The sequence below is a fragment of the Dendrobates tinctorius genome, unplaced genomic scaffold (assembly GCF_039654945.1).
Source record: "Dendrobates tinctorius isolate UK_male_01 unplaced genomic scaffold, ASM3965494v1 ptg000192l, whole genome shotgun sequence".
NCBI lineage: Eukaryota > Metazoa > Chordata > Amphibia > Anura > Dendrobatidae > Dendrobates > Dendrobates tinctorius.
In genome coordinates, this window is record NW_027361859.1 from 2,621,770 (window position 1) to 2,910,127 (window position 288,358).

General features: G+C 44.9%; 3 protein-coding genes across 3 annotated transcripts; all 3 read left to right on the plus strand.

Moving 5' to 3' along the window:
* Positions 1-1,521: 1,521 nt before the first annotated feature.
* On the plus strand, positions 1,522-212,337 carry LOC141055825 (uncharacterized). Its single transcript, XM_073552543.1, has 8 exons — positions 1,522-1,542; positions 85,532-85,677; positions 85,807-85,986; positions 86,069-86,192; positions 86,276-86,373; positions 86,568-86,658; positions 126,125-128,032; positions 208,804-212,337. Exons 2-8 carry the CDS (start codon positions 85,606-85,608, stop codon positions 210,018-210,020), a joined length of 3,690 nt encoding a protein of 1,229 aa, XP_073408644.1. The 5' UTR covers positions 1,522-1,542; positions 85,532-85,605; the 3' UTR covers positions 210,021-212,337.
* LOC141055801 (uncharacterized) lies at positions 41,121-45,324 on the plus strand. Its single transcript, XM_073552514.1, has 6 exons — positions 41,121-41,258; positions 41,388-41,567; positions 41,641-41,764; positions 41,848-41,945; positions 42,144-42,234; positions 42,970-45,324. The coding sequence occupies exons 1-6, from the start codon at positions 41,181-41,183 to the stop codon at positions 44,898-44,900; spliced, it is 2,502 nt and encodes an 833-aa protein (XP_073408615.1). The 5' UTR covers positions 41,121-41,180; the 3' UTR covers positions 44,901-45,324.
* A 48,758-nt stretch (positions 212,338-261,095) lies between the features above and the next one.
* On the plus strand, positions 261,096-271,737 carry LOC141055816 (uncharacterized). Its single transcript, XM_073552530.1, has 2 exons — positions 261,096-264,085; positions 271,601-271,737. The coding sequence occupies exon 1, from the start codon at positions 261,418-261,420 to the stop codon at positions 262,621-262,623; it is 1,206 nt and encodes a 401-aa protein (XP_073408631.1). The 5' UTR covers positions 261,096-261,417; the 3' UTR covers positions 262,624-264,085; positions 271,601-271,737.
* The last annotated feature ends 16,621 nt before the right edge of the window (positions 271,738-288,358 follow it).

A 288,358-nucleotide genomic window follows, 5' to 3' on the forward strand; every position in this document is an offset into this window, starting at 1 on the left:
TTATTAATTGTATCAGAATTGTATATTTAGCAGAATTAAGTATGCTGACATCCTCCTATATATGGTTTGAACCCGAGCACAGCCCCTTCTGTATATCGTATGAGCCCCCCAACAGCCTCTTATAGCAAATCAGGTAAGACACGTCACTCCGATAAATATTCGGGAGGTGCACAAAAAAGGGGTACCAGTCCCAGTAATACACAGAAGAGAAAAAATTCCGGCACTCTCTTTCAAGAAAAAAAACACTTATTTATTCACAAGATAGGAATCCAGAAAGGTTTATAATAATGTGTAACGTTTCGGTCTCGATTAGGACCTTCTTCAGACTAAACAAACAGAATAGAATCCAAAACATATAGTCAATAGGTGTGAACTGGTTTACACATTTACATATGCATATATACAAATGTAATGCATCGAATGCTATAGTGGATGTGGCCCGCAGGCCGGCATTTGCCCACGGGTTGACCAGAAGAGGAGAAGGAGGAGAACCTTTTTTTCCCTCTGTGTTCAAGAAAAACTGATGCCACTCAGATCAGCATAACTGGAGCTTTTTTCTTGGATGTGGAGAAAATGGTTATATGACCCTACCCTGAGTCAGAGACCGGGAGAAATGTCTACAAGGTGCCCTAAATCTATAACACAGAGCGCGCTGGACACCCGGGACAGAGCTCAGGGCAGAGAAATGAGGCTGTTAAGCCAAAACTGGATGTGCCAAGATGGGGACACAATAATATACACACAGGCAGCTCCATTCCATTCACCTCATACACACGGCTCTGCTCCATACACCGTACACATGCGGCTCCACTCTGTACACCTCGTACACACAGCTCTGCTCTGTACACCTCGTACACACGCGGCTCTGCTCCGTACACCTCGTACACACACGGCTCCGCTCCGTACACCTCGCACACACGCGGATCTGCTCCGTACACCTCGTACACACACGGCTCTGCTCTGTACACCTCGTACACATGCGGCTCCGCTCCGTACACCTCGTACACACGGCTCTGCTCCGTACACCTCGTACACACGCGGATCTGCTCCATACGCCTTGTACACACATGGCTCCTCTCCGTGCACCTCGTACACACGCGGCTCCGCTCCTTACACCTCATACACACATGCTCCGCTCCGTACACCTCGTACACACACGGCTCCGCTCCGTACACCTCGTACACATGCGGCTCTGCTCTGTACACCTTGTACACACAGCTCTGCTCCATACACCTCGTACACACGCGGATCTGCTCCATACGCCTTGTACACACGCGGCTCCGCTCCTTACACCTCATACACACGCTCCGCTCCGTACACCTCGTGCACACGCGGCTCTGCTCCGTACACCCTGCAAACCCCTCCTGACCCCATACATAAACTTCCCCTCATCCAGCACCATGACAATCAGCACAGCAGAGTCCTGCATACACTGAGGCCCCCTGCTCATGTGACCCCTGACTCCTCCCCTCCTGTGACCTCATCCCAGGTCCTGTGCGCACAGAGCAGCCATATATGTGGAGTGCGGCTCTGCAGGTGGAGGTAGGTGCTGGGGATTCCCCATTACTGGGCGGGGGCAGTAACCTCTTCTGCACAGATACTGTATAAGTGTCTTTTGATGCTATTTTCTGAGAATCATAACTTTCGGTTTGCTTGTCATATGATAGATACATATGACCCAACTATGAAACACTGAAAGCACAGTTTAGGGCCCATATCTTGCCCACACACACTATATAAGGTTCCCCCAGTACCAACATTGCCCCCCACAATATGTCCCCCTCACCTCCTAATAAATAAATCCTCCCTTCCCCCACTCCTGGTGCAGATACAGATGATCACAGGACACAGCACCGACCTCCTGGATCAGTTTCCCAGGTCTGGAGATGTGGCCCCAGACCGGTGCTATAGATGTATGAGGGGCTGTTATCTGCGGGATGAGCTGTACTTGTAATAGAGACATTCTGGAGCAGATTTTAAGGGATTCAGAAAGAGAATTGAAGGGATCCAATGGCTGGATAACCTTAAGGACAAAAATGTCCAGGAAGGATGGGAAATCTTGAAAAATTAGATTCTCAAAGCACAATCATTAACAATTCCAAAAAGAGGGAAGAATACGAAGCATTTAAGGAAGTCAGGATGGATGAACACAGAAATTAAACACGTTTAAAAGAAAGAAATGTTTATCAAATGGAAAGAGGGAGGCATATCTAAAGAAGAATATAATGCTGTATGCAGAACCTGCAGGGCACGAATCAGATTACTAAAGCTGACATTGAAGATGCGTCATAAGCAATAAAAAAGAATTTTGGGAATATGTCAAAAGTAAAAGAAAAGTCAAAGATGCTATAGGATTTTTACAGGATGGAAATGATGAAATGGTAAGAAAGGATGTTGAGAAGGCCGAACTTTTAAATTCCTACTTTGCATCTGTTTTCTCTCAGAATGAAAATGTAACATCAACTGATCTTCACTGTCTTATTAAAGAAATATAATCCAGGATATCTATAAACAGAAAGATAGTGAGGAAACACTTAGCTAATCTAAATGAATTCAAGTCTCCAGGTCCAGATGAATTACACCCCAGAGTACTGAAGGAGATAGCAGAAGAAATTTTTGAACCACTCTCCATAAACTTTGAAAAGTCTTGGAGAACAGGAGAAGTCCCAGAAGACTGGAGAAGAGCAAATGTTGTTCCTATCTTCAAAAAGGGGAAGAAGGTGGACCCAGGCAACTATAGGCCGGTGAGTCTGACTTCTATACCAGGAAATATCTTTGAACAAATTATTAAACAACATGTAAGTAAGTACCTGGATAAGAATTAAGTGATTAAATCAAGTCAGCATGGGTTTGTAACTAATAAGGCTAGGTCCACATCGCGTTATGGCCCTGCGTTTAACACATCCTTTACACAGCGGCCCTAACGGATGCGATAACGCACGCATTGGCCACCATTCTTGTAACGCATCCTAACGCATGCCAAAATTGGCATGCGTTAGCGATGATGCGTTACTTCATGACGCACCCGAGAACACTGTCTGCAGCGTTCGAGGGTGCGTCGGGTCTAGTGCACAGCGAACGGACGCGTTCGCTGTGCATAGGCCTGTATGGCTAACGTATGGTAATGAAATGCTACCATGCGTTAGCGCTAGGGCACAAAAGATGTCAAAGCTTACATCAGCGTTAGCACATCCGTTTAACGGATCCCTTAAACAAATGCCCCTAATGTAATGTGAAGTTAGCCTCAGTCATGTCAGACTAATTTAATTTCCTTCTATGACAGAATCACTGACTGGGCCAATCAGGGAAATGCTGTAGATATAGTATATCTTATACGTATATATAGTATCTCATATAATCCTTATTAAAAAAAAATGAGTATGGATTGGACAAGGCAACTGTTAGGTGGATTCATAACTGGCTTAGTGATCGGACCCAAAGAGTGGTCGTAAATGGCTGCACATCCAGTTGGAAGAATATCTCAAGTGGGGTACCACAGGGCTCTGTCCTGGGCCCTGTATTGTTCAACATCTTTATCATTGATTTAGATGAAGGAATTGAAGGTAAACTGATTAAATTTGCTGATGACACAAAGTTAGGAGGGATAGCTAATACTAGAGAAGAGAGAGAGAGGATTCAAAAAGATATAAATAAACTGGAGCAGTGGGCAGCAACTAACAGAATGGTTTTTAACAGGTAAAAATGCAAAGTACTACATATGAGCAATAAAAATGAAAATAGCATATACAGAATGGGAGGAATAGGGCTAAGCAACAGCATATGTGAAAAATACTTGGGTTTACTAATAGATCACAGGCTGAATATGAGTCAACAGTGTGATGCAGCAGCAAAAAGGCAAATGCAATTCTAGGACGTATTAACAGAAGCATACAGTCTAGTTCACATGAAGTCATTATTGCCCTCTTCTCCTCTTTGGTCAGACCTCATCTGGAATATTGTGTCCAGTTTTGGGCACCACGTGTTAAAAATACATCAACAAACAGGAGCATGTTCAGAGAAGAGCGACCAGAATGGTGACCAGTCTGCAAACCATGTCCTATGAGGAACGGTTGCAGGATTTGGGAATGTTTAGCTTGCAAAAAAAGAAGACTGAGAGGAGACTTAATAGCTGTCTACAAATATCTCAAGGGCTGTCACATTGTAGAAGGATCATCTTTATTCTCATTTGCACAATGAAAGACTAGAAGCAATGGGATGAAACTGAATGGGAGGAGACACAGATTAGATATTAGAATTTTTTTTTTGACAGGGTAAGCAATGTTTGGAAAAGGCTGCCACAATAGGTGGTGAGTTCTCCTTCAATAGAAGTCTTCAAACAGATGCTGGACAGACATCTGTCTGGGATGATTTAGTGAATCCTGCTTTGAGTAGGGGGTTGGACCAGATGACCCAGGAGGTCCCTTCCAACTCTACCATTCTATGATTCTATGAAATGTAGAGCTATGAATTAAACCAGATTATCCAGAAGTATCTTTAGTGAATGTAGCTGGATTTTACCTTGTTTGTTTTCTCTTAATCATGTAATGACCTCGTTCTAGGACCCCATTGTTAGGCCCTGGCTGTCATGGTGATATATTGGGATGTGTCTAAGGGGAAGACAGGACTCCCCCTCTCTGTGTGCCCCAGATATACACACGTGGTCAAAATTGTTCGTACCCCTCATTTCATGACAGAAAAACCTACAATGGTCACAGAAATAACTTGAATATGACAAAAATAATAATAAAAATCTATGAAAATGAACAAATGAAAGTCAGACATTGTTTTTCAACCATGCTTCCACAGAATTTAAAAAAAAAAATAAACTCATGAAATAGGCCTGGACAGAAATGATTGTATCCCTGAAAATATTGTGACATGTTAGGGTCCCGTTTCACATAGTGACTCACCAGCGATCCTGACAACGATACGACCTGGTTAGGATCGCTGGTGCGTCGTTAGATGATCGCTAGTGAGCTGTCAAACAGGCAGATCTCTTCAGTGACGCAGCAACGATCCGGCGATCCGTATAAGGACCTCGGCGGTCGTTGGTACCTTGTCACACAGCAGTTTTTCTGATGATTCCTGCCTGCATCCCTGAGTTCTGTGTCACCAACGAGGTCGCTCGTCGGCGACAAACACAGCGATGCATGCTGGCCAGCGAGACACCGACGATGAAAAAATGGCCCAGGACATTCAAGCACGATCAGCGATATCCAGCGGGGGGGGCGGTTGCCGCTGCGTGTCACATGTAGCGAGATCGCTGGCGAGGTCACTGTTGCATCACAAAATCGGTGACGCTTCAGTGATCTCGCTAGCGATCTCGCTAAGTGAGACGGGCTTTAAAGCAAGGTGTGTCCACTAATTAGCATCACAGGTGTATACAATCTTGGAATCAGTGAGTGGGCCTGTATAGAAGACTACAGGTACTCACTGTGTTGTTAGGTGACATGGTGTGTATCACCCTCAACATGGACCAGAGGAAGCCAAGGAAAGAGTTGTCTCAGGAGTAGTGTTGAGCGATACCATCCGATATCGTGAAGTATTGGATCAGACCGATACCCAAAAAGTATCGGGTATCGCTGATACCGGAAACCCACGCAAGTCAATGGGGCAAAAATATCGGAATGAAAATAAACCCTTTCTTTACTTGCACATTCAGTTCGGGAGGGGGGAAGAGTGTGGGCAGTGCGTCGGCGGACACTGCGTGTCTGTGTGCGGGCGGGGTCTGTACGGGCCTCTCGGGGGTCTGTGCGGGCCTGCCGGGGGTCTGTGCGGGCCTGCCGGGGGGTCTGTGCGGGCCTGCCGGGGGTCTGTGCGGGCCTGCCTGGGGTCTGTGCGGGCTGCCGGGCGTCTGAACAGGGCTGCCGGGGGTCTTTGCGGGCTGCCAGGGGTCTGTGCGGGCCTGCTGGGGGGTCTTTACGGGCCTGCCGGGGGTCTTTACGGGCCTGCCGGGGGTCTGTGCGGGCTGCCGGGGGTCTGTGCGGGCTTGCCGAGGTCTGTGCGGGCTGCCGGGGGTCTGTGCGGGCCTGCCGGGGGTCTCTGCGGGCTGCCGGGGGTCTGTGCGGGCCTGCCGGGGGTTGTGTGTGTGCAGGCGGTGCCTGCGACAATGACAGTGATTGACACATTAGCCAATGATGGGACAATAATAGTAGTCCCATCATCCGGCTAATGTGTTGAATGTAAAAAAAAAAAAACATACATACCACATATAAACTACATTCATACAACATACATACTACATACATACTACATATATACTACATTCATACAACATACATACTACATATATACTACATTCATACAACATACATACATACTACATAATACATACATACTACATATATACTACATTCATACAACATACTACATATATACTACATTCATACAACATACATACTACATATATACTACATTCATACAACATACATAATACATACATACTACATATATACTACATTCATGCAAAATACATACTACATATATACAACATACATACTACATACATACTTCATATATACTACATTCATACATACTATATACATACTACATGTATACTACATTCATACAACATACATACTACATATATACTATATTCATACAACATACATGCATAGTGCATACTACATACATACTACAGACATACTACATACATACTACATACATACTACATACAATACATTCATACAATACATACATATAGACATACAGTACATATAACATAGAGAACATACTCACCATTACTTGTCACTTTGATCCCCGAAGCCAATGTCATCTGTAAAAAATATTAAAATAACAAACAAGCAATATACTCCCTGATCCGCAGAAATCAACGAGTGTCCCACGACGATTTCCCGTGGAGAACAGCAGCATCAGCTGATGCGACCGCTCTCTAGGGGCACCAGGAATACAATGACGGGAGGTAGGTATCCTCCCACACTGTATTCCTCCGCCACTGTAAAAAAATAGTACCTAGTCTCACTTTTGGCATTGCTGTGTGAGAAAGTTCCCACGCAGCTTTTGCCATAAAGTGAGACCAGTGAACTATAGTAACCTCTCAGTGATGCACTGCAGGAGATCGTCGTGGGACACTCGTGGATTTCTGCGGATCGGAGTATAATGGTTGTTTGTTTTTTCATATTTTTTACAGTGAGATGACACTGGCTTCGGGGATCAAAGTGACGGTGAGTATGTACTCTGTTATATGTACTGTATGTCTATATGTATGTATTGTATGAATGTATTGTATGTATGTTGCATGTTGTATGTATGTTGTATGTATGTAGTAAGTATGTATGTATGTTGTATGAATGTAGTATATATGTAGCATGCATGTAGTATGTATGTATGTTGTATGAATGTAGTATGTATGTAGTATGTATGTTGCGTGAATGTAGTATATACACTCACTGGCCACTTTATTAGGTACACCTGTCCAACTGTGTGTTAAGACTTAATTTCTAATCAGCCAATCACATGGCGGCAACTCAGTGCATTTAGGCATGTAGACATGGTCAAGACAATCTCCTGCAGTTCAAACCGAGCATCAGTATGGGGAAGAAAGGTGATTTGAGTGCCTTTGAACGTGGCATGATTGTTGGTGCCAGAAGGGCTGGTCTGAGAATTTCAGAAACTGCTGATCTACTGGGATTTTCACGCACAACCATCTCTAGGGTTTACAGAGAATGGTCCGAAAAAGAAAAAAAATCCAGTGAGCGGCAGTTCTGTGGCCGGAAATGCCATGTTGATGCCAGAGGTCAGAGGAGAATGGGCAGACTGGTTCGAGCTGATAGAAAGGCAACAGTGACTCAAATTGCCACCCGTTACAACCAAGGTAGGCAGAAGAGCATCTCTGAACGCACAGTGCGTCGAACTTTGAGGCAGATGGGCTACAGCAGCAGAAGACCACACTGGGTACCACTCCTCTCAGCTAAGAACAGGAAACTGAGGCTACAATTTGCACAAGCTCATCGAAATTGGACAGTAGAAGATTGGAAAAACGTTGCCTGGTCTGATGAGTCTCGATTTCTGCTGCGACATTCGGATGGTAGGGTCAGAATTTGGCGTAAACAACATGAAAGCATGGATCCATCCTGCCTTGTATCAACGGTTCAGGCTGGTGGTGGTGGTGTCATGGTGTGTGGAATTTTTTCTGGGCACTCTTTGGGCCCCTTGGTACCAATTGAGCATCGTTGCAACGCCACAGCCTACCTGAGTATTGTTGCTGACCATGTCCATCCCTTTATGACCACAATGTACCCAACATCTGATGGCTACTTTCAGCAGGATAATGCGCCATGTCATAAAGCTCGAATCATCTCAGATTGGTTTCTTGAACATGACAATGAGTTTACTGTACTCAAATGGCCTCCTCAGTCACCAGATCTCAATCCAATAGAGCATCTTTGGGATGTGGTGGAACGGGAGATTCGCATCAGGGATGTGCAGCCGACAAATCTGCACCAACTGTGTGATGCCATCATGTCAATATGGTCCAAAATCTCTGAGGAATGCTTCCAGCACCTTGTTGAATCTCTGCCACGAAGAATTGAGGCAGTTCTGAAGGCAAAAGGGGGTCCAACCCCTTACTAGCATGGTGTACCTAATAAAGTGGCCAGTGAGTGTATAGTATGTATGTATGTTGTATGAATGTAGTATATATGTAGTATGTATGTATGCTGTATGAATGTAGTATATATATGTAGCATGTATGTAGTATGTATGTTGTATGAATGTAGTATATATGTAGTATGTATGTATGTTGTATGAATGTATGTTTTTTGTTTATTTTGTTTTTTTATACATTCAACACATTAGCCGGATGATGGGACTACTACTGTCCCATCATTGGCTAATGTGTCAATCACTGTCATTGTAGCAGGCATCGCCCGATGGGACTTGTAGTCCCATTGGACGATGCCTGCACACACACACAACCCCCGGCAGGCCCGCACAAACCCCCGGCAGGCCCGCACAAACCCCTGGCAGGCCCGCACAGACCCCCGGCAGGCCCGCACAGACCCCCGGCAGGCCCGCACAGACCCCCGGCAGGCCCGCACAGACCCCCGGCAGCCCGCACAGACCCCCGGCAGGCCCGCACAGACCCCCGGCAGGCCCGCACAGACCCCCCGACAGGCCTGTACAGAACCCCGGCAGGCCCGCACAGACCCCCCCGGCAGGCCCGCACAGACCGCGCATCATGATGACATCATTTCAGCAGCCAATCACAGCCATGCCATTAGTTAACCTGGAAATCCTTTTGGATAAATTATTTAGGCTTACTTGTGCGCTGCTGAGACCAGGATAAAGTCACCACATGAGAAACTTTTTAACTCTTTATTCCCAACGCGTTTCGAAGTGGAAAATCACTTCTTCATCAGGGGATGACATAGAGTAGTTAACCTGGCTAACACAACTGGCTCATTGCATTATGGGAACTTCCGATTCCGGTATTCGATATTGTAAAAATATCGGTACTCGGTATTGGAATTCCGATACCGCGAATATCGGCCGATACCTGATATTTGCGTTATCGGAATGCTCAACACTACTCAGGAGATTAGAAAAAAATTATAGACAAACACCTTAAAGGGAACCTGTCACCTCGTTTTTCCGCTATAAGATGCTGCCACTGCCTTTCAGGGTTTATCTACAGCATTCTATAATGCTGTTGATAAGCCCTTTTCTGCCCTGAAAGAGAATAAAATCAAATTTTATTATACTCACGCTGGGGTGGTCTGGTCCGATGGGTGTTGCAGGTCCGGCGCCTCCCATCTTCATGTGATGTCATCCTGCTTGCTTCGTGTCATGCTCCTGCGCAGGCGTAATTCTCTTCCCTGTTGAGGGCAGAGCAAAAGTACTGCAGTGCGCAGGTGCCGGGAAAGGTCAGAGAAGCTCAGCGCCTGTGCACTGCAGTACTTTTCAAGAAAAGAACACTGTCCCTACTGTGAAACATGAAGGAGACTGTTATGTTCTGGGGCTGCTTTGCTGCATCTGGCACAGGGTATCTAGAATCAAGGGATTCTAGATAGAAATGTGCTGCCCAGTGTCAGAAAGCTTGGTCTCAGTTGCAGGTCATGGGTCTTACAACAGGATAATGAAGCAAAATACAAATCTAAAAACACCCAAGAATGGCTAAGAGGAAAAAATTGGCCAACCTGAAGTGGCCTTCTATGAGCTCTGACATAAATCCTATTGAGCATCTTTGGAAAGAGCTGAAACATGCCATCTGGAAAAGGCAACCTTCAAATGCGAGACAACTGGAGCAGTTTGCTCTTGAGGAGTGGGCCAAAGTACCTGTCGAGAGGTGCAGAAGTCTCATTGACAGGAATCGTTTGATTGCAGTGATTGCTTCAAAATGTTTTGCAACAAAATATTATGTTAAGGGTACCATCATTTCTCTCCAGGCCTATTTCATGAGTTTTATTTTTTTTTTTAAATTCAGTGGAAGCATGGTTGAAAAGCAATGTCTGACTTTCATTTGTTTATTTTCATAGATTTTTGATTTATTATTACTTTTGTCAGATTCTAGTTATTTCTGTCACTCTTGTGGGTTTTTCTGCCATTGAACGAGGGGTACCAACTATTTTGACCACGTTTGTAGTGGAGGAGGCTCTCTTCCTTTGTCTTTCTGCCTCAGATACAATAATGGATATTGTCTCTAGGTGACCTCAGATATATAGAAGATGTCTTCTCTCTGTCCTCATCAATAATGGAGAATGTTCTTTCTCTTTTGCTAAAACTGCGATATTATTTTTCAATTAAAAACTTTTTAAGTTTGTTTTCAGCAACCCTCATTATTGATATCATACAACATACAAGCCCCTGATTGCTCCGGTGAAGCCCAGTACTACTGTAGTGCGAGGTATTATCCCTGCCTGTCAGTGTGATACTAATGGCCCCATACACATGAGATAACTGTTGGCCCGACAATCATTAGGCTGATGTCTATTTCTCCCGTCTCCCCCACACACAACTGTTCTACTTGGCCGAGCTTTCCTGTGATCTCTATAAAATTGTTTAACAGTTGGCATAAAAGGTACGCCATGTATCTCACGCTTCTTGTATAGTGTTCTACAAGATTTTTTGGTGCTAATTGTATTTTGTAACACTTTAACACCTGCTTTTATTCTGGTGTTTTTGATGTAATATAGGGAAACATAAGGAGAATGTCCAAGAAAAATACATCATATCCAGAATATAAAAACATAAAACACTACATGTAGAATTTGGCATCAGCTATCTCCTGTCTTGGTTCTTACAAACAAGCTTTTCTAAAAGCCTCAGTCTTCTGTGTGTGAATCATACATGAGATCTAACATTATAGAAGACTACAGTGCGGGGAAGACGGGAAACATTCATATAGACGGCCCGTGGTTATGTAGTCAGTGATGGACTCTGGCCAGATATGTTTCTAGAGCCGTAGTAGAAGATGAATATGTCGTCCTCATCGTGAAGTAGTTATTCCTCATGTCACATGTAATGAATATCTCCTACAGTATTGCTAATGCCGATTCCAGTGTCGGTAAATGAGACGAGAATTAGCGTTATGGAAGATGAGTCTATGAGGAACGTATTCAGTTGCCGACTCCGAGGAAGAAACTGCTTGTTGTGTGTGGTCTAAAATGTACAGGATTTATTAGTATAAAACCTGCAAAACACAAAATGAGAAAAAACCCTGCTGTAAATAAATAAGTTAAAGCAAAAGTGCATCTAAATAATACAGAGTTTTTAGTAATACTGTTTTTGATCAAAAGTAGCATAAAAGCCATCCCACCACGACACGGTAACTCTGTTCGGGATAATCCTACACTGTCTAATATTAAAAACCTTGCTTTGTGTCAAAGTTGACCTCAATGTGTGAACAAGGGCAGACAAAAGGACTGGGTCCCAAACAGTAGACACCAGTCTGGGGAAGCCAGATGTAAAGAAGGATACTAAATACTGTAAAATAATAACTCCCCTCATATGTTTCCCTTATTATCTCCAATAATTTTTATTATTACATGGGATCCTTTATGATGTTACATAGGCTCATCTTCTCATTCAGGCCTCTACAATATTGCATCCTCTCAATGAAGATCTTTTATATGAGGGAAATTTCCTGATTTACCCAAAAAAAGAATAGGAAAGGACAGAGACAAGATGACAGAGAGGATATTACGCCTCACCCTAGAGATCCTCTTCCGGCTTACTGGAGAGGTGAGAGATTCTGATGACGTCACATTACATCATTCTTATCTATGGGAATAATATGGGATGGACAGAACTGGAGAGGTGAGGACTCTGGAAATGTCTGTAGTGAGATTTATTAATGTGTCTTTCCATAACCAGGATTACACAGTAGTGAAGAAGACCTCTAGTGAGCGCTGTCAGGACCCTGTGTCTGAGGAATGGGGAAGACCCCTGAGCCCAATCACAGGGCCTCCACCTCACCCCCTGATACATGAAGACATCAGTGACCAGAAGATCCTAAAACTCACCCACGAGATGATGGAGCTTCTGACTGGAGAGGTGACACTGGTGGGAATGCTGGGACATTATATAGTAACTATGAAGGGATCGGTGGATGACAGTATCATTGTATGTGTCAGGTTCCTATAAGGTGTCAGGATGTTGCTCTCTATTTTTCCTTGGATGAGTGGGATTATTTAGAAGGACACAAAGATCTGTACAAGGATGTCATGATGGAGGTTCCCCAGCCCCTCACATCACCAGGTAATAGACAGGACTAAATACACACAGCCTATAATTACCTGAATGTAAAGAATGAATTCAGTCCCTGTATGTGTTTCCTCCAGTTCTATCCAGTAAGAAGACAACACCAGGGAGATGTCTAAATCCTCTTCTTCCACAGGACTGTAAACAGGAAGATCCCAATGTTCCTCAGGATCATCAGGTAGATGAAGAGAAGGTGTCATGAGATCTCCCCTATGATGTGTAGACGGCTGTGAAGGTCTTGTGCTTAGTCTTGTTTTACTCTTCGACACGACAGCACCCACTTGAGAGAGGAGACCCGCCATAGGAACAGGAAACCTACAGAATAAAAGGGGCAGTCCTCCTCAGGTTTTCTTTTCCTATGGGAACCGGTGTGTGGGGAACCTATGGAAAGAAAGAAGAATACCTGGCCCAATGCATGCCAACTGTGCAGTGTCCGCGAGAACGGCAGGGGCTGCGGTGTCGGAAACCGCGTTGGGGGAGCCCTGTCTGACAGTCTCCCTCCTCGTCTGGTGGTGGATCAGTGAGGACCGGGTCCGGAGGTGGCCGCCCAATCTCACATGGGACGCGCGGCATGGTGGATCATGGAGGTGCGAGCGGTCGCGGGCCATTGTCTCCAGGGTACTTCCAGGTTGCTGCGATGCGTGCGCACAGGCACCAGCCGGCATTCTTTGAACCGGAAGTGCTGGGAGCACTTCCGGAGGTCCGGGGAGGCAGCTCATGGCTGGAGATATAAAAGCCAGCGGGGTCAGAACATCGGTGTGTGGATATGTCATCCCCAGGAGAACATGAGGTGCACCCACCAGTGGTGGAAACGCAGGCACACAGCATCAAGAGCAGCAGTGGGCACTCCAGGGACGAGGGCTCCACAGACAAGAGTCGGGCTGTGTCTCCGCCTCTGGAACCGGTACCTTTTTTGGCAAGCTTCACTGGGTGAGTGTGGAATTAACTTTACGTATTAAGCTGATTCCCCTTCTTTTTGTAAACCTCCCTTTCAGGCTAAGAAAACAAAGAAATCTAAGCATAAGGAATGTGCCTTGTGCAGGCAGCCCCATCCTGACTCCTACCCTAAAAGACTGTGCCAGGCTTCTGTTAGCGAGATGTTGCAGGGGGAGGCTGCGATTGCATCCACAAATATATGGATACTAGTAAGGGAAGAGCTCCAGGCTTTAGATCAGTCTAGCGGACCGAAGAAACATACTCCTAGAAGAAGGAACGTAGCTCCTATCTCTAGTTCTGAGTCTGATAGTGTCCAAATCAGGGCTTCAGATCTCTCGGATTTGTCATCATCATCAATTTCTTTTGATGAAGCGGGGCGTTCGTGTTTTCCTATTGACAGTATTGACAACTTAGTAAAGTCAGTCAGGAACACCATGGGGTGCACGGATGCGAAGGAAACACGATCCTCTCAGGACATAATGTTTGCGGGTCTCACACAGAAAGGGAGAAAATCCTTCCGGATTTTACCTGCAATAAAGGAATTAGATAAAAGGGAATGGGAGAAACAGGGCCAGCTAGAGTTCCTTCCTTCGCCCTCCAAGAGAAGGTATCCCTTCAGTGATGAGTTGTCAACAAGGTCCCTAAGGTGGATGCGGCGGTGGCGTACACATCTAAACAATTGGTCCTACTGGTAGAGAATGAGGGCGTCCTAGCTGACCCGCTAGACCGCAAGGTGGAGACTTTGCTTAAAAGGTCTTGGGAAGCAGGTACCGGAGCCTTTAAACCAGCCATATCCAGCACATGCACAGCAAGATCGATGCTTGTTTGGGTAGACCAGCTGGAGCAGCAGATCAAGGAAAAGGTGCCTGGGGAGAAGTTGTTATCTGCCATTCCATTAATCAGGGCAGCAGCAGTGTATCTAGCGGACACATCGGCAGATTCCCTGCGCCTAATGGCTAGGTCAGCTGGTTTGGTGAATGCTGCTTGATGCGCTCTGTGGCTGAAGAGCTGGAAGGGAGATATGCAGTTGAAAACAAAACTATATGCAATCTCGTGCCAGGGTAAGTTCCTGTTCGGGAAATTACTTGAAGAAATCCTTACTAAAGCGGAAGAGAGAAAAACGGGTTTTCCTAATCAGTCTCTTCCATCCTACAGGAGAGCGTTCAAAAAGCGTCCGTTTAATAAGAGAAAGCCGTTCAAGAGCCGAGACCGCTGGGACACAAAGGAGACCAAGCAAAGAGGTGCCTTGTTTAGGGGACCTTCTGCCAGGAAGGGTAATAGGTTCCAATAGTCTAAACCCCCCCCCCAGTAGGAGGCAGATTGAAGTTTTTTTCCCACAAATGGAAGGAGATAACGTCAAGCTCCTGGATCCTGAACTTGGTAACGTTTGGATTAAAGCTGGAATTCTGTCAAGTTCCTCAGGATTCATTTATGTTAACATCCCTTAAGTCACCTGCGCAGCAAGAAGTGCTTGAATTAGAAATTTTGAGTTTATTATCCAAAAAGGTCCTGATAGAGGTGCCTGAAGGTCAGGTGGTAGAGGATTTTATTCCCCTTTGTTCTTGATCTCTAAACCAGATGGTTCAATTAGAACTATTATTAATTTAAAAAAGTTAAATACGTTCCTTTGTAATCATACATTAAAATTGGAATCAATTAGATCAACTATTAAACTTTTGTTTCCCAGATGTGTGATGGCTGGATTGGACCTAAAGGATACGTATTATCATCGCCCCATACATGCCGAATACCAACAGTATCTCAGGGTGGCAGTTATTTTGGCAGGGCGAATCCGCCATTTCCAGTTCACAGCAATGCCGTTTGGTCTTTCCATGGCTCCTCGAGTATTCACAAAAGTGATGTTAGAGATGATGGCTTATGTACGTCAGCGGGATACGCTGATTGTTATGTATCTAGATGATTTCCTGTTGATAGGGAAGTCTGCCTACCAATGTAGAGATCGCCTTGCTGACACAATTTCGTCCTTACAGGCGTTGGGTTGGATTATCAACTTCGAAAAATCCAGGCTGGTCCCAGAAACCCTTCAGTCTTTCCTAGGTCTACACCTAGATTCAGTAAGAAGTGTCTTCTCCCAGAGTCAAAAAAAGTTGGTCATTCGGTCGAAAGTCAGAACAGCAATAGAGAATCCTCGGATGTCCTTAAGAGAGGCTATGTCCCTCCGGGGATCCCTTACCTCCTGCATTCCAGCGGTCCAATGGGCCCAGTATCACACCTGGTGTTTACAACAAAAGATCCTCTGAGAGGATGAACGGCTGCAGGGCCATCTGGGGGGTATAATAACCTTGTCGAGTGAAGTATTAAATTCACTGTCCTGGTGGTTGGAGGATGCTAATCTTTCCAGAGGAGTTCCATGGGTAGTAAAACCATCCAGAATAATCACCACTGATACCTCTAGTCCAGAGGGATGGGGCACCCACATGGGGTATAGCCTAGCTCAGGGACAGTGGGATATAGGGGAGAAGGAGGACTGTTCAAATTTGAAGGAATTGAAAGCGGTCAGTCATGCGTTGCATAACTTTCTCCCACAGCTTCGAGGGTGTCACATGAGGATCTTGTTGGACAATACCACGACAGTTGCATATTTAAATCGACAAGGCGGAACGTGATCAGAAAGGCTGATGTCTACCGCAGTAGAGATTTTTGAGTTAGTCGAGATCCATCTACTGTCTCTATCAGCCCTTCATATCAGAGGAAGTGAGACTATAAAGGCTGATTTTCTCAGTCGTCATATGTTATGTCAGGGAGAATGGGGTCTCAGTCGCCAGATATTCAAGAAAATAGTAGACTTATGGGGGCTTCTGCAAATAGACCTGTTTACTACCAGGGAGAACAGGCAGGTCCCGAGATTTGCCTCCCTGAATACAGCAGATCATCCAGAGATGGTGGACTCCCTTCAATCCCCTTGGCAGTTCAGCCTGGCATATGCTTTCCCACCAATGGTGTTGCTTCCACTGGTCATAAGGAAAATCAGAGAAGAGAAAGCGAGGGAGATCCTCATTGCACCCTTCTGGGCCAAGAGACCTTGGTTCTCTTGGCTCCGAGCCATGTCCGTATGCGACCCCTGGATCCTCCCGACTAGAGTTGAGCGACTTTAGTCGGATCGGGTTTCATGAAACAAAATTTGTTTCAGATGAAACTGGTCCGACTAGGGCAAAAAAAGTTGGCGTTTCGTCTGAAACCCGACCCCAATGCAAGTCAATGGGGAATAAAAGTCGGCATTGAGTGGATGAAATTCATTCTCTCAATGCCGACTTTTATTCCCCATTGACTTGCATTGGGGTCGGATTTCAGACGAAACGCCGACTTTTTTTACCCTAGTCAGACCAGTTTCATCTGAAACAAATTTTGTTTCATGAAACCCGATCCGACTAAAGTCGCTCAACTCTACTCCCGACAGTTCCGGACCTGCTCTCTCAGGGCCCATTCCTGCATCCTCAAGTGAAGGGTCTCCACTTGACGGCATGGAACTTAAGAGGCAGCTGTTAAAATTAAGAGGGTTCTCTGATGACCTAATTAACATGCTCCTGGAGAGTTGAAAAGAATCCACAACGAGGATATATAGGAAAGTGTGGAAAAAATTTCTAGACATCTATACGGGCACCTTCTCCAGAAAGGTTTCAATTACAGCTATTCGAGAATTTCTGCAGAAAGGTTGGGAGCTGAGTCTGTCAGTTAATACTCTAAAGGTCCAGGTGTCTGCCTTAGGAGCCCTGTATGGTTATAATGTGGGGGAGATAGATGAGTCTCACGATTTATTACAGCGTGTGAGCGTAGTAACCTGGTTCATGTTTCCCGGTTACCTTCCTGGGATCTGAATTTGGTCCTTGACGCCTTAACAGGTCCTCTGTTTGAAACATTAGAGTCTATTCCCTTGAAATACATATCACTGAAAACAGCTTTCTTGGTAGCATTAACTTCGGCTAGAAAGGTTGGTGACATCCAGGCTCTTTCCATAGATCCTTCCTTCCTGTTATTATTTCAGGATAGAATAGTACTAAAGCTGGTACCTTCCTAAAGTGGCAGCAAGATTTCATAGGACGCAGGAGATCTTTCTTCCCTCCTTTTTTGATAATCCTTCTAATCCTGAAGAAGAGAGGTTTCACACATTAGATGTGAGGAGGGTGGTCCTGAGTTACATAGATAGAACTTGTTCCTGGAGGCAGAGTAGGGCTCTATTTGTGTCCTTCCAGGGCCACAAGAAGGGGTGCGGAACCACGAAGGGTACCTTGTCCTGATGGATCAGAGATGCAATCTGTCTGGCCTACTCAGCGAAAGGTGAAAGTCCTCTGGATGGGATAAAGGCACATTCGGCAAGGGCTATAGCATCATCCTGGGCTGAGAGGGAGGACATTCTGATTGATCTCATATGTAAGGCTGCAACATGGTGTTCACCTTTTACAACCACTATAGGCTGGATCTCTCCTCCTCTTCTGACTTAGCTTTTGGGAGATCTGTCCTCAACACGGTAGTCCCTCCCAGGTGATAGTTCTTTGAAAGTCTCTCAAGTGGGTGCTGTCGTGGCGAAGAGTAAAAAGCCGGATTACTTACTGGTAATGCTCTTTTATAGAGTCCACGACAACACCCACTCACTTCCCTCCGTAAGTTAGTTATGAACAGATCACTTGGTGGTGGTTGTATAGTATATAAGTTTAGGTTTATATATTATTTGAATATAGTTAGAATTTTGTTAAAATTTGGTCTAATACCTTGGCGGTTCCTCTCGTACTCTGTAATCCAACTGAGGAGGAGAGGGGAATTTCGCCTTTTATTCTGTAGGTTTCCTGTTCCTATGGACGGGTCCTCTCTCTCTGGTGGGTGCTGTCGTGAACTCTATAAAAGAGCAATAACGGTAAGTAATCCAGCTTTTTATCCACCAGTATTATATGTTTTATACTTGTGTAATGAGAACGGTGGAAATGGCAGGATTAAAGCTGATCATAGATGTGACTTCTACATCTGTCAGTGACTTTTACAATATTTATTTCAGGGTGAAGATCTGACCCATATTAATACTACAGAGACATATGTGAGGGGTGATGAGAAGTGTAAAGAGGAGATTCCTACATGTGGCTACTCAGGTGGGTAGAAACCACTTAATGCAGATTCTTCTCAGTCATCATCTTTAATTGCTTTATCAGCGGTGTTGTCCATCCATGTCACAATCATGTGATCACCATTCTGCCGTTAGACCTCTATTCCTTCACTAAACAAATAGCACAAAAAGAGGATTTAGAGATCCTGTAAAAATTAAAAAAATACTAGCAAAAAGGCAGAGATGCTTACCTGTCCAGGCCTCCAAACAAATGCAGGATGCAGTGGACCCATTTAGTTAATATGGCGGCAACACAGGTGCAGAAATACCGATGAGGCAACCACTCAGAACCTACCAATCCCAAATGGAGGGGGTGGCAGCTTGGTATATTACTGCACAAAAAAGACTTGTATGTGGTGCTGTTCACACAATGGAATGTGTATGTGTTTTTTGCACTTTTTTTCAGGATGCAGTTGTACCCATTTGGTCTTGTAAACTGTGGTGTCCGTTCACATGGAATGCATTTGGATAGCGCTGGGCAGCCCGCCTGATCTAATAGAAGGACGTCTCTAATAGGTTGTTAACCTGGATGCTGTGCATTTCCATTGTGTGAATAGCGCCACATACAAGTCTTTTTTTGTGCAGTAATATACCAAGCAGCCACCCCCTCCATGGATTGGTAGGATGTGAGTGGTTGCCTCATCGGTATTTCTGCACCTGTGTTGCCGCCATCTTAACTACATGGGACCACTGCATCCTGATAGCTCTATTCCTTCACCCAAAACTTTCAAATTAATTTGGGCATTGCAATCCCTTTTCCATAGAGCTTGCAACCTTGAGAAGCTTCCTGAAGTTAAATGTTTACCCTTACCTGCTCAGATCTGTAAACTATTAAGCCAAATGACCGCATATGTAGAATGTGCTGACAAGTATGAAAATCACTTGAAGAAAATTATTATGGTGGGCCTCTAAAAGAAAGCGGAGGGTAATGATGCTGTTGCCTTCCCAGAACCCGGATATTTTATTGGATAAATCTACAGGTGCTTTTAACAAAGTTAAAATATCATCAAAAAATTAATTTATTTCAGTTCTTCAAAACAAAAATTGAAACTCATATATTAGAGTCATTACAGAGTGATCTATTTCAAGTGTTTATTTCTGTTAATGTTGATGATTATGGCTTACAGCCAATCAAAACCCAAAAGTCATTATCTCAGTAAATTAGAATACTTTATAACATTATAGCTTGAAAAATATTTATAGCCCATTCATGACCTAGCCTATTTTGACCTTAAAGGGAATCTGTCACCCATTTTTAGTGATATCATGTAAAGATATCACCCAATTGTGCGTCCCATAAGGATTCAATTAGGACTTTTAATTCCCCCCGACCCCGCATCTTTGATGCATAAATACCTTTTTTATCTTGGTAGAATTGTATGGAAATCGCCGTGGTCCGGTCTGATGGGGGGGCTTATTCGCCTTCTCCCCCCCCTCCTTGGCTTGCTGAATGTAATCTTCATCTGTGTATATCACAGATGCCGTAGTTTTCCGCGCTTGCGCATTGAAAAGGCCTCCGGCGCTCTAGCAGTATGCTTTGCCCAACTGTGGGCAAAGCATATAATCGGCACTGCGCATGCGCCAGTATTTTTCAGCGCGGTCTATGCCCCGGAAGTGTGTCCTGCATGTGAAGATACGTACCATATTGAGTTCCAGGGGTGCTGGGACGTGCTCCGTCCTCCTCTCCAAAAATCATGGCCTTTATCACCGCCTCCTGGAACTGAAGGAAGGTGTTGTTGGTCTGGCACTGGTATGCGTTATACTTGTTATATTTGTACGATGTGCCCAGCCAGTTTTTTATACCACATCTTCGCCTTCCGCATGGCACTATAGGGCTGGAGAACTTGATCAGAAAGATCAACTCCCCCCATGTGTTTGTTGTACCCCAATGCACAGTCCGGTTTGTGGACCTGTGCTGGGGTACCTCGAACGGTGGTGGCCGTGGTGCCGGGATCATGGATTGTTGTCAAGAAAAAGACATCTCTTTTGTCTTTGAACTTGACCACAAGCATGTTGCCGCTACCTTGGGCTCGGCGCTCACCCTTTCGGAGAGGCTGCTCAATTAGTGGCAAAGGGAAACACGGTACCACAAGCGACGGTAGCTCTGGCAGAGAGGGATTGAAATAGTGTGATGCTTGTATAAAAGTTATCAACGTACAGATGGTAACCTTTATCAAGCAGAGGGTGGACCAAATCCCACACTATTTTCCCACTCACCCCCAGAGCAGGTGGACATTCTGGGGGCTGGATCCTACTGTCCTTCCCTTGGTAAACTCTAAAGCTGAGAGTGTACCCTAAGGTACTCTCACACAGCTTATAGAGTTTTATCCCGTACCTCGCCTTTTTGCTCGGCAGGTACTGGAGGAACTGAAGCCTCCCTTTGAAGTGAATGAGGGATTCATCCACACAAATTTCCCTTTGGGGAATGTACACTTCAACAAACTTGTTGCTGAAGTGTTCGATGACCGGCCGAATTTTGAACAGTGTATCAAAATTCGGGTCATCGTGGGGAAGGCTATCGGTATTGTCCCTAAAGTGGAGAAACTTGTGAATCGCCTCAAAACGTTTCCGAATCATAACCATGCCAAATAATGGAGTTTGATATAAAATATCAGTACTCCAGTATTGGTGAATTTCTGGTTTCTTCACAATCCCCATGTGAAGGACCAGTCCCCAATATTTCATTATTTCTACAGAGTCAACGGGACTCCAAGCAGAAAATGATGAATTTGGGTTTTGGGCAAAAAATTGCTGGGTGTACAAGTTTGTTTGTTCCACCATGAGACTGACGATTAACTCTGAGAAATAGACTTTGAAAAAGTCTATTTCCCTGAAGTTGGCAGTCTCGAACTGGATTCCTGATTGGGGAAAGAAATCAGGAATCCGTGGAGCAAAATTTTCAGGGACGGGGGTCCAGGAGGGGGCACTAGTGCTAGGTTGGGCGTGACTAGCACTAGGTTGGGGGAAACTCACACTTGGCTGTGGGACTTCCTCCAAGGCCTCCGACTCTTTCTCCCTGGGCTCCGGATGATTTCTCGTCCTGCGACATCTTGGTGGTGGTAAGTCTGTGTCGCTGGAGGAGGAAGAGTGGGAGGAATAGAGAAAGGTGTGCTCCTTTCCCTCACTATCCGTTTCAGAGGCAATAATGTTATAGGCCTCCTCAACTGAGTAGACCCTTTGTGACTGGGATGAACGGTACATTGTGTGTGTTTTTTTGTGTGCGTGTGTAAAAAAAAGCTTTATTATAGTGTGCGTGTGTATGTGCGAGTGTTTGGTGAAACTTTTTACTGCAGGAGGAGGCTGTCAGGTGTGCAGGAGGCAGGAGGGGGCTGTCAGGTGCGTGGGGGCAGGAGGGGGCTGTCAGGCGCGCGGGGGGCAGGAGGGGGCTGTCAGGTGCACGGGTGGCAGGAGAGGGCTGTCAGATGCACGGGGGGCAGGTGGGGGCTGAGGAGATGCAGCAGCAGCAGCAGAGGGGTTATCAGGGGCGCAGGGGGTGATCACCGGGGGCAGAAGGGGGCTGTCAGGAGCAGGAGGGGCTGAGGAAATAGAAGTGGAGATGGAATTAGCGGCAGCAGCAGGGGGGGTGATCAGGGGGGCAGGGGGTGATCATGGGTGATCATTGGGGCTGGGGGATGATCACCAGGGGCAGAAAGGGGGCTGAGGAGGTGGAGCTGGAACCAGTGGCAGCAGTGGCAGGGGGGGTGATCAGGGGGGCAGGGAGTGATCAGGGGGGCAGGGGGTGATCACCGGGGGCAGAAGGAGGCTGTCAGGTGCAGGGGGTGCAGGAGGGGCTGAGGAGATGTAGGTGGAGATGGAACCAGGGACAGCAGCAGCAGCAGGGGGTGATCAGGGGGGCAGGGGGTGATCAGGGGGGCGGGGGTGATCACCAGGGGCAGAAGGGGGCTGTCAGGTGCAGGGGGAGGCAGTAGGGGGCTGAGGAGATGGAGGTGGATATGAAAACAGTGGCAGCAGCAGGGGTTGATCAGGGGGGTAGGGGGTGATCGGGGGGACAGGGGTGATCGGGGTGATCACTGGGGCTGAGGGGTGATCACGGGGGGCAGGAGGGGGCTGTCAGGCACAGGAGGCAGGAGGGAGCTGAGGAGGGGGGATGATCAGAGGTGCAGGGGGTATGATCAGGGGTGCAGGGGGATGATCAGGGGTGCAGGGGCACTAGGGGCAGAAGGGGGTTGTCAGGCGCGAGGGGGCTGAGGAGATGGAGGTGGATATAAAAACAGCAGCAGGGGTTGATCAGGGGGGCAGGGGTTGATCAGGGGGGGCAGGGGGTGATCATGGGGGGCATGAGGGAGCTGTCAGGCACAGGAGACAGGAGGGGGCTGAGGAGCTGGCAGCAGCAGGGGGATGATCAGGGGTGCTGGGGGATGATCAAGGGTGCTAGGGGATGATCAGGGGGCAGGGGAGAGTGAGCGGAGGTGGGGGTGCTGGAATCAGGAGGTGGGGGAGTACCATTTGTCAGTGGTGGCAGCGGTGATGACAGCGGCAGCGATCGCAGGTCAGGGCAGCTCGCTCCTCAGCTTCCACAGACGGGATGAAGCTGAAGAACGAGGCAGCCATCATTTTACTCTGCCCCTCCACATCTGATTGGAGGGCTAGCATCACATGGACGCTAGCTCCAATCAGATCTGGGGGGTGACAAAAAGGTCACCAGGCGTGATCGTAGCTCCGGGGGGCGAAGCCAACCCCTTGGGTCAAGTCTAGGTCCCCATGTAACTGCGGGTCGGGTGAACTTTCATTAAACCCGGTCACCTGACCCGTAGGAGGGCGATCTTCTCATGACGCCACATAGGCATCATGGGTCAGATTGGCACCGACTTTCATGATACCTACGTGGCGTCAAAGGTCGGGAAGGGGTTAAAATCCAAAATGTTGGCCTACTGAAATGTACAATATGTTCAGTAAATGCACTCAATACTTGGTTGGGGCTCCTTTGCATCAATTACTGCATCAATGCGGCATGGTGGCGGTCAGCCTGTGGTACTGCTGAGGTGTTGTGGAAGCCCAGGTTGTTTTGATAGAAGCCTTCAGCTTGTCTGCATTGTTGGGTCTGATGTCTCTCATCTTCCTCTTGACAATACCCCATAGATTCTCTATGGGGTTAAGGTCAGGTGAATTTGCTGGCCAATCAAGCACAGTGATACTGTTGTTTTTAAACCAGGTATTGGTACTTTTGGCAGTGTGGACAGGTGCCAAGTCCGGCTGGAGAATGAAATTTCCAAAAATCTTGTCAGCTGAGGGACGCATGAAGTGCTCTAAAATTTCCTGGTAGACGGCTACGGCTGCTCTAACTTTGGTCTTGATTAAAGGGAATCTGTCACCCTTTTTTTGGACTATCAGCTGCCGGCATTGACATTAGGGGCTTATCTACAGCACTCTGTAATGCTGTAGATAAGCCCCCGATGTAGCCTGAAAGATAAGAAAAACACGTTAGATTATACTCACCGGAGGGGGCGGTCCGGTCCGATGGGTGACGCGGTCCGGTCCGGCGCCTCCCATCTTAATACGATGCCGTCCTCTTCTTCCCTTCCTGTAGTGGCTCCGGTGCAGGTGCACTGCTCTGCCCTGTTGAGGGCCCTGTTGAAGGCAGAGCAGAGTCCTGCAGTGCGCAGGCGTCGGGAGAGGTCTGGCGCCTGTGCACTGCAGTAAAAAAAAATAAACAGGAAAAAAAATTGCGCTTTTTCATCATGCCGCAAATGGCTGTGGAGTCAAAAAATGGACCAACTCCTAAAATAAATAATAAATTGGTACAGTAGTTCAATGCAATATGTGATGTACATTTTTTCATAAGAATTTGGGAAAGTTATGAAATGTCCTATAAATGTCTGTTCTGTCTGTGATCTAAAAAAAATAGACTATAAGTTGAGATGAATCATGGTATACATGAGTTGTGTAGTGTAAGTCAGGTTGGCATACATGGCTTGTGTGGTGTACGTCAGGTTTGCTTATGTGAGCTGTGTAGTGTACGTCAGGTTAGCATAAGTGAGTTGTGTAGCGTACGTCAGGTTGGCATAAGTGAGTTGTGTAGCGTACGTCAGGTTGGCATATGTGAGTTGTTTGGTGTACGTCAGGTTGGCATACGTGAATTGTGCAAATCAGAAATTAATTTAGTAGTCCATGGATGTGTGGTTCAGTTTGAAGCATTCTTTTATACACAGGCCAGGTTTTTTGGGACAGGTGTTGCAGTGCCAAATGGTGTCGCATTGCCAAATGGTGTCCTTGCGTATCCCCCTTCTGTAACACACTTGGCACCTCTTTTGCGACCTTCCTTTCTTTGAAGTTTGAGTCACCTCGCCGGCGAAATGTTGGCCTGGTACAATACAAGTTCCAGACGTACTGGGGCCAACTCCTTCCTGACTGCCAAAGATTAGGGCCTTGATCTCTGAAGGTATGTACCAGTCTGGCCTGCGCATCGCGATAGCATGAAAGCGTTGTATGTTGCCATCTGTACAATGTGCACGGCCAATTTCTTTTACCACACCTTGTCTTTTCTCATGGCACTGTACGGCTGGAGGACTTGATCAGAGAGATCAACTTGCCCCATGTTCTTGTTGTATCCCAGTACACAGTTTTGTTTGTGGACCTGTGTAGAGGTACCTCATACAGTGGTGGGGGTGCTGCCATCGCCATGTATGGTGGTCAAGAAAAGGACATCCCTCTTGTACTTGGCCATCAGCATGTTGCTGCTACATTGGGCTCTGCTCTTTCCCTTTTAGAGCAGCTGCCCATGAGGCCTTTCTGATTGTTGCAGCCAGTACTGCAGGCTGTGGTAGCATGCGCAGAGAGGGACTTGAAGAATGGGATGCTGGTGTAAAAGTTTTCTTCATAGAGAGGATAACCTTGATCCAGCAGTCTCCGCTTGAAATGTAGTAAGGACTTATCCATGCACATGTCGATTTGGGGAACGTACACCTCAGCAAACATTTTGCTAAAGTGTTCAATGCCCGGCCGAACTTTGAAAATACTATCAAAGTTGGGGTAATCTTGACTGTGCATTATCGTAATGTTAAAATTTGTGAATGGCCTCAAAATATTTATTGGTCATTGCTATGCCAGACATCAACACAATTTCTATCCGCTCCTCATGTGTTAACCTCTGCAACATGTCAATGGCTGTAAACAAAGAGAAACGTGTAAATAACTCATGAAAGAATAACGTTACCTTAAATCCAAGCACACCATTGGGTTTTTTGTGAAATTCTCAATAAGCTTGATGTGTCACATGACCCTCTTCCCATTGGAAAGAATAAAGGTGGATCCAAAACGGCCGACTTCAAAATGGCCGTCATGCTCACCACCCATGAAAAGTTTTCCCCCTCCCATATACTAATGTGCCATAAACAGGAAGTTGATATCACCAACCATTCCCATTTTATTTAGGTGTATCCATATACATGGCCCACCCTGTACTTTACCTCTCTCACCAAGGATCTTCTCCCACGATTGCTCAGTTTGGCTGGACGGACAGGTCTAGGAAGACTTCTGGTGGTCCCGAACTTCTTCCATTTAAGGATTATGGAGGCCACTGTGCTCTTAGGAACCATGAGTACTGCAGAAATTCTTTTGTAACCTTGGCCAGATCTGTGCCTTGCCACAATTCTGTCTCTGAGCTCCTTGGCGAGTTCATTTGACCTCATTTGGTCTGGCATGCACTGTGAGCTGTGAGGTCTTATATAGACAGGTGTGTGCCTTTACAAGTCAAGTCCTATCAGTTTAATTAAACACAGCTGGACTCAAATGAAGGAGTAGAACCATCTCGGACAGCATGTGACTTAAATATGAGTGTCTGAGCAAAGGGTCTGAATACTTATGACCATGTGATATTTTGGTTTTTCTTTTTTAATAAATTTGCAAAAATTTCTACATTTCTATGTGTTTTCAGTCAACATGGGGTGCAGAGTGAGAAAAAAATGAACTTTTTTAAATTTACCAAATGGCTGCAATGAAACAAAGAGTGAAAAATTTAAAGGGGTCTGAATACTTTCCGTACCCACTGTAACTTTGTATCAGCCACAATGAGGTTTACAAAATCCTCAGAGAAAAAGACTTTGAAAAAAGTCTCTTTCTGTGAGGCCAGTTGTGTCAAATTGGATTCCGGATAGCCCCCAAAATCAGAAATCTGTGGCTCATAATCTTCAGGTGATGAGGTCCATACGGGGTCAGTAACAATGGACGCTGGTTCATTTTCTGTCCTGGGGCATCTGTGTGGCAGTTCGGTATCACTTGAGGAGGAGGATGAAAAATATAGGAAAGTGGAATCCTCTCCCTCACGATCGGTGTCGGAGGCAAAGAAAGCTGAATGGCATTGAATACCGCATTTGGGACAAGCGGGACATTTTTTTCTCATATGTAGTGTTTGTGTGTGTGTGTACCAAATTTTATTCAGGTGTGTGTGTGTTTTGGTGTAAACTTTTTCTATTTAGAAAAACACTATAAAAATTTGTTAAAATATAGAAAAAGTGCACAGACATGATCTAACCACACAGTGACTGTCATATACTTCTCATTCTAGCTATGGACGTGCACAGGGTGGTTACTGTGTCATTCTGTTACGCTGCATTGGGCCTTGGGGTGCAATAGACTTTTTCAAGCCTGTGCCATCACTTCTGCTGCTGCTGATGAAGAAAGAAGATGCTCATGATCCTTCCCTAATCTTTCCTAATCCACCTCAATCCCCCTCTCACCCCATTCCCCTCCTTTTAACCCTTTTTTCTTCTCTCCCCACTCCCATCCCTTTGCTGCCAAGCGCTGATTAGGACATGATGTCTCATTTTTTTCTTTTTCGTGTGCCCCTCAGCCGCTGAGCTTTGATCAGTGACACAAATTACTGATCGGCACTTGGGCTGGCTTTTTTACGGGACTTTTTTTTTGCCTCTGTCTATTTTCTCTTCCATTTACCCACTTTGCACCACTTCCATGTGTATGTCCTTCTACCTCCGAATCCCTGATCAGATGCACATCACTGATTATCTACCTTGCTTGTTTTTGGCAAGGACTATTTTTTTTGTCTTTTTTTTTTTATCCCCTTTTTGCACCACATCCATGCATGTGTCCTGCAGCCGTCAAGTGCTGACCACTGACACAAGTCAGTGATCAGCCTCTGCTGTTTTTTTTTTTTTCCCAAAATTTAGGTTAGTTGATAGGACTAGATTAAGGACAGTAAAAATATACTGTAGTAATTGGCATCTACTACAGTATTTTTTTCTGAATATAGTCAGGGTTAGATTCACATTGTCACAAAACCGCCCTTCATAATTTTTTTAAATGGAAACTTGTAGACGAAGTAGAAATTAAGACGACTTAGGGCATTGTCCTTCACATGGAGTTAGTGAAGAAGTCAGAACTTCAGCAATATTGGCGTGTCGATATTTTGCACAACACTCCAGTGTTCCGCATGACTATGACCCGTAAACGATTTGAGGGAATCTAGAAATTTTAGCATTACAACAATAATGCACAATGTCCTCCCCAAGATTACCCCAACTTTGACCGTCTTTTCAAAGTTCGGCCGTTCATTGCTCACTTAAGCAACAAGTTTGCTGATGTGTCATTTCACTAAAGGGATATCTTCGTGGATGACTCCCTATTACATTTCAAGGGGAGGCTCTAATACCGACAATACTTGCCTGGTAAGAGGAACAGATACGGAAATAAACTCTAAAAGCTGTGCGAGGGTACACCCACTGTTTTAAGGTTTATAACGGGAAAGACACCCGGATTGAACCCCCTGAATGCCCCCCTTTCCTGGCAGTGAGTGGGAAAATTGTGTGGGATTTGATGCACCCATTGCTGGATCTAGGTTATCTTCTCTATGAAGAAAACTTTTATAGCAGCATCCCATTCTTCAAGTCCATCTCTGCGCGTGCTATTGCAGCCTACTGTACTGTCCGCAAAAATCAGAGAGGACTCCCTAAGATGCTAATTGGGCAGCTGCTCTGAAATTGAGAAAGCAAAGATCAATGTATCAACAACATGCTGGTGGGTAAGTACAAGGACAAGAGGCATGTCCTTTTCTTGACCAAGATACATCGTGATGGCAGCACCCCCACCACTGTACGAGGCACCTCTACATAGGTCACCAAAGAAAACTGTGTTCTAGGGTACCACAAAAGCATGGGGAGAGCTAATCTCTCTGATCAAGTCCTCCAACTCTACAGTGACAAGAGAAAATATGCTACTGCGCAAGCTCTGCTGGTGGTGCCATTTTGTTGGAGGAAAAAAAAAATGTGCAGCAAAATGGATGTGGCATTTGTGCAGTAGCATCTATCAGCAAGAGATACATACTGTCACATCGCTGTCAGACTCAGGGCCTGCTGTTCCGGCTTCGGCCACTAGGAGGGGCCGGACTGGCACGTCGCCGCCAGACTCGGGGCCTACTGGTCCGGCTTCGGCCACTAGGAGGCGCCGGACTGACATGTCGCCGCCAGACTCGGGGCCTGCTGTTCCGGTCTCGGCCACTAGGAGGCTCCGGACCGTCGCGTCGCCGTCGGACTCGGGGACGGCTGTTCCTGCCTCGGCCACTGGGAGGCGCCGTGGTTCGCCCCTGGGAAGAGAAGAGGCTCCTGCGCAGGCATCTGGTGGGCGCAGGCTCCGCCCCTCTGTCAGTCATGTAGGGCTTGCTGCATCACCATCTGGCCTGGTCCTGGGGGCGGTCCTAATTACATCATCAGTCCGGGAACCTGTGAGGGATGACCCTGATCCCTCAAATACCTTGGGACTGGTCTTGCAAGCCGCTGGATATATTCTTGGTTCCCCTGTGTGCTACTGTGTGAATTGCTATAGTTAACTCTGACCTCAGCCTGGATTTCTGACCATTCTATTGCCTGCCGTTTTTGTACCTCTGCCTCTCCCGATTTTTTGACGCTGACCTTTCGCTTGGATTCCTGACCCTTCTGCTGCCTGCTGATTCTGTACCTTTGCTGCCCTTCTGGTTTTACTGACCTTGGCCCGGACTTTTGACACTTCTGCCTGCTGATTTTGCACCTCTGCTGCCCTCTGGCCTCCGACTCCTGCCTCCTGACCACGATTACGGGTTTTAGTTTTCACCCCTTGGCGGCCTTCCTGCTCTGGTCCACTGCTCCACCAGACAGCTACCCCCTGGGCCTTGCTACAATTCCAGATCCCTGTATAGGGGTTAAGGGTCTCGGGGTGCTGTTCCTACTGCAGCCCAGATTCGCAGACGGCCATCACATTATATCCGGTCCAAAAAACTGCTTTTTGTATATATGTCCATCATATATAAAAGCAGTCTCCTGAATTTTTTTTCCCTTCTCCTGCCTGAGCTGATTTCTTGACCTAACACCTGCTTCAGTGCACAGCCTGAAGGAACACCCCCATCTTCCTATACCAGCATGCTGCAGCCTGGAGACTTCAAGGGAAATGCTGAGCGTCAGAAATCCACATTCCTGGGACATCGGTCTCTGGGCAGCTCTGGTCGTGCTGGCCCAGAGGCTCAGGTATTGCCCACAAATGCGGCTAAACTTTTGTTACCCGTCTCTCTCTCGTTTTCTAAGAAAGCTCTGTGTGTGAAGGCTTATGTGGATTGTGGTTATGCAGGCAACTTCATGGATTTTTTGCTTTCAAAGAATCTTGGTGTACCTTTCCTAAGGCTTAATGCCCCTATTCAAACCACTGCGATTAATGGTACATCTATTGTCCAGGATGGAGTGGAATTTGTTACTACAGGAATTGCTATGTCAGTGGGGGCATTACACACAGAACATATATCATTTTTTGTTATTCACAATTTATCACATGCAGTTGTTTTAGGTATGCCATGGCTGTGCCAGCATAATCCTGTTATTGACTGGCACCTAGGGGATATCGTGCGCTGGAGTCCACGGTGTCAGAATCACTGTATGTCGCTGTCAGTGAACCAAATTAAAATTAAAACACCCTTTATACCATATGCATTCAGAGACTATGAGGATGTCTTTTCCATAGTGGAGTCTGAGAAATTACCTCCTCATAGAGAGTATGACTGTCCTATAGACTTAGTCCCAGGTGCCCGCCTCCCTAAGGGGAGAATATTTAATCTCTCTGAAAAATGAAGAGGAGCAGCATCCAATCCAGGTGAAAAAATATATAGAAATTTATTGAGCCATGAAAAGATGCGATGTTTCGACCATCAGATGGTCTTTTTCAAGCATACAAAACAGCAAATAAGGCGGTCTTATATAGATCACAATAGCCAATCAGCATTAAAGAACCGCCCATATTAAAATAAATCGCAATGAAATATAAAAAAAGCATACAAATGTACAAACAAATGAAAATCAATACAATGTGCACATAACCATTAAAATCTAATACAGAAATGGTGCAGATATATCAACATATAAAGAAAATAAACAAAGGTAAATCAACCCACATTCCTGTGGCAGCCAATCAGAGGTCAGCATCCCCATGTATCCCAGCAACCCTCTACCAATGGGCCACAAGCATATAAACAACCTCATATCAGATAAATCTGGCTAATTACTAAATCCCTTTGAAACTGGCGCCAAATCCGACAGCCTATTAGATTTATCAACACATTACCTCACATTCCCAGAAGTCTCAGCGTCACTGCTCAGTGTCTCACATCCGTCCGCTGGATTTACCAAAGAATGCCAGTCTGTTGTTAAACACAACAATCACCGCACAGAAGCAACATCTCGCGGTACAGCGTCACATATATCACGCGCAATAGCGCGCAGCGTAGTCCCTCAACTCTAGCAGGCAATCACGTGATCAGTCACCAGCCCCGACTCTCACAGTACAAAATCCCACATATCGCGCTTGCGCACTAGCGTAAAAAGTGGTAACCATTGAAGCCCTAGGTAAATAAACAACGATCACATGACCGGTCAGATGACTGCAACTATATTAACCCCTATTATCCAAAGCGCGGTCACATGATGAGGTCACATGACCGCAGCTTCAAAACAAAACCAGCAGCATTAATGTAATTTATATTGTTAGAACACCAACTCCATGGTAGTCACATATAGTCGTCATAATGACGATTGACCTACTGTACATGGGCAAATAAGATAATATAACCAGTACACTAATGGCTTCAAAACAGCCTATATCCACCAAAAGGGCAATTAAAAAACTAATCACGTGGGCCCAACTATAAGGTCCAAACAGGGGCAAAGGACTGACAATCTAAAAAGGCATCCCAGGAAATGTGACAATAGGCACTCTTTTCAGACCCAAATACACCTGACAGGAAAATAACTTTATTATCATACACAAGAAGGAGACAAGAGGGCATGGGGATTGAAAAATACAAATTCACATAAATAAACATAATCAACAAAATTTCAGGACCATTCAGTCCCCATGTCCTCCGGTCACTTCATAGCACCATATCTGCAAAAAAACAGAAAAAACATATAATTAAAACCAATCAAAAGGTATTAAATACTGAAAAAATGATGTTATCAAGACTAATGTGGGCTACTTGGTGCAAATCTGTAAATTATAATCAAGATTCAAACCCTGCGGTTGAAGAGTCCCTAAGGTCGAGATCCATCTCAATTGATTTCTTTTCAACAATGTAGTCCTATTGCCCCCGTGTCTCAACAATGGGACCCCATCAATCACCCTAAACCGTAACTGATTCACAGAATGTCTACTTTCAATAAAATGCTTCGGTATTGGAAGTTCCAAAAGTTGTGTTCTAATTGTACTCTTGTGTTAACTAATCCGTGCCCTAATTTCCATAGTAGTCTCACCTACATACATCAATCCACAAGGGCAGGTGATTACATAGATAACAAAACTGGAGGTGCATGTGAATCGTTTCTTAATCAAAAATTTCTGTCCAGTGTGTGGGTGAAAGAAACTATCGCACTTAATCATATTCCCACAGCAGGCACATCCAAGGCACGGAAAATTGCCAACACTCAAGGGGCCCAATGTTAGTTGTCGCAAAATTTTACAAGGCCCCACATCCGCTTTTACAAGTTTAACTTTTAAATTCCGTCCACGTCTGTATGAAGCAATAGGTCTGGTGGAATGCTCAGGGACCTCAGGTAGCCCCTTTCTTAGTAAATCCCAGTGTTTATTCAAAATTCCATTGATTTTATCACTAATAGGGCAAAAAGTAGATACAAATGGTACCCGTCTCTCAATCGCTCTATCCTGTTTCCGACAAATTTCACCAGACGTCAAAGTCATGGCCCTTTCTTTAAAACATTTAACCTGTCTCACTGGATAGCCCCTGACATGTGCTTGTCTGATTTTACTTCAGAGAGATTGTTTTTGGCTCTATCTGATAATGCATTTGGAATCTATGTTTTCTGGCCTGGCGGCCGCGACCAATCAGCGACAGGCGCAGCTTACCGTTACAAACAGCTGCGCCTGTCGCTGATTGGTTGCGGCCTGGCGGCCGCGACCACTCAGCAGCCCACGGTTTCGGTTACAGACAGACACGATAAGGCGTTTATATATATATATAATATAGATTGTTTTCCACCTGTAGTTTATAAGGGTCATTTAGGGCGAGTCTGGGACAGCCGCCGCGGAGTGGGGGCGCCAAATCTTATGTTTTAGGGTGCCAACCTCCACTGTCAGGAAGGGATAGCAGGCTAGTGTACGGCTATCGTAGGTTATTATTGTATAGAGTTTGTAATTGTGTTATTGCACTAGGGGGGTGTTTTTTACCTCAATTTATTAAAGTTTCATGTTTTTAAAGGGATTATATGATTGCACTTTTGATATTTCTTCCCTGGTCCTGTGGACATTTTTTTGAAGAACCTGCCTAATGTGAATCCTCTCTTAGGTTGAAACCTACATTTATATTTATAAGTAGGATTCTGCTGTAATTATAAATGCCTGAGGCTGAGGGTGGAGTGCTCAGTTAGAAATCCTATGTATACAAATATCAAAAGACTTATCGTCACTTCCTAAACAGAAAACAAACATGTACAGGTGAATACTAAGAGTATCCATATATAAACAACAAATAAAGAAGCACTCTAGTGCTATTTCGTGCAATCATCGCTTTAAGTCGGCAGCATTTATCCAATATCCTATTTTATTTTCCAACCTCCTTTTATTTTTTCGGATAATGGAAGGATTACAAGTTTAGTAACAAGTTTTTATGTGTTCAATTTAATTTACAAAACCTAGTTTTTGGCTAACAAATCAGTTTTGAAATGACTTTGAGGGGCCTAGATCTTAGAAAATTGCACTTTTCATACTATAAAAAACAGATTCAGGAAAACACAAAATGGAATTCAAGTGTAATAGGAAACAAACGGACCTTCAAACTATTTTCCAGCAACCCTTTATATAAGGTTGCACACTACAATTTGGGCTTATGGCAGGGCTTAGAAGGGAAGGAGCGTCATTTATCTATTGGAACGCAGAACTTACTGGAATAGTTTGCGGGCACACTTTGTGGTCAGAGTTCAAAAGATAGCACCAATCTGGTTTGTGGTAACTATCTACTTCATTTTCCAGATCCCAAGGATTTCCTTGCCCTTCACCATTTAATTTACACAGGAATCCCTAGGCTGAGGACACGGGGTTAACTGCTGTTCAGTTGTGCGAGATGGCAAAAAAAGAATAGTCAAGCTGGGTCACAACCAGGAGGGCAGAGAAAATACACAATCAGAAAAATCAAAAGTAGTTGGTAAACAGGCTGTGGGGTCACAACAGGAACCAAATGCACAAGCCAGGAGCTGAGCATAGAGGACTAAATCGGAGGAGAACAAGGCTGTATCTGGCATCTTCCAGCAATGTGATTCAAGATTTAGTAGGGTGTTGTGCTTTCAAATTGGCTTAAGCAGTGATCTTATTATTTCAGCTAGATAGCACACACAACCATCCTGCCAGACTGGATGGTACTACTGGTCCCAGGTACCCTAATCTTGGTGGCCTGTGCTGCCCAGAGCTTCTTGTTCTAATGTTTCCTCCATCACCAGTGCTGCTGCAGAATGAATAAGGTGGTGCCTGTTGACAGAAACAGACATCGCAGGAGCAAATCCCAGAGATGTGACCCATCATAATGCAGTAGCCATAATGTGACAGAATGGCATAAAACCAGAGCAGGGAAAAAAAGAAAAACAGAAAGTGACTGCATTTTGAAAACTATGATCTTCAGCAAATTCATCAGTAGTGACAATTTTGACTACTCAGGCACTTTCCGGAAATTAGCAGTGGATATTGGAGAGTGATAATTGTAAGAAAATGAATGTTCTTATCGGGAGAGTTGGAAGAGCCGGACAAAATTGCAGACAATTCTTCTCGAAGCTGAGGTTGAAGTTTATTGGAGATGCACGGCAAAACAGATACAGAATAACAGAGGAGTTGGAATATGCGAGCAAAAACAGGAATTCAGACAGGCAGAGATTTGCTAGGAGGTCTAGCAGTGATAAGGCTCTGTGCCCTGGCCATGGTGAGGCACAGTGGCATGATGGCGATGGAATGGCCACAAGCAACAGTAACAGGAGCTTCTTATACATTATGAGAACAAAGAAAGCTGCATTTTGCCGCAGAGGGCATTAAGATTATAATTTTAAGGCGTTTACATGGTAATTCTAGAGAAACGTGCTTTAGAACAGAGAATATAATGACATAATACAAAGATATTAATTAAAATTTCTCCAAGCAACACTAAAACCCATAAGTCATTGGTATCTATGGCTACTGTCCTAAAATCTTATCACTGCTTTCAGACTTGATCCATAAATTCATGCATTTGACATTTTAATGATTCTTCTCTATCTCCAACAATATCAGATAAACACACATTGACCATATATTTGGTGACCCTATTCCCCTATTGATCCAATCTTCCTCTATGCACATCTACTGAAGTTGGTAAGAGACGTGATCTCATTTTTCATCCTCCATTTAGTACATTTTATTAGCTCTTTTGTAAAAGTTGAATCTTCTCTAACTTTCAACAAAATGGCTGCTAGAGACAACATGGCTGCTCAGTATATTATGGCTGACCATTCTCTTACGATAATTGCAAATATGCCATTTTTATTGCCCAACACATAGGGCCCAGATTGTTCTCCAGGAGATACACAGAAATTTAAGTGGGTTCTTCTCACTACAGCAATGCAAAGTAAATGGATGCTAAATGTGGTTTGGGCACACTGCAAGGCTTAGAAGCAAGGGGGAGATTTGACTTTGACTTGCAGGATTGGTTTATGGAAGCCATGTTGCATTTCAAGAGCCTTTGAGCCACTAATAATCTGTTTTTCCGTTGAAAAAAAAATGATGGAACTGTGTGAGGGCTTGTTTTTTTGTGGGATGAGTAGAAGTATTCACTGGTATTATTTTCTCCTAGTAACATTGTTAGTGGCTTTTTATTCCATATTTGGGAGGCAGAATGAAAAACAAAAAACAATTGAACACCACACTTTACTTGTTTGTCCTATCAGGTTTTCTAGTAGACAGTGAGCTGTCATTGTGTTGGTGAGTAACTAAATGTTTCTACATAACTTGCCATTTTTATGGCAATTTTAAGTAGAAATTACAAGGATATTTTATTAAAAAATAATTGTTTTTATTCTTGGCAGATGATGATGACGGGAGATCAGAGGGACAGCTGACATCTTCAATTTTTAAATCAGAGGATCTTGAGATCCCACAGGATACAATTGAAGTGACTGCCATTTCTTCAGCTACACCATCATCCCTTCACAGCAAAGAGCTGTCATCTGAGCCTTTGAAACAGGTCCTAACTTCTGATTCATTACGGACTACTAAAAAGAAAAAAGTCACAAAACAGGCATTAAAAAATAAACTGCAAATAAAAAGCCCTTTTCACATTCAGAATACGGAAAAAGTTTTCCCCTCGAAACAAAAAAAAAAAATTTAAATTGACACAGGGGAGAATAGATATTGTTGTTTCAAGTGTGGGAAATATTTTAACTATAAATCAAATCTTATTAGGCATGAAAGAATTCATACTTTAGAGAAGCCACATTCATGTTTAGAATGTGGAAAATATTTTGTACAGAGATGGTGTCTTGTTAGATACCAGAGATATCACACAGGGGAGAAGCCATGTTCATGTTCAGAATGTGGGAAATGTTTTGGATGTAAATCACAATTTGTTAAACATCAAAGAATTCATAAAAGGGATAAGGAATATTCATGTTCAGAATGTGGGAAATATTTGAACTGGAAATCTATTCTTGTTTGTCGCCAGAGAATACACACAGGTGAGAAGACTTTTTTTAAAGCTCAGTATGTGGAAAATGTTTTTCACATAAATCATCTCTCGTTATACAGTTGTGGCCAAAAGTATTGACACCCCTGCAATTCTGTCAGATAATACTCAGTTTCTTCCTGAAAATGATTGCAAACACAAATTCTTTGGTATTATTATCTTCATTTAATTTGTCTTAAATGAAAAAACACAAAAGAGAATGAAGCAAAAAGCAAAACATTGATCATTTCACACAAAACTCCAAAAATGGGCCAGACAAAAGTATTGGCACCCTCAGCCTAATACTTGGTTGCACAACCTTTAGCCAAAATAACTGCGACCAACCGCTTCCGGTAACCATCAATGAGTTTCTTACAATGCTCTGCTGGAATTTTAGACCATTCTTCTTTGGCAAACTGCTCCAGGTCCCTGATAGGGTGCCTTTTCCAAACTGCCATTTTTAGATCTCTCCACAGGTGTTCTATGGGATTATGGGATTCAGGTCTGGACTCCTTGCTGGCCACCTTAGAAGTCTCCAGTGCTTTCTCTCAAACCATTTTCTAGTGCTTTTTGAAGTGTGTTTTAGGTCATTGTCCTGCTGGAAGACTCATGACCTCTGAGGGAGACCCAGCTTTCTCACACTGGGCCCTACATTATGCTGCAAAATGTGTTGGTAGTCTTCAGACTTCATAATGCCATGCACACGGTCAAGCAGTCCAGTGCCAGAGGCAGCAAAGCAACCCTAAAACATCAGGGAACCTCCGCCATGTTTGACTGTAGGGACCGTGTTCTTTTCTTTGAATGCCTCTTTTTTTTCTCCTGTAAACTCTACGTTGATGCCTTTGCCCAAAAAGTTCTACTTTTGTCTCATCTGACCAGAGAACATTCTTCCAAAACGTTTTATGCTTTTTCAGGTAAGTTTTGGCAAACTCCAGCCTGGCTTTTTTATGTCTCGGGGTAAGAAGTGGTGTCTTCCTGGGTCACCTACCATACAGTCCCTTTTCATTCAGACGCCGACGGATAGTACGGGATGACACTGTTGTACCATCGGACTGCAGGGCATCTTGAACTTGTTTGGATGTTAGTTGAGGTTCTTTATCCAACATCCGCACAATCTTGCGTTGAAATCTCTTGTCAATTTTTATTTTCCGTCCACATCTAGGGAGGTTAGCCACAGTGCCATGGGCTTTAAACTTCTTGATGACACTGCGCATGGTAGAGACAGGAAACATTCAGGTCTTTGGAGATGGACTTGTAGCCTTGAGATTGCTCATGCTTCCTCACAATTTGGTTTCTCAAGTCCTTAAACAGTTCTTTGGTCTTCTTTATTTTCTCCATTCTCAATGTGGTACACACAAGGACACAGGAAAGAGGTTGAGTAAACTTTAATCCATGTCAACTGGCTGCAAGTGTGATTTAGTTATTGCCAACACCTGTTAGGTGCCACAGGTAAGTTACAGGTGCTGTTAATTACACAAATTAGAGAAGCATCACATGATTTTTCGAACAGTGCCAATACTTTTGTCCACCCTCCTTTTTATGTTTGGTGTGGAACTATATCCAATTTGGCTTTAGGGCAATTCACTTTTGTGTTTTTTCATTTAAGACAAATTAAATGAAGATAATAATACCAAAGAATTTGTGTTTGCAATCATTTTCAGGAAGAAACTGAGTATTATCTGACAGAATTGCGGGGGTGTCAATACTTTTGGCCACAACTGTACATCAAAGAATTCAAACGGGAGAAGCCATTATCATACCTAGAATGTGAGAAATGATTTACTGGAAAATCATATTTTTTGACCATAAAAAATAGCTCTCATATGGAGAAACTAGATATTTTATTGGCAGCTAGTTAAAAAAAAAAAAAAAATAAACGAGAAAGGGAAAAAATCTTGCTAATAAGTAATTTCCTCGTATAGTCCAGAAGCAGCTTCCTGTGATGGAGAAAAACGCTGAGACAGTGTCTTTCCCGATCACTGAGAGAACTGCTCTCTCTCCTCCAGCTCCATACTGATCTATGTGATCGGTGCAAAGCAGGAGAGGAAGCTGCTGAAAAGAGAAAGGACGTCTTGAGAGAGAAGTTGAAGGACCTTCCACCCATCTATCTTCAGGACCGTTCACATCATTGGATCAATCACATAACCTGGAAGGAACTGCAAAATGGGCTAATGTACATACAATTTGTGTGTGTATGTAAACGTGCATATGTAGCAGGGCTGTGTGTATGTAAATGTGCTCATTAGTGCGATCATACAACATGCAAACCTCTGATTGCACAAGTGATACACTGTACTAAGGAACAAAAAAAGAGAGAAGCCAGCGCTGCTTGTGGTTAGAACGCATAACATGAGGTGCATATGCACATATTAACATCTTGTTGCATATTGGTTTGTGGTTGACCACCACTGTTGCCGTGCGCGCTGGGTTGTGTTCGCCATTTTTTGCTGTGTTCATTGTGATGGATCTAGGCTGCTGTGCACACACACAGCAGCCCCGCCCTGCCCCAGGCTTTATTTAATTTGTGCACCTGTGTCTGAGCCTGTATCGCCCTTCATCTGTGTTTGCTGGTCAGGCAATGTGTGGAGGTCAAACCTGAGATGTCTATGTTCAGACCTGGTTGGCCTTTATCTGCACTTGCTTCATCTGGCTGCACGGGAGTGATCCAGATATGCCTCAGGTACGGATTGCATTTGATATGGTCTTGCTTTTAAAATATCTAGAAGGCCGTAATGGCACAGTGAATAATAAAAATGTAGAGTAGGACCCCCCACATGAGATTGCCTTGGCGCGGTGGGGTGGCTCAATTTATTGATCAATATTTTGCCAAATGTCTCATTTTGAATACAGTTAGATGTTAATATGTGCATTGCACTTCATGTTATGCGTTCTAACCACAGCAGCGCTGGCTTCTCTCTTTTTTTGTTACTGTACTAAGGAAGTGCAATGTATCATCCCTGCTGGTTAATGTAATACTCTTGGCCCCATAAACCTGAGATAACTGTTGGTCGATTGATCATTCAGCTGTCTACCTCTCCCTACTCCCCCATAAACACTTTCCTGTGATCTCTAGAAAAATGTTTAACATTTAACATAAAAGATGCACCATGTGTCTCACACTTCTTGTATGGTGTTTCACAAGATTTGTTGGTGCCAATTGTCTTTTGCAATATTTTAACACTTGTTTTTTCTGGTATTTTTATCGTAATTTAGTGAAAATTAAGGAGGATTTCCTAGAAGAACAGGTCATATCCAGAATAAAAAAAAAAAACCATGAAACACTGCATGTAGAATTTGGCGTCAGATATCTCCTGTCCGCTTTGTTCATAGAAAGCAGCTTTTATAAAAGCCTCAGTCTTCTGTGTGTGAATCAGATTTGATATCTAACATTACAGAAGATTACAGACCAGGGAATTCGGGAATCATTCCTACAGGCGGACGGTGGTGATGTAGTCAGTGATGGACTCTGGCTAAATATGTTTATAGACAACTTTTAGAACATGAAGATGTCGTCCTCATCATGAAGTAGTTATTCCTCCTGTCACGTGTAATGAATATCTCCTGCAGTATTGCTAATGCCGATTCCAGTGTCAGTAAATGAGACGAGAATTAGCGTTATGGGAGATGAGTCTATGAGAAATGTATTCAGCTGCCGACTCCGAGGAAGAAACTGCTTGTTGTATGTGTGGTCTAAAATGTATAGGATTTATTAGTAGAGTTGAGCGACTTTAGTCGGATCGGGTTTCATGAAACAAAATTTGTTTCAGATGAAACTGGTCCGACTAGGGTAAAAAAAGTCGGAGTTTCATCCGAAACCCGACCCCAATGCAAGTCAATGGGAAATAAAAGTCGGCATTGAGCGGATGACATTCATCCACTCAATGCCGACTTTTATTTCCCATTGACTTGCATTGGGGTCGGGTTTCGGATGAAACTCCGACTTTTTTTACCCTAGTCGGACCAGTTTCATCTGAAACAAATTTTGTTTCATGAAACCCGATCCGACTAAAGTCGCTCAACTCTATTTATTAGTAGATGTAAAGAAAAAAAAGTAAATTCTGCAAAATGATAAATCTCCTCCATCGGTTTCCCTTATTTCCCTTAATTGTATTATTATGCAGAATTCTTAATGATGTTACGTTGTGTCATCTTCTTTCCATTTAGGTCCCTACAATATTGTGTCCTCTGAGTGGAGATTGTCTATGTAAGAGAATTTTCCTGATTTACCCGTCATGGATGAATATGGACAAAGACAAGATGGCGGAGAGGATATTACACCTCTCCCTAGAGATCCTCTTCCGGCTTACTGGAGAGGTGAGAGATTCTGCTGACGTCACATTACATCATTCTTATCTATGGGAATAACAGATGGACAGAACTGGAGAGGTGAGGACTCTGGAAACGTCTGTAGTGAGATTTATTAATGTGTCTCTCCATAACCAGGATTACACAGTAGTGAAGAAGACCTCTAGTGAGCGCTGTCAGGACCCTGTGTCTGAGGGATGGGGAAGACCCCTGAGCACAATCACAGGGCCTTCACCTCACCCCCTGATACATGAGGACATCAATGACCAGAAGATCCTAGAACTCGCCTACAAGATGATTGAGCTGCTGACTGGAGAGGTGACACTGCTGGGACATTATACAGTAGCGCTATGAAGGGATCGGGGGATGACGGTATCATTGTATGTGTCAGGTTCCTATAAGGTGTCAGGATGTCGCCGTTTATTTCTCCATGGAAGAGTGGGAGTATTTAGAAGGACACAAAGATCAGTACAAGGACGTCATGATAGAAGTTCCCCAACCCATCATATCAGCAGGTAATAGACAAGGCTAAATTCACATGGCCTATAATTATCTGTATGTAAAGAATGAATTCAGTTCCTGTATGTGTTTCCTCTAGTTTTATCCAGTAAGAGGACAACACCAGAGAGATGTCCCTGTCCTCTTCTTCCACAGGACTGTAAACAAGAAGATCCCAATGTTCCTCAGGATGATCAGGTAGATGGAGAGAAGGTGGCATGAGAACTCCCCTATGATGTGTAGACGGCTGTGAAGGTCTTGTGCTCAGTCTTGTTTTATCCTCCAGTATTATATGTTTTATACTTGTGTAATGAGAACAGTGGAGATGGCAGGATTAGAGCTGATCATAGATGTGACTTCTCCATCTGTCTGTGACTTGTACAGTATTTGTTTCAGGGTGAAGATCTGACCCATATTAATACTACAGAGATGTATGTGAAGGGTGATGAGCGGTGGAAAGAGGAGATTCCTACAGATAACCGCCCAGGTGAGTTATAACTACTAAATACAGATTCACAAATCCTTCTCTGTCTTCAGCTTTCACTGGATGTATCACAATCATGTGATCACCATTCTACTATTAGACCCCTGCATGTCCCCTTAGGCACTTTATGGAAATTAGCAGTCAGTGGAGGTTGGAGAGGGAAAATTGCAAATATGCAATTTTATTGCCCAACACATAGTGCTCAGATTGTGCGCCAGGAGACACACACACTGTAAGTGGGTTATTCTCTCTACAGCAATGCCAAATACTTGGATGCTAAATGTGGTTTGGGCACACTGCAAGGCTCAGAAGTGAGGAGAAGATTTGACTTTGGGAGAGCAAATATCGCTGGATTGGTTTATGGAAAACATGTTGCTTTTCAAGAGCCTTTCAGAAACTAATAATGTGGAAACCTGTTTTTCCATTGACAGATGATGAACCTGAGTGGGGGCTTGTGTTTGTGGGATGAGTAGAAGTGTTTATTGATATTTTCACCTGCATAACATTATTTGGCTGCTTTTTATTCCATATTTCGGAGGCAGAATAAACAAACAGTTGAACACCACGCTCCACTGGTTCATTATATGAGGTTTTCTATAAGACTTTGAACTGTCTTGGTGGATAATTCAATTTTTCTACATAACTTGCCATTTTTATAGAAATCTTAAGTAGAAATCTTAAAAGCCATACATTTCAATGATATGTTATTAAAAAAATAATTGGTTTTATTCTTGGCAGGTGATGGTGACAGGAGATCAGAGAGACAGCTGACATCTTCGATTTTTAAATCAGATGATCTTGAGATCCCACAGGATACAATTGAAGTGAATGCAATTTCTCCAGATATAACATCATCCATTCACAGCAAAGATTTTTCATCTGAGCCTTTGAAACAGGTCCTAACTTCCGATTCATTACTGACTACTAAAAAGAAAAAAAGTCACAAAAGCGGCATTAAAAAACAAACTGCTCCTATAGCAAAGAAGCCATTTTTACATTCAGAATATGGAAAAAGTTCTCCCCTCAAATCGTCTTTTGTTAAAAAATTTTGTTTAAAAATTGACGCAAGGGAGAATAGATATGGTTGTTACCAGTGTGGGAAATATTTTAACCATAAATCAAATCTTGTTAGGCATGAGAGAATTCATACCGGGGAGAAGCCATATTCATGTTCAGAATGTGGAAAATGTTTTGTACAGAGATCACATCTTGTTAGGCACCAGCGATATCACGCAGGGGAGAAGCCATATTCATGTTCAGAATGTGGGAAATGTTTTAACTGGAAATTGAGTCTTGTTCGCCACCAAAGAATACACACAGAGAGGAAGCCTTTTTCATGTTCAGAATGTGGAAAATGTTTTGTACGGAAATCACATCTTGTTCGTCACCAGAGAATACACACAGGGAAGAAGCCTTTTTCATGTTCAGAATGTGGAAAATGTTTTGTAGAGAAATCATCTCTTTTTATACACCAGAGAAGTCACACAGGTGAGAAGTCATATTTATGTTCTGAATGTGGGAAATGTTTTGCACATAAATCTTCTCTTGTTAGACATCAAAGTATTCACACAGTGGAGAAGCCGTATTCATGTCCAGAATGTGGAAAATGTTTTGTACAGAAAGCATCTCTTGATATACACCAGAGAAGTCACACAGGTGAGAAGTCATATTTATGTTCTGAATGTGGGAAATGTTTTGCACATAAATCATCCCTTGTTAGACATCAAAGCATTCACTCAGGGGAGAAGCCATATTCATGTCTAGAGTGTGGGAAATGTTTTTCACATATATCAGCTCTTGCTACGCATCAAAGAATTCATAAAAGGGATAAGGCATATTCATGTTCAGAATGCGGGAAATATTTTAACTGTAAATCAACTCTTGTCATTCACCAGAGAATACACACAGGGGAGAAGCCATATTCATGTTCAGAATGTGGAAAATGTTTTGCACATAAATCATCTCTTGTTACACACCAGAGAAGTCACCAAGGGGTAAAGTCATATGTATGTCTTCAGTGTGGAAAATGTTTTACACATAAATCATCTCTTGTTATACACCAAAGAAGTCACACAGGGGAGAGGCCATATTCATGTACAGAATGTGGAAAATGTTTTGTACATAAATCGCAACTTGTTGTACACCAGAGATATCACACAGGGGAGAAGCTTTATTCATGTTCAGAATGTGGGAAATGTTTTGTAAATAATTCGCTTCTTGTTTTACACCAGCAATACCACACAGGGAAGAAGCCTTTTTCTTGTTCAGAATGTGGAAAATGTTTTGTGTTCAAATCCGCTCTTGTTGCCCACCAGAGAACTCACACAGGGGAGAAGCCATATTCATGTTCAGAATGTGAAAAATGTTTTATACAGAAATCAAAGCTTACTAATCATCAGAGAACTCACACAGGAGAGAAATTATATTCATGTTCAGAATGTGGGAAATATTTTAACTGGAAATCTAATTTTGTTAGTCACCAGAGAATTCACACAGGGGAAAGGCCTTTTTCATGTTCAGAATGTGGGAAAAGTTTTACAAATAAAGCAAATCTTAGGTCACACCAGAGAACTCACACAAGGGAGAAGCGTTTTTCATGTTCAGAATGTGGGGCATGTTTTAACTGGAAATCACACCTTGTTAGACATTGCAGAATTCATACAGGGTAAAAGCATTTTTCATGTTCAGAATGTGTGAAATATTTTAGCCTAAAATGTTACCTTCTTAAAGGGAAGATGTTAGCAGAATTGTGCTGCGTATCCTATAGACATTGTCAGATTTAAATGATACCTGGGTTGATGAAATTTGTCTTGTGGCTGTTGTTTAATCGTTATTTGTAGTTTTCAGTTAACTCTGCTTACATATGCATCTGTATGGCTTATGACAGGTCACTGATCCCTCAGTGACCTGCCCCCTATTTTACAAACTGAATATAATATGTTTTGAAAAAAAAAAATCACATTCAGCAGGCAGGTGGCGGTAATGGCAGCGCCTGTGCTGCAGCTTGATTGCATCTATAATATGCATTTAATTATTTTATTTGCTGATTTATAAATTTATTCAGAAAAAAAAATCTCTCTCTTTCAAAATGGTGCTGGCCGCGACTGCGCGGTAGCATCAATCGGAGATCCAATAGATGCTACTGCACAGGAGCCGCTGGCGCCATCTTGGTGGAGACATTTTTTTTTCCTCTAGCAAAATGTCACCTAGGAGAAACTTTGATTTATTGACAATTAGTTAAAAAAATACAAATAGCAGACACTCGTATAATTAAATGAGAAAGGGAATAAATCGTGCTAATAAGCAAGTTCCTCTTATAGTGAGGACGCAACTGCCTGTGATGGAGGAGAATGCTGAAAGAGTATTCTTCCTGATCATTGAGAGAACTGCTCTCGCTCTCTCCTCCAGCCCCACACTGATCTATGTGATCAGTGCAGAGGAGAGGAAGCTGCTGAAAAGAGGTAGCACCTCTTGAGTGAGCAGTTCATAGTAAACCATAGTTTTGAGAGAGTTAAAGGACCTTCCACCCATCCAGCTCCGGGACTGGTCAGATCATGGGAACAATCACAAAACCTGGAAAGAACTGCAAAATGCGCTAATGTATAAACAATTTGTGGGTATGTAAATGTGCATATGTAGCAGAGCTGTGTTTATATAAATGTGCATAGGTAGCAGATGTCACTGGTTTACCATGACAGAGAGGAGAAGGAAGACCACATTGCATCTGATTTCTTTTACACCTGCACTAATTAGAAGCACTTCACCTTCGTATTAAATGGTGTAAATTTCTTTTAGCAGTAGAGGGGTTAATCTGCTCAGTTGAGAGCTCCTGGACAATTTCCTTCATTAAAGCTCTCAGCTGTGCATTGTTAGCCACTCCCATGTCCTACATAAACTGGACCCTGGCAAACACTCATTGTCAGAGTAGCTTTTGCTGCATGGCTGGAAGTTGTTGGTCGTTATTATTGGAGAAGGCTTTGGTGGATTAATCTGAGACTGTTTCTAGGTTTGGAGTGTATGATGATACCCTTTCTTCTCCTTCTTTAATTTAACCCCATCCTCCACTCCCCGGTGCATTCCTCTGTTGTCTGCGTGAGTATATTTGTATGGTTGGTATTTTCTGTTATCCCTGTTCATATTACCTTGTTAGTCTGGTTGGTGTATTACAGTACACTACTACTCCCCTCTTCCCTGGGTGGGGGAGGGGTACAGACTGAGGGCGGATTCAGGAGCTAAGGTAAGGTATGTGGCCCTGGCATCTTAACCATCAGTAGTAATACAGGGAACAGGGTGAGCTAAGGCGCCCCTACCAGTAGGAACAAGGAAGGAGTCCCTCTATCCCATAACTTCTGACAACATACTCATGACAGCAGAGCTGTGTGTTTGTGTACTGTCCAGCTTTGTTGTTTAGAATCATAGAATCATAGAATCGTAGAGTTGGAAGGGACCTCCTGGGCCATCTGGTCCAACCCCCTGCTCAAAGCAGGATTCGCTAAATCATCCCAGTCAGATGTCTGTCCAGCCTCTGTTTGAAGACTTCCATTGAAGGAGAAATCACCACTTCTCGTGGCAGCCTGTTCCACTCATTGATCACTCTAACTGTCAAAAAGTTTTTTCTAATATCTAATCTGTGTCTCTTCCCATTCAGTTTCATCCCATTGCTTCTAGTCTTTCCTTGTGCAAATGAGAATAAAGTTGATCCTTCTACAATGTGACAGCCCTTTAGATATTTGTAGACAGCTATTAAGTCTCCTCTCAGTCTTCTCTTTTGCAAACTAAACATTCCCAAATCCTGCAACCTTTCCTCATAAGACAGGGTTTGCAGACCGGTCACCATTCTGGTCGCTCTTTTCTGAACTTGCTCCAGTTTGTTGATGTCTTTTTTAAAATGTGGTGCCCAAAACTGGACACAATATTCTAGATGAGGTCTGACCAAAGAGGAGTAGAGGGAAATAATGACTTCACGTGATCTAGACTGTATGCTTCTGTTAATACATCCTAGAATTGCATTTGCCTTTTTTGCTGCTGCATCACACTGTTGACTCATATTCAGTCTGTGATCTATTAGTATACCCAAGTCTTTTTCACATGTGCTGTCACTTAGCCCTATTCCTCCCATTCTATATATGCTTTTTTCATTTTTATTGCCCAGATGTAGTACTTTGCATTTCTCCCTGTTAAAAACCATTCTGTTAGTTGCTGCCCATTTCTCCAGTTTATTTAAATCTTTTTGAATCCTCTCTCTCTCTTCTCTAGTATTAGCTATCCCTCCTAGCTTTGTGTCATCAGCAAATTTAATCAGTTTACCCTCAATTCCTTCATCTAAATCGTTGATAAAGATGTTGAACAATACAGGGCCCAGGACAGAGCCCTGTGGTACCCCACTTGAGACATTCTTCCAACTGGATGTGCAGCCATTTACGACCACTCTTTGGGTCCGATCACTAAGCCAGTTATGAATCCACCTAACAGTTGCCTTGTCCATTCCATACTTAGTCATTTTTTCAATAAGGATTGTATGAGAGACTTTGTCAAATGCTTTGCTGAAGTCAAGATATACTATATCTACAGCATTTCCTTGATCCACCCAATCAGTGATACCGTCATAGAAGGAAATTAAGTTAGTCTGACATGACTTATTAGTTAGAAACCCATGCTGACTGTTTAATCACTTCATTCTTATCCAGGTATTGACATACATGTTGTTTAATAATTTGTTCAAAGATCTTTCCTGGTATAGAAGTCAGACTCACCGGCCTATAGTTGCCTGGGTCCACCTTCTTCCCCTTTTTGAAGATAGGAACAACATTAGCTCTTCTCCAGTCTTCTGGCACTTCTCCTGTTCTCCAAGAATTTTCAAAGATTATGGAGAGGGGTTCAAAAATTTCTTCTGCTATCTCCTTCAGTACTCTGGGGTGTAATTCATCTGGACCTGGAGACTTGAATTCATTTAGGTTAGCTAAGTGTTTCCTCACTATCTTTCTGTTTATAGATATCCTGGATTCTTCTATTCCCTTAATAGGACAGTGAATAACAGTTGATGTTGCATTTCCTTTCTGAGAGAAAACAGATGCAAAATAGGAATTTAAAAGTTCAGCCTTCTCAACATCCTGTCTTACCATTTCATCATTTTCATCCTGTAAAAATCCTATAGCATCTTTGACTTTTCTTTTACTTTTGACATATCCCCAAAATCCTTTATTATTGCTTTTGACATCTCTTGCAAGCCTCAGTTCATTTTCAGCTTTAGATAATCTGATTTGTGCCCTGCAGGTTCTGCAGACAGCATTATATTCTTCTTTAGATATGCCTCCCTCTTTCCATTTTATAAACATTTTTTTCTTCCTTTTTAGCATGTGCTTAAGTTCTGTGTTCATCCATCCTGGTTTCCTTAAATGCTTCCTATTCTTCCCTCTTTTCGGAATTGTTAACAACTGTGCTTTGAGAATTTCATTTTTCAAGATTTCCCATCCTTCCTGGACATTTTTGTCTTTAAGGATATCCAGCCATTGGATCCCTCCAATTCTCTTTCTGAATCCCTTAAAATCTGCCTTTCTGAAATCTAACCTTGACGTCTGAGTCTTCACAGGTCTTCCACCTCTAGTTATCCAAAATTCTAAAATAGCATGGTCGCTACCTCCTAGGGTCCCAGCCACTTTTACCTCCTCAACCATTTCCTCCCTGTTTATAAGGATTAGATCCAAGGTAGCAGTTCCCCTTGTTTTCTCCCTTACCTTTTGGAAGATAAAGTTGTCAGCAAGAGAGGATAAGAATTTCCTTGACCTGTTAGTTTTGCCTGAGAGAGATTCCCAACAAATGTCTGGATAGTTGAAATCTCCCATGACAACTATGTCATATTTTTTGGAGAACTTGGCCATCTGATGCATAAAGAGTTCATCTATATCTTCGGCTTGCACAGGCGGCCTGTAGTAAATGCCTACAATGGTGTCCTTTCCATTGTTCTGTCCTTGTATTCTTACCCAAACAGTTTCCACAGAACTCCCAGTCTCTGAAGCTTCAATCTCTGTGCAGATATACGCGTTTCGAACATACAATGCGACACCCCCTCCTCGTTTATCAAGTCTGTTTCTTGCAAATAAGTTGTATACTTCTAGTCTTGTATTCCAATCATGTGTATTGTCCCACCAAGTTTCAGTGATTCCAATTACATCATATTTCTTTTCCTGTGTTAGTAGTTCCAATTCTCCTTGTTTGTTGCCCATGCTTTGTGCATTAGTATAGAAACATTTTAGTTTGTGATTGGTTTCTCTTTCTCCAATATTTTTATTAATTAGATTCTTTCGTCTTTGTTCTTCCTTTCCACTTCTAATAGCAGAGTTCTCAATAGCATTTGTCAGGTGTATGGCTTTTTCTGGTCTTTTGCTTCCCTTCCCATGTTGTTCTAGTTTAAAGCTCTCCTTACAAGTGTAGCAAGGCGACTTCCAAATACATGCTTTCCAGTCTTCGTAAGGTGCACCCCATCTCTAGCAAGTAGTCCATCGTATAAGTAGTTCACTCCGTGATCCAGAAATCCAAATCGTTGCTGACGGCACCATCGACGTAGCCAGTTGTTCACCTGCAGAATCTTATTCCACCTCCTTGTTCCATGGCCATCCACTGGGAGGATGGAAGAGAAGACCACCTGCGCTCCCAGTTCTTTCACTTTCTTGCCTAAGTCTTCAAAGTCTCTGCAGATGATTTCCAGGTCGTTTCTTGCGGTGTCATTTGTCCCCACATGTAGTAGCAGGAATGGGTAGTCATCTGTAGGTCTGAAGAGTCCTGATATCCTGTCAGACACATCTTTAATTTTTGCACCTGGAAGACAGCACGTTTGTATATCTGTGCACTGCAGAGTGCTGATTAACTTTTTAGTGACATCAAATTTTAATAGAAAAATATTCAGAATTGAGAGTCCTCAGTGGTTGATACCTTTTAATGGCTAACTGAAAAGATGGTAACACATTGCAAGCTTTCGAGACTACTCAGGTCTCTTCATCAGGCATATAGACTAATACAAAATCTGAAGAGTCACATATTTATGCACAATACAGCGCAGAAAAAATGCAATAGATGAGACAAGTGACGTGAAGCAGAATTATGATCGTGGGAGAGGGAGAAACATAAATTTTGGACCAGTTCATAGATATGGATGTCGCATGGATTTATGTCTTTTTACATCAATTAAGGAATTTGCTCCTAAGACCTTGTGGGGGCATCACAACACATTAGGAGACCCCAATCAGAGGACAATAAAACATCCGGACTCCTTATCTATGAACTGGTCCAATATTTATGTTTCTCCGTCTCCCATAATCATAATTCTGCTTCACGTCACTTGTCTCATCTATTGCATTTTTTCAGTGCTGTATTGTGCATAAATATGTGACTCTTCAGATTTTGTATTAGTCTATGCCTGATGAAGAGACCTGAGTAGTCTCTGAATATTTTTCTATCTACTGGCTAAGACGGTACAAAGATATACATCTTTCCTGCATCAAATTTTAATAGTAATGATCAAACCTTATTTTTCAAATCTGACCAGTAGCACTTTATGTGGTAATTCTTCTATGTGTTCCAGTGATTCTGAGATTGTGTTTTTCCCGTCTCCCATGACGGCACACACGAGAGAGGCGATCCGCCCAGTCAGGACAGGAACCCTACTGAAGATAAAAGGGCGGTACCTCTCCCTCGCTTCAGTTGGGTTTCCTGTCCTGACAGGGACACGTGCTGAAGACAGCAGGTCACACTTACCTGCCCCTCTCCCGTGCCGGCGTAGAAGATCAGGCTGGGCTCCTGAGCGCTGGGCGTCGGGATGGAGGAAGCGCTGTCCGCGGGTCCTCCGGGGCTCAGCGTCCGAGCGGGCGCAGGAACAGCACGGCCGGGGTCCTGGGGCTCTGCCGTGGCTGCCGCGCCGCCCTCTCCCCCTCTGCCGGTGATTCCCTACTCTGGAGCAGCTCAGGAGCGTTGAGTGAGCGGCCGCTTCCGGGTCGCGCTCCTCTGACGTCACGCGCAGGGCACGCTGGGGAAGGGGCGTGCCCGCGTGACGTCGGAGGCGGCGCCGACAATTCAAGATGGCGGCGCCCATGGTGAAGAACGCCGATCGGTGGAGAGAGATCCCGGCGGTATGGCAGGGGGGGGAGGGGCTGTGGGGGTAACCGGAGGAGGCGGAGAGTGCAGTGGATCCCCCTTACATAAGGGGGATGACCACAGAAGACGCACTCATGCCCAAGGCTTCAGAATGGAAGTGGGGCAAGATGAGCAGCGTCAGCAGCAGCGACAGCAGCAGCATCAGCAGCAAGACCTCTCGCCAGATGCCAGGCCGAGCCACCAACATACCAGGAGCAGTCGCTCAAGTGGTGGGAGCGGCAGTCATAAGCGCAATCGGCATGACTCTGGGACGTCCAGGAGAAACGTCACGAGTGCATCTGAGGAGCCTCCGAGATCGGTACCCCTGATTGACAGCGGTGGTGAGTGATCTACGTAAATGTCACCCTTATGGTAATGGGGTTCCATTTTCTCTGTTTGATCACTAGGGGGCGAGGAAGGCCAGCAGCAAAACCAAAAATAGAGAATGTGCCCTATGTAAAAACCCGCTGGCAGATCAGTGGCAGAAAGATCTCTGCGCTGACTGTATTAACAGGACTATACAGGAGGAGACCCCTGATTTGGTGACTAGTCTGAAGGAGTTAATACATCAGGAGGTGAAAGGTTCCCTAAAGGCAGCCCTTAAAAAGAAAAGAAACCGTAGAAGGAGCTCCGATTCAGAGGCCTCGCCAAAGCAGAAGGGGCGGGATAGATCTTTGTCCCCCTCCACCTCCTCTTCCTCTACGCAGTCCTCAGAATCCTCCTCGGACAGCGATATAGGCAGCCGTCCATGTTTCCCAACGGAGGACGTAGAAAAACTGGTCAAGGCCATTAGAGCTACAATGGGCCTTAAAGAAGAAAAAACTCCCAAATCATTAGAGGATGTAATGTTTGGAGGACTGGAGGAAAAGCGAAAGCGTACCTTCCCTGTAAATGATAAAATAAAAGCGCTAAGGCTGTGTGCACACGCTGCGAATTTTGCTGCGGTTCCGCAGCGGTTTTGGCCGCTGCGGACCCGCAGCAGTTTCTACTGCGGTGTACAGTACCATGATTCCCTATGGGAATCAAAAACCGCAATGCAGACGGTGCGGAATTTTCCGTGCGGATTATCTGCGGTTTTCAATCCGCAGAAAGAATTGACATGTCAATTCTTTCTGCGGATTCTCCTGCGGTTTGCCATCTCCTCCATTGAGGAGATGAAAAACCGCAGGGCAAAACCACAGAGCAATCCGCAGGTAAAACCGCAGGTATTTTGACCTGCGGTTTCACCTGCGGATTTTACAAAATCCGTGCGGATGAATCCGCACCTAATCCGCAGCGTGTGCACACAGCCTAATTGACAGGGAATGGAAAAAGACAGAGCGGTCAGGGGGCTTACCTTCCACATCAAAGAGGAGGTACCCCTTTGACCAGAAGGACTCAGAAACCTGGGAAAAAGTCCCAAAAATTGATGGGGCTGTAGCCAGATCCTCAAAAAAGGTATCCCTACCATTAGAAGATTCTGGCGTGTTGAAAGACCCGCTTGATAAGAAAGCAGATGGGTTTCTGAAGCACATCTGGGAAGCTTCAGCAGGGGGATTGAAGCCAGCAATAGCCGGTACCTGTACCGCTCGTGCCCTCATGGTCTGGATGCAACAAATAGAGGACCAGATCAAGGATAGAGTTCCTAGAGACGAAATTCTAGCTAATCTAACATTGGTGCACGGAGCAGCGGCTTTCCTGGCCGATTCCTCTGCAGACTCCGCAAGATTGACAGCTAGAGCAGCAAGCCTGTCAAATGCGGCAAGACGAGCCCTGTGGCTTAAAGGGTGTCCCGGAGATTTACCCTCTAAGCACAAGTTATGTTCCATTCCATGCGATGGCCAATTCCTCTTCGGGAAAAAACTAGAAGAGATTTTGGAGCATGCGGGGGATAGGAAGAAAAGCTTTCCCCAATTTCCGGGAGAACCTAAGAAGCAGCCCTTTCGGAGGAGGAGATTTAACAGGTGTCGTCCCCCGGGAGATAGAAAAGGCTGGGACTTTAAAGAAAAAAGAGGATCGGGCTATATGTTTAAAGGGCCCTCCACTTCCTCCAAAAAATCTCCCCAATGACATTGGGCCGGAGGTAGGGGGAAGGCTTTCTCTCTTCCTTTCCGCCTGGGCAAATATCTCCCCCAGTACATGGGTCCTAAATATAATCAAGGACGGCTTAAAAATAAAATTCATCCGTCCGCCCAGGCATACCTTCATAATAACACCCAGAAGGAAAGCCCAAGAGCAACAGCTGGCCCTGGAGACGGAAGTCTTGGGACTAGTGAAAAAACAAGTCCTACAGGAAGTCCCAGCGCAAGAAGAAGGAAGGGGGTTCTACTCCCCCCTCTTCTTAATACAAAAACCAGACGGCTCTTGGAGAACCATTGTCAACCTGAGGAGACTCAATCAGTGGATAGACAATTGCTCCTTCAAAATGGAGTCAATCAACACGGCCACAAAGATCCTGTTCCAGCATTGCCTCAAGATGCCTACTATCACATCCCAATCCATCGGGAGTATCAGAGATATTTGAGAGTAGCGCTCTATATCCAGGGGCAGGTGAGACACTACCAATACGCAGCCCTTCCGTTTGGCCTGTCTACAGCCCCCAGGGTATTCACCAAAGTGATGGCCGAAGTAATGTCTTTTCTGCGATCCAGGGACATAGTGATCGTCCCATACTTAGACGACTTTCTGGTAATAGGGAGGTCGGAATCCCACTGCACACTTCAAGTGAAGGAAGTAATAGCAACTCTAGTAGGACTAGGATGGATAGTAAACATCCCCAAGTCAAGGATAACCCCAGTAAAAGAGCAATCCTTCCTAGGGTTGATATTGGACTCCGAGCAACAACGCTGCCTCCTACCAGAGAGGAAAGTGACCAAGATAAGAGGCCTAGCTCGCACAGCAATACAAAGGCCAAATATGACACTGAGGAACGCAATGTCCCTTTTAGGCTCATTGACATCATGTATACCCGCAGTAACATGGGCGCAGTACCACTTAAGGCAACTACAGTGGGAAGTCCTGTCAGCGCAGAAACAATTAAAAGGGCATTTAGAAGACAAACTATGTCTCTCAGTGGCTGTAAGAGATTCCCTGCTCTGGTGGACTGTAGAAAAGAATCTAACAGCTGGTGTCCCGTGGCAAAAACCAGTCGAGGACATCATTACGACAGACGCGAGTGCCACAGGGGGGGGAGCACACCTGAGATCCCATACAATATAGGGGACCTGGTCCTTACTAGAAAGCGATCAGAATTCAAATGTAAAAGAACTATGGGCAGTGGAAAAAGCTGTGAAACATTTCCTTCCCTTACTTCAGGGCCGCCACACCCGGGTCATGACGGACAATCAGGCAGTAGTAGCCTACATCAATCATCAGGGGGGAACGAGATCTCGGGGCCTCATGCAAATATCAGATCTACTCTTCCAGCTAGCAGAACAACATCTGTTATCCATCACAGCATTGCACATAAAGGGGGCAGAAAATATACAAGCAGACTTCCTGAGTTGCAGGCATCTAAGACAAGGGGAATGGTCCCTAAACTCCCGAGTCTTCCAACAAATAGTTCAGGCCTGGGGCAGACCAGAAATAGACCTGTTCGCTACCGCACACAACCGGAAGGTCAGGAAGTTCTGCTCGCTAAATCCAAGGGAAAACCCCTTCGCAGTAGATGCCCTACAAATACCCTGGAAGTTCATCCTGGCCTATGCATTTCCCCCGATAACAATGATCCCAGTAGTAGTCAGGAAAATCAGGGAGGATCGGGCAAGAATAATTCTTATAGCTCCTTTTTGGCCGAGAAGGCCTTGGTTCTCCCTTCTGAGGCTCATGTCAGTGACAGATCCATGGATACTACCAGAGATTCCAGACCTGCTTTCCCAGGGACCAGTGGTCCACTTAGGTGAAGCGCTTCCATCTAGCAGCCTGGAATTTGAAAGGGCGCTACTGAGTCGCCAGGGATTCTCTCCAGGGTTAGTCTCCACCCTGTTGAAAAGTAGGAAACCAATAACATCCCAAATCTACGGTAGAACGTGGAAAAAGTTTCTAGACTTCCTGGGGGAACCTTTAGGGGATGTAGCTCCAGTGGGACCTATCCTAGAGTTCTTACAGTCGAGGCTGCAACTGGGGTTAGCCACTAACACACTCAAAGTTCAAGTCTCAGCTTTGGGGGCCCTATATAACTGCAATTTAGCAGCCAATAGGTGGGTGTCCCGGTTCATTAAGTCCTGTGGCAGGTCAAGGCCGGTCATTATCCCAAAGATACCACCCTGGGACCTGAACCTAGTTTTGGAGGCTTTAACCAAAGATCCCTTCGAACCACTACTAGAGCTGTCACCAAAGCTACTTACACTTAAAACGGTCTTACTGGTAGCCTTAACGTCAGCCCGAAGAGTCAGCGACCTACAAGCTCTGTCTATATGTCCTCCTTATACACAGATCTTGGATGACCGAGTGGTTCTAAGACCAGACCCGGCCTATCTCCCCAAGGTAGTCCAAAAGTTTCATAGGACTCAGGAGATCTCCTTGCCGTCGTTCTGTAACAATCCCAGAAACCCGGGGGAGCAAAAGTTCCATACATTAGATGTAAGAAGAGCCATAATACAATATATGTCAATAACTAGTCAGTGGAGGAAAGATCAGTCCCTTTTATTCGGACTCCCATGACAGCACCACGAGAGAGAGGGGATCCGCCCTATAGGAACAGGAAACCTACAGATACAAAAAGGGCGGCACCTCTCCCACGCATCAGTTTGGTTTCCTGTTCCTGAGGGGACGGGATCCTACAGAAGAGCCGGATCCCAGGCCGGCCAGCCGATACCGGTAGCGAGGGGGTCTCCTACCTCGGCCTGGTGCGGATCTCCTGGAGGACGCCACGGTGGCCCAGGATGGGTGTCACGGCGGTGGCGTGTGCAGCAGGGAGCGGCGTCAGGAGGATGTCTGCCTCCGGAATTAGGCCGCCGCCGGTGAGTATATTCCCCCCCGGGGGTTCCCGGCTCCGGCGGCGCAGGTACGACGGCAGCGCGGCTGCAGGGGGCTGCGACCGGGTGGCGCTGCTTCCGGGGCTCCCGGGCGTCCCACGTGACTTCCGGTCTTTCCCGGGGTAGCGGTGACGTCAGGGGGCGGGCGGAGGATGCGCTTCCGGGTCAGCGCGCCACTGCGCATGCGCAAAGAATCCAAGATGGCGGCGCCCATCGGAAACACCGATAACGTCGGCTTTCGGACCGGGTCCGGCGCCAGCTGGGGTAGGGAGCCCTGTTAAGGGGGGGAGGGGCACGGCATGGATACTGCTGACCGGAGGAGGGGTATTTAGGCAGGACCCCGGCAGGGTACCTTGCCTTGGCCACATTATTACAAGCAGCAGCGTACAGCAGCAGCAGTGGTAATGGAGAGTGATCGAGAGCAGCAGCGGCAGAAGCAAGGGCGACAGCAGCGGCAAACATCACTGCCGCCCCTGGATGACCTTCGGCAGGTCAAACAGAAAAAGAAAGTGTCCCGTGACAGTAATGAGCGGCCGGGACGAAGTGACCAGTCCACTCGTAAGAGCTCCTCCAGGCAGACAGGAGCATCGACTGAAAGAAATCCCCCTCGTTCTCCGGTACTTGATTGTGGCACTGGTAAGTGATCTTCGTGAAAGTTCACTCAGTGACGGGACCCCCCTTCTGTGTTTTTTTCTAGGGGAAAAAAGCTACAAGTAAGACTAAACATAGGGAATGCGCACTCTGTGCATGCCCATTACCGGACGCGTGCCTCAAAAAATTGTGCCCCCCCTGTATTCAGCAGACGGTGGCAGAAGAGTCGCCCGCGGTAGCGGCGAGTTTAAGGGACATTGTCAGGGCAGAAATGAGGGAAACCCTAAAGTCCTTGTCCCAGCCGGAAAGTCTAAGGGGCGAGGTCCCGGCGGAGTCCGATTCCTCGGTAGAGTGGAGAAAAAGCAGAGACTCCCAGGCTTCATCTCCCTTGTCCTCCTCAGGAGAAGAGGACTCGGGGCGATTTTGTCTGCCTCTTGACCGGGTAGACAAGCTGGTCAAAGCAGTCAGAGGGACAATGGAGGTAGAGGAGCCTAAGCCCCAATTGTCCATGCAGGATGTCATGTTCTGTGGGCTGGAACAGAGGAAGCGGAGAGTCTTCCCGTTAAATCAAAAGATCCAGGATCTGATCCACAGAGAGTGGAAAAAACCGGACGAAAGAGGGTCGCTACCACCAGCCCTCAAACGCAGATACCCCTTCGACGATCCGGCAGTGAATACTTGGGACAGAGCCCCCAAATTAGACGCAGCCATTGCATGGGATCCCTTAAAGATCCCCTAGACAGGAAGGCTGATACTTTCCTGAAAAACACCTGGGAAATGGCGGCCGGGTCCTTAAGTCCAGCAGTGGCTTCAACGTGCACGGCCAGGTCCATGATGGTCTGGTTGGACCAGTTGGAGTCACAACTAAAACAGGGTACATCAAGACAGACAATTCTTGGGGCCCTACCGACCATCCAGGAGGGAGCAGCCTTCCTAGCAGATGCCTCAGCGGATGCAGTGAGAATGGCCGCCAGAGCAGCAGGTCTCTCTAATGCAGCTCGCAGAGCCCTGTGGCTAAAGTGCTGGCAGGGAGACATTCAGTCCAGAGCAAAGCTCTGTGCGATTCCATGTGAGGGCGAATATTTGTTCGGAGCTGTCCTAGACGAGATGCTTGAGAAGGCGGGGGACGACAAGAAAAAATTCCCAAACCTTTCGTCTGCGTCCTACCGTCGTCCATTTGGTAGAAGGAGATTCGGCCAGGGGAGAAGGCGCAACTCTTCGCCTGTTAGAGATCGCCCCAGATGGGAAGACAGAAGGAGACGAGGTACGGGCTATATGTTCACACGCTCGTCGAGAGATCAAAAGAGACCAAATCAATGACTAGCAATTCCCGTGGGGGGTAGACTGTCATCCTTCTTCCCGGCATGGTCACAGATTACAAATAGTGACTGGGTGCGCAAGGTAATATCCACCGGGCTTAGATTGGAATTTACCCAGATCCCGCGGGATACCTTTAAACTAACCCCCTTAAGATCTTCTCATCTCAAACAAGCGGCTTTAGAAGCGGAAGTCTTGAGCCTATGCCAGAAAAATGTCCTGCTAGAGGTTCCAGAAGCTGAAAGAGGAAGAGGGTTTTACTCTCCCCTGTTTCTAATCCAGAAACCTGATAAGACATTCAGAACGATTATAAACCTTCGTTCCCTTAACGAGTTTTTGATTAATCGTACATTTAAAATGGAGTCCATTAATACAACAATAAAAATATTGTTTAAAGGTTGTTTTATGGCAGTCATAGATTTGAAAGATGCGTACTATCATGTACCTATCCATACAGACTTCCAGCAGTTCCTGAGGGTGGCAGTTTCAGTAGATGGCACAGTGCGTCATTATCAGTATAGAGCCCTTCCCTTTGGTCTCTCAGCAGCACCCAGGGTATTTACAAAGATAGTGGCCGAAGTTATGGCTCATTTACGGGAGGTTGACATCTTAATCATTCCATATTTAGACGATTTCTTGATTGTGGGAAAATCAGTGGGTCATTGTAGATCCCAGATAGAAAAAGCTAGATCCAGGTTAGAAAACCTCGGATGGATTTTAAACTACGAGAAATCCCGACTCCAGCCCTTAAAAATACAGAAGTTTCTAGGTTTATTACTAAATTCAGAGACTCAGCAGTGCCTGCTGCCACTAGATAAATTACAAAAGATACAGGAGCAGGTTCTTCGGGCAATTGATAATCCATCTATGATCCTCAGACAGGCCATGTCCCTGTTAGGCTCTCTAACTTCATGCATCCCAGCAGTCAGGTGGGCACAATTCCATACCAGACCCCTTCAAAACGACGTCTTGGTTAATAGCAGGGCCCTGGAAGGCTCCTTACAAGGTCGGATGTTGCTAAGCCCCTCAGCTGTTACATCACTGAGATGGTGGCTCGATAGCGAGAACCTAGCATCAGGGGTGCCCTGGATAACACAGATAACCCGTATTATAACCACAGACGCAAGTTCCTTCGGTTGGGGAGCCCATATGGGGGACATAGTGTTACAGGGACAGTGGGATTCTGATTCTGAAATCTCATCCAACCAGAGAGAGCTATTGGCGATAGAACGGGCAGTCAAGAAACTCATTATGTACCTACAGGGCCATCATGTGAGGATACACTCGGACAACCAGGTAGCGGTAGCATATGTCAACCACCAAGGTGGAACCCGCTCCAGCGCTCTGATGCAGATAACAGAACGGCTCCTCCAGATAGCAGAGAGAAATTTTCTATCTTTAACCGCGCTCCACATCAGCGGAAAGGACAACGTAAGAGCAGACTTTTTAAGCCGCAAGGCTCTAAGACAAGGAGAATGGGCTTTGAACAAAGATATTTACCACCAGATTGTCCGCAGATGGGGTCAGCCAGAGGTAGACCTCTTTGCCACCAGAGAAAACAGAAAAGAAAGATCGTTCTGCTCTCTGAACCCCAGGGAAAATCCCCTGGCGGTGGATGCCCTCCTGATAAGATGGGACTTTTCTCTGGCATACGCCTTCCCGCCATTGAATCTTCTTCCTCTGGTAGTCAGGAAGATCAGAGAGGATCGGGCAAAAGTCATACTAATTGCCCCCTTTTGGCCCAGGAGGACCTGGTTCGCATGGTTGAGGACCATGTCGGTATGCGATCCCTGGGTACTGCCGAATCTTCCGGATCTCCTCTACCAGGGGCCAGTCAGCCACCCACAAGTAGCGGGACTTCATTTGATGGCGTGGTGTTTGAAAGGTCACTATTAAAGGATAGAGGGTTCTCCAAGAACTTAATTGACACCCTCCTAAAGAGCAGAAAATTAACTACCACTAACATCTATGCTAGGACCTGGAAACGCTTCCTGTCCACCTTTCACTTTGACGTCAGAGACGGAATTCCCACAAAACATATTCTGTAATTTCTCCAGAAAGGTTTCGAATTGGGTCTCTCCACAAGTACGCTAAAAGTGCAAGTTTCAGCCTTAGGGGCCCTGTTTGCAGGTGATATTGCAAAAAATTATTGGGTAGCAAGGTTCATCAGAGCAGCGGCCAGATCGAGACCTATACACAAAGACAGATATGTGCCGTGGGACTTAAACTTAGTCCTTACAGCCATGACGGAAAGTCCGTTTGAACCTTTAGATTCTGCCTCACTAAAGGTTTTATCTCTTAAGACAGCATTTCTGGTAGCGATAACATCCGCACGTAGGGTGAGCGACATACAGGCACTTTCCAGATTGCCCCCTTACACAGAGTTCTTACAAGATAGAGTAATCCTAAGGCCAGATCCAGCATACCTTCCCAAGGTAGCAACACAATTCCACAGGACACAGGAGATAGTTCTGCCTTCCTTCCTCCCTAATCCAACCAACCCTAAAGAGCAGAAACTTCAGGCATTAGATATTAGGAGATGCTTACTTACGTATTTAGCAGCCACGGATCCTTGGAAGAAGGAGAACGCATTATTCCTATCCTTCCAAGGTCCCAGGAAAGGATACAGAGTATCAAAATGCACGTTAGCAAGGTGGATTAGGGAGGCTATCTCTCTTGCCTACACAGCAGGTGGCGTCCCAGCTCCACAGAATCTGAGGGCGCATTCCACTCGGGCCATGGCATCATCCTGGGCAGAAAGATCTGGAGTATCAATTGATCAAATATGTAAGGCGGCCACCTGGTCATCTCCTTCCACCTTTTTTAACCACTGTCGGTTAGACATGGGTGCCTCCTCAGACCTCACCTTCGGGCTAAGGGTGCTGCAGGCCGTAGTCCCTCCCTAAGTTAGTTTACATCTCTGTAATTCTCTCGTGGTGCTGTCATGGGAGTCCGAATAAAGTATTAAGTTACGTACCGGTAACGGTATTTTTCGGAAGCCCATGACTGCACCCTTAGTTCCCTCCCTTGTTCACATATAGGGGTGCACTCCTTTAGAAGATTGTTCATAAAATCACCTTATGTGGGAGATGGTATAAAATAATTCTGGTAAATAGGGTAGATAGGTTGTATATATTATATGTTGTGTACTAACCATGGTAGCCTCTCAAGCTCTGTAATCCAACTGATGCGTGGGAGAGGTGCCGCCCTTTTTGTATCTGTTGGTTTCCTTTTCCTATAGGGCGGATCCCCTTTCTCTCTCGTGGTGCTGTCATGGGCTTCCGAAAAATACCGTTACCGGTACGTAACTTGATACTTTTGTAGCCTTTCAGGGTAGTAGAAAGGGGCACGGGGTAGCTACAGTCATGGCCAAAAGTATTGACACCCCTGCAATTCTGTCAGATAATATTCAGTTTCTTCCTGAAAATGATTGCAAACACAAATTCTTTGGTATTATTATCTTCATTTAATTTGTCTTAAATGAAAAAACACAAAAGAGAATGAAGCAAAAAGCAAAACATTGATCATTTCACACAAAACTCCAAAAATGGGCCAGACAAAAGTATTGGCACCCACAGCCTAATACTTGGTTGCACAACCTTTAGCCAAAATAACTGCGACCAACCGCTTCCGGTAACCATCAATGAGTTTCTTACAATGCTGTGCTGGAATTTTAGACCAGTCTTCTTTGGCAAACTACTCCAGGTCCCTGATATTTGAAGGGTGCCTTCTCCAAACTGCCATTTTTAGATCTCTCCACAGGTGTTCTATGGGATTCAGGTCTGGACTCATTGCTGGCCACCTTAGATGTCTCCAGTGCTTTCTCTCAAACCATTTTCTAGTGCTTTTTGAAGTGTGTTTTGGGTCATTGTCCTGCTGGAAGACCCATGACCTCTGAGGGAGACCCAGCTTTCTCACACTGGGCCCTACATTATGCTGCAAAATTTGTTGGTAGTCTTCAGACTTCATAATGCCATGCACACGGTCAAGCAGTCCAGTGCCAGAGGCAGCAAAGCAACCCCAAAACATCAGGGAACCTCCGCCATGTTTGACTGTAGGGACCGTGTACTTTTCTTTGAATGCCTCTTTTTTCTCCTGTAAACTCTATGTTGATGCTTTTGCCCTAAAAGCTCTACTTTTGTCTCATCTGACCAGAGAACATTCTTTCAAAATGTTTTAGGCTTTTTCAGGTAAGTTTTGGCAAACTCCAGCCTGGCTTTTTTATGTCTCGGGGTAAGAAGTGGAGTCTTCCTGGGTCTCCTACCATACAGTCCCTTTTCATTCAGACGCCGACGGATTGTACGGGTTGACACCGTTGTACCCTTGGACTGCAGGGCAGCTTGAACTTGTTTGGATGTTAGTGGAGGTTCTTTATCCAACATCCGCACAATCTTGCGTTGAAATCTCTTGTCAATTTTTCTTTTCCGTCCACATCTAGGGAGGTTAGCCACAGTGCCATGGGCTTTAAACTTCTTGATGACACTGTGCACGGTAGACACAGGAACATTCAGGTCTTTGGAGATGGACTTGTAGCCTTGAAATTGCTCATGCTTCCTCACAATTTGGTTTCTCAAGTCCTCAGACAGTTCTTTGGTCTTCTTTCTTTTCTCCATGCTCAATGTGGTACACACAAGGACCCAGGACAGAGGTTGAGTCAACTTTAATCCATGTTAACTGGCTGCAAGTGTGATTTAGTTATTGCCAACACCTGTTAGGTGCCACAGGTAAGTTACAGGTGCTGTTAATTACATAAATTAGAGAAGCATCACATGATTTTTCAAACAGTGCCAATACTTTTGTCCACCCTCTTTGTTATGTTTGGTGTGGAATTATATCCAATTTGGCTTTAGGACAATTCTTTTTGTGTTTTTTCATTTAAGACAAATTAAATGAAGATAATAATACCAAAGAATTTGTGTTTGCAATAATTTTCAGGAAGAAACTGAGTATTATCTGACAGAATTGCAGGGGTGTCAATACTTTTGGCCATGACTGTAAAAGTACCATTGCCAGATGGATCAGGGAGGCCATTATGTTATCCTACTCCGCAAGTGGCGCTCCGGTTCCAGAAGGCATCAAGGCTCACTCCACCAGAGCCGTGGCTACCTCCTGGGCAGAGAAGGCTGAGGTATCGATTGAGCAAATTTGTAAAGCCGCTACTTGGTCCTCACCTTCCACCTTTTTTAAACACTACCGACTTGATCTGTCTTCCTCTACTGACCTAACCTTTGGTAGAAGGGTGCTGCAAGCGGTGGTCCCTCCCTAAGGTGTCTTATTCTACAATAGTCTCTCATGTGTGCCATCATGGGAGACGGGAAAACACCAAGGTTACTTACCGGTAGCCGTTTTTTCCGGAGCCCATGACGGCACCTGTATATTCCCCCCCTTTTCACTCCTTTGGTGTGCACTTTAGTTTGGGTGTTTTTTAGTTAGATATAATGTGGTGATAGTTTTACCATGTGTACTAACCCGGGGGGCCTCTCATGCTCTGTAAACCAACTGAAGCGAGGGAGAGGTACCGCCCTTTTATCTTCAGTAGGGTTCCTGTCCTGACTGGGCGGATCCCCTCTCTCATGTGTGCCGTCATGGGCTCCGGAAAAACCGGCTACCGGTAAGTAACCTTGGTGTTTCATGCACGTTTTTTGCTTTTGTGTGAACATATCTGACATTTTATGAAAAATTAGCGATTTTGAAACTTTTAATGCTTATATCCTTAAACCAGTATAAGAAATTAATAAGGTGTGCACGCTGACAACTGGTTTGAGGTGCTGGTATAACGGACCAAGAGGTCCAAAATATAATCCTGAAAAATTTTTACAGCACACTGAGGAAATTCTCATGCAAATTGTTAATTTATTAACAAAACTAGCTGAAGAACCCGGCGCTGCCCGGGCATAGTAACTAACAGTGGTTAGTTATAGCAAATTATAATTATCCTCCATCCCATAGTCCCGTGCCCATATACCCATCATACATATCCACGATCCCATAGGCCCGTGCCCATATACCCATCATACATATCCTCCATCCCATAGTCGAGTGCCCATATACCCATCACACATCCTCCATCCCATAGTCCCATGCCCATATACCCATCATACATCCTTCATCCCATAGTCCCATACCCATAAACCCATCATACATATTCGCCATCCCATAGTCCCATGCCCATATACCCATCATATATATTCGCCATCCCATAGTCGAGTGCCCATATACCCATCACACATCCTTCATCTCACAGTCCCATGCCTATATACCCATCATACATATCCTCCATCCCGTAGTCCCGTGCCCATATACCCATCATACATATCTGCCATCCCATAGTCCCATGCCCATATACCCGTCATACATATCCTCCATCCCATAGTCTAGTGCCCATATACCCATCACACATCCTCCATCCCATAGTCCCGTGCCCATATACCCATCATACATATCCTCCATCCCATAGTCCAGTGCCCATATACCCATCACACATCCTCCATCCCATAGTCAACCATTATGACATCATAATGAGCGGCGGGGCTTGCAACCTATGATGACATCAGCGTTGCCATGGCAACCATTATGACATCATACTGAAGGGCGGGGCTTGATACACACACTTTTTCCCCATTATGTAGATAGGGGCAAAATTGTTTGGTGAATAGGAACGCGCGGGGTTAAAACTTCGCCTCACAACATAGCCTAGGACGCTCTTGGGGTCCAGACGTGTGACTGTGCCAAATTTTGTGGCTGTAGCTGCGACGGTGCGGATGCCAATCCCAGACATACATACATACATACATACATACATACAGTACATACATACACACACTTGAGCTTTATATAATAGTGGGAGCAAACAAAGATTGTGGACGGTGACTAAACAGAATAATGACGTTTCGGCTCCACCAGAGCCTTAATTATATTTGTCGCTTAGTCCCTTCCAATTGAAGAGAGATTCAGGTGCAGAAATGGGTATATAGTCCCTAGAGGATGTGGGACTACTGTGATGAAAAGCAGGTACTGACAGCATGGAATAAATTAAATTGTAGTCCTGGCTGATTGTAGGCCTGGGTATAAAAGGAATTCAAGCGGTGCTCCCGCGCCTAGCTGTTTAGGTGCGGGAGCGCCGCTTGAATTCCTCTTATACCCAGGCCTAGAATCAGCCAGGACTACAATTTAAGAAAGAGCGCTATTTCATTTTTAGAGCGTAAATTTGTTTGGATCAGATTGTGAATGCCTTGCAGAGCTTCTGACATGTCAAAACAGGAAACCCCCCACAAGTGACCATATTTTGGACACGGAATCCCTAAAGGATTTAATCTAGGAGTGTATTGAGCATTTTTAACCCACATGTGATAAACAAAACTTTATTAGATTTTACCCTTTAGTGACGGAGCCAATTTTAACCTAAATGACCAGGCCAAATTGTTTAAATCTGACCAGGGTCACTTTGTGAGATACCGTAACTCTGAAACACTTCAATGGATCCAAGTGATTCTGAGATTGTTTTTTGTGATCCATTGTACTTCATGATAGTAGTAAAATGGGTTCGATGTTGCATGCATTAATTTGTGAAAATATTGGAAATTTGGCGAAAATGTTGCTATTTTGAAACTTTTAATGCTCTTAAACCAGAGATATGTCACACAAGATAGTTAATAAATAACATTTTCCACATGTCTACTTTACATCTACATCATTTTTTAAACATAATTTTTCTGTTAGAAGGTAGAAGGGTTAAAAGTTGATCAGCAAGTTATCATTTTTCCAACAAAATGTATAAAACCATTTTTTAGGGACCGCATCACATTTGAAGTGACTTTGGGGGGGGCCGTTATCACAGAAAATACCAAAAAGTGTCACCATTCTAGAAACTGCAACTCAAACCACATTCAAGAAGTTTATTAAGCCTTCAGGTATACCACAGGAACTAAATCAATGTGGAAGGAAAAATGAACATTTTCCTTTTTTTTTCACAAAAAAGTTTACTTTAACCCCCAATTTTTTATTTTCACAAGCTTATCAGGATGAATTGGACCATAAAACTTGTTGTGCAATTTCTGCTGAGTACGCAGATACCCCATATGTGGGAGAAAACTATTGTTTGGCACATGGCAGAGCACGGAAGGGGAGGAGTACCATTTGATTTTTTTTTAGCACAAAAATGTTTGTAATCGAGATCGGACGCCATGTCGCGTTTGGAGAGCCTCTAATGTGCCTAATCAGTGGATCCCTCTCACAGGTCATATCCATTTTCGAAACTAGACCCCTCAAGGAATGTATCTAGATGTGTGGTACCTAATGCCATATATTATACCCTTAACACAGGTGCTTCACTGAAGCTTATAACGTAGAGCAGCGAAAATAAAAATTCACATTTTTCCCACAAAAATTTATTTTTAGCCTCAAATTTTTCACTGTTAAACACTGATATGCCCCTTCCTCCAGCCCATGAGGCCACTGACAGAAATGTAAAGTAAACCAGACACAAAGACAAAACCGAGATAACAGAAAGCAACAAACATACACTCACTAAAGGTAGATGGATATATAGGGAAAGATATAAATGTACCAACCAAATGGGAATAGGACAATTAAGAAACCATACATCCAAAACCAGCAAGCAACAATCTCCAGTAGCAACAACGATCTCTAATTCAGCACACCGTCTTTAAGGAGGCAAGAAGCAAACTTTTCACTGGCAAGATCAGAAGGTCTGGCTAGGTTTTATAGGGAGAAGTAATGGCCAGATCTGAAGCAGCTGAAAATGGAGCCGAAAGATTCTGACCAGCATAGAAAGGGTCATTAACCTCTTCAGCATCAAAGGAAGCCAAATACATTTTTTTAAACTATAAATTTTTATTAAAGTTTTTACAATTTTTGACAAATGAAAATAATTCAGGACAAACTTTTACAATACAGAAAATAGGAAACAAGAAGAGCCACAGCCACTCTGCGACCAAAATACAACAAAGGCGAAAGCCAGTAATCTTAAATGTAACCTTAAATGCACAATCAAAAAGATAGGACATGCACCACAAGGAAGGGAAGGTGAAAGGATGAACTCCAAAAGGAGGGGAGACCAAGAGTACTAGGAGTGGCCTATTCTATCCTCTGAGCCTAAATGTAATCCCAGGGAGCCCAAACCGAATTGAAGCTCTCCACATTCGCATTTAGAATCGCCGTCATATATTCCATCCTTCGGATATCATTAACATTATGAAGTAAAGCCCCCGTTACACACTGCGATATCGATTGCAATATCGCTGTAAAGTCACCGATTTTGTGACGTTGCAGCGATATTGCTAGCGATATCGCTGCATGTGATACTTACCTCCGACCGGCTCCCCCGCTGGTTATCGCTGATCGTGCGAGAAGCTCCTGGACCATTCCTCGTCGGGCACTTCCTGCGGCGCTTCCTGTGGCGCCGACGAGCGTGGAGCCGGGCGGGAGGACATCAGGATCGCCTAGTGTCACAGGTAAGTAGCGACCCCCGTCCCCAGCGATGTCGCTGGTGAGATCTGCCTGTGTGGCAGCTCACTAGCGACCACCTAGCGATGCACCAGCGATCCTGACCGCGTCATATCGCTGGTCAGGATCGCTGGTGCGTCGCTAGGTGTAACGGTACCCTAAGTGCAGATGGGAAGGCAGGGAGGTCTGCCTCCAGTTAAGAGCGATCAGACACTTAGCCGCTGTGAGAATGTGTAGAAGCAATTTAGCTGACTTTTTGCCCATCCCTATAGGGGTAAGGTTTAACAGATATATGATCAGATCCAGCACCACATCCATATAAAGGACCTTGGAGATCAACAATCTCACCTCCCTCCAGAAACTCCCAATCTTCGGACACGGCCAGAAAATATGATATAGCGTACCCACATCAGAGCCACAACGCCAACACACATTTGGTATTGAGGGGTTCAAACTGTGAAGGAGTTCAGGAGTGTGATACCAGAACATAAGTATGTTAAACTGGTTTTCCTTATAGAGGGTGCAAATAGAAGACTTATCCGCCTTTTCCCAGATGATATGCCAGCTTTGGGGAGAGAGCACTTTTCCCAGAATAGACTCCCATTTATCCCATTTTGTAATGAATGGAAGCGGAGGCAGAGATGGTGAAGTTCACATTCGCTTTTATTTTTTAAGTGGAACCTTGGGACCACAGTCCGGGGGGCTCCGAAGGGGGCGTGACTAGTGAGCCCCGGGCACCCGTAGTAAAGCCCCTCAGGCAGGGCCAGCATGGAATACCCGGAGGACACAGGTGCTACCTCCAGTTAGACCCCGAACACGTGGCAGCTGTCCCAGCGGGACCAAAAGGGATAACAAAAGTTACAGCAGAGTCCGTAATGCGCTGGGTCCTGGATCCGGTTAGTTGGTAAGGAGTCGGTTCCAGTGACCTTCACACAGTCCTTGGACTCGGATGGCTGTAGGTGGAACGGGATGGTTTAGGCCCAGATGGTTGCTGATATAACCAGGAAGCACAGGATACTGATATGCTGTGGAAACAGAGAGCATTAGACAATGCACAGAGACTGCAGATGCAGCGCAGACAGGTTAGCATGAGAACCGGATGTAGCAATGATACTCATTGCTCCGGCACTCTCCCTATGGAGGAGAGGCCAGAAATAGCAGCCAGTGTGCTGCCATTGGTTGATTGCATTTTTTGAATAATGCACGCCGCCCCTTAAAGAAGGCAAGAGAGCGGGCGGGCGGCCCCTAATAGCCTTAGCTACAGATCTCACAGGACGCGAGGAGGCAGGAGGGAGGACAGAACGCTGAGTAGCAGCATGAGAGGTTCGAGGTAAGTGCCCAGAACGGAGAGCAGTGGCAGACCTGGGCGCAGCACCAGGACAAGGAACGGGTGTAACAGTATCCCACTCTTTACACCCCCTCTTCTTCAAGCCTGCGTAGAACCGTTTAAGGAGAAGAGGAGCCTGGATGTTCTCCCTAGGCTCCCAAGATCTCTCCTTAGGACCAAAACTCTTCCAGTCCACCAGGTAGTAGGTCTTACCCCTTACTTTTTTACGGCCAGGATATGTTTTACCTCAAAAACATCATCCTCCGAGACAGGGTCAGGAGTGGTACCCGGATCCTTAAAGAAGGGAGTCAAAACTACTGGTTTGAGGAGAGAAACATGAAAGGAGTTAGGCACACGTAGGGAAGTGGGCAACTTCAGCTTGTACGAGACTGGATTGATCTGTCCCAAGATCTCAAATGGTCCGATGAACCGGGGTCCAAATTTGTAGGATGGCATCTTTAACCGGATGTACTTAGAAGACAGCCATACCTTGTCTCCGGGACGTAAAATAGGCACATCCAAACGTCTCTTGTCCGCATGCCTTTTCATACGCTGGGAGGCTTTCTCCAGGGCAGTTTTGGTATCCCTCCAGACCTTAGAAAAATCTTCGGAGAAAGTATCGGCAGCTGGAACGCCAGATGATCCGGAGATGGGAAGAGGTATTCCGGGTTGCAATCCGAAGACAATCTGAAAGGGAGACTTTCCAGAAGATTCACTTACTTGATTGTTGTAAGAAAATTTGGCCCAGGACAGTAAGTCTACCCAGTCGTTATGATGGGCATTGACAAAGTGACGCAGGAATCCATCCAAGATTTGATTTGTCCTCTCCACTTGTCCATTGGACTGGGGATGGTACGCTGAGGAAAAATCCAGTTCAATTCTTTACAAACTGCTCTCCAAAATCTTGAGGTGAACTGGACTCCTCTGTCGGACGCAATGTGGAGAGGGAAACCATGGAGACGGAAGATGTGCCGGATTAACAGGTCCACCAACTCAGGAGCAGTTGAAAGACCGGGTAGTGGAACGAAGTGTGCCATTTTAGAGAAGCGATCCACCACTACCCACAACACAGAACAGCCAGATGAGATCGGGAGATCTGTGATGAAGTCCATCGCGATATGTTGCCAGGGGGCAGACGGAATTGGAAGAGGCTGAAGCCTACATGCGGGTAGATGCTTGGCCGTCTTGTTACGAGCACAGGAAGGACAGGCTGTGACGAACTCTAGAATGTCCTTAGCCATGGCAGGCCACCAGTAGTACCGGGAGATGAGTTGCAGAGTCTTTCTCTGGCCGGCGTGACCAGCCAACTTGGACGAGTGACCCCACCGAAGGACACGAGTACGCTCAAAAGCTGACACAAAAGTCTTCCCGGGAGGCAGCCGGGCAAGATCAGTAGAAGCGACCGCGACTAACCTTGAGCATTCAGTGATGTGCTGCAGTTCTTCTTCTTGATCAGGAGGTAGAAAGGCTCTGGAGAGTGCGTCTGCTTTGACATTTTTGTCAGCTGGGCGAAAATGAAGAACAAAGTTAAAACGAGCAAAAAACAAAGCCCAGCGGGCTTGACGAGGATTCAGCCTTTGTGCAGTTTGGAGGTAAGCAAGGTTTTTGTGATCGGTGTATACGACTACCTGGTGAAGAGCTCCTTCTAGAAGATGCCTTCACTCCTGCAGAGCAAATTTGATAGCCAACAATTCCCGATCTCCAACAGAATAATTCCTCTCTGTGGAAGAAAAAACCTTGGAAAAAAAAACACAGGAATGCATTCGCCCGGAGGACGATTTCTGGGTTAGTACAGCTCCCGCACCTACTGAAGAGGCATCGACCTCAAGAAAAAATTGTTCATTGGAGTTAGGACGATGAAGGACAGGTGCGACAGCAAAGGCCTTTTTGAGAGAAACAAAGGCCTCCTCAGCCTCAGGAGGCCAATCCTTCGGATTTGTACCTTTCCGGGTTAGAGCTGAGATGGGCGCCACTCGGGTGGAGAAGTTAGGAATGAATTGCCTGTAGTAGTTGGCGAAGCCCAAGAATCGCTGTATGGCCTTCAACCCAGACAGACGAGGCCACTTGAGTACAGCCGATAACTTCTCTGGATCCATTTTTAATCCTGTGGAGGAAATAATGTAACCGAGGAAAGGCAAAGAGGATTGTTCAAAGAGGCACTTTTCAAACTTGGCGTACAGTCTGTTCTCCCTGAGCCTCTGTAAGACCAGGCGCACTTGTCTGCGATGCGAGACCAAGTCAGTAGAAAAAATCAGAATGTTGTCTAGGTAGACAACAACACAGGTGGAAAGCAGATCCCTGAAAATGTCATTGACGAACTCTTGGAAAACAGGGGGAGCATTGCTTAGACCAAACGGCATTACCAGGTACTCGTAGTGGCCATCACGGGTGTTGAAGGCTGTTTTCCATTCGTCTCCATCTCTGATTCGGATCAAATTGTAGGCCCCTCTGAGATCCAGCTTGGTGAAGATCCTGGCTCCTCGGAGACGGTCAAAAAGTTCTGAAATTAGAGGCAAAGGGTACCTGTTTTTTACCGTGATCTGGTTCAGTCCTCGGTAGTCGATACAGGGCCGCAGGGATCCGTCCTTTCTTCATGAAGAAGAAGCCTGCTCCTGCCGGTGACGATGATTTTCGGATAAACCCTCTGGCCAAGTTCTCCTGGATGTAGTCCGACATAGCCTGAGTCTCTGCCTGGGAAAGAGGGTAAACTCTCCCACGGGGAGGAGATGTTCCAGGAAGAGGGTCATGGCCGGAGCAATCTGTAACGAATGGAAGCGGAGGCAGAGATGGTGAAGTTCACATTCGTTTTTATTTTTTAAGTGGAACCTCGGGACTACGGTCCAGGGGCTCCAAAGGGGGCGTGACTAGTGATCCCCGGGCACCCGTAGTAAAGCCCCTCAGGCAGGGCCAGAATGGAATACCCGGAGGACACAGGTGCTACCTCCAGTTAGACCCCGAACACGTGGCAGCTGTCACAGCGGGACTAAAAAGCATAACAAAAGTTACAGCAGAGTCCGTAATGCGCTGGGTCCTGGATCCGGTTAGTTGGTAAGGAGTCGGTTCCAGTGACCTTCACACAGTCCTTGGACTCGGATGGCTGTAGGCGGAACGGGATGGCTTAGGCCCAGATGGTTGCTGATATAACCAGGAAGCACAGGATACTGATATGCTGTGGAAACAGAGCATTAGACAATGCACAGAGACTGCAGATGCAGTGCAGACAGGTTAGCATGAGAACCGGATGTAGCAATGATAGATACTCATTGCTCCGGCGCTCTCCCTATGGAGGAGAGGCCAGAAATAGCAGCCAGTGCGCTGCCATTGGTTGATTGCATTTTTTTGAATAATTCACGCCGACCCTTTAAGAAGGCAAGAGAGCAGGCGGGCGTGCCCTAATAGCCTTTGCTACAGATCTCACAGGACGCCAGGAGGCAGGAGGGAGGACAGAACGCTGAGTAGCAGCATGAGAGGCTCGAGGTAAGTGCCCAGAACGGAGAGCAGCGGCAGGCCTGGACGCAGTGCCAGGACGGGGGCCAGGTGTAACAGCGGCAGACCTGGGAGCAGCGCCAGGACGGGGACCGGGTGTAACACATTTACACATGTAGGAGTGTTTTGACCGCCGACCCTCTAAGGGAGAACACACAATTGTATATATTTTCCGATATTAAACCTTTGGTCGACGACCCTCTCCTGCAAATCCTCTCAAAGTCAGTTGGTAGGGAGACCCTCGAAGAACCAAAAAGGGAAAGGGCAAAGTGTTTAATATGTAGGTAGTGATAGAATTTTTCATTTGTGATAGGAAACTTAGACTTGACGTCATCAAATGTGAGGAGCTTCAGCGTGTCCCCGTCTACCAAATCAACCTAAACAAACCCGCAGAGGACCAAGGATGGACCATTGCGTGTTCCAGGCTACTTGGCAACAAGGATAACAATAAAGTCAGAACAAATTACATGTACCAGTATAACCAAAAAGGGGAGGGCCACAGTCTTGTAACTGGGACAAAAGAAATCCCCATTGGAAACTCTTACATAGCCTAGAAACACCTGATACACAGAGTTAGAGTCCACAAAATTTGTATGAAAACATATGCAAATGTTATTAATTACAGAACAATTCAGTATATATAGTAAAAGTAATCAATATCCGACAAAGGGTCTTTATATTAGAGACAGGTTACACACAAAGTCCAGTGTGTCCAGACATAAAGGTAAGAGGTGGGGGAGCCCTGAAGAAGCCAACGCGAAACGCACGTTGAGGCTGCGGTACTGTGTGTTCCTGACTGTGGCACTATGGGTAAGAGCAAACTTTCATCTGGATTATGACTATGTAATTGATTGTATATGGGTTGCTTATTTTAGCTATAGGAGAGGAAAATTGGGTCCTCAATAGTGATTGGATTTAACTAGTATTTGTAATTAGGTTTATAAGCACCAAAGACATCTTAGAATATATAATGCTTGCCTGTTATTTGCTCCCCCACCTCTTACCATTATGTCTGGACACACTGGATTTTGTGTGTAACCTTTCTGTCTCTAATATAAAGACCCTTTGTCGGATATTGATTACTTTTACTATATATACTGAATTGTTCTGTAATTTAATAAAATTTGCATATGTTTTCATACAAATTTTGTGGACTCTTAACTGTGTATCAGGTGTTTCTATACTTGGCAACAAGGGTTGAAATATGAATGAAATCACAGGCGAGTTAGGGGAGGCTAAACCAAACTTCTTCATACAGGAGAGACAGACTTCACTCGTGAACCGAATAGGGTCCAATAGAGGCTCTGGGGTCACCACCGGCGTGTTTAACCATAACAGTGAATTCGGGTGTATTGGCGCCAGCCACAATTTCTCTATCTCTGTTCACTTATTATATGCATAAAACAAAGCTCACGAAGGGATTCTATGAAGGTGAGCAGCCCAATAGTATTTAATAATATCAGGGACCGATGGGCCCCCCCTGAGATTTAGGAGAGACGAGGACATGCTTAGAGATCCGAAAATGTCTGTCACTCCAAATGAACCTCATCATAGCTGCTTGAAAAGACTTAAGCTCATTCATGGGGACCTTGACCGACCAAGTCTCAAAAAAAAGAAAACAATTTAAGAAGGAGAGACATCTTAAGAGAGGTAATCCAGCCAATATGTGAAAGCGAGATCAGATTCCATTTGACCATCAACTTCTTTAAATCGTTCAGAAGTGGCGGAAAATTGGAGCTATAAAAATTGCCATAAGAGGAAGATAGGTTAACCCCAGATATTTGATTGTCTCAGTTTTCCATCTGAATTTAAAATTTAATTTTAAATGATCCATAACATCAGGGGGGATATTTAGTGGGAGGGCCTCTGTTTTTGAAGTTGTCAGCTTATACCCCAAGAATTCCCCGTACTTTTTAATAACTTCTATTAAGTTAGGTAGTGTAATATGTAAATTGGTTAGGGTTAATAGGATGTCATCTGCAAATAAAGAAATTTTAAACATCTTGTCACGAACCTCTACCCCTGATATATTCAGATTTTGCCTAATCATTGCTGCCAGAGGCTGTATAAAAAAAGTATAATAAGGGCGATAAAGGGCAGCCCTGGCGTGTCCTATTTGATGTTTTAAATGGGGGAGAAGTGTTAAAAGGAAGCTTAATAGAGGCTGAAGGGGAGCTATACAATACTCCAATAGCTGTCATGAAAGGACCCGAAAAAACAATAACCTCCAGCGTTTCAAGTAGAAAGGATCAATTGAGATGGTCAAATGCCTTTTCTGCATCTAAACTTAGTATAAGAGACTGTAATTTTCTTTTGTTAGCATCATCGATTAGGTCTATCGCCCTTCTAGTGTTGTCTACCCCCTACCGGTTAGGCACGAAACCCACCTGATCCTTATTGATAAGTTGACGGAGTGGGCTGTTCAGTCTTTTGGCCAATAAATGGGTGGATATTTTAAAATCAAAGCTTAACAATGCTATTGGGCGATAGTTTGAGCAATCCAAAGGATCCTTCCCCGGTTTTGGGGCTAGAACCAAATAGGAGTATGTTAGAGTTTCCGGCATGGGGGAGCCCTCAAGAAAAGAGTTGATCAGACCATGTATTATGACCCATCTCTGCCTTTGCCATCATCTTCAGGGTCGGGATATTTGCAAAAAAATAATTCTAGAATGGATGCGATGAGGGGGAGAGTAAAAGGAAAAGGCCTTGTCTAGGATGGTCTATTCTCCACATGTCAAACAAGGAGTTATTCCGAAATAATTTTCTAAAGTCTCTCGCCAGATTGATCAGGTTATGTGGAGGGGGTTTACCATTTGTAGAGAGTTTGTCAAATTGTTCCGAGAAAGGGATACTAAAGTCACCACCAGCAAAGCTGCTGGTAGAAGGTTTTGAATCAAGGAAAAAAACTTTCTCAGAAATTTGATCTGACCAGAGTTTGGGGCATATAAATTACATAGGATGATAGGCCCGCCCCTCAAGCCTCAAAAATGACATATCTACCCTCCGGATCAATGTGAGATCTGTTCACTTGTAGGGGACAACCTGAGGAAACCAAGATGGCCACACCTCCCCTCTTATTATTTGAGAACACAGAATAACACACGGGGAAGGAGTTAAAGGCAAACCTGAAAAAGCCTGTTTTATCAAAATGTGACTCCTGAAGGAAGGATATATTGGCTTTTTGGGTCTTAAGCTCCCTTAGGGCAAGTCTCTTCTTTCTAGAGGCGTTAAGTCCCTTGATATTTAGTGATATTACATGCCTCATTTGAGATTGCATTGTGTACTCACAAGCATATGATCACCAGGAATCAACACCACTCCCATCTCCCTCGAGATATAGAACCAGACCCTCTTCTCTGGAATATTCTGCAAGTGTAGATCCAGAGGTTGGAAACAGGTGATTGGAAAGGGAGGAAACAATAGGTGGGGGGAGACAAGGACAACGAAGAACACGGAGAAAAAAAAATTACAATATTAGTGAATAATTACTCGCAAAAGGAAGGCAAGTCTTCCAGGGATCGCAACGTCGCCAAAACACCATCTCTTTGTGCTGTTAAGGCAAATGGGAACCCCTACCTATAGGAAATTCTGAGGTCTTTCAGTATGGACAGCAAGGAGTCTCTTCTTTTGTAAAGTTATGTGAGATAGGTCTGGGAATAGTTGTATAGCAGTGTCCTGGTATATAATCTCCTTCAGGGACCTGGCCTTCATCATAATCCTTTATTTCATAGTCATGAAGACAACAAATGTGAAGGTGAAGCTCCTTTGGGTTGTAACGCCCGGAGTGCTCAGTCAAATTTAAGGGGGGTAGAGACTGGATCATCCAAGATGGAGGTGAAGATTTCTGCAGAATTAGTTTAACATTTTCCTTGCCATCCGTTTCTGGGACTCATCTCACCCTGATGTTACTCCTTCCATTGTTATCCAAGTCCTCTAGTTGAACCTGCATATCTCTGACCACTTTCTGCTGCAAAATAGTTGACCGATACAAGTCAGCCACATGGGATCTAGTTTCATCATGCTTCCCCTCCAAAGAGTCAATTCTGCCTGCCAAAAGCTGCAGGTCCTGTCTTACACAGGCGATCTCTGACCTGCATGCATCTTTGTCATCCGTTATTAATGCTTTGAAATCCTCTTTTGAAGGGAAACGAGATAAACTTCAGGAACTGTGGGGGGAGATGATCGTCCGGTAGATCACCCTCTTCAACAGAGGACCCCTCTAAATAATCGCTCCCCTCCTCAGTGCAGGTGTTACTAGGGGTTAATTTAGGAGGATCACTATGAGGGGAAGAGACCTCTTTATTCCCTTGTGTGCCAGATCCTGCCATAGGAAACACTGTGTCGGTTAACTGCAGCATGGACTCTTTCGTTTGAGCCTGATCAGGTGAGGGAGGAAGATGGCTTCTCCCTATTGCTTGCTGGAAGCCGCCCAGCGCAGTGGCATGTTTGTCAAGTGGAACCTGCTCCTGTAATAATCCAGCAGGAGGTCGCAATTCTGGGGCATCGTTAGCACTAGGTGTTATCCCCTTATCCCCTGAGGACCCAGCGGTTACAAGGCCCGAAGGCCTCTCACCAGCTCCCGGCTTGTCGGCAACTGCATCCTCCGTCCACTCCTGAGCCGCCCCCTCCACGAGGCAAGATGGCACCCAGACTTCAGCGGCACCCTGATCCCGGAGGAGGAAGGCATCCAGCGCCGTCATGAGACCAGCAGATGCCGCTCCAGGCTTCTGTGTCATCTGGGACCCATCCAGGGAACGTTTGAAGTGTCAGTGCAGGTTGCTTTTACCACTTCTCTAGTGTGCCCAATAGGAGCTCTGCAGGAACACCACCGCTCACGTCGGCTTCCGGACACGCCCCCAAATCCATTTAATATGGGACACGAATACACAGGCTAAATGGAAAATTTGCAATTTTACAATTTATAGTGATCTCCTACCCACAGATCTCCGAGGAGGACATGACGCCCCACTACTATAATGCCAAACATGTGGCTGCCTACTACAGTTTAGAGCAAAGTGGGGCATTGGATTTGGAAGCGCAGATTTCACTGGATTCTATTCAACGGGGTGAGAGCTGTATCTTTTCCAGAGTCTTTGTACTACCAATATCGTGGGAACCTCTATATTTCCAGTGACAGATGATGGACTTGAGTGGGGGCTGGTTTTGTGCATGATAAGTTAGGGGTTTTATTGGTAACATTTTGTGGAGCATAACATTTGTGATTGCTTTCAGTAGAAGGCTGGATCACATTCTTGAGTTTTACGCGGGGTCCTTACATCAGGGTTTCCATGCAAATTCCACAAAAAATGCAATTCAGACCAAACCCCCCACCATAATGAGGCTCACAGAAACACTTTGAACTCTGTTTGACATTTGTAGTATCTATCTTTTTAGGCATGAACACATCTGTGGTCGCCCACACTTAAGCTAAAAAGACGCCTCAAAGGATGGGACACCGCTGGATCAAAAGACCAGTTGGAGTCCAAAGTGACTCCTGCCTCATAAGTGAGTGGTTCCACCAGGATTTTGTCTGATTCGCGTTTTTGGGAATTTACATAGAAACTGTGAAATAAGCGCTCACTGGAGAGCGCAGGATAAAAGTGAGCCGAGCCTTATTTCTGTTTTTGGGAACTAGAATGAATAAATAATCATCAATTCAAAATAGTTTTTATTTTACTCTGTTTTCAGTGTGGTATAAGTCAGAAAACAGCTTTATTCTTCAGATTAGTGTGATTGCAGCGATAACAGGTTGATATGGTTTCTTTATGTTTTGTTGCGATCACACACTAAAATTGCGTTTTTATAGAAAATATATTTTTCTTCATTATTTTCCTACAGCTGTAACTTATAGTCTTTGTTGAACAGAGCTGTTCAGGGTTTTAATTTTTGTGGGATAAATTGAAGATTTTTTGGTTGTATTTTGAGGTACTTTTTATTTCTTCAGATTTTTTAGACACAAAATGAATGACACCAGCAACTTATTATTTTTATTTGTTCTGCACTGTTCACCATGCGGTTAAAGTGATAAGGTCAATTTATTATTTGGGTCAGTACTATTGTAAGATTTGTAACTTTTTAAAAAATTTTTTTACAAAAGAGCCATGTTCATTGTTAGCGTACGTACCACTACACAAACTATTTTGCATTTAGCTCAAAATGTTCTACTTTGGTCTTATCTGACTAAAGCAACCTACTATGCTAGCTAGCTGTGTCCCCTATATTGGATATTGGTAAACTGCAGATAGGACTACAAAAATGTATTTTCTTTTGCCACTCTTCCAGAAAGGCCAGATTTGTACTGTATATGAGTTGTGTATCTCTGCACCTCCTCCAGGGGCACCAGGGGTCTCTTGACTGCTTCTTTAAGTAGTTCTCTCCTTGCTCGGGATGTCAGTTTAGGTGGACGGCCATGTTTTTGTAGGATTGCAGTTGTGCCATACTCTTTCCATTTTTCATTGATGAAATGAACATTGCTCCATGAGATGTAGAGAGCTTGGGAATTTTTTTAACCTAACCCTACTTTACTCTTCTCCACAACTTTATCCCTGACCTTTCTGGTGTGTTACTTGGTTCTCATGATGCTGTTTGATCTATAATCGTCTCAAATAAATTACTGAGGCTTTCACAGAATAGATGTAGTTATACTGAGAATAAATTACACACAGGTAGGATCAACTTAATAATTATGTGACTTCTGAAGGCAATTGGTGACTCATGATTTTATTTAGGGGTATCCGACTGTAGGAAGCTGAATACAATTGCATGTCACAATTTTCAGATTTATAATGTAACCCTTTCACCTTTCATGACCAAGCCTTTAATGTATCCAAGTGATTCTGAGATTGTTTTTTTTATTCATATTGTACTTTATGACAGTGTTAAAATGACTTCTATATGACTTATTGTATTTGTGAAAAAATTGGAAATTTGGCAAAAATGTTGAAAATTTAGCAATTTTCAAATTATGCCCTTAAATCAGAGAGGATTGTCACCCAAAATAGTTAATAAATATCATTTTCCGCATGTCTTCTTTACATCTAAAAATATTCGAAACATATTTTTTTGTTATTAAGTTAAAAGGGATCAAAGTATACCAGTAATTTGTCATTTTTCCAACAAAATTTACAAAACCATTTTTAGGGACACCACATTTGAAGTGTCTTTGAGGGGTCTATATTACAGAATATATCCAAAATTGATACCATTCTAAAAACTGCGCCCCTCAAGGTTCATTAACCTTTCAGATGCTTCACAGGAGCTAAAGCAATGTGAAAGCAAAAATTAACATTTAACTTTTCTCACAAATTTGACTTTACACCCAATTTTTTGTATTTTCACAAAAAATTGGGCCACAAAAATTAATATTCTGAATATTCATATCTCAAGGATCTGCACACGTGACCGCCAGTAGCAGCAGGAAGCCTTCGGCTGACACTGCGCACTCCTGAAGAGGGATGAATACTCACTGCTCTCTGCGATGAACAGTCCTGGTGAGTATTCTGGCAGCTGCGCTGTGCTTGTGAGCAGCGCATGAAGTCCCTGCCATGCGCTGCTTACAAACATTACACAGCTGCTGGCACCGGAGCAGGATACTGGGAGGGAAAGCCTGGTAGGTAAGTGTAATGGGACCAATCATACCAGGATCGGGATGGGGTCAATCATACCAGAATAAGGATGGGACCAATCATACCAGGAATGGGATGGGGCCAATCGTAAGGATGGGATAATGCATACCAGGCTAAGGATGGTGCCATACATACCAGGACTGGGATGGGGCCAATCATACCAGGTTAAGGATGGGGCCCTGCATACAAGGATAGAGATGGGGCAATGCATACTTTAACGAGATGGGGACCCTGCATACCAGTATAGGGATGAGGGCGATCATTCCTGCCAGGATAAGGATGAGGGCCATGCATATCAGGATAGGGACCTAGTCTCCCGGTACTTACCTGCACGAAACCTCCGATCCTCACAAGATCTCCTTCTGTACTCCCCTCTTATCTCCTCTTCCCACAATCGCATACAAGATTTCTCCCGCGCATCGCCCCTACTCTGGAACTATCTACCACAACATATCAGACTCTCACCATGGAAACCTTCAAAAAGAACCTGAAGACCTACCTCTTCCGACAAGCCTACAACTTGCAGTAACCACCAATCCACCAAACCGCTGCACAACCAGCTCTACCCTCGCCTACTGTATCCTCACCAATCCCGTTGTAGATTGTGAGCCCTCACGGGCAGGGTCCTCTCTCATCCTGTACCAGTCGTGACTTGTATTGTTTAAGATTACTGTACTTGTATATATTATGTATACCCCTCCTCACATGTAAAGCGCCATGGAATAAATGGCGCTATAATAATACATAATAATAATAATAATAATAATAATAATAAAGGGGGCCATACATAATAGGATAGGGATGAGGGAGCTATGCATACCAGGATAGGGATGAGGGGCCATGTGTATTAGGATGGGATGAGAGGACCATATTTACTAGGATAGGGAATATTAAGTACAGAATTACCACATTTTTTGCTTCTGTTTTTTTCCCCTAATTTCCTCCTCTAAAACCTAGATGCATCTAATGGTCCGGTGTGTCTTATAGTCCGAAAAATACAGTATTTTAATACACATTACTTTATTATTGAACAATAATTGATAAAAATTATTATGGTACAATAAGAATGAAAAATAAAAAAAAATTAAAAAATATATATTTAAAAATATTCTACTATAATTGGACATAATTTCTTGTAAAATAACACGGTTCTACATATTTTCAAAAGTTGTCAGGTTTCATTATGAAAGGTAAATGAGCCATTGCTTAATGATTTTGACCTCTTTAATTTAAATGACAATGGACATTTTTTAGTTTACTCTTGTTTCTATGATATCAAAGAGTTTTCCTTCTACTGCTACACATAAATAATGCATAAAAGTTTCAGTACTTTGAAACATTATTATTTTTGCAAATATAAAGATGCAGAATATTTGTTATGCCAATTTTCTGATAATTATTTAGAGGAAACTTAGCAACAATTCAAATAACTAAAACAAGTCTAGATACCATTCTGAATTATAAATAGTGATGAGCGAATTTGTTTGAAAAACGACCGCCAAACATAAATTCGGAGCGTTCGGATTCGTGATCAGAAACACAAGCAAAATTGTATAAAATCGGAAACATTCGGTAAAAAGTGAGGGAAAATATTTGTGTTGCCACTAAAGTATATTAGGCACTTTGACTAATATAGTGGTGGTTTAATGAGGGTAGGGGGTTGGCAGAGCTCAGAGGAGCGACGTACTTGTAAACTTTTTCTTCTTCTAACTATATATGTACACATTGTGGCAGGCCAATCAGGGCGCTGGAAACATCCACAATGTCCTGACACAACCGCTTGTGTCATTGGCTGCTGAAATCACATGTCCCTCTCCATATAAAGAACGGACATCTTGTTTTAGCACCATTTGAACACTGTAACAACGCAGAGAGGCTGCTCCTGACTGGGACTATTTACTGATAGATTTGAGCTAGTTAGCTAGGTGATTGTTCCCAAGTCAGATAGTTTAGATAGCTAGTGTCCTGTGTGGCTGTGAAATCGACCTTTCTTTTGTGCCCTTACTGAGGTTCACAGAGAAAGATGGCAGGGCGCACTTCATAGAAGTGTGTTGTGCACTGCTTCTATTGTGCTCCATGCATGAGTAAACTTTTCTAAATCTTATTTTTTCATTTGCTAAATGTGGTACAGCAAGGCATACGTCACCTTGTCATTTAGTGGAGTAGTCTGTGATTTGAGCTGTTGGCCAGGAACAAATAATTTTTTGGGCAGTTGTTACTGTGATTCACCTTGCCATAACTCACCTTGTCATTTAGTGTTGGTGAAATTTAGCTATCTGCATAGATCATGCAGATTTAAAAAGAAAAATGTTTTGGTTGCTAAACATGATACCGCCCGCCATATCCCACCCGGTCATTTAGTTTTGGTGAAATTGTGTGTGTGTTGCACATAAAAACAATATATATTTTTTTTTACAAACGTGATAAAGCAGGCTAGATCTGAGCTTGAAATTGTTTGGAGCATATCTTCTAGGTTACACAGGCCTCATCCACACTCGAGACAAATCTGTTCAGTTACTAAAGTGTTACAGTAGGGTAGATCATCGTTTGAAATTGTTTGGAGCATCTGTTATACAGGCCTCATCCACACACAAAAAAACAATTAATCTGTTACTAACGTCATAAAGTAGGGGAGATCTCATCTTGCAATTGTTTGGAGCATATCTTTTTTATTATACAGGCCTCATCCACACTCAAACAATTCTTTGTTCTGTTACTAACCATATTTCACCTTGTCATTTAGTGCTGCTGAAACTCAGCTGTGTGCAGAACTGGTGCAAAGTAAAAAATCTTATTTTTTGTTGCTAATACGGTGCTCCTACCACATTATCTGAGCAATATGATTGTGAAAAAGCGAGGCCGTGGTGGAAGGGGGATTAGGCTTGGTGTTCAAGGTGTACATGGGGTCGGTGGTAATGTTTGTGAAAGCACTAGTGAACCAACAGCGTCACATCCTATACAAAGACAACTGACAACTTTTGTTACTGGACGGGCTACTCCATATGAATGTAAATGTATGTTTAGCATAGTCTAATAAAGAATAAATATTACATAAGATAACATTTTTCCTAACCTTCTATATAATAATCCTAAATCCTATTTGAAGTTAGACAAAATTGGCAGACGTGACAGTTTCAAATAGTCTACGGAGGTATGAAAGAGGGGTATTAATGCTGATTTGTCCCAATTTCTAAATAATCCTGAATATTTACTACATTTGTCTCTAAAGAAGATAACATGCAGTAGAGTTTCCTCAATTTTATCCATAAAAATCACCACTATGAAGTACAATATGTCACGAGAAAACAGTCTCAGTATCACCAGGATCCGTTGAAGCGTTCCAGAGTTATTACCTCATAAAGTGACAGTGATCAGAATTGTAAAATTTGATCTGGTCAGGAAAGTGAAAACAGGCTTCGGGGTGAAGGGGTTAACTAGGGCTGTGGATGTGATGTAGGGACATGTGACTCCTCTGCGCACATGTCATACACATGTGGCTACTCTGGGTACACACGCGGCTACACTCCATTCACGTCGTACACATACGACTCCTCTGCGTACATATCGTACACATGCGGCTCTGCTCCGTATACTTAGTACACGTCTTACCCACATGGCTCCGTTCCATACACCCTGTACACACGCGGCTCCACTCTGTATACCGCAAACACGCTGCTCTGCACACCTCATACACACACCGCTCTGCTACGTACACCTCGTATACACGTGACTCTGCTCCTTACACCTCATACAGGCGCGGCTCCACGCCGTACACCCTGTACAATTCGTACACGCATGTCTCCTCTCCATACACCTCGTACACACGCGGCTCTGCTCGTGCACCACGTACACACACAGCTCCGCTCCGTACACCTCTTACACGTGCTGCTCCTCTCTGTACAATTCGTACACGCACGGCCCCACTCCGTACACGCGCAGCTCTGCTCCATACACCTTGTACACGCACATGGCTCCTCTCCGAACACCTCGTACACACGCATCTCCGCTCCGTACACCTTGTACACACACAGCTCCTCGCCGTACACCTCGTACACACACAGCTCTGCTCTGTACACCCCGTACACACACGGCTCCACTCCGAACACCTCGTACACACGCGGCTCTGCTCCGTACACCTCGTACACACGCGGCTCTGATCCATACACCCCGTACACACGCGGCTCTGATCCATACACCCCGTACACACGCGGCTCCGCTTCGTACACCTCGTACACACACGGCTCTGCTACATCCACCCTGTAAACCCCTCCTGACCCCACACAGAAACTTCCCCTCATCCAGCACCATGACAACCAGCACAGCAGAGTCCTGCATACACTGAGGCCCCTGATCATGTGACCCCTGACTCCTCCCCTCCTGTGACCTCATCCCAGGTCCTGTGCGCACAGAGCAGCCATATATGTGGAGTGCGGCTCTGCGGGTGGAGGTAGGTGCTGGAGGTTCCCCATTATTGGGCGCAGGGGGACATTAACCCCTTAAGCGCTGAGACTATTTTAGTCCTTTTTTGATGCCACTTTACAAGAATCAATAACAGTTTGTCCCTTTTCTTGTGATACGACCCAACTGTGACAAGGAGTAAGGAAACACGTATTCCCCACATACACACATTATGATAGTCCCCCCACAGTATGGCAACTACCCACCTCCTAATAAATAAATCCTCCCTTCCCCCGTTCCTGGATCAGGTTCCCCAGTCTGGAGATGTGGCCCCGGGCCGGTGCTATAGATGTATGAGGGGCTGTTATCTGCGGTATGATCATCGCTGTCCCCGATGGGGCTCCCAATCTGAATTCCCTATCAGTTTGTCTTTGGAGTGTGGGAGGAAACCGGAGAACGAGGAGGAAACCCAAGCAAACACGGGGAGAACATGCAAACTCACTGCAGATGTTGTCCTTGGAGGGATTTGAACCCAGGACCCCAGTGCTGCAAGGCTGCAGTGCTAACCACTGAGCCACAAAGATGCCCAGATTAGTCCTGGGAAGACGGGAAACCTTCATATAGGCGGCCGGTGGTGATGGAGTCAGTGACCGACTCTGGCCAGATATGTTTCTAGAGCCGTAGTAGAAGATGAAGATGTCGTCCTCATCATGAAGTAGTTATTCCTCCTGTCACGTGTAATGAATATCTCCTGCAGTATTGCTAATGCCGATTCCAGTGTCTGTAAATGAGACGAGAATTAGCGTTATGGAAGATGAGTCTATGAGAAACGTATTCAGCTGCCGACTCCGAGGAAGAAACTGCTTGTTGTGTGTGGTCTAAATATATAGGATTTATTAGTAGATGTAAAGAAGGAAACTAAATACTGTAAAATAATAAATCTCATATGTTTCCCTTATTATTTCCAATAATTGTATTATTAGACAGGAATATTTCTTCTTCTGATTCAGTTCCCTACAATATTGGATCCTCTGAGTGGAGATCTTCTATAGAAGAGAATTTTCCTGACCCGTTAAGTAAGGATATGGACAGAGACAAGATGGCGGAGAGGATATTACACCTCACCCTAGAGATCCTCTTCCGGCTTACTGGAGAGGTGAGAGATTCTGATGACGTCACATTACATCATTCTTATCTATGGGAATAAAAGATGGACAGAACTGGAGAGGTGAGGACTCTGGAAATGTCTGTAGTGAGATTTATTAATGTGTCTCTCCATAACCAGGATTACACAGTAGTGAAGAAGACCCCTAGTGAGCGCTGTCAGGACCCTGTGTCTGAGGGATGGGGAAGACCCCTGAGCCCAATCACAGGGCCTCCACCTCAACCCCTGATACATGAGGACATCAATGACCAGAAGATCCTAGAACTCACCTACAAGATGATTGAGCTGCTGACTGGAGAGGTGACACTGCTGGGAATGCTGGGACATTATACAGTCACACTATGAAGGGATCGGGGGATGATGGTATCATTGTATGTGTCAGGTTCCTATAAGATGTCAGGATGTCACTGTCTATTTCTCCATGGAGGAGTGGGAGTATTTAGAAGAACACAAAGATCTGTACAAGGACGTCATGATGGAGGTTCCCCAGCCCCTCACATCACCAGGTAATAGACAGGACTAAATACACACGGCCTATAATTATCTGTATGTAAAGAATGAATTCAGTCCCTGTATGTGTTTCCTCCAGATCTATCCAGTAAGAGAACAACACCAGAGAGATGTCCCTGTCCTCTTCTCCCACAGGATTGTAAACAAGAAGATCCCAATGTTCCTCAGGATCATCAGGTAGATGGAGAGAAGGTGTCATGAGATCTCCCCTATGATGTGTAGACGGCTGTGAAGGTCTTGTGCTCAGTCTTGTTTTATCCACCAGTATTATATGTTTTATACTTGTGTAATGAGAATGGTGGAGATGGCAGGATTAGAGATGATCATAGATGTGACTTCTCCATCTGTGGCTTTTACAATATTTGTTTCAGGGTGAAGATCTGACCCATATTGATACTACAGAGACATATGTGAGAGGAGTTACGCAGAGTAAAGAGGAGATTCCTACAGATAACCGCCCAGGTGAGTACTAACCACTTAATGCAGAGAAGTCACAGATTCTGTGTGTCTGTGAGGTAAGTGTTTGTTCCAGAACTTTCTAGCCGAAACTCTTGTCTGTTCTGTTCAATGGACTACAAGTTCTAGATCAATCAAGTAGGTAGTTTAGCTCAAAAAGTCCCATAAACACCTTTTTATTTTATTGAAAAATTCTTTAAAATTAATAATCCATCCAGCGTAGAAACCCCCAATGTGGGAAGAATTATGTGGGCAGATGCATTTCAAACAGTGTGGTTCTTAGTCCTTGCAAGTTCCAGATACTCTAAGCGAGGGCTGCTGAATGGAGAGGGTTGTCTTTAACCCCTTTCTGACATCAAACATAATAATCTGTCCATGTGACTTGGGCCTATTTGACCATGGATGGATTATTACGTCTGCGTGATAGCCTGCACACACAGGTGGTGTGCGAGCGATCGCCGCCTGGTGTGAGCTGATTCTGACAACAGACACCCGACACTAAGTGGCAGGAGCAGTCACAGACCGCTGCCAGCACCTTAACCCCTGATATGCTGCGATTGAAGGCGATCGCAGCATTCCGGGTGCTGGCAGAGTGCTGACGGCCCCTCTGCCTTTGGATCGGAAACTCCGCGGCGTGATGCGGGTTCCGATCATAGCCATCGTGATGTCGTCATGACGACAGCCGGGTCACCAGAGCTAGGAAACATGCTGATCATGCACAGTGCGTGATCAGCAAGTCTCTCTGTCAGTGCAGAGCTGACAGTTTATACAGCATGTGCATGCTGCTGCATATTCATGCTGTAGAAGCGATCAGCGTGCAAAAAATGATGGTCCCACAGTGGAACAAAGTAAAAAAAAAAAAAAAATTTTTTAAGTAAATGTAAAAATTGTTTTTTAAAAAATTAAATATTAATAAAAAAATCAAAAACTTTCCAAAATCATGGGCAAAGATTTCTCTCGTAGCCTGAGGAGAATTTTTTACTTCTGTTCTAAGCTGCAAAATCTGTCCTTCTATATCCTTGGACATGTGGTTTATTTTCTGCTGGATGTCCAAATGACTGTGCTGTTGCTCCTGTTTTAACTTAGCTACAAATAAATATTTGAAAGAAAAAAATATAAACAATAAAAGTACACATATTTGGTATTGCCACGTCCGCCACGACCCGACCTAAAACTGTCCCACTAGTTAACCCCTTTAGTGACACCATAAAAAATAAAGGCAAAAACAATGCTTTATCATCATACCGCCAAACAAAAAGTGGAATAAAACGCGATCACAAAGACGGATATAAATAAACATGGGAATGCTGAAAACGTCATCTTGTCCCGCAAAAAAAAAGCTGCCATACTGCTCCATCAGCAAAAAAGTAAAAAAGTTATAGCTCTCACAATAAAGGGATGCAAAAGTTATTTTTTTCTATAAAATAGTTTATATTATGTAAAAGCCCCAAAGCATAAGAAAACACTATAAAAGAGGTATCGCTGTAATCGTACTGACCCGAAGAATAAAACTGCCTTAGCAATTTTACCACACGCAACGGCATAAACCAACCCCCCAAAAAAATAAATACATTCCTGAATTGCTGTTTTTTTCATTCTGCCTCCCAAAAATAGGAATAGTAAGCGATCAAAAAATACCATGTGCCCGAAAATGGCACCAGTAAAAACGTCAACTTGTCCCACAAAAAAATAGCCATAACATGACTCCGTAGGATGAAATGTGGAAAAACTATAGCTCTCAAAATGTGGTGATGCAAAAACTATTTTTTGCAATGAAAAGCATCTTTTATCGTGGGACAGCTGCCAAACATAAAAACCCGATATACATCTGGTGTTGCTGTAATCACACCGCCCCGAAGAATATAGTCGCCTAATCACTTATACCGCTCGAGAAACAGCGTAAAAAATAAATAAAACAGATTCTTCAGCCACTGTTCATTTTTTCATTCTGCCTCCCTAAGATCGCAGTAAGTCTCGGCGCACATTTATCCTGACCTCTGCATTGAGCGCTTACACTGGGGTTTCCGTGTAAATCTCTGAAATATGTGATTCAGATGGAACCTCTGGTGGAAGACTCCCTATTATGAGGCAGATGGAGGCACTGTGGAGACCATCTGATCTGTGATCCGGCGGAGACCGTCTTTTTAGGATTGCATACAAGTGCTGTCGGCCACAGTTTTGTGCCCCTCTGAAATCCCTCGGGGGTTTCATCTGAATCACGTCACTCAGAGATTTAGATGGAAACCCCAAAGTAAGTGCTCAGCGTAGAGCGCCGGATAAATGTGATCCCAAACGTTATGTAAAATGTTCCCAATAAAAGCTTCAACTCTGTCCACAAAAAAAGCAAGTCCTCTCTCAGGTCTGTCATGTTTAAATGGAAATATAGGGGACTTCCACGTTACTGGTAGTTCAAAGACTCCTCACCCACCAAAAGAAATTCAGCAAATTCTTTGCTCCCAAATCCAAATGCCCCCCTCCCTTCTGAGACCCACAGTGTACCTAAACCACATATGGCGTCCATTTTTGGCATTTCTGAAGTAATGAGAGCTTGCCTATCTTACGGGTGCATGCCTCCAGAAGCATGGGCTGGGCATAACGTACTGGTCACTACAACGGCAGTTTGCAATTTTCACTTGGCAACATTCATTGCTGCTTGTTTCTGGAAAATACACAAGGAGTCAAAATCAGCACTATACCTGTAGATACACACGTGGTCAAAATTGTTGGTACCCTTCGTTTAATGACAGAAAAACCCACAATGGTCACAGAAATAACTTGAATCTGACAAAAGTAATAATAACTAAAAAATCTATGACAATGAACAATTGAAAGTCAGACATTGCTTTTCAGCCATTCTTCCACAGAATTTAAAAAAAAATAAAACTAATGAAATAGGCCTGGACAGAAATGATGGTACCCTTAGCTTAATATATCACTGCACTCAAACGATTCCTGTAACTGTCAATGAGACTTCTGCACCTCTTAAGAGGTATTTTGGCCCACTCCTCAAGAGCAAACTGCTCCAGTTGTCTCGTGTTGAAGGTTGCCTTTTCCAGACAGCATTTTTCAGCTCTTTCCAAAGATGCTCACTAGGATTTGGTCAGGGCTCATTGAAAGCCACTTAAGAATAGTCCAGTGTTTTCCTCTTAGCCATTCTTGGGTGTTTTTAGCTGTGTGTTTTGGATCATTATCCTGTTGCAAGACCCATGACTTGCGACTGAGACCAAGCTTTCTGACACTGGGCAGCAGATTTCTCTCTAGAATCTCTTGATAGTCTTGAGATTTCATTGTACCCTGCACAGATTATAGACACCCTGTGCCAGATGCAGCAAAGCAGCCCCAAAACATAACATAGCCTCCTCCATGTTTCACAGTAGGGACAGTGTTTTTTTCTTGATATGCTTCATTTTTCCATCTGTGAACATAGAGCTGATGTGCCTTGCCACTTTTGTCTCATCTGTCCATAGTGTTAGGAACGGCGGAACGCACTAAATAAAAATAAATAATAAAGTGCATTCGCCGCTCAGGGTCCACCATACAGTAGATGTTACACCGCTGCTAGATAATGACAGACAAGCAATTTGGCGGTATAATGCGCACGGGTTAGACTTCACCCGAGGTGCGCAAAGCGGGCTCTGTTCACACACAGAGGCGCCGCAACATAAACATACAAAACACTGAGCCTGTTAGTATCACAGGTCTCAGGTAAATGCACAGGAGCAGGACCTAAGACAGAGGAGCTGCGTCCGTCTAGACCTACCGTGTGTGCAGCGTCGCTACTGCGAGCGCCAAGAAGTGCTGCAACTGCAGCGCGGCATAGGACACTGCCGCAGGACGACAGCTACAAAGCAGGCGCAATGTCGCATGCTAGCGTAGAGGTGCGGTGTGCACAGTGGCCTAAAGCTTGCCACTGACTGACGCTGACTGCTGAACTAATACCCTATCCGCATGCGTAATATCAGAGGGAAGGGGTTTCTTAATAAGTCAGTCACCAGAATCATACATCCGTCACCATACACACATAGCAAGTATAGTCTATACTAGCGCATGACCGAACGGTCATGCGTGCTTTTTATAGCCGTGCGGGACCTTCCAGATCTCTGAGATGGACCAATGAGATCTGGAGCAGGACCTGGGCACATGACTCCCGATCTCCAGTGGGAGCATGCCCAGTAGGAGCACAGAGGGACTTAGTCTCTGGAGCGGTCTGATGCAAGGTAATCTTCTCTGCAGTAGATAGACAGCAGGAGACCGCAGAATGTGAGGCTCTGGATTCCTGCAGAGCAGATGCAGAAACCTGACGCCTAACACATAGGACAGTCTCCCAGAACCTTTGTGGCTTGTCAACATGTAGTTTGGCAAATTCCAGTCTGGCTTTTTTATGATTTTTTTTTCAACAATGGTGTCCTCCTTGGTCGTCCACTTTGGCTCATACAATGATGGATGGTGTGATCTGACACTGATGTTCCTTGAGCTTGAAGTTCACCTTTAATCTGTTTAGCAGTTTTTCTGGGCTCTTTAGTTACCATTCGTATTATCCATCTCTTTGATTTGTCATCAGTTTTCCTCCTGGGGACATGTCCATGGAGGTTGGCTACTGTCCCATCGATCTTAAATTTCTGAATAATATGTGCAACTGTAGTCACAGGATCATCAAGCTGCTTGGAGATGGTCTCATAACTTTTACCTTTAACATGTTTGTCTATAATTTTCTTTCTAATCTCCTGAGACAACTCTTTCCTTCGCTTCCTCTGGTCCACGTTGAGTGTGATACACACCATGTCACCAAACAGTACAGTGAGTATCTGTAGCCCTCTATACAGGCCCACTCACTGATTCCAAGATTGTAGACACCTGTGATGCTAATTAGTGGACACATTTTCATTTAACATGTCCGTTTGTCACATTATTTTCAGAGGTACCATCATTTCTCTCCAGGCCTATTTCATGAGTTTTATTTTTTTAAAAAATTCTGTGGAAGCATATAATATCATATGTTATCATAGATTTTTGATTTATTATTACTTTTATCAGATTCAAATTATTTCTGTCACCATTGTGGGTTTTTCTGTCATTAAACGAGGGGTACCAACAATTTTGACAAAATGTGTAAGTTCCCAAAGGGGTATAATTTTCAAAATGGGGTCACTTGAGTGCGGATTCTGCTCTTCTAGCAATTAGGAGCTCTGTATATGGAGTCTGCAAACTGTTCTAGGAAAATCTGTTCTCCAGGAGGCAACTATCGCACCGTTAATCTCGAGTCTCTCCGTATGGATAAGTAGTACTGTACAGCCATATAAGGGATATTCAGTAGAAATTGTGGGACAAATTTTGGTGTCATTTTTACCTATTTTGTATGTAAAAATGTAAAGGGCTAAAACTAATTTCTTATGGTAAAAATGTAGTTACTGCTCAATGGTATAAAATTATGTGACACACCCATGGTGTCAATATGATCACTGCACCCCTAGATGTATTCATTGAGAGGTGTAGTTTATAAAATGGGGTCACTTAACGGTGGGTTCTGCGATTCTGGCACCTCATGGGTTCTCCCAGTGGGTCATGGCACTTGCAGACCATAACAGTAAAATCTGGCGCTCCTTGCCTTCCGAGCTTTGCACTGTGCCTGAAAAATATTTCCGATTACATGTAGGGTATTGACGCACCCAGGAAAAAATGGACCTCAGTTTGTTGTAAAAAATTTCCTATTAAAAACTTGGGGCTAAAACAACATTTTTGTGAGGAAAGTGTGATTTTATTATTTTCACGGCTCAATGTTACAAACTTCTGTGAAGCACCTGGGGGTTCAATGTGCTCACCATGCATCTAAATACATTCCTTGAGGGGTCTATTTTCCAAAATGGGGTCACTTGGGGGGGGTTTCCACTGTTTAGGCACATCAGAGGCTCTCCAAACGCGACATTACGTCCGCCAATTATTCCATCAAATTTTGCATTCAAAAAGTCAAATAGCGCTCCTTCCAATCCGAGCTCTGCCATGCACACAAACAGTGGTTTTCTCCCTCATATTAGATATCGGCGTAGTCAGGAGAAATTACACAACAGATTTTCTGGTACATTTTTTTTTCCTGTTACCCTTGTCAAAATAAAAAAATTGCATCTGAAATCAATTTTTTGTGAAAAAAAATGTAAAATGTTTATTTTTCTTTTACAAAAATTTCCTGTGAGGCACCTGAAGGGTTAATAAACTACTTGAATGTGGTTTTGAGTAGAGTTGAACGAACTTATTGGTTGTCTTTGCTTATTCGGCAAGCTATAGCGCTTACCGAATAAGCTGCAGAGGGAACCCGGTTTCCTGGATCGCCCTGGCTGATCAGCTATTCGGCTCCGCAGCTGCATATGTCGCGGCTGGGTGACAGACACAAGCTGCGGAGCCGAACACCTGATCAGCTGGAGCAATCCAAGAAGCCGGGTTCCCTCTGCAGCTTATTCGGTAAACGCTATAGCTTGCCGAATAAGCAAAGACAACCAATAAGTTCGTTCAACTCTACTCAAAACCACATTCAAGTAGTTTATTAACCCTTCAGGTGCTTCACAGGAAATTTTTGTAAAAGAAAAATTAACATTTTACTTTTTTTGTTCCCTCTGCAGCTTATTCGGTAAACGCTATAGCTTGCCGAATAAGCAGGGACCCGAGCAAATTCGTTCAACTCTTGTTTTGAGCACCTTGAGTGGTGCAGTTTTTAGAATAGTGTCAATTTTGGATATCTTCTTTCATCTAGACCCTCAACGTGACTTCAGATGTGATGTGGTCCTTAATTTACAAAACCATTTTTTTTTGTTGGAAAAATGAAAAACTGCTGGTCAACTTTTAACCCCTATTACTCCCTTACAAAATAAAATTTTGATTACAAAATTGTGGTGATGTAAAGTAGACATGTGGGAAATGTTATTTATTAATTATTTTGCAACATTTTCAAAATTTTCACCAAATTTCCGTTTTTTTCCCACAAATAAATGCAAGTCATACCGTAGAAATTTTACCAGTATCATAAAGTACAATATGTCACTAAAAAAATTCAGAAATACCGGGATCTGTTGAAGCATTCTAGAGTTATAACCTCATAAAGGGACAGTGGTCAGAATTGCAAAAATTCGCCTGGTCATTAACATGCAAACCACCCTCGGGGGTAAAGGGGTTAAGTCCGAAGCTGCAGATGTCCGTAGTTAAACACAATATCATAGTTTAACACTAGAGCATAGTTTGGAATCAAAAATAAAAGCAACAAAATATGATATACACAATATAATAGGGATAAAACCCTATTAAGAATAACCGGACAAAAATGGTTCTACACCATAATAATATGAATCCTATAGAAAAAAGATGTACGAATGAACCAAAACGCAAAAAATGTATAAAATATATATATCTTTTTTTTAAACCAAAGATTTTTTATTATATTCAAATGTCGTTATAATTACATTTAAGCAAAGCTTTCAAATCATCTCCATTGCATACAGAAAAAAAAAGGAACACGACATTCAATTTCTTCCCCTTCAAAAAGAAGAAAATAAAAAACCGAACCAACCTCCTCCCTCCTCCCTCCCCCCTCCCCCCCTTCCCAACTGCAATACAGGCTTTCTCAATGTAATTGTCTCGACTGTAACCACTTGGCCCAGAGTTTTTCAAAGTGTGCCTCTTTATGTCGTTTTCTATAAATTCTCTCTTCCAATCGGATTACATTATTCACACGAGTGACAAACTCCCCAATCGTTGGGGGTACAACATCAATCCATTTTTGTGCGATCAGCTTACGGGCAGTATATAAGAGTTTTGCTATGATGGACTTATAGGCATTTCCCACCGACACCTCCTCCACATATCCCAACACACACGTGATTGGATCTCTTCCTATATCACATCGGTATATCTTCTCAACAAGCCCTATAACCTCTTCCCAGTATGACAAAAGTCTTGGACAGGACCAGAGCATATGAAGCAGTCCCGCAGGTTCGTACCCACATCTTGGACACTCCGCGTTGTCCCTCAAGCCCATTTTCCTCATAAGTTCTGGGGTCTTATAAGTTCTATGAATGATATATAGTTGAGATATCCTACCCGGCTCACTCAAAGAAAGTTTAGGTATATACTCTAAGATGGTCTCCCATGTCTCATCTACTATGTCCCCCACTTCTCTCTCCCATTTAGATTTTACTGTTAGAGGAAACCCAGCCAAGTAAGAGTATAATAGATCTCTATAAATGGTAGAGATAGCACCTCTAGTACCCCCGGGTGCACACACATAATCCAGCACCACATCCCTCTGTACCGTCATATTCGTTGTCTGTTTCTGTGCTTGAAATGCATGCCTAAGACCATAATATCGAAATTCCCCACTACATGAGAGTCCAAACTCTTCTTTTAGAACAGAGAAAGGCTTGATCTCAGACCCCTCCAATAATTGCCACACATATTGCAAACCTCTCCTCTCCCAATCGATAAAGTCCTTCAGTTTATATAGTTCCGATAGATTCACATTATCCCAAATAGGTGTGTATATCGTCAGTTCCTCAACTCGTCTAAGAAGTTTGATATGCTGCCATATCTTGTGCATTAGTCCAAATGTGGGTACGTCCTTCCCAAGTCTCCCAAAACTTCCTGCTTCCAAACTTTGTACCAATGTTCTCTTGTTGGTCAGTTGGACCAAAATTTCCCCCATAACGCTCAAGTTCCCCTCCTCTCGCCAGCCCCTAAAGTGCTGCCCCTGCGTTGCTACAAAATATATCCATGGATTTGGCGCCGCCAACCCTCCCTCATCCTTCCCCCTTTGCAGTATTTCCAATTTAATTTTTGCTTGTTTTTCCCCCCAGATCAGTTCTCTAAAAATGGTATTAACTTTATAAAATTTTTTCTTTGGGATCCAAACCGGGGCATTATGGAGGACATACATCAACTGAGGCATCATTATCATTTTAATTAGATTCGTCCTCCCCACTATTGATAGTACTAACTTACACCATGCTGTCATTTTAACTTTAAATTGAACTAGTAATGGGTCGAAGTTTAGTTCGAGAAATCTAGATACAGGCATAGATACCCATATTCCGAGGTATTTAAACTCCTTAACTACTTTCAAATGACCAACCGCCTCCCCTACAGCACGACATCCCAACTCTCCATCAATCCCCATGATACATGACTTGTCCCAATTAATTCTCAATCCGGAAAAGAAACCAAATTCCCCTATAAGGTCCATGACCGCAGTCAGTGTCTCTCCACTGTCTTTTAAGAACAGGAGTATATCATCCGCGTAAAGGGCGATCTTTTCCTCCAGTTCCCCATATCTAAAGCCTTGTATTTCTTTGGAGTTGCGAATTTTAATCGCTAACGGTTCCATCGCCACAGCAAACAATAACGGTGACAATGGACAACCCTGACGAGTTCCTCTGAACAACCCAAATGCCCCCGAAGTCTCCCCATTAATCCTAATATATCCTTTCGGGTCTACATACAATAACTTAACCCAAGAAATAAATCTGTGCCCAAATCCCATACGTTCCAATACTGCCCATAAATACTTCCACTCTACCCTGTCAAAGGCTTTCCGTGCGTCCAGTGAGGCCACCACCCTTTCTCCCCTATTATCTGCTGGAATTTGAATATTTAAAAACAGTCTTCGCAGGTTAATGGCGGTAGATCTGTTTTGCAGGAACCCTGATTGGTCTGGATGTATTAATTTTGGGACAACTCTAGACATTCTTAACGCCAACGTTTTGGCTAGTATTTTAACATCTGATGTCAATAACGAGATTGGTCTATAGGATTCTACGGATGAGGCATCTTTCCCTTCTTTAGGAATCACCACGATTACAGCCTCCCTCATAGAGCTTGGCAATACCCCCTTCTCCGCTGCCACCTCAAGTACATGCTTAAACTTAGGCGCTACAATTTCTATTAAATCTTTGTACACTTCTCCCGGGATCCCGTCAGATCCAGGTGACCTGTCATTTGATAATGATAAGATAGCCTTCTCTACCTCTTCTACAGTGAATAATGCTTCCAAATTTTGTTTATCAGTATCATCTAACCTAGGTAACTCTATCCCTTGTACGTATTTATCCAACTCCAAGTCCGAGGCCCTCAATTCCGAGGTATACAATTCTACATAATATTCCTTAAAACATTCCAATATCCCGACGGTATCCCTATGAACTGCCCCATCTTTAGTGACAATTTTGTATATTTGTGATGGTTTTTTCTGCGCAGCAGTAATCACTGATAATAAGTGTCCCACCTTTTCCCCCTCTTCATAGAACAATGCTTTTTGGAATGCCCTTTTCTTATCTATCCCTTGTAGATATAACTTATTTACTTCTTCTTGTGCTTCTTTTAATGCTTTCTGGGTGTCGGCATTGGGTCTAACAATCATCTCTTCCTCTGCCCAGCTGAGTCTCTCAGCAGCCTCTTGGTTTACCTGCCTCGTTCGTGTCTTCTGCCTCGAGATATCTCGTATGAATAAACCCCGCAGATAAGCTTTCATGGCATCCCATACTATGAGTGGATCCGCAGTGCCTTCGTTTAACTGAAAGAACTCAACAATATCATTCCTAATAGTTCCCATGTTTAAGCATTTGAACCATTCCGTATGAATCGTCCCCCCTACTCTCCTCCTTTTCCCCACTCCCAATCTCAGACTAACCTCAACTGCCCTGTGATCGGAGATAAGTCTCTGTAAGTATTCCACTGTTCCAACCAATCTGTCCATGCCCCTATTACCCAGTGCCAAATCTATGCGTGATAGAGTATGATACGAAGTCGAATAGCACGAAAAGCATTTCTTCCCCTCATTGCGTACTCTCCATAGGTCTATCATATCCATTTCACCAACATATGTCCCAAATGGAGTCATCCTATCTTTCCTAGGGCAATTTCCCTCACTGCCCGCCCGGTCCCAATACTCATTCATAACATTATTGACATCTCCTAATATTAGCACTGGGCAATCCCCTCTCCCCCCAATCCACTCAAAAATCTCCTGCAGTTTCTTTTTCGAATATGGGGGTGGGATATAGAGGGCCACCACGATTATGCATATTCCAGAAATTCGACAATGCAGAGAAACAAACTGACCGTCCTTATCTATATAAGAGTCAATTTCTTCATAATGAGTATGAGAGTGTATTAGTACAGATACACCCCTTGCATAAGCCGAATACATAGAGTGATAGGCCCGAGTGACCCACTTTTTCTCTAACCAATTTTCCTTTCCTTTAATCAAATGAGTTTCTAATATACATGCGATATCTGGGTTATGCTTTCTAATTTCTGCCATAACTGCCGCTCTTTTATTTGGATCTGACATTCCCCGTACGTTCCAACTTAGAATTTTTACATCACCACTCATTATGTCCTAAAAAAATAAAAGATAACCGGACTTCTGTGGTCACTATATTATATTGCAGTATGCGAACTCCCCCGTAACCAACCCACCCCTGTCCCCCTCCCCTCCAACCCAATCTAGCTGATTCTCTCCTTCCAACGAGAGAGAATACAGCCAGCACCCAATTGCTTCACACCCATATAAAGCCACTGAGTCTCCCTTGTTTGGCGTCCTTCACTCCCACCATCAGAAAACAAAAACAATCATCAATACTAATCAGGCCGCATAACATTTTCTAACAAGGATATTGCAATAGTCATCAAAAAACACCCGGGGATCAACGCCCCCAAAAAAGTTTTTGAAAAACCAGGTGCCTCGGAGCACAACATCCAAAAAAGAAAGGAAAGGAAATATGTCCGAGAGTCTCTACTTCATCCTTCACCGTCTCTCACTGCTCCCAGCTTGGAACGATTGATCTCCATCCATTTGACTGCTTCTTCTGGGGACGGAAAAAACTGAACAGACCCCATCGCTGCTACTCTCAGTTTAGCAGGATACATCATAGAGTACTTCACTCCCAGCGCTCTCATTTCTCTCTTGACCTCGCCAAATTTCATCCGCATTTTCTGGACCTCTGCTGAATAGTCCGGATATATTTCAATACGGCTTCCATTAAACGTAAGATCCTGCAGCTTCCTTGCTTCCCGGAGGATAGTCTCTCTGTCTCTACAATTCAGTATCCTGGCCAGCATAGTACGAGGAGCGCTACCCGGTGGGAGGGGCCGCAGGGGGACACGGTGTGCTCTCTCCACCGCGAACACTCTGGAAAGCGTGTCTCTGCCGATTTTGGATAAGATCCATTGCTCAATAAAGTCGGTGGGGTCGCTGCCCTCTACTTTTTCCGGAAAACCCACAAATCTGAGATTGTTCCTCCTTGATCTATTTTCCAAATCATCCTGCTTCAAATACACTGCTGATATCTTTTGAGCATGCTGGGACTGAGTCCTCTGCATTTTGTTTACAGAGTCCTCAGTGCTGCTCACTCTCTCTTCCACAGCACCCATCCTGGTATCTGCTTTGTTCAGTGCCTCTTTAATGCCAGTGATTTCTTCTTTAATCTTATCAACCCGGCTATTCAACTTAGTCAGAGTCCTCTTGCAGAACGACACCACCATGAAGACATCTTTCAAGGTTGGCTCTCTCTCAGGAGTCTCAGCATCAGCTCCACTGTCTTCCTCCTCATACACACACTCAGGGCCAGCGATTTCCCCTCCCTCTCTTCTCCTGCTATCAGCCTCTCCCACGGTTTCACCGCTCACCCCTTCTCCTTCCAGCACTATACCTTCTTCAGTGTCCCCCTCCTCCTCTCTTGCAAAGCGCTGCAACTTCTGAAGGATCCGTGACCTTTTTCCAAAGCTCTCAGATTGTCTCCGCGCCTCCTCCACTTTCCCGGCGCCATCTTGTGCAGTCACGCTGCCGTCCTCCCCGATATCTTTCTGCCTCCTCCTCCCCATCTCGGCGCTCATCTGCACTCACGGCGTCTCCTCCCGACTCTTGGGCACTCACTGTGCCAGTAGATGTGTCCAGGTCAGTGTTAGAACGGCCTGTTTAAGGATAAATCATAAATCTGACGGCGGAGCTCTTCTACCTAGCGTCCACTCACATCCGCGCTAGGCCACGCCCCCCAAAATATATATATCTTTATTAATACATGTGATCTCAATACGAAAATATTTTCCTCACAATAGTAATACAAAATTAGCCGCAAGATGGCGCCACAATTCAATGAATGGTAAAAAAAAAAAATACATAGCCTGTAGGTAAAAACCAAGCAACATATAAAAATGAATAAAAAACGTGAATTTATGCAACAAACACATACCGTATTTTTCCGACCATAAGTCGCACTTTTTTCCCTTCAAAATTTTGGGGGAAAGTGGGGGGTGCGTCTTATGGTCGCAATATACTAACCTCCGGTGCGGTGGTGGCAGTGGGCAGGGCTCTGCGGTGCGGTGGTGGCAGCGGGCGGGGCGGCAGCTCCGCCGGCATTTCCTCGCAGCCCGGAGGCCCCCGCACACCCCTTGCTGGCTGCTGCCATGTTGCGGTGGCCTCCGGGAACATGGACACCGGAAAGATGGCCGCCGGTCCGGGGACGGCGCATGCGCGGGATCAGATCTCGTCCCGAGATCTCGGGGGACGAGATTCAAATCTCGGCAACGAGATCTCGTCCCCCGAGATCTCGGGATGAGATCTGAACCCGTGCATGCGCCGTCCCTGGACCGGCGGCCATCTTTCCGGCGTCCATGTTCCCGGAGGCCACCGCAACATGGCGGCCAGCAAGGGGTGTGCGGGGGCCTCCGGGCTGCGAGGAAATGCCGGCGGAGCCGCCGCCCCTGCTTCGGAGCACAGCCCGCCGCCACACTCACCCCGCAGAGCCCACCTGCCCCAGCTCAGCACAGGCCACCTGCCCCAGCAAAGCTGCCCCAGCACAGCTGCCCCTGCCCCAGCACAGCTGCCCCAGCACAGCTGCCCCAGCACAGCCCAACTGCCCCAGCCCCAGCACAGCTGCCCCAGCACAGCTGCCCCAGCACAACCAACCTGCCCCAGCACAGAGCCGCCACAGCACGAGCCTGGACCACTGAATGACCCCTGTGACTACTCCTCCACCTGTGCCGGATCCCTTCCCAGGTAAGCTGAATTCGGACTGTAAGACGGACCCCCATTTGACACATTATTATTTTTTTCCCTATTTTCCTTCTGAAAATTGGGGTGCGTCTTATGGTCCGGTGCGTCTTATAGTCTGAAAAATACGGTATATAAGTACGGTAAGTGAATCACCTTAAAGTTCACTAAAGAGCATAAAGCTACAAAAAATATTGTGCAATATAATAGCAATTGTGCAATATAAGGAAAGCAGGGAGCTGAGTAGGAGTAGCAAATATAATAATTGTCTGCTGGCAAATGCAAGAAGTCTAGCAAACAAAATAAATGAACTGGAGACTGTTATGATGGTCACAGAATACGATGTGGTGGGCATTAAGGAATTCTGGCTTGACAAGAGCCATGACTGGGTAACAAACGTAGAGCGTTTCACTACATTTAACAAATGACAGGAAAGATAAAAAAGGTGAGGGGGTGTACATCTTCGTAAAATCCACATTAAAACCTGCGTTCAGTGTAGACATTGGGGAGAGTTACAGTAATGTAGAGTCACTATGGGTAAATGTACATGGGGTTGGCAATAATGGAAAGCCGCTAATTGGAGTTTTCTACAAGCCTCCTAATATAGCTGAAAAGGTAGAGGATGAAATGCTGCAACAAATTAAAAGGGCAGCAAAAAATAATAGGGTCCTTATAATGGGAAATTTTAACTATCCAGACATTCAGTGGGACATAGGATCCTCTGGTTGTGCTGAAAGCTACAATTTCTTATCCACAGTTCAGGACAACTACATCTCTGCTGGTTGATGAACCAACCAGAGGAGGTAATCTGTTGGATCTGGTTCTGTCAAATAGATCAGATACAATTTCAGATCTACAGGTCAGCGAGCATTTGGGAAGCAGTGACCAGAACATGGTAAGAGCTTAACCTCTTCAAGACCGCCCACAGTAGATAAACGTTGGCGCTTGCTGGGCTTTGTGCAGCGCCGACGTTTATTTACTGTCGGCGGTTTTGTGCCCCCCGGGACCCCCACATACCTTACAACGCGGGGATCCCGGTGCGCAATGCATGCTGGGACCCCCGACGTCGTCGAGACCTGATTGGTTCAGGTCCCGATGACGTCAGCGTCACAGCAGCCAATGGGAGCGATCGCTGGGAAAGCTGCTTGTTTCCGGGCGATCTCCCTCATTGTAACGCGGCTTCTCCCTCTGATCTAACACTGACAGCTGATCAGAGGTGAAGCAGCGTTATTGTGTGACTAGATCGCTGCCTGACACAGCTGATCGCTGCCTGGCACAGCTGTGCCAGGCAGCGATCTTGTCACACAGTAACGCTGCTTCACCTCTGATCATCTGTCATTGTGAGATCAGAGGAGAAGTCGCGTTATTATGTGCCAGGCAGCGATCTTGTCACATAGTAACGCTGCTTCTCCTCTGATCTCACACTGACAGATGATCAGAGGTGAAGTGGCGTTACTATGAGTCAGATCGCAGGGCAGCGATCTTGTGACAAAAATAAAAAAAAAAGTAAAAAAAAAAAATGCTAGGGCTAGGGTTAGGGCTAGGGCTAGGGTTAGGGCTAGGGCTAGGGCTGGGATTAAGGTTATGGGTGTGTTGGTGTTAGGTTTGTGGTTAGGGTTATGGTTAGGGCTGAGATTAGGGTTAGGGGTGTGTTGGGGTTAGGGTTGGAATTAGAATTGGGGGTTTCCACTGTTTAGGTACATCAGGGGCTCTGTAAATGCAATATGACGCCCGCAGACCATTCCATCAAAGTCTGCATTTCAGAACGTCACTACTTCCCTTCCGAGCCCCACCGTGTGCCCAAACAGTAGTTTTCTCCCACATATGGGGTACCAGCGTACTCAGGACAAATTGGACAACAACTCTTAGGGTCCAATTTCTCCTGTTACCCTTGTGAAAATAAAAATTGGGGGCTAAAAGATCATTTTTGTGGAAAAAAAAATGATTTTTTTATTTTCACGCCTCTACATTATAAACTTTACTGAAACACTTGGGGGTTCAAAGTGCTCACCACACATCTATATAAGTTCCTTGGGGGGTCTAGTTTCCAAAATGGGGTCACTTGTGGGGGGTTTCCACTGTTTAGGTACATCAGGGGCTCTCCAAATGCGACATGGCATCCGATCTCAATTCCAGCCAATTCTGCATTGAAAAAGTCAAACGGCACTCCTTCCGTTCTGAGCTCTGCCGTGTGCTCAAACAGTGGTTTAGCCCCACATACGGGGTATTGGCGTATTCGGGAGAAATTGCACAAAAAATTTAGTGGTTCATTTTCTCTTTTTACACTTGTGAAAATAAAAAAAAATGGTTTTGAAGTAAAATGTTTGTGAAAAAAAGTTAAATGTTTATTTTTTCCTTCCATATTCCATTCATTCATGTGAAGCACCTGAAGGGTTAATAAACTTCTTGAATGTGGTTTTAAGTACATTGAGAGGTGCAGTTTTTAGAATGGTGTCAATTTTGGGTATTTTCTGTCATATTGACCCCCCAAACTCACTTCAAATGTGAGGTGGTCCCTAAAAAAAATGGTGTTGCAAATTTTGTTGTAAAAATGAGAAATCGCTGGTCAACTTTTAACCCTTATAACTTCCTAAAAAAAAAAAATTATGTTTCCAAAATTGTGCAGATGTAAAGTAGACATGTGGGAAATGTTATTTATTAACTATTTTGTGCGATATCACTCTCTGATTTAAGGGCATACAAATTAAAAGTTTGAAAATTGCAAAATTTTCTAAATTTTTGCCAAATTTTGATTTTTTTAACAAATAAGTGCAGATCATATCTAAAAATTTTTACCACCATCATGAAGTACAATATGTCATGAGAAAACAATGTCAGAATCAGTAGGATCCGTTGAAGCGTTCTAGAGTTATGACCTCATAAAGTGACACTGGTCAGAATTGAAAAAATTGGCCCGGTCACGAAGGCAAAAACAGGCTCGGGTGTGAAGGGGTTAATCGTATAGACTAGGACTACATCATGGTAACTGGGGATAGCAAACATAAATGGGGCCCTTTTATGGAAATGCTACTAGAATCATGCAGAAAACTTATACCCTCTGGTAATAAAATGTCAAGGAGTAAAAAGAAGCCGTTATGAATAAATAAGACAGTACAGAGTTTAACCCCTTTACTACCAAGGGTGGTTGGCACGTTAACTCCTGGGCCAATTTTTACAATTCTGACAACTGTCCCTTTATGAGGTAATAACTCTGGAACGCTTCTATGGATCCCGGTGATTCTGACATTGTTTTCTCGTGACATGTTGTACTTCATGTTAGTGGTAAAATTTCATTGATATATCTTGCGTTTATTTGTGAAAAAAATGGAAATTTGGCGAAAATTTTGAAAATTTCGCAAATTTCCAACTTTGAAGTTTTATGCTCTTAAATCACAGAGATATGTCACACAAAAAACTTAATAAGTAACATTTCCCTCATGTTTACTTTACATCAGCACAATTTGGGAACCAAAATTTTTTTTTGTTAGGACGTTATAAGGGTTAAAAGTTGACCAGCGATTTCTCATTTTTACAACACCATTTTATTTTTACGGACCACATCACATTTGATGTCACTTTGGGGGTCTATATGATAGAAAATACCCAAAAGTGACACCATTCTAAGAATTGCACCCCTCAAGGTGCTCAAAACCACATTCAAGAAGTTTATTAACCCTTCAGGTGCGTCGCAGGAATTTTTTGAATGTTGAAAAAAAATGAACATTTAACTTTTTTTCACTCAAAAAATTACTTCAGGTTCAATTTTTTTATTTTATCAAGGGTAACAGGAGAAATTGGACTGGAAAAGTTATTGTGCAATTTGTCCTGAGTACGCAGATACCTGATATGTGTGGGGGGAACCACTGTTTCGGCGCTTGGCAGAGCTCGGAAGGGAAGGAGGGCCGTTTGAGTTTTCACTGCAAAATTGGCTGGAATTCAGATCGGATGCCATGTCAAGTTTGTAGAGCTCCTGATGTGTCTAAACAGTGGAAACCCCCCACAAGTGACACCATTTTGGAAACTAGACCCCCCAAGGAACTTATCTAGATATGTGGTGAGCACTTTGAACCCCCAAGGGGAAGTTTATAACGTACAGCCGTACAATTAAAAAATCATATTTTTTCCACAGAAATGATCTTTTCACCCCCAATTGTTATTTTCCCAAGAGTAACAGGACCCCAAAAGTAATTGTGCAATTTGTCCCGATTACGCTGATACCCTATGTGTGGGAGTAAACCACTATTTGGGCGCATGGCAGAGCTCGGAAGAGAAGCAGCGCCATTTGACTTTTTTGGCTGGAATTGAGATTGGACGCCATGTCGCGTTTGGAAAGCCCCTGATGTTCCCAAACAGTGGAAACCCCCAATTCTAACTCCAACCCTAACCCCAACACACCCCTAGCCCTAACCCCAGCCCTAACCCTAATGGAAAAATGGAAATAAATACATTTTTTTTTTTTTTTTTATTATTTTTCCCTAACTAAAGGGGTGATAACGGGGGGTTTGATTTACCATTTATGGTGGGTTTTTATGTTTGGCAGCTGTCGCACGCTAAAAGACGCTTTTTATTGTAAAAATATTTTATGCATCACCACATTTTGAGAGCTATAATTTTTCCATATTTTGACCCACTGAATCATGTGAGGTCTTATTTTTTGCGGGACGAGTTGACGTTTTTATTGGTATCATTTTCGGGCACGTGACTTTTTTTATCGCTTTTTATTCCGATTTTTGGGACGCAGAATGAACAAAAATCAGCGTTTCATGAATTTCTTTTGGGGGAGTGCGTTTACACCGTTCTGCATGCGGTAAAATTGATAAAGCGGTTTTATTCTTCGGGTCAGTACGGTTACAGCGATACCTCATTTATGCCTCATTTATTTTTTATGTTTTGGCGCTTTTATGCAATGAAAACAATTTTATATAAAAAATAATTATTTTTGCATCGCTTTATTCTGCGAGCTATAACTTTTTTATTTTTTCACTGATATTGCTGCGTGGTGGCTCGTTTTTTGCGGGACAAGGTGACGTTTTCAGCGGTACCATGGTTATTTATATCCGTCTTTTTGATCGCGCGTTATTGCACTTTTTGTTCGGCGGTATGATGATAAAGCTTTATTTTTTGCTTCGTTTTTTATTTTTTAAGGGGTTCAATAAAGGGGTTAACTAATGGGACAGTTTTATAGGGTGGGTCGTTACGGACGCCGCGATACCAAATATGTGTACTTTTATTGTTTTTTTTATTTTCAAAAAATGAATTTATTAGGGAATATTTTTTTTTAAATTTATTTAGCGATTTTTTTTAAATTTATTCTTACATTTTTTTTTTACTTTATTACAATGTCCCAGGGGGGACATAACTGTCATGTGACAGATCAGCGATCTGTCACAGGCAGTGCTGCAGGCTTCCTCATGCCGGCGCTTTGCAGGCATGAGGAAGCTGCCTCCCTGCAGGCCCCCGAAGGTCCCCGGCGCCATATTGGATCCGGGGACCTGCAGGCAAGGAGACCCTCCACAGCAGCACTGCACATCGCGCTGCTCCGGGGGGCTCAGGGAAACACGGAGGGAGCCCCCTCCCTCCTGATGCTTCCCTAAACCCCCGGTACACTGCGATCGTGTTTGATCGCAGTGTGCCAGGGGTTAACGTGTCAGGGGCAGTCCGTGACCGCCCCTGACACATAGTGCCGGGTGTCAGCTGTGATAATCAGTTGACACCCGGTCGCGATCAGCTGCGCTCCCCCCGTGAGCGCAGCTGATCACGCTAGACGTACTATTCTGTCCATGGTAATTAGGTCCCAGGTCACATGGACGGAATAGTACGTCTAATGTAGGAAAGGGGTTAATAATACAAAACCAAAGGGTGTTCAAAATCTTGAAAGCCGAGAATACTGAAATAGCATTTCAGTAGTGTAAAGTTCTAAATAAGAAATATAAAAAATAAATCAAGTTAGTAAAGTTATCTACAAAGAAACATATCACCAATGACATTAAAATTAATTCCAAATTTTTTTATAAATAACTTAATGCCAAAAATAAAAAACAGACGGTATCGGCCCCTTAAAAGATGACAATAACAAGCTAATTACAGAGGACAAAGAAAAGACTGAGATATTAAACAGGCACTTTTCATCCGTGTTAACCAATGAACTGTCTGTTACAGTGATCATTCAACAAGGCAAAAATCAAAATTCAGAACCTGCTATAACTAGTTTAACTCAAAAATAAGTACATCTACGTCTGTGCAATTTAAACATTGGCAAATCACCCGGTCCAGATGGTATTCATCCACGGATACTGAGGGAATTGAGCTCAGTAACTGACAGACCACTGTATCTCATATTCTTAAACTGTTTTGTAACAGGAGTGGTGCCACAGGATTGAAGAATGGCTCATGCGGTACCAATATTTAAGAAAAGTAAGAATGTGGATTCAGGCAAATACCTCCGGTAGGCCTGACATCGGAAGTTTGCAAAGATTTTGAGGGCATTATAAGAGATGACCTGCAGAAATATATTGTAGATAATAATATAACTGACAACCAGCATGGGTTCATGAGGAATAAGTTGTATCTAACATGTAGGGTTTCTATGAGGAGGTAAGTGCAAATCTGAATGATGGTACTGCGGCTGATGTGATTTTTCTGGACTTTACAAAGGCATTTGATACTGATCCACATAACAGCCTTATACTGCAGCTACAGAAGCAAGAACTGGGGGAAACTATATGGAGATGGGTAAGGAATTGGCTAAATGACAGGAAACAATTAGTTGTCATAAATGGTACGTTCTAGGAAAGGGATATAGTCAGCAGTGGGGTACCACAGAGATCTGTGCTAGTGCTAGGACTTTTTAACCTCTTTATTAATGACCTTGTAGATGGGATTGAGAGTAAAGTGTCAGTCTTTGCTGACGACACCAAACTATGTAGGATATTAAAATCTGACCTTGACATTACAATATAGCAAAACGACCTGTTTAAGTTGACTGAATGGGAAAACGCTTGGCAAAATGAGGTTTAGTAAATGTAAAAGTAAATGTAAAGTAATACACCTAGGACAGAGTAATCCTATTGCTGCATATACATTAAATGGAAGTATACTCAAGACAAAAAGAAGAGGAGAAGGACTTGGGTATTCTGGTTACAAGCTGAGCAGCAGTAATCAATGTCAAGCATCAGCCACAAAAGCAAACAAGATTGTAGGATGTATAAAAAATAGAGAAAATCCTGCGATCTCAATGTATTATTACCCCTTCATAAATCACTAGTGAGGCCACATCTAGAATACGGGATCCAGTTTTGGTCTTCTTGTTTTAAATAGGATATTCAGAAGTTAGAATCAGTTCAAAGACGGGCAACTAGATTATGGCAAGGGATGGAAGACCTCTCATATGATGAAAGGTTGGAAAAGTTGGGCTAGTTTAGCTTTGAAAAAGATGCCTCAAAGGAGATGTCATCTACACGTTGTAAGACAGCACTTACTGCATGTGTTGGGGACACTCGCTTGGCAATGGGATTAAAGCACACAGGACCAGTTTTCTCACAAACAGTCTATCCGATTTATTCAGACATCATAAACTGCACCGTAGGCCATGTTGCACATCACAGACCTAACACATAGTCCATAGCACTTCATAATATATGGCTTTACCTCGCAGTCATTAAACATGCTGGACTTCTCACTTCGTCCCATTCCCGTGGGTGACCATATGCCAAACAGTTCATGATATACATCAACGGAACATGATATGCACCGACAGTCTGTTCCAATGGCAGATATTTCTCTGCCATTATTATAACCCCCTTGTCTGGAGTTACCTTCCTGGAGCTTCTCCTCCACACACTGTCCTCCGGTCAGTCCTGGTTCCCAGGGAAGCTGCCGAACTGGGATCACCGTCCCGGAAAATGCCTTGCTCACCTGGCCACCTGACTGTTCCAGACCCTCTGATGGACGGTAGCTTCCCCAATGTAGTGCCGTCACAGACTCTGCCAATCCATGGTCTCATCATGTGCTCTTCAGGTAGTTTGTCCCCTCCTGGGACCTTTCAACACATAGACCATTCAGGACTTTACACTCTGACCATGTGACCCAAACCCTGGTCACATTATGTAGCTGTAACCACTCCCATAGGTGAGCGGTGTATGTGGTTAGTCAGTCCCGCCCAGCTCTCTGACTAACCCTGTAAGCCTCCCTAGTTATCTAAACAAAACTCTTGTGGAACTACAAGTCTCAGAACAACAACATTTCGAGCTTACAGCGCAGACTTCCTCTGTGACACATAGCGGCCATTTATAATAATGCCGGTCACTGTCTCACCATCACAATTACGCCTCCATGCGTATTCTGAGGAGCACATACAGCGCCCCCTATCTGTAGCAGGGGTCACTGCCTCACAACGTATAAATATTTGTGTGGCCAGTACAAAACATTGGCACATGGCTTATATTTTCCAAAGACCATACTGAGGACTAAGGGGCACTCATTACGGGTGGAAGAAAGGCGATTCCTGCAGCTAAATAGAAAAATGTTCTTTACAGTTAGAGTGTTCAGACTGTGAAATGATTTAACACAAAAGGTAGTAATGGCAGACACTATAACAGCTTTTAAAAAAGGGCTGGACGATTTCCTTAATACACATAACGTTGTGGATTATAGTTAAATTAGTGACAAAATGTACAATTGGTGGAGAAAAGTTAAACTTGAAGGACCTAGGTATTTTTTTCAACCTATGTAGCCCCGCCACTCATTATGATGTCATAATCCTTGACTATGGGATGGAGGATGTGTGATGGGTATATGGGCAGTGGACTATGGGATGGTGGATATGTATGACGGGTATATGGGCACGGGACTATGGGATGGAGGATGTGTGATGGGTATATGGGCACTGGACTATGGGATGGAGGATATGTATGACGGGTATATGGGCACGGGACTATGGGAAGGAGGATGTGTATGATGGGTATATGGGCACGGGACTATGGGATGGCGGATATGTATGATGGGTATATGGGTACGGGACTATGGGATGGAGGATATGTATGATGGGTATATGGGCATGGGACTATGGGATGGAGGATGTGTGATGGGTATATGGGCACTGGACTATGGGATGGAGGATATGTATGATGGGTATATGGGCACGGGACTATGGGATGGAGGATATGTATGATGGGTATATGGGCATGGGACTATGAGATGAAGGATGTGTGATGGGTATATGGGCACTTGACTATGGGATGGCGAATTACTCTTGTAGTCCAGATGTATCACAATCGTGTAATTGTAATGCAGGTAATCTGAAGCACCAGAGAAAACCTAGGTAGGAAAGAAATACCAATAATAAGAAACAATATAATAACCTATGAATACCATTATAAATATCAATCCAAAAAATGTATTCAAATAAGGCAACTATAATGTAATGACTTTATTCATTCATAATCAAAAAGCATGATAAAAACATAAATGCAAAACAGACAATTAAAACACTAAATATGAAAATGAGGGGAGGGAATTCTATAATCAATATAAAGTAACATGCTTCACACATAGATCAGGAAACCTAATTGTCTATCAATTGTCTATCAAAATATTCAATATCCGCTTGCTGAAAAAGGTGCCAAGTAACTCAAAATATAATTACTGTATATACTCGTGTATAAGCCGACCCATGTATAAGCCGACCCCCTAATTTTGCCACAAAAACTGGGAAAACTTATTGACTCGTGTATAAGCCAAGGGTGGAATCCATAGACTGTGCCCCCATATGCTGCTCCATAGTTTATGCCCCCATATGCTTCTCCATAGTATAGTTTATGCCACCATATGCTGCTCCATAGAATATGCCCCCATATGCTTCTCCATAGTTTATGCCCCCCATATGCTGCCCCATAGAATATGCCTCCATATGCTGCCCCATAGAATATGCCCCATATGCTGCTCCATAGACTATGCCCCCATATGCTGCCCCATAGAATATGCCCCCATATGCTGCTCCATACAATATGCCCCCATATGCTGCTCCATAGATTATGCCCCCATATGCTTCTCCATAGTATAGTTTATGCCACCATATGCTGCTCCATAGAATATGCCCCCATATGCTTCTCCATAGTTTATGCCCCCCATATGCTGCCCCATAGACTATGCCCCCATATGCTGCCCCATAGAATATGCCTCCATATGCTGCCCCATAGAATATGCCCCATATGCTGCCCCATAGACTATGCTCCCATATGCTGCTCCATAGAATATGCCCCCATATGCTGCAAATAAAAATGCCATAATCACCTCTCCTGGGTCCATCGCCGCTGTCTGTCGCTTCTTGTGTCAGTGACTGTTCAGCCAGCAGAGGGGCGGCGCGCACAAACCACGTCACCGCGCCCCCTGCTGCCTAAACGTCACTGACACAGGATGCAGCAGAGACAGCGGTGAGCAGCGATGGACCGGGGGCAGGTAAATATCGCTATACTTACCCATCCTGCCGCGGTCTCTGCAGCCTCGCTTCTCCACTGTCTCCCTTCCTGTCTTCAGCGGTCACGTGGTACCGCTCATTACACTCATGAATATGCGCATATTCATGAGTGTAATGAGTGGTACCACGTGACTGCTTAAGACAGGAAGGGAGACAGTGGAGAAGCGAGGCTGCAGAGACCGTGGCAGGACAGGTAAGGATGATCTCTGACGCTCCCCCTCCCCCGCCGACCCCCAGGTATTTGACCCGTGTATAAGCCGAGAGGGGGGGGACTTTCAGCCCAATAAAATGGGCTGAAAATCTCTGCTTATACACGAGTATATACGGTAATGCAATAAATCATTAATGCATAAAAAGTGCTTTGTGCAATCATTCTTACCTTATTGTTATACATATATTAAAGTAATATCCAAGTGAAAAATATATAATAGAATGAATAGGAAATTTAAAGATGACTAGCTGAGATATGAGTGAATAGCAGCCACACTGAATCATGGGCACATTAATAGCAGCCACAATCAATCCTGATCACACAGTCATAATAGTCACTGTATTATCCTTAATACCAACCCAAATAGCACATCGCTGATCCCCTCACACCACTCATAGTGTGTGAGGGGATCGGTGGTGTGCCATTTTAGTTGGTATTAAGGATAATGCAGCTGAATATTTTGATTGATAATTTGTTTCCTGCGCTATCTGTGATGCATGTTAATTTATATTGAATATAGAATTCCCCTTATTAACATTAACACCGTGTTTCCCTCATTTTTACATTTAGTGTTTTTAATTGTCTGCTGTGCATTTATATTTTTCACCCTGCTTTTTGATTGAAAATTAATAGTCATTACATTATATTTGCCTTGTTTGAATGCATTTTTTGGTAGGATAGCAATCTGAAGCACCAGCCTAGTTGAGAGTCTCTGGTCACGTATTCTCTGTGTATCTTCAGTGCTTGACTGCCGACGGTTGTGTTCTCGATCTGGTAAAGTGGGGGCTGGTCCTCATCTCTTCACTGGCGTTGCCTGGATTCCTTGTCTTGTGTTGCTTTGGACTTTGGTACTTGATTTGAGTTAGTCGATTATCTGGCCGGGACGGAAAAGTACTCTGCCTTCGGTCTTGACCAGCATAGTCTAGATCCTAGGCCTTGACTGGAGTTGTCTGGATTTCACTCACTGGCTCACGGCGACTTGCCTATCTCTCTCTCCAAGCATGTCCTGGTGAGTTGGATGTGGCATCCCTTTGACCTGGTTTGCCTCTGGTCACGGCCTTCCACTGGATTGGAGCACGGATCTTCTTCACAACTCAGGCCTTCTCTGGCATCTGACTGCGCTTTGACTTTTCTGTAGCGATAATGGCTCTAAGTCTACCTCTCAGCTACGCAATCTGCCCTGGTGGTTTTGGCAGCAACTGCATCTTCTTGGTCTGGCCAGGCATTTTATAAATAGTCACTGCGACACAGGTGTCGCCTACCCTGGGTTCATCGATAAAAACTTCCCCAGAGGAATATATACTTCCTTTTTGTTTCCTGACAATACAATTCTTTCTTTTTACTTTCAGTTTCAGTTCCGCCCAGGAAATGGAGGTGTTCAATTACAGTTACTCAGCCTCTCTTGTCCACCTCTCTACATAATCACCATTTTGCTGCTGGAACACAAGATTGTCCTCTGCCCCCTCACCACTTTGAAATTACTTTGGGCATTGAAAGCCGTTCTTCTATAGAGCTTACAACCTGGAGGATCCAGGGTAATGATGCTGTTGGCTTCCTAGAACCCTGATATCTTATTGTATGAATCTACCTTCTCTCCTGTGCTGCTGATTGTGCTTTTATGGTCCCTACAAGACCAGATCCACTCTTTCTGGCCAAACTTTTATGATCGACAACGTTAAATGTGCAGTGAGGGCCAAGTATGAATTTCTGTACAGTGACAACAGAGTTTACCTTTATCATGACTTTTCATTTTCTTTTAAAATCCACTAACTTCAAACAGGATTGCGATGAACTATATCAAAAAAAAAATTACACCTCTGCCATGATGCATCGCTAAGCTGTGCTTGAATGATGGCTGTAATATACATTTGTCCATGTCTGCAAGACATGTGATGGCATGGCTTGAGCCCTGGTTTTATGGCATCAATCCACATCATAAATTCCATTATGCTTTTGATACTAAGTAATTCAGATTACTGCACAATCTTTCCAGAAATGTGGAGCACTAATACTTTCTCTGCTCTTCTGGTCAGAACTCCCAGTAACTCCAATGGTCCACCATAAATCAGTGTAACTCTGGTTGATTGTTAGAGCTCTCCATCCAAAAGTGTGTCCTTTTTGGGATGTATTGTGTTTTTTCTATTCTATGTCTCCATATTTTACAGGTTCATTCTGTACGATATGTTAGACTGTGGTGGGACTTACTTAAACACCTCCCCCAGCCTGTTTTGTGTTTCTAACCAGACCCCATTTTTTAAATCTTCCATGTCACTTTAGGTGATGATAACTTTGGATGCTTCTTGTGATTGTGAAATATTTTTTCTGTGACACACTGTACTTTATATTCTTGAGATCTGAGGGGTACAAAGGGAGACAGAGCTGCTCCCTCTTCTTCCTCCTCCAATCTATATTGAATCTAATAAAAATCCAACTGCCATCTCCTGTTATGATTTGGTAACCGAGGAGGATAACGGGGGAATAGACTAGGCAACCAGATAACCAGAAAGGTTGGCAGCTAAGCGGATTGAAAACCCCTAAACTGACAACACAACTAGAATTAGCCGTGGGACGTATCTACGATGCCCTAGACGCCTCGGCACAGCCACAGAATTAGCTAAGCCTAAAGAGAGAAATGGGAAAGCTAAAGTGCCCCGGAGTAGACCTCCAAAGGAATAGATAGCCCCCGAACATGTATTGCCGGTGAGACAAGATGAAGCACAAAATACAGGCAGAGAATAGAGTAAGCAAATGATGGGGCCCAAGCTGTCTAGATAGAACAGGACAGGAAAGGATACTGTCTGCAATCACGCAAAAAACCCTAAGAAAAAATCCAACACGTCTGATATGAAAAATACTGAGGCCACACGACCTCTCCCCCACTAAATCAGAACTCTGGTGTGAACTGGTTACTAAAAAGACTAACATACGCTGTGGCATATAGAACAGAGTCCATCACAAGGCCCATCAGGGAGCCAGGCTGAACACACACCAGCTAAGCAAAAATCAGAGACAAGCAAAAATGGATCCAATGCAAAAAAAGATTCAAGAAGACAAATATCTTATCTGAAAGATGTGGAGCACCTCAACGGGGGACGGTGTCATGGCGGCGGCGACCCGATCCGTGGCCCAGAAGCGTCCAGTAATAAAATAGGGGAAAGTTGTGTGGTATTTATGTGGTAAAAGTGAAGATAAAGTTTATAGATGGTTAAATACGTGACGCCACCTGTGGTATTCTGGTCAGAGGTGACCAGCGCTGCGGTGTGGTTCCCCTGAGACTGTTGGTGTGTCACAACTGAGGTGAAAATAGCTCTTCACAGGTAGAGCAATAGTCCCAGGGCAAAGATGTTAAATTAATAGTCAAAATGGCTGTGAACGTTGGGGTGCAGAGAAATGAGAGAAAGACACAGAGAGGTGCAGTTTCTTTACCTTTTACTGGCAATTGGTTGCAATCTAGAGAACCACATACAGGTGATGGAATGAGTCTGGCTCGCCTGGAGGTAGTCAGGGGATCCACCTTGCTAGGTGGAGATTTAGGACCTCCCTTCTGCGCTTTGTGTGTGGGTCTCCGCTGTTTATAACTATGCTGCAACCCTCAATTGCGTGATGATTTCACTAACCTGTATGGCTGTCAGCATGAGCCTATTCCACGGGTACCGTCCTTTTCACCATTGGCCCCGGGCTCCTTATCCGCTGCCATGCCCTCAGGTGTTCAATGTCGCACAGGAACTTACAGTCCCCTCTACTTTCAGATTCGGCGGCAGGACATACAGTTCCTGTCCACCCAGGACTCTGACGTCCCTTTTCTCCCTATTAGCGCTTCGCTCTGGGGTCTGCTATATGCAGTATTTTAGCTTCCCCAGATCCTCTCCGTCTCTGCTCATGTCCTTTTCCTCTTGTCAGATCAGCTGCCTGTCTAGGACTCCTATCAGATCAGCTCCCTCTCCTGAACTGACTGGTCCTTCCAGAAAGATCTCTTTACCTCACGTTTAACTGCCTTGTCATTTCTCCTCACAGTTGCTCTCGTTTCCATGACAACCCCCTCAGCTGACTTCTAGCTGACTCATCAACCCCCTCTGCTAGCCAGAATTTATAAGACATCTCCCTTTTCTGACCTGCAGCAGGAATTGTGATTTAATCTATTACCTGGCATGGGGGTTCCTTTCTGCCTCCAAGCATGACTTCACCTCTTAGAGGGAGGCAGTGTCACTGTGACAACCAGACTCTGGGGTGTCACAGATGCAGGATGGAGCAGGAGACAAGCAGACTTCAAAATATGCTCAGGAAGCAAACGAAATCACCTGCAAGAGCTGAGGGAAGGTTGTTCACTTAAATCTCCCCAGTCTGTAACACCTGACCTCCAATCATCCAGCTCATGTGATTGACTTCTGTCAGCTAGACCAGCTCCATTACCAGCAGCAACCAGCCCAGACTCAGAAGCCAGGTTAAAAGTGTTCACAACAGTACCCCCCCCCTTGAGGAGGGGTCACCGAACCCTCACCCATGCCACCAGGCCGATCAGGATGGGCTCGGTGAAAGGCACGAACCAATCTCTCGGCATGAATGTCCGAAGCAAAGACCCAAGCATTATCCTCCTGACCATAACCTTTCCACTTGACCAAGTACTGGAGTCCCCGTCTAGCCAGACGAGAATCCAATAACTTCTCTACTTCATACTCCAGATTACCCTTAACCAATACAGGATCAGGGGGCGCAGCCATGGGAACTACTGGCTCCACAAACCTTTTCAACAAAGATTTATGAAAGACGTTGTGAATCTTGAACGTTCCTGGAAGAGCCAAACGGAAAGAAACGGGATTAAGGATCTCCAAAATCTTATAAGGTCCAATGAACCTTGGCTTAAATTTTGGAGACGCAACTTTCACACACTCAGTCCCTTTACTGCAGGGTTTTTAAATTGGAATCTGTGGCCATTGGCCACTTGTAAGACCTGGCTGGAGGGAGTGAAATGCCCCATTACCATACTGTAGTTCGCTCCAAAAATAAAAGCTCATGCCGGGTTTTCTTAAATCTGCCTTGGGCAAATATCTTGTCCAAGACCACACTTACTTTTATTATGCATTGCAACCACAGCTATATCTGTGACTGCAATGCCCTCCTTAAAACGCTTCTATGCGCATCCTGGGGGAGACAGAGCATCCCTCGCATATAATACCCGTCACTGCTTCACAAAGATTAGACCGGGAGGGGAAAGAAGCAGATTTGTTTGATAAGATATGTGAAATAGCTGCTTTATTTCATGTGAACTATTGATTTATGAAATAAAAATAAACACTGTATTGTATGGTGTATACTCACTGTAGTCCGTCCTTCGATGGAGGCCAGTGAATAGAGGAGAAAAGCTGGCTTCACTGCAGGGAGCGTCCTCCCGTTTGCATGTGAAATTCCCCTAAGCGATAATCCACAGAATGCGGCGGGCAGCCTCGGCCGATGGCGCCACCATGGAGTAGCGTGGCTAGCGGGGGGCGTGGTGAAGCGGTGACGTCACCAGTTCGTGTTGACGGACATGTGCAGGGGCCAATCCCGAAAAATCAGGTTGCCTATAAGGGATATGACTTATAATAAAACGGGAGGTAGAATCGGGGTTTCAAAAAATCCTATGGTAAAAAACTCGGTGTCACTAAAACCTATCTCAAAAAATTCTGAGTCAAAAATTTTGGGACAATAAATTTGGGCCACAATAACATTTTTAAGAAAACTCAAGTTTTTAAAAATTCTAATAAAGGAACATCAGTATATAAAAAAGGATGACTTTCAAAGATCCATCAAAATTTTATTCAGGCCTGCAGCACAAAATCAGGCGTGGTAAGAGAGGAGGGAGGAAACTCGCCAAAAAGAAAATAAATAAAAATGCACAAAGTCAAAAAATTTTAATTTAAGTTCTCACATTTTGTCTGAAAAGGAAGAATCCCTCCTATGAAAAGGTTTAAAATTCACTCCTACTACGGAATCAGCTCCTTTTAATCTATATGTGAGTATGAAAAAATACCTTTGAAATTTGGCTCTTAAAAAATATTTTTTAAAAAAGGAGATAGCTGGATCCTATGTATCAAATCCAGGTCCTAGTGATTATATACATACAACATTAGCAAATCCATCCACATTCAACCCCATCAGTGAATATTTGAATGCCTTTCACACATTCGAAACACTGGTCACTATGGATATCAGGAAAATGAAAAGAAGAAATTTTAAATATGCCCCACAAAATCTCACAAGGGAAGAGAAAAGGGCTTTGATCAGTTTACAAGATAAGAGCGACATTGTTATCCATAGTGCGGACAAAGGAGGGAGTATTGTAGTCATGGATCGGAAAATGTACCATGAGGAGTCATTGAGACTTCTCAATGACAATATCACTTATAGGAAATTAATAAATGATCCAACTGCCCATTATACCAAAAAATTAAACATTCTTGCTCAGAAGGGTAAATCTTTGGGCATTTTGAACAAAAAAGAATTTCAATTTATTATCAACAAGACACCAAGTGTGGCAATATTTTACCACTTTCCGAAAATACATAAGGATTCAAGATGCCCTCCGGGGAGACCCATAGTATCGGGTATAAATTGCCTAACCGCAAATTTATCAGAGTATGTGGACACACATTTACAAAAATGTGTCCCGATGCTTCCCACATATTTGAAAGATACTAGAGATACTATTAGAATCCTAGAGACTGTCAAGTGGACTGATTATTTTATACTAGGCACCTTGGACGTTAAGTCCCTTTACACCGTCATTAATCAAACAAAAGGCTGTGAGTATGCTGAGTTTTTCCTTCAGAAATTGCATATTTATAATCCTACTCAAATTGCATTTATAGTAGAGAGTATGAATTTCATTTTACAACACAATTATTTTGTCTACTGTAAACAATTTTATTTGCAACCTTGGGGTACAGCAGTGGGGACGAAGTTTGCCCCAAGTTATGCAAATTTATATGTTGGAAGATGGGAGGAGTCAAATATTTTTTGTAATGGCCAATTAAGAAAGGGACTCATCATGTGGCGACGCTTCATTGATGATGTGCTTTTTATATGGCAAGGTCCCCGGGCGGATCTAGAGGAATTTTTGAGTGAAATTAATGTTAACTCATATGGTTTGGAATTCACCGCTAATACAAGTGTAACTAATATTAATTTTTTGGACTTAAATATCTATGTGGAGAAGAATACCATTTTCACAAAGTGTTATCATAAAGAGGTGGACTGTAATAGTTACATCCATATGGATAGTTGCTACCTCCCCTTATGGCTCCTAAACATCCCTAAAAGCCAATTTATGCGCATTAGACGCAACTGCACTAAAGATAGTGATTTTATTACTGAAGCAAATTTTTTGAAAGAACAATTTGTAGAAAGAGGGTATGAAGTATCTTCCCTTGAACAGGCAAATCAATTGGCAAAAACTATCTAGGGATGATTTGATTCATGGAACCAAACCAATACAGGAACTTCTGAGCACAATACAAGAGATTGGTCATTTACCTTTCATCACCCAGTATCATAGGAATCATAAAGATTTCACCAAGATTATACGGAAGGACTGGCCCATTTTAAAGAAAGATAAAATTGTGGGTGAATTATTACTGACAATTCCTAGGTTTGTTTACAGAAGAGCCAAAAATATTGGTAATATTATAGCTCCCACTAAAAAAATGGGATTGTTGAACGGTATTCCCACTTCAGAGGTTAATCAAAATATTAGAAGTGGGAGTTTTACTCCCTGTGGAAATTGCTCTTGCTGTATACGTACAAAATGCAAAAGAACGATTCAGACGACATTTTGGAATGCTGACAGGACTGAGATGTTTTATATCAACGATAAGATTATTTGTCATTCCATGGGGGTCATATATATAGCAAGATATCCTTGTGGCAAGGTTTACGTTGGGCGCACAAAAAGGAGGCTCAGGGAAAGGATTAAAGAACATTTGGATAATATTACCAATGGATTTATGGGACACCCCCTATCACACCATTATGTTGAAAAACATAGCAAGTCGTGCGGGGGATCTTCATTTTTTGGAATTCAATTTGTTAAAAAAAATACCGGGGGGGGAGGGGGGTGATTATATCAAAAGTATGTCCAGAGTTGAGTCCAAATGGATCTTTATGTTAGATACTCTGGTGCCAAAGGGACTCAACCATGAAATTGAGCTGTATGCCCTTTTATATATTTCAAGGATGTGTAAATCATTGTTCTGCCTTTTTTCCCCACTCTTTTTTATTGAATGGTTTGCGCATACACGCATGTATGTACATACATTTATATGTGTGTATATACTCTTGTGGTGGTGTGTATACATATATGTGAAAGGGATTTTATCGTTTTTAATTATGGATATAAAGGCCCTATTTTTTAGATTATTAAATTATTTAATTATTTAACTATTATATGTTCATATTTATGGTAAAGGAATTTAATCATTTACATTGGGTTTTTAATACAGTTTTAACATATTAAATTTACTAAAGTTTTTTGTATTTTACACACATTTATTTATATTCTTCACAGGTTTTTATTAACATGTATTTTACATCAGGTTGGGTAAGGGATTTTTTACAATAATAGTAGCGTGACATGGGGGGGTTAAAAAGGAGACCGCGTTTGTGCAGAGACCATACCTTGAGAAAGTGGGACGATTCCCCTGAAACGCGTCGGGATTGGCCCCTGCACATGTCCATCAACACGGACTGGTGACGTCACCGCTTCACCACGCCCCCCCACGGCTGCGCCATCGGCCGAGGCTGCCAGCCGCATTCTATGGCTTATCGCTTAGTGGAATTTCACATGCAAACGGGAGGACGCTTCCTGCAGTGAAGTTAGCTTTTCTCCTCTATCCACTGGCCTCCATCGAGGGACGGACTACAGTTAGTACACACCATACACTACAGTGAGTACTCTGGTTTGTGCGCCTCTGGGAGACAGTGTGTCTCATGACAGCAGTTTATGCTGTACTGTGTTTTTAGCGGCGCGGCAACTTTACATTTCACATTGACACATTTTTTGCGGCAGAAAGGCACACTTTATCTGCCTGTTTGCCAGCCGCTTTAAACTCAGCTGTGTGAAGCGCCGGTGTGTTTACTTTTCTTTAAAAATAAAAACACTCTTTACATTTTTAAGATCTTAAATCAATTAGTTATACCAGGCAATATGGTTAATAAATATGCATTTACTTTAAGTCGCTAGCATTTTTCCAACTTCACATTTTATATTTTCAACATCCTTTTATTTTATTTCGGATGATAGAAGCATTACAAATTTGGCAACATGTTTTAATATGTTCTATTGAATTTACAAAAACAATTTTTTGGGGTAACAAATTACTCTGAGGGACCTAGATATTAGAATATGCTTGGTGAATGTTTTTCCCAGAAATATGTGCTCCTGAAGGATGATGATGGAACTTGATATTCAGATTCAAGGATGATTTTTATTTTTAATTCAAACTAGAACACAACAGTTTTGACTTCTTAGAGTCTTCCTCAGGTATAATGTCAAGCATATAAACGGATCTGTCTGAACACATTTTATAGCAGATCTCCCTGCATGTGGTTTTGGGTGGGGACTGAAAGGTCTGTTTTTCACACACACACAGATACTCAGATAAGCAGGATTTTGCACTCTGAGGAATCTAACAAAACCCATATACCAAATGAATGTTATGCCAAAAAATGTTCACATAAAAAAAGACAATGAAAAAATATATAAAAAAATTTCAAACAAATTTTTCACACTAAAATATTTTTTCTTTTCTGAAAACACTATAAATAAAACTATATCAAATGTCTTTAAAATGTTGTTAAACATACTGAAGTGTGATTTGATACAAAATATAAAAACTTACAAACATGTACATTATAGAAACATTTAAAACTCTTCCTTTTTTTTCTTCTTTATATTATAACTGTTTCCAAAACCCAAATGGAATTTTTTGATATCTCATTCATACATGTATAAAGCTTGTATGCAATTTCATACCTGTCGATTTATTTCATTTGCATATCATATACCCTCTATAACATCATTTAATCCATTCGGGTATTATGTACCCAGACGGAAGATCCAATATGATTCTTTCCGTTTTAGCTTTTGTGTCCTATTATTATTATTATTATTATTATTATTATTTATTGTTATAGCGCCATTTATTCCATGGCGCTTTACATGTAGGGAGGGGTATACATAAAAACAAGTACAATAATGTTGAACGGTTCCATGACAATTGTGTACAAGATAATTGTGTACGGACAATTGTGTACAGAAAATTGTGTACAGGCCAATTGTGTCCAAGGACAATTGTGTACAAGGACAATTGTGTACAGGGCAATCGCCTTGTACACAATTGCCTTGTACACAATTGTCATTGTACACAATTGGCCTGTACACAATTGTCTGTACACAATAGTCCGTACACAATTATCTTGTACACAATTGTCCTGTCACCATGTTGAACAATAGAAGTCATAACTGGTACAGGAGGAGAGAGGACCCTGCCCGCGAAGGCTCACAATCTACAAGGGATGGGTGAAAATACAGTAGGCGAGGGTAGAGCTGGTCATGCAGCGGTTTGGTCGATCGGTGGTTACTGCAGGTTATAGGCTTGTTGGAAGAGGTGGGTCTTCAGGCTCTTTTTGAAGGTTTCGATGGTAGGTGAGAGTCTGATGTGTTGTGGTAGAGAGTTCCAGAGTAGGGGTGATGCGCGAGAGAAATCTTGTATGCGATTGTGGGAAGAGGAGATAAGAGGGGAGTAGAGAAGGAGATCTTGTGAGGATCGGAGGTTGCGTGCAGGAAAGTACCGGGAGACAAGGTCACAGATGTATGGAGGAGACAGGTTGTGGATGGCTTTGTATGTCATGGTTAGGGTTTTGTACTGGAGTCTCTGGGCAATGGGGAGCCAGTGAAGGGATTGACAGAGGGGAGAAGCTGGGGAATAGCGGGGGGACAGGTGTATTAGTCGGGCAGCGGAGTTTAGAATAGATTGGAGGGGTGCGAGAGTGTTCGAGGGGAGGCCACTGAGCAGGAGGTTGCAGTAGTCAAGGCGAGAGATAATGAGGGCATGGACTAGGGTTTTTGCAGATTCTTGGTTGAGGAATGAACGGATTCGTGAAATATTTTTGAGTTGAAGTCGGCAGGAAGTGGAAAGGGCTTGGATATGTGGTTTGAAGGAGAGATCAGCATCAAGGATTACCCCGAGGCAGCGAGCTTGTGGGACTGGGGAGAGTGGGCAGCCATTTACTGTAATGGATAGGTTCGTTGGGGGGGTCACGTGAGATGGGGGAAAGATGATGAATTCTGTTTTGTCCATGTTAAGTTTCAGAAATCTGGTAGAGAAGAAGGATGAAATAGTGGACAGACATTGAGGGATTCTGGTTAGCAGGGAGGTGATATCTGGTCCAGAGATGTAGATCTGTGTGTCATCAGCATAGAGATGATACTGGAAGCCATGAGATTCTATAAGCTGTCCCAGGCCAAAGGTGTAAATGGAGAAGAGCAGGGGTCCTAGGACTGAACCTTGTGGGACTCCGACAGATAGGGGGTGAGGTGAGGAGGTGGTGTGTGAGTGGGAGACGCTAAATGTCCGGTCTGTTAGGTATGATGAGATCCAGGACAAGGCCAAGTCTGTGATGCCAAGGCATGAGAGGGTCTGTAATAGCAGGGAATGGTCCACTGTGTCAAAGGCAGCCGACAGGTCCAGGAGGAGGAGGACAGAGTAGTGTCGCTTGCTCTTGGCGGTTAAGAGGTCATTGGTGACCTTAGTAAGGGCAGTTTCGGTGGAGTGGTGTGACCGGAAGCCAGATTGTAAGCGGTCGAAGAGGGAGCAAGAAGAGAGATGGGAGGACAGTTCAAGGTAGACGTGTTGTTCCAGTAGCTTGGAGGCATAGGGGAGAAGTGATATAGGGCGATAGCTAGATACAGAGGATGGGTCAAGAGAGGGCTTTTTGAGGATAGGTGTGATTGAGGCATGTTTAACGCTTGAGGGGAAAACACCAGTTGTTAGTGATAGGTTGAAGAGATGGGTTATTAGTACAATTCTCAGGTATTTACTCCAGCAGGGTTATGGAAAAATATTGAATGTTTTATTATGCTTCAAATATAAGTGCCGGGATAAACTCTGTTTAAAAAACAAAACAAAAAAAAATAAAAAATACATTTTTAGTATTGTGTCTGTGGCCATTCATACGGGATCGTAAGGACTGAGTGGTCTGACCCACATATTGCAGGCCACAGGCACAGGTGATAACATATCACAAAGTCACTATCACACGTTAATTTTTGCGTGATTGCTAAGGTTTCACCCGTACAATACGACGTAATGTACTTAGTCATATGACTGATAATTTTACAGGTGCAACATTTTCGGAAATCACATCGATAGATACCCCAGTTTGAAAGCATCCGTTTTATTTATCCTATTTTTTCTTTTTTCTTTATACATTCCCATTCCTCATCTTTGGTCATTCTGACATTGCTATGGGCAATTATACCCTTCACCGTTTGGCCCCTACGAAAGGTAATATTGTCTTTATCTGGTGGTCTTTCAAAAATGTATCCTTTTTCAACAAGTACCAATATTTATTTAAAATGTTTCTTATCTCCGTACTACTACGATTAAAAGCGGTAATAAAATTGTAGTGCAAATCATTTTCAATAAATATTGGTACTTTCAATATTTCTGTGACCCCCCCTGGAGCAAATACCTGAGAATTGTACTAATAGGATACAAAAGCTAAACCAGAAAGAATTGCATATGAGCTTTATACATGTATGAATGAGATATCGAAAAATTCCATGTACAATAGATAAACTGACACCCTGGAGAACAGCGATCATGGGAAAGTAACATATGAAGTCCCAAGATAAAAAGACACTCTTCCTTAAGAAAGGAGCATTGAAAATTCAAATAGGAACTACACCTGGAGATGCAAAAATACAATGAAAACAAGATCTGCAAAGATACATAAAATATGGTTAAAAAATATAACAGAAAATAAAATAAAGCAAAGGATGCCAATTAAAAAGCATGGAACAAGTGATCAAAGGAACGGGGCAAAACTCAAGGTTTCATTCAAGCCATGGGGTTGTAAAGTACTGAGCCTCCAAATCTAACGGGATTCCCTCTGCGCCAAAAGGCGACCTAGGTTTCCCCCCTCAAAGATTAGAAACCAACCTTTCTATACCTCTAATTTGAAAGCCAGAAGGGTCACAGGAATGGTAGAGCTTAAAGTGGCGAGGGATTGTTTTCAGCGACCCAACGTCAACTTCTTTGGCAGCCGCCAAAATATCTCGGACGTGCTCTCGTACCCGAACTTTGAGAGCACGTGTTGTAAGGCCCACATAAATTTTATTACATGGGCACGTACCATGGTAAACAACCATAGTAATTGAACATATAATTCGCTGAGTGATCAAAAAATCTTTACCATCCGAAGAGGAAAAGTGACTGGCTTGAAGAATGTTGTGACATGCAACACATTTCCCACAAGGTCTGCAACCCCATGCAGAAGCACGGGGAGCATACACCGTGGGAAAAATAGGGGGCGGAATAGCTGGTGTAAGGTAGCTCCTTACTAAATGGTCTCCCAAATTTTGTGACCTTCTAGCTGTGATCAGAGGTTGAGGTGGTAAGTATTGCCTCACACTAGATTCTGTGAGCAGGATCGGCCAATGCTTAGCTACTAAATCATACATCTCCCTCCAGCGCGAATAATGCTGCGTCACCAGCCTCACCTGATTGCTGGCCTTGGGTTTAGTGGAAGAGTATAGAAGTTGTCTGTCAGCATTCTTAGCCCTATTATAACTTTTTTTTATAGCTCTCTTGCTATTGCCTTGGTCCAAAAAACGATTTTTAATTTCTTCAGCATGAACCTCAAAAGCTTCTTTAGAAGAACAAATCCTCTTGATGTGAAGAATCTGACCCATAGAGACAGAATTAATCACATGGGGCGGGTGTGAAGGTGAAAATAAAGTTTGGTTGGCCAGACTACGACGTTGTCCCCCTTGTCAACTGGCTTAAAAATCACATCTTTAAGCTGTTTAAGTCTTTTCAGACCAAGTTGTTCAGCACGGGACAGATTATTATGACAAATAGACGTAGAAATCTTTTCAAAGTCATTAGAAACAAGTTTAACAAAAATGTCAACATTTGGGCACAGTGACAAGGGGGGAAATTTCCTGGATCTGGGATGTAAAGAGTTAGGCACCTTACCAAAACATGGAATAACATGTTCATGTGCCAGTTCTTCTAGGGTTTGTAGGGCTAATTGTTCTTCAAGTAGTGGAAAAGCTTGTTGAATTTCCTCATCATGATGCCATTTCTTAAAGAGTAGAGAGCGTGCGAACATATGTAGATCTTTTAGAGCCAGAAAGGGATCAAACCGCATGCTAGGTGAGTTTGTGAGAAACCTTGGTAAGAAGAGAAATTTCATCAGAATTGAAGGAATGCTCAGAAAGGTTAAATCCCTCTTCTGGTTATGAGCAAGGCCACATTTATTGTAGGTAGTTTTCTGTTCCCACTTTCGTTTGCCAGTAGTGCCAAAAATGGGTTTATGGAAGCCATGTTGCTTTCCAAGAGCATTTAAGAAACTAATCTTGTGGAAACCTCTGTTTTTTCCAATGATAGATGATGGACCTGAGTGGAGATCTGCCATTTTTACTGAAATTTTAAGTAAAATGTTAAAAGATATAAATTTCAAGGATATTTTATTAAAAAATAATCGGTTTTATTCTTTGCAGATGATGGTGACAGGAGATCAGAGGGGCAACTGACATCTTCAATTTTTAAATCAGATGATCTTGAGATACCACAGGATAGGACTGAAGTGACTGCTATTTCCCCAGATATGCTATCATTCCTTCACAGCAAAGATCAATCTTCTAATCTTTTGAAACAGATCCTAACTTCTAATTTATTACCAACTACTAACAAGAAAAAATGTCATAAAAGAGGTCCTAAAAACCGGACTGCTGCAAAAGAAATGAAGCCATTATCAAATTCAGAATATGAAAAAAGTTTTCCTCTCGAAACGTCTTTAGTTAAAAAATTTTGTTTAAAAATTCACACAGGGGAGAATAGATTTTGTTGTTACAAGTGTGGGAAATATTTTAAACAGAAATCAAATCTTGTTAGGCATGAGAAAATTCATACTGGGGAGAAGCCACATTCGTGTTCAGAATGTGGGAAATGTTTTGTACAGAAATCATCTCTTGTTACACACCAGAAAAGTCATAAAGGGGAGAAGCCATATCCATGTTCAGAATGTGGGAAGTGTTTTGCACATAAATCATCTCTTGTTAGACATCAAAGCATTCACACAGGAGAGAAGCCATATTCATGTCCCGAATGTGGGAAATGTTTTGTACATAAATCACTTCTTGTTGTGCATCAGAGATATCACACAGGGGAGAAGCCATATTCATGTTCAGAATGTGGGAAATGTTTTTCATGTAAATCACATCTTGTTACACATCAAAGAATTCATAAAAGGGATAAGGCATTTTCATGTTCAGAATGTGGGAAAAATTTTAACTGTAAATCGATTCTTGTTAGTCACCAGAGAATACACACAGGGGTGAAGCCTTTTTTATGTTCAGAATGTGGAAAATGTTTTGTACATAAATCATCTCTTGTTAAACACCAGAGAAGTCACAAAGGGGAAAAGTCATATTTATGTTCTGAATGTGGGAAATGTTTTACACATGAATCATCTCTTGTTAGACATCAAAGCATTCACACAGGGGAGAAGCCATATTCTTGTCCAGAATGTGGGAAATTTTTTGTACATAAATCACTACTTGTTGTACACCAGAGATATCACACAGGGGAGAAGCCATATTCATGTTTAGAATGTGGGAAATGTTTTTCATGTAAATCACATCTTGTCACACATCAAGTAATTCATAAAAGGGATAAGGCATATTCATGTTCAGAATGTGGGAAAAAGTTTAACTGGAAATCGATTCTTGTTAATCACCAGAGAATACATACAGGGGTGAAGCCTTTTTTATGTTCAGAATGTGGAAAATGTTTTGTACATAAATCATCTCTTGTTAAACATCAGAGACGTCACAAAGGGGAGAAGCCATATTCATGTTCAGAATGTGGGAAATGTTTTGCACATAAATCATCTCTTGTTATACATCAAAAAATTCACACAGGAGAGAAGCCATATTCATGTTCCGAGTGTGGGAAATGTTTTGTAAATAATTCACGGCTTGTTTTACACCAGAGATATCACACAGGGAAGAAGCCTTTTTCATGTTTAGAATGTGGAAAATGTTTTGTATTCAAATCAGCTCTTGTTACACATCAGAGAACCCATACAGGGGAGAAGCCATATTCATGTTCAGAGTGTGAAACATGTTTTACACAGAAATCAAGTCTTACTATTCATCAGAGAACTCACACAGGGGAGAAACTATGTTTTTGTTCAGAATGTGGAAAATATTTTAACCGGAAATCAAATTTTGTTAGTCACCAGAGAATTCACTCAGGAAAAAGGCCTTTTTCATGTTCAGAATGTGGGAAATGTTTTACAGATAAAGCAAATCTTAACTCGCATCAGAGAATTCACACAGGGGAGAAGCCATTTTCATGTTCAGAATGTGGGAAATGTTTTGGCCAAAAATGGTACCTTCTTAAGCATCAAAAATCCCACATGGAGAGAAGCCATTATTATACATAGAATGTGAGAAATGATTTACTAGAAAATCGTATTTTGTTGACAATAAAAAAAACCCTCTTCGGTAGAAACTATATATTTTATTGTGAATTTGTTAAAAAAAAATATAAGAGACAGACGTTATAATCGACAAGACAGGAACAAAATCTTGCTAATAAGTATGTTATTGTCCGAAGGCAGCTTCCTATGATAGAGGATAATGCTGAGGCAGTTTCCTTCCCAATCATTGAGCGAACTGTTTTCTCTCTTCCTTTCCCACACTCATCTATGTGATCCGTGCTGAGCAGGAGAGGAAGCTGCTAAACAAAGGCAGTACATTTTGAGTGAGTAGCTAATGGATCTTCCACTCAACTAGCTTTAGGACCTATCTGGTCATGGGATCAATTACATAACCCATTTTTCAGTTCCATCCAGGTTAATGCTGTAACAATGCCACTCACTTGGGTTTGATATGGGGTATCACAGAAACCGTTTCTATATAAAGGCCTGCTGGTTTATTTCAGTCCTCATAAACCACTTCACAGGAAAAATTATATACAGCCTTGGTCTTGCATAAAGTAAGACGTCCATGCAATTCTGCTGGTTAGCTCACCTGGTTTAGAGTCCAGCTTCTTAGTCCTTTAGCAATGGCACTCAGTCCAGGAGATCTGCACACCTCCATACACACTGCCATATTTGAGACAAACCGCTCTCAATTTACAAAGTGAACCACACCCGGGGGTGGAGATATGGTGAGCAGCCTGCGTTCCCAACTCTTCAGCTTCTCATAATCAATGTGTCAAAGCTGATTAACCCTTCTTAGTCCTATATGTACAAAAGCATTACTCCAAGTTTATCTCCCAACAACCAGGTATATGACAGCCACCTTACAATGTATAAACAGTATGTGTGTATGTAAATGTGTATATGTAAAAGAAACAAAACAGGGCGCATCCACTGTGTGAAACCTTTAAAACACAATTGTAATAGTGAGGCAAGGAGAGTCTCACATGATAGGGTTGTGAAACTTCGGTTACAACACCTACAAACGCATGAAACAGCTGCTGCAGTCTGCACAGGGTCCAAGGACTTGTAAGTGAAGATGGCTTTAAGGTGCAATGATACACTGCGCTGCTGTAGGTATAATTCAAGGAAATTTATTGGTGTCTACGCGTTTCCTGAGCTGTCCCAACTCACTTTATCGGGGCCCTGAATACTTATATTCTTACTAACAGAAAATGAAACCTTAAGTGTATTATTCAGTTTCTTCTGAACGTGGACCATTTTTTACCTGAATGTGGTAAAAAAAACAAACTGCTGTTTGTGCTCATGGCAGGGCTCAGAAGGGAAGAAGCACTATATAATATCTGGAGATTTGTCTGGAATACATTGCAGACACCATGTCTTAGGCTGAGTTCACACGTGGCTTTTTTTCGCGTTTCCACGGCTGTTTTAACCGCACGATTTTGCCGCGAAAACGAGAAAAATAAGCATCCCATGCATTCCTATGGGATTCCGCAATGCTGTGCTAATGCTGCGGTTTTTACCGCAGCGGAATCGCTTCGCGGTAAAAACCGCAGCATGCTCATTAATTTGCGGAATCGCGGCGATCCCGCACCCATAGGAATGCATTGTTCCGCTTAATTCCCGCATGTGGCTGTGCACACCATGCGGAAAGTAAGCAGAACATTTGCGGATGGTACCCACGGTCCGGAGGAGAGGAGACTGTCCTCCGGGCTGTGGGTACCATATCCCTGTAAAAAATAGAATTTAAAAATAAAAAATATTGTTATTCTCACCATCCGGCGTCCCGCGCAGCCTTCCCGCCTCTCTCCACGCTCCCGGTCCCAGTAGGCCTTTGCGAAAATGCCCGCGATGGCGTCCGTTCTCGCGGGATCGCGAAGTCTCGCGGTCATTCGCGCGACGTCATCGCGAGACATCGCGATCCCGCGAGAACGGACGTCATCGCGGGCATTTTCGCAAAGGATTACTGGGAACGGATGCGCGGGACGTCGGAGGGTAAGAATAACACTATTTTTTATTTTTTTTACATTTTATCTTTTGCTACTGATGCTGCATAGGTGGCCTCAGTAGTAAAAAGTTGGTCACACTCGTCAAACACTATGTTTGACGAGTGTGACCAACCTGTCAATCAGTTCTCCCAGCGATGCTACAGATCGCTTGGAAAACGCTAGCATTTTGCAAGCTAAATACGCTTGCAAAATGCTAGTTTTTCCGCGGGAAAATCGCGGGAATTTAAAATGCGATTTTCCCGCGGACTGGAATTACGGAATTCTCGCGGTAATTTCCGCGAGAGTTCCGGTACGTGTGCACTTAGCCTTATATGCAGAGCCCCTGGGGTATCAAAACAGCAGAAACCCAATAAGCGACTCCATTTTGGAAAGCAGAGTTAGCAGACCCATCAAGAAGTTCATCTAGGGGTGTGTTAAGCATTCTGAACCCATTGGTGTTTCACAGAACTTTTTAAAATATGGATGTGAAAGTTACTTTTTTTCCGCTAAAATGTTTTAGCACCAAATTTGTAATTTTCACAATGAATAATAGGTTAAAAAAAGACCCCAGAATTTGTTGTGCAATGTCTCATGACCACAATGATACCCATATATGTGATAAAAAAAACCAAAAACTTCTGTTGGAGCACATCGCAGGGCTCGGAAAGGAAAGAGTGCTGTTTAAATTTTAGAGTGTAAATTTGGCATGAATAGATTGTGAATGCCTTGTCACACTTGCAGACCCTCTGGCATGTCAAAACGCTTTCTCTCTTGTAATAAGAGAAAATGAACCCCACAATTTGTTATGCAATTGTTCCCAAATGTGACAGTGCCCCATATGTGGTTGTACAATTCTGTTTGAACACACGGCGGGGCAGAGGCGTATCTAGGCTCTCTGGCACCCGGGGCAAGAATTCGGTTCGGCGCCCCTCCCCCCCGCCCAGGTACATATGCGACTTACACACTTTGCCATGTACCCACGAGCTGCTCTCCCTAATGCTCTCAATGTTCAGTAAAAAACTGAGAGAAGCAGGAAGAGAAGCTAGTTGTCACATGACCAAGTATGAAAATCGCATATGAGTGAAGTGTCCATGTGATGACTACTGGAACCTGCAGAGCTGAATCCTGACATTGCAGCTTCTGAATTCTCACAACGAATGCACTGCACACTTTTAGGATTCTCCCTTGCCGATGTACAGTCATGTCAGCACAAGTATGCGATTTATATACTTCTGGCCACATTCCGACTAAACGTGCCCGGCTTCGCTCTGTTCATTTTCATTGAGTGAGGCCACACACGTCTAGTCAGCATGTGATCGTATGTATGTAAATTACCGGCACGAGAGAATCCTAACAGTGTGCAGTGAGCACTGTGAGAATTCAGAAGTCTGCAGTCACATAGAATGACTGCAGACTCAGCACAAACCTGGACAACCCCTTTAATGTTCCTAATATAAATAAAACCATGAGAATAAGTCAGTGTCACAAATAACATTTACATCCAAGTACCTTATAGATGACGTCGTCTCTGCTGTCGGTCTCCTTTTCTTCTTCTTGTCCAGACCCCATGATGAGTTTTCTCACCCACATCTCGTCTCTGCAGACTTCCATCTTCTCCGGTCTTCTGCAGCAAATCTCCACACGATGCCCTTAAAGATAGAAGTGTCATTATAATGCTCCTTAATAAAAATATTTGCAATATACTGTCGCCTCACACTATTCCCCTCCCTCCTCATACTGTCTCCTCTAACATCCCCTCTGTTCACCATACTGTCTCATATATTTACCCCCTCACTCTCTATACTGTCTGCTCACACATACCCCCGACTCCCCATACTGTCTCTGCACACATCTCATCACCCTCACTCCCCATACTGTGTCCACTTACATTAACCCGTTCGCTCCCCATACTGTCTGCACCCATCATACTGTGTCTGCACCCATCCCCCATACTGTTTCCTCATACATACTCTTCATTTTGTGTCCTCAAATCTCCCCACACATTAAATCACTCCCATCCCCACTCCAAATCCCCCCACACATTAACTCCCATCCCCACTCATTAACCCCCCATCACCACTCCAAATCCCCCCCACATTAACCCAATCCCCACTCATTAACCACCATCACCACTCCAAATCCCCCCCACACATTAACCCCCATCCCCACTCATTAACCCCCATCACCACTCCAAATCCCCCCACACATTAACCCCCATCCCCACTCATTAACCCCCATCACCACTCCAAATCCCCCCCCACATTAACCCAATCCCCACTCATTAACCCCCATCACCACTCCAAATCCCCCCCACATTAACCCAATCCCCACTCCAAATCCCCCCCCACATTAACCCAATCCCCACTCCAAATCCCCCCACACATTAACCCAATCCCCACTCATTAACCCCCATCACCACTCCAAATCCCCCCACACATTAACCCAATCCCCACTCATTAACCCCCCATCACCACTCCAAATCCCCCCCACATTAACCCAATCCCCACTCATTAACCCCCATCACCACTCCAAATCCCCCCACACATTAACCCCCATCCCCACTCATTAACCCCATCACCACTCCAAATCCCCCCACACATTAACCCCCATCACCACTCCAAATCCCCCCCACATTAACCCAATCCCCACTCATTAACCCCCATCACCACTCCAAATCCCCCCACTCATTAACCCCCATCACCACTCCAAATCCCCCCACACATTAACCCCCATCCCCACTCATTAACCCCATCACCACTCCAAATCCCCCCCTGTTATGAATGAGTCACCGTAGGAGGCAAAAACAGAAATGCTAGCTAAGTCCAGAAAACCAGAGAAGTTGGCAACTATCAGATTGCAGACCCCTGAACCTATCAACACAACTAGTAGTAGCCGTGGGGGGTTCCTATGATGACCTAGACCCCTCGATCACAGCCGGAGAGATACATAGGCCTAAAGAAGGAAAGGGGAAATCTAACTGCCCCAGAGCAGACCCCAAAGCAATAGGCAGCCCCCCACATATAATGACGGTGAAGCAAGATGAAAACACTTACACAGACAGAAAGACAGACTGAGCAAAGACGGGGCCAAAAACTACCTAGATAGGAACGGATAGGAAGGCTGCTGTCTGCAATCTGCCAAAACCCTATCAGAGACAAAAGCCAATAAGCTGATATAAAAATGGCCCTGAAGCAACTAAGCTTCAAAAACTAAATCAGCACTCAGGTACTTTCAGAAGACAGAGCTAACGGAATACTGCACACTCCAGCAGGGAGTGGCAGAATCCAAAAAGCAAGAACAACAAAAACAAATCTTAAATGCAAAAAGGCAAAGCAGAAAACTTAGCTTTAGGAGAGCAGGAATCAGACTGGTGTCCAAGAGTCCACAGAGAAATCACCCGCAGGGCAGAAAGGGCGTAGGCTGCCTTATATCAAGTCAGTGACTCCACTCAGCCAATCGTCTTCATTAGTCCCAGGTGCCTGATAATCAGGCTCACTACCTTCCTTCACTAGAATAGGGAGTTCACCAGACCTCAGTGACGGAGGGGAAAATGAACTCACAACACCCCCCCACATTAACCCCCATCCCCACTCATTAACCCCCATCACCACTCCAAATCCCCCCCACATTAACCCAATCCCCACTCATTAACCCCCATCACCACTCCAAATCCCCCCACACATTAAATCCCCCCCATCCCCACTCCAAATACTCCCACACATTAACCCCATCCCCATTCATTAACCCCCATCACCACTCATTAACGCCCACCCCCACTCATTGATGCCCCCACACATTAACCCCCATCCATTAACCCCCCACACATTAACCCTTATTCCCACTCATTAACCCCCACACATATTAACCCCCATCCCCACTCATTGATGCCCCCACACATTAACCCCCATCCCCATTCATTAACCCCCCCACACATTAACCCTTATTCCCACTCATTAACCCCCATCCCCACTCATTGATGCCCCCACACATTAACCCCCATCCCCATTCATTAACGCCCCCACACATTAACCCCATCCCCTCTACAAATCCCCCCCATCTCCACTCATTAACTCCCCCTCATCTCCCATCTTCGGTGGTTCTTCAGCTCCACAGTGGAGCACACTTACCACCAGGATTCTCTCTGGGCGCCGGGGAGTGACGTCAGCAGCGTGATCACATGACCTGATCACGCTGCTGACGTCGCTCTGACCCGGCGGTCAGAGCTTCAATTGTACTGGCGTCTGTATAGACGCCAAGTACAATTGCTGCCTGGGAGCCGGCGCGGCCTCCTACTCTGCGCCGGCTGTCACAGAGAACCGCCGACTCCCAGGCCAGGGGGGCGGCAGAACGCAGCCGCCAGGGAGGACACTGCGGTCCGCTGCATTAGGCGGCCCGACTGCGCCCCCCTGCTGGCTGCGCCCGGGGCAAATGCCCCGGCTGCCCCCCCCCTAGATACGCCGCTGCGGCAGGGATCGTATGGGAAGGAGCGTTACTCGGCTTTTAGAAAGCGATTCCGTTTGAATAAATTGTAGGCTCCATTAAACAAGTCCCTGAGATGCCAGAGCTGCCGACCCCCCCCCTTATATTTGAAAATGTACTGCGTACAGAATTAATTTAGGGATAATGTATATTTTGATCTCACAGTTTCCTCCGAATTAGATCACAGTGAGTTATGGAAATCTTAACATTTTAGTAGTAAAAATTATTTTTTTGTTAGCTGCAAATTTGTCAGTTACACAATGGTTAATAGGTGAAACTGGCCCCCACAATTTGTTGCACAATGTCTTTTGAATGTGATGATGCTACTGTTAGGTTACACATCAAGAGAACGAAGAAGCGGTATTTGGATTTTGGAGCACAGATTTTCCTGGAATATCTTGCAGGTGATATTTGCAGTGCCCCTAAGTTGCCAGAACAGCAGAAAACCCACAAAAGTGACCCCATTTTAGAAATTGCACATCTTAATTAATTCATCTACTGCTGCAGTGACTGTTTTGGCCCACCGGTGTTTTTACATTGTAACATCCCTGCCCTGTTTTTTTTTTTCAGGAGATTTGCAAGTATGCCAGTTTAGTGCCCATACATTGTGTCCCCATATATTGTAGCACCCCCATACATTGTGCCCAGCTTGTACTTCTGAAGACATGCACCCCGTAAATTGTTAAAGGGAACCTATGACCTTTTTTCAGTGTTTGAACCAATGCCACCACCTTTCTCAGCGCCTGTAATGCATTACTTAAATGTGTCCATCATCCGCTAACTCCCCCTGCATAACACCAAAAATACCTTTTTATTTTCTCCCGCTCTCTTATGTAAATGCCTTTGGTGTGGTCCAATGGGTATCATTTCTCATCGTTTGTGCCGCCTCTTTACCCCCAAAAGCTGTCCTCCGGCTTCGATTGATGTGGATGATGCATCACCAGCGTCATCCACATAGCCGAAAGAGATCTTGCGCCTTAGCATCACTTGCAAGCGGAGGTGCACTTTGCTCTGCTCCACTGCGGACAGAACACAAAATATAACTGCGCATGTGCCCAGGAAACCTCATTCCGATGAACTGGTAAAGGTAAATAGGATACGCAGTGACGCAAATTAATAAATTTTGTGGTTTTCCTGAAGGTGTCAGAGTGACTGAAACACCTTGGCAACTTGGCAATAAACCAACATTCTATATTCCATTGTGACTTCTCCAGTAGCGAAGGATATTTCCATCACCCTTGGCAAATTTCATTCACAATTCTCTGTGTGCTGCAGCAGCTGGAATTTATGCATTTTTAGTGGTTGTCTTACACAACCCTATAAAATGAGCATAATTGCCCATTGTTCCATCTTTAATACTTGGATAAGACCCTATTGTTCTTTTACGTTTTATCTAATTCAGATTTTTTAGACAGAGAATAAAATGATACCATCATGATACCATCACTGCAATACCTGATTTATATTGTTTTTTATGCTTTGATACTTTTACAGACTAAACATATTTTGCAAAAATTAATTTGTTTTTAAATCACCATATTCTGAGAGCTGTAACTTTATTTTTTTTTGCTGAAAGAGCCATTTTAGGGCCTATATTTTGTGACACTATTTGACATTTTCACTTATACCATTTAATTTTACATAGGACGTTTTGATCGCTTTTATTAACTTTTTTGTGTGTCATTAGGATGAAAAACCGACATTTTTGGCATGTTTTTCATTATTATTTTTCTTCGGTGTTCGATGTACCAAATAAATAACGCAATAGTTTTATAGTTCAGATCAGTCCGGACACTTCGATACCAATTATGTGTATTTTTTTTGTTTTAATTAGTTGTGAAACAGCTTTTTATTATTTTTGTGCATTTTTTGTCTTTTTTTACACAGTTTTTCAATTTTTCACTTAGTCCTACTGTGAGACATGGACTGTATATTTTTCATTTTGATTGCTGTTCTGATGCAGTGCAGTATTCTTGTACTGCAGTGCATGAAACCTGTCAGTTTTGCACGGCTTATAGCTGGATCTATCGGGCTATTAGATGACCTCTGGGTGCGATGCTATCAGCACCGGCTATCGTTTGGGGGTGATGGTGGTAGAGCTGGAGCCCTCTCCCCTTTTCAGCCACTTAGATGCCACTGTCATGGTTCCAGAGTGCTACGCTCTTATTCCTCAGCACCATGAAAAGGCATATTAGCAATCGTTAAAGGATTAATGTTTGTGCTATGAAGCTATATGTAAATAGAATACATGATGCTGCAAAGATGCGCTAACAATAAATTGTATAAATTGTGATGCACATTTGTATTCAGCTCCTCTGCGTCAGTATTTATTAAGACCACCTTTTGCAGCAATTACTGCTGCTAATCATTTGGGGTATCTCTACCAGCTTTGCAGATCTAGAGAGGACATTTTTGCCCCTTCTTCTTCTTTGCACCCATGCTATCGCACTGTGAGATCGGATGGAGGCGTCTGTGAACAGCAATTTTCAAGTCTTGTCACAGATTCTCAAAGGGATTTAGGTTCTGGACTGTGACTGGGACGTTCACACACGTGAATGTTTGATCTAAACCATTCGTTGTAGCTCTGTTTAGGGTCGTTGTTTTGGTGGTCGGTGAATCTACGCCCCAGTCTCAAGTCAGATGGCTCACCACAGCCTCTGGGGAATGAAGCTCTTGCTATGCCTCATATAGCATCGCTCCCAAAGACTTCATGACGGGAGTGATATTAGCAGCGCGATCACATGACTCTGTGGCAGTCAGGGCTTCAATTGTACTCGCCTCTGAAAGACGCGAGTGCAACTGATTGCTGGGAGCAGGCGCAATGCACCTTCTGTGTTTCGGCTGTCAGTTTGACAGCTGACTCAGAGAACGGCGCTACACCCAGAACAGGTCACAATGCTGGAACGACCCGTGTGCTAACAGGCAGCTCTTAGTGCCACCTCTAGCACGCTTGCCATAAGTTTACAATCTCTAGCTTAAGCCATTAAGCCATCTTTTTGTAGAGCAACAAAGATCCTCAAAAAGTTCTTTGCCATGAGGTGCCATGTTGAACTTCCAGTGATGAATATGAGAGAGTGTGAAAGCGATAACACCAAATTTATCACACCTGCTCCCCGTTCGCATCGGAGACCTTGTAACACTAATAAGCCACATAGTACCGGGGAGGGAAAATGACTTATTGGGCACAAACTGGCTATTTTCTCTTAGGATTGTACTCACCTTTGTTGCCAGCGATTTTAGACATTAATGGTTGTGTTGAGTTATTTAGAGGGCAAACCAAATTTACACTGCTATACAAGCTGTACACTGATTACATAGTGTCAGAGTGTCAGGTCTTCAGTGATGTTCCATGTAAAGATATAATAAAATGATTACAAAACTGTGAGGGGTGTTCTGGCTTTTGTGAGATACTGAACACCAAAGAGGATGGAAAGAAAACCACCACAAATTGAGTATAATCCGTAATAAAATATATGTTTATTAAATCATTTAAAAAGTAATTTAATTAAAAAAGTCCACTAAATTCCAACATACAGGGGCCAAGGTTACATGGAATATTCAAAAAAAAAAATTTAAAAGACAATTGAACCACATTTTTTTGAACTACAAAAAATTTAATTGAGTGAAAAATCAATAATTTTCATGATAAGCATAATAATTAATCATAATATAGCAAAATCACAAAACAAATTTTTTTGTTGGAATTTAGTGGACTTTTTTAAATTGTATTACTTTTTAAATGATTTAATAAACATATATTTTATTACAGATTATACTCAATTTGTGGTGGTTTTCTTCCATCCTCTTTGGTGTTCTATATGTATTTTGAGTTTGTATGTCCCCCATTTAAGTTGGACATATTAGTGGTAAAAGTTTTGTGAGATACTGTATAACCAAAGATTAATAAATATAGGCTTTTAATAATAAGCTTTCTGTTTGGATCCATATTTCTTTATTGTTTTGATGTTAAGATGTTGCCTTAGAACATATAGAGTTTAGGGAGAGCTGATAGGCATTTTGTATAGAACTAGTGAAATTAAAAATAATGCTATGAATGCCAGATTTGTTAAGGGTTAACATGTCCCCTTGTGGAAAGTGACATGCTTGACAAGTCAGGGTTAGGAGACTTCTATGTCATGCAATGTTCATCTGGGAAATTAAATATGCAAATTGTCTCTTCAGAGAGGAAGAGGTCTTCAACTCTAGCAGCAAATATTGAAAGGAGCAATCAAAGTCAATATTGACCTTTTAATGAGCCTTGACACAAGAGTTAAGATAAAAACCAAATCTGAATCTCAATTTGCAGACATGTGTTTCGGGGTATTACCCCTCCTCAGTGTAAAGCAACAGATCTAACTTGGCTGTATGACATGCCTCTGACTGTGGATTTTTTAAGACATGTTCATGTTTTTATCCTTTTGTACGCAATATTTGTATTACTATACACCACTGAGCCAGGCTAGGAAGTCTGCTATCCCTGTTGTGAGCTCATCTGTTCATTCACCTTTTGTGTCCGAGGATCTCCCTCCTCTGGTGAAGGAAGGTGGGGAGGCTGATTTGGATGAAAGAAACCAAACACCTGACCAGGTGGATTGTGACTGGGTAACGGGAACTTCAGACTGGATATAAGGCAGCCGACGCCCTTCTGAGTGGCTGGTGATTTCTTTGCTGGATTCTTGGAGACCAGTCTGATTCCTGCTTCCCAAAGATAATTTTTTGCTCTGCTATTGAACTTATTAGTTTTGGTTTTGCTTACCTTGTTTTGGAGTTCAGCCATCCCCGGCTGGGGGTGTGCTGGATTCTTATTCCTTGATCAGTGTTCTCTTTTGCTCTGCTTTCAGAATATTCTGAGTGCTGATATACAGTGGGGAAAAAAAGTATTTAGTCAGTCAGCAACAGTGCAAGTTCCACCACTTAAAAAGATGAGAGGCGTCTGTAATTTACATCATAGGTAGACCTCAACTATGGGAGACAAACTGAGAAAAAAAAATCCAGAAAGTCACATTGTCTGTTTTTTTTTCATTTTATTTGCATATTATGGTGGAAAATAAGTATTTGGTCAGAAACAAGCAATCAAGATTTCTGGCTCTCACAGACCTGTAACTTCTTCTTTAAGAGTCTCCTCTTTCATCCACTCATTACCTGTAGTAATGGCACCTGTTTAAACTTGTTATCAGTATAAAAAGACACCTGTGCACACCCTCAAACAGTCTGACTCCAAACTCCACTATGGTGAAGACCAAAGAGCTGTCAAAGGACACCAGAAACAAAATTGTAGCCCTGCACCAGGCTGGGAAGACTGAATCTGCAATAGCCAACCAGCTTGGAGTGAAGAAATCAACTGTGGGAGCAATAATTAGAAAATGGAAGACATACAAGACCACTGATAATCTCCCTCGATCTGGTGCTCCACTCAAAATCCCACCCCGTGGGGTCAGAATGATCACAAGAACGGTGAGCAAAAATCCCAGAACCACGCGGGGGGACCTAGTGAATGAACTGCAGAGAGCTGGGACCAATGTAACAAGGCCTACCATAAGTAACACACTACGCCACCATGGACTCAGATCCTGCAGTGCCAGACGTGTCCCACTGCTTAAGCCTGTACATGTCCGGGCCCGTCTGAAGTTTGCTAGAAAGCATTTGGATGATCCAGAGGAGTTTTGGGAGAATGTCCTATGGTCTGATGAAACCAAACTGGAACTGTTTGGTAGAAACACAACTTGTCGTGTTTGGAGGAAAAAGAATACTGAGTTGCATCCATCAAACACCATACCTACTGTAAAGCATGGTGGTGGAAACATCATGCTTTGGGGCTGTTTCTCTGCAAAGGGGCCAGGACGACTGATCCGGGCACATGAAAGAATGAATGGGGCCATGTATCGTGAGATTTTGAGTGCAAACCTCCTTCCATCAGCAAGGGCATTGAAGATGAAACGTGGCTGGGTCTTTCAACATGACAATGATCCAAAGCACACCGCCAGGGCAACGAAGGAGTGGCTTCGTAAGAAGCATTTCAAGGTCCTGGAGTGGCCTAGCCAGTCTCCAGATCTCAACCCTATAGAAAACCTTTGGAGGGAGTTGAAAGTCCGTGTTGCCAAGCGAAAAGCCAAAAACATCACTGCTCTAGAGGAGATCTGCATGGAGGAGTGGGCCAACATACCAACAACAGTGTGTGGCAACCTTGTGAAGACTTACAGAAACCGTTTGACCTCTGTCATTGCCAACAAAGGATATATCACAAAGTATTGAGATGAAATTTTGTTTCTGACCAAATACTTATTTTCCACCATAATATGCAAATAAAATGAAAAAAAAAACAGACAATGTGATTTTCTGGATTTTTTTTTCTCAGTCTGTCTCCCATAGTTGAGGTCTACCTATGATGTAAATTACAGACGCCTCTCATCTTTTTAAGTGGTGGAACTTGCACTATTGCTGACTGATTAAATACTTTTTTTCCCCACTGTAGGGTTTGAAGTCTAGTGACTTCAGGGTCCTTTTTTCTTATCAGTTGTGTTGGTAATATTTTTTAGCAGGGTTTTCTCGGATTGCAGACAGCTGCTTTTCTGTCCTGTCCTGTCCTTTTTAGTTAGCTTGGGCCCCATCGTTTGCTCATCCTATCTTTCTATCTGTGTTAGTGTTTTCATCTTGCTTCACTGTGTGATAGGATTTAGGGGTCTGCAATCCGCTAGTTTCCAACCTCTCTGATTTTCTGGGCTGAGCTTGCATTTTTGTTTTTTCCTCCTCGGTGACTCAATCATAACAGAATCACCAGCCATACCGCAGATTCTAGGGTACTCAATAGCAGGAAGGAATTGTAAAAAAAAGAAAAAGTGTCAGAATTTTTTTTTTTTTTGTGTGTATATTTTTTCCTCTTTTCTCTGAGGCCGTAGGAGGAATATTTTTTTTTTTCTGATGGAGTTTAAGCAATTGTCTGATCGTGTGGAGCAGCTTGCTGCTGAACTGCGAGGAATTTCTGCCTATCTTGCTCATTCACACACTCCTGAACCAAAAATCCCCAGTCCTGATGTGTTTTTTGGGGATCGGTCTAAATTTTTGAATTTTAAGAATAATTGTAAATTATTTCTTGTCTTGAAGCCTAACTCATCGGGAAACTCTGCGCAGCAGGTTAAAATTGTCATCTCCTTGCTGCGCGGCGATCCCCAGGACTAGGCGTTTTCTTTAGTACCAAATGATCCTATTCTAACAAATGTGGATGCATTTTTTTCAGGCCTTGGGGTTGTTGTATGATGAACCTAATGCGATTGATCAAGCTGAAAAGACCCTGTTGGCATTGAGCCAGGGTCAAGATTCTGCAGAACTGTACTGTCAAAAATTCCGAAAGTGGGCGGTCCTCACCACTTTGAATGATGGTGCCTTGGCAGCTCTCTTTCGGAAGGGTTTGTCAGAAACCTTAAAATATACTATGGTGGGATTTCCTGTTCCCTCTGGTCTTGACGATTCTATGTCATTAGCCATTCAGGTTGATCGGCGTTTATGTGAATGAAAAATTACACGGGAAATGCTGCCACCTGTTGAACAAATGTCTGAACCTATGCAATGTGATAGAGTTTTTTCTAGGGCGCAACATCAGGAGTTTAGAAGACGTAATAAGCTGTGTTTTTTCTGTGGAGATGCCTCTCATGTTATTTCTGTCTGCCCTAAACGAGAGAAACGTTTTGCACACACATTTGCTGTAGGTGGTGTACAACCTAAGTTTATTCTGTCAATTACTCTGATCTTCTTCCTGTCCACATTTTCCGCTAAAGCCTTTGTGGATTCAGGAGCGGCCTTGAACCTAATGGATTTGGATTTTGCTAAACGTTGTGGTTTCCCTATGACACCCCTGCGGACGCCTATTGCTTTGAGGGGTATTGATGCTACTCCATTGGCGAAGAATAAACCTCAGTTTTGGACCCAGGTGGTAATGCGGGTCGCCCCAGACCATCAAGAAAATTGCAGATTTTTGGTGTTGCATAATTTGCATGATACCATCGTTCTGGGGTTCCCCTGGTTGCAAATCCATAATCCAGGTTTGGATTGGAAATCTGTGTCTGTGGTGAGTTGAGGTTGTCGGTGTTCTCTTAGTGACACTCCTGTTTTCTCCACCTCTCCCCAGTCGCATGAGGTTCCTGACTATTTGGCTGATTTTTATGATGTGTTTAGTGAGAGTTAGTCTGCGTCTTTGCCTCCTCATAGGAGTTATGACTGTGCAATTGAGCTGAGACCGGGGTGTAAATTTCCCAAGGGTCGACTTTTTAATTTATCTGTACCCGAACATGAGGCTATGCGTTCTTATATTAAGGAGTCATTGGAGAAGGGTCATATTAGACCATTCTCTTCACCCTTGGATGCTGGGGGTTTTTTTTGTGGCCAAGAGGAATGGTTCATTAAGGCCCTGTATTGACTATCGCTCCCTTAACAAAATTACTGTTAAATATCAGTATCCGTTACCCCTGATTTCTGACCTATTTTCTAGAGTTGAAGGTGCTTGCTGGTTTACCAAGCTTGACCTCAGGGGGGCATATAATCTTATTCGCATTAAGCATGGGGATGAATGGAAGACAGCGTTTAATACTCCGGAGGGACATTTTGAGTACCTGGTGATGCCTTTTGGGCTCACTAACGCCCCTTCTGTCTTCCAGTGCTTCATGAATGATATTTTCCGGGACTTTGTGGATAAGTTTCTGATCATCTATTTGGATGATATTTTGATCTTTTCCAGGGATTGGGACTCTCATGTGGAACATGTTCGGACTGTGTTCCGGATTTTGAGGGAAAACTCCCTGTATGTTAAGGGATCGAAATGTCTTTTTGGTGTACAGAGGATTTCATTTTGGGATTTATTTTGTCTCCGTTAACTATTGAAATGGACCTGGCCAAGGTACAGGCCATTTATGATTGGGTTCAGCCCACTTCTTTGAAGGCTCTCCAGAAGTTTTGGGGGTTTGCTAATTTTTATCGTAAGCTTATAGCCAATTTTTCTGTTATTGCCAAACCATTGACTGATTTGAAGGGCGCTGATTTGCTGAATTGGTCTCCAGAGGCTGTTTCTTCTTTTCAGGAGCTGAAGCGGAGGTTCACTTCTTCTCCGGTTTTGCGACGACCCGATGTCTCACTTTCATTTCAGGTGGAGGTGGATGTTTCAGAGACTGGTGCAGGAGCTGTTTTATCCCAAAAGGATCCTGTAACATCTAAAATGAACCCCTGTGCCTTCTTTTCCCGAAAGTTCTCTCCATCTGAACGTAACTATGATGTGGGGAATCGGGAACTATTGGCCATGAAGTGGGCATTTGAGGAGGGGAGACATTGGTTGGAGGGAGCTAGACATCAAGTTGTGGTCCTCACTGACCACAAGAATTTGATCTACCTTGAGTCGGCTAAACGCTTGATTCCAAGACAGGCCAGGTGGGCCTTGTTTATCACGCGTTTTGATTTTGTGGTCTCCTCTTTCCGGGCACTAAGAACGTTAAGGCTGATGCCCTCTCTAGGAGTTTTTTGGCTGATTCACCTATTGTGACCAAGCCTGCTACCATCTTAGGTGAGGGGATGGTTCTTTCTGCCATCTCGCCCGATTTGAGACGTGCTCTGGAGAAGTTTCAGGAGGATAAGCCTGAGCGTTGTCCCAGTGGTAGGTTGTATGTTCCTGACTAGTGGAGGAGGAAAGTGATGTCTGAGGTTCATTGCTCCGCGTTGGCTGGTCATCCAGGTATTTTTGGTACTAGAGATTTGGTGAGTCTGTCTTTTTGGTGGCCTGCCTTGTCTCATGATGTCAGAAATTTTGTGCAGTCCTGTGGGACTTGCTCCCGATCTAAGCCTTGTTCCCGTTCTAGTGGGTTGTTGATGCCCTTGCCGGTGCCCAGGAGGCCATGGACCCATATTTCTATGGATTTTATTTCTGATCTGCCTGTCTCTCAGAGGATGACTGTTATCTGGGTGATTTGTGATAGATTCTCTAAGATGGTCCATCTTGTACCACTCCCTAAGTTGCCATCTTCCTCAGAGTTGGTGCCCTTGTTTTTGCAACAGGTGGTTCGCTTGCACGGGATTCCTGAGAACATTGTATCGGACAGAGGAGTTCAGTTTGTCACTAGATTCTGGAGGACCTTTTGTTCCAAGTTGGGAATTCAGTTGTCCTTCTCTGCATTTCACCCTCAGACCAATGGGCAGATGGAGAGAACAAACCAGACTTTGGAGGCTTATTTGAGATGTTTTATATCTGCTGATCAGGATGATTGGGTCTCATTTTTACCCTTGGCCGAATTTGCTTTAAATAATAGAGCTAGTTCTGCCACTTTGACGTCACCCTTTTTCTGTAACTTTGGGTTTCATCCCCGATTTTCTTCAGGGCAGGTGGAGTCTTCTGCCTGTCCAGGGGTTGACACTGTGGTGGAAAGAATGCAGCAGATTTGGGACCAAGTGGTGGATAAGTTGTCTCTTTCCCAGGAAAAGGCCCAGCGGTTTTCTAACCGGCATAGGACCATTGGTGCCCGGTTTAAGGTGGGTGATATGGTCTGGTTGTCATCAAAGAATATCTCTATGAAGGTGGCTTCTCCAAACTTTAAACCTAGATTTATTGGACCTTACAAGATTTTGGAGATTATTAATCCGGTCTCTTTTCGGTTGGCTCTTCCTGTCACATTTAAGATTCATAATGTGTTTCATAAGTCCTTGTTGCAGAGGTTTGTTGAACCAGTGGTTCCTATGGCGGCACCTCCTGACCCTGTGTAGGTTGAAGGTAACATGGAATATGAGGTAGAGAAGATACTGGATTCCCGTCTGGCTAGACGGAGACTCCAGTATTTGGTTAAGTGGAAGGGTTATGGTCAGGAGGATAATTCCTGGGTCTCTGCCTCTGATATTCATGCCGAAAGATTGGTGCGTGCTTTTCATCGGGCTCATCCTGATCGGCCTGGTGACTTGGATGAGGGTTCGGTGACCCCTCCTCAAGGGGGAGGTACTGTTGTGAGCTCATCTGTTCATTCACCTTTTGTGTCCGAGGATCTCCCTCTTCTGGTGAAGGAAGGTGGGGAGGCTGATTTGGATGAAAGAAACCAAACACCTGACCAGGTGGATTGTGACTGGGTAATGGGAACTTCAGACTGGATATAAGGCAGCCGACGTCCTTCTGAGTGGCTGGTGATTTCTCTGCTGGATTCTTGGAGACCAGTCTGATTCCTGCTTCCCAAAGATAATTTTTTGCTCTGCTATTGAACTTATTAGTTTTGGTTTTGTTTACCTTGTTTTGGAGTTCAGCCATCCCCGGCTGGGGGTGTGCTGGATTCTTATTCCTTGATCAGTGTTCTCTTTTGCTCTGCTTTCAGAATATTCTGAGTGCTGATATAGGGTTTGAAGTCTAGTGACTTCAGGGTCCTTTTTTCTTATCAGTTGTGTTGGTAATATTTTTTAGCAGGGTTTTCTCGGATTGCAGACAGCTGCTTTTCTGTCCTGTCCTTTTTAGTTAACTTGGGCCCCATCGTTTGCTCATCCTATCTTTCTATCTGTGTTAGTGTTTTCATCTTGCTTCACCGTCATTATATGTTGGGGACTGCCTATTGCTTTGGGGTCTGCTCTGGGGCAGTCAGTTTTTCCCTTTTCTCTCTTTAGGCTTATTTAGATCTCCGGCTGTGACGAGGTGTCTAGGATCACCGTAGGAACACTCCACGGCTACTGCTAGTTGTGTGATAGGATTAGGGGTCTGCAATCCGCTAGTTTCCAAACTCTCTGATTTTCTGGGCTGAGCTTGCATTTTTGTTTTTTCCTCCTCGGTGACTCAATCATAACATATCCCTCATCCATGCTTGAAAAAAGTTTCACACAGCAATATATGGATATGACATAGCCACCGCTCATTGCAAAGAAGAACCAACAGGCATATGCCAGGAGTATGTTATGTCCGCCATGTTTGTCATGTCTGCCATGTCTGTTTTCTTTCAAGAACTCCTGGAGCGATGTGCATGCGCATATCTTGTCTGCTATCCTGCTTGTTCCCTAGAGCAGTGTGCACACTCACCTCTTGTCTGAGCTGCAGGATGCCTGCGTTTCTGTTCTGCCTTCGGTGATCTTCTCGTCATGTCTAGAATTCCTGGTCATGTGTCCCTGCCTGGATCCGGCACTGTCTGGTTCTGCATTCATCTCGTCATGTCTGAAGCGCTGATCATGTGACCTTTCCTAGGATCCTGCACTGTCTGATTCGGCAATCATCTCGTCATGTCTGGAACTCTGATCATGTGACCTGTCTAGGTTTTCTGCAGTCGTCTCGTCATGTCTGGAACTCTGATCAGGGGAAGAGTCTTGAGGAGATCATTTGCATATTCCCAGTGCCTTCTGGGATAAGTGAAGAGTCTCCGCGAGCTCAACGATCACTGGGTTTTGGCCGTTGCAGCTGAAAAGAGGAAATCGGAAAACCAGGGGAAGAGTCTTGAGGAGATCATTTGCATATTCCCAGTGCCTTCTGGGATAAGTGAAGAGTCTCCGCGAGCTCAACGATTACTGGGTTTTGGCCGTTGCAGCTGAAAAGAGGAAATCGGAAAAACCGTGCGCCTATCGGCGCGCGAATTTTGGCTCATCTTTCATCGTTTTTAAGAAATCTCAAGATGGAAGAGGCCAGGAGCCATTTGGTGAGCTGCATTTCTTGCTACATGTTCACAGATTTACCAGTGGAAAAGCCAAACTTCACATGCCACAAATGCAAGCATGTGGCCCTGCTGGAGGAAAAGTTGCAAAATCTCGAAGAGAGGTTAGCTACGTTGAAGATCATTAAGGAAGGTGAAGAGTTCTTGGACAGAGCAGAATTATCTCTTCATGTTACAGAAAGAGAAGAAATTCGAAGTGCACCTGAAGAAACAGAGGAATGGAGACATGTGACCCAGAGAAGCAGGAGGATCAGGAGGCAGTCAGCACCCATACTGCTCAGAAACCAGTACCAGGCTCTCACGCAGGAAAACGATGAAGAAATACATCAGGATAAGACTTTGCCCACAAACAGCAACCTTGTACGCCTTCAGAGTCCTCCTGGATGGAGAAAGAAAAATGTTGTGAAGAAGAAACGGAGAGTGGTGGTCATGGGGGATTCCCTGTTGAGAGGAACAGAGGCCGCTATCTGCAGACCGGATATAACTTCAAGAGAAATGTGCTGTCTTTCAGGTGCAAAAATTAAAGATGTGTCTGACAGGATATCAGGACTCTTCAGACCTACAGATGACTACCCATTCCTGCTACTACATGTGGGGACAAATGACACCGCAAGAAACGACCTGGAAACCATCTGCAGAGACTTTGAAGACTTAGGCAAGAAAGTGAAAGAACTGGGAGCACAGGTGGTCTTCTCTTCCATCCTCCCAGTGGATGGCCATGGAACAAGGAGGTGGAATAAGATTCTGCAGGTGAACAACTGGCTACGTCGATGGTGCCGTCAGCAACGATTTGGATTTCTGGATCACGGAGTGAACTACTTATACGATGGACTACTTGCTAGAGATGGGGTGCACCTTACGAAGACTGGAAAACATGTATTTGGAAGTCGCCTTGCTACACTTGTAAGGAGAGCTTTAAACTAGAACAACATGGGAAGGGAAGCAAAAGACCAGAAAAAGCCATACACCTGACAAATGCTATTGAGAACTCTGCTATTAGAAGTGGAAAGGAAGAACAAAGACGAAAGAATCTAATTAATAAAATTATTGGAGAAAGAGAAACCAATCACAAACTAAAATGCTTCTATACTAATGCACAAAGCATGGGCAACAAACAAGGAGAATTGGAACTACTAACACAGGAAAAGAAATATGATGTCATTGGAATCACTGAAACTTGGTGGGACAATACACATGATTGGAATACAAGACTAGAAGGATACAACTTATTTGCAAGAAACAGACTTGATAAACGAGGAGGGGGTGTCGCATTGTATGTTAGAAACACGTATATCTGCACAGAGATTGAAGCTTCAGAGACTGGGAGTTCTGTGGAAACTGTTTGGGTAAGAATACAAGGACAGAACAATGGAAAGGACACCATTGTAGGCATTTACTACAGGCCGCCTGTGCAAGCTGAAGATATGGATGAACTCTTTATGCATCAAATGGCCAAGTTCTCCAAAAAATATGACATAGTTGTCATGGGAGATTTCAACTATCCAGACATTTGTTGGGAATCTCTCTCAGGCAAAACTAACAGGTCAAGGAAATTCTTATCCTCTCTTGCTGACAACTTTATCTTCCAAAAGGTAAGGGAGAAAACAAGGGGAACTGCTACCTTGGATCTAATCCTTATAAACAGGGAGGAAATGGTTGAGGAGGTAAAAGTGGCTGGGACCCTAGGAGGTAGTGACCATGCTATTTTAGAATTTTGGATAACTAGAGGCGGAAGACCTGTGAAGACTCAGACGTCAAGGTTAGATTTCAGAAAGGCAGATTTTAAGGGATTCAGAAAGATTATTGGAGGGATCCAATGGCTGGATATCCTGAAAGACAAAAATGTCCAGGAGGGATGGGAAATCTTGAAAAATGAAATTCTCAAAGCACAGTTGTTAACAATTCCGAAAAGAGGGAAGAATAGGAAGCATTTAAGGAAACCAGGATGGATGAACACAGAACTTAAGCACATGCTAAAAAGGAAGAAAAAAATGTTTATAAAATGGAAAGAGGGAGGCATATCTAAAGAAGAATATAATGCTGTCTGCAGAACCTGCAGGGCACAAATCAGATTAACTAAAGCTGAAAATGAATTGAGGCTTGCAAGAGATGTCAAAAACAATAATAAAGGATTTTGGGGATATGTCAAAAGTAAAAGAAAAGTCAAAGATGCTATAGGATTTTTACAGGATGAAAATGATGAAATGGTAAGACAGGATGTTGAGAAGGCTGAACTTTTAAATTCCTATTTTGCATCTGTTTTCTCTCAGAAAGGAAATGTAACATCAACTGTTATTCACTGTTCTATTAAGGGAATAGAAGAATCCAGGATATCTATAAACAGAAAGATAGTGAGGAAACACTTAGCTAACCTAAATGAATTCAAGTCTCCAGGTCCAGATGAATTACACCCCAGAGTACTGAAGGAGACAGCAGAAGAAATTTTTGAACCCCTCTCCATAATCTTTGAAAATTCTTGGAGAACAGGAGAAGTGCCAGAAGACTGGAGAAGAGCAAATGTTGTTCCTATCTTCAAAAAGGGGAAGAAGGTGGACCCAGGGAACTATAGGCCGGTGAGTCTGACTTCTATACCAGGAAAGATCTTTGAACAAATTATTAAACAACATGTATGTCAATACCTGGATAAGAATGAAGTGATTAAACAGAGTCAGCATGGGTTTGTAACTAATAAGTCATGTCAGACTAACTTAATTTCCTTCTATGACGGTATCACTGATTGGGTGGATCAAGGAAATGCTGTAGATATAGTATATCTTGACTTCAGCAAAGCATTTGACAAAGTCTCTCATACAATCCTTATTGAAAAAATGACTAAGTATGGAATGGACAAGGCAACTGTTAGGTGGATTCATAACTGGCTTAGTGATCGGACCCAAAGAGTGGTCGTAAATGGCTGCACATCCAGTTGGAAGAATGTCTCAAGTGGTGTACCACAGGGCTCTGTCCTGGGCCCTGTATTGTTCAACATCTTTATCAACGATTTAGATGAAGGAATTGAGGGTAAACTGATTAAATTTGCTGATGACACAAAGCTAGGAGGGATAGCTAATACTAGAGAAGAGATAGAGAGGATTCAAAAAGATTTAAATAAACTGGAGAAGTGGGCAGCAACTAACAGAATGGTTTTTAACAGGGAGAAATGCAAAGTACTACATCTGGGCAATAAAAATGAAAAAAGCATATATAGAATGGGAGGAATAGGGCTAAGTGACAGCACATGTGAAAAAGACTTGGGTATACTAATAGATCACAGACTGAATATGAGTCAACAGTGTGATGCAGCAGCAAAAAAGGCAAATGCAATTCTAGGATGTATTAACAGAAGCATACAGTCTAGATCACGTGAAGTCATTATTTCCCTCTACTCCTCTTTGGTCAGACCTCATCTGGAATATTGTGTCCAGTTTTGGGCACCACATTTTAAAAAAGACATCAACAAATTGGAGCAAGTTCAGAAAAGAGCGACCAGAATGGTGACCGGTCTGCAAACCCTGTCTTATGAGGAAAGGTTGCAGGATTTGGGAATGTTTAGTTTTCAAAAGAGAAGACTGAGAGGAGACTTAATAGCTGTCTACAAATATCTAAAGGGCTGTCACATTGTAGAAGGATCAACTTTATTCTCATTTGCACAAGGAAAGACTAGAAGCAATGGGATGAAACTGAATGGGAGGAGACACAGATTAGATATTAGAAAAAACTTTTTGACAGTTAGAGTGATCAATGAGTGGAACAGGCTGCCACGAGAAGTGGTGAGTTCTCCTTCAATGGAAGTCTTCAAACAGAGTCTGGACAGACATCTGACTGGGATGATTTAGCGAATCCTGCTTTGAGCAGGGGGTTGGACCAGATGGCCCAGGAGGTCCCTTCCAACTCTACGATTCTATGATTCTATGATTCTATGACTGCGCTCTGTTATCCTGTGGATCTGAACCCGGAAGTGCTTCCCTGGTCCTGACCTGGAAGAGGAGGTGCTATGCCCTATATCAGGCCGCCCCTTTCTATGCACAGGGCTTGAGTATTGTGTTGTGTCCCTGCATGGCTGGTTGGTCTGTGGGGCGCTCCCTCTATTCTGTGCCCTTGCACTCTGCTCTGTCGTGCATCTCTGCACACGCTCCGTGCTCGTATTCCGTCTCTGGTCTCGTGTCTTGTCTAGTGTTTGTCCTTCGTGCCATGTTTTGTCCCTGCTCTGCTTTGCCTTGTAGTCCTTGTTTGCTCTGATTCTGTTTCGTGTTCCTGTCCATTTTCCCTGTCTCGCTCTGCTTTGTGGCTTCAGGTACCCTGCCTCTGTCTCTGTCCCTGGCGTGTCCTTACACGTGCAGGCCTCCGTCTCAGTACCCTGCCCTGATGTGTCTCAACACGTGCAGGCCTCTGCCTCTGTACCCTGTCCCTGACGTGTCTCCTACACGTGCAGGCTCCGCTCTGTACCCTGTCCCTGACGTGTCTCCTACACGTGCAGGCTCCGCTCTGTACCCTGTCCCTGACGTGTCTCCTACACGTGCAGGCTCCGCTCTGTACCCTGTCCCTGACGTGTCTCCTACACGTGCAAGCTCCGCTCTGTACCCTGTCCCTGACGTGTCTCCTACACGTGCAGGCTCCGCTCTGTACCCTGTCCCTGACGTGTCTCCTTACACGTGCAGGCCTTGCTCTGTACCCTGTCTAGTCCCAAGGCCCTGCCTTGGCCCGGCTCTGGGCTTCGGCCTACGCTCCGCTGCTAGACTGTCCCTGTCCCTGGCATGCTCTTTGCATGCGCAGGTCTCTGCCTCGTTCTTTGTATTGTCCTTGATGTTTCGTGCACCTTTGCACTTTTCGTACTAGGCTTTGCCGTGCTGTCTCGCATGTGGCTCTGTCCTGTACCCTTTGCCTAGCCCTGCCTTGTGGCTCCGTGCCTCCGTGCACGTGCCTGGTCGCCCGTGCCTGTCTGGTGTGCCTCAGCCGTGCCGCCTCTAGCCGTGCTCGCCTGTGTGCCTCAGCCGTGCCCCGTCCAGTGCTATAGTGGTCTGGCTGCGTGGCCCCGCAGCGGTGCCGCCTATAGTCGTGCCCGCTTGCAACTGCCATCGTCGGTACCACCTGCCAGTGCCCCCGCCGTGTCCTCTGTGCTCTCTTGCACACACGCCGGTTCTCGCACTGTGCCTTTTCGTGCTACTCTTGCACAACTCTTTTGCTCTCTTTGCTCTACTCTGAATCCTAGTTTGCCTGCCGGATTCCATAACCTGCCGACCGCTGCCAGAGGTCCGGACCTAGATAACTGCGGCCTGATGTCCGGAGCTGATGTCCGTAGCCTGATTCCTGGACCGTGTCGGTCAGTGCCAGCACCCCGGATTCCGATGCCAATGAACCCGTACCTGGCGTGCCCTCGCACGCGCAGGCCACCGTCCTTGTGCTTCTCCCTGGCGTGCCCTCGCACACGCAGGCCTCCGTACTTGTACCCGTTCGGCGTGTGCAGGTCTCCGTTCTGAGAATCTGACCCTGGCGTGTCTCCTAGCACGCACCCTGTTTTGTCTCCTAGTGTATCTCCTGGATTCCTGAAGCCTGCTGACCGCTGCCGGAGGTTTGGAGCCAGATGCCTGGACCCTGTCAGTCCTTGCCAGCCTTCCGGATTCCAATGCCTCGCACCCTGCCTGGGACTTTGGCGTGCCCTGTCACGCACCTCGTTATGGATTCTGTGTGTTCACGTTTGCACCTGTTTTTGCTTAGAAGAGTTCCTCATGCCTTGGACCTCGGCGTGCCCCTGCACGCATTTTGCTTTGTGTTTTTGTGTCTTCACCTTTGCACCTGTTGTACCTGAAGTCTTCCTGAATGAAGTTACTTGAACTAATGCCTTGTCTCGTCTTGCCTTGTCTTGTTTCCCTGAGCCGGCCGTCTGGTCCAGCTGCCGTGGTGGCTCTCCCCCTTGGTCTTGCCCCTGACACTCCCTGTATAGGGGGTGGTTCTCATTAGGTCAGCTCGCCCTAGGTGGGTGGGTGCCACGGCCCAGAGGGTCCACTCTTTCAAAGAAGAACGACTCAGCGTAAGCTGACACTCGTCACAGAGTAACTGTTACTCGTGGTCGGACCACTTCAGAAAGGTCCATAATTTCAGTCCAAAAGGTGCAAACACTGGAACAAGAAAATTCTAGATGTATAGAATCGGCACCCTTCTCCTGGTGTCTGTGACCTTGTGATGGCATTAGTGATGAGCGAACGTGCTCAGATAAGACGTTATCTGAGCATGCTTGGGTGCTAACACAGTGTCTTCGGCATGCTCGAAAAATATGTTTGAGACCCCGCACCTGCATGTATCGCGGTTGTTCGACACCCACAATGCATGCATTGCCTAACAATGTGTTGCTGTTGTCTAACAGCTGTGGAGACTGGAGCATATTTTTCGAGCATGCATGCTTGGTTAGCAACCAAGCATGCTCGGATAACACCTTATCCGAGCATGCTCGCTCATCACTAAATGACATCACTCTTTCTAAAAATCACTAATGTATAATATAGTAGGTTTATTATTGGGTGTAGGTGAATCAGTTAAAGGTAATGTATCACAATTTTTTGAATTGTCTGGATGTAGTGTACATTTTTATTATTTTTCTAGGTTGTTAACTGAGCCACTGGGGACTGCCATTGTATTTGCTGGTGAGTAATTGTCAGAGCATGACACTTACCGCAAATGTGTCAGCTCCAGGTTATAGGAGACGGCGGTGTCCAACGCTATCAACTATAATATGGCCGCATCAGCTGTGAACTAAGCACGCCTCCTGGGCTATCCAGATTAAAGCTGTAGGTGGAGCTCCGTTACCAACGCTGTGCATTGGGTTACAATTTCCCTCTGTCACCAGTAATTGCTCTGATCTGAGCGGAACATGAATCACAGTCATTACCGGTGGACGTTCATCAGATCTGGCTATCAACGCTGCAGTGGTGATTTGATCCGGTGAGATTGACATCACTGCCGCATCCCAGGCAGCTGGAACTGGTGAGTGCTGAGTGTTAATGACTGATCTAAGAGGAGATGTGAGAGATTTGATGCTATTACTTAAATCGCAGTCATAACGGCTGAATGCTCAACAGGTCTGGGCACCAGAGTTGCGGCGGGGACTACATGTCACAATGCTCGTTCTCGGGCCCGGTTCACTGATAAAATAATTTTAGTGTTTCTTATAATACCAGCTTATGTGAATAAGTATAAGGCCAAGCAACTGGCAAAATATGATCTAGCTTAAAAAAAGGGGCTGACCAGAAGGGCTGAATGTTCCAACTCCCCAGGTCAAAAAGAGAGAGAATTTCAATGCTAGGTACAACTTGCAGTTAATGCTCCACTCCACTCGGGAAACGTAAAGATGTAGTCAAAAAGTCCTCCTATGAGGTGAGTGGCAAAAAGGCAGAGGATGATAAACGAGCCAAATCCAAGCCAGTCATATTCAGACATAAAAATACCTACAAGACAGTAGAAGAACCCATGCCTTTGAAATGTGGTACTGGAGAAGAGTGATATCAATATCATAGATGGCAATAAGAACAAACAAATCAATTTTGGAGCAAATAAAGCCAGACCTATCATACGAAGCAAGGAACACCAAGCTACATACATGCATACTTTGGACACATCATTCTAAGTCCCCTTTCACACATTAGTGTCTCCAGTACATGTGGTGACGAGTTTTCAGACATATCAGAGATACTTACACATGTAAATGGGTCTGCACACATGCCATTGTGTTTCCACAGACTGTGTCTCCATGGTCAAAACATGCTGACGTCCATTTTTTAGCAGCAGCACTGGCCTCAAAACATCCTGCACATGTACATCCTGCACATGTGCAGCGGTACTGTTCGCTCTGATTCCCAGTGCTGGAGACAGGGAATAATGTTAAGAGTTGTATTCAAGTGTTAAATTAAGAATAAAATAAAAATCAAACTATATTCACCTTAACACCTAATTCCCTGAAGACATTGTCCCCTGTAAACAAACAAAAATATCAATATCCCTCACATTAGTGAGATCATCGCAGTTCACTGTGAGTCACACTTTCGCTCCAGCGAGTCATTCTTCCTTGCTCTTCAGCGTGAGCGGTTGCATCAGGCCACCGCTCATGCTGATGAGCAAATGCCGCACAAAATGGATTCTTTCAACTTTGGACAGGTGAGGGATCTTTTTTTATTTTTGTTTCTTTACAGGGAACAATGGCTTCAGGAGATTGTGTTAAGGTAAGTATAATTTTTTATTTTATTCTTAATTTTATAATTGAATACAACTCTTAACATTGTCCCCTGCTCTCACTGACCGCAGGGAGAGCAGAGGACAGTGATGTGAGCTGTCTTTAGCACCCATTGCCTGAGAACAGCGCAAACGGTAGCGGTACATGTAATTCACACGGTTGCCACACGTATGAAACGCACAGGCACGGATATCCCCGGTACTGGTTTTTCAAGTACCGGAAATATCAAGACATCTAAAGTTGGTCTAAAAGAGCAATCACTGGAGGACATCACGGTCGGAATAATAGAAGGATCAAGGCAAAGAGGAAGACCAGCAACCTGATGGCTTGATCTAATCAAGATAAAGATGGTGAAGACCATGATAGACCTACCTATACTTGCACAAGATTGATCTTCCTAAAGAGCATTCATCCATCAAGTCACCATGGCTCGAGGCCGAGCCAAAGGCAGTTAAAATAAAAGTTGGAGCTGTCAGATTTGATTCTTACAGTGGTGTTCCAAATGTATCCATGAGAGGTTCTTTTAACCAATAAAGTCTCATACAAATAGCATCTTTATCCAGATAGGCAATAAGGCCAGGGTAACACTTGCGTTGAATACGGATGAGTGCTATGCAATAAAACATCGTATAGCACTTGGACCACTGTTAATGTATGGGGCAGCGCCCATCACCGTTTTTTTTTCTCGCCCGTATTCTACGTGGGAGAGAAATCGCAGCATGCTGCGGCTCACTCGCACCCATGTATAGTGCCTTGTGAAAGTATTCGGCCCCCTGGAACTTTTCAACCTTTTCCCACATATCATGCTTCAAACATAAAAGATACCAAATGTACCGTGTATACTCGTGTATAAGACGAGATTTTCAGCCCATTTTTTTGGGCTGAAAGTACCCCTCTCGGCTTATACACGAGTCATATACCTGGGAATCAGCGGGGGGAGGGGGAGAGGGGGTGTCAGAGATCATACTTACCCCCTTGGCGTGGTCTCTGCAGCCCCCCCACTTCTCCACGGTCTCCCTTCCTGCCTTCAGCGGTCACGTGGTACCGCTCATTAAACTCATGAATATGCGCATATTCATGAGTGTAATGAGTGGAATCACGTGACCTCTGAAGGCAGGAAGGGAGACAGTGGAGAAGCGGGGCTGCAGAGACCACGCCAGGAGGGGGTAAGTATAACGATATTCACCTGTCCCGGGTCCATCGCTGCTCACCGCTGAGCATATCTGAGCAAGATTGCTGACTCACAACATACTTTACCTTAGACACAAAGTGTTTCCCAAACATTTGGGCCTGAGTCTTTACAAACACAACCGTATCCCACATGTACATCAGCAATTGTGACAAATCAAGCTACCACACGCCAGGCCACAATGACTACAGGCTAAATGGCCACACAGTCCTCCAGCCCCGAACGTGGAACCACAGAAAATACCACGGACTAATCGTTCTCAAGTCATGGTGACTTTATTGATTAATGAAGAACCTAATTAAGTAGGTTTCCTTCATTTTTTGGATCCAAATTGTTGTTTGTTTTTGCTCCACCCTCACTTGTTTTTGCTCCACTATATGTGTTGTATTATAAATAAAGCACATTTGATAAGTGTTAATCGGTCTCGTTTATATTTAACTAAATATGTAGTTTTAAAAATATGTCCTTGATCTGAACACACAAAACTACAAAAAAAAAATCAACCGTTATGTCACATGAGATAATCCATATCTGGCCCATAAACCGTTTACAACCAGGATGGTGCTAATATTAATCCGTCCTGGCTGCAAAGTAATGGGGAAGGCCTGAGATGGTGGTGTCAATCGCAGCTTAATTGACTAGCAGTGAGGACACTGAAGCTCTGCTCCCTCACAGCCTCTACTGCATTGAACTTTTGACCGTGGTAAAATGCTCAATAATTTGGTGACTTCAAGGTCAGTTGGTATGAACAAGATGAATGCATGGTGACCCACTCTCATTCATGAACACCGACAATGAGTGAAATTGTCGGTGTTCATGAATGAGAGTGGGAACCATGCATTCATCTTGTTCATACCAACTGACCTTGAAGTCACCAAATTCTTGAGCATTTTACCACGGTCAAAAGTTCAATGCAGTTGAGGCTGTGAGGGAGCAGAGCTTCAGTGTCCTCACTGCTAGTCAATTAAGCTGCGTTTGACACCACCATCTCAGGTCTTACGTATTTGGTGATACTCTGCACATATCAGAACAAATACATACTTGAATAACTAGGATATTTATCACAGACACATTAAACACAGTATACTGAGGTATTAGTTTTTTGGCATGGGGAACAATAAGGCTTTGTGGCGGCCATGTATCAGTTACTCACATCAAATGTAAGCTCGCAACCCACATCAAGGGTCCTCATTGCCTTGCAAGTCCCTAACAAAAATGTACGAAATGGCCAAAAAATTGTGTATGATAATTAACACATTCCACTTTGGGACAAAATACATATTTAAGGTTAACATTAGTTGGTCTCCTCCATTTGCCATGGCACACTACCCTCAGGTGTCAAAAAATAATCAGCAAAAAGATTCCTCACTTGAAGGGCAGAGTGAGCAACTTAGGGAGCATGTTGGCTTTTCTCTGGTAATGCAATATTAACCACTCTCCCATCATCATCATCATGCAAGGATGCTTCTTGTTGTCAGCAGAAATTATGCAAAATTAAGGCAGTCTTTATGACCACCTGTACATTTTGTGGATGCATCTGGATTTGGGTTTCAAATATACGCCATCTTGAAATCAAGATTCCAAAAGCACACTCAACTAATCGACGGGCTTTCATCAGTTGAGTGTTAAAAATTCGCCTTTGGTTGTTCAAACTTCGCTGTGGAAATAGTTGAAGTACATGCCTTGAGAGCGCAAAACCCTCATCAGCAACAATGATAAATGGTGCAGGTGGGCCCGAGGTTCCTGGAAGCACACATGGTTGGGGCAGAGTGAAATTAGTGTCAGCAAGTCGCCGAGCTAATCTTGAAGCTCTAAAGATGCGAGCATCAGAGCCACTCCCATATGCCCCAATGTCAGCAAGAACAAAAGAGTAGTTGCTGTCAGCTACAGCCAGCAGCACTACGGAAAAAAAAAATTGTAATTAAAATAACGAGACCCAGAGTTTGGCGGCTTCTTGACACAAATGTGTTTACCATCCAGGGCACCAATGCAATTTGGGAAATCTGTGGCTTCCATGAAACCCTGGGCAATCCGCATCCTGTGTTGTATGGTTGGTTGAGGCATGAAGCGGCTCTTCAGCTTGTCCCAAATCAGATCACAGGTGGAGCACACAATCCCGGATATGGTTTACGTGCCAAGGAGGACCTCAAAATGAAGTGAAGAATATGAGTGGCCAGTAGCTTGGAATCTGTTAACATAACCATAGTTATGATGATAAATGAAACAATTATTACATAGTGAAGGTCATACAGCACAGAACAACAGCAAATATAGGTATAGGGCCAATAGAAAACACACCCATGAATGAAGCACACAGGTGTCACGTACAGTATAATGTACAGTTCACAAAGTGGGTATGTTAAGAGTTGGTTTGGGGGCCTACTCTTTGATTGTTTGTAAGAATACAGATACAAATTGTATTGGGGCCTTTATTTCAAGGCCAATGGTTAAGAAACACATGTCTACCAGTTACGATTATGGTCATTGTCTAACCGAGTGAAATGGAACATTACTCAATAGAACACTAAACACTTAACACACAACGGTGGTTTGCACATTATTGGCCAAAATATAATATGTTGCACAAAAAACTTACCTCAAGGTTACTAGCAAACGCTCCTCAGGAGAAATGCTTAATCGCATGCAGGTGTCTTGTCTGAGAAGGTAAGGACGCAAAAAATGAAGTATGTTGCCAAATCCGGGAATGGAAAAACGACAAAAAGCAACAAATTTCAACGGGTATCTGCGAAGTTCATTATACAATTTTGTAAAATGACCATATGCCCCACATAGCAAGAGTATAGGGTGAACCCATAGCCTCTTTTGCAGCCGTGGTTCATAATCAAGCATATGTTGGCGAACCCTAAAGCGACGTGACACAAGCCATGCCAACCACAACAATGCCTCATTGTCAATAGACATATTTGTGACGCCAAAGGAGTCCTAACACACACCCCTAAGATAATCTATCATTGTCCAACACATTTTGAGCACTGTTTTAAGCCATAATCAATAATGGATCACACATTTGCCAGTTCCAAACCTTTAATTAATGCCTTAACCCCTCATTTTGTCATCAAATCCTTTGTGTGGGATACGTATTCACATGGACACCACACGGATGTGACACATGGACGTAACACAGATGGCCTACGTATCCACACGGACACAGATAGCTCCGGGACCGTTTTTTCCAGTACCGGAATTATCTGGACGTGTGAGACCGGCCTTACAAACCAGACGTTTGTAGCTAGAATAGTCATTTACCACATTAACAACATACAGAGTGTATTTCTGAATCATTTAATGTTAGCTTCATTGGAAAAAACTGTGCTTTTCTCTCAAAAATAAGGGAATTTCTAAGTGACCCTAAACTTTTGAATGGTAGTGTATGCTCCAATGGATGTTCATCACATCTTACCCAGTGGTTGCATGGGAAGAGGCAATCTATGCCTTATGCAGTCTCAATGATCTGGAGAGAGCCAACCACTCACACTAACAATTGCTATTTCTGCATGGAACCCCAATTAGGAAAGGAGTTCCAAGGAGGAAGAAGTGGGCTTTACAGTGTCTAAACATTCCTTCTGCAATACGCCCAATATCACATACCGAAGAACTGCTGGTTCCAAAAGCACCAAAAACATTTTTAGTTGAGTCAAGTGAGGAAGAAGAGGGCCCTTGGCATTATGAAGCATCTTCCTCTCACCACCAAGACTGTCTGTCAGCAACCTCAACTGAGCCACTCCTTATAACACAAAGTGAACTGAATGATCTTTTAACAGATATGGATCTGCCCAAGAGTAAGGCTGCTCTCTTAGGTTCCAGGATACAGCAGTGGAATCTCCTAGCGGGCGATGTTCGGATCTCTTTGTTCCCCAACTGTGATAAAGACCTTGTCCAACACATCTTCATGGGGGGCGATCTTGTGGCATGCAACAACATCAAAAGTTTAATGGAAGCTCTGAAGATAAGTCATAATCCAGAGAACTGCACTTCATCAAGTCGTCCAAAACAAGTCCAAAAGCCGTCTTGCTGCATAATGGCAATGTTGTGCTACCTTCAATTCCAGTTATTATGTCATCTACATGAAAGAAACCTATGACAACACGAAATAGCTGTTGAGGTGCCTGAACCATGACCAACATTTTGTGGCCCCTCTGTGGTGACTTGGTCTCCAGGGTGGTTACATAGAGTACTGCTGCTTTCTGTGTGAGTGGGATAGTCGTGCAAGAGAATATCACTACAATAAAAGAGACAACTCTCTGACATTCACTTCAGCCATGGAATAAAAATGTCCTGCATCCAGCACTTGTTGACCCAGGAGTCTATTTGGCAGTTATCTGGCAGTGAAGAAGGCGTCCTGGAGTATTGTAGTGTAAACAGATACTTATAGTACTTATAGTCTTCTTATAGAAGTGGGGTACAGCAAAACAGGGCATATAAATGGCTTGAGATAAATAACTTATTAAGGCCGGTTTCACATTTGCGCTTCAGGGTGCAGCGACGGCCTGCGCACGGCCGCCACTAAGCCCCACCCCCTGCTGCACCTCCGCCGGTAGCTCTGCCTCCGGGCGCATGACGCTGCATGCGTCCCCTATCCTTATCACTGAGGACGCAGGCCGTGCGCAGTATGCATTTTTGCAGCGCCTGCGTCCTTTTGACGGTGCGCCGACCAGCGCCAAACGCAACCTGTTGCAATTTGGTTGCGCTCGGCGCACCGTCAAAAGGACGCAGGCGCCGCCAAACGCATACTGCGCACGGCCTGCGTCCTCAGTGATAAAGATAGGGGACGCATGACGCATGCAGCGGCATGCGCCCGGAGGCGGAGCTACCGGCAGAGGCGCAGCAGGGGGCGGGGCTTAGCGGCGGCCGTGCGCAGGCCGTCGCTGCGCCCTGAAGCACAAATGTGAAACCGGCCTAACTGGTGTAATTATGCATAAGACTTAAACTGGGGTCCTCCTGTAGTTATGCTTAACGTTTGAAGAAACTGGTGTCCTCCTAGTCGAGGCAAAATTGGCCCTGTAATTGTCCAGCAGTAGTTATGAAGTGGTAGAGGCAAATTGGCCCTGTAATTGCCCAGCAGTAGTTATGAAGTGGTAGAGGCAAATTGGCCCTGTAATTAGACACCGGCAGTGAACAGGCAGAGGAGCAAGGAAACACGTCCGCACAGCAAGTCGGGGTGAGGTAAATGACGAAATTCCGTGGCATCCAAGATGGCTTCGGAGAAATCTTGCGAGATTTCGCCGACGCCATCTTGGATCCCGAGATCCCGACGTTGTCCACGCCGGCGACATGTTCTTGCGGCGACGCCATCTTGGATCGGCGAAATCCCACGATCCTCAATCTCGTGAGATTTCGCCGACGCCATCTTGAGGATCGCATGATCTTGCCGATCCAAGATGGTGTCGCCGCAAGAACATGTCGCCGGCGTGGACAACGTCTGGATCCAGGATGGCGCCGGCGGAAGAAGATGTCGGGGATCGTGCCGATGCCGACGGCGATCGTGGAACAGCGGCGATGACGGCATGAGTATGAGAGACAGAGTGAGAGAAAGGGTCTTATGTGGAGTGAAAGAGGGGGGGACGTGAGTGGAGATGGTGAAAGGTGAGAGGAGTGTGTGTTGAGGAGGTGTGTGTGTTGAGGAGTGTGTGTTGAGGGTTAACATGGCAAGAGGTGTGTGGTGACGGCTGGCATGGTGAGGAAGGTGTGTGCTAGGAAGGTATATGGTGTCGGGGAGTGTGCGGGGGGCAGAAGAGGCACAGTGCTACCGCCAAAGGCAGCTTCTGTCTGGATGTGACGTCACCAAGTTACAACCGGACGGAAGCTGCTTAGTGCATTTATTATTATAGATGATCCTATGCAGGAGTACAAGAGACAAGCAAAAAAAGTTGTCACTGAATGAGGAGCAAATTTTGTAGTGCAGTTTCTGTAACTATTTATAATTCACAATAATATTTAGACTTGTTTTAGTTATTTGAATTGCTGCTAAGTTTCCTCGAAATAAATATCAGAAAATTAGCTTAACGAAGTATATGTAAAAATAATGTTTTAACCCCTTAACCCCCGGAGCTTTTTTCAGTTTTGCGTTTTCGTTTTTTGCTCTCCTTCTTCCCAGAGCCATGACTTTTTTATTTTTCAATCAATATGGCGTTGTGAGGGCTTTTTTTGTGGGACGAGTTGTACTTTTGAACGACACCATTGGTTTTACCATGACGAGTACTCGGAAACGGAAAAAAGTTGCAAGTTCCGTGAAATTGCAAAAAAAGTGCAATCCCACAGTTGTTTTTTGTTTTTGCTTTTTTACTAGGTTCACTAAATGCTAAAACTCAACTGCCATTATGATTTGACACGTCATTACGAGTTCAATAACACCAAACTTGTCTAGGTTCTTTTTTATATAAGTGGTGAAAAAAAATTCCAAAGTTTGTAAAAAAAAAAAATAAAAATTGCGCCATTTTCCGATACCCGTAGTGTCTCCATTTTTCGTGATCTCTGGTTGGGTGAGGGCTTATTTTTTGTGCGCCAAGCTGACGTTTTTAATGATACAATTTTAGTGCAGATACGATCTTTTGATCGCCTGTTATTGCATTTTAATGCAATGTCGCAGCGACTAAAAAAATGTATATCTGGCGTTTCGATTTTTTTCTCGCTATGCCGTTTAGTGATTAGGTTAATTTATGTTATTGATAGGGCGATTCTGAACCCGGCGATACCAAATATGTATATGTTTTATTTTTTCTTTTATTTTATTTTGAATGAGGCGAAAGGGGGGTGATTTGAACTTTTATATTTTTTTTTATACTTTTAAAAATATTTTCATTTTACTTTTGGCATACTTCAATAGTCTCAATGGGAAGCTAGAAGTTGCCACATCTCGATCGGCTCAGCTACATAGAGGCGATAATCAGTTCACCTCTATGTAGCTGAATTACTGACTTGCTATAATCACCAACCACTGGGTGGCGCTCACATCAAGCTGGCACTGACAACCATAGAGGTCTCCAGGAGACCTCGGGTTGACATGCTGAGCCACGATCACGTGACGCAGGTCACCGGTGTACGTATTTCCGGAAGCACCATTTAAATGCCGCTGTCTGCGTTTGACAGCGGCATTTAGCTAGTTAATAGCTGTGGGTGGATCACGATTCCACCCGCGGCTATTGCGGGCACATGTCAGCTGATCAAAACAGCTGACATGTCCTGGGAAAGATGTGGGCTCACCGCCAGAGCTAACATCAAAGGAAGGGAGTCCGACATTGGCGTAAATGTACGTCCAATGTCGGAGAGGGGTTAAAGTACTGAAACTTTTATGCAATAATATGTAGCAAACACGACCCCACTCTGGGCACACACAGCTGTGTTCCGTACACTTTGTACACACACAACTCCACTCCGTATACGTTGTACACGCATGGTTCCTCTCCGTACACCTCGTACACATGTGGCTCCGCTCCGCATACCTCGTACACACACGGCTCCGCTCCGCATACCTCGTACACACACGGCTCCGCTCCGTACACCTCGTACACACGTGGGGCTCTGCTCCGTACACCTCGTACATACATGGCTCTGCTCCGTACACCTCATACTCATGCGGCTCTGTACCGTACACCTCGTACACACGCGGCTCTGCTCCGTACACCTCGTATACATGCGGCTCTGCTCCGTACACCTCGTACACACGCGGCTCTGCTCCGTACACCTCGTACACACGCGGCTCTGCTCCGTACACCTCGCACACACGCGGCTCCGCTCCGTACACCTCGTCCACATGGCTACGCTCCGTACACCTCATACACACACGGCCCCATACACCTCGTACACACGGCTCCGCTCCGTACACCTCGTATACACACGGCTCCTCTCCGTACACCTCGTACACATGCGGCTCCGCTCCGTACACCTCGTACACACGCGGCTCTGCTCCGTACACCTCATACACATGGGGTTCCGCTCTGTACACCTCGTACACACACGGCTCCTCTCCGTACACCTCGTACACACGCGGCTCCGCTCCGTACACCTCGTACACACACGGCTCCGCTCCGTACACCTCGTACACACACGGCTCCTCTCCGTACACCTCGTACACACACGGCTCCGCTCCGTACACCTCGTACACACGCGGCTCCGCTCCGTACACCTCGTACACACACGGCTCCGCTCTGTACACCTCGTACACACACGGCTCCGCTCCGTACACCTCGTACACACACGGCTCCGCTCCGTACACCTCGTACACACACGGCTCTGCTCCGTACACCTTGTACACACACGGCTCTGCTCCGTACACCTTGTACACACACGGCTCCGCTCCGTACACCTCGTACACACACGGCTCCGCTCCGTACACCTCGTACACACACGGCTCTGCTCCGTACACCTTGTACACACACGGCTCCGCTCCGTACACCTCGTACACACACGGCTCCGCTCCGTACACACACGGCTCCGCTCCGTACACACACGGCTCCGCTCCGTACACCTTGTACACACTCGGTTCTGCTCCGTACACCCCGTACACACACGGCTCCGCTCCGTACACCTCGTAGACACACGGCTCTGCTCCATACACCTTGTACACACACGGCTCTGCTCTGTACACCTCGTACACACACGGCTCTGCTCCGTACACCTCATACACACGAGGCTCCGCTCCGTACACCTCGTACACACGGCTCTGCTCCGTACTCCTCATACACACACGGCTCCTCTCCGTACACCTCGTACACACACAGCTCCGCTCCGTACACCTCGTACACACACGGCTCTGCTCCGTACACCTCGTACACACGCGGCTCCGCTCCGTACACCTCGCACACCTCGTACACACGCGGCTCCGCTCCGTACGCCTCGTACACACACGGCTCCGTACACCTCGTACACACACGGCTCCGCTCCGTACACCTCGTACACACGCGGCTCCGCTCCGTACGCCTCGTACACACACGGCTCCGCTCCGTACACCTCGTACACACACTGCTCTGCTCCGTACACCTCATACACACGAGGCTCCGCTCCGCACACCTCGTACACACACGGCTCCGCTCCATACACCTCGTACACACACGGTTCTGCTACATCCACCCTGTAAACCCCTCCTGACCCCACACAGAAACTTCCCCTCATCCAGCACCATGACAACCAGCACAGCAGAGTCCTGCATACACTGAGGCCCCTGATCATGTGACCCCTGACTCCTCCCCTCCTGTGACCTCATCCCAGGTCCTGTGCGCACAGAGCAGCCATATATGTGGAGTGCGGCTCTGCAGGAGGAGGTAGGTGCTGGAGATTCCCCATTACTGGGCCTTTGTTTTTAGGCCTTTTGGCTAAGATAAAGTGTAGTATCTTTTCAAAGGCCCTCTATGTTCGGGATCACCCTAGTAGATTGATGTAACATGCACACTGGGTTTGGTGCGCTGTAGTATTCCGGCTGGCTCATATAGTGGAAAGCATGGCCCTTAGGATTGATTAGGCCCGGTAGGTTTGAAAGACGAAAGTGCCCCAAGAATGGTGACTCTGGTGCCTTAATTCAATGGGATTGGGAACCCCATGAATATTTGCACACACACTTCACCTTTCTTACTTATTGAGCACACACCCTCTTCCTGGCCTTTTGATGGGTTATTTTTACATTCCCAGTCAAAGGTCAGTCCAGTATTTCACTGGAAACGCCTTCATTATTTATTTTTATATTTTCCATTGTTTGTCGCCCTATTCACGTGTGTCCTTTTGTCACCAGGATTTGTCAGTATGCGTTTTTCTTACGGGTTCCTTTGTTGGCAGATCTATGGGGGGAGTGTGTGGCCATCAGTTTCCGCTCCCCCTGACCCCAGTCTCTTTTTTTTTTTTTTTTTGGTGTACCTCAGATAAAATGAAGGCGGCTCTCTTGGTGTTTCTCAGGTAACATAGAGGAGGCTAAATATCTCTCTGTGTACCTCATAAAATGGAGGAGGTTCTACATCTTTGTGTACCTCAGCTATAATGGAGGCAGCTCTGTCTCTCTGTGTACCTCAGATGTTATGGAGGAGGCTCTGCCTCGCTCCGTGTACGTCAGATATACTGGAGGAGGTTCTGTCTCTCTGTGTACCTCAGATATAATGGAGGAGGCTCTGCCTCGCTCCGTGTACGTCAGATATAATGGAGGAGGTTCTGTCTCTCTGTGTACCTTAGATGTTATGGAGGAGGCTCTGTACTTCAGATATAATGGAGGAGGTTCTGTCTCTCTTTGTACCTTAGATGTTATGGAGGAGGCTCTGCCTCGCTCCGTGTACGTCAGATATAATGGAGGAGGTTCTGTCTCTCTGTGTACCTTAGATGTTATGGAGGAGGCTCTGCCTCGCTCCATGTACCTCAGATATAATGGAGGCAGCTCTGTCTCTCTGTGTACCTCAGATATACTGGAGGAGGCTCTGTCTCTGTACCTCAGATATACTGGAGGAGGCTCTGTCTCTCTGTGTACCTTAGATGTTATGGAGGAGGCTCTGCCTCGCTCCGTGTACATCAGATATAATGGAGGCAGCTCTGTCTCTCTGTGTACCTCAGATGTTATAGAGGAGGCACTGTACTCCAGATATACTGGAGGAGGTTATGTCTCTCTGTGTACCTTAGATGTTATGGAGGAGGCTCTGCCTCGCTCCATGTACGTCAGATATAATGGAGGAGGTTCTGTCTCTCTGTGTACCTTAGATGTTATGGAGGAGGCTCTGTACTTCAGATATAATGGAGGAGGTTCTGTCTCTCTGTGTACCTTAGATGTTATGGAGGAGGCTCTGCCTCGCTCCGTGTACGTCAGATAGAATGGAGGAGGCTTTGTCTCTTAGTGTACCTCAGCTATAATGGAGGCAGCTCTGTCTCTCTGTGTACCTCAGATGTTATGGAGGAGGCACTGTACTTCAGATATACTGGAGGAGGTTCTGTCTCTCTGTGTACCTTAGATGTTATGGAGGAGGCTCTGCCTTGCTCCATGTACGTCAGATATAATGGAGGAGGTTCTGTCTCTCTGTGTACCTTAGATGTTATGGAGGAGGCTCTGTACTTCAGATATAATGGAGGAGGTTCTGTCTCTCTTTGTACCTTAGATGTTATGGAGGAGGCTCTGCCTCGCTCCGTGTACGTCCGATAGAATGGAGGAGGCTCTGTCTCTTAGTGTACCTCATATATAATGGAGGCAGCTCTGTCTCTCTGTGTACCTCAGATGTTATGGAGGAGGCACTGTACTTCAGATATACTGGAGGAGGTTCTGTCTCTCTGTGTACCTTAGATGTTATGGAGGAGGCTCTGCCTCGCTCCGTGTACGTCAGATATAATGGAGGAGGTTCTGTCTCTCTGTGTACCTCAGATGTTATGGAGGAGGCTCTGCCTCGCTCCGTGTACGTCAGATATACTGGAGGAGGCTCTGTCTCTCTGTGTACCTCAGATATAATGGAGGAGGCTCTGCCTCGCTCCGTGTACGTCAGATATAATGGAGGAGGTTCTGTCTCTCTGTGTACCTTAGATGTTATGGAGGAGGCTCTGTACTTCAGATATAATGGAGGAGGTTCTGTCTCTCTTTGTACCTTAGATGTTATGGAGGAGGCTCTGCCTCGCTCCGTGTACGTCAGATATAATGGAGGAGGTTCTGTCTCTCTGTGTACCTTAGATGTTATGGAGGAGGCTCTGCCTCGCTCCATGTACCTCAGATATAATGGAGGCAGCTCTGTCTCTCTGTGTACCTCAGATATACTGGAGGAGGCTCTGTCTCTGTACCTCAGATATACTGGAGGAGGCTCTGTCTCTCTGTGTACCTTAGATGTTATGGAGGAGGCTCTGCCTCGCTCCGTGTACATCAGATATAATGGAGGCAGCTCTGTCTCTCTGTGTACCTCAGATGTTATAGAGGAGGCACTGTACTCCAGATATACTGGAGGAGGCTCTGTCTCTCTTTGTACCTTAGATGTTATGGAGGAGGCTCTGCCTCGCTCCATGTACGTCAGATATAATGGAGGAGGTTCTGTCTCTCTGTGTACCTTAGATGTTATGGAGGAGGCTCTGTACTTCAGATATAATGGAGGAGGTTCTGTCTCTCTGTGTACCTTAGATGTTATGGAGGAGGCTCTGCCTCGCTCCGTGTACGTCAGATAGAATGGAGGAGGCTTTGTCTCTTAGTGTACCTCAGCTATAATGGAGGCAGCTCTGTCTCTCTGTGTACCTCAGATGTTATGGAGGAGGCACTGTACTTCAGATATACTGGAGGAGGTTCTGTCTCTCTGTGTACCTTAGATGTTATGGAGGAGGCTCTGCCTCGCTCCATGTACGTCAGATATAATGGAGGAGGTTCTGTCTCTCTGTGTACCTTAGATGTTATGGAGGAGGCTCTGTACTTCAGATATAATGGAGGAGGTTCTGTCTCTCTTTGTACCTTAGATGTTATGGAGGAGGCTCTGCCTCGCTCCGTGTACGTCCGATAGAATGGAGGAGGCTCTGTCTCTTAGTGTACCTCATATATAATGGAGGCAGCTCTGTCTCTCTGTGTACCTCAGATGTTATGGAGGAGGCACTGTACTTCAGATATACTGGAGGAGGTTCTGTCTCTCTGTGTACCTTAGATGTTATGGAGGAGGCTCTGCCTCGCTCCGTGTACGTCAGATATAATGGAGGAGGTTCTGTCTCTCTGTGTACCTTAGATGTTATGGAGGAGGCTCTGCCTCGCTCCGTGTACCTCAGATATAATGGAGGCAGCTCTGTCTCTCTGTGTACCTCAGATATACTGGAGGAGGCTCTGTCTCTCTTTGTACCTTAGATGTTATGGAGGAGGCTCTGCCTCGCTCCGTGTACGTCAGATATAATGGAGGAGGCTCTCTCTTGGCGTACTTCAGATATAATGGAGGCTCTGCCTCTTGGTGTACCTCATATATAATGGAGGAGGCTGTTCTGTCTGTGTACCTTAGTACTTCACTTGTAATCTAGCCTGATGAAGGGACCTTCTGAGTCCTGAACGCTTGCTTGCAAATATAATTTCTCTGGTTAGCCAATAAAGTTATCACACCTTGAATACTTTTCTCAATTTTTGGGGGGACATAAGTATTTACATGTACCTTAGTTTAAAATGGAGGAGGTTCTCTCTGTTGGTGCACCTAAGATATAATGGAGGAGGCTCTGTCTCTCAGTGTACCTCAGACGTTATCAAGGAGGCTCTGCCTCTCTCCATGTACCTCAAATAAAATGGAGGAGACTTTGTCTTCTCTTGGTGTACCTGAGATATACTGGAGTAGGCTCTTTTGGTGTACCTCATAAGATGGGGGATGCTCTCTCTCTCTTGGTTTACCTCATATAAAATTGAGGAGGCTCTGTCTAACTTGGTTTACCTCACATGAAATGGAGGATGCTCGGTCTTTCTTTTGGTGTGTCGCATATAAAATGGAAGAGGCTTTGTCACTATCTTGGTTTACCTTAGGGTAAAATGGAGGAGGTGCTGTTTCTCTTGGTTTACCTCAGGGTAAAATGGAGGAGGTGCTGTTTCTCTTGGTTTACCTCAGGGTAAAATGGAGGAGGTGCTGTTTCTCTTGGTTTACCTCAGGGTAAAATGGAGGAGGCTTTACCTCTTTTAGTACCTCAGAAAGAAGGAACAATTCTCTCTCTTTTTGTGTTGCACACAATGGAAAGCGCTCAGTCTACCATAGTGTATCCTCAGCTTCTCTCCCTTTATCTTTCTGACAGGGCTGACATCCAATCATCTTACAGTTGTTCCTCACTTCTCTGGCTCCTCCCTCTTTCTGTCTTATATTTTGGGGAGGATGGAAGGTGTACTTTTTTTCCCTATGCCTGTTAATTTAACCCATTAAATGGGAATTCTCAAGTTTGGATTGGTAGTAATATGCTAATGGCTGGCAGTCCAATCACTGGGACCCCCACCGATCCAGAGAACCATATGATTGGAGCAATAGCAATTTTGCGCACTTCATTCCTATGGAAGTGCTGAGTACCTCTCTCTCTGGCATTCCCATTAAGAATGAATGGAGCAGCAGTACGCATGATCATCTATTACTTCATCCATGGTGGGCTCTTTAGGTCTCTGAATCGGTGGGAGTTCCAGCATTCGGAATAACGTATAACTTCCAAACTTCAGATTGCCTTTTTAAAAAGGAAGGACTCGTTTCCACGTGATGAGCTGTAATTTTGAATGACACCATAGAATTTATTATATACAGTGCCTTGTGAAAGTATTCGGCTCCCAGGAACTTTTCAACCTTTTCCCACAAAGGGTTGATTTTTGGTGAAGAATCAACAAGTGGGACACAATTGTGAAGTTGAACGAAATGTATTGGTTATTTTAAATTTTTGTGAAAATACGAAAACTGGAAAGTGGGGCGTGCAATATTAACCCCTTTCTGCCATATGATGTACTATCCCATCCATGTGCCCTGGGACTTAATTCCCAAGGACGGAATAGTACGTCAGAGTGATCAGCAGCGCCCCCGGGGGGGGAAGCGTCGCTGATCGCGGCCGGTTGACAGCTGATTATCACAGACCCGGCACTATGTGTCAGGGGCGGTCAAGGACCACGCCTTGCACATTAACCCCTGGCACACTGCGATCAAACATGATCACAGTGTACCGGGGATTAGGGAAGAGTCGCACAGGGGGGGGCTCCCTGCGTGCTTACCTGAGACCCTCGGCCACGGGGGCCTGCAGGGAGGCGGCTTCCTCAGTGCCTGCTGAGAGCAGGCTCCGAGAAAGCCTGCTGCAGTGCCTGTGTCACATCGCTGATCTGACACTTCACAGTGATGTCTCACACTGGGACAAAATAATAAAGTAAAAAAAAACAAAAACATGTAAAAAATTTTTAAAAAATCCTAAATAAATTTTAAAAAAATTCTCAAATTTTTTTTTGTAAATTAAAAAAAGCAATAAAACTACACATATTTAGTATCGCCGCGTCCGTAACGACCTGCCCTATAAAACTGTCCCACTAGTTAACCCCTTTCAGAAAAGGAAAAAAAAAAACTAGGCAAAAAAATAATGGTTTATCATCATACTGTTGAACAAAAAGTGCAATAACACGCATGATTAAAAAGACGGATATGAATAAACATGGTACCGCTGAAACGTCATCTTGTCCTGCAAAAAACGAGCTGCCACACAGCGTCATCGTCGAAAAAATAAAAAGTTATAGCTCGCAGAATAAAGCGATGCAAAAATAATTATTTTTTATATAAAATTGTTTTCATTGTATAAAAGCGGCAAAACATAAAATAATATAAATGAGGTATCGCTGTAATCGTACTGACCCGAAGAATAAAACCCCATTATCAATTTTTCCAGACGCCTCCCCCCAAAAGAAATTCATGAAATGCTGGTTTTTGTTCATTCTGCATCCCAAAAATCAGAATAAAAAGCAATAAAAAAAAGTCACGTGCCCGAAAATGGTACCAATAAAAACATCAACTCGTCCCGCAAAAAATAAGACCTCACATGAGTCTGTGGGTCAAAATATGGAAAAATTATAGCTCTCAAAATGGGGTGATGCAAAGACATCTTTTAGCGTGCGACAGCTACCAAACATAAAAACCGGCCATAATAGTAAATCAAACCCCCCGTTATCACCCCCTTATTTAGGGAAAAATAATAAAATTAAAAAATATATTTATTTCCATTTTTCCATTAGGGTTAATGTTAGGGCTAGTGTTAGGGGTGTGTTGGGGTTAGGGTTGGAGTTAGAATTGGGGGTTTCCACTGTTGGGGCACATCAGGGGCTGTCCAAACGCAGCATGGTATCTGATCTCAATTCCAGCCAATTTTGCGTTGAAAAAGTTAAACGGCGCTAGTTCCCTTCCGAGCTCTGCCATGCGTCCAAACAGTGCTTTACCCCCACACATATCAGGTATTAGCGTACTCAGGACAAATTGCACAATAACTAGGGGGCGTGGCCTAGCTCTTGCCATGTGAGGAAGCAGGAGTCTGGAGCTCCCACAGGATTTCCCTGAAAAGCAACTCAAAAGCGGACTTTGAGGTTCCAATTCACCATAGGATTATTCCCTATCTCCCCTGGAACATTTTGAGACCTAAGTCGGACCCCTGGACCATTTAACCCCTTCATGACCCAGCCTATTTTGACCTTAATGACCTGGCCATTTTTTGCAATTCTGACCAGTGTCCCTTTATGAGGTAATAACTCTGGAACGCTTCAACGCATCCTAGCGATTCTGAGATTGTTTTTTCGTGACATATTGGGCTTCATGTTAGTGGTAAATTTAGATCGATAATTTTTGCGTTTATTTGTGAAAAAATCAGAAATTTGGCGAAAATTTCGCAATTTTCAAATTTTGAATTTTTATTCTTTTAAACTAGAGAGTTATGTGACACAAAATAGTTACTAAATAACATTTCCCACATGTCTACTTTACATCAGCACAATTTTGGAAGCAAAATATTTTTTTGTTAGGAAGTTATAAGGGTTAAAAGTTGACCAGTGATTTCTCATTTTTACAACAAAATTTACAAAACCATTTTTTTTAGGGACCACCTCACATTTGAAGTCACTTTGAGGGGTCTATATGGCAGAAAATACCCAAGTGACACCATTCTAAAAACTGCACCCCTCAAGCTACTCAAAACTACATTCAAGAAGATTATTAACCCTTCAGGTGTTTCACAGGAACTAAAGCAACATGGAAGGAAAAAAAGGACATTTTAATTTCTCCAACAAAAATTTTCTTTCAGCATCAATTTTTTCATTTTCACATGGGCAACAGGATAAAATAGATCCTAAAATTTGTTGGGCAATTTCCCCTGAGTACACCGATACCTCATATGTGGTCAAAAACCACTGTTTGGGCGCACGGCAGGGCTCAGAAGGGAAGGAGCGCCATTTGACTTTTTGAATGGAAAATATGCTGGAATATTTAACGCTTGCCATGTCGCGTTTGGAGAGTCGCTGTGTGCCTAAACACTGGCGCTCCCCCACAAGTGACCCCATTTTGGAAACTAGACCCCCCCAAGGAACTTATCTGGATGCATAGTGATCACTTTGAACCCCCAGGTGCTTCTCAAATTGATCCATAAAAATAAAAAAAAGTACTTGTTTTCACAAAAATTATCTTTTAGCCTCAGTTTTTTCATTTTCACATGGGCAACAGGATAAAATGGATCCTAAAATTTGTTGGGCAATTTCTCCTGAGTACACCGATACCTCATATGTGGTCATAAACCACTGTTTGGGTGCACGGCAGGGCCCGGAAGGGAAGGAGCGCCATTTGACTTTTTGAATGGAAAATTAGCTCCAATCGTTATCGGACACCATGTCGTGTTTGGAGAGCCCCTGTGTGCCTAAACATTGGAGCTCCCCCACAAGTGACACCATTTTGGAAACTAGACCCCTTAAGGAACTTACCTAGATGTGTAGTGAGCACTTTGAACCCCCAAGTGCTTCACAAAAGTTTATAACATAGAGCAGTGAAAATAAAAAATCATTTTTTTTCCTCAAAAATGATTTTTTAGCACGCTATTTTTTATTTTCACAAGGGTAACAAGAGAAATTGGACCACAAAAGTTGTTGTCCAGATTGTCCTGAGTATGCTGGTACCCCATATGTGGGGGGGGGGGGCACTGTTTGGGTGCACGGCAGGGCGCAGAAGGGAATGAGCGCCATTTGACTTTTTGAAATGAAAATTAGCTCCAATCGTTAGCGGACACCATGTCGTGTTTGGAGAGCCCCTGTGTGCCTAAACTTTGGAGCTCCCCCACAAATGACCCCATTTTGGAAACTAGACCCCCTAAGGAACTTATCTAGATGCATAGTGAGCACTTTGAACCCCCAGGTGATTCACAGAAGTTTATAATGCAGAGCAGTGAAAATAAAAAATCTTTTTTTTTCCTAAAAAAAATTTTTTTAGTTGGCAATTTTTTATTTTCACAAGGGTACTAGGATAAATTGGACCCCAAAAGTTGTTGTCCAGTTTGTCCTGAGTACGCTGGTACCCCATATGTGGGGGGGAACCACTGTTTGGGCACACGTTGGGGCTCAGCAGGGAAGTAGTGACATTTTGAAATGCTGACTTTGATGGAATGGTCTGCGGGCGTCATGTTACATTTGCTGAGCCCCTGTGTGCCTAAACAGTAGCAACCCCCCACAAGTGACCCCATTTTGGAAACTAGACCCCCCAAGGAACTTATCTAGATGTGTGGTGAGCACCTTGAACCCCCAAGTGCTTCACAGAAGTTTATAATGCAGAGCCGTGAAAATAAAAAATCATTTTTTTCCCTCAAAAAAAATGAATTTTAGCACGCAATTTTTTTTTCACAAGGGTAACAGGAGAAATTGGACCCCAAAAGTTGTTGTCCAGTTTGTCCTGAGTACGCTGATACCCCATATGTGGGGAGGGACCATTGTTTGGGCACACGTCGGGGCTCGGAAGGGAAGTAGTGACGTTTTGAAATACCGACTTGATCGAATGGTCTGCGGGCATCATGTTACGTTTGCAGAGCCTCTGATGTGCCTAAACAGTGGAAACCCCCCACAAGTGACCCCATTTTGGAAACTAGACCACCAAGGAACTTATCTAGATGTGTGGTGAGCAGCACTTTGAACCCCCAAGTGCTTCACAGAAGTTTATAACGCAGAACCGTGAAAATAAAAAATATTTTTTTTCCTCAAAAAATGATTTTTTAGCCCTCAATTTTTTTATTTTCACAAGGGTAACAGGAGAAATTGAACCCCAAAAGTTGTTGTCCAGTTTGTCCTGAGTACGCTGGTACCCCATATGTGGGGGGGAACCATTGTTTGGGCACACGTCAAGGCTCGGAATGGAAGTAGTGACGTTTTGAAATGCAGACTTTGATGGAATAGTCTGCGGTCGTCATTACGTTTGCAGAGCACCTGATGTGCCTAAACAGTGGAAACCCCCCACAAGTGACCCCGTTTTGGAAACTAGACCTTCCAAGGAACGTATGTAAGATGTGTTGTGAGCACTTTGAACCCCCAAGTGCTTCACTGAAGTTTATAATGCAGAGACGTGAAAATGAAAAAATCATTTTTTTCCACAAAAATAATTTTTTAGCCCCCAATTTTTTATTTTCCCAAGGGTAACATGAGAAATTAGTCCCCAAAAGTTGTTGTGCAATTTTTCCTGAGTACGCTGATACCTCATATGTTGGGGTAAACCACTGTTTGGGCACACGGCAGGGCTTGGAAGGGAGGGAGCACCGTTTGACTTTTTGAACGCAAAATTGGCTGGAATCAATGGTTGCACCATGTCGCGTTTGGCGACCCCCTGATGTGCCTAAACAGTGGAAACCCCTCAATTCTAACTCCAACACACCCCTAACCACAAGCCTAACCCTAATTCCAACCCTAACCCTAATTCTAACCCTAATTCCAACCCTAACCCTAATTCCAACCCTAACCCTAATTCCAACCCTAACCCTAATTCCAACCCTAACCCTCTTTCCAACCCTAACCCTCTTTCCAACCCTAACCCTCTTTCCAACCCTAACCCTCTTTCCAACCCTAACCCTCTTTCCAACCCTAACCCTCTTTCCAACCCTAACCCTCACCCTCTTTCCAACCCTAACCCTCTTTCCAACCCTAACCCTCTTTTCAACCCTAACCCTAATGGAAAAATAAAAATATTTTCTTTATTTTATTAGTTGTGCCTACCTATGGGGGTGATAATCGGGGGGTTTATTTACTTTTTCTTTCATTTTGATCACTGTGAGAGTGATCAAAATGAAAGAATAGAATCTGCAGCCGGCAGATTTGAGCGGGCGCACTGCGCATGCGCCCGCCATTTTCTAAGATGGCGGCGCCCATGAACCGGACCCGCCGGACACCGGGAGCGACAGGGGGACTTAGAAGGTGCCGGGGGAGGTGAGAGGGGGTGAGGGGGGGGATCGGAATCTGGCGGGGAGCAGAGGGAATGGGAGGGGGGCAGATGATGACAGCGGCGGCAGATCGCTGCTGTCATTCAGTTGCGGGGGGGGGCGATCGCCGGGGGGGGTGGAATCGGTGTCTCCAGCCATGTCCGATGCTACAGCAGCATCGGCCATGGCTGGATTGTAATATTTCATCAATTTTCATTGATGAAATATTACTATCGCTCTGATTGGCTGTTTCACTTTTAACAGCCAATCAGAGCGATCGTAGCCACGTGGGGGCGAAGCCACGCCCCCTGTGGCGAAGACCAAAGCCCCCTGTATCTGCGGGTCGGGTGACCTTTCTGTGACCTAGGTCACCCGACCCGCAGGGGGGCTTTAAAGTCATGACGCCACATAGGCGTCATGGGTCGTTCTGGCACGACTTTTCATGACGCCTACGTGGCGTCAAAGGTCGTGAAGGGGTTAATCCAAAGATATTCATCACAGAAGATAATAAGATCACACTGCTGCAAGATCCCAATATGGCTGCCAGGCTGCTTTCACAGCTATAGACAAGACGATCCCTCCTCCTCCCTTACTGTGGGTGAGGAAACATCCCTGCTCCTATTACTGACCTGAGCTCTGCCTGCAGGCAGCCTTTACAGAGGAGCAGAAACACAGAGGATTGACCAACATCCACTAGGTGGGTGACGGGTGTAGCAGAGGGGCGACAATCTGCCCGAGTAAAGTGGGAAGAAACAGGGGCCGCTGGGACCTGCTAATAGACCCACCATTAGGCCCTGAGGCCAAATTGACTTGTTTTTTCACGGCGCTATATAGAGCCCACTCACCCCAGCAACAGTTGCTCTCCCCCTCCCCTGGAGGAAGATATATGCAGCAGCGATCATAGCTGGAAGCTCCAAATAAGAGCATTAATTTTCAACATTTATTAGAGGCAACGCTAAGCACGACACCTATCTCTGCTTTGTTGAGCACTATTTCTCTGAACAACCGCTCAGTCTTTCCGTTCCTGTCATGATTTAAAGAACTGACATTATGCCCACCGGGGAGGTACATATACCGGGTGAGTCATAAAGGACGGATGTATTTGAAGTGGCTATAACTCACCACCAGGTGGAGGTAGAGATGTGCGGGAGGCGGGGTTATGTTTGTGAGGTGAAAGCATTGTTTTTATTTTAGTTTCAGTTTAAGCTATGGTGCCGTGGACGATAGAACATCGCGTTTTTGCGTACGACAGTTTTGTCAAGAATAATGAGTGTATCACAGCCGTTCAGCGTGAGTTTCGGCGTCATTTCAATATTCACAGAAATCAAGCTGTTCCCGCTCGTAACACTATCCTACGTTGGGTTGAAGCACTCTGTACACGAGGTACACTAATGAACAAACGACCACCGGGGGCTCCACGAACGGCACGTACCGCTGCACAGCCCTAAGGTAACGGTGTGGTGCGCTATGGGCAAATATGGCGTGATCGGTCCGTACTTTTTCGAAGGCGATAATGGCAATACTGTTACCGTGAACTCACAACGTTATATCGCCATGATAAATAACTTCTTTGTTCCTGAGTTACGACGGCAACATATCCCCATCTCTAGTGTGTGGTTTCAACAAGATGGGGCAACGGCCCACACAGCCGGAGCAACAATGAACGTTCTTCGCCCTCTCTTCCCTGGTCGCATCATTTCCAGGTTTGGCGATATTAATTGGCCTCCTAGGTCCCCAGACCTGTCCATGTGCGATTATTACTTATGGGGTCACCTCAAATCACATGTATACAAGCTTAAGCCTCGATCATTACAAGAACTGAAGGAAGCTATTCGAGTGGAAGTTGCCCAAATCGACAGAGTTGTGTTGGAACGTGTTGATGCCAACTTCCAAGAACGCCTTTGGAAATGCATCACTGATAATGGCCACCACATGGCAGATGTTGTTTTCCACACTTGAATTTGTCAAATGCTATTAGTATACGTAACCAAATCTGTGAATACATTTATATTTAATAAATATTTAACGATTTTATGATTAGTTTAAAAACGTCCGTCCTTTATGACTCACCCGGTATAAATGTTCCATGGAGATGGGGAGACCTGGGACTCCCATTGAGTCATAGGGAAGCTACTTTCTCTCATAAAATAATGCTCTCTGCTGAATGAACAGCCAAGCTGTTGTTAGGCAATTATTTTTTTTTTTTTTCTTTCTTTCTTATCCATGCTATAAAGTACACTAGTGGCTAGGCCACTGAAAAGCTTGTGAGGAAAAGGGGAGTTATCCACATCTAGTGCGTTTGGAAAGTGCCAGCTGAGAAATCTCTCTGATCTCTCGTCCCACTTCTGCCGAGAGATATTATATTTAACAGTCCGGATACCTGCCCACGGTTTTTAGTGGCGAAACTTACTACATCACCAGGTTTTTTTTTTCAGCAAAAATGGACCATGGTTAAGATGGTAGATCAGCTGACACAAACGCTAATAGTGGGTCACAAACAACCAAAAAGATGGAAAAAATTTATCACAAAACAAAGTGGACCCAAACAAGGGCCATCGCAGTATAAGGACCCAGGTGATGACCCAGATTTGGAGGAATCACAGGAGGATCCTTCTAACTTTGTGGACTCAGATAAACCTATTTCTAGAAGCTTCATTAAAAGTATTTTGTCCTCAGCCTTGGCCCCCCTTGCGAAAGATTTATCTACAATTAAAAAGGACATTCAGCAGATTGGCAGCAGAGTGGAGGAGCTGGAGGAGGAGCAGTCGAAGCTGTCCGCCTTCGCTGGGGATCTAAAAATGGGCCTTCAGCAACAGGAAGATCATATCAATTCCCTCTATACTGCAATGGAAGATATTGAAACAGGAACAGAAGAAACAATCTCAGAGTCCGAGGAGTGCCGGAGGCGACCGACCGAGAGGATGTACCAGCCATTCTTTATGAACTCTTTCTGCCTATGCTGGACACAGAAGAAGGAAAGATGTTAATTCTTGAGAGAGCACATAGGGCACTAAAACCCAAGCCTAAATAATCAGAATTCCCTAGAGATATAATTTGCAGAATTCTGGACTTCCGCATGAAAGAGAAAATTCTCAAAAAGACAAGGACACTAAGCTCATTGGAATATAAAGGCTCTACAATTCGTGTTTTCCAGGATCTGGCACCATCAACCTTGTCTAAGAGATTCTTATTGAAACCCTTTACGGATGCCCTCAAGCAGAAACAGTTTCCTTTCAGATGGCTTTTCCCATTCGGTCTATTCATCACAGCAGACGGCAAGAGATTTACAGTTAAGTCATCTTCCGACATTGCCAAAGTGTGTGCAGAGCTGGGTATTCAACTCGACTCGCTGCCTGATCTTCGTCTCGCCCGCACTAATTTCAGTCTTCCAGATCTGCCATTGCAAGAACCCTGGAGAAGAGCGAGCAACTCTAAAGAACAAAGAAGCAGAAAAAGACAAGCAGGGAAGCAGCATTCCTCCAGCGATTGAATTAGGGACCCTTGTCTCCTAACCATCTCTGTATGGATCCTTTAAGCTGATACACAGTGACTGCCTAGTTAACATATGGAACAAATTGAAAAATTGTCATGTTTTCTCCTTTACACTCCCTGATGGGTATTACAGTGGTATTTGTAATTTTGCTTATTACAAAGAACATTGTTAATTTAGGGCAACAAGCCCTTTTTGTTGAATATATGCTAATGTTTTTGTCTTTTACCTTTCTCTCTTCCCCTCCCCAACTTTTCCCATGTCCATCGGCGAATCACCTTTCATCTTGTCCTGCGCCCACTGACCCGACATGGCTGATCGTATGCAAGAAACGACAATAGCATCATACATCGTAAGAGGTCTGAATGCGCCAATTAAAAGAGCTCAGGTATTGGCACATATTAAGAAATTGGGGGCTGACATTGCACTCCTGCAGGAGACCCACTTTATACAGGGAAAAAACCCCGAGTTTTGAGAAACACTACTATAATACATGGTTCCACTCGTTTTCCTCTTCCAGGAAGGGGAGGGGAGTGGCAATCGCTCTTGCAAAAAATACACCATTTCAGTATATCGACATGGTTCATGACAGAGATGGTAGATATATTTTCATAAAGGGGGAAGTTGGCACACAAACTGGTCACGATAGGATGTGTATATGCCCCCAACACAAAACAAGACACCTGGTTCTCCAGAATTATGAGAGAGACAAGTCAATTTGTAGAGGGCACTTTGATCCTGGGAGGTGACCTGAATGTTCCTCTTGAACTACCAATAGACTCCTCTACTGGGAAATCTAGTGTTCCTAAGAATGCACTAACACGTATCCAAGCAACCCTATATCTGAACCAACTGATTGATACTTGGAGATTTCTCCATCTCACTGTACGAGACTTCTCACATTTCTCACAAGCGCAATCGTCTTATAGTAGAATTGACTATCTTTTTATCCCATTCCAGATGTCCTTACATCTGAAAGACTCACAAATAATTCCGAGCCTTCACTCCGACCACTCCATCTTAATAAACAAACTTATGATAGGCCATAGACCAAATAATATCCCTTGGAGGCTAAATGAAACTTTAATTGCAGATGAACGCTCCAGAAATAAAATAAAGAAAATTCAAGAGTACTTTGAGATCAACTTGAGTGAAAATATTCAATTTTCTACTATCTGGGAGGCTCACAAGGCCGTAATAAGAGGTGAATTGATTTCTATGGCCTCGCATAAGAAGAAAAGCAGAAAAGAAAAAAACGACACTCTTTATAAAGAGATCCAAAAACTGGAACGAGATCATAGAATGACACTGGACCCTGATGCCTTAGCTCTCCTCTCACAGAAGAGACAATCTCTTAGAGACTTACTAAACAAAGGCTCAATAAAAATTTATACTAGATGGAAACACGGGGTATTTGCTCATGGAGACGAAATGTCAAAATTTATGACAACCTTGATTAAAAAGCGTAAGGCTAGGTCTCATATATACGGTAAAGGGGTCGGATGGAGCCAAAATTACAAACCCAGATGGGATAGCTTCAGCTTTCAGGGAGTACTATTCCACCTTTTATGATTTGCGACCGGGAGAGAATGTAGAACAGTTAGAAAAAAGACGAGTGAATATAAAGGAATTCCTACAAACCTCCCTACCTTATCTGAAACACAACAACAGGAACTGACAGCCCCTTTCACAATAGGGGAACTCCAGTCTACCCTGTCGGACTGTCCTATGGGCAAGAGCCCTGGTCCAGATGGCCTCCCGGCATCCTATTATAAGACTTTTCAGGACACGTTGAGTCCGTTTTTATTGAAGCTGTGCAATGGTGTACAGGGGGGTGCGGCCTTTGCAGGACAGACACTGGAAGCACACATATCCTTAATACACAAAGAAGGTAGACACCCCGAACTATGCAGTAATTACAGGCCGATCTCACTATTAAATAATGACCTAAAAATATTTGCAAAGATGTTAGCCACAAGGATAGGCCTGATCCTCGACACACTCATCTCACCTGAGCAAGTAGGTTTTGTCAGGGGTAGGGAGGGAAGAGACAACTCCCTTAGAGTACTGTACCTGATGCAGCATGCGCACAGCCACCACAAACCCCTAGTCTTAATGGGCACCGACGCAGAGAAAGCGTTTGACAGGGTGGACTGGACATTCATGCGTGAGACTCTTGCGAGGTTTGGGTTTCCTCCCACAGTTATAGACGCCATTTTTCAAATGTATAAGTCACCATCTGCGAAAGTAAGGGTAAACGGGGATTTTTCTCCACACTTTGAGATAAAAAACGGCACACGTCAGGGTTGCCCCCTTTCACCAGTTTTATTTGTCCTATCCATTGAGACGTTAATTCAGAGTATTAGCATCCAGCAATAGGGGGTATCAAGATCTCGGACTCCTCACATGTAGTAGCAGCGTTCGCAGACGACCTTCTCTTGCTCCTATCGGACCCTGAAAAAGAAATTCCGGCGGTGTTGGAGAGGTTTGAGGCATTTGGAGAGTTATTGAACTTTAAGATTAATCTAGAGAAGTCTGAGGCGATGGGGATAAATATTCAACATACAACAATCCAAAATTTGAAAGCTAAATTCCCAATAAAATGGAATTCTAAATATATTAAGTATTTAGGTGTTAAACTGAGTCCTCACTGGAACTCCATTTTCTCACTCAACTTTGTATCCCTTCTTGATGATACTCTTGAAGCCATTAAGTCGTGGAGAGCACCCTATATTTCCTGGATAGGAATTAAAAATCTCATCAAAGGATTTATTTTACCCAAGTATTTATATATCCAGAATGCTACCAATTAAAGTCCCTGAGACGTTTATTCAGAAGGTCTGATCTCTTTTTGGGGGGTGTTTAAGACCTAGAATAAGCTATAATACTCTTTCCCTACCTAAACATAAAGGGGGTATAGGATTACCGGACCCACAAAAATACCACGCAGCGGCAACTTTGTCGCTATTAATCGATTGGACGAGAGAGTAATCACAAACTTTGGACAGGGATTGCTAGCGAGTCACTGTCAGTACCAATCTCTACTATCGTTCACTCGCCAACGGGTTTTATAAAGAAGGTTCTCTCCCCAAATGCAATAACAAAAACTTTAATCAGGACCTGGGCCAGATTCTCATCCTCACTAATGCCACTTCCATCACCCCTGATAAAAGTAGGGGACCTACCTGGCCTCTATTTAAATCACCCTTTTCTTAAGGACACAGACTCTCTACTTAAAATAAACGAAAGTCTAGATGCTTTCATGGAGGATGGTGTGATCTTCCCTCTGCAAGATTTACAAATGAGATTTCCACACTATCATATTAACTTTCTTCATTACAACAGGCTCAAAAACTCGATCAGATCGTATTTACAATCTGGACTTCCGCACAGAGAGTTGACCGCTTTTGAAAAGTTGCTGACTCAGGGAAATAAACCATGGGGTGTGTTGTGTAAGCTTTACCATATGCTCCTGGCCCACTCAACCTCGGTTAAACAAGCGTTTATAATGAAATGGGAAAGGGACCTTGAGGTTGTATTGCAAGATTGGGAGGTTGAAAAGATATATAAAAACTTGCATGGTCCTTCTGGCTGTGTGAGGGTCCAAGAAAATTCTTACAAAGTCCTTACTAGGTGGTACACCACCCCTGACACTAGAAAGAAGTGGCAGCCTGATGCACCCTCTAATTGTTGGAGATGTTTCGGGGAGAGGGGATCTTATTTACACATATGGTGGCAGTGCGAAAATATTCAACCATTCTGGAGGAAAGTCCTTAAAATTGCAACAAGACTTTGTCAGCTTCCAAATCCCCCCATCCTTGAAATAGATTTTTCTAAACTGGTCAAGCGATCTTGCACAATACAAACATAAAAAATGTCTTATGTATTTGTTAGCAGCAGCCAAAATGCTTATCCCCTTACATTGGTTATCCCAGGACTGTCCTACCCTGGCAGAATGGTGCCACAAGGTGAACCAAATATATTACATAGAAGAAATAATAGCCAGCACGACCTTTAAGATAGGTAAATTCAGATTGACCTGGGCGCCGTGGACACTCTTTAGAGAAACGCCGTGGACACTCTTTAGAGAAACAGATGAATACTTAAAACTACTAAACCCTTTGTAAAATTTATCAAATTGCCCTAAGACAAACTAATCTTGGAGCAACATTGGTTGACCATTCAGACAATAGGGCAAAACCCCCTGCCGAATGGACATTACCCCCTGACTGGAATTCCTACTCCATCCCACCCTTAATTGCTCCCCCTTCTATCCACTCTACTTCTCTACCTAACTTTTATTCTTTCTACTCAGTTAAAAGTTTGTATTTTGTTACGACTGATGTGCACATCTTTTCCAGGGATCTACGTCAAAGATTTTGTCTGGGACTCATGAGTTTAAGCAATAAAACTGATACTACCTGGTTTACTGCATAGTAACAAGTATCAAGCAGTAATATATGAGATGCGAATATACGATTAGTAAAATCAAACTTGAAATGTGAGAAACTAATAATGCTTGATCATATCCGTCACATGTAATGTTATTTCTCTTTGTTAAACCAATAAAAAGATGTTTAAAACAAAAAAAAAAAATTGCACTATAACTTGTGCAGTCCAATTTCTCCTGTTACCCTTGGTAAAATAAAAAAATTGGACCTGAAGTAATTTTTTTGTGTGGAAAAAAAAAAAAAAAATTAAATGTTCATTTTTTTTTTTTTTTTTAAACATTCAAAAAATTCCTGTGAAGCACCTGAAGGGTTAATAAACTTCTTGAATGTGATTTTGAGCACCTTGATGGGTGCATTTTTTTTAGAATGGTGTCACTTTTGGGTATTTTCTATCATATAGACCCCTCAAAGTGACTTCAAATGTGATGTGGTTCCTAAAAATAAAAAAGTGTAAAAATGAGAAATCGCTGGTCAACTTTTAACCCTTATATCTTCCTAACAAAAAAAATTTTGGTTCTAAAATTGTGCTAATGTAAAGTAAACATGTGGGAAATGTTGCTTATTAAGTTTTTTGTGTGCCATATCTTTGTGATTTAAGGGCATAAAAATTCAAAGTTGAAAAATTGCGAAATTTTCAAAATTTTCCCCCAATTTCTGTTTTTTTCACAAATGAACGCAAGTTATAGGAGTGAAATTTTACCACTAACATGAAGTACAATATGTTGCGAGAAAAACAATGTCAGAATCAGCAGGATCCATGGAAGCGTTCCAGAGTTATGACCTCATGAAGGGGACAGTGGTCAGAATTGTAAAAATTGGCCCGGTCATTAATGTGCAAACCACCCTTGGGGGTAATGGGGTTATTCGGTCCATTTAACTTAATACTTTGTTGCACCACATTTTTCTGCAATTAAAGCTGCAAGTCGCTTCGGGTATGTATCAGTTTTGTACATCGAGAGACTGAAATTCTTGCCCATTCTTCCTTGGCAAACAGCTCGAGCTCAGTGAGGTTGGATGGAGATTGTTTGTGAACAGCAGCTTTCAGCTCTTTCCACAGATTCTCAATTGGATTCAGGTCTGGACTTTGACTTGGCCATTCTAATACCTGGATATGTTTATTTGTGAACCATTCCATTGTAGATTTTGATTTATGTCTGGGATCATTGTCTTGTTGGAAGACAAATCTCCGTCCCAGTCTCGGGTCTTCTGCAGACTCCAGCAAGTTTTCTTCAAGAATGGTCCTGTATTTGGCTCCATCCATCTTCCCATCAATTTTAACCATCTTCCCTGTCCCTGCTGAAGAAAAGTAGGCCCAAACCATGATGCTGCCACCACCATGTTTGACAGTGGGGATGGTGTGCCCCCGCTGCGATTTCGCTGATCGTGCTCGAATGTGCTGGGCCATTTTTTGATCGCTGCTGGCCAGCGCGCATCGCTGTGTTTGACACCGATTAGCAACCTCGTTAGCGACTCAGAAATCATGGACGCAGGCGGGAGTCGTCAGAATCGCTGCTGTGTGACAAGGTCCCAATGACCGCCAAGGTCGTTATACGGATTGCTGGATCATTGCTGCGTCGTTGGGTAAATCTGACTGTATGAAAGCTTACTAACGACCATTTAGCGACGCACCAGCGATCCTTACCAGGTCGTATTGTTGTCGGGATCGCTGGTGCATCGCTAAGTGTAACGGTACCCTATGACTTGTTGTCCTATGGACAGACTGTCCCACCTCAGCTGTAGATCTCTGCAGTTCATCCAGACTGATCATGGGCCTCTTGGCTGCATCTCTGATCAGTCTTCTCCTTGTTTGAGATGAAAGTTTAGGGACGGCCGGGTTTTGGTAGATTTGCAGTGGTATGATACGCCTTCCATTTCAATATGATCGCTTGTACAGTGCTCCTTGGGATGTTTAAAGTTTCAGAAATCATTTTGTATCCAAATCCGGCTTTAAACTTCGCAACAACAGTATCACGGACCTGCCTGTTGTGTTCCTTGATCTTCATGATGCTCTCTGTGCTTCTAACAGAACCCTGAGACTGTCACAGAACAGGTGCATTTATACAGAGACTTGATTACACACAGGTGGATTATATTTATCACCATTAGTCATTTAGGACAACATTGGATCATTCAGAGATCCACAATGAACTTCTGGAGAGAGTTTGCCGCACTGAAAATAAAGGGGCCGAATAATATTGCACGCCCCACTTTTCAGTTTTTGTATTTCCACAAAAATTTAAAATATCCAATAAATTTCGTTCAACTTAACAATTGGGTCCCACTTGTTGATTCTTCACCAAAAATTTACATTTTGGTATCTTTATGATATGTGTGAAAAGGTTGAAAAGTTCCAGGGAGCCGAATACTTTCGCGAGGCACTGTAATGTACTGAAAATGGAGGAAAAAAATTAAAAGTGAAGTAAATTGTTGAGAAAAAAAAATATTCCGGCATTTTCTTCTTGGGTTTCATGTTCAGGTTTACAGGTACATTTTTTTTTTTTTTTTTTTTCCCTCATTTTTGAAAACTATTTGGCCCTGGCTACTGATTGTTATAAAATAACAAATGTTGTACTCACTGTCTTCGGGTTCCGCTCTCTGTTATTGATTGTGGCGCTGATGTCGACAGAGTGGCAGGTAGTCCGTGAACTCGGCGTCTCTAAAGAGGGCATTCTGTCCACAAGGGCAGAGTCCCTGAGATCACTATAATCAGGATGTCAACGCTGCAGCCGATAATGGAGCAAAGGTGTAAACTCAATGCTGGACCTGAGATGGTGAGTACGCCTCAGTTTAATATATAGCAAATTGTTGCCAGCGCCAAACATTTTATGGAAGAGACGAATCATGTAAACTAGAATATAATTCTCTATTAGTTTAGTAACTTTAGTAAAATTCGTAAGTTTGCTTAAATAAGAAAAATAGGTTTGTGCCCCCATTTTCTGATGCTTATAAAAAAAAAAAATTCAGCCAATGGAACTGTATGAGGCCTTTGCGTGCTTAGTTGTAGATTTATTACTATTATTTTGGGGTACGTACAACATTTCTTTCACTTTGTATTGCATTTTCTTGGAGTTGTTCATTGCTAGAAAAATGTTTTATATTTTGAAAAAAAAAAAATTAAACATTTTTTACAATTTGTTAATAATTTGTTTACCTTTCTATTCTTTTTTTTAACATTAATGTGTGACTGTATTTGTTATGTCTCCACCAAAGGACTTGAACCTGTGAAAGTTGGATGGCTTGTAGTTAGAGTTGAGCGAAACAGGTCGGTCAGATTAAAAAATCGCCGACTTTCGCCAAAGTCGGGTTTTGCCGAGCGAAACCCGACCAGAGCGTGAAGTCGGCCATGCGGTCGTCGACCTGAGCGCCAAAGTCACGTTTCCCATAATGCTTGCAGGCGCCTTTTCTCAGCCAATGAGCAAGGATGCACACTGTGGGCAACGAGATGACATGGGCAGTGGCCACCACCATCTTAGAGATGGGCATTGCAGTGATTGGCTTGCTTTGTGTGGCGTCACAGTGGCTATAAAAGCCCTGACCGCTGACCGCCATTTTACTTCTGCCGATCTTAGGGAGAGTTTGCTGCTGCTGTTTCTCAGTAGGGAGAGAGTTAGGCAGGAAAGAAAAGTGATTCTGTGCTTGTGCTGATAGCAATTGTGCTGTACAGTTAGCGTGCAGTGACAGGGGAGGGTTTTGTTGTGTGCAGCAGCACTGGTTATTAGGCTGCCTGCCAGTGACAGGGGAGGATTTTCTTTTGTGCAGCAGCAGAGCTGTTTAATAGGCTGCCTGCTAGCTGTATTGCTGTATGTACACTGCTTTGCAGACAGCTTTTTACACAGCACTAATAGTTTTATTCTTTTTTTCTGCACACTTACCGAGCGTTCATTTTTTCCCACACCGTATAGAGCTGTACGCTCCTCACACACTACCGTGTACCGGCTGGTATCACGGACAAATACATGCTGACTATCTGTGTGTGACTCCAGAAATATATTTGGAGATTTACAATTACCCCTAGACTGTGTACAGCTGTACGCTTGTGATACAGTACCCGTTTTCAGCTTTTTATATTCTTGTCTAATCCATACTGAGCCTGTGAGCGTCTGTGTGTGACTCCTGAAATATATACAGAGATTTAAAATTATCCCAACACTATATACACCTGGTATCTTCTGAAACAGTGCCCTTTTTCAGCTTTTTATAATCTTGTCTAATCCATACTGAGCCTGAGAGCGTCTGTGTGTGACTCCTGAAATATATACAGAGATTTACAATTTTCCCCTTCACCGTATACAGCTGTACGCTTCTGATACAGTACCATATATCTGCTGGTATTTTTGGTACATTTTCCCAAACATGAGGAAGTATGGTGGAAGAGGACGTGGGCGGGGGGAGCCAGCTGGTACTGACAGTGGTGCATCTGCTGGTAGTGCCAAAATCACTATAGCACCTAAGGCAGGAGGTGTTGAGGCCTGGAAGGCTCCCTTTTCTGGGAGTAGGTAAACCGCTTTTAAAGCCGGAGCATCAGGAACAGGTTTTGGCTTACATTGCCGAAACAGCCCCCAGCTCTATCACCTCCTCTTCTGAAGTTTCAAAAAATGCAAGCACTGAGTCGTCAGTGCAGGCTTCTGGTCAGGAACAACACCTTTCCTTGTGTCCTTCAGAAAAGGAAAGGAGCACTGAGATGGCGTTAATGGGAGGCTTCATCAGGACCAATGTGGCAATCAATCGGCATCCCACTATTGTATGATACAGAAGGAACAATATGCCCCACAAGGATTGCACTATTTAATTTCCAGTCAGAGATTGACAGTGGCATTTGCTTTGGTTAAACAGGAGTAAAAAGAGCAAGCTCCAATAGTTTTTTAGGCCGGGGTCACACTTGCGAGATACTTGAACGAGTCTTGCGTCTCAATACCCGGCACTGCCGCCGGCACTCGGGACCGGAGCGTGCGGCTGCATGTATTTCTATGCAGCTGAGCGCTCTGGTCTGAGTGCCAGGGTCAGCGCCAGGTATCGAGACGCGAGACTCGTGCGAGTTTCTTGCAAGTGTGAACCCGGCCTTAGGGCTTGTTCACACGACAGTATATTCAGTCCCAGTGTTGTCTTTAAAATATCTACCACATCTGGCTGATTAATATTATTTAATGTGGCAGTGCATATGAGTGATATTTTTTTTGTCGTTGTACTTACAAAATCTGGGTGTATGGGGGAAAAAAAGTAGTCGCGGCATACATTAGTTTCTTCTATCATTTGGATGAAACTCTTCCTTTTAAGTCTATAGGTGAATAAAAAAAATCAGATTCCTAAAAGCCATCGTATAGCATCCATTTTTTTTTTTTACAGGTACATTGCAGTTCTTTCACATAGGAAAGAGTAGCGGCTTCAGCTCTCTGGTTGTTGCTTGATCATGCACAGTCACCGGTTTTAATATCAAAACAAAGTAAAGTTTATTGTACTTCATAAACTTTCCAGCTCCAAAATTAAATCAGGCTTTCTTTGGCACAAATGAATAACAAGACAGTCATTTCTTTGGGTAAGAGAAAATATAGCATAACAACATCATCAACTTGGTTTTATAGGTACTTTTGAGTCTTGTGCATAGACTGTAAACCATTAACTGGCTATTTTTCAGTTCCAACACAACACACATCCCAGCTGCCTTTTATTAGACCTATAAGACCTGAACTGGAGTATGGGAGCAATCCTTCCCACCCAGGCTCTATTGGTCGTTCCTGAAAAAAAAGCTCTAAATTATTTAAAAGCTGCTTGATGTTTTCTGCTTGAAACCCTGAGGATTTTTTTTATATGGTCATGTGATGCACCCCAGGGGCTGTGAGATACTGTGTATCGGGCCGGTCGTCTTAAAGGGATGTGTCACAGTGGCAGTGACCCGGTCCGTGGCCCCAGGCGGTCATGTAAAAGGGGAGTATTGATTAGGGATAAAGTATGTAGTGATTCGTGATGACAGTTGGAGTGTTCGACTGTAGTATAGCCAGCACTGCAGATGATCCTTGGGGGAGTAGATGGTGATGTGTTGTGAGTTCATTTTCCCCTTCACCGTCGATGTCTGATGAACTCCCTCTTCTGGTGAAGGAAGGTAGTGAGGCTGATTACCAAACACCTGATCTGGTAGATGATGACTGGGTAACAGGAAATTCTGACTGGATATAAGGCAGCCGACGCCCTTCTGAGTCGCTGGTGATTTCTCTGCTGGATTCTTGGAGACCAGTCTGTTTCCTGCTTCCCAAAGATAAGTTTTTGCTCTGCTATTGAACTTATTAGTTTTGTTTTGTTTACCTTGTTTTTTGGAGTTCAGCAATCCCCGGTCTGGGGTGTGCTGAGTTCCATTTTTGTCTCTGATCAGTTTGTCTCTTTGCTCTGCCTTCAGAATTTACCTGAGTGCTGATATAGTCTTTTTGAAGTCCTAGCGACTTCAGGGCATGTTTTTCCAATCAGACTGTTGGGACATTTTTTGGTAGGGTTTTTTACGGATTGCAGACAGCAGCTTTTCTATCCTGTCCTTTTTAGTTAGCTTGGGCCCCATCGTTTGCTCAACCTATCTTTCTATCTGTGTTAGTGTTTTCATCTTGCTTCACCATCATTATATGTTGGGGGATGCCTATTGCTTTGGGGTCTGCTCTGGGGCAGTTTAGATTTCCCCTTTCTTTCTTTAGGCCTATTTAGTTCTCCGGCTGTGATCGAGGGGTCTAGGGCATCGTAGGAACCCCCCACGGCTATTGTTAGTTGTGGATAGGATCAGGGGTCTGCAGTCCGATAGCTGCCAACCTCTCCGGTTTTCTGGACTTAGCTTGTATTTTTGTTTTTTCCTCCTTCGGTGACTCATTCATAACAGTGCAGATGTTTAACCCTCTCCAACCAGGGCGGACCCCAGAGATTGTGATGGAAGTAGAAGGCACGGAGTAATCAGACAGGAGACAAGGAAAGTCGCTTTATCATTTACTGTAGTTCAGGTGCAGTTCAGAGGAGATATAACAACTCTCACCAGGTTACAGTCTGCTTTGCAAAATGAGAGTTATCCTTCCCTCTGCTTGTGACTCCGTGTAAGCTTCCTGCTAGTCTAATCCCTTCTGGGACCTAGGCTTCCCGCAGTGTAGAAACTTCCAGTATATCACTACTCACTGTGTATTTCCCCTTCAGCAACTTGCCGCTTGGGTCCTGTGTGAGGCAGCTCAAGTTCCCTCTTGCACAATCCTTTATTGATCCTAGTTAGCTGCAGTTTTCCCAGGGAAAACACGATGCTGTTGGTTGTATAATCCCACACAGTCTCTCAGCTTACCACCCTGCTCTCAAAGCATGGATGGTCTAGGGGCTGATTCCCTGATGCTTCTTAGCTCTACTCCTGGATAGAGCACATGTCTAATGGCTTCCAAGAGCGTTCTTCTCCTTCTTCTTCACCACTGAAACAACAACTCTCGACTCCTCCCCCTCCCAGTTAGGGTGTGTCTGCAAAGCTCTAAGCTTCAGACAAGTAAGGGAGTGAGGTGAATTGTGTGTGTGTGTGTGTTGTGGTCTCTAGCAGAGAAAACATATCTCCCATTGCTCACAATACACATGCAAAACAGTACATATTTAACCCTTTTGTGGCGGTAAAGATGTAGGGCACCACATTCCCCTATAGTTAAATGTAGCACGTCCTCGGGCTACACAATGAACATAAGCATGTAACAAAATGACATAACAGTTAACCTGAGTATAAGTAAACAGTCCCAGTAACTGAGTTAAGTCGTGGATTACAGCCCAAAACCACTTCTGATTGTTTGCATCGTCCCTGAGTGCAGCTGCAGGGCACACAGACCATAATAGAAAATTCACTGCACTGGCTGTCTTAGATGGCTTCCTGCCAAGGCACAATGAACGGGTTTTTCTTCTCAAGTTTTAGAGTCTTTACAAGAGTTCTTGTAGTAGAAAAGGCATAATAACTACTGAAATCTCACATTAGTCCATGTGGGCACAACTTTTTTAACATTTTTAGTAATGTTACATAAGGCAAAGTTCAATGTAAGTACAACTTAAAACTAAATTATTAATCTTAGACTATTTTACAAATCATTTCTATAGCGAGAAGGAGTTTGGCCCTGTGTGCTACGCTGTGATCTGCGCAAGATAGAAATACTAGACGACTTCCTACTACTCTTTGAACCTACCATGGGTACAACAGGTTCAATGCTGACTGTGGGCAAGTTTTCTGATTCTTCCACATGAAAAGTGTTAGTGGTTGGCATTAGCGACTCGTCGCTTCCAGAACAATTTGGTATGTCTGGTAAGGACCTTTGTGGGAACACCATCACTGGAACTACCACTGCGTTGTTAACTTGTAGCCAAGAACTAGGGAATTCACCTAGAACAGTGCGAATCTTTGTATCAGTCTTCTCTTTTAACTGAGGATCTTTCTTAGTCTCAACTCTTTCACACAATTGTGCTGGACATACTTTCAGATTGTCTCTGGATACGGTGGTATACGTTTTTCCGCCATCTTTGGAGATAGTACACACTTTTCTGCTGTCATAACTATATGGTTGAATAGTGTAAGGCTGAACCTCCCATTGGTCATCTAACTTGTGGTTTCTTCTCTTTTTCTTCAACACTTGTTCACCTGTTGGTGAGGGGGTTGCCACAGCATGTCTATTAAAGTTCATTTTCTGTTTTTGCCTAGCTTGAGCAAGACTTTCCTCTACACATTGCTAAGCTTTTTGATACTGCAGTTGTCTTTCTGTATTCCAATCCGTGTCCAATTGGCTGGATATGGTTTCAGGAGTTAGGGCTCCCATTTCTAGGTCGATGGGGAGTTTACCTGGCCGTGCACGCATCAAGTAAGCTGGAGCATATCCGGTTGCGCTGGTTGGGATATGATTGTACATTTCGATCAAATCAGGCAATTTCTCAGGCCATTGGTTCCTTTCTTCTAGTGGTAGGATCTGCAATAAATTGATTACCAGATGATTCAGTTTTTCGCAAAGACCATTGCCTTGTGGATGGTATGGTGTAGTTCTGATGTTTTTACATCCATAGAGGGAGCAAAATTCTTCAAAGACCTCTGCTTCAAAGGCTGGACCTCTGTCTGTCAGTACTTGATCTGGGTAGCCATGGGGTCTGCAGAAATATTCTTGGAATGCCTTTGCAGCTGTTCTTGCTGTTTGGTCTTTCACCCGTAAGACCACTAGGAAACGGGAATAGTGATCCACTATTGTTAAGGCATAGGTATACCCTGATTGGCTTGGTGTTAGTTGCAAGTGGTCTAAGGTGACCAGTTCTAAAGTTTATGTAGTGATTCGTGATGCCAGTTGGAGTGTTCGACTGTAGAATAGCAGGCACTGTAGATGATCCCCGGGGGAGTAGATGGTGATGGCAGTGCAGATATTTAACCCTCTCAAACCAGGGCCGACCCCCAGAGATTGTGATGGCAGTTGAAGGCACAGAGTAATCAGGCAGGAGACAAGGAAAGTCACTTTATCATTTACTGTAGTTCAGGTGCAGTTCAGAGGAGATATTACAACTCTCACAAGGTTACAGTCTGCTTTGCAAAATGAGAGTTATCCTTCCCTCTGCTTGTGACTCCGTGTAAGCTTCCTGCTAGTCTAATCCCTTCTGGGACCTAGGCTTCCCACAGTGTAGAAACTTCCAGTATAGCACTGCTCATGGTGTATTTCCCCTTCGGCAAATTGCAGCTTGGGTCCTGTGTGAGGCAGCTCAAGTTCCCTCTTGCACAATCCTTCACTGATCCTAGTTCGCTGCAGTTTTCCCGGGGAAAACACGATGCTGTTGGTTGTATAAACCCACACAGTCTCTCAGCTTACCACCCTGCTCTCAAAGCATGGATGGTCTAAGGGCTGATTCCCTGATGCTTCTTAGCTCTACTCCTGGATAGAGCACATGTCTATTGGCTTCCAAGCATTCTTCTCCTCCTTCACCACTGAAACAACAACTCTCAACTACGCCCCCTCCCAGTTAGGGTGTGTCTGCAAAGCTCTAAGCTTCAGACAAGTAAGGGAGTGAGGTGAATTGTGTGTGTTGTGGTCTCTAGCAGAGAAGGTATAACTCCCACTGCTCACAAAACACATGCAAAACAGTACATATTTAACCCTTTTGTGGCAGTAAAGACGTAGGGCACCACACATGTAAACCTGGCTTTAGTGGCAGGTACATCGTGGAGAGAAAGTAGAAAGCTAGCAAGCTTTTCTTTCACTGACTGTTTATAAAAAGACTTCAGTCACATCCAGTCTGCTGATATAACGGAACAAGAAAGCATGGGTCCCAATTCATTAGTTATTTTTAATTCACGTTCCAGTTCACCACCTGACAGCACCATGGAGGATGTTCTTATCCTCAATGGGACAGGAAACAACGAGAGTTTAAAAGGACCCACCACCACCCTTCAGTGTTTTTTTTTTTTTTCCTGTCCCACTGGGGATAGGAACCACGAGAGAACCTACCCCTGACCGCTCCGGGCAGATGGTGAGGATCAGGGGGGGCTAGCCTTTCCCTTCCCGCCTCAAAAAATCTGTGGCTGACAATCCCGCTCTAGGGTTCCTCAGCCTACCTCAGTGCAGTGCTGCTCCTAAGAAATGGGTCGCTTCGCTCTGTCTGGGGGATCTCGACCCAGACGCGGTGCCTCGCTTATGCCCCGGTGTCTCCGGGCCGCCTCTGTGAACACCGGCTCATCTAGGGTCCATCACGTGGGTCCCAGGGAATACTGTTGCCTCAGACAGAGCGGCATCCCAGCGGGGCTGAGACTGTGATACTTATGGCCACGTCACTATCCACTTCTGGGTCACGGCCGACAGCCGGCTCAGCCAGGCAGCGTCACCTCCGCTCAGGGGGCGGAGGACTTCCGGTTCACGGTCAGCAGCGCGGCGTTCCAGGAGGAACGCAGGACCTCTTCAGCGCTATATTAAAGGTATCGGGCAGATGTGGGGACAGACTTGGCTACAGGTTTCTGAGGCAGTGAAGGAGGATCCTGCAAAGGCGGAAATCTGCTCTGAGAGCCAGGGGCACGTGAGTAAGCTGCCAAAAATGTTACCACATTAAGCCCATTATAATCTTAGAAAACGCACGTCATTTACTTTGTGTATTTTAGGGGGGAGCATCCACCTTGACAGCAGCTAAAAGAGATAGCAAGAAGTTGGGGAAAAACAAAAAATTCCCTATCTGCACTTCAAAATTACCGGACACCTGGCAGAAACCCCTCTGTGAAACATGCACTATGAGAATTGTTGGAGAGGAACAGGCTGCTCTGATGACCAATGAGATCTATCGTAAGGCAAGAGGTTCAGGCTTCGATTTCGGTACTAGTATACCCTTAGTCCTCACAGTCAGAGTCCCAGGGGTCCCGAAAGAGACCAAGGGAGTCGGGCACATCCTCAGAAGAGGAGTTGTCCGAGTCAGACATGGAAGAATGGGAGTTGGGTATAGATCCTTCAGAAGGAGGGAAAAGATACCTGTTCTCATCTGCAGATACGGATGTACTCGGCGCAGTAAGACGCACTATGCAAATAGAAGAGACCCCAAAATCTCTCTGTACAGGATGAAATGTTTGAGGGTCTACGTTCACAAATGACAAAAATTTTTCCAGTTAACCCTCATATCCGGTCCATGATCCTAGAAGAATGGGAGGAGGCAGTAAAGAGACTGGTGATTCCCAGAGACTTCAGGCTGAGACTACCATTCGATTCTGAGGATGTCAAGATTTGGGAAGATATTCCTAAAATAGACATCCCTGTGGCAAAAGTGTCAAAAAGAACTGTTATTCAATTTGAGGACTCCTCTAACCTAAAGGAGCCTATGGACCGGAAAGCGGACGGTCTCTTGAAAAGAACTTGGGAGACTTCAGCGGCCATAATACAAGCCAACATAGCAGCAACATCAGTAGCACATTCCATTAATTTTTGGGTGGACGATTTAGAGGAACATTTAACAACCAAACCCCTAGGGAGTCAATTCTAAAATCTCTACCCCTGCTGAAACTGGCAACCGGTTTCCTGGCTGACGCGTCTACTGAGTCAGTGCGATTCGCAGCCAGGAACAGGTCATTGTCCAACGCAGCTCAAAGAGCTATCTGGCTGAAGAGCTGGTCGGGGGACCCTCAATCGAAAAATAAACTCTGCTCCATTCCTTTCTCAGGGGGGTAGGTGTTCGGGACTGTTCTGGATGACATCTTAGAAAAGGCCTCAGATGAGGAGAAAGGATTTCCTGGTGAGAAGCGGAAGAAATACCAGCCCTTTTGTATACCCCGGTCTAGTCAGAAAACAGACTATAAGCGGAAGGGAAAATCAGGGATATGGAGCTATCCCAAAGGGGGAAGGAACAGAGATTCCATTTTCTCATGCTCAGGATCAGGCCCATGAAGAAAATGATGCCATCAGAGTAGGGGGACATCAAATCACGTTCCTGGGGAGTTGGCAGAAGATACAGTGCCTCGCGAAAGTATTCGGCTCCCTGGAACTTTTCAACCTTTTCCCACATATCATGCTTCAAACATAAAGATACCAAATGTAAATTTTTGTTGAAGAATCAACAACAAGTGGAACACAATTGTGAAGTTGAATGAAATATATTAGTTATTTTAAATTTTTGTGGAAAGTCAAAAACTGAAAAGTGGGGCGTGCAATATTATTCGGCCCCTTTACTTTCAGTGCAGCAAACTCACTCCAGAAGTTCATTGTGGATCTCTGAATGATCCAATGTTGTCCTAAATGACTAATAATGATAAATATAATCCACCTGTGTGTAATCAAGTCTCCGTATAAATGCACCTGCTCTGTGATAGTCTCATGGTTCTGTTATAAGCACAGAGACCATCATGAAGACCAAGGAAGACAACAGGCAGGTCCATGATACTGTTGTGGAGAAGTTTAAAGCCAGATTTGGATACAAAATGATGTCCAAAACTGTAAACATCCCAAGGAACACAGTGCAAGCGATCATATTTAAATGTAAGGAGTATCATACCACTGCAAATCTACCAAGACCCGGCCGTCCCTCTAAACTTTCATCTCAAACAAGGAGAAGACTGATCAGAGATGCAGCCAAGAGGCCCATGATCACTCTGGATGAACTGCAGAGATCTACAGCTGAGGTGGGACAGTCTGTCCATAGGACAACAATCAGTCATACACTGCACAAATCTGGCCTTTATGGAAGAGTGGCAAGAAGAAAGCCATTTCTCAAAGATATCCATAAAAAGTGTCATTTAAAGTTTGCAACAAGCCACCTGGGAGACACACCAAACATGTAAAAGAAGGTGCTCTGGTCAGATGAAACCAAAATCGAACATTTTGGCAACAATGCCAAACGATATGTTTGGCGTAAAGGCAACATGGCTCATCACCATGAACACACCATCCCCAATGTCAAACATGGTGGTGGCAGCATCATGGTTTGGGCCTGCTTTTCTTCAGCAGGGACAGGGAAGATGGTGAAAATTGATGGGAAGATGGATGGAGCCAAATACAGGACCATTCTTGAAGAAAACCTGTTGGAGTCTGCAAAAGACCTGAGACTGGGATGGAGATTTGTCTTCCAACAAAACGATCATCCCAAACATAAAGCAAAATCTACAATGGAATGGTTCACAAATAAACGTATCCAGGTGTTAGAAAGCCAAGTCAAAGTCCAGACCTGAATCCAATCGAGAATCTGTGGAAAGAGCTGAAAGCTGCTGTTCACAAACAATCTCCATCAAACCTCACTGAGCTCGAGCTGTTTGCCAAGGAAGAATGGGCAAGAATTTCAGTCTCTCGATGTACAAAACTGATAGAGACATACCCGAAGCGACTTGCAGCTTTAATTGCAGAAAAATGTGGTGCAACAAAGTATTAAGTTAAAGGGGCCGAATAATATTGCACGCCCCACTTTTCAGTTTTTGAATTTCCACAAAAATTTAAAATGACCAATAAATTTCGTTCAACTTCACAATTGTGTCCCACTTGTTGATTCTTCAACAAAAATTTACATTTGGTATCTTTATGTTTGAAGCGTATGATGTGGGAAAAGGTTGAAAAGTTCCAGGGAGCCGAATACTTTCGCAACGCACTGTATCTTAAAGTCCGTGGATTTTGCAGATTATCTCCCAGGGGTACAGAATAGAATTTGAAAAATGCATCCAGAAAGATTTCTTATAACCAATTTTCGTCTTGTCTCAGCCTCCCCTATGTGGTCAGACATTCAGGACCTGTTAAAGATAGGAGCAATCGGCTAAGTTCCCGTTCAGGAAGAAGGCAAAGGTCACTACTCAAGCCTCTTCTCGATAAAAAAGCCATCGGGGGAATCCAGAACGATAATAAACCTCAAACCCTTAAACAGATGGATAAGATACAAGAGGTTCAAAATGGAGTCCATAAGATCCACAATACCCCTCATAGACAAAAATATGGTTATGTGCACTTTAGATTTAAAAAGTGCGTATTACCATGTCCCAATTTACGCAGCCCATCAAAGATAGCTGAGGTGTGCCGTGGAAAAGGAAGGCAGGGTCCACCACTATCAGTTCCGATGCCTCCCCTTTGGTCTAGCGTCAGCCCCCAGAGTATGTAAAAAAATAATGGTGGAGTTAGTCGCATATCTGAGAAACCAAAACATCATCGTAATCCCTTAGACCAGTGGTCCCCAACCTTTTTTGCAACAGGGACCAGTTTCAAGCAAGACCATTCTTCCATGGCCCGGCAGGGCGGGAATGGAGGTGTGGCAGGGGCGGGGCTTTGGTCATAAGGTGGCGGGGCTATGGACACGGTTGTAGTGTTGCAGTGCATACTTATAATTAAATAACATTTATAATGTGACTCAACTCACCATAGGTTTTGAATAAGTGCTCCATCACCCCCTTCACCCCATCACTCCCTTCTCCCCATCATTGCCTTCACCCCATCACTACCATCTCTCCATCATTGCCTTCACCACATCACTCCCTTCTCCCCATCATTGCCTTCACCCCATCACTCCCTTCTCCCCATCATTGCCTTCACCCCATCACTCCCTTCTCCCCATCATTGCCTTCACCCCATCACTCCCTTCTCACCATCATTGCCTTCACCCCATCACTGTCATCTCTCCATCATTGCCTTCACCCCATCACTCCCTTCTCCCCATCATTGCCTTCACCCCATCATTGCCTTCACCCCATCATTGCCTTCACCCCATCATTGCCTTCACCCCATCATTGCCTTCACCCCATCACTGCTGTCTCCCCATCATTGCCTTCACCCCATCACTCCCCTCTCCCCATCACTGCCTTCACCCCATCACTGCCTTCACCCCATCACTGCCTTCTCTCCATCACTGCCTTCTCTCCATCACTGCCTTCACCCCATCACTGCTGTCTCCCCATCACTCCCCTCTCCCCATCATTGCCTTCACCCCATCACTCCCTTCTCCCCATCATTGCCTTCACCCCATCATTGCCTTCACCCCATCACTGCCATCTCTCCATCATTGCCTTCACCCCATCACTGCCATCTCTCCATCATTGCCTTCACCCCATCACTGCTGTCTCCCCATCATTGCCTTCACCCCATCACTCCCCTCTCCCCATCACTGCTGTCTCCCCATCATTGCCTTCACCCCATCACTGCTGTCTCCCCATCATTGCCTTCACCCCATCATTGCCTTCACCCCATCACTCCCTTCTCCCCATCATTGCCTTCACCCCATCACTCCCCTCTCCCCATCAATGCCTTCACCCCATCACTGCCGTCTCTCCATCACTCCCCTCATGGCCTTCTCCTCATGTCCCCATCACCTCCAGGGCCAGGCTACACAAACACAGACCAACACACACACACACACACACATACATACATGTACACACAGACAGACATACATACACACACACATTATACACACACACACACACACACCACCTCTCTCCTCTCACCTGCCCGCCGCCCGCGCTTCCTCGCTCTGACACAGCAGCGGCGCGCTCCTCTCTGTGTCAGTCAGAGACAGGAAGCGAGGGCGGCGGGCAGGAAGCTGGACGCAGTGGACGGGTCCTTGCAGCTCCGCTCCTGCTATTCCCTCTTGCAGGCAGCGGAGCTGCTTGGATCGCTCCCTGGCCGCCGCTAAGAACTGCTGCGCGCCGCCCCAGCCCCCGCTACGCCACTGACCGCCCCTGGCTCCCCTTGTGTCCGCGGACCGGCAAGGGCACTGCAGCGGCCCGGTGCTGGGCCGCGGACCAGCGGTTGGGGACCCCTGCCTTAGACGACTCTCTGGTAGTATCAGATTCCAAAGAGTAGCTCAGAATCGATTGTCAAACCTTGATCTCCATGCTGCAGAATCTAGGATGGATTATAAATTGGGAAATATCAGACCTAGTTCCCAAACCAAGAATAAAATTCTTGGGAGTCATGCTAGATTCCAACGCAAGAATGTCCTACCTACCAGAAGAAAAACCGACCAGTATAAGGAAAAAGATTTGTAAATTTAGAAGAAGCAGTGTCTCCATCAGGGATGCGATGAAGGTCCTGGGGCTGATGACATCCTCATACCCTGCGTAAACTGGAGCCAGTTTCATACTCGAGAGCTGCAACAGGCGGTACTAGCAACCTGGGACAGAAAGCAAGGCTGACTAGACAGGAAAATGTGGTTATCCCCCTCGGGTAAAGAGATCCCTATATTGGTGGACCATTCTGAGAAATCTCTGAACAGGCGTGTCATGGGTTCAGTCCCCATGAGTCATCGTCACCACGGACGCAAGTCAGTTGGGATGGGGTGGACACGTGCAAGGGAGATGCGTGCAAAGGAGATACTTCCAGGGGCAATGGAGCTCAGAAGAGAACAGCAAGTCCTCAAATTTCAGAGAATTACATGCAGTATGAAAGATTCAGGCTCCGTCTCTGGTGAAGAACAAGCACGTGAAAATTCTGTCCGACAACACGACAGCGGCTTTTCTCCGTCATCAAGGCGGTCCGAAGCATCCAGCGTTGCAACAATTGGCAAAACAGATCTTCAGATGGGCAGAAGTATGGGTCCGATTGGTTTCGACTGTGCAACTGGAAGGAACCAGAAACCAGGTCGCAGATTTTCTGAGCAGAAAGAAAGTAGCCGCCACAGAGTGGGAGTTGAACGATAAGGTGTTCAACACATGTTGTGCCATCGCTGGGGAAGGCCAGATGTGGATCTGTTCGCGGTCAGGGAAAATGCAAAGGTCAAGACCTTCTTTTCCCTTAACCCTCTGCACGGCCCAGCAGGGGTCGATGCTCTGTCCCAGTCATGGAGCGAAGGTCTCTTGTATGCATTCCTGCCTCTTCCCCTGATTCCAAAGACCCTCAGGAAGATACACGACGAAAAGGCAACAGTCATCTTAGTGGTACCCTTCTGGCCGAAGAGGAGTTGGTTTCTTCTGCTGAGGAAGATGTCAAGGGAAGAACCCTTTCTGCTGCCGAAAAAGAAAGATCTTCTTCACCAGGGCCCAGTTTTCCATCACAAACCAGACGCCCTCCAACTATCAGCTTGAATCCTGAGCGTCACTTCCTAAGATCTAGAGGCCTGTCGGATGAGGTGATCTCTGCACTCCAAGCAAGTAGAAAATCGGTGACTTCCGCAATTTATGGCAAAATTTGGAAAGGATTCTGCAGCTATTGTGGAGGGGCGACAGTGGATACTGACCACCCAGACATTCCCAATGTCCTTGACTTCCTGCAGTCAGGGTTTAAAAATATCTTAGACCCAGTACACTGAGTGCAGATTTCAGCCCTCAGCATATACTATGATTCCTCTTTGTTATCACATCCCTGGATAGCTAGATTCTCCAGAGCCGGCCAGAGACTAAGGCACTTAATACGAAAAACGGTCCTGTCATGGGACCTTAATTTAGTCCTTAACGCTCTATGAAAACCCAAAAGGAAAGAATCTATCAAACCTAGATGTTAGGGAGACGGTACTCGGGTACCTGGACTTGGAGGCGCGATAACAATTTGTTTATACAGTACAGGGGGCCAAACAAAGGAAGGAAAGCAGCAAAATCCACAATAGCTAGGTGGATCAGAACCACAATAAGCTTAGCTTATGAGGCATAGGGAAAGACTCCCCTGGGTAGTCTGAGCCCATTCAACTAGAGCTATGGCCGCTTCATGGGCAGAGAAAGGGTGGGCCCTCAGCAGAACAGATCTGCAGGGTAGCATCCTGGGCCATTCTTAGTACCTTTTCCAAGCATTACAAACTAAATGTGGTGTCAGCACAGTTCGGCAGAAAGGTGCTTCATGCAGTAGTCCCGCCCTAAAACCATCATCCTTTGGTACGTCTCCATGGTGCTGTCAGGTGGTGAACTGGAAAATGGTAATTAGACCTACCGGTAATTATATTTCCAGGAATCCATCCTGACAGCACTATTAGTTCCCTCCCTACTATGAATATTCCATACTAATGTGACGTAGCATTTGTATAAAGATTGTTTAAATAAATTTTCTTTTTGCATCCATCTAGATGTGTTACTTTGAAAAATCACTGAAGGGTGGTAGGTGGGGAGGGTCCTTTTAAACTCTCGTTATTTCCTGTTCCACTGAGGATAAGAAGGATGTCCTCCTTGGTGCTGTCAGGATGGATTCCTGGACATGCAATCACCGGTAGGTGTAATTACCGTTTTTCTTTTCTTCCCTTGTGGTAGTCATTTAATTTTTTTTCTCTAAATTCTTTTCTTCAAAATGAGTCATGAATTTTGCACAAAATAAAATGCTCTTAGGGCAAACAAGTCTCAAATTTTGCAAAATGACACAAATCTTGCACTAAAATATCTTGGGATGAACTGTAGTAGTTGATTTGTGACAAATTTTGCAACTTTTTGAGAAGTTGTAGTTGATAAATCAACTGAGAACATCTTGAAACCGCAAACCACGATCGAATTGGTGAATAATAAAAATGACAGGTAAACACCTATTAAAGAAAAAAAAGTCAGGTGCCATATATGTTAGCATAATTTCTGCAGCCAGTAATGGGTATAAAGTCTCCTGTAATTGTATTACATTTTTTTTCATGATATTACACAGGCAAATCTTCCCGTTCAGGTCACTACAATATCCAAGATCTACTATATAAGAGAATTTTACTGATTGACCCATCAAGGATGGAAAAGAACAGTGACAAGATGGTGGAGAAGATTTTACACCTTACCCTAGAGATCCTCTTTCAGCTTACTGGAAAGGTGAGAAATTCTGATGATTTTACATTACATCATTCTTATCTATGGGAATAACAGATGGACCGAACTGGAGAGGTGAGGACTCTGGAAATGTCTGTAGTGAGATTTATTAATGTGTCTCTCCATAACCAGGATTACACAGTGGTGGAGAAGACCTCTAGAGAGCGTTGTCAGGACCCTGTGTCTGAGGGATGCGGAAGACCCCTGAGCCCAATCATGGGGCCTCCACCTCACCCTCTGATACATGAGGACATCAATGACCAGAAGATCCTAGAACTCACCTACAAGATGATTGAGCTGCTGACTGGAGAGGTGACACTGCTGGGAATGCTGGGACATTATACAGTTACGCTATGATCGGATTGTGGTGATGACGGTATCATTGTATGTGTCAGGTTTCTATAAGGTGTCAGGATGTTGCTGTCTATTTCTCCATGGAGGAGGGGGAGTATCTAGAAGGACACAAAGATCTGTACAAGGACGTCATCATGGAGGTTCCTCAGCCCCTCACATCACCAGGTAATAGACAAGACTAAATACACACGGCCTATAATTATCTGTATGTAAAGAATTAATGTGGACCCTGTATGTTTTTCCTCCAGTTCTATCCAGTAACAGGACCACACCAGAGAGAAGTCCTCATCCTCTTCTTCCACAGGACTGTGAACAAGAAGATCCCAATGTTCCTCTGGATCATCAGGTAGATGGAGGGAAGGTGTCATGAGATCTCACCTATAATGTGTAGACTGCTGTGAAGTTCTTATGTTCAGTCTTGTGTTATATGTTTTACAGTTGTGTACTGAGATGGGTGGAGATGGCGGGATTAGAGCTGATCATAGATGTGATTTCTTAATCTGTCTGTGACTTTTACAATAATTGTTTCAGGATGAAGGCCTGAACAGTGTTGATACTACAGAGACATATGTGAGAGGGGATGATTGGTTTAAAGTGGAGGTTATTACAGATGACAGCGCAGGTGAGTAATGACCTTTATATTTACTTATTCATTAATTGGTACAAAAATTTTGTAGGCTTTCTATTGAATCCATACTCTGTTCTGTGCACTTACGTCAAAAGCTATGCTGTTAACAGGCTTTCACGCAATTGGTGGGGGTCTCGGGACCTGGACAACAACCAATCTGCATGCAAGTAAAAAGGACCTTTCATAATATTTTTAATTCTAATTTACCATCTGTGAAGCTGGGCAGGGAAGTAAGTAGACTAATGGCAAATTGGGTCAAATCTTGCGACTGGTCCAATTGTTGAACATAGAAGTTTATGAGGTCAGATCTCAGCTTCACGAGAAAGGACACAGTCCTTGTATGACTGTTCCTGGCTGTTGAGGTTGCTGCACTTGCTTTTACTGATGTGTGTCACGTTGGCGCAGATGATTATAAAATATGTTGTGTATCATGTCCTATAAATTATTTTCGCTGCTGCTTCGGCTACTTGTGTAGGTGACGGAAGTGGTGGAGCATTGACTGTGCGAAAAGCGGAGAGAAGCCTTCAGGTCAGACATAATGGCAGCAGGTATCTGCTCGGTGAAAGCAACCACAGACCGAGTATAGAGCTTATCCTGGTAATGCTTCAGGTTTGCTTTCCTTTCATAAGCAGGAAACATTCTCACATTTTGCTTTAATAGCGAGGGTATAACAGAATGGCTATCCAATAATCACCACTTTGCTTGATTCTAAAGATACACCTGTTTACCATCAATCAACAAAAATCTTTTTTTTTTTTTTTTTTTTATGCTCACCATTGTGATTGAAGATCCTGTTAGTTAACTCTCCTCCCCAGTATACGATATTTTATCATTCTAGTCAGTGAATTTGATAACGAGGGCAACAATGAGTGTAAGCCACATTGGTTGAATGACTTTGGGATACCTCAATTTCGGCATCCAAATCCACCCATTACTCCTCCTATCCAAGTGCTTCTAGTTCATTATCCTCCCTTACATCCTCCTGAATGTGACATTATCCCTGCTGATCCCCCAACAGCCCCAAGACGACGATTCCATGATCTCTTGCCTTCGAGCATCCCCAATGTTGCATTAATCCGGGGTTGGCACGATGTCATGAGTCCAAATTGCAGGAGATTTATCACAAAAGGACATAGTTGTATCTCTTGCAAGCCATGCGTTCGGGAGTTGTGCTTGTCTCATCATAAGGTGGAAACGGCTTGTAGAATGAACGCTGTTTTTAAAAAAAAAAAAAAAAAAAATATGAAAAATGATGGCATAATTGTCATTTTTGTTAGTTTTGGTTCAAAATAATAAGTAAAGTTATCTGAAATTTGTGCGTTTTCCAATATTTTACTAATACAAATTTCAACTCAATGCGGAAAATATAATCCTTTATACAGTTCTGTAAACAGAAAAATTAAGATGTTTTGCTCTTCCAATATAAGAAAATTTTTTTTTTTTTTTTTCTTGGAGCCAAAATCACTGCCAAGCAAAACGGTGACCCAGTCAATCTAAAAAAAGAAAATACACTGTCCATGGCCATAGTTACTGCTTGATGTGTCCATTCTGAGATGCCGCATCATTACAATCAAAACAACAAATTCCATTGTTGTGGTTGAATGCTCGAGCTGGAGACATAAGCAAATCCTGATATGAGACTGTAGAAATTTTATGTTGATCCCAGAAAACTGATTTGAATCTATTTTTTTTTTTTTTTCTTTTTCTCTCCCGCTCATTCTTACGGCTGTCAACCACTAATTGTATTTTGTGTATTATGTCTCTCTCTGGCAATTTCAACATCCTACTAAAAGTCAGATCAATTAAATTGATGATTGCTCCACTGTGTAAGAGTTTAAACAAAGCTAAACATAGGATCCAAATGTTGAATAAATCAAGGCTATACTCATTCATCTAGGTAGGTTTCCTCAAAGCCATCGAGAAGAAATTGACATATAATGCTGAAATCTTTCCTCTGAAAATATGTAGCCTACTGAACAAAAAGAGCAATATTGTTCTGTTTTTGTCATAAATGGTTTCTGCAAAAAAAACACTTCCGAAGACCCAAAAACACAAAGAAAGCCTACCTCTAAGGATCCTAGTGTTGTAATAAACATAGTTTAGTATGTTGTTGTTCAGAGTCACAGGTTTGGTGTGGAGAATTTACAACTTCCACGGAAAAGCAAGAAATTCATGAAATCTCCAAAAAGTCAATCGGGTGAGTTTATCTTGAGTTCAGGAACAGCATCAGAATAAAGGGAGATTTCCTAAGGTTGAACTTGACTGGCCAATTCACGAACCAGCTGAGACATTCCATGAACTTGATCCACCATAGATTGCAGACGATCCATTCTAACTAGTGATGAGTGAGTATGCTCGTTGCTTAGGTTTTCCTGAGCATGCTCGGAAGTACTCGGAGATTTAGTTTCTGTCGCCGCAGCTGCATAATTTTAAGCTACTTGACAGCCTGAATACATGTGGGAGTTCCCTAACAAACAGGTAATCCCCACATGTATTCAGGCTGTCAAGTAGCTGCAAATCATGCAGCTGTGGCGACAGAAACTAAATCTCCGAGTACTTCCAAATACTCGGAGATCACCCGAGCAATTCTAACAGTATCGGACAGATGTCTTATGATTATGCTTACCATAAAAGTCAAGCAAACTACAGTGAACTTGGTCAGGGCTAAACCAATTAACGAGTCCAAGAGATCCCTGGTATTTTACCATTTGATGTCCAAACAGAGATTTAGACTTTGCTGTAATACCTTTCACCGATTCAAGTTCCAGAATGGTAAACAAGATGGAAGTCAGTCTGGAGATCAGCAAGAAGTGTATAGACCAATTAGGGGAGAACCCAAAAGCAAGGTCAGATAACAAGCCGAGTCAGAACCAAGTAGTAAAACTCACAATCGCAAAATAGAGCCAATTATCTAAACGAATAGCTGTCAGGCAGAGTGGATGTACACAGATTGGAAGACCATGTGTATTGTGCAGCGTCCCCACCATCGCAGCCATGGACTGTATTAATGCAGCTGGTATGAAGAGACGTGCAGGAGCATGCCAAGTACATTATTGTATAATCAGGTGACAGTATAGCAAAGATATTGTACGTACAAATATTTTTATAGATAATCGGCTTTAGATTTGCTGAGCCTTATATTTTTTTTTATGGAAATCTTGCTTAATCTGATATTTTTGTATAAGCTTCAGTATTTTGGGCATAGAAGCGGAACTCCTCTTGATGCAGAAATGGCCAAACTATTCTGGAAGGAATATACAATACACTTTATGTAATTAAGCTGGGTAATAGCCCAAAGACCAGAGACTGGCAACAATGACAGGATAATGACACTGCTTCGAATTAATTTTCAGCTGTCCCAGTGCTCCCATGTAAATCTTAAAAGCCAATATTTCACTTCTCCTTTATGTACGTACTACTCCAATCTTACACCTGCTCTAAAGTCATGACTTTTATGTACACGACCATCCTGCTCCTCCACTTTGCCTTCTGCGCTATAGCTCGTGTAGGTATCAGGGTGTGTATGAGACAGACACCAGCTAATGGCACTGACTTAGGGTATGTGCACACGCTGCGGATCCGCAGCAGGTTTCCACGCGGTGTACAGTACCATGTAAACCTATGGAAAACCAAATCCGCTGTGCACATGCTGCGTAAAATTCCGCGCAGAAACGCAGCAGTTTATTTTCCGCAGCATGTCAATTCTTTGTGCAGATTCCGCAGCATTTTTACACCTATTCCATTCTAGGAATCCGCAGGTGTAAAAACGCAGCCCAAGTCCGCACAAAAACCGCAGAAAACCTGCAGTGAATCTGCAGGTAAAACGCAGGTCATTTTACCTGCGGATTCTGCGTGGAAAAATCCGCACAGCAATCTGCAACTTGTGCACATATCCTTACAGACCTCTTTGTGATTCTCCACTGCACATTTCATTAGAAAAATTTGTTGACAAGCACATTGAAACATAAAGCTATAAAAAAAACTAATATTAGAAGAGAAACTTAAAATTGAAAAAGCACAACCTTTTGGCTTAATATCATAATCTATTAGTCCTTGCATTGAAATCTACAGTTGTTACCCGTGTTTTTGTCAACTAGTAATTGAAGTTTAACACAATTTGTTTCAAGAGGCAGCATTTATGAAGAAATGTATCTTTTTTTCTTGGCAGATGAATGTGCGTCAGAGGGACATCTGACATATACAGATTTTGAAGCAGCTGATTATGGTATCACACCATATATATATGAAGAGCATGACACTATTCCAGACATACCGCCAGCAATTCACAATAACAAAAAGGATGCTGAACATCAAAAAGCTCATGCACGCGAGAAGCCATTTTCATGTCAAGAATGTGGGAAATGTTTTACCAACAAAACAAGGCTTACGGTACATGAGCGAATTCACACAGGGGAGAAACCATTTTCATGTCACGAATGTGGGAAATGTTTTAACCGGAAAGAAACACTTACTGCACATCAGAAAATTCACACAGGGGAGAAACCATTTTCTTGTTCAGAATGTGGGAAATGTTTTACCTACAAAACAAGTCTTGTTGCACATAAGAAGATTCACACAGGGGAGAAGCCCTTTTCTTGTTCAGAGTGTGGGAAATGTTTTAACAAGAAAGCAAGTCTTATTGACCATCAGAGAATTCACACAGGGGAGAAGCCATTTTCCTGTGCAGAATGTGGGAAATATTTTACTTACAAAACAAGTCTTGCTTCACATAAGAAAATTCACACAGGGGAGAAACCATTTTCATGTTCAGAATGTGGGAAATGTTTTATTATCAAAGCAAATCTTACTGTACATCAGAGAATTCACACAGGGGAGAAGCCATTCTCATGTCATGAATGTGGGAAATGTTTTACAGGTAAAGGAGAGCTTGTTAAACATAAAATCACTCACACAGGGAGGAAACCATTTTCATGTGCAAAATGTGGAAAATCTTATAGCATTAAATCAAAACTTGTTAGTCATCAGATAAGTCACACAGGGGAAAAGCCATTTTCTTGCTCAGAATGTGGGAAATGTTTTAACAAGAAAGAAAATCTTACTGCACATAAGAAAATTCACACAGGGGAGAAGCCATTTTCATGTCACGAATGTGGGAAATGTTTTACCTACAAGGCAAATCTTATCGCGCATAAGGTAATTCACACAGGGGAGAAGCCATTTTCATGTCCAGAATGTGGGAAATGTTTTACTTGCAAAACAAGTCTTGTTTCACATAAGATTATTCACACAGGGGAGAAGCCTTTTTCTTGCTCAGAATGTGGGAAATGTTTTACCAAGAAGTCAAATCTTAATGTACATAAGAAAATTCACACAGGAGAAAAGCCATTTTCATGTCACGAATGTGGGAAATGTTTTTCTAACAAAGGAGATCTCGTTCAACATAAACGTACACACACTGGGGAGAAGCCGTTTTCTTGTTCAGAATGTGGGAAATGTTTTACTAAGAAGTCATATCTTGTTGCACATCTGAGAATTCACACAGAGAAGAAGCCATTTTCGCATTGAAAATGGGAAAATGTTTAACAAAGAAATTACATTTTTTTTAAACATCAGAGAAACACATGGACATAACCATTTCACATTTTATAAAATTATTTATTCATGAATTGAACAAGAAAAGTTACAGTAAAAGTTGTCACACATCAAAAAGGGAAAGCAAGAACACTAAATGATAATGATTAGGAAAATGTACTATATTCAATGAGCAATAAACATCAGCAAGTAGAATGCATATAACAATCCTAAATATTTCACCATGTATATAGGATGCTCCACCGTTATGTGAACACTATAACTGCATCTTAAAGGGGTTGTCCACACTTTTCTTGTATACATGATCGGGATAGTTACTAAGGCAAACGTCAGACACCAAACATGTCACCTCTAATAAGGATGGTGTCTTATTAATCAGATGAGACCAACCGGATGGTTCCCTTTTCAACTGACCTAATCAAGTACAACACCATCTACCCTTACGGGATACCACACCACTTGTAAGGCTGCGTTCACAAGTTGCGGTTTTTCCGCGTTTTCAACGTGCGATTTTGTCGCGAAAACGCAAAAAAACAGCATCCCATGCAAACCTATGTGATTCCTCAATGCTGTGCTAATGCTGTGGATTTTCCCGCAGCGGAATCGCATTGTGGAAATATACGCAGCATCCTCATTATTTTGCGGAATCACGGCGATTCCACCCACATAGGAATGCATTGTTATGCTTACTTTCCGCATGTGGCTGTGCACACCATGCGAAAAGTAAGCAGAACATTTGCGGACCATACCCACGGTCCGGAGTAGAGTAGATTCTCCTCCGGGCTCTAGGTACCATATCCCTGTAAAAAATAGAATTAAAATAAAAAAATCAGGTAATATTCACCTTCCCACGTCCCACGCAGCGTCACCATGCTTCAGCGATACACGAGGCAGCTCCCGTTCCCAGTGATGCATTGCGGCAATGACCTTTGATAACGTCGCGGTCTCGCGAGACCGCGACGTCATCAAAGGTCTTTGGTGCAATGCATCACTGGGAACGGGACCTGCCGGCAACATCGCGGTGATCGGGGACACTGTGCGGGACGTCGGAAGGTGAGAAAAACACAATTTTTTTTTTTTTTTTATTATTATTTTTAACATTAGATCTTTTTACTACTGATGCTGCATAGGCAGCCTCAATAGTAAAAAGTTGGACACACTCATCAAACACTGTGTTTGACGAGTGTGACCAACCTGTCAATCAGTTTTCCAAGTGATGCTACAGATTGTTTGGAAAACGCTAGCATTCTGTAAGCTAATTACGATTGCAAATCGCTAGTTTTTCCGTGGGAAAATCGCAGGAATTTAAAATGCGGTTTTCCCGCAGAATGGAATTCCGGAATTCACGCGGGAATTCCGCAACGTGTGCACTTAGCCTAAGAGAGGTGTCAGACCACCCCTTTAAAACTTTGTAACCAAAGATTAATACAAATCTGCCCTTTTAATACTAGTATCCATCTGTTTGCATGTATATTTTTTATCTATAAGTTAAGATTTTGCAGTAGGACCTGTGTAGTTGAGGGAGAGCTGGTATGGTTTATATAGAAGCATTGAAGGCAGAATTACATTAAGGAGCTAAGGTTTGTTAAGACACTTTTCCATTTTTGAAATTATCCTTTTATGGGAGACTAGTATAATTACCCAGCTTTGCATTGCTCTGTAAGGTTTCCAGAGGACCTTTCACCAGTTTGTGCATTGTTACTGGCCACGTCTTGGAATAGTGGCTGCAGAGCTAAGTAAAACTCAGCTTTTATTTTTTAGTTTCTATTCTTATTTGCTGTGATATTAGGTATTTTTAGTTAGAGTGCAACTGGGTGTTACCAGAGATTTGTCTCTGGGGACTTGTATTTCTTTCCCGGAATGAGATTGACATTCATAAGTAGGCATCATCATGCAAGGGAGCAAAGAATGCTTTCATCATTGATGCCTGCAGTAACTCTGTTGAGATCAAACAGGCAATCCCTGCATGTCCCGAGGCTGTTTGTTAGGTAATTCCTGTATGTGTTGCGGCTTTCAAACAGCTGCGAGACATGCAGCTCTGGCAACAGGAACATAGTATTAGAGCACTGAGGAGGTGCTCTACTAGCACTTGAACATGCTGAGATAACTCCTTATCCGAGCGTGCTCCCTCATCACTACTACAGATCTCATCTCATGGCAATATCGCTTAGTGTAACGGGCCCCTTAGTAATGATAGATAATTCAACTTTGTTGTATCTCTACACAATAGCAGCAGAGATCAGTGAGGGGAGGATCTTTTTATCCCCTGTGTGTTGCTGCTTGCTTATGATTGTTCAGCCTTATGCAATGGAAGAAGTACCGTATTTTTCGGACCATAAGACGCACTTTTTTCCCCCAAAATTTTGGGGGAAAGTGGGGGGTGCGTCTTATGGTCGCAATGCACGGTACCTGGTGCGCTGGTGGCAGCGGGCGAGGCTCTGCGGTGCGGTGGTGGCAGCGGGCTATGCTCCGGTGCAGGGGCGGCAGCTCCGCCGGCGTTTCTTCGCAGCCCGGAGGCCCCCCGCACACCCCTTGCTGGGCGCCGCCATGTTGCGGTGGCCTCCGGGAGCATGGACGCCGGCAAGATGGCCGCCGGTCCGGGGACGGCGCATGCGCAGCTTCAGATCTCGTCCCGAGATCTCGGGGGACGAGATCTCGTTGCCGAGATTTGAATCTCGTCCCCCGAGATCTCGGCACGAGATCTGAAGCTGCGCATGCGCCGTCCCCGGACCGGCGGCCATCTTGCCGGCGTCCATGCTCCCGGAGGCCACCGCAACATGGCGGCGCCCAGCAAGGGGTGTGCGGGGGGCCTCCGGGCTGCGAAGAAACGCCGGCGGAGCTGCCGCCCCTGCACCGGAGCACAGCCCACTGCCACCACCGCACCGCAGAGCCCCCCTGCCCCTGCCACAGCTGCCCCTGCCACAGCTGCCCCAGCAAAGCTGCCCCTGCCACAGCTACCCCAGCCCCCCTGCCCCAGCACAGCTGCCCCTGCCCCAGCACAACTGCCCCAGCTGCCCCAGCACAGCTGCCCCTGCCACAGCTGCCCCAGCACAGCCCACCCGCCCCAGCGCAGCTGCCCCAGCACAGAGCCGCCGCCACCGCACGAGCCTGGACCACTGAATGACCCCTGTGACTACTTCTCCACCTGTGCCGGATCCCTTCCCAGGTAAGCTGAATTCGGACTGTAAGACGGACCCCCATTTGACACATTATTATTTTTTTCCCTATTTTCCTTCTGAAAATAGGGGTGCGTCTTATGGTCCGGTGCGTCTTATAGTCCGAAAAATACGGTATATACCCCCAGAGACAAATATCTGGTAACTCCCGCTTAATTCCTTTACTCCACGGCCAATTTTAGTTTTTGCTTTTTTTTCCTCCCCTTCTATCCAGGCCCGTAACTTTTATTTTTCTGTCCACATTGATATATGGGAGCTTGTTTTTTTGCTGGACAAGTAGTACTTTTGAATGACACCATTCATTTAACCACATAGTGTACTGGAAAATAAGAAACAAATTGCAAGTGCAGTGAAATTGTGAAAAAAGTAAATCTAACATTATTTTTTGGGAATTGTTTTTACGGTGTACAATGTGTAGTAAAAATAACCATGTGATATGATTCTCCTCATCAATCTAATTACAGCGATACCAAACATGTTCTTTTTTTTATTATTTTAGTGGTGAAAAAAAATTAAAAAATTGTTTGGGTTGTGTCATCATTTGACGAGACCCATAATATTTTTGCATGTTAATATTAATTTGTTGTGTTCCTTTGTTTTGGGAATATGTTGAGAATGGTAGGTCCTAGAGATCTGAATCCCTGTCTAAAAATCTACCAAAGCTCCTGATTTGCCTATGTGGCACATTTGGGGCAGAATGGCTTTTAGGTTGCATTTTTGGTGAAAATTTGTTCCATTTCTTCTTAAATGCCTGATTTACTGATGTGCCTAAGGCCTGTTTCACTCTTCAGTTTTTTTGTGTCAGTTAAAATCCGCCAAAATGGCGGAAAGCGGATCCGTTGCTAACTGATGTGAACGGATGCCACCGGACCGTTTTTTTGACGGATCCGATGAATGAAGAATTTTAAAGGAACCGCAGCCCGGGGAGGGGAGAGAGATTTTTTTTTTCCAGCCGCCAGAACAGACTTTAGGGTTAAATTTCCAGCTGAGTGAAGTCTTTCGGGCATGCGCAGTGTGAAGTGAATTTTTTTGTGAAGTGAATTTTGGCGGATCCGCAAAAAACGGATCCAACGGATGGCCATCCTTCAAGATCCGCCGGTAATGCAACTCAATGGGAAAAAAACGGATCCGCCTAACAAAATGACGGATCCTTTTTTTTGCAAAACGGCGGATCTTGACTGATGGACAAAAACTGAAGTGTGAAACAGGCCTAATTTGGTGCAGAGAGGTCCAGTCGTTTGGCAGTATATAACGAACAGACAGCAGGATTTCATCCAATTTGTACATAATATATACGTATTGATAATCTTACACCAATGAACAAGACTAGGGGGCACCTGTACATTCATCTATTCTAGTAAAAAGTTTCAGATATAAATATGAGTATGATAAAGCCACTGCTCATTATCATCGAGGTTTTGCTCCTTAAAGCGAACCTGTTAGCAGGGTTTTGCTAGGTAAACTACAGACACTTTCAGATTGCCGCTGTTAGGCCGGGGTCACACATGTGAGAAACTTGGACGAGTCTTGCATCTTAATACCTAGCACTCGGGAGCGGAGCTTGCGGCCGCATAGAAATACATGCAGTCTCATGCTCCATTCCAAAGTACCGGCGACAGTGCCGGGTATCGACGTGCGAAAATCGTCCGAGTTTCTCGCAAGTCTGATCCCGGCCTTATACTGATTAAAATGATATCTGAGGTGAAGAAATCCATCTTGTGGTTCTTGTGTGATCAGTGTTAGAATTTTTCAGTTAATGATATGCTCTGGGGCAGGACTGTGGGCAGAGTGTTTTATTTTCCTGCTCTTCGCCAGACAAACCAAGGAAAGACCTGCCCACAGGCCACCCCAAAGCACATGTTCCTCATCATAGAGAAAGACTGTTTGTTTTTCACTGATTACACAAGAACTACAAGACAGATTTCTTCACCCCAGGTATCATTTTAAGCAGAATAACAGCGCCAACCTGACAGTGTCTGTAGTTTACTTAACAAAATCCTGCTGCCAGGTTTGCTTTAACTAATGAGCGCACTGATGCCAACACGCAGGGCTAGAGAAAGAGTCAGTAGGTGCAAAAAGGCTGCCTCCCGTCATACGCTCTGCTACTCTCGCCTGTGAAGAGTATTTGGATTGATGGATTAATGATTAAAAGTAGAGTGGGTTTTTTACCTTTTTGTGAGTCCTGCATTGTTAGTTCTACTATTGCTGTATCCTTAAGTTATGATGTTTTATTGAAATAAATTACTGATTTGACTTAAAACAAACTTTAGTTATTATTTTAATGTTTCTGTTAACACCAGTGTGAGAGCAGACACATTCAACCTGCAACCAGCATTAACGTCTGCGAGAATACAACAAGCCGCTTGCAGAGAATTCTTACCCAACTCCATGGGAGTAGAGAGTGACTCATTAGTGCTACGTCTGGCAAGAGACAGTAGACTGAAAAATGCTAGTTCCGACAGTCTTGCTAATAGCCACGCCAAAGAAACCACAGTATTCAACTTGTAATTCCTGTACATGGATCGGTTGTTGCAATGGGGTCTACAGGATTTTTTCCTCAGACAGAGCTGCTGGCTGGAGAAGAGAACCAGAAGCAAGATAAGTCAAGTTAACCAGGTCACAACCAGGTGGGCAGTCAGGCATAAGATCAGAAGACAAAGAATGGTCAGGAATCAACTCGTTAGTTGCTTGACTGAGCAGCACCAACAGGTCCATTAATTAAACAGCACCGCCACTTCGCATTGCCCGCAATAAAGGCACCTCCAAGCCACCTAAGTGGAAACAGGAGACGGGCACTGGCTTGGATGTTACAATTAGATCCAATAATGAGAGGGTCTTCTTTGTACATGCAAGCAGTGACAGCACACATACATGATTCTTGATCACCTATTTATTAGTGATGAGAGACCGTGCTTGGCTAAGCCATTATTCGAGCATGCTCGGGTGCTAATTGAATATCTTGGGAATGCTCGAATACTATGTTTGAGTTGCCGCGGCTGTTTGACAGCTGCAACATATGCAGGGATTGCCCAACAAAGGCAATCCCTGCATGTGTTGCGGCTGTTGAAGAGCTACAAGACATGCAGCCGCAGCGACTGGAACATAGTAATCGAGCACGCCGAAGACACTGTTAGCACCCAAGCATGCTTTCGCATCACTACCATTTCTAATACAAAAATCACATTGTCACTGAAATGGTGAACCAAACTCAAGCAAAACATCTTTCTGCTGCCAGACTCGCCAAGTATGATGTTGCCCTCCGAACTCCCTCCGACATTACCTTTAAAATATGTTCAAATCTGAACGCAGCTACGATGTTGCTGTTGTGTCCTACAAAGGGGACAGATATCAATGTAGAATAGTTATAGGAGAGATATGAGAAAGCTGAAGAAGAGGAAGAGCGATGAGTGGGAAATGGGGAGGGGAAGCAGGTTATCAAATAACCCACACATTTTTTTTTTTTCCCTTTTCTCACCCAGATGATTATCATGACAGTCTTAAGCTGATGACAATTGATTGAACTGACAGATCTAGAACGGCAGTACATAAATGAGACCAAGTTTTATCTGTCAAAATAAAAAAATAAATCCAAGCAGTAAACGGCGTAACGAGAAAAAAAAAATCAAACGGACAGAATTATATTTTTTCTTTGCTGCTGAAACACTAATAAAATGCAATAAGAGATGATCAAAACATTAAATGTACCCCAAAATCAATAAAAAACCTCAGCTCAGTTAACAAATAATAAGCCCTCAAGCAAAGCCCTTCTGAAAAATGAGAATGTTGCAGGTCTTGGACAAAGGTGACAAAAGCAAAATATATATATTTTTTTACAAACTTCTGCCTTTTTTCTCACCACCTAAACACACACACATATGCCCCCCATTGGGGATCACAATCTAGATTCCCTATCAGTATGTCTTTGGAGTGGGGGAGGAAACCCACACCAACACAGGAGAACTTATAAATTCCTTGCGGATGTTGTTCTTGGTGAGATTTGAACCCAGGACCCCAGCTCTGCAATGCTAACCACCGAGCCACTGTTCTTATTAAAAGCACTGTACCAAGGATCACGTCTGAACTGTAAATGAATTTTAATGGAAGTTAAGTTTATTTAATAGCTAATATGTTGAAAAGTACCATAATTCTTCAATTTAGTTTGATTCAAAATTTTGATGTCTTATGCCCTAAAGTTTGCGCCCAAAAGGCTTGCACTTCTGACTTTGCTGCTCACTGCCCCTCTTTAGGCAAAATCTGTCTCTGTAGTAACAAAAAAAGGGGCAATCAGCTCACCTGTCTGGTGCATGGTAAAAAGCCCTTGGTATTAATATGGGTGGATCCACGTAGAAGCCAGCACTCTTAATATTTGGAAAAAATTAAGTTCATTGTTCAGATTCAAAACATGAATGGCAAAAAAAAGCAACAAAAATTAATAAAATATATAACAATGGTAGAGAAAGAGTCGGTGATAAGCGGTCATAAAGGAGCGCTTAGGAAGCAACCCAGGAGCAGATAAAGATGTCAGGTCTCCACCGCAGCTCCAGCCGAAAACCTCCAATGGAGGATAGGCGCAATGATAAAAAGGAAAACGGTCATAGGAGCGCAGGAAAGAGGCTCAGACAAGAGATGGGTTTAAACCACAATGCGTTTCGACGGAGGATCCGTCTTCATCAGGTGGAACTTTCATCTGATGAAGACGGATCCTCCCGTCGAAACGCATTGTGGTTTAAACTCATCTCTTGTCTGAGTCTCCTTCCTGCGCTCCTAAGACCGTTTTCTCAATGGTAATGAAAGGACACAGGTCTAATCACTGCCGTAACTATAAACTTCGGGGCCCCGGGGCAAAACTTCATAGTGGGGCCCCTCCACATTTCAATTACTAGAGGTTGTGCGGAACGTGGTGAAGCCTGCTACGCATTGTTGTATACAACACACAGGCTTCACCACGTTCCGCAAGACCTTTAATAGATTTTGTTTATGATGCAAGTTTTAGAAGTTAAATATTCAGTGAATATGTTTGGAAAATTAATAAGGTGAATAATTCAAAATATTGCACAATTTTCAAATGACTATATGTTAATTAAATATTAAGTAGTTTTAAACAGAATATATTTAAACTTTGTTCACTTAACATTACTTAAACATTACCAATTTGTTCAGTTTTAAACAGCTACTTAAACATTTGTTTCCTAACTTTCAGAGAAGCGAATTCATCAATTACTTTGTCAAAGCTGATCTGTTGAGCTCGATCATTCTCAATTGAAAGTAAAGCTAAGGCTAGTTTCACATTAGCGTTTTTTTGCGCAGCGCATCGTGCGCATAAAAAACGCAAAACAAACGCGCGTTTTTTTAACGTCATGCGCACGCTGATGCGTCAAAAAAACGCAGCGTTGCTTGCGTTTTACATGCGTTTTTGCATGCGTTTGCGTTTTTTTATGCACATGCGTTTTTAGGTGTGACATTTTTTCCATTGTCTAGAGAACATTCTAGACTTGTTTCACTCTAAAACGCATGCGCAAAAAAACGCAACCGTGCGCAAGACCATGCGTTCCCATAGACTTCAATGTGTTGTTTTTGCGCATTCCGTGCGCAAGCGTGCGCATGCCTTTTTTTGCCGAGACAGGGCGCACCAAAAAATCCAACATGTTGCGTCTGGCGCAACTGGCGCAAAAGACAAAAAAAACGCATGCGCACGAAAACGCAAGTGTGCGCAAGACCATGCGCACGTCATGTTAAACATAGATGCGCATGCGCACGGGTGCGCACGATGCGCTGCGCACAAAAGCGCAAATGTGAAACCAGCCTAAGCTGCTGAGTCTTTCTTGAGCCATAGTACTTCTCAAGTAGTTTTTTAGGAGTTTAAGCTTAGGCCGGTTTCACATTTGCGTTAAAGGGCGCAGCGTCGGCCTGCGCACGGCCGCCGCTAAGCCCTGCCGCGCCTCCGCCGTGCTGTGCAAACGTCTGGATAGCTTGATGAAAGTGAAGAATGCTCGACTATTAGGAAATCAGCAAATTCCTTAACACTTTTCATTTTTTCCAGTTGCTTTTGAAACAAATTTTTTACTGAACATAACTGTGAAGGAAAGGCTGGAGTTACATCATCTGCAAGCTTGTTAACACAATCAACAGCTTTTTTGTGAATATCTCTTGCACTGGCCAAAAAATCAGGTTAAACCTGCAGTCTGGAGAGGGGCAGGGCTTCTCACAGTTTGTCACAGAGATATTTGTGTCTGCTGAGATTGTCTCCTCTCAGTGCTGAGAGTTTGTTACAGTGTGCACTGTACCTGCCTTGCCAACTCTCTCTGTGATCTCCAGACTAACATATTGTTACAAATCTTATGCTATGAGACTCTCCAGGCCAGTGCAGGTTTCCATTCATTGACAGCTGGCAGAGCTCCTGGAAGTTATTGAAATGAGAGTCTCCTGTCCTCCGGGGGACATTGTCTGACAGGAAAGTTTGCCCCCTGTACTCCCCCAACCCCCCCATCTTGACACAGGCACAAACCCCTCTCCATGTCACCTACCCCCTCACGGTGCCGGCACATCCCAATCCCCATATTCCACCCCCCTCCACACGATGCTGGCCCATCACTCCTCTCCATGTTTACAGTATATGGAGGACTATGGGGGTGCAGTATACTGTATGGAGCACTATGATGGTGCATTATAATGGGTGACTATGAATGATGCACTATAATATATAGAGCCAATTATACTATGTGGAAGCCATTATAATACTGGGAGGGCTCTGTGGGGGGCATGATAATACTTGAAGGACTATGAGGAAGCCTTTATACTTTATGGAGGGCGATTTAAAGGGACACTGTCACCAGTGTCACTTACTGGGCTGCTCAGTGTAGTTTTCATAAGATCACTGTTCAATCAGTTTGAGATTAACATTGTAGAACTAATCAAATAGTCCAGTACATTCATTTACTGCTAAATATGAAGCAGGGAAAACAGTAAGGCTAGTTTCACACTAGCGTTTATTCGACGCAGCGCACGGCGCTGCTAAGCCCCGCCCCCTGCCGGCTCTCTGCCCGCCCCATCCGATCATCGCCGCCTACTATCACACATGGACGCTTGCGATCTGCGCACCCTATCTTTAGCATAGGGTGCGCAGATCGTGCGCTGGCCGTGCGCTAGTAGGATTTTGGCGTGCGCTGCGCACTTTTGAAGGTGCGCCGTGCTCGCCGAAATGCAACATGCTCCGTTCGGGGCGCACCTTCAAAAGTGCGCAGCACACGCCAAAATCCTACTAGCGCACGGCCAGCGCACGATCTACGCACCCTATGCTAAAGATGGGTGCACAGATCGCAAGCGTCCATGTGTGATAGTAGGCGGCGATGACCGGATGGGGCGGGCAGAGAGCCGGCAGGGGGCGGGGCTTAGCGGCGCCGTGCGCTGCGTCGAATAAACGCTAGTGTGAAACTAGCCTAATTATATTAAAATTACAGCAAGCAGCTCAGTAAGTGACATATCGCTGGAATCCGAGTCTCTATCTCTACATTATGCTGCTTTCAGATGGGATGGCAAAATCCTGGTGACAGTGTCCCTTTAAGGCTAAGTGGGGGCCATAATACAGTGTGAAGAGATGTAGGGGCCATTATACTGTATAAAGGGCTGTGTGGGGTTCACAATGGGAATCATACCGTAGAAGAGGGGTAGTCTTAAACGGCGAGTATATTCCAAACTCTATATTTTAACTGGAAAAGTTGGGGGTCGTCTTACACGCCTAGTCGTCTTATACGCCGGAAAATACCGTAATACTAAATACTATCTACCTACACACGCACTACAACTACTATATGCGACACAGTCTGCACCGACGATCCGACACTGGCCGCTGACCGATGAGCAATGGCTAATGAGGAGTTCAGCAGTTGGGTTAAACAAGACCTCAGTGTCAGTGCACGTCGCGGCCGCTGCCTGAACTCTTGGCTGAGTCACCGCCTGGTGCGACACCACACGATCAGCGAACAGTCTACTGTCTGCCATAGAGCTCCTGTTACTAAGCGAAATAGGGTTTCCCCGTTTAAAGCATAAACGAACAAAAAACATTTACGCTTGCACTTTCATGGATCTTTTCGTTATTTTTATTAACTTTAAACTCCAATAATATAGGAGCTGGGTATTTTATGAGAAATTAAAGTATTAAAATACAATTTTTTACCATCAGTTTGGGGCCCCTTGGGTGGTTGGTTGTAGTTACGGCCCTGTCTAATCAGACTTCCAGGCAACTAGTTAGTGACAAGTGTGGACCTTAGTGTGAGCCTCTAGTAACAGACTCTGAGGCAGACTGAAGGAAGTAGGGGGTCTCGCAGTAGCTGAACCACATCCATACTACAGCATGTAGCTACTCACATAAAAGAGGAGCTGGGCCTCACCACTATGTGCCTTCTTAATCGGCATAGGAGGGGAGTTGGCCATTTCATGGACACTAGCTGAAGATAACAATGTATTATGGGAAATGAGGACGATCTGTCAGTATAATACGGACAAGGCTCAGACACCACCGATATGGCAGAGTGGGGAAAATAAGTGTATGTCTGCAGAAAAAGTGGATGAACCTTGAAGAGAACGTGAGGTTAGTCTGCAGGTTTGTTTTTTTTTTCAATTTTTCTTGAAAATTTAGTAATTAAAAATTTCACCCCCCAAACTATTTATATACGCATATATACAAATTAGAACAGAATACATTGCTAATGCATCACAAATGATCCTAAAATAAATCATGAAAGGACCAGGGGAATATCCCAATTGGTACACTCGCTCAGACATAATGTACAAAAAAAAAATTGAGTGTAAACCCAAAAAGATAAATGGATGCAAGAATTGTGAAGGTGATATCAAAGAAGGGTTCCTATGTTAACATGTAACTTGGCCTGTTAGGATGTTTTGGAGTTAAATAACTTTTTGTTCAGTGAATGTGACCTCCTAATGCTGAAAATTCCCCAAATGAGCATTTTCAGTTCTTTAAATTAAAACATATCAAATGTTTAGAAATTCTACTGTGCCTAATAATTTGGAACAGTGCATTTTGAGTTTTTATTCATTTTGGAGCTTATACTGTTATCATTGGGAGGTTTCTTCAATAATATTCGATGTATACTCTAACGGGTGATGACTTTTATTAGACTGACATTTGCACCGACCACTTAGGAAAATCAGAGAAAAATATCAGTTGCATAATAATTTGAAACATGATGTATAGAGGCCTATGGGGAGTGCATTATACTATATGGAGGTCTATGGGGAGTGCATTATACTATATGGAGGTCTATGGGGAGTGCATTATACTATATGGAGGTCTATGGGGAGTGCATTATACTATATGGAGGTCTATGGGGAGTGCATTATACTATATTGACAACTAGCTGGTGCATTATACTATTTGGAGGCTATCTAGGGGCCATCATACAGTGTGGAGATTACAATAAGGGGGCCATCATACAGTGTTGGAGCCATTAAACAGTTTAGAGGCTAGTAAGTGGTCAGTATACTGTGCGATTGGTACTATACAGTGAGGGGTCAATATAGTGTGTAGAGGGGAGCTGTACAGGGGAAAGACTCGGGACATTATTAAATGTAAATGGGCACTTATTGTTATAGGGGAACTAAGTACTATGACTGTCAAAGGGGCACACAGAGGGTATTATTACTTTCTAGGTTTCTGGGGGGCAAAAAAGTTGGCACTGTTTTCTAGGGCACTTGCACACGACATTACTATATTCCGGAGGTTTGTTTTACCATCTAGAGGCACACAGTAGGTTCAGTAATACGAACATATACAGCAGCAGCGGCTCAGCCTTGGGGTATCAGCAGAATGAGGAGTTTCTGCAGGTTGGGAATAGATGGTGATGGAGCTGGAAATATGAGACATGAAATGTGTATTTGCTGTAATCTCTGCAGTCGAGTCTTGGCTGGAGAAGTTGTCATGTCGGTCTGGGCCAGATGGAAAAGACGGGGAAAAGTGAACGATTCCATAAGAAAGAACGTCAGCTGTAAGTCACCATCAATAACTGTGCTGTGATCTCTTTTATGTTCTGTAGGACTGGTATCTGCCAATGACCATATGGCAGTAATATCAATGTTGGTCACTGTATAGAATTTAATTTCAGTAACAGCGCAGTCATTTGCTGAGGTTCTCCTTCATCCACTATTAGGGTGTGTCACCCAGTTGTAATTAAGGTTACCTGGGCCTTTTCAGAAATTTCGCCCCCTCCCCCTCCCCCACCGAACCAAAACCCTAGCTTCGCCTCTGGTGCCAGGCATGGGAAGTGTGTCAAACTGGATAGGCCCACAACTGCTATGGTATTTTGCCTGTTATCGCACACCACCAGGCCAGGCTTGAGATTTAGGAGCACCGGCCACAAATCTGTCTGTTCTTTGATCCCCATCCACAGCTCCTGCACGGGGTGGGATTTTTCTCACAAACAGATGAGTTTCAGAACAGCCTGCTGTAGTTTACCCCTGGCTGTGCTGAAGATTGTGGTACAGATGTTACGCTGACCAGATGAGAAGGTGTTGGAGAAAGCGGTAACATGGACAGAGAAACATCTAAAAATCCTCTGTGGTAGTAGGACATGCACCAAAATGCATTCTGCCTCAGGTCCAGCTGCCACAACATTTACCCAGTGGGCAGTGAGAGATATAACGTCCCTGCCGGTGCTTACTCCATGTATCGGTGGTTATGTGGACCTTTACACTGATGGCGTTGGGTAGTGAACACCTAATTTTGTCCGCAACATGTTGATGCAGAGCAGGGATGCCACAGCAAGCAGAGTCCTATAAAAAAAGCAGAAGGGACTCTGCATGACTTGGTGCTCAGACTGCTTGCTTGATTTGCAAGAGGGTCAGGTGGAAAACAGATGCCCCTGGGCCGAAGGTGCAACATCTGCACTTTCAGTAGGGGATTGGGCGGAAGACAAAGTGAAGGAACTGTAAACACTTTCAGCCATTCAAACTAAAACCAACTCTACTTGTTCTGACCTCACCATTCCCCTAGCGGTACTCGGGCCTACAAAATTACACAGAACGTCCTGTCGCCTGCGTGCACCAGATGAAGGTATTTCACCCGGGAGAGAAGCAGTCACACATCGACCACGTCCTCTCCCTCCCTTCAGCAGCTACACTGCCACATCCCCTATTTGATGCTCCCTTCATTGTTTTCACCAAAAGTGGCTAGCAGATGATTACACAGCCTGTTGTCAGAGCACTCGCCAAAAAACCCCCCAATAATAACAAAACACAAACACAGTGTTGGCAACTTCCTCCTCCACCTCATGCTCCACTTGGACCTTCGCCTCCTGGTTCCAGATTATAGTTTTTTCTTTTTTTTATTCTGTTATTTTAAGTCATATTTCAATCCACATTTGTTTGCAGGTCACTCCTGCTCTTACCCCCATTTAGCTTCCTTTTGCAGCCCCCTAGCCCTTACTATTTTACAGACATTTTAAAGTACGGAAGTTCCGGTTCCCATTAACTTCTGTTGGATTCAGGTTCGGGGGCATGTTCGTATACCGAACCGAACTTTAACCTACAATTGGGCCGAACGCCACGAACCCGAAGAGCCACGAGTCCGCTCATCTCTACTCCTGACCCCACACAGACTTCCCCTCATCCAGCACCATGACAACCAGCACAGCAGAGTCCTGCATACACTGAGGCCCCTGATCATGTGACCCCTGACTCCTCCCCTCCTGTGACCTCATCCCAGGTCCTGTGCGCACAGAGCAGCCATATATGTGGAGTGCGGCTCTGCAGGTGGAGGTAGGTGCTGGAGCCCCGTTATTCTCTCTCAGGATTAGCCGCTGGTCACACTCGGCCATTTTTCCTCCCCATATAATAAATGCTCTTTACCATCTCTGTGCTGTTCCGTTCTCCATGTTTCCCCCCTGAATACACACGTTCTCCCCCGATTGCTGGGGTCTGACCTGTGACCTGGAGACCCTGAGCTCGGGCTCTGGGGGTCTGGGAGGTTTGTGCTCGGCCTCCGCCGCATTAGGGGAATCTGCCCCCACATCGGCCCTATGTGAGCCCCTAATCTGCGGGTGACAGACGCTGAGGGCAGGGACCCCCGGGTGCCTCATACAGTCACGGCCATAAGTGTTTGCCCCTTATAAATCTCCCAGAACATTATTCCAATGACCCGTTTTGTTATCCACGTGCTGAGCCTGGAGCTGAGCGTCACACGGGCCCCGAGATGGCGATAACAGGCTGTGGGGTGACAGAAGAGCGCACTATAGGGCACCGACCGGATACATGGGGCATCGGTGGTGGGATCGTCGCTCACATTGTGGGGTTGTGAAACGCACAACTATTAAAGGGAATCTGTCACCCCCTGAACGCTTTTAAGTTATTACTATGGGCATACAGGTAATAGAATGGTTAATCTAGTCTTACCTGTATGCCTCACAACTAGTTGTTTAGAAATAATGTTTTATTCTAATGATTTCTTCCAGGCTCCGGAGAGTGCGGTGCCTGGAAGAAATCTCTACCTCCTCTCTTTATTATAATACCACCTCCCTCCTATGTATGTCACTTTAAACTGTGACGGCGTGCAGCTGTGGTACTGTAGTCCCACGCCTGCGCCCTGCACTCATACTCTTCTGGGTAGTTTATCCGCCCGTCTAAAACTGATGACAGGTTCCCTTTAAAGAGGCTGACAAGAAGGTCCAGCTGCTGCTGCTGCTCCGAGAGTAAGAAGAATGCCAATAGACTATACCTAAAGGAAGAAGGAAAAGCATTATATCTACTGCTGGTAAATATACCAAGAGTGTGACATAGTAAAGTCTTGCAGAACTATAACGACTACATTCGGAAGGCTATGAATGTTTTTATCTGACCTCGATTACTAATCTGCTATAATCACCAATCCATTCCCATCAGTAGGATCAGAATACTTACAGCTCTTCACTAGAGCCCGATCTCTGGTGTCTTTTACAAGAATGAAAGGAAATGTCTTATCATTTCAGACCCTAGCATACCCTTTTTTACTACCTCCCAAAAATACATAAATGTCTCGTTAATCCCCCCAGGTGGACCCATAATTTGGGTGATACACTCACTAACTAATAACCTCTCTTCCTATATCGATTTGCTTCTTTAGCCCCATGTACGCTGTTCACCCAGCCATCTTAGAGACTCTGCACAACTACCGTAATTGAATTCCTTCAAGGTATCACACAGAAAAAATCCTATTCTTTCATCCCCTACATGTGTCGTGATTGTATTCCAATATACGAACATGATATTGGGCTCTTATGTATCCAAAAGTATTTCCATATAGACACCAAAATTGAGAACAACCATAGAAGCTTCATCCTAGAGGGCTCAGAATTTGTTTTAAAAAAGTAATTTTTTCAAGATCCAAAATTTCATCCACCACCAAAATGAGAGGTACACTATGGGGACACTGGTGGCACCTATGCATGCCAACTTTTCCATGGCGGTATACGTAAATGTCTTCTTTTCTGATTCCAAACATGTAGAGAATATGAGAATTGAACCTCAAGATTTACCATACCACGCTTTTGGAATATTTATTTACCAGCAGTGCAGCAGATAATTGTCCCCCACCAAGACTGCGCCATTTAAATGCCAGGGTTGGAGAAACAGATATTATAAGACTGTGTTTTCAGTCACAGTGCGGTTAATAAAATAAAGGACCACATTGGGAACAATGTCATCTAATATGGCAGTGCAGAAGAGAGATTTGATTTTCTTTTTCACTTACCAAACCTGGGTGTTAAAAATTTTTTTCTCTTCACTGAATATTTATGACAGCACTTGCATCCCATCCGGTCTCCTGGTATAATAGGCTCCATACCAGAAAACTTAGGTCAAAATTCTTCATTGTCGTTCTTTTTTTAATCTTTTTTTTTTTTTTTTGCCTTGTGGCATTCATTGACGCTTTCTGCCCCAAATTCTTCAAAATGGTCTAAGTGGTTCATGATTTTTGCACAATAGAAAGATACTCTTAGGAAAAAAAATCTCAAGTTTTACTAAATGGACTAAAACAAGAAGATTTCCGCGCTGCTGATGAGTAGATTGAAAATCCAAAGCCAGGAATTAGTGTAAAATATTTTTTAATATACACGTTTCGAAGTACACACATTTCTTCTTTAGGCCATAACCATATCTGGAGTACATTTGTAACACATGTTGTGACTTTTTTAAAAGTTGCATTTGATGTTTTAGCCAAAATCATCTGAAACCACGGTTTCATTGCTGAACATTAAAAAAGAAACACAGGTGAACACTTATAAAATAGTCACGTGCCATATATGTCAGTCTCATTTCTGTGGTCGGTGATTGGATATAAAGTCTTCAGTAATTGTATTATTACATGGGATTCTTTATGATGTTACTTTGGCTCATCTTCTTCCCATTTAGGTCCCTACAATATCAGATCCTTTCAGTGGAAATCTTTTACATGAGACAGTTTTCCTTACTGACCCATCAAGGATGAAACAGAGCAGTGAGAAGATGGTGGAGAGGATATTACACCTCACCCTAGAGATCCTCTTCCGGCTTACTGGAGAGGTGAGAGATTCTGCTGACGTCACATTACATCATTCTTATCTATGGGAATAACAGATGGACAGAACTGGAGAGGTGAGGACTCTGGAAATGTCTGTAGTGAGATTTAGTAATGTGTCTCTCCATAACCAGGATTACATAGTAGTGAAGAAGACCTCTAGTGAGCGCTGTCAGGACCATGTGTCTGAGGGATGGGGAAGACCCCTGAGCCCAATCATAAGGACTCCTCCTCACCCACTGATACATGAGGACATCAATGACCAGAAGATCCTAGAACTCACCTACAAGATGATTGAGCTGCTGACTGGAGAGGTGACACTGCTGGGAATGCTGGGACATTATACAGTAACGCTATGAAGGGATCGGGGGGATGATGGTATCATTGTATGTTTCAGGTTCCTATAAGGTGTCAGGATGTCACCATCTGTTTCTCCATGGAGGAGTGGGAGTATTTAGAAAGACACAAAGATCAGTACAAGGACGTCATGATGGAAGTTCCCCAGTCCCTCACATCAGCAGGTAATAGACAAGGCTAAATACACGCGGTCTATAATTATCTGTATGTAAAGAATGAGTTCAGTCCTTGTATGTGTTTCCTCCAGTTCTATCCAGTAAGAGGACAACACCAGAGAGATGTCCCCGTCCTCTTCTTCCACAGGATTGTAAACAAGAAGATCCCAATGTTCCTCAGTATTATCAGGTAGATGGAGAGAAGATGTCATGAGATCTCCTCTATGATGTGTAGACGGCTGTGAAGTTCTTGTGTTTGGCCTTGTTTTAGCCACCATTATTACCGTATTTTTAGGACTTTTGCCAAAAAATTTGTGAGTAATATGGGGGAGCGTCTCATTTTCTGCATGTAGCTTACCTGGGGGGGAGCGGCGGAGCAGGGTTACCGGAGACAGGGTTGCTGCTGCAGGAAGCAGCAACCCTGCTTCCGTGGCGCGGAGACAGGGTTGCTGCTTCCGTGGCGCGGCTCAATGATGAACCCTACAGGAGTAGGGTTCATCATTGAGCCGAGATCTAAATCTGAGGATACACCACCTCCAGCTGCCATTTTCATTAAGCCCACCACCGGGAAATCAATGAACTCCGCTCTTGCCTCATCACTGACGTTTTCTTGAAGCCTAAGGCCAACAGCCTTGCACCGCTGGAACACCCTCCTCCCAGCCCATGGCCCACAGCATCACCCCACTTCTGCCGTCTCCGCCAGCTTCCTGCAGCAGCGATCCTCCCTCTTGTGACCCGGCTCCACCACCCTCCAGTAAGCTAAATTTGAACAATAAGATGGACCCCCTATTTAACCTTAAAAAAAATTTTTTTTTCTATTTTCTTTCACAAAATTTAAGGTACCAGTACATCTTTTAATGATAAAAATATGGTATATGTTTCATGCTTATGTAATGAGAACGGTGGAGATGGCAGGATTAGAGCTGATCATCATAGATGGGACTTCTCCATCTATCTGTGACTTTTATAATATGTGTTTCAGGGTGAAGATCTGACCCATATTAATACTACAGAGATGTATGTGAGGGGTGACGATGAGCAGTGTAGCAAGATTCCTACAGATAACCGCTCAGGTGAGTAGTAGCCTCTCTATTTACTTTCTAATGAATCCATACTTTGTGTTCTGCACCTACCTCACAAGCTATGCATTTCTCTTCAGTCTGTTAAGCAATTGGTGCTGGTCTCAGGACCTGGACATGCACAGATCTGCTCGCACTTGAAGAGGACCTTTCATAATATTTTTAGTTTAAACTGTGTATATCACTAAAAAGTGGCAGAGGGGATGGCTACTACAGTTTTTTTTCCACCCCCGAATTGTGGAGATATGAGCTATTAAAGATTAGGGTGCCCAATATATACTTTTTCCCTTCAGCCAAATCTCCCCTTCAACAATAGGGGTGTTAATAGAGACTCCAGTGGGGAAGAAGCTTACTTTTTTTCCCTCAATGACATTACCCAATCATACAAGTCATAAATGCGGAAAAAAACAAAAGCTCAGAGAATGTCAGTGTAACAACCTTGCTGGCGTCACTGCATGGCCTCCCATCCCCCGCACACCAACTTACTTTCTGCTTCAAGCCATGCTGTGAAATCTGTCTGTTGCCAGCCCTGAGCTCCATGTGCTATGCCTCTTGTTCTCCTGCTTGCTCTCCATGTTTCCTGACTCTGTGTATAGGGGGGCGGCGCCTGAACTCTCTGGTTCTTATGCAGTCTGGGTGCACCTGGGTAATCTGTCCCTGACCAATCACCTGGAGCCCTTGACTATTTAGTTTCGCCACTCCCACTGAAACATTGCCTGTGCAATGTCTATACTCAGTTAGTATTCCGCTGCTGAGGAAGCCAGGCCCTGTTCTGTCTGTCTCCTTCTTTGGAGGATTACTCTAGTCTTGCTTTGTGCCCTGGCTGCCTGCCGGGAGGTTGAATATCCTGACCCTTGAGTCTTGTTCCCTGTACCTTGTCCATACTCTGCCTGCCTGCCAGGAGGCTGAATATCCTGGTCCTTGTGTCTTTGTCCCTGTGCCTCTGTCTGAACTCAGTCTTACCTCTGTCTGTCAGTCTCCTTGTTTGTGGTTCCTTCCCTGCCGTGTCTTTCCTTGTGTCCTCTTTATCTGTCTGCACGGCTCCCTAGCCGCTCTGTCTGCACGGCTCCCTAGCCGCTCTGTCTGCACGGCTCCCTAGCCGCTCTGTCTGCACGGCTCCCTAGCCGCTCTGTCTGCACGGCTCCCTAGCCGCTCTGTCTGCTCCGCACTCCTGCGGCTCTGCCTGCTCCGCACTCCTGCGGCTCTGCCTGCTCCGCACTCCTGCGGCTCTGCCTGCTCCGCACTCCTGCGGCTCTGCCTGCTCCGCACTCCTGCGGCTCTGTCTACCTGCACCTCCTTTGGCTCTGCCTGCTCCTCACTCCTGCGGCTCTGTCTACCTGCACCTCCTGTGTGAACAGGCCCAAACCTGTTCCTTCATACTCCATTCCTTCCTGCCTATATCCATACCTGCACCTCCTGTGTAAACAGGCCCAAACCTGTTCCTTCATATTCCATTCCTTCCTGCCTAGATCCATACCTGTACCTCCTGTGTGAACAGGTCCAGATCCTGTTCCAGCATACACCACTCCCTCCTGCCTACACCTGCTGTGTGAACAGGTCCCTACCTGCTCCTTTTCTTACCACGCCAGCCTGTCCTGTGTCTGCCAGCCGTGCCTGCCTGTCCTGTGTCTGCAAGCCGTGCCCGCCTGTCCTGTGTCTGCAAGCCGTGCCCGCCTGTCCTGTGTCTGCAAGCCGTGCCCGCCTGTCCTGTGTCTGCAAGCCGTGCCCGCCTGTCCTGTGTCTGCAAGCCGTGCCCGCCTGTCCTGTGTCTGCAAGCCGTGCCCGCCTGTCCTGTGTCTGCAAGCCGTGCCCGCCTGTCCTGTGTCTGCAAGCCGTGCCCGCCTGTCCTGTGTCTGCAAGCCGTGCCCGCCTGTCCTGTGTCTGCAAGCCGTGCCCGCCTGTCCTGTGTCTCCAAGCCGTGCCCGCCTGCCCTGTGTCTCAGCCGTGCCTGTCATGTCCACCTGCCTGCCTGTCTATAGCCTCTGTCAAGGTGTCCTGTTCCCGAGTGGGATCAGCAGCCACAGCCGGACACCACCCTGGAGTGGCACCCGGCAGCTACCTGCCGCACAAGCCTGACCTCACCATCAGAGGCTCCAGTGAAGACCAAGGAAGCTGCTGTAGTTACGCCCCTTCCAGGGTAGTCTGGTTTGTGGCACAGTGGGGCCACAACCCCCCAGCTCGTGCCATTCAGCCAAGGCGCGAGCGCGACAGTTTGCACAGGCCATGGTCCCCGCTGAGTCCCATGTCCTTTCGCCCTCGGAGCAAGATGAACTTTTTTGCCAGTATGGGCAACCAAATAAATTTACCCGGTCTGAAGCCCAATCCTTCATTGCTCCACCCACCATTGTGGTCTCCAGTAGACTGTTTGCTCAACTAGAGGCTGGCATACCTAAAGTTGAACCTCCCTCAGACCCGCCAAGATATGATGGGGACCCCAAGCAGTGTCGTGCCTTTATGGAGCAGTGCCTACGCTATTTTCAATGGCATGCTCCCTACTTCGCCAGCGATCGGGTAAAGGTAGGATTACTAATGTCCTACCTAACAGGAGATGCGTTGCAGTGGCTTAACCCCCTTTGGGAAGCAGGGGATCCCATCACATCGAGCTTACCGGCCTTCCTGGTGGCCTTCTGCAAAGCCTTTGACAAGCCTAGTGCAGTGTCTCCTGAAGAGTCTTCCCTTTCCAGATCTGAGAGGCGCGCCAGACGGGCGAAACCAGTGAAGAAACCGCCTCGTCAGACTGCGACCACCGTCCGAAACCCTCTAGTTCCTCCACCTGTTAAAACAGCTACTCGAGTTGAACCCAAGAAGACTGTTAAGAGTGGGCTGGCAAAGCAGCAGCCTGAAACCAGTCGTAAGATGGGCATACAGTATTGCTGTGGTTGTGTGGAACACTCGGACGGCTTCTGTCCAAAGGAGCGCAAGCTCCACAACCTTGGGTCAGTGGGAGAGGCTGCCCTTGGTAAGAGTCCCTCCTCCTCACTAAGAACGGTGACTGTTCGTGTGCCTTGTGGGAGCTTCGGCCCTGCAGATGTGTTAAAGCTGCAAGCCAGACGGAGTCTGTGTAGGGTTCCTGTTCCACAGCTCCAGAATCCGGTGACTGTGTTTGGTGATGGTCGTGCCCTACTTATGAACAGTCGAGTGTCGAAGGGACAACTACAGCTCCAAATCGGAGCATTATATTTGGAGAAGTTCATTTTACACTTGATGACCAGTTTGCCCATCGGTCCTTCTGAGCCAGATACTCTACTGCCTGTTCCGGTCCGAAGACCCAGCGTGGTGCCACACTTGGAGCTACCTAGTCACCAAAGGTATCTAGTTCCAGTGTTACAAGGTCAGGCTACAGTGTTACCTTCCCCATCTGTTCTGCTGGCTATTGGGTCATGGTGTGCTGATGTCACTGAAGAAAAGGAAGCAGTGGCGCTCTCTCCACACACCTCCTGTGACCAGTTCCCAGAAGCATCCCTGTCGCTTGAAAATTTTTCTTTAGGCCATGGGCAGAAGATGGATCCTCTATGTATGCCTCCAGCTTCCATTTGGCAAGTGGGTGAAGAGGTTGGAACAGTGACCCACGTATCTCCATTTCTCACCAACCTGGAAGGGGAGGACCAATTTTTTTCAGGGTAACAGGCTGAAGTGGCTCCCTGTATGTATGCCTCCAGCTTCCATTTGGCTACTTGGTGAAGATACCTGGGCAGAGATGCTTCCTCCTGATCCTAAGGAGGAGGTCCAATTTTCTTGGGATTTCGGGCTGAAGTTGGACTCTGTGAAGGTCTCTTCTGTTTCCAGCTGGCCGGCTGATGTAGAGGTCAAGTCTGAAGCTTCCAGGTCCCTGCGCTCTGCCAATCAGGAGGAAGAAGTCTTTGTACCCTCTGTGTTAGAACCTGACTTCCATAGGCACCAAGAAACCGGGCAATCTGGGATTCCTGATGGCACACATACTCCACCCTACCTGAAGGATGTTGTGTCAACCTGGACTGTGTGTGGTCCTATACTCCTTCTTCAGGCCATTCTGGCAGGCTTGAGGAAGAGGGGCCGTAAAGGGGGGGTACTGTAACAACCTTGCTGGCGTCACTGCATGGCCTCCCATCCCCCGCACACCAACTTACTTTCTGCTTCAAGCCATGCTGTGAAATCTGTCTGTTGCCAGCCCTGAGCTCCATGTGCTATGCCTCTTGTTCTCCTGCTTGCTCTCCATGTTTCCTGACTCTGTGTATAGGGGGGCGGCGCCTGAACTCTCTGGTTCTTATGCAGTCTGGGTGCACCTGGGTAATCTGTCCCTGACCAATCACCTGGAGCCCTTGACTATTTAGTTTCGCCACTCCCACTGAAACATTGCCTGTGCAATGTCTATACTCAGTTAGTATTCCGCTGCTGAGAAAGCCAGGCCCTGTTCTGTCTGTCTCCTTCTTTGGAGGATTACTCTAGTCTTGCTTTGTGCCCTGGCTGCCTGCCGGGAGGTTGAATATCCTGGCCCTTGAGTCTTGTTCCCTGTACCTTGTCCATACTCTGCCTGCCTGCCAGGAGGCTGAATATCCTGGTCCTTGTGTCTTTGTCCCTGTGCCTCTGTCTGAACTCAGTCTTACCTCTGTCTGTCAGTCTCCTTGTTTGTGGTTCCTTCCCTGCCGTGTCTTTCCTTGTGTCCTCTTTATCTGTCTGCACGGCTCCCTAGCCGCTCTGTCTGCACGGCTCCCTAGCCGCTCTGTCTGCACGGCTCCCTAGCCGCTCTGTCTGCACGGCTCCCTAGCCGCTCTGCCTGCACGGCTCCCTAGCCGCTCTGCCTGCTCCGCACTCCTGCCGCTCTGCCTGCTCCGCACTCCTGCCGCTCTGCCTGCTCCGCACTCCTGCCGCTCTGCCTGCTCCGCACTCCTGCCGCTCTGCCTGCTCCGCACTCCTGCCGCTCTGTCTACCTGCACCTTCTTTGGCTCTGCCTGCTCCGCACTCCTGCGGCTCTGTCTACCTGCACCTCCTGTGTGAACAGGCCCAAACCTGTTCCTTCATACTCCATTCCTTCCTGCCTAGATCCATACCTGTACCTCCTGTGTGAACAGGTCCAGATCCTGTTCCAGCATACACCACTCCCTCCTGCCTACACCTGCTGTGTGAACAGGTCCCTACCTGCTCCTTTTCTTACCACGCCAGCCTGTCCTGTGTCTGCCAGCCGTGCCCGCCTGTCCTGTGTCTGCAAGCCGTGCCCGCCTGTCCTGTGTCTGCAAGCCGTGCCCGCCTGTCCTGTGTCTGCAAGCCGTGCCCGCCTGTCCTGTGTCTGCAAGCCGTGCCCGCCTGTCCTGTGTCTCCAAGCCGTGCCGCCTGCCCTGTGTCTCAGCCGTGCCTGTCATGTCCACCTGCCTGCCTGTCTATAGCCTCTGTCAAGGTGTCCTGTTCCCGAGTGGGATCAGCAGCCACAGCCAGACACCACCCTGGAGTGGTACCCGGCAGCTACCTGCCGCACAAGCCTGACCTCGCCATCAGAGGCTCCAGTGAAGACCAAGGAAGCTGCCGTAGTTACGCCCCTTCCAGGGTAGTCTGGTTTGTGGCACAGTGGGGCCACAACCCCCCAGCTCGTGCCATTCAGCCAAGGCGCGAGCGCGACAGTCAGAACAGGTATTTTTAGTTGGATTTAGCTGAGAACTCTTCACCTGCGTTGCTTCCTGTCATTGCAACACAGGGAGTGGAGGAGAGCTGCTGTGTAGAGAGCCTTGAGCATTGCAGATCATCATGTGAGCAGCATTTATCACATACAGCACTCCGAACCTACTACAGGTATCGGTGCAGCAGGTGCAGAGTGTTTTATGAGGCAAATGCTGCTCCCACAATGATCTTCACTTCACTGTCAGCAATATGTGTTTTTAGATGATTTTTTACCAGTGTATGGTAATTTCCTTCTATTCAAGTAGCAGAACAGTATTCCAAATGAAGAAGCAATGCCTAATTTTAGCCATGAAAAATAAAATTTTGAGTGGGCAGCTGTTTAACCCCTTCATGATCGGTGGTATTTCCGGTGTTGCATTTTCGTTTTTTGATCCCCTTCTTCTCAGAGCCATAACTTTTATATTTTTCCGTCAATATGGCCGTGTGAGGGCTTGTTTTTTTGTTGTACTTTTGAACAACACCATGGATTTTACAATGTCATGTGCTAGTGGAGCGCCCCGCGGGGCCTGGGGGTACTCGGTACCGGGCCCGTCGACTTCAATGAGGCGTGGTGTCATGGCGGCGGCGACCAGAGGCATCCAGTAATAAAATAGGGGAAAGTTATGTGGTATTTATGTGTGGTAAAAATGAAGATAAAGTTTATAGATGGTTAAATACGTGACGCCACCTGTGGTATTCTGGTCAGAGGTGACCAGCGCTGCGGTGTTCCCCTGAGACTGTTGATGTGTCGCACCTGAGGTGAAAATAGCTCTCCACAGGTAGAGCAATAGTCCCAGGGCAAAGATGTTAAATTAATAGTCAAAATGGCTGTGAACGTTGGGGTGCAGAGAAATGAGAGAAAGACACAGAGAGGTGCAGGTTCTTTACCTTTTACTGGCAATTGGCTGCGATCCGGAGTACCACATACAGGTGATGGAATGAGTCCGGCTCGCCTGGAGGCATTCAGGGAATCCACCTTGCCAGGTGGGGGTTTGGGACCTTCCTTCTGCGCTTTGTGTGTGGGTCTCCGCTGTTTATAACTATGCTGCAACCCTTAATTGCATGATGATTTCGCTAACCTGTACAGCTGTCAGCATGAGCTTATTCCACGGGTACTGTCCTTTTCACCGTCGACCCCAGGCTCCTCATCCGCTGACGTGCCCTCAGGTGTTCAATGTCGCACAGGAATTTACAATTCCCTGTACTTACAGATTCAGAGGCAGGACATACAGCTCCTGTCCACCCAGGACTCTGACGTCCCTTTTCTCCTTATTAGCGCTTCGCTCAGGGGTCTGCTATATGCAGTATTTTAGCTTCCCCAGAGCCCCTCTGTCTCTGCTCGTGTCTTTTCCCTCTTGTCAGATCAGCTGCCTGTCTTGAACTCCTCTCAGATCAGCTCCCTCTCTTGAACTGACTGGACCTTCCAGAAAGATCTTTTTACCTCACATTTAACTGCCTTGTCATTTCTCCTCACTGCTAACAGCTGCTCTCGTTTCCATGACAACTCAGCTGACTTCTAGTTGACTCCCCAACCCCCTCTGCTGGCCAGAATTTATAAGGCAGCTCCCTTTTCTGACCCGCAGCAGGAATTGTGATTTAATCTATCTTACCTGGCATGGGGTCCCTTTCTGCCTCCAAGCATGACTTCACCTCTTAGAGGGAGGTAATGTCACTGTGACAACCGGACTCTGTCACATTCCCCCCCCAGTTAAGTTCAGTACTCCTGGACTGAGGAAGCATAACAAGAATTGATAACAGCAACAATTAATGAAAATCTACAAAGTCTTAAAATTGTAAAAATTATCAAAAACCAGACAAGAAAAAGAAAACAATAGCACAGTTCCTGCAGCGACCAGACCTTACGCTGCTGTCCAGGAATTGTCTTTGTGCTTGTACCTGGAGTTTGGTTGGTGGGAACCGCCTTAGCCCACTTTGTGTGTCGTCCCTGGGCGTGGCTACAGGGCACTCTGTAGATGGGCCTGTTTTTCGGCCACGCCGGCGGCTTGATTTCAAGGCCTTTTTGGAGTAACTATTTACAAATACAGTTCTGACCACACATAGTCCTGTGGCCCAATTGTCCTTTAACTGGTTATTGCGAATACTTAAAAAGGTTCTTACAGTAAGTCACTGTAGGCTCTCATGCTTAACGGTTACTACTATACATTCTTATTACTTTATTTACATTATGTAATCTCTGTAACGGGCAGGGATCTGACCTCTAGTACTACGAGTGGATCTACGCAGCTTAGGTATTTCTGATGACCTGACCTGTTCTCTGATGTCTACTGTGGGTGCTCTAGTCACTATGCTATAAGTAGACTTGTGTAAGATTGGTATTCTAGACTGCCTTCTCTCTACTACTAGACTCACCATGAGATTGACAGATTCGCTGTTAGCAGGAAACAGATTTCCGCATTCCTCTGCAGATGTGGCATCTGTTACTGCAGCCATTTCATTTAGAGTCTCTTCTTCATCTGGTGCAGTAGGCTGATGAAAGGTTAGTACTGGTACTACTATTGCCTGATTTACTTGTGTCCACGTCCAAGGAAATTCTCCAAGTATAGTTTGAATCTTTTCTTCCACCTCTACTATAGGTTGTGGAGTGTCTTGGACTTCTTTCTTGTCCTTCAATTGATGAGGGCACATCTTTAGATGATCTCCTGAGACTGCTTCAAATATTTCTCCTCCATCTTTGCTGATGATATATACTTTGGTGTTATTAAAGTCTGAAGGTATCACGGTGTATGGCTCTGCTTCCCACTGGTCATCTAGTTTATGAACACGTCTCTTTCTTTTAAGTACTTGTTCTCCTGGTGTCAAGGGATCTGCAGGGGCGTGTTGGTTGTAATATCTTTCCTGTCTCTGTCTTGCTTGGGACAAACTTTTCTCCACGCATTCTTGCACTTTGCGGTATTGTTGCTGCCGCTCTGTATCCCAGTCTGTATGTGGTGATGTTGACTCTGGTGTTAAGACTCCCATGTCCAAATCAATGGGTAACTTGCCAGGTCTTTCTCTCATCAGGTAGGCCGGAGTGAAATTGGTGGAATTTACTGGTATATGATTATATAGATCTATCAGATCTGGCAACTTCTCTGGCCACTGGTTTCGTTCTTCCAGAGGTAAGGTCTTCAATAAGTCAATGACCACCTGGTTCATCTTCTCACACATGCCATTTGTCTGTGGATGGTATGGCGTCGTTCTGATTTTCTTGCAACCGTACATGTTACAGAACTCCTGGAACACTTCTGCCTCAAAGGCTGGACCTTGGTCGGTGAGCACTTGTTCAGGGTATCCGTGCGGTCGACAAAAGTGTTGCTGAAATGCCTTGGCTGCTGTCTTCGCTGTTTGGTCTTTAACAGGCACGACTACCAAAAACCTTGAGTAATGGTCAACGATGGTCAGAACATAGGTGTAGCCATTCCTACTCTGAGTTAACTTCACGTAATCCAAGGCTACCAGTTCAAGCGGATGTTTTGTGATGATCGGCTGTAATGGGGCTCGGTGGCTGTTTCGGTCTTTTTTGCGCAGGTTGCATGGGCCACATTCTCGGCACCACTTCTCAATGGAACTCCTCATGCCAACCCAATAGAATCTTTCACGAAGTAGGACCTCCAACCTCTTCCACCAGAAGTGTCCTGCTCCATTGTGCTATGCCTCCAAGACCATTGGCGCATCCCTCTTCGGGACTACCACCTGCCAGACCAGTTCGTGTGTGCGCGAGTTGATGTTCCTCCGACACAGTTTACCCTCGTAGATGAACAGCTTGCCTCTTTCCTTCCATAACTGCTGTGCTTCCTGTTGATCATCTGGACCTGTTCACTTTTAGGCCGTCAAGATTCTGTATTTTTTTTAGTATCCCAGAGATGAATCTTTTTATTTTTACGTTTATTTAAGGACGTGATTTTGACAACGCCGTCAACAGAGGATGAGTCCATCCCATGTAAATGACTATTACTTGGTAGGTTCAGGGACACACACACAAAAAACTGAGCTTCTATGGTGTGCACACATGTCATTTAGATGCCGGCCTACCCATATTGTTTTTGATATAGGAAGAGTTTTGTTTTTTTCTGAAGCGACTTTTTAGATTTTTTTTAATATTGTGGATATTAATAGTGAGCTTCTCGCTGACTTCTTTCAACTATTTTTCATCTTTTAAACCTAAAGCGGTTGGAAGAAGCTGAAAAAGAGTGAAGTCATTATTGCATTGCAGATCATTGGATTTTTTTTCTTTTTTTAAGCATTTTTTCAGGTCATATTCCAAGCACTAAACCTGAAAAAGACACTGCGTGTACATAACCTTAGTCACTCTATCGGGGTCCAGTGAGGCCTCTTGCCGCTGTTCTCACCCTTGCTGATTGGCTGCAGCAGTGACTTAATGCCTACCATGCCAGAGGTGTAACTAGGCTCTCTGGTACCCGGAGCAAGAATTCGGTTCGGCCCCCCCTACCCCAAGCACACATGCGATTTGCACATTTAGTCATGTACCGACAAGCTGCTCTTCCTAATGCTCTCAATGCTCAGTGAAAAACTGAGAGAAGCAGGAAGAGAAGCTCATTGTCACAGGTCCATAAGTATGAATATCGCATATGAGTGAAGTGTCCATGTGATGACTACTGGAACCTGCAGAGCTGAGTCCTGACATTGCAGCTTCTGAATTCTCGCAGCGCATGTACTGCACACTTTTAGGTTTCTGCCTTACCGATGGCAAAAGTACGCAGTCATATGTCAGCACAAGCATGTGATTTATATACTTCTGACCACATTCCGACTAGACGTGCCCGGCCTCGCTCGGTTCATTTTCATTGAGTGAGTCCACACATGTCTAGTCAACACATGACCGCATGTATGTAAATTACCGGCACAAGAGAATTCTAACAGCGTTCAGTGAGCACTGTGAGAATCCAGAAGTCTGCAGTCACATAGAATGACTGCAGACTCAGCACAAACCTGGACAACCCCTTCAATGTTCCTAACAAATAAAAACATGAGAATTAGTCAGTATCACAAATAATATTTACATCCAGGTACCTTTTCGATGACGTCGTCTCTGGAGTCGTTCTCCTTCTTTTCTTCTTCTTGTCCAGACTCCATGATGAGTTTTCTCATCCACATTCCATCTCTGCAGACTTCCATCTTCTCCGGTCTTCTGCAGCAAATCTCCACACGATGCCCTTAAAGATAGAAGTGTCATTATAATGCTCCTAAATAAAAATATCTGCAATATACTGTCACCTCACACTATTCCCCTCCCTCCTCATACTGTTCACCATACTGTCTCCTCATATATTTACCCCCTCACTCTCTATACTGTCTGCTCACACATACACCTGACTCCCGATACTGGGTCTGCACACATCCCATCACCCTCACTCCCCATACTGTGTCCACATACATTTTTCCCATTGCTACTCATACTGTGTCCACATACATTTACCCGTTCGCTCCCCATACTGTCTGCACCCATCCCCCCAGTCACCATACTGTGTTTTCACCCATCCCCCATACTGTTTCCTCATACATGCCCTCATACATACATACTCTTCATTTTGTGTCCTCAAATCTCCCCCCCACACATTAAATTCCCCGATCCCCATGCCAAATATCTCCACACACATTAAATAACCCCCATCCCCACTCCAAATCCCCCACACACACATTAAATAACCCCCCATCCCCACTCCAAATCCCCCCACACATAAAGTAATCCCCCACAAATAAAGTAATCCCCACACACATAAAGTAATCCCCCCACACATTATGCCCCCCCCTCCTATCTTCAGTGGTTTCTTCAGCTCCACAGTGGAGCACACTTACCACCAGTGTTCCCCCTTCTGGGGACGTCAGAAGCATAATCACATGACCTGATCACGCTGCTGGCGTCGCTCTCAACTGTCTGTATAGACGCCAGTACAATTGATCCCTGGGAGACGGCGCACGGCAGCCTCTCTGCGCCGGCTGTCAGCTTGACAGCCGAGACAGAGAATGGCTGACTCCCAGGCCGGGGGGCGGCAGAATGCAGCCTCCAGGGGAGACACTGCGGACCGCCACATTAGGTGGCCCGACTGCGCCACCCTGCTGGCTGCGCCCAGGCACATTCCCCAGCTGCCCCCCCCCCCACACACACATAGATTATAGCATGGTACAGAGGCCTATCACTGAGCTCAGTGGTTTGTCTACATCAGATACTGAGTTCAGTGATTGACTGCAGCTGTGAAGTTGTCTCCAGCGCTGTAGTCAATTAACAAAGCTAAAGAGAGTTTTTGTGTTTGTGAGGGGTTTTTGTTTTCATACCCCTGGGCTTATGAAGTAATTTTTGAAATGGGACAAGCTTTTTAATTATCTACTTTTATTTACTTCTTTGTGTGTAGGAAGGTGGCAATTTTTTTTTCTTTACTACATTTATATTTTTGTTAGAAATAACATTTTAGATATATTATTTATTCATTCTGCATATAAAAATGCCAGGTATTTTTTTTAAAAGGTACATGTGTGTTGTCATTTTTTGGGGGGCGCATTTATCTAAATATATATGCTTTTTAATGTCCATCACTAAAAATGACACATGTATACACATTCACTTATTCACATAAATGCATTGCAGACAGACACACTGTACTTATTTATGTAGTGTATAGTATATATGTGATTTGTGTATACACCTTATACACACACAGAAATAAGATAGCTGGATCTCTGGCATCAAGCGCCATGAAGAAGATGGGGATTCCCTGTCATCACTACAGAACAGCAATGAGGGATGACATTTTGATATCATCAACTAGAAGGCAGAAAGGGTAGAGGGGGCAGAGAGAGAGTAGCTGTGTGGGGCAAACAGGAAAAACAGCTTTTGTTAGAGTGGAGGACAGGAGAGAGTCAGGATAGAGACAGAAACAAGAAGCTTTGGTACTCGCTTCAGGCCAGCACTATGTTCCTCTGGAGCCTCCCCTCCCCATCCTGACAGTGCCAACAACAGAGTTAAGAGCTTGGCTGACAGCAGGGCAGGAGACAGAGGCCACCTTCTCTTCATTCCATTAGCATTTTCACTGCTACCTTCAGCAGTGATCGCACATCTCTCCTGGCCACATGCTCCAAGAGCTTGACCCAGTCCGTGCTCGTGCGCGGGGCTTCCGGCTGTCAGGCTCCAGGAGTAGCGTAGTGAGTGCAGATCATGGGAATGGCTGTGCTGAGCCTCCCTCTCACATTCCTAGCCAGAGACTCTGGTGAGGAAGAGAGGGAAGTGAGCCACCCCACACAGTGACGAAGCTTAAATCGGGCATGCTGAGAAAAGAAAGACTGTCAGAGTCAGGGGCCTACCGGAGAATTAATCGATTTCCCGGTGGACAAGTCCGAGCCTGAGCTTGGACCATGATGAACAGGCAGGCCGTGGCATCATGGGGCTGAGAACCAGTCCCCACTGTCCCCCACTCGTAGCACTATTCATTGGAATTAGCTCTGTTACTTATCTATCCTGGCTAGGCTCGCCTACCGTCTCCTCTGGCTGCTGCCCTTTGCGGTGCTCTACGTCAGGTTTTACAAGTTGATCGATGCGTCTCTGTGACATCATCTTCTTAGGCCAGTTAGAGAAACATCCTAGTCTTAGTATTGAGACTTAAGAGGTCATTTGTGTGGAGTGCTCCAACATTCTTTCACATTGTGCTGCCATCTAGCTCTTCTCCTGTAATTCCTACATACCCTCAGTCCTATAGATTTATACCCACAGTCCTATTGATTAATCTGCTACTATGCAGTTTAGGATTGATTTATGTTTCAGTAAGCATGATGATGTTATTAGACTGTTCGGTTTGTGCAGTCTTCTTCCAAATCTCCTATAATTTGTGCAACCTGTCAATCCTACCAGTTAACCTTCTACTAGCCACGTGGATTATCCAATTGGTTGCTGTAAGCATATAAACTCTTATAGTTCATATTGTGCATTTATCCTTTCAAAATACTGACGGTTATTCAACCTTCCTGTGTATTGCTTTAGACTAGTCTATTCCCTCTGTTCTGGCCCTATAGTTTACCTACTGCCTTCGACCAATTGTGCCAACACCCTGTTCCCATGTGCCCACCTTGATCTGTGGCTATGTGAAGCCACCTCCCCAGGTGATCCTAACAAGCTGGAGGTGTGTGAACATAGATCTACAGTATGCTGGATTTCTTTTAACAAATGAAAGGTTTTCCACACTTGTGAAGGACGATCTTGTCTTCTTCGGTGTGACAGTGCCACCTGCAGCGCTTATTGCTCTCTCTGACATTACATGTGAGGCTGGAAACGACAATAGACTAATGGCACACTGGGCCAAATCCTTCTACTGGTACGATTAGTCTGGGGAAATAAACACTCCATCAACTATAATTTACATGTGAAAAACAGAAATTATAAAGACTTTTTTTTAATTATGTGTTTAGGTGTCATATACTATAAAGGGTTTCTTAGGCAGGGTAATTAGCAAGAAATATACAAATGCTGGTGGGTTCGAGGGCATGGGGGGACTTAACAGGTTCCCTATAAACGATTCTCTTCTCACTCACTAATTCTCAGTGTTGTCACCTGCTCTGTCCATACACAGTGTATTTTGTCTATTATGTGTATATCTCTGTGGCGAAGTGATACTCAGAGGCAATTTATTGGTCGTCCATGACAACACCACCTGAGAGAGGGGATCCGCCCTTCAGGAACAGGAAACCTACAGATACAAAAGGGCGGCACCTCTCCCACGCATCAGTTGGTTTCCTGTTCCTAGAGGACGGGACTTCCTTCAGATCGTCCATCATGGAGTCGTCGAGGGATTCCCAGGCCGGCTGACCGACTCAGGTAGCGGGGGGATCTCCTACCTCGGTCAAGCTCGGGGTACCTGGAAGCGCCACGGTGGGGCCGGGTAGGTCGCCACGGCAGTGGTTAGAGCAGGCGGAGCAAAGGGTCCGGTGGACAGCCGTCTCCAGAATGCGGGCACCAGGTATGTATGCAGGCCCCTCCTGATGCGTCTCCCCCCGGGGTCCGGTCTCAAACCCCCTCCGGCCGGGTCGGCGGTTGCGTCCGGTCGGCAAGCGCAGGCTGGCGCGCATGGGGGCGGCAGGCATACCGGAGCCGGGGGCGCCGTGCCGGCTCCTTTCCGCGTGCTCCCGCGGCCTCTGACGCGCGGCGGAAGGGGCGGGGCCGGGAACGCCGAAATCGGAAGTCGGGTGCCGGCCGCCTTCCTAGTGTGCGCGCGGCGATCCGGGGGGACGCGCAGTACCTGAGGCGGTGGGGGGGGACGGAGCATGCGGGGGAAGGTCGCGGGAGGGTTCCTGGGGGGAGGTGCCGCGCCAGTGCCCTGCTGACCGGATACTGGGAGGCCTTAAAGAGCAGGAGGTGATGCTGCCGGGGTGCTTCTGAAGGCCCAGCGATGGATATGACAAGCCCCCATAGAGCAGCAGGACGTGCAGGAGCGCCCACAGAAGGAGGCCTCGGTGAAGCCTCATACGAGTGGCCAGCAGAAGAGGAAGTGGACGAGTGAGACGGCCACCCCAAAAGACTATGTCAGCCATGTGTGCGACAGACGGTAGGGGTTGGAAGGGGACGGGGGCCCAGGCATAAACTGACAGGCCCTTACACTCTCCCCCATCCTTACAGGGACAGAGATGAAAGCCCTATCTAAAAGGGACTCTTCTAGGGGGAGAGAATTTAGTTTCTCAGGGTCGGAGTCCTCAGCTGCCCCTAGGAACAATGACTCCTCGGATTCCCCGGCCTCCACTTCATCCTCTTCGGATGAAGACTCAAGCCGATTCTGCTTCCCATTAGACCAGATGGACAAGCTAGTTAAAGCAATAAGGTCCACCATGGCAGTAGCAGACTCAAAGCCAGAGCTTTCGGCACAGGTAATGTTCGGAGGTCTAGATCCCAGGAAACACAAAGCTTTTCCATTAAATGATAAGGTCCAGAACCTGATAGAAAGGGAATGGAAGAGACCCGAAAAAAGGGGCTCCTTACCACCTGCCTTCAAACGGAGGTACCCATTTGATGACCCAGTGGTAAACAGATGGGATAAGGCCCCTAAGCTGGACGCGGCAGTAGCCAAAGCCTCCAAAAAGCCCTCCATACCGTTCGATGATATGGCCTCCTTAAAAGACCCGCTGGATAAAAAAGCGGATTCCTTTCTAAAGGGAACATGGGAGATGTCAGCAGGCGCCCTAAGACAAGCGATAGCTGCCACTTGTATAGCCAGATCCGTGATGGTCTGGCTAGATCAACTAAATTCCCATCTGAAGGACGGAGCCCCAAGAGCATCCATTCGGAAAACTCTACCGATCATCCAGAGTGCTGCGGCTTTCTTGGCTGATGCCTCAGCAGACTCTGCAAGGATGGCGGCTAGATCAGCTGGGTTATCAAACGCAGCTCGTAGGGCCCTCTGGTTAAAATGCTGGCCAGGAGATATCCAGGCCAGGTCACGACTCTGCTCCATTCCATGTGAGGGGGAATATTTGTTTGGCCCCGTCCTGGACGAACTTTTAGAAGAAAGCCGGGAACGATAAAAAGAAGTTCCCCAGCCTCCCGAATCCTTCTTATAGACGCCCCTTCACCAGGAAAGGATATTTCCATAGAAGGCCGTCTAGAGATCAGGGCAGATGGGACGACAAAAGGAGAGGTACAGGTTTCATGTTCGGAGGAGGGGGGCGCCAGGAAGGTCCATCACGTGACACTAAAAAACCGCCCCAATGACTAGATGCTGTGGGGGGAGATTAGCTGCCTTCTACCCAGCCTGGTCGCTGATCTCTAGTAGCAACTGGATACTGGGGGTGATAGCTGCGGGTTTACGACTAGAGTTCACCCAGGTTCCCCTAGATCGATTTAAGGTCACCCCTCTCAGGTCTTCCACATCAGAACAAGCTGCCCTGGAGGCCGAGGTTCATGAGCTTTGCCACAAGAAAGGCCTGACTGGTTCCAGAGGGGGAAAGGTTTCTACTCCCCTCTGTTCCTGGTCCGCAAGCCAGACGGCTCCTTTAGGACTATAATTAATCTCAAGTCCCTCAACGATTTCTTGGTTATACGGCCGTTCAAAATGGAAACAATCAATTCAACAATAAAGTTGTTGTTTCAAAGCTGCTTTATGGTGGTGGTAGATTTAAAAGATGCATACTACCATATACCCATTCATACAGCCCATCAGCGCTTCCTCAGAGTGGCGGTTCAGTTAAATGGGTCAGTTGAACATTTCCAATATACGGCCCTCCCCTTTGGGGTGGCAGTCGCTCCCCGGGTGTTTACTAAAGTGGTGGCGGAAGTTATGGCCCATCTACGTGAATCTAACATTCTAGTAGTCCCCTTCTTAGATGACTTCCTGATTATAGGGAAAACGGCAAAACATTGTAAGGAACAGCTACAGAGGGCAATGTCGGCCCTAGAGCGGTTAGGTTGCCTGCTTAATATCAAAAAAATCTCGGTTACAGCCGATGAGAATTCAGCAATTTTTAGGCCTGATTCTAGATTCTGAGAAACAGGAATGCCGTCTGCCTCAGGAGAAGCTTGTTCGCCTACACTATCAGATCCTAAACGCTGCCAATAACCCCACCATGTCCCTCAGGAAAGCCATGTCCCTTCTGGGTTCCCTTTCCTCCTGTATCCGGCGGTCCAGTGGGCCCAGTTTCATTTAAGAACACTACAGGGCGAGGTCTTACTGCATCAAAAAATCCTTGGGGGTTACTTGGAGGGCCAGCTAACCTTGTCCCGAAGCACAAGGGAGTCCCTAGAGTGGTGGCTAGAAAGGGATAATTTGTCCAGAGGGGTTCCCTGGGAGTGTGACATATCCCCCATAGTCACAACGGATGCTAGCCCTTCCGGTTGGGGGGCTCAGATGGGTGAAGTCCTAGTCCAGGGCCTATGGGACCATCACCAGATAAAAATGTCATCTAATTTGAAAGAACTGACAGCAGTAGAGCAGGCAGCTAAGAAGTTACTTATGTATCTGCAGGGCCATCATGTGCGAGTGTTTTCCGACAATCAGGTCACAGTGGCTTATATCAACCACCAAGGTGGGACTCGTTCCAAACCCCTGATGAATGTGGCAGAACGGTTGTTCCAACTAGCAGAGCAGCATTTTCCATCTTTGACAGCACTACACATAAAAGGGAAAGAAAATATGATGGCAGATTTCTTAAGCCGCAACCTACTAAAACAAGGAGAATGGTCCCTAAACAATTCGATCTTCGACCTGATTATACAAAAATGGGGACAGCCAGAGGTAGATCTCTTCGCCACCAAGGAAAACAGGAAATTATGACTATTCTGCTCCCTAAATCCCAGAGAGAACCCCCTGGCGGTAGATGCCTTTCTGATAAAGTGGGACTTCAGGCTAGCATACGCCTTCCCTCCCCTATCGCTACTACCCTTGGTGTTGAGAAAAATCAAGAGAGACAGAGCAAGGGTCATAGTCATTGCTCCATTTTTGGCCCAGGAGGGCATGGTTCTCATGCCTCAGGACTATGTCGGTGTCCGATCCTTGGGTTCTTCCGGACATCCCGGATCTCCTATCCCATGGCCCAGTCTTCCATCCTCAGGTGGCTGGCCTACATCTGACGGCGTGGAGTTTGAGCGGGCACTCTTAAAAGGAAAAGGCTTCTCCCCAGACTTGATTAACACCCTACTTAAGAGTAGGAAGGCCATTACTTCCAAGATCTATGCTAGAATTTGGAAGAAGTTCCCGCAGCGCTCTGAGATAGTTGCTGGGGGTTCAACTCCAATAAATCAGATCTTAGAGTTTCTTCAGAAAGGTCTGGATCTGGGACTTTCCACTAGTACTCTTAAAGTACAAGTATCAGCTTTGGGGGCTCTCTTTAGCTGCAACATCGCAGGTAATTACTGGATCAGTAGGTTCATTAAGGCAGCAGGTAGGTCCAGGCCAGTAGTGAAGGATAGATTCATGCCATGGGACTTGAATCTAGTCCTTACGGCCATGACGGAAGCTCCATTCGAACCTATTTCATCAGCTTCCATTAAAAATCCGTCCCTCAAAATAGCCTTCCTGGTAGCTCTAACCTCAGCTCGCAGAGTAAGCGACATCCAGGCATTATTTAAGCGTCCTCCTTATATACAGGTTAAGGACGATAGGGTAATACTCAGACCTGATCCGGCGTACTTACCTAAAGGGGTTTCTAACTTTCATAGGACTCAGGAAATAGTCCTTCCATCCTTCCTCCCTAATCCAGCTAATGAGAAGGAAGAAAAACTACATACCCTGGATGTTAGGAAATGCCTCATAGAATATCTGGCAGCTACCGATCCTTGGAAGAAAGATAATGCCCTATTTATTTCCCACCAAGGCCCTAGGAAAGGTTGTAGAGTGTCAAAAAATACACTAGCCAGGTGGATTAGAGAAGCAATTTCTGTAGCATACACTTCAAAAGGCAGGTCGCCACCTGGGAAGCTGAGGGCACATTCCACCAGAGCCATGGCGACCTCGTGAGCCGAGAGATCAGAAGTCTCCATCGACCAGATATGTAAGGCGGCTACTTGGTCCTCTCCGAGCACCTTTTATAGTCATTATAGGCTAGACCTGGGTACTTCCACAGACCTCTCTTTTGGTATAAGGGTACTGCAGGCTGTAGTCCCTCCCTAAATAGTTATTACTCTCTGTAATTCTCTCAGGTGGTGCTGTCATGGACGACCGATAAAGTCTTAGTTACTCACCGGTTAACGGTATTTTTCTGAGTCTATGACAGCACCCGTATATTCCCTCCCTTTTAGTCTATTTTGGGTGTGCACTTCTTCCTCTTATACGTACACGGGTAATTTAAATAGTTGTGTATAGTATTGTATATAAGTTATGCTATTAACCATTGTGGTCCTCTGTGCTCTGTAATCCAACTGATGCGTGGGAGAGGTGCCGCCCTTTTGTATCTGTAGGTTTCCTGTTCCTGAATGGCGGATCCCCTCTCTCAGGTGGTGCTGTCATGGACTCCGAAAAATACCGTTAACCGGTGAGTAACTAAGACTTTCAACATCCTAGTAACATTCAGATCAATTAAATTTATGATTGCTCCGCTATCTAGGAGTGTTGAAAAGAAGATAAACAATCATAGCATCAAAATCTTGGATGAATCAAGGAAATATCCATTCATCGAGGTAGTTTTTCTCAAAACCACCAATAGGAATTTGACATCAGATGCCAAAATCTTTTCTATGAGTATTTGTAGCTGTCACAGTTCCACCTATGTGTCTGGAAGTAGTTCATCCGTCCCTTCTAGGACCTGGGCCTGTTGAGCTGTCAGCATTGTTATGGAAAGCTCAGCCTTCCAAGTAGAGGCTGTGGAGTGCTGAGCTGTAAATATGTTTAGTGACAGTTCAGCTATCCAGGGCCGGGACTTTCTGGGACTTCCTCCATGTGTCTGCTATTTGAGTGATTATGATTACGGTATTTGGCTGGCTCTCTACCTCCAATTAGTGTCAGTTGTAGCTTTTCTCAAATGACGTGTGATTTCTCTAGTCTCTGTTCCCGTATTTGATCTTTGCTGCTTGACTTTGGACCTTGTCTTTGACTATCCGTTTGCCTTACCCCTTTTGTCTTGGTCAACTGTGCATCATTCCTTTGTTTATGACAAGCATTCTTGGTATCTGACCCTGAACCTCTTGTCTACCCAGCCTCACCCAGCCCTAATTAAGAGCCTGGTAGTTTCTTTACCTAACTGCGGAGGTTGGCACTCTAGGAGTCGATGTCGGCTAGTCCTCATTGACCCTCGTAAGACCCTGCAAGGGAGTAGTCCCCAGATGTTCAAAATGTAACACAGAATAGATGTGGCAAATCAATCAACTGATGACTCAAAAACAATCGCAAGAATAACAATGTGCATACAAAAAAGACTCTCAATGTGTCCATTCATATATACCTCATAGTATAGGATAAAGTATAGGTATATAGTAGGTGGGTCTTTTTAAGTGCTTTGTATGATTTGGGACCTAGATAGATATCGTAATTGTTTTGGTTAAATATAGAAGTCAGTCTGGAGATTAGCAGCAAGTATATAGACAGATTGGAGGAGAACCCAGAAGCAAGGTCAGATAACAAGGTGGGTCAGAACCATGTAGCAAAGCTCACAGTCACATGTAGAGACAGTTATCTAAACAAATAGCTTTTTTAGAATGGTTAATCTGGCATATGCGCAGTTAGATTGGGAGACCATGTGCATTGTGCACCATCCCCACCAGCACAGCCATGGACTCAATTAATGCCGCTGGTACGAAGTGAAGTGTAGGAGCATGCCAAGTACATTACAGCATAATCATGAGATAGTATAGCATAGATATTGTGCGTACAAAGATCATTTTTCTAGATGATCAGCTTTATATTTGCTTTGCCCCATTTTTCTTATTAAACTTTAGCTTTGTATGATATTTTGTACAAGCTAAAGTACTTTGCGGAAAGAAACGGAACTCATCTCGATGCAGAAATGGCCAAACTTTTCTGTAAGGGATATACAATACATTTTATGTAACTTAAGCTATGTGATAACTCAAAGACCAGAAACTGCCAACTATGACAGGATAACGACACTGCTTCAAATTAATTTCCAGTGCTCCTATATACCATTCGTCTTAAAAGCAGGGCTGTGGAGTCGGTAAACTAAATCTCCGGGTCCACAACTTCAACTCTACAGCACTGGTTCACCACTGAGCATGCACATAAAGTGCAGCACAGATTCATCTCAGCTAAAAGCTGAGATCCTTAGTTTACCAATAGAACAGACATTTGTAGGACATTTCATATCTTTCCCAAATTCTTATAAAATTTTTTACAGCACATCCTGCATTGAACTACTTCACCTAATTTATGTATGTCAGCATCACATCACTGCATGCTTCCAGTCCTCCCCTACCTCAACAGGGTTGCTGATTGACTCACCGCCCTGGTCCTCGGCACACGCTTCCTCTACCTGCTGCTGTCTCCCAGGGTCTTCGTATACCTGGCAGTTCCTCAGACACCATGTCTAGGGCTCGTGCACTCATCATCTCTTTATGAGACGTTGCTCGCCTTACTACACTGTCCTCAGCCAATTTCTGGGAGACACGTATTATGTAAGACGTGTCCACTTGTTGGGAATTGCCTGAGTCTGAGCATGTCTGTTTTCTGCATGCTTGCTAGTTCTCAGGTCACTAGTGCTCATTTCTCAGTGCACCTGTCCTGTCTATCTGTGCTTGCCGTGCCTGCCTGTATTTCAGTTGTATCTTCCAGTGTACCTGTCCTGTCTACCAGTATCTGCCAGCACCTGCCGTGCCAGTCTGTTCACCAGATGTATCTGCCTGCACCTGCTGTGCCAGTTTGTATACCACCTGTCACGAAGTGACTGGCCCTGTGTGACGCGACCCGACGATCGGTCGGTCACAAAACCAACAAAGATAAACAAGGGGACACCGGGGACACAATTAAAACAGTGGGCCCTGCACAAAAACTAAAGGAAAGATCCAACAGATAGGGTAAAACAAAACAACACTTAGCTTGCTCTGCTGCAATTTTCAAGGACAGCAGAGTTAGCCACTTGAATACAGCATACAACTGAAGCACGACAGAACTCTGTCAGCTTCTGAACTCCAGCTTGGTTGGTCTCCAAAGAGGAATAATATTACCAACAGTTAGCTGGTGCACCTGGTGAGCTTATATAGGAAGGTGGGAGTGGTTTCCACCTGCCTCAAATAGACCAGCCATGCAATTACACCAGCGGCCACCGGGGGCAAAAACTCACCAGCAGACTATCTAAACTTGTAGTAACACCAGCGGCCACCAGGGGCAAAAACTGATATTAACCCCCGATGGCGTGAAAGGAAAAAAGGTCATATATGAGGATCCAGATCTGACATCGATCCAAAAATGGATCGTGACAGTACCCCCCCTTACAATGAGGGGCCTCTGGACCCTCAACTCCGCACCTCACCAGAAAACCACCTCAGCAACCACCTGACTCACAGGTTTATGGCAAACGCGGTTATATATACAGGATGTTCCGGAGGCGACTCACATTTCCAGAGCGCTGACCTGGGGAACGAATTATGTATGGACAAAACCGAGGGTAACTCCAGCTGGTAAGTCGCTGGGCCGAGAATGACAGACGCCCGATAAGGACCGATAACTCGAGAACTCCAAAATCCAGCAGCACACTTCCATCGGATGTGATTGGTGGACACCCATACATACTCATTCACACACAGGTCCGGACCTGAACGTTTATTGCCACTCACGCGTTTGCCACAAAATGGTGAACTCTTTGTAGGACTGACATCAGAGGCATCCCCCTGTGTCACCACACTCACACCCCCACGATTTTCAGAGGAAACCACCACCCTCCGCCGATTCTTCCTCCTAAGAGGACTTCGATTAACAGGGTTGGCAAATGGTGATGGTTGAGACTTGCCACTACTCCCTGACAGCACCTCTGCTGCCCCCACTGGAGAAGAAGGGGATGGTTGTAGAATAACGGCAGAGACAGTATCCCCGGGCAGCAGCACTCACACGACTGACCCCAGTGGACTACTTCTCTGGACCACCAATCTATCACCAGGTTGTGTTTTTCCAACCAAGGGAGGCCTAAAACGATAGGTGAGGGCATACCCCCCAAGACGTAGCATGACCGGGACTCTTCATGCGGAGTCCCTATACGCAGATATATTTTTTCTATGACTTGGGTCAACCTCCCCTGGCTCAGTGGGACAGAGATAATGGCCTGGACGTTTGGGGGTTAGGCCAGCGTCCTACACTTCAGGCCATGAGTCTGGACAAAGTGAGCGTCCACCAAATTGACTCCCGCTCCACTGTCCACAAACACCGGTATGCCCTCACGTACCCCGCCAACCACCACTTCAGCTGATAAAGTACACTGAGAGGGCAAAATGGAGGAAATATACACTCCCTGGTCGCCTCCCTCCACACAACCAAGGGGACGCGGCTTCTTAGGTTCTACCGAAGATTTGGCGCGCGCTGTGCAGACTCCTATAAAATGGGCAGTCTGCCCACAGTAAAAACATGCCCCCACACCACGGCGAATCGCAGGCAACCCCTTTTTGGAATCAACTACTCTGATCTGCATGGGTTCCTCCGACTGTTCAGGTGTGTCCTCCTCCCTAGCAAGGACTATAGGGCACATATGGTGTATGTCTCTCCCTGAGGCGTCTATCCACCCGGATGGCAAGGGACATGGCGGCCTCCAGGGACCTGGGGGCGGCGTACTGCACAAGAGTATCCTGCAACCTTGGGGACAGGCCCTGCACAAAATGACTCCTAAGGACAGGGTCATTCCACTGAGTATCCGAGGCCCACCTCCTAAACTCAGAGCAGTACTCCTCAGCCGGCCGGTCCCCCTTCTTGATTTTATCGGTCGTCCATGACCGCACCACCTGAGAGAGGGGATCCGCCCTTCAGGAACAGGAAACCTACAGATACAAAAGTGCGGCACCTCTCCTACGCATCAGTTGGTTTCCTGTTCCTAGAAGACGGGACATCCTTCAGATCGTCCATCATGGAGTCGCCGAGGGATTCCCAGGCCGGCTGACCGACCCAGGTAGCGAGGGGGTCTCCTACCTCGGTCAAGCTCGGGTCCCTGGAAGCGCCACGGTGGGGCCGGGTAGGTCACCACGATGGTGGTGAGAGCAGGTGGAGCCAGGGGTCCGGTGGATAGCCGCCTCCATATTGCCGCACCAGGAGGTATGTATGTCTCGGGCCCCTCCTGGTGCGCTCTCCCCGTGGTCCGCTCTCTCTCTTCCGGCCGGGCCGGCGGTGGCGCCCGGTCGGCGGGTGCAGGTCGGCGCGCGTGGGGGCTGTGGCCTGGCCTGAGCCGGGGGCGCCGTGCCGGCTCCTTCTGCGCATTCACCGCAGGCCTCAGACGGGCAGCGGAAGTGACGCGGCGGAGGGGGCGGGGACGCCGAAACCTGAAGTCGGGTGCCGGCCGGCTTCCGGCGCGCGCCGCGTGTGCACGGCGGTACTGGGCGGCGCGCGGTGGCCGGGGCGGGGGGGAGGGAGGACCGGAGCTTGCGGGGGGAGGGTCGCGGGGGGGGTCCCGGGTGGGAGGTGCGCGCCAGAACCCTGCTGACCCGGACAAGGAGGCCTTAAAAGGCAGGGGGTGACGCTGCTGGGGTGCTTCTGAAGGCCAGCGATGGATACGACAGAAGCCCCCATAGAGCAGCTGGACGAGGTGCAGGAGCACCCACAGAAACAGGCCACAGTGAAACCACATGCGAGTGGCCAGCAGAAGAAGAAGAAACGGACGGGCGAACAAAGCCACAGAAGTTCCTCCAGGCTAAAGGACCCTCCTGCCTCCCGGTACCTGCCTCATCTGCATGGGTAAGAGATCTCTGTGAATGTACCCTGATGCAGTGTTCCCTTATGTTTTGTTCGCAGGGGAGGAAAGCTACGGGAAAACAGAAGCACAGGGAATGTGCCCTCTGCAGTTGCCCCTTGCCAGACGGCCATCCTAAAAAGTTGTGTCAGCCATGCGTGAGACAAACGGTAGGGGTGGAAGGGGGCGTTGGCCCTGGGGTAGATTGACAGGCCCTTACGCTCTCCCCCGTCCATACAGGTAGCGGAAGAAACGCCGGACTTCACCACAAGCCTGAGGGACATAATCAGGACAGAGATAAAGGCCCTATCTAAAAAGGATTCCTCTAGGGGAAGAGAATGTAGTTTCTCAGGTTCAGAGTCCTCGACCGCCCTAAGGATCTCTCAAGATTCCCCGGCCTCCACTTCGTCTTCTTTGGAGGAAGACTCGAGTCGATTCTGCTTCCCCTTAGACCAGATGGATAAGCTAGTTAAAGCAATAAGGTCCACCATGGGGGTAGCAGACACAAAACCGGAACTTTCAGCTCAGGACGTGATGTTCGGGGGTCTATATCCCAGGAAGCGGAAGGCCTTTCCATTAAATGATAAGGTCCAGAGCCTAATAGATAGGGAATGGAAGAGACCTGAAAAAAGAGGCTCCTTACCTCCGGCCTTCAAGCGGAGGTACCCGTTTGACGACCCAGTGGTAAACAGATGGGATAAAGCCCCTAAACTGAATGCGGCAGTAGCCAAAGCCTCCAAAAAATCCTCCATTCCCTTCGACGACATGGCCTCCTTAAAAGACCCGTTAGATAAGAAAGCAGACTCCTTTTTGAAGGGAACTTGGGAGATGTCAGCAGGTGCTCTAAGACCAGTGATAGCTGCCACATGTACGGCCAGATCCATGATGGTCTGGCTAGACCAATTGGATTCCCAACTAAAGGACGGAGTCTCAAGATCTTCTATCCGGACAACGCTGCCAATCATCCAAAGTGCGGCAGCTTTTTTGGCGGATGCTTCAGCGGACTCTGCGAGGATGGCAGCCAGAACTGCGAGTTTATCTAATGCAGCTCGAAGGGCCCTTTGGTTAAAATGCTGGCCGGGAGATATCCAGGCCAGATCACGACTCTGCTCCATTCCATGTGAGGGTGAATATCTGTTTGGCCCAGTCTTGGATGAACTCTTAGAGAAAGCCGGGGATGATAAAAAGAAGTTCCCCAGTCTACCGAGTCCTTCTTACAGACGTCCCTTTACCAGGAAAGGCTATTTCCGTAGAAGGCCGTCCAGAGATCAGGGCAGATGGGAGGACAAAAGGAGGAGAGGTACAGGTTTCATGTTCGGAGGAGGGGGGCATCAAGAAGGTCCAGCACGTGACACTAAAAAACCCCCCCAATGACTAGTTGCCCCGGTAGGGGGGAGACTAGCTGCCTTCTACCCAGCCTGGTCCTTGATTTCCAATAGTAAATGGATACTGGGGGTGATAGCTGCGGGTCTACGCCTAGAATTCGCCCGGGTCCCCCAAGATCGATTTAAAGTCACCCCGCTCAGGTCTTCCACACCAGAACAAGCTGCCCAGGAGGCCGAGGTGCATGATCTCTGCCGTAAGAGGGTCCTAACGGTGGTCCCAGAGGGAGAAACGGGGACAGGGTTTTACTCCCCCCTGTTCCTGGTCCGCAAACCAGACGGGTCCTTCAGGACTATAATAAACCTTAAATCCCTCAATGAATTCCTGGTCATACGCCCGTTTAAGATGGAGACAATTAAATCAACAATAAAATTACTGTTTCAAAACTGTTTTATGGTGGTGTTAGATTTAAAAGACGCTTACTACCTGTGAGAATCATGTAGGAATAGTGGATGAGGGCAGGTATATCTCGCCCAGATTCCTTTCCTATGTGGCCTAGTCTGGTCAGTATCGCACCTGGTGACTAATGAATAATGGGAGGTGGATATAAAAGGATGCCAGGTGGTTGTGTGAGTGTCTCAGCCTGGGAACACAGAGAGCCTGTCTGTGTGAGAGAAAGCAGTGCCCACTGTAACTGTGGTTTGGCTGGACGGGAGAAGCCCGCCAGTTGGTAGTTAGGTTGTCCATTGTTTAGTTAGTGCCGGACAGGCAAGGATTTGTTTTATGTTTTATTTCCTTTTGCATTGCTTTCACCATTAATAAACCTGACCCAGGGTCAGTTACACCCGAATCCCAGCTCTGCGCCTGAGTTTCATGCTGAACGCACGTGACCTTTGACCCCAGCAAAGCCGATCCCGTAGTGTTTTATCACATTGTGGTGGAGAACGCGGGCATCACGTTGCAAGCATGAGCATGGAGGACGTGGTGAAAGCGCTGGTACAGTCCACCGCCGTCCAGCAAGAAGCTAATCGGGTGATGATGGCCCAGCTGAAGGAGTTGGTGGACATGACAGTTACCGATCGTTCGCTTCTCCAGCAGGTGGCGCAGCGCTTGGCAAGCTTACCTGAGCTTAACCTGGAAGCCGAGTCGAGAGTGATTCACGTGAGTCGGTACTGGCAGAAAATGACGACCGAAGATGACGTCGAGGCATACCTGACCACGTTTGAACGGACGGCGGTGCGAGAAAAATGGCCGAAGGCACGATGGGCCGGCCTGATTGCCCCGTTTCTTTCCGGTGAGGCCCAAAAGGCTTATTATGACTTAGAGCCTGAAGCCGCGCAGGACTTTGACAAATTGAAAGCCGAGATCTTGGCCCGGCTGGGAGTGACGATGCATCAATGGACTTATCAGCCGGATAAACCACCGCGGTCACAGATGTTCGACCTGAACCACGTGACGAAGAAGTGGCTACAACCCGAGGTGCTGACAGCGCCAGAGATAATCCAGAGAGTCGTCATGGACAAGAACCTGAGAGCTCTACCGCCAGCCCTGAGGAAGTGGGTAAGCCATGGAAATCCTACGACGGCAGATCAACTGGTGGATCTGGTTGAACGTTACTCCGTGGCGGAAGGACTCCGAGACGACGCTACCCCACCTCGTTCTTCATCTCCACGTGGAACCGGTAAGACTGTTCCAGGGAGTTGGGGAGAAGGAAAAATCCCTAAGACAGTGGGGGAGGAAAACGGGACTGTCCGCACTGCGAGGCCGAGAGTAACGAACTATGGTCTAAGCAAGGGGCCCGTTAGGTGTTTCCGCTGCCAAGAGATGGGACATATTGCTGCGAACTGTCCGGTCACTACTGAACCCATGCAGTGCGACCTCACAGACTCTAAAAACCGCATGTCTATGGTTGCACGGGTAGTGAGTGTGAATGCCGGTCAAAAGGATGTGGAAAAACACTTGTGTGATTTAACTGTTGATGGCAAAAAGGTGGTGGCATTGTTAGACTCGGGAAGTGTGGTGACTCTGGTGAAGGCCAGTCTGGTGTCAGCCCCGACTGGACCATCAGACAAATTTTCTGTAATGTGTGTGCATGGAGACACCTGTTCGTACCTCACCACGGTCATATGCATTACTACTTCCTATGGGTCTGTGCAACATAAAGTGGGACTCGTCCCGGCGTTATTGCATGATGTTATCCTGGGCCGGGATTTTCCCCACTTCTGGCAATTGTGGGAGAATCAGTTGATACCCCAGGGTAATGGTGTACATGATTCTTCTCCCAGGGCGCGTGTGGGTCCCGAACCCCTGGAAGAGGTCTCCCCGGAAGACTCTGGGGAAGAGTCTGCGGGAAATGACCTGCAGTTCCCGTTTTCAGTCATGGCGGGTGATATGGAGGAGACCGGCGAAGAGGAGGAGGCCGACAGCCGTCCACCTCCCCGTTTGCCGGATTTAGAAGTTCAGAAAGATGACTTCCAAAGTGAGCAAATAAAGGATCCTACCCTTTCTCAGGCTAGGACAAATGTAAAAGTGATAAATGGGGTACCCGTAGAACCTGGCTCTAGGCTGGCATATCCTTACATGGTTCTGGAGAATGATTTACTCTATCAGATAGAGAAAAAGGGGAAGATACGGTGCAACTATTAGTCGTGCCAAAACCCTACCGGCGGCAGGTGCTGGACCTGGCCCACGGACATGTGATGGGAGGTCACCTGGGAGTCCAGAAAACCACCGAAAGGATATTACACTGTTTTGTTTGGCCAGGCATGCATCACGATATTCGAGTATATTGTGAGTCTTGTCCTGACTGCCAAGCCTCTGCACCTAAGCCCCGTTTCTGTAGCCCTTTGGTACCCCTACCTATTATTGAAGTCCCGTTTGAGAGGATTGGGATGGATTTAGTTGGGCCCCTTCCACGGTCTGCACGTGGACACCAACATATCCTGGTCGTCTTGGATTATGCCACTCATTACCCGGAGGCCATCCCTTTGCGTAACACGGCCACCAAGACGATTGCCAAGGAACTGGTGCATGTATTTAGTCGGGTCGGTATACCAAAACAGATACCGACCAGGGGACCCCCTTTATGTCCAGGGTAATGAAGGAGCTCTGCCGATTGTTACAAATCGAACCGTTACGCACATCCGTGTATCACCCTCAAACAGACGGGTTGGTCGAACGGTTCAATAAAACTCTGAAGCAGATGCTGAGAAAGGTGATAGACAAGGATGGGAAGAACTGGGACTATTTACTTCCGTATTTGCTTTTTGCCATCAGGGAAGTACCCCAGTCTTCCACGGGATTCTCGCCTTTCGAGTTATTGTACGCCCGACGTCCTCGCGGACTGTTAGACATTGCAAAAGAAACCTGGGAGGGTCAGGTCACTCCTTTTAAAACAGTGATAGATCACGTCACACAAATGCAGGACCGTATTGCGGCTGATATGCCTATCGTCAAAGAACACATGATACAGGCTCAAGGAGCCCAAAAAAGAATCTATGATAGGGGCGCCAAGATCCGTACGTTTGCACCCGGAGATAGGGTGTTGATCCTGGTCCCCACGGTGGACAGTAAGTTCCTGGCAAAGTGGCAGGGCCCCTTTGAGATCAAGGAAAGAGTTGGTGAAGTAAACTACAAAGTATACCAGGCAGGTAAACGGAAACCTGAACAGATTTATCATGTAAATCTGATAAAGCCCTGGAAGGATCGGTCTGCCTTGTCAGCGGAGCTGGCCCGTCCTGTCTGCTCGCATACCGTACCGGAGGTACGGGTTGCAGAGACTCTCTTGGAGCGGCAAAAGACTGAGGTCAGGCAGTTTCTACTTCACAACCAAAAGTTTTTCTCAGAAAAACCCGGGCAGACTATGCTAATGAAACATGACATCGTAACGGAACCTGGTGTCACAGTTCACGTAAAGCCCTACCGAATCCCGGAAGCGCGCCGTGAACCAGTTTCCCGAGAAGTGAAGGCAATGTTAGAGTTAGGAGTCATTGAGGAATCGCACAGTGCGTGGTCCAGCCCAATTGTGCTAATTCCCAAACTGGACGGCACCATCCAGTTCTGCAATGACTTCAGGAAACTGAATGCGGTCTCAAAATTTGATGCCTATCCTATGCCCCGGGTCGACGAGTTAATAGATCGGTTAGGAAAAGCCCGGTATATTACGACCCTAGATCTAACAAAGGGGTATTGGCAGATCCCTCTGGCTGAGGCTGCCAGAGAAAAGACGGCATTTGCTACGCCGGAAGGTTTATTTCAGTATGTGTATATGCCGTTTGGACTGCACGGGGCACCGGCGACCTTCCAGAGACTGATAGATCGAGTCCTGAGGCCACATAGGCGGTACGCTTCGGCCTATTTGGATGACATTGTCATTTACAGCTTGGACTGGGAGACTCATCTCCAGAAAGTACAAGCTGTGATTGACGACCTGTGGGAGACAGGTCTAACCGCGAACCCCAAGAAATGTCACATCGGGCTAGAAGAAGCCCGGTATTTGGGGTATGTAATTGGGAGGGGTGTTGTTAAACCCCAGGTTGATAAGATTCAGGCGGTTCAGGACTGGCCACAACCTGTCAACAAGAAGCAGGTGCAAGCCTTCCTGGGGATCGCCGGCTATTATCGCCGGTTCATACCCAATTTTGCAGCCATCGCTACCCCCCTGACGGATCTTACAAATGGAAAAGACTCCATCATGATTAAATGGAGTTTAGCGGCTGAAGAAGCCTTCCATAGCCTAAAACGGGCACTTTGCTCTCAGCCCGTACTGGTGACTCCGGACTTCTGCAGCGAGTTTGTGGTACAATCGGATGCCTCTGATACCGGTATCGGGGCCGTACTCTCACAAGTGAGGGACGGAGTGGAACACCCAGTCCTCTATCTCAGCAGGAAGCTGAATAAACACGAGCAAAGGTATGCAGTCGTAGAAAAAGAGTGCCTCGCCATTAAGTGGGCTTTAGAAGCCCTCAAATATTACCTGGTGGGCCGAAAGTTCAGGCTGATCACTGACCATGCCCCTCTCAAGTGGATGCACTTGAACAAGGGACGGAATAGCCGGGTGACCCGGTGGTTCCTTGCCCTGCAGGCCTACACTTTTACGGTGGAGCACCGCCCAGGGGTACAGATGGGAAATGCAGATGCCCTGTCCCGAGTGCACTGTTTGGCGGGTGTCATTGCTCGACCGGAGTGGTCTGAGCAGAGGGGGGGGATATGTGAGAATCATGTGGGAATAGTGGATGAGGGCAGGTATATCTCGCCCAGATTCCTTTCCTATGTGGCCTAGTCTGGTCAGTATCGCACCTGGTGACTAATGAATAATGATAGGTGGATATAAAAGGATGCCAGGTGGTTGTGTGAGTGTCTCAGCCTGGGAACACAGAGAGCCTGTCTGTGTGAGAGACACACGTGAGTGAAAGCAGTGCCCATTGCAACTGTGGTTTAGCTGGACGGGTGAAGCCCGCCAGTTGGTAGTTAGGTTGTCCATTGTTTAGTTAGTGCCGGACAGGCAAGGATTTGTTTTATGTTTTATTTCCTTTTGCATTGCTTTCACCATTAATAAACCTGACCCAGGGTCAGTTACACCCGAATCCCAGCTCTGCGCCTGAGTTTCGTGCTGAACGCACGTGACCTTTGACCCCAGCAAAGCCGATCCCGGAGTGTTTTATCACATACCATATTCCCATTCATGCAGCCCATCAGCAGTTTCTCAGAGTGGCGGTTCAGCTGGATGGGTCAGAACATTTCCAATATGCGGCCCTCCCCTTTGGGGTGGCAGTAGCTCCCCGTGTGTTTACCAAAGTTGTAGCGGAAGTTATGGCCCATCTACGTGAATCGGACATTCTTGTGATCCCCTACTTAGATGACTTCCTGATCGTAGGGAAAACAGCAAAACATTGTCTGGAACAACTACAAAGGGCAATGTCTGCCCTAGAGGGGTTAGGATGGCTGCTTAACATTGAAAAGTCTTGGTTACAGCCGGTGAGAGTCCAACAATTCTTGGGCCTGATCCTAGACTCTGAGAAACAGGAATGCCGTCTGCCCCCGGAGAAGCTTGTTCGCCTACACTATCAGGTCCTGAACGCTTCCAATAACCCTACCATGTCCCTCAGGAAAGCCATGTCCCTTCTGGGTTCCCTCTCGTCCTGTATCTCGGCAGTGCAGTGGGCACAGTTTCATACAAGAAAACTGCAGGGCGAGGTCTTAAGGCATCAGAGAATCCTTGAGGGTTACTTAGAGGGCCAGCTAACCTTGTCCCGAAACACAAGGGAGTCCCTAGAGTGGTGGCTAGTCAAGGATAATTTATCCAAAGGGGTCCCCTGGGAGTATGACATATCCCGCATAATCACCATGGATGCTAGCCCTTCCGGTTGGGGGGCTCATATGGGTGAGATTCTGGTACAGGGCCTATGGGAGCATCATCAGATAGAAATGTCATCTAATCTGAAAGAGTTGACAGCGGTAGAGCAGGCAGCTAAGGAGCTACTTGTGTATCTACAGGGCCATCATGTGCGAGTGTTCTCCGACAATCAGGTCACCGTGGCTTATATCAACCACCAAGGCGGGACTCGTTCCAAACCCCTGATGAATGTGGCAGAACGGCTATTCCGGCTAGCAGAGCAGCATTTTCAATCTTTAACAGCTCTACATATAAAAGGGAAGGAAAATATCACAGCAGATTTCCTAAGCCGCAATCCACTAAAACAAGGAGAATGGTCCCTAAACACCTCCATCTTCGACCTGATTGTACAAAAATGGGGACAACCAGAGGTAGACCTCTTCGCTACCAGGGAAAACAGAAAATTAAAACAATTTTGCTCCCTAAATCCCACAGAAAACCCCCTGGAGGTAGATGCCTTTCTGATAAAGTGGGACTTCGGGCTAGCATACGCCTTCCCTCCCCTATCGCTACTACCCCTGGTGATGAAGAAAATCAGGAGAGACAGCAAGGGTGATAGTTATCGCTCCATTTTGGCCCAGGAGGACTTGGTTTTCTTGCCTCAGGACCATGTCGGTGTCTGACCCTTGGGTCCTTCCGGACATCCCGGATCTCCTATCCCAGGGCCCAGTGTTCCATCCTCAGGTGGCTGGCCTACATCTGACGGCGTAGAGTTTGAACGGAGACTGCTGAGAGAAAAAGGCTTCTCCCCAGACCTGATTAACACCCTACTTAAAAGTAGAAAAGTCATCACTACGAAAATCTATGTCAGAATTTGGAAAAAATTCCTGCAGAACTCTGGAGTGGTCTCTGGCGCTTCGGCACCTGTAAACCAAATCTTAGAGTTTCTTCAGAAAGGTCTGGATATGGGGCTCTCCACTAGTACCCTTAAAGTACAAGTATCAGCCTTGGGGGCCCTCTTTAGCTGCAACATCGCGGGTAATTACTGGATTAGTAGATTCATTAAGGCAGCAGGTAGAACCAGGCCAATAGCGAAAGATAGATTCATGCCGTGGGACTTGAACCTAGTCCTCACGGCTATGACAGAAGCCCCATTCAAACCTATTTCATCAGCTTCCATAAAGAACCTGTCCCTCAAAGTAGCCTTCCTGTTAGCTCTAACCTCAGCTCGTAGGGTAAGCGACATCCAGGCATTATCTAGACGTCCTCCTTATATACAGTTCAAGGACGATAGGGTAATACTCAGACCTGATCCGGCGTATTTACCTAAGGTAGTTTCCAGCTTTCATAGGACACAGGAGATAGTCCTTCCATCTTTTCTCCCTAATCCAGCTAATGAGAAGGAAGAGAAGCTTCACACCTTGGATGTTAGGAAATGCCTCATAGAATATCTGGCAGTTACCGATCCCTGGAAAAAAGATAATGCCCTGTTTGTCTCTGATCAAGGCCCTAGGAAAGGTTGTAGAGCGTCAAAAAGTACACTAGCCAGGTGGGTTAGAGAAGCGATCTCAATAGCATACACCTCAAAAGGCAGGTCGCCACCCCGGAAGCTGAGGGCGCATTCCACCAGAGCCATGTAAACCTCGTGGGCCGAAAGATCAGAAGTGTCCATTGACCAGATTGGTCCTCTCCGAGCACCTTTTATAGTCATTATAGGCTAGACTTGGGTGCTTCCACAGACCTCTCTTTTGGTATAAGGGTACTGCAGGCTGTAGTCCCTCCCTAAATAGTTTTACGCTCTGTAATTCTCTCAGGTGGTGCTGTCATGGACGACCGATAAAGTCTTAGTTACTCACCGGTTAACGGTGTTTTTCGGAGTCCATGACAGCACCCGTATATTCCCTCCCTTTAGTTTAAATTTGGGTGTGCACTTCTTCCTCTTGTATGTACACTGGTAATGAATAGTTGTGTAAAAGTACTGTATATAAATTTGCTATTAACCATTGTGGTCCTCTTGTGCTCTGTAATCCAACTGATGCGTGGGAGAGGTGCCGCCCTTTTGTATCTGTAGGTTTCCTGTTCCTGAAGGGCGGATCCCCTTTCTCAGGTGGTGCTGTCATGGACTCCGAAAAACACCGTTAACCGGTGAGTAACTAAGACTTTACGGAGTCTGGTTTCCGCTAGAGAGACGCCATCTGGATCGCCATACACCAGCGCCAGAGCCGCAAAAAACACGTCTACTGACCGTAAGGATGGCAAATTGGTCGGCAGGGAAAAAGCCCAGGCCTGGTGATTACCCCTGATTAGGCAGACAATAATCCCCACGCGCTGTTCCACACTCCCAGAAGAAACACTATGAAACACTATGAATTTGTCTCTCCCTCCAGAAAACTTGTCAGGCAGAGATATCTTAGGTTCTGGTCGAGCCTGAGCAGAGGCCCAGGTCCCCACCAACTACTGCAGCTGCTGCACCATCTCACCCCACTGCACCCTGAGCTCATTGGTGAGAGACTGAAGCAGTTGGATGAAGGCCTGCATTTGAGCTCACCAGAAAATATGGGCAATATGGGCGGTTGGTGATAATGTCACGAAGTGACTGGCCCTGTGTGACGCGACCCGACGATCGGTCGGTCACAAAACCAACAATGACAAACAAGGGGACACCGGGGACACAATTACAATGGTGGACCCTGCACAAAAAACAAAGGAAAGATCCAACAGATAGGGTAAAACAAAACAACACTTAGCTTGCTCTGCTGCAATGCTCCAGGACAGCAGAGTTAGCCACTTGAATACAGCATACAACTGAAGCACCACAGAACTCTGTCAGCTCCTGAACTCCAGCTTGGTTGGTCTCCAAAGAGGAATAATATCATCAACAGTTAGCTGGTGCACCTGGTGAGCTTATATAGGAAGGTGGGAGTGGTTTCCACCTGCCTCAAATAGGCCAGCCATGCAATTACACCAGCGGCCACCGTGGGCAAAAACCCACCAGCAGACTAACTAAACTTGTAGTAACACCAGCGGCCACCGGGGGCTAAAACTGATATTAACCCCTTCACGACCCATGACGCCTACGTAGGCGTCATGAAAAGCAGTGCCCAAACGACCTATGACGCCTACGTAGGCGTCATGCTATAAATAGCCCCCCTGCGGGTCGGGTGACCGGGGTCACTGAAAGGTCACCCGACCCGCACACAAAGGACCCTTCAGAGTTAACACCTGGGGGTGTGGCTTAGCCCCCACGTGCCTACCATCGCTCTGATTGGCTGTTAAAAGTGAAACTGCCAATCAGAGCGATTGTAATATTTCACCAATGAAAATTGGTGAAATATTACAATCCAGCCATGGCCGATGCCATGGCTGGACACCGAGACCCGACCCCCCCCCACACCGACTGACGGCACCGATCGGCAGCCGCCGTCATGATCTGCCCCTCCGCCTTCCCTCCGCCCCCCCAGCCCTCCGATCGCCCCTCCGATCACCCACTCTCACCCTCCTTTGTGCCTCCAACCTCCCGCTATCCGTCCCGGTGTCCTGCCGTCCAGCGTCATGGGCGCCGCCATCTTGCAAGATGGCGGGCGCATGCGCAGTGCGCCGAATCGAATCTGCAACGCTGCAGATTCATTCATTTATTTTGATCACTATGATAAACTTTCATAGTGATCAAAATAAATAAAAAGTAAATCACCGCCCCCCTTATCACCCCCATAGGTAGGGACAAATAATAAAATATATATTTTTTTTTCCATTAGGGTTAGGTCCAGGGCTAGGGTTAGGGTTAGGGTTATGGCCAGGGTTAGGGCTAGGGTTAGGGTTGGACTAAGGGTTAGGGTTGGACTAAGGGTTAGGGTTGGACTAAGGGTTAGGGTTGGACTAAGGGTTAGGGTTGGACTAAGGGTTAGGGTTGGACTAGGGGTTAGGGTTGGACTAGGGGTTAGGGTTGGACTAAGGGTTAGGGTTGGACTAAGGGTTAGGGTTGGACTAAGGGTTAGGGTTGGACTAAGGGTTAGGGTTGGACTAAGGGTTAGGGTTGAACTTAGGGTTAGGGTTGAACTTAGGGTTAGGGTTGAACTTAGGGTTAGGGTTGGAATTGGGATTAGGGTTGGGTTGGGGTTGGGATTACGGTTAGGCTTGTGGTTAGGGTTAGAGTTGGGATTTCGTTAGGGGTGTGTTGGGATTAGGGTTGTGGTTAGGGTTATGATTATGGTTAGGGGTGTGTTGGGGTTAGGGTTGGAGATAGAATTGAGGGGTTTCCACTGTTTAGGCACATCAGGGGCTCTCCAAACTCGACATGGAGCCACCATTTATTCCAGCCAATTTTGCGTTCAAAAAGTCAAACGGTGCTCCCTCCATTTCGAGCCCCGACGTGTGCCCAAACAGTGGTGTACCCCCACTTATGGGGTATCAGGGTACTCAGGAAAAATTGCACAACAACTTTGGGGGTCTAATTTCTCCTGTTACCCTTGGGAAAATAAAAAAATGGGGGCTAAAATAATTATTTTTGTGGAAAAAAAAGATTTTTTATTTTCACGGTTCTACGTTATAAACTTCTGTGAAGCACTTGGGGGTTCAACGTGCTCACCACACATCTATATTAGTTTCTTGGGTGATCTAGTTTCCAAAATGGGGTCATTTGTGGGGGGTTTCCACTGTTTAGGTACATCAGGGGCTCTGCAAACATAACATGACGCCCACAGACCATTCCATCAAGTCGGCATTTCAAAACGTCACTACTTCCCTTCTGAGCCCCAACGTGTGCCCAAACAGTGGTCCCCCCCCACATATGTGGTACCAGCGTACTCAGGACAAGCTGGACAACAACTTTTGGGGTCCAATTTATCCTGTTACCTTTGTGAAAATAAAAAATAGCAGGCTAAAAATTTATTTTTTGAGGGAAAAAAATTTTTTTTATTTTAACGGCTCTGCGTTATAAACTTCTGCGTAGCACCTGGGGGTTTAAAGTGCTCACTATGCATCTAGATAAGTTCCTTAGGGGGTCTAGTTTCCAAAATGGGGTCATTTGTGGGGGAGCTCCAAAGTTTACGCACACAGGGGCTCTGCAAACACAACATGGTGTCCGCTAACGATTGGAGCTAATTTTCCATTCAAAAAGTCAAATGACGCTCCTTCCCTTCTGAGCCATGCCGTGCGCTCAAACAGTGGTTTTCCCCCACATATGGGGTACCAGTGTACTCAGGACAAACTGGACAACAACTTTTGGGGTCCAATTTATCCTGTTACCCTTGGGAAAATAAAAAATAGCGGGCTAAAAAATCATTTTTGAGGAAAAAAAATTATTTTTTTATTTTCACTGCTCTGCGTTATAAACTTCTGTGAAGCACTTGGGGGTTCAAAGTGCTCACCACACATCTAGATAAGTTCCTTCGGGGGGTCTAGTTTCCAAAATGGGGTCACTTGTGGGGGAGCTCCAATGTTTAGGCACACAGGGGCTCTCCAAATGCGACATGGTGTCCACTAACGATTGGAGCTAATTTTCCAATCAAAAAGTCACAAGGCACTCCTTCCCTTCCGGGCCTTGCGGTGAGCCCAAACAGTGGTTTATGACCACATATGAGATATTGATGTACTCAGGAGAAATTGCCCAACAAATTTTAGGATCCATTTTATCCTGTTGCCCATGTGAAAATGAAAAAACTGAGGCCAAATAAAATTTTTGTGAACAAAAAAAAAGTACTTTTTTTTTTTTTTATAGATCAATTTGTGAAGCACCTGGGGGTTCAAAGTGCATACTATGCATCTAGATAAGTTCCTTGGAGGGTCTAGTTTCCAAAATGGGCTCACTTGTGGGGGAGCTCCAATGTTTAGGCACACAGGTACTCTTAAAACAAGACATGGCAACCGCTAAACATTCAAGCATATTTTACATTCAAAAAGTAAAATGGCGCTCCTTGCCTTCTGAGCCCTGCCGTGCGCCCAAACAGTGGTTTATGACCACATATGAGGTATCAGTGTACTCAGGAGAAATTGCCCAACAAATTTTAGGATACATTTTATCCTGTTACCCATGTGAAAATGAAAAAGCTGATGCTAAAATTAAATTTTGGTTGGAAAAATTAAAATGTCCATTTTTTCATTCCATGTTGCTTTAGTTCCTGTGAAGCACCTGAAGGGTTAATAATCTTCTTGAATGTAGTTTTGAGTAGCTTGAGGGGTGCAGTTTTTAGAATGGTGACACTTTTGGGTATTTTCTGCCATTTAGACCCCTCAAAGTGACTTCAAATGTGAGGTGGTCCCTAAAAAAAATGGTTTTGTAAATTTTGTTGTAAAAATGAGAAATTGCTGGTCAACTTTTAACCCTTATAACTTCCTAACGAAAAAAAATGTTGTTTCCAAAATTGTGCTGATGTAATGTAGACATGTGGGAAATGTTATTTATTAACTATTTTGTGTCACATAACTCTCTGGTTTAACAGAATAAAAATTCAAAATTTGAAAATTGCAAAATTTTCAAAATTTTTGCCAAATTTCCATTTTTTTCACAAATAAACGCAAAAATTATCGACCTAAATTTACCACTATCATGAAGCCCAATATGTCACGAAAAAACAATCTCGGAATCGCTAGGATACGTTGAAGCGTTCCTGAGTTATTACCTCATAAAGGGACACTGGTCAGAATTGCAAAAAATGGCCAGGTCATTAAGGTCAAAATAGGCTGGGTCATGAAGGGGTTAACTCCCAATGGCCTGAAAGGAAAAAAGGTTATATATGAGAATCTAGATCTGACATCGATCCAAAAATGGATTGTGACACCACCCGTACATGCCTGCACCTGCCTTTGGGGGACAGCTGCTGTGTGTCCGAGGTCTGTCCTGTAGTAGCAACTGGCGTCCATCTGGAGCCAAGTCTAACCACACCTTCAGGGGGTCTTATGAAGAGTCGGGTGTTTGCCTAATTACGCCCCTACAGGCTCTCCTCGGCACACGGCACAGTGGATGCACCACTATACCTGCTACAATTTATTATATATTTTATTAGTCAGAGTTGGTCCATTTTATACCTACTCTAACTCCGACTTCACCAAAAAAGACACCGACTACACAGCCCTTCTTACAAGTCAATGTTTCACTTGTCCTCCTTTTATTTCTCTTTGCTCCTTATTTTTGCTAATGAAAATACATACAAAAGTGCACGTACTGCTCCAACCTTACACCTGCTCTAAAGTCATGGCTTCTTTGTATATGACTATCTAGCTCTTTCCCTTTGTTTTGTTTTATGTTATAGTTCATGTAGCTGTCAAGGAGTGTATGAGACAGACACCACCTAATAGCACTGACTTACAGGCCTCTTTATGATTCTCCACTGAACATTTCATTATAAAAATTTGACAACTGGCACAACAAAAACTAAGGTAAAGCTATAAAAAAAAACTAGTGTCATGAAACCAGCTGGGGAATCATGCCGATATCCCACGGCTGCCACCAATCGTCACAGCAGCTGGGGGAATCTCACAGATATCTCACCGCTGATTTGTAATGAACAGCACTCCGCTGCTTCCAATTGTCAGGATGATTACATAATTGACTGATATTAGATGGATGAGGCCACGGCTGCTTTCACTACTAGGCCGGTTATTGGGGAACTCACAGTGCACATCCAATGCCAACTTGTGGAATATGTTGTGAGTCAGTGAGTAGGATCATAGGCGAGGGTCGATATAGGTCCCCCTGGATGCGGACGGAGTCATATTAAGGCTAAGTAACACGGCTAAGCACACGGTGATTTTCCTCCTGCGGATTTTTCCGTACAGATTTGAAGAAATCCGCAGGTCAAATGACCTGCATTTTTCCTGCGGATTTCTTCCTTTTTTATTGCGGTTTTTGTGCGGTTTTCCCCCTGTGGATTTGGAGAATGGAGCAGATGGAAAACCGCACAAAAGAAGTGACATGCTGCATTTCTTGTACTGCACAAAAACCGCGCGGAAAAAACCGCAGTGTCTGCACAGCGGTTTTTTTTTTCATAGATTTACAAGCTACTGTAAATCACTTTGCGGATCTGCAGCGTTTCTGCGCGGTAAAATCCGCTGCGGATCCGCAGGAAAAATGCATCGTGTGCACATGGCCTAAACCCGTTGGTGCACCTTGTGTTTACAACAGAACACCTGTGAATCACAAGACAAAATAAAAGGAAATGTGGATTGGGTACAAATAGTTGACCCAGTCAGATTTTTAGCAAAACCCATCAAGGGCTTTTATTTTTAGATGGATTTGCAGGTTTGGTAGTGGGGCGTATCCCTCTCTGGGTTTTGGAAGTGCCTCTATGACCATGACTCCATTTAAAGTCTGTCAGTTTTGTCTTGGGTGTGTCAGTTTGGAGTTTACAAGCTCTGTGCACCCAGGCCTGTGTGGAGCTAACACAAAGCCAGTTACTTCAAAGCAGCTTAGGCACCCAAGAGACACGGCGGTACCATTGCCCACAGCAACAGGTTTTTAACACAGACTGTATTTGTGGAAACCCGGCTGCGATCCAGAGGATACCACTCCTGTTATGAGTCTGAAATAAAGACAATTTCTATTTTGAACTTTCTGTGGTCCCTGCCTATATGTTGCACTGCATCAACCTCGCTGCACTACAATGTACAGTATATACATATATATACCAGTATGGTCGCAGCCAATAACCCAAGAAAAACCAGCTGCCACCACCAATCATTTATACACGCCAATTGGACACCCATTACAGGTAGCATATGGCTTCAGGGGTGCGGTTTATAGCAAGAGGAACAATACTATTACATTTTATATATTTGATTCAAAAAGTAGGCAGTGTTTATAAAAAAAAAAAATATATACAAAAGATATTACAAAAGGGAACAAAACAATACAGTTTACACAATTACATAAAATAAAAAGGGATAACAAAATAAAAAATCTAAACTTGTGTCACGGAAATTATGCAGATCTTAGCGGAGGGAAGCTCTGCTTATTGGAAAATGGTACAGAACTACAGCAAACTGTTTAATTCCGGATTGACAATGACAATAATCCAAAATCTGCTTTTAAAAGTCACGCCCACATACCTCCCCTGGGTTACCTCAGATTGAGGCAGTTTTATGGTATGCAGCTTGGTCCCAAGAAATAAGGTCCCCAATTTTCAGGACATCTGGATGTCCCAGACAGGAGATATTACTGCTATTTTTCCTATCATAATTGAAACTTTCCATAGATAAGAAACATTGCCTATATATCGTTATCCATCTGTCCAATATTAATGCGGCTCCAGAAAGTCTGCTATATTTCCTTTGAAGACCAGAACAGTTACCTCTGGAGGTGTTAGATTTGTTGTCTGCTAGCCTCTGGTATAGACTTCTTCTCTGCTCTGCATCAGATAACCCACTTCAATTCCTGTTTACAGCAAGGGATCATAGTTGAATAGGGATTGCAATTAAGTTCTTTTACCATTTCCAAGTTATAATTAAGCCATGCTTCAATGCGCAATATGGATTTTGATCCCATTTTATATATGACAGCTAGCATTAGAAGAGAAATTAAAAATTTGAAAAAGCACACTTTTTGACTTAATATAATAATCTATTAGTTGTTAAATTGATGTCAACTAGTAATTTATTTTTAATACAATTTGTTTAAAAAGGCAGCATTTATGAAACATATACTGTATATATTTTTTATCTTGGCAGATGACTGTGCGTCAGACGGACATCCGACATTTACTGATTTTGAAGCAGCTGATCATGGTATCACACCATATATATATGAAGAGCATCACATTATTCCAGATATACCGCCAGCCCTTCACAACAAAAATCTATCATCTATTCCTTATCAAGAGGTCCAACCTTCAAATTCATTACAGACTGTTAAGCAAAATATAAATAATGAAAGGGATGTTGAGCATGAAAAAGCTCATACAGGGGAGAAACCATTTTCATGTTCAGAATGTGGGAAATGTTTTACTCAAAAGGGAGATCTTGTTAGACATAAGAGAACTCATACAGGGGAGAAACCGTTTTCATGTTCCGAATGTGGGAAACATTTTACATATAAAACAAATCTTGTTGCACATAAGAAAATTCACACAGGGGAGAAGCCTTTTTCATGTCCAGAATGTGGGAAATGTTTTACTTGCAAAGGACATCTCCTTACACATATAAGAACTCACACAGGGGAAAAACCATTTTCATGTTCAGAATGTGGAAAATGCTTTACCAGTAAAGTAAATCTTACTGTACATCTGAGAATTCATACAAGTGAAAAGCCATTTACATGTAATGAATGTGGGAAATGTTTTGCCAAGAAGGAAAATCTTAACGTACATCAGAGAATTCACACAGGGGAGAAGCCATTTTCATGTCACGAATGTGGGAAATATTTTACAAATAAAACAAATCTTGCTTCTCATAAGAAAATTCACACAGGGGAGAAGCCATTTTCATGCTCGGAATGTGGGAAATGCTTTTCACATAAAGTAAATCTTACTGCTCATCAGAGAAGTCACACAGAGAAGTCATTTTCATGTCACGAATGTGCAAAATGTTTCACTAGCAAAAGAGATCTTCTTAAACACAACAGAGATCACACCGGAGATAAGACATTTTCATGTCCAGAGTGTGGGAAATATTTTGCATACAAAAAAAATCTTGTTGCACACAAGAGAATTCATACAGGGGAGAAGCCATTTTCATGTCATGAATGTGGGAAATGTTTTACTCAGAAGGGAGATTCTGTTAGACATCTTAGAATTCACACACGGGAGAAGCCATTTTCATGTTCAGAATGTGGAAAATGTTTTGTCACAAAATCAAATCTTTATGCACATCTGAAAACTCACACAGTGTAATCCATTTTCGTGTTCATAATGTGGGAATTGTTGTTCCTGTAAATCCACTCTTGTTATGAATCAATGAATACACACAGAGGAGAAGCCATTTTCATATTGAGAATAGGAAAATGTTTAACAAAGAAATTATATTTTTCTGAAACATCACAGAAATTATACAGGGAACTAGCCATTTAATATTTTTTCTAAAATAATTTTATTGATGAAATGCACAAAAAAAAAATTAAAGGAAAAGATAAGCCACAAGTCCGAAATGTAATGCAATTTAGAACATTAAATGAGAATGATAAAAAGACTGTATTGTATGTAATGACCAATAAACATCAGCAAGTAGAATGCATATAACAATCCAAAATATTTCACATTTATATAGACTAACCATTTTGTGAACAAAAGATGACCAACACTTCTCTGGTATACATGATCGGGATAGTTAGTTGCTGCGGCAAACGTCCAACAACGAGAGTATGTCAAATTTAATAATTATGGTGTCTTATTAATCAGGTTAGACCAGCTTGGGTCTGGATCATTCCCTCTTCAACTGTCTTAATCAGGTACAACAGCATCTACTCATACGTGATACCAGACAACATAAAAGAGAGAGGCTTCTGACCACCTCTTTAGAACTTGTGACCTAAGATTAATAAACATCTACCTTGAATATTAATATCCACCTGTACCTATTGTGAGGGGTTGACTCGGTTCAGGAAAATCAAACAAAGACTTTCTGGCAAAAAGGTAAAATAAAAACAAACAAAGTCTCTCTTGTCCTACACGCCTCACTGCAGGAAACGTACACAGCGTCCTTAGGGAGCCACGTGAGAGTCCCACCTCTCTCCCTAACGCACACCCAGACTGAACCACAGGTCCATGTATATATCACATGTCCTCATACGGCATACCCTCCCGCCCGCACTTCACATGCTCACATAAAACCGGCCCATTAAACTCTGTACCAGCCTCTCAGCACCTCGTGTGCTGGAAACACACAAGCATTCCTCTTTACTATCACTGACTGCTACATTCGCAGTGACACGTACCTCCCTTCCTCCACAAAGTTAGGACTCTGTCACGCTATATTTTTCATTGCTTATATGTTAAAGGGAACCTGTCACCAGGTTTGGCCCTATTATAGAATGCTGTAGATAAGCCCTGAAAGGCAGTGGCTGTATCTTATAGCGGCCAAAACAGCTAACAGGTTTGCTTTAAGAAATCGCCCTAGAACCGCCTGTATCAGTAAAATTTACCTTTATTTTTTAATTTATTTTCTCATTTCATAATTCTATATGTGAATATAAAAAAAAAACTTCCTTCTCTCTTTTTTGTCCTTTCTCATCCTCGGGTCCTCTACCAGAGGCCTGGGAGTTTGAGGGTTCTGCGCAGGATCTTAGTTGTTCCCAGCATTGCGCTTTTCTGGACAGAGAGTTCAGATGTAGCTCATGAGATCTGTTGTAGCTATTTTCCTAACTTAAGGGTCACTGCTCCAAGTGCTCCTATCACCACTGTAATCACTGTTGCCTTCACCTTCCACATCTCCAGTTCTCCTTTGAGGCCCTGGTATTTCTCCAGCTTCTCATATTCCTTCTTTCTGATGCTGCTGTCACTTGGCACTGCCACATTTATTATCATTGCTGTCTTCTGATCCTTGTCTACTTTGACAATGTCTGGTTGGTTAGCCAAAACCTGCTTATCTGTCTGGATCTTGAAGTCCCACAGGATTTTAGCCCTTTCATTCTCCACTTTCTCTGGGGTCTCCCACCTGGACTTAGGGAGACTTAAGGGCCTTTTACACATAGCGAGATCGCTAGCGATATTGCTAAAACGTCACTGATTTTGTGACGCAACAGCGATCTTGCTTTGTGTGACACGTACCTGCGAAAACGCCCCCCCCGCTGGATATCGTTGATCGCGCTCGAATGTCCTTGGCCATTTTTTCTTCATTGGTGTCCCGCTGGCGCCGACTAGCAACGTATGGACACAGGCGGAAGTCGTCATCATCGCTGCAGTGTGACAGGTAAGAGCGACCGCCGACAGATCGCTTATCGCTTCTGCGTCGCTGGTGAGATCTGCCTGTATGACAGCTCACTAGTGACCATTTAGCAATGCACCAGCGATCCTGACCGGGTCGTATCATTGTCGGGATCGCTGGTGCATCGCTAAATGTAACGGGACCCTTAGCCCAAATGCTGTGCAGATGTTCCTGTATTCAATTGGTTGTGGCGTTCGGTATACGCTGTTCCTGCTTGCATTTTGCCACTATGTGTTGGACTGTTTCTGAGGTTTCTTTGCATAGACTGCACCTTGGGTCTTGTCTTGTGTGGTAGATTCCTGCTTCTATGGATCTTGTACTTGGTGCTTGCTCTTGTACCGCTATGATTAGTGCCTCTGTGCTGTCTCGGGGTCCAGCTTTCTCCAGCCATTGGTAAGATTTCTCTATGTCGGCCACCTCCACTCCATTATCTTTTGATGGTACATCCCATGCAGCGGCTTGTCTTGACATTGCGCTTCATGTTCCAGTTCTTCCTTCCAGATCTGTTGTTGCTGCCTTAGGCCTCTTTCACACATCAGTTTTTCGCCTTCAGGCGCGATCCGGCTCTTTTGACGAAAACCGGATCCGGCGAAATGCATTGCCGGATCCGGTTTCTCACCCATTGAATTGCAAACTGTTGCAATCCGGCGTCTGGAAAAAACGTCTACTGTAACGTTTTTTGTCTCCGGCGAAAAAGCCGGACTCGCCGGATCCGGTGCGTCCGGCTTTTTCACACAATGAAAGTCTATGAGCGCCGCAATGTGCCTGATCCGGCAAACGCCGGATCCGGCGGCTGGATCCGGTTTTTTGTGTCTGAGCATGCTCAGTAGCCCTGCCCACAGTACACATATATAAAACCATGACAGTGGGACCCTCAGTCACACCAAACATGCCACCCAAGACAGCAACCAGCCGCAGGAGAAGGCAGCAGACAACTGGACCAGCACCACCACCCCAAATGGAGCGTGACCAGGCAGAACAACCTGAGGGGAGTCCACCTGCAGATGACAGATGGTAATTATCAAATCCCCCATTCCTCAAAACTAGGGCCATGGAATATCAAGATATTCATTGGCCCTTTGTTTCTCTTTATTCAACAGCAGCCCAAGAGATGCCACAGTAGCAGCACTGGCGGCAGCAGCAGCACCACCACCCACAGGAGTGCAGTCTGGCCAGCAGGAGGACAGCACATCTTCTTCTGGGAGCCCTCCCTCGCATCGTCAACGTTTGACGGTAAGTTTTTATTTCCAAAATCCATCATCTCTGTAATATATGTTTATTCATTGGCTTTTATTTCAAAACAGGACTCACAAGCTGAAGAGGAGCTCCCAGAAGAAGAAGGAAGGGGTGGACAGACACCTGGAGTGGGCTCACAATTGGTAAGATTTTTCATCAAACGCAGAAACACAACATCACACTACAGACAACACATAGAAAACAATGTTCTGCCGACATCACACAGCAAACAAATATGCCAACATCCAAAGACATTATTTTTTTTCCTTTTCTTCTCTAGTCTTCCCAATCTGGTGCTCGGCCAAGAGGTCCTCGCAGTGCCTCCCAGGGTCGTCGGCGACAGCAACGCGGCGGTCACCAGCGTGTAAGTATAATATTTTTGTTAATTTTTTGTACACTTTTTATTTCATTTATTAAAGTGTGGTGCCTAATTTTGCTATTTTTCTCTTTTACTTTAACAGCCTTCACAGCGTGCTCCCGACTCTGACGGGGAGGATGGAGGAATCGATGTGGACCAGCTAATCGATCTCGTCAGAGAAAGGGAGCCGCTATAGAATATGGCTGACCGCCGCCATGCTGACCTGATAGTTACCCGACGGCTCTGGGAGGAAATCTGTTCGCTCCTTGTGGACCGCTGGGAGGACCTCGATGCTCGGGCCCAGATTAAAGAGCGTAAGTATATACAGTACCGGTTGCTTGATGTAAACCAGTGTTTCCCGAACTCCAGTCCTCATGGTCCCCACGGATCATGTGTTCAGGATTTCTATTTAGTATGGAAATCCTGAAAACATGACCCCTGGGGACCACGAGGACTGGAGTTTGGGAAACAGTGATGTTGTATACTAACCACTTTGACCTTTCTCTTTTCAGGGGAGAGAATTGTGAAGTGGTGGCGGTCTGTGAGGGATCGTTTCAAGAAGGAGTTCAATAAAGAGATGCGGGCCCCGAGTGGATCTGGAGGACGCAGGAGCAAGTACAAGTACGCACGAGCCCTGTCGTTCCTCCGGGATACAATGGTCACCAGAAGGTAAATATTACACACCACATGTAAAAAAAAAATGTTTAGATGTAAAAAAAAATTTTCAGCCAGGGCCATGCCATGTCACTATTTTAATTGTTCTTTTTTCTCTTTATTCCACAGCACGGTGAGCAGCACTCGGGAGCCTGCACGGTTGGACCCTTCTGAGGCGATCCCTGAGGAGACCGGCACCGAGGGACACTTCGACCACCCCGGTACATCTGCACCTTCCCACACATTCGACCCATCTGTCCCATCCACCAGCACAGGAGCATCGTGGCCGCCTACATTACATGAAGCTGCTGGTGAGGAGATCGCTTTCCCTTTACCCCACCCTTCTGCCCCTGCCACCTCTAGTACACCTGCGGGTACTGGGCGGCAGCGGCAGAGGGGTCAGGAAAAGACGTATGCGCCAGAGTTCTTGCATCTGAATGCATCTTTCCAGAACTGTCTAAAAGTCTTGTCAGAGCAAATCTCCGCAGGCTTTCAGCAGATCAACTCCGGCATTCTGGAGTTAGACACTTCTGCAAACCATGCATTCAGAAGCAAGATCTTCGCCAAATCACACCTTTTTCAGGTCTGTGGTGGAGCGCATGGCAACGCTATCTCCTACCCAGCAGATGCATGTAATGCATTCGTGCCACGGTGCTCTCCAGCAAGTTACCTCCCAACCTCCTCCTCCCACTCCAGTAGTTCCTCCACCTGCACCCCCTCCACCCACTTTCCATCCTCCCCCTCCTATTACATACCAGCAACCTCCCCAGTACCAGCAACCTCCCCAGTACCAGACATCTCCCCACTTCCAGCAACCTGCCCCGTACCAAACTCCTTCCCCGTACCAGTTTCCATCCACATCATCTGCTCCTACAGTCCCTGCCCAATCCTCCACTCCACCACCCACCACCAGTTCTGCCTCCCACATATCCACCCATTCTGTATCTTTTTCCACACCTTCACCTCTAAGTGTTTCTTCCCCACCACGATCCCAGTCCTCTCTCCACACTCCCAGTGTCGAAGTGTCCCGCAGCCCCTCCAGCAGTATTTCCACCCCACAGTACACAAATTTATAAATGTGTGTATTTTCATAAATATGACAAATTTTATGGTTAAAAAACTTTATTAAAAAAGAGTTTATTTAAATAAAAAACAGTTTACTAAAAAAAAAAATGTTTTCAATAAAAGTTAAATATTGGTTTTACACTGGTTGTCTGTCATTTTTCTGCGGCGAAAGATGGTAAAAAAAGATTAAACACTGGGTATTTAAAAGGTAAAAAGGTTTACAAAGCCAGGTATATAACTGTGGGTAAAAGGTAAATACATTTTACCTTTTTGCCACTGTTGTGTTCCTGGTTGCGTATGAAGCAAAGTATTTCACCTAAAAAGTTGTGTATATTGTTGGGGATTTCCTAACAATGTACACAACTTTTGTTAAAATGTGAAATACTTTGCATAAAACACAACCAGGTACACACCTGTGGCCTAAAGGTAAAAATAGTAAAACCATGACAAGGTAGCCAACTTTGGTTGGCAAAGGTATATACTGTTGGTACAGAAGGTACACAAGTTTGAGGCACAAATCTTTCACACTCTGTCATCCTGCCAGGGTATTCTGCCTTCAGGTGACAAAGTATTGTGCAAAATTGTCCCTCATTACTGAAACCGTCACAGAACTTCTACTGGTAATGTTCTGGTAATCTTGCAAGGTGGTTTCTTCAGAGGTGTCCTCAATGCAAATGGGTTCCTTGCAGATAACAAAATTGTGGAGTACCACGCAAGCTTTGATCACCTCGTCCACAGTTTCTGTCTTGAGGTTGATCGCAGTCAATAGGACCCGCCATTTGGCTGTCAGAATACCAAAGGTACATTCAACCATTCTTCTTGCTCTTGTGAGGCGGTAATTAAAAATGCGTTTTGTTCTTGACAATCCTCTGCTACCGTACGGGTTTCAAAAGGTGTTCTGACAGCTGGAAGGCTTCATCCCCTACACAGACAAATGGCATAGGTGGACCAGATGTTTGCGGCAGCGGTCTAGGGGATGGGAACTGGAAGGTGTTTCCATACAGTTTACTCCCCATGGCAGACAGTTTGAAAACTTGAGAGTCATTGGAGCGGCCATAGGCCCCAATATCAACCGCAATAAATTTGTATTCCGCGTCAGCGATGGCCATGAGGACAATTGAAAAATATTTCTTGTAATTGAAATATTCCGATCCCGATCCGGCTGGCTTTACAATGCGGATATGTTTCCCGTCCACAGCGCCCAAGCAGTTCGGAAACTGACATATCTGTTGAAACTTTTCTGAAATTTCAAGCCACCTCTCTGTTGTGAGCTTTGGTAAAAACTCCTCAGCTAAGGAGTCCCACAGTGCACGGCATGTGTACTTCACTATTCCAGATATGGTGGAAATCCCGAGTCTGTACTGGAAATGCAGTGACGAAAGGGATTCTCCAGTTGCAAGAAATCTGTGGGGAATTAAAAAACAATCAATTAGTTTAAAATCACAGCATTACATACCAAAACTCAGCTACCACCAACAAGATTGCAGTGAAAGTGTGCTCTGATGCGAGGCATATCCAATAAATGTGGCTTACCTTAAAGTCACCATCAGATGCTCTGCGGGTGAAACGGAGACGCGGCAATAGGTGTCCGATTTTCTTATGAGGTGTCCAATGCGCTCCACCAAGTAATCAAAATTCTCCATTTTCATCCGAACATATCCAAAAAATTTATCCGGGTTTCGCCTAAGGTCCATGCAGAGTGTAGAATAGACCCCACGCGTCATTCTCTTGGCTGTGATGGGGTGGATCCACAAACGTCGTCTACGAAGCCTGAAGCGCTGCTGTCTCGCTCTCTCCTCCAGAACAATCACCCTCAAACGATTCGCCTCCGCTGTAAAATCCGCCAAATTCTTCAAAATATTTCCAATCACAACATCCATCTTCGCCAGTCACTTGCTCTTCTCTCCAACCTGCACTTTCTCCTCTACAACCTGTCAAAGAAGGGCTGTAGGAACACGCTATATATAGTTTTTCAGTAGCCAATCCCGTTCGGAAGGCCACAAGTGTCGTTTTTAAAAACCGGATCCGGCGTAATCCGTCGAAAAATGGATCGAAAACCGGATGAGACGGATCCGGTTTTGGCTGTCAAGCGCAAGACGGATCCGGCAGAAAAACGGATCCGTTACATCCGGTTTTACAAAACATTTGCCGGATCCGGCGCTCCGGCACGACGCCGGAACGCGCCTGACGCCGAAAACCTGATGTGTGAAAGTAGCCTTAGGCTGGGGTCACACTAAACGGCGCAAAATACGGTCAGTAGATTACAGGCGTAATACGGATGAATGACCCCTAAATAGTGCTCCGTAGGTCATCCATAAGCAAGGTGCGGTCGCGTATTTTGCGCATGTAAGCATCCGTATGCAATCCGTATGCTGAGATTTTCTCGCAGCCTTGCAAAATGGACATTTAACGGTTTTGAGGCCTGCTAACAATTTAAATCAGCCTGCACCCTATTTAAACACTCAGGAACAGGTGGCTGCCTCCATTCTGTCCATTTGTGACCTTGCTTTCACGAGGTGTGTTGGTGTTCTTTGTGCAACATGGCAGAGGGTCTGAGTTTCAATACAACTGAGCAGGTTCTCTTCAACTGGCTTTTGTCACGGCGCTTTGGGCAACCATACCCAGTGATAGTGGATCCGCGGAGGAGGAGACGCATGTGGGTACATCCACTTTTGAGGCAACGACTCACAAGAGGTCATTTTCACCGCCTCTATTCTTCTCTGCGGGAGCATCCAGTGAAATTTTACCAACACTGTCGCATGAGCATTTCCACATTTGATCGACTCTTGGAGACAGTGCGCCCTGGGTTAACCTTTCAGGACACAAGGATGCGCAAAGCTATATCTGCAGAGGAGCGACTTCTACTCACAATACGGTATGTACTACACAACCACATTCTCTATGATCATAATGTGTGGGCTAAAGTATGTTTTTTTGCCTTCTTGGACTAAGTTTAATGCCCTCATCTTACTCCAAATATGGTTCAACTTACACACCAGAATGTTAGGTCTAATATGTACTGCATATCACTTAGTCATTGTGCAACCAAATATGTGTGTGTTATTCTATCTCAATTCCTACCAAGTTTGGTCGGCATGTAACTGATGTTTTTTGACTTTCTGCATTCTAAAATTATCCATTTCTGTTGTTCTTCAGCTTCCTGTCCACTGGCCTGTCTTATGCCACCCTCCACCATGAGTTTCTCATTGGAAGATCTACCATTTCTGGCAAAGTGAGATCAACATGTATAGAAATCTGGACAAGACTCCATCAAGTCGTCATACCCAAGCCCAGGATGGCAGACTGGTTGAGGATATCAAGGGACTTTGAGGAGGAATTCCAGTTTCCTAATTGTATTGGGGCCCTGGATGGCAAACATATCCGGGTGCGTAAGCCGCCGAACTCTGGCTCCCAATTCTTCAATTATAAACAAAACTTTTCTGTTGTATTGTTGGCTCTGGTAGACCCTCAATACAAGTTTATAATTGTTGACATTGGGGCCTATGGAAGGACGGGAGACTCTAGAGTCTTCAATACTTCCATAATGGCTCGGCGGCTACGCACCAACCAGTTGGATCTACCACCACCACGCCAGCTACCAGGCTCCACTGAAGAATCAGTCCCTTATGTCCTTGTGGCAGATGAGGCGTTTCAGTTATCGCGCAATGTCATGAGGCCATATCCCCGGCGCAACCTTGATCACAGGCGCAGAATTTTTAACTTGCGCCTATCACGTGCTAGGCGACTGGTGGAGTGTTCCTTTGGGATTCTTTGTGCCAAATGGCGGGTACTCCAGCCTGCCATTCAGTTGAGTGAACAAAATGTTAATGAAGTTGTGAAAGCCTGTGTGGTTCTTCATAACTTCACCAGGATACATGATTGTTCCTCCTCTGCTGGTGTTGTGCGTAGGCCGGACAATGTGCGCAGGGTGAGACCACCTATGAACCCTCAACGTAGACCGCTCTCTGGCCTCAAAGTGCGTGATATTTTCACTAATTACTTTATCTCACCTGAAGGGGCAACTTCTTGGCAAGAGCATGCTGTGTCTATGTTATAATTTGTTTCTTTAAGTGTGTCTAAATATATATAACTCAACCCCTTATGATTCTATGACTGTTTCATTGCATTGGTTAGCGTATGTTAGCATGTTGACAGAGTTTTTGAGAAATCACACAGAGACGTTAACTGTAGTAGACAAATTTTTAGTTTTGCCTTTTTGCTTTTTTTTTCTTAAAGGCAAACATAATATTGCCATATGAAAACTTTGGCAATGGGCCAAATTGCCCTTTTTGCATTATAAAACTTTTTTGAAAAGTAACATTCTATAACATAACACAAGAAAACATTAGGCATTAACAACATTGCTGCATGAGAATATTTCAGTACAAAGGAAAAAAAGAGGTGATCTCCAGAACCAAAATTATTGCTAAAAGATAACACTCACATTTCTTCAGAATGTTTTCCATTCATATTAATATTCCACCATGACAGGCAAGGCTACCTCACGCCTTTCAGACAGATATTACATGTCTGTAGAACAGAGAATATTTAACCATGCTATACTGGTGAAGTGAAAGGATGAAAAAACAATACTCACTTGTTAAGACATAGAGAGAGCGTGATATTATGAAGGCTGGTCGCCTTGATTTGTTACTATAGATTGCTTGCAAAAAAGGTGACTACTTCACTAAGGCCAGCACGCCTTTCCTAGGCATGAGCAAGTGCGTAATGTATTTTCATCCTTTGACTTTACAGTATAGCGCGGTTAAATATTCTCTTTTGGACAGACATGTAATATCTGTCTGAAAGGCATGAGGTAGCCTTGCCTGTCATGATGGATTATTAATATGTTTGGAAAACATTGTGGAAAAATGTGAATGTTCAATTTTTTAACAAAGTGTGGTGATGGAGAACACCTGTTTTTTCCTTTGGATTTGTATTTGGAGCACCAGTGAAACCGCACTGGACATGTCCGGCCATCAGACTGATTGTGGCCACATACTTATAAATTCTCATATGTAGGGGAAGGAGAACGTGGAAGAGCAGCCTGTGATTTCTGCTGTATGCTGTGCCCAACATTGCCCTGTGTGGGGCCATACTGATGCCCATGATGTGGGAATTGTCCTGCCTCCTGGGAATGTTGGGGGTACTGGCCAGAGTAATAATGGGGAGGGGCATCTTGTTGGCTGTGGTAGGCACGTGGCTCATACCCACCAATATTGCTATATCGTCCCCAACCAGGTTGGGACCAGCCTCCAACACTGGGTGGGAACAAGTGGCCATATTGGTGGGGTTGGCTAGAGACTGACATTTGTGGCTGCTGAATTGAAAGTTGGGTAGTGGGAGGAAGGGAGTGAGGTGTAGGCCCACGTATTTGAGGATCCTCAGATCCTGCTTGAGCTTGCATTTGTGGGGAGTGCCTAAGGCGCATGAGATTTCTTGGTGAAAGCTGCCACCTCTCAATATATTCAAATAATTCGTAGGGCGTATTGGGGTATGAGTAGGCATCAAGCAGGATCTGAAAGCATCCTCTAATATGGAGCCTGACCTCACGGGAAAGGGCACGGAGATAATTGGCCAGGCTGCGAGAGTATGCCTCCTCCCCATCATCAGTGTTTACTCTGGCTAAATAATTGAGGACCCCAGTGTCCACATTAGTGCGGGTATCAGTGGCAGGTATTTGCCGCCTTCGGCTTCTTCCTCGCCGGGATGTGGCAGCAGGCTGTGGGGAGCCCCGGATGTGGCCAGTTGGGCTGCTGCTGATATTGCCCTGGTCCTCTGCTGTTGCTGATGCAGCAGCAGCACCAGATGGTCCTGGTGGTGGGCTTTGGGGCGCAGACAATGGAACATCCTGACTTGATTCCTCACCCCTGCTCCTAGTAGGGGGAGAAGATGGGCCAGCCACCTCTTCCCCTGCAGACCCAGGATCAATGATGGGGTCGGTTTCCGAGCCAGTGCCTCTGTCCGTAAGGTTGGACTGAGTTCTGTGAAGAAATAGAACAGAGCCAAAAATAAATACCTATTTTTGGCCCTGTAAAGTATCTGTGTAATGTGGTGTGAGGTATCTACTTACGGTCTCAGATCCAGAATTGGGGCGAGGAAGGAGAGGTGGTCGCAATATATATATTTGCGTTTCACGTAGCCAGCATCCCCACTCCTGGACCGCTGCTGGCGTTCCCGGCGGTATTGGTCCCGGATGCTTCGCCAGCGTCTCATCACATCATCCACTGCAATGTGACAGGAAATAATGTCAAATTCACAAATTTGATAGGTCACATTTGCTACCAGTAGTCTAGGCATGGGGCCTTTTCGGGTGTGCTTTCTACCCATGGTGGCATATCTATAATTGGGCAGATACACAGGGTTTCTTTAGTTGATGTATCAAGTAGCTACACTTAATAATTTGTTTGTCTAGGAGGATGAGGAGCTTGTGGCCTAAACCGAAATTATGGCTGTGTGAAACCACGTGTCACATCCAAATCTAACGGCCTCATGAGGAAAAAAGTACAAGCACAGGAAGGGGGGTGCTGATTCTATATTCATTTTTTGTTGTGCGGTACTTTTACTCATTTTTTGCCTTGTACTTACGAATTTTCTGCTGCTCCTCACGTGGCCGATCACCAAAGTCATGGAACATCTGCCTACATATACGCCTCCATGACGCCTCCTTTCTTGCCCGGTTGGCATAATGGGCATCACGTTGGTCCCATAGTTCGGGACGCTCCTGCACCAGGACTATTAACATTTCCACATTAATGTAAGTGGACGCCATGATGCTGCTGTACTCCGTGGAGGCGTACTTCCTGGATGTCTGGAGCGCTTTTTGAGCTCATTTGCATGTCTAAGCTTCCTGATCATGGATGATTGGCCCATTTCCTGTCACCAGCCAAAAGAACTGCGTATTTCTCGCGGGTCACACGTGTGGTCCGTGTGTAATCCATATTTTTTGCGCACCCATAGACTTGCATTGGCGTACTACGGCCGTAGTACGCTGACAATCGCAGCATGCTGCGATTGGCACGGACCGTAGAATACGGATGAGAAATATATGGCTGGTGCGACGTACCCCATAGAGAATCATTGGTCCGTGTCTAATGCGTGCTTTCAGCGCCTCGCACTCGTCCGTATTCCTCGCCAGCGTGACCCCGGCCTTAAGCTTTCTCTCAGCATTTCATCTTTTGGGGCCATTTTTCTGATGTATTTCTGGATACTCCTTGTTTCATCTGTGATGGTGGCTTGGATGCTTATCAAGCCTTGGCCACCCTCCATTCTGTTGGTATAAAATCTTTGGGTGTTAGACTCAGGGTGTAGACCTCCACACAGTTTGAGGAGCTTTTGTGTCTTCACATCTGCAGCTTCCATCTCTTCTTTTGGCCAACACACTATGCCAGCAAGGTATCTGATAACTGGCAGGGAATATGTATTGATGGCGCAAATTTTATTCTTCCCATTGAGCAGGCTCTTCAAGACCTGTCTTACCCTTTGATGGTATCTGGATGTTGCCGCTTTCCTTGCCTCATCATGGTTACAGTATCCCTGTGGGATGCCGAGGTACTTGTAGCATGTCTGTACATCTGCTATGTGCCCCACTGGTAATTCCACTCCATCAGTCTTGACCACTTTGCCTCTCTTTATTACCATCCTTCCGCACTTCTCCAGTCCGAAGGACATCCCAATGTCTTTGCTGTGAATCCTTGTCAGGTGGATCAGTAAATTGATGTCGCGTTCGTTTTTCGCATATAGCTTGGTGTCATTGATGTAGAGGAGGTGGCTGATGGTGCTTCCACTCTTGAACTTGTATCCATAGCCAGACTAATTATCTGACTGAGGGTGTTCAAACTTATGCAGAACAGCAATGAGGACAGTGCATCACCTTGGTATATTCCGCATTTGACGGTCACCTGTGCAAGTTGTCTTGAGTTGACTTCCAGTGTTGTTCTCCATAGCCCTATTGAGTTTCTGAGGAAGGTTCTTAATTTCCTGTTGACATTGTAGACAGCCAAGCATTCACAGATCCATGTGTGTGGCATTGAGTCATAGGCTTTCCTGTAGTCAATCCAAGCTGTGCTGAGATTGGTCTGTCTGGATCTTGAGTCTTGAGCGACTGCTCTATCTACTAGGAGCTGGTGCTGAGAGCCTCTTGTGTTGGTCCCAATGTCTTTCTGAGCTGGATTCATGTACTGGTTCATTTGGTTCTGTAGCTTGGTGACTATGATGCCTGAAACGAGTTTCCATGTTGTTGTAAGGCAGGTTATTGGGGGGTAGTTGGATGGAACTGTTCCTTTGTGAGGATCCTTCATGATCAGCACTTCAGTTCTTCCTTGTGTTATCCAAGCTGGGTGGTGGCCTGCTTCTAGCAGTTGGTTCATCTGCTTTGCCATGCGTTCATGTACCGCTGTGAATTTCTTTAGCCAGCAGGTGTGGATCATGTCTGGGTCAGGTGCTGTCTAGATCTTCATGTTCTTGACCACTGTTGGATGTCTGCTTCTGTAATGGTGACTAGTTCTTGCACTGTGTATTGGCACATATGCAATGCACACTGGGCTTTGCTTGCCTTGACTCCTCTTCGAACTGATCGCTGCTTTTAACTTTTCTAACAGTTCAAAGCAGCACTCTGCAAGAGGGAATAAAACATTTCTTTGCCTTTCTGGGCACACTCCAGAATTGCAGGTTACACAGGTTTAAAAACAGTAACAATAGTGTGTAATGAAAAATGTGTAGTGGCCATCTCGAGGTACCGCAGCGCAGCCCTCATTCAAAGTGGAGGAGAACTACTCAGCAGTGACCATCATAAGTGCTGCACAGGAGGAGAGTCCGCAGTTGCCAACTCTTCCCTGTACAGCGCTTGACGTCAAGAAACCCTGATGATAATTCTATTATGTCATCAATTCATTGATTTTAAACTTACCTTTGCAGAAGAGGGCCGGCCCGAATGTATAGGCGAACTAGGCGGCCGCCTAGGGCGCCGACCCAAAGGGGGCGCCAGAGAAAAAATAGAAAAAATTATAAAAAATCTTTTCAAAAGGCAAAAAGTTTTAGGGATGGAAAGAAAAGTGTACATATTTAAGGGCAAATATGACGCAAGAGAGGTTGGTTGGGTTGGCAACAATTTCGATAGAATCTGATGTTGCTAAACAAATTAATCTCGTTGACTTAGTGTCATCCATTTAAAAAAAAAAAAGGCAAGGAAACAAAAATTTTAATTACCTATGGTCGTTTTTGTTTTGTGTTATTGATTACTTTGTATATATTTGTCCTATACAACTTCTCAGAAGATTAAAGAGTTAGGAGAGAGTTAATTAATCATTGTTGTTGTGGTTTATTTTGCTCCTAAATTTATAGCCCAAGTTTTCATCTACTGCCAAGAATAGTAGGGGCGCAACAAAATAGTTTCGCCTAGGGCGCCGTAATCTCTCGGGCCGGCCCTGTCTTCTCTTCTGTTCAGCAGGGGGGCTTCAAGCTCATGCGTGCTTATCACACACTGAAACTGAGCCACTCTCACTGCCCAGACACAGCAGTTGGATTGATCTTTAGGGAAAAAAATGCAGAATATTAGATACATAGATAGATTTTAGCATGGGATGCAACCAGATTCCATGCTGAAATCCACTGCTACATTTCACAGTGTGAATATCTCTAATCTCTAGCCACAGTCACACAAATGTGATAACACTTACTGTATCTGGATGCTGCTGACTTCTGAATCCTGCGCTGGCTTGGAGATGGCTAGCTTGTGGACAGCAGCTGGCAAGAATGGCAGGCAAGGAGGCTTCACCGTGAACACAAAAAGTATAAATATTTGCTGCGGCTCCATATTTGACAAAAAAAACTATTTAAAAAATCACTGGCTGTCCAGGTGCTGAGATTGCTAATAACCGCCAAACTAGTAACAGGTACATACTCCCATCATCCCCATCATTGCCCTCTCCCCATCACTCCCATCATTGCCCTCCCCCATCACTCCCATCATTGCCTTCTCCATCACTCCCATCATCCCCATCATTGCCTTCTCCATCCCTTCCATCATTGCCTTCTCCATCCCTCCCATCATCCCCATCATTGCCTTCTCCATCCCTCCCATCATTGCCTTCTCCATCCCTCCCATCATCCCCATCATTGCCTTCTTCATCCCTCCCATCATTGCCTTCTCCATCCCTCCCGTCATCCCCATCATTGCCTTCTCCATCACTCCCATCATTGTCTTCTCATCACTCCCATCATCCCCATCATTGCCTTTTCCATCACTCCCTTCATCC

Coding starts and splice junctions, on each gene's coding strand:
- LOC141055825 (XM_073552543.1), top strand. CDS start 85,606: ATGGACAGAGACAAGATGGCGGAGAGGATATTACACCTCACCCTAGAG. Junction 85,678..85,806: donor TCTTCCGGCTTACTGGAGAG/GTGAGAGATTCT, acceptor CTCCATAACCAG/GATTACACAGTAGTGAAGAA. Junction 86,659..126,124: donor TCCTACAGATAACCGCCCAG/GTGAGTACTAAC, acceptor TATTCTTTGCAG/ATGATGGTGACAGGAGATCA.
- LOC141055801 (XM_073552514.1), top strand. CDS start 41,181: ATGAATATGGACAAAGACAAGATGGCGGAGAGGATATTACACCTCTCC. Junction 41,568..41,640: donor TTGAGCTGCTGACTGGAGAG/GTGACACTGCTG, acceptor TGTATGTGTCAG/GTTCCTATAAGGTGTCAGGA. Junction 41,946..42,143: donor ATGTTCCTCAGGATGATCAG/GTAGATGGAGAG, acceptor TATTTGTTTCAG/GGTGAAGATCTGACCCATAT.
- LOC141055816 (XM_073552530.1), top strand. CDS start 261,418: ATGGCCCATCTACGTGAATCGGACATTCTTGTGATCCCCTACTTAGAT.